The 246785-nt window shown below is 42.3% G+C and overlaps 3 protein-coding genes and 1 long non-coding RNA gene across 4 annotated transcripts; 2 read left to right on the top strand and 2 right to left on the bottom strand.

Annotated features, from left to right (window-relative positions):
- Positions 1-5101: 5101 nt before the first annotated feature.
- ENPP3 (ectonucleotide pyrophosphatase/phosphodiesterase 3) lies at positions 5102-74495 on the top strand. The gene is made up of 26 exons (XM_063124672.1): positions 5102-5304; positions 16251-16329; positions 19827-19949; positions 22063-22188; positions 26876-26936; positions 31069-31166; positions 32056-32135; positions 34047-34166; positions 37557-37666; positions 39041-39106; positions 41426-41498; positions 43375-43483; positions 43585-43713; positions 45210-45241; positions 46207-46334; positions 53225-53291; positions 53533-53620; positions 55202-55371; positions 55483-55534; positions 57236-57390; positions 63641-63779; positions 65758-65835; positions 66802-66934; positions 72016-72172; positions 73779-74032; positions 74127-74495. Exons 1-25 carry the CDS (start codon positions 5182-5184, stop codon positions 73950-73952), a joined length of 2670 nt encoding a protein of 889 aa, XP_062980742.1. The 5' UTR covers positions 5102-5181; the 3' UTR covers positions 73953-74032; positions 74127-74495.
- Positions 74496-85674: 11179 nt separating this feature from the next.
- Positions 85675-90625, bottom strand: LOC134397749 (uncharacterized). Its single transcript, XR_010025380.1, has 3 exons — positions 90287-90625; positions 90148-90214; positions 85675-85848 (listed from the first exon to the last, which is right to left on the bottom strand). It is a non-coding gene; the product is annotated as an uncharacterized LOC134397749 (long non-coding RNA).
- On the top strand, positions 90570-143526 carry ENPP1 (ectonucleotide pyrophosphatase/phosphodiesterase 1). The gene is made up of 25 exons (XM_063124671.1): positions 90570-90789; positions 109276-109348; positions 110656-110772; positions 112898-113023; positions 113380-113440; positions 116008-116105; positions 118446-118525; positions 119919-120038; positions 121016-121125; positions 121584-121649; positions 122483-122555; positions 123545-123653; positions 124340-124471; positions 126869-126900; positions 127784-127911; positions 128664-128733; positions 131294-131381; positions 135302-135477; positions 136625-136670; positions 136769-136923; positions 137720-137855; positions 139207-139287; positions 139749-139881; positions 141627-141783; positions 142943-143526. Exons 1-25 carry the CDS (start codon positions 90586-90588, stop codon positions 143108-143110), a joined length of 2739 nt encoding a protein of 912 aa, XP_062980741.1. The 5' UTR covers positions 90570-90585; the 3' UTR covers positions 143111-143526.
- Positions 143527-162484: 18958 nt separating this feature from the next.
- CCN2 (cellular communication network factor 2) lies at positions 162485-167098 on the bottom strand. Its single transcript, XM_063124670.1, has 5 exons — positions 166630-167098; positions 166284-166503; positions 165576-165833; positions 165087-165298; positions 162485-163855 (listed from the first exon to the last, which is right to left on the bottom strand). The coding sequence occupies exons 1-5, from the start codon at positions 166690-166692 to the stop codon at positions 163559-163561; spliced, it is 1050 nt and encodes a 349-aa protein (XP_062980740.1). The 5' UTR covers positions 166693-167098; the 3' UTR covers positions 162485-163558.
- Positions 167099-246785: the final 79687 nt, after the last annotated feature.

The raw sequence follows: 246785 nt of genomic DNA, 5'->3' as shown, positions 1-246785 counted from the left end.
GCTACATACATATTGAATAAATGTTGAGTACATATATGTTGAATAAGTATTACCTATACATTATCATACTACAACATAATCATTCTTAACATAAAAGTGCACCCCCCACCTCGGGATCTATTCCTGAGTCCAAAATCTGATCGTTTCTTCTGCTGGCAGTTTCCCACTTCCCTTAGTAAACACGAATATTAGGAACTGTTTCCAGATTCCTTCAAACTCATTTATTTTAGTTACGCCTTTTCTCCACTTAATATTACATGTCAGTTTATCATTAATGGCTATATCCCATACTTCTTTGTACCATTCTTCAATAGAATATTCCCCTTGAATCTTCCAGTTCCTAGCTACCATCAATCGTGCTGCAACCAGCAAACTCGATATCAGCTCTATAGTTTCTTTTCCACTGGGCAAGTTAAGACCACTCCATCCCCCAAGCCAGCCCACTCTTATGCTGCAGTTTCAGCTGAGACTGAAGGTAAGAATGAGGCCTAGGATTGGGCCAAAGACTGTTTTTCTCTCCTTGTGTCATAAGAACATAAGAAAAGCCATGCTGGATCATGCTGGCCCATCTAGTCCAGCACTCTGTTCACACAGTGGTCAACCAGGGACCCACAAGCAGGACATGGTGCAACAGCACCCTCCAACCCATGTTCCCTAGCAACTGGTGCACACAGGCTTCTGCCTCGAATACTGGCACACAACCATCAGGGCTAGTAGCCATTGATAGCCTTCTCCAGGAATTTATCCAACCCTCTTTTAAAGCCATCCAAATTGGTGGCCATCACTACATCTTGTGGTAGTGAGTTTCATAATTTACTATGAGCTGTGTGAAATAGTACTTCTTTTTATTTGTCCTGAATCTCCCACCAATCAGCTTCATGGGATGTCTCCTGGGAGATGGAGGAGCCCTCAATATGGATAATGAGCCCAGTGAAATATCAATAGCCCCATCACATCTAGGTCAAAATGCACAGTGCCCGTGACTTCTCTGTCATTGCTCCCGCATCGCTTCCTGAAAACAGGAAGTAATTAAGCCCATTCAGGCCTACGAGAGAGCAGCAACCAGACTTTTTCCGGGGGTGGGGGTGGGGGTTGCAGCTCAACAAAGGCCAGAAGGGGTGGAAGACGCGAGAGAGGCAGACACCGTTATGTGAGCAATCCGTGAGTGCCCAGTACCGAGCATGCAGTAAAACGCTCATCGGATGGAGCTTCAAGCCTCCAAGAGCAGCTCAGCAGCAAAGCCTGGGCCATCCCATCTAAGTAATTTGGTGCAGTCCAACACTTGAATCTTACAACCGGAATGAATTTCTGTTCCTCTGAGGCAAGTCGTGCTCTCTTTCTGTTCCCCTAAGGTAACTCCTACTTTGCTTTTTCAAAAGCTACAAAGTTCTAATAATACAGCGATTCAATAGCTTCTACAAACACAGAATTTGCCTTTGAAGAAGATGCAAGGAGCAGCCTTGAGATTTGTAAATACAGCCTAGTCTGTGTTGTGTTCTCTATTTGGTCACAGTCCCCTACAATCTTTGCCAGACTCTGCAAATAAAGGAGAAGCAAGAAGAATATACTAAAGATAATGTATGGGACTCACAATGCTAATGCAATATAGTACTTTTCAACAGAGGCAAAATCATCTGCCTGGTTAGGACTGGAGAGACACAAGTTCAAACCTCCAGTCGTGAAGCTTGCAGCGTGACTTTGGGCTTGTCACCATCTCTCAGCCTAACCTAACTCACAGGGTTAATTAATAATAATAAATAAATCATGGTCTTGATCCCGATTTAGTCATACTTAGAGTAGAGATATTGAAATTAATGGGGCTTAAGTTAGTACTAGCTTAAATCTCATTGATTTCATAGAATAGCAGAGTCGGAAGAGGCCTACAAGGCCATTGAGTCCAACCCCCTGCTCAATGCAGGAATCCACCCTAAAGCATCCCTGACAAATGATTGTCCAGCTGCCTCTTGAATGCTTCTAGTGTGGGAGAGCCCACAATGGGTCTAGTAGTAGTTAAATCAAGTCTGGATTTAACACAATATATCCAAAGAGATGGCCTTCTGGGTGGTGAGCCCCCATTTGTGGAACTTTCCAAAATCATTCATATAGGAACAAAATGAAGCGGGACATAAGCTGATAGAATTCTGCCAGGACAACTCACTGTGCATAACAAACACTCTCTTCCAACAACCGAAAAGACGGCTTTATACATGGACTTCACCAGATGGCCGACACTGAAATCAGATTGACTACATCCTTTGCAGCCAAAGGTGGCGGACATCTATACAGACAGTAAAAACAAGACCTGGAGCTGACTGTAGTTCAGATCACGAACTTCTCATTGCGCAATTTAGAATCAAACTAAAGAGAATAGGGAAGACCCACAGATCAGTTAGATATGAGCTCACTAATATTCCTAATGAATATGCAGTGGAAGTGAAGAATAGATTTAAGGGACTAGATTTAGTAGATAGGGTCCCGGAAGAACTATGGACAGAAGTTCGCAACATTGTCCAAGAGGTGGCAACAAAAAACGTCCCAAAGAAAAGGAAAACCAAGAAGGCAAGATGGCTGTCTGCTGAGACACTGGAAGTAGCCCAAGAAAGAAGGAAAGCAAAAGGCAACAGTGATAGGGGGAGATATGCCCAATTAAATGCAAAATTCCAGAGGTTAGCCAGAAGAGATAAGGAATTATTTTTAAACAAGCAATGTGCGGAAGTGGAAGAAGACAATAGAATAGGAAGGACAAGAGACCTCTTCCAGAAAATTAGAAACATCGGAGGTAAATTCCAGGCAAAAATGGGTATGATCAAAAACAAAGATGGCAAGGACCTAACAGAAACAGAAGAAATCAAGAAAAGGTGGCAAGAATATACGGAAGATCTATATAGAAAGGATAATAATATTGGGGATAGCTCAGACGGTGTGGTCAGTGAGTTAGAGCCAGACATCCTGAAGGGTGAGGTTGAATGGGCCTTAAGAAGCATTGCTAATAACAAGGCAGCAGGAGACGACAGTATCCCAGCTGAACTGTTTAAAAAATTGCAAGATGATGCTGTCAAGGTGATGCATGCCATATGCCAGCAAATTTGGAAAACACAAGAATGGCCATCAGACTGGAAAAAATCAACTTATATCCACATACCAAAAAAGGGAAACACTAAAGAATGTTCCAACTATCATACAGTGGCACTTATTTCACATGCCAGCAAGGTAATGCTCAAGATCCTGCAAGGTAGACTCCAGCAATTCATGGAGCGAGAATTACCAGATGTACAAGCTGGGTTTAGAAAAGGCGGAGGAACTAGAGACCAAATTGCCAATATCCGCTGGATAATGGAGAAAGCCAGGGAGTTCCAGAAAAACATCTATTTCTGTTTTATTGACTATTCTAAAGCCTTTGACTGTGTGGATCATAACAAACTGTGGCAAGTTCTTGGTGGTATGGGGATACCAAGTCATCTTGTCCGCCTCCTAAGGAATCTGTATAACGAACAAGTAGCAACGGTAAGAACAGACCACGGAACAACGGACTGGTTTAAGATTGGGAAAGGAGTACGGCAGGGTTGTATACTCTCACCTTACCTATTCAACTTATATGCAGAACACATCATGCGACGAATCCAAGGCTGGAGTTAAAATCGCAGGAAGAAACATTAACAATCTCAGATATGCAGATGACACCACTTTGATGGCTGAAAGCGAGAAGGAGCTGAGCAGCCTTATGACAAAGGTGAAAGAAGAAAGTGCAAAAGCTGGGTTGCAGTTAAACCTCAAAAAAAAAAAAATCCACAAGATTATGGCAACCAGCTTGATTGATAACTGGCAAATAGAGGGAGAAAATGTGGAGGCAGTGACAGACTTTGTATTTCTGGGTGCAAAGATTACTGCAGACACTGACTGCAGCCAGGAAATCAGAAGACGTTACTTCTTGGGAGGAGAGCAATGACAAATCTTGATAAAATAGTTAAGAGCAGAGACACCACACTGACAACAAAGGTCCGCATAGTTAAAGCAATGGTATTCCCCATAGTAACCTATGGCTGCGAGAGCTGGACCATAAGGAAAGCTGAGTGAAGGAAGATAGATGCTTTTGAACTGTGGTGTTGGAGGAAAATTCTGAGAGTGCCTTGGACTGCAAGAAGATCAAACCAGTCCATACTCCAGGAAATAAAGCCAGACTGCTCACTTGAGGGAAGGGTATTAAAGGCAAAACTGAAGTACTTTGGCCACATAATGAGAAGACAGGATACCCTGGAGAAGAGGCTGATGCTAGGGAAAGTGGAAGGCAAAAGGAAGAGGGGCCGACCAAGGGCAAGATGGATGGATGATATTCTGGAGGTGACAGACTTGACCTTGGGGGAGCTAGGGGTGGTGACAGCCGACAGAAAGCTCTGGCGTGGGCTGGTCCATGAAGTCACGAAGAGTCGGAAACGACTGAACGAATAAACAACAAAATACCATCTTTTTGGAACCTGGCAAAAATATTTTCATCATTCCAAGTTTTTGATGATCTGTTTTATTGCTACTCCTTTTATTGTTATTTTTAATTTATATTGTATTAGTTGCTGTTGTAGATAATTTATTATATATTCTTTTCATTATGTTGCTTTTGAATGTGTGTTGCTTTAGAGGCCAATGGGCAGCAATGTTTTTTTTAAAAAATAAAAATCTATAAGCATCTCAACTCACTGCCCCTTACAGAACTTACCTGTTCCTCCAGAATCACATACAGAAAGGTAAACACTGTGCATAAAGAAAGAAAGGGAAGTAGTTGTGTTTTTTTAAAAAAATGGCATTACTTTGAAAATGATGAACCAGTCTGAATTCAAGTTCTGTTGACTTGCGTTTTACTAAATTTCCTTGCATTATTCATAGGAGGGTTGAGTAAGTTTCTTGAAATCAAAGAACATTCCAGTTCTGATTTTTCCTGTCAATTTCCAACTTAAAAGCCCAAACCAAAAATATTCATCATTGTTAGTAGAAAGGACGCCCAAAAATGTTTTCCACCCTTTGAACTGGTTGACTGAAGTGATGTTAGCTTTTCCTGATGCCCAACCCTCAAGGGCTCTGCTCTCATTTATACGCTGAGACTCGAGTGATAATCACTCAAATTGTGCTGGGCTGAAGCAGAGCTGAAAGGGCAGAAGGCCAAGAAGGAAAGAGCAAAGTGTAACTGGAAAAATGGAAACTTTTTCTGGCGGTGAAGCAAACTTAAGGGGAAACAGCAAGTTGGAGCTCATGAATTTACAAACAGAGGAGATTGTGAAAAGGAGCACCCTTCAGAAATATAAGATACTCTGTGCTGTAAGTATTATTTTTTGCATACTTTTTAATGTCAGTGTTAAGTTTATTGCATGATCCACTCCAGTTTTGTTAAGTTTAACAGAATAAACATTGTTTTCTATTGACTATCTGGAAATTTCCTGGCAGGTTTTGAGGCCATAACAGCACGGATAGACAGCAGCTTTACTAGAACAACAATTGTTAATGTTTTCAGCTGACATGGCTAACAGGCTGATAGGGACACTTGAAACTTTCAGAGACACAGAAAGTTGCCGACATCCATGTCTCCTGCCTGCAAAGCAGTAAAAAAAAAAAAAAAGTTGCTGGTTTTTAAGAACAAAAAGTAGATGTCTATCTCTACTATGTATTTCATTCCGAGCCTTAGTGTCTCACGTTAGGTATGTCGACAGATGGGTTCCTAGGCTTGTCTATATGGCTTGTTTACCCCGACCTAAATGTGCATATTCACGTTTTAGGTTATGTGACGCAGCCGTCCATTTGTTGCAATGCCGGGTTTTTAACCCGATAATGCACATCTTCGCATTTGTGATTTACCGTGACTTTTAGATCACGTGTGAGTTTGCACGGCATTATGGCTATGTGTCATTGGGGAAGTTAAATCGGATTTTGACATGTGGGCGGAGCTTTGAGGACAGGACAACGTGATTGGCCAATTTCCCAATTTTGCACCAATCGGCTGCCTCGTTCGTTCGCACCGATTTTTGTTTGAAGTCTCTCTGCGGAGCTCTGCAGAGAAAGTTTCTTAAAACAAATTCATTTCTTTATTTATATATTTATTGCATTTCTGTACCACCCAATATGCAAAGCTCTCTGAGCAGTTCACAAAAAGAAAGGGGGAAACAGGTAGCCAGACGAAGAAGACGTGTTCTGTTGCCTCGTTCTTTTCCCTCTGTAGCCTCATTCCGCCCCCCTCCCAGTTTTTGCATTACATGAAACTGCGGTGCTCTGCATATAAAATGTATACCTTCGCTCCTCTCTCCTCTGTAGTGTTGTATCATTTTATATGTGGTAGTGTATTCTAAGTGTGTTATGGTCATTTTATAGCTCATAATCACCAGCAGAGATGTGGGTGCTTCTGAAAAAAAAATAACATATGATCTGAAATCCAGTATCCAAGGCAGCAAGCCTATATACACCAGTTACTGAGGAACATGGATGATAAGGTGCTGTTGTACCTATGTCCTGCTTGTGGCTCCCTGGTCAACAGCTGGTTGGCCACTGTGTGAACAGAGTGCTGGACTAGATAGACCCTTGGTCTCATCTAGCATGGTTCTTCTTAAGTTCTTTTGAAATAGATGATTGAATAGATGATTACCCTGCTCCCTATGTGCCTGTAAATAGCATCTCTGCTTTTTCTAGGAGGATGACATTGCTAGCTTTGAAAATGCTGATTGCACATTCATGGTGGGAAGGGAGGAAGGGAATTATGACTCACAAGACAAGTGATCAGCACTCTTGAAGCTGGCACCACTGGCCATGTATTTGGAAATGTGCCTATAGTACATATGAAGCTATGCTTTATTAAGTTAAACCATCTAGCCCAACATTTTCTATTCTTTCCAGAAACTTTCTAGGGTTTCAGGCAGAGGATGTCATATCACCTGCTACCTAATATAATCATCTGGAGCTGCCAGGGATTGAACTTGAGATCTGTGTGCAAAGTACACGTTGTACCACTAATAGGCATGTGCTCCGCTCCGATTAGAACCGGAGAATCAAAAGCGAATTGGCCTGCTCCGCCTTGCCCAGAGGCGGAGTAGAAGTGGACCATGGACCCCTAGAAACAAGGCGAAGAGAAGCGGCCATTTTCAGAGTGATCCTCTTTCCGCGGACCGATCCGATCGCCATTTTGAAACATTTCGCCCATAGGATTGCATTGCGGAAAAGAAAAGGGGATAACTGTGTTGTTTTTGAAGTTATCTTTCTGAAACTCTTGTGCTTAGAGAGTCATGGCTGGGGGGTCATTTTGAGCCTACTCTCAGCTCTCTCCGTGGTGCGGTTCGCTTGCTAGAATTTTTTAAAAAGTAGGGTAAAAGCGGGAAAAAGATTACCTTTTCGATTGCTGAGGGGCAGAGTCAACTCCCAGTCATGATCACATGATCCCAAAGTTGGAGGAGGGGATAGGCAAAACGGGTAACTTGGCATTCTGGGAACTTCTCTTTCTTAGTCTGAACGGAGTTTTCCCAGTGTTTTTTTAAAACAGTAGCTCCACCAAATGCACAAACGCAACCTGAAATCATACTAACAGATAGGAAACACACAGCAGTGCTACCCACCCTAACTTTGGGGAACAACTGAATACATGTGGTGCAAGGGGATGAGCTCTCCTAGGGCATGTGGACGTGCCCTCACTCTCCTGTACTTGGAGGGCCATCAGAGCCCTCCAAAGAGTAACCCAGTGAAGCAATGCCTATCATGAGTTGAAGTGAGCGTTTGCTTCTTAAAGACTTGTACCTAGACAGGACCAGTCAAATTGGCAGATGCTTCCCCCTTTGGGCACGTCCACCCCCCCCTTACTGGTAAAAGACAGATATAGCCTTTTTAAAAAAGTTCTTGTTGTTTATTCAGCAACACTGCTGCTTTTAATTCCACCCCTACTTTGTTTATTTATTTATTTATTTATTTATTCCATTTTATATGCATTACTGGCTTATCCTTGGCTCACTTCCTTATGCCCCCAGAAATGTCTGCTGCCTGCCTGCCTTCCCTCCCTCCTCCCCTGCCTGCCTTGCAGGGATAGTTTGTGTCTGGCTTTGACTCAGGGGAGAAGTCCTTCCTGCGCTCAGTTAGACTTTTGGAAGTTCCAAATCCATTTTTCAAGTGTGGAAGAAGATTCATATTTAGGTTGATCTCTACTCCCCAATTCATGGCATCTTGGGATTTCCTTTGAAATGGCCCCATTGAGCTCTCTGCAGGTTTAAGCTCTGCCAAAAATCAGGGGATGATGGGATTGCCTTGTACCTTGGCATGATTGTGGGTCTAGATGGCATCTGTGAGTGTGCCCACTTCTCTTTTTTTTATCTGTCCAAATGTCAGAGAACAGTCCACGTCTGCAAATGGGGTGCCCGATTTTCATAAATTCCCCAAAAATCAGGGGATGATGGGACTGCCTTGAGTCTTGGCATGCATGTGTATCCCTGGATAAGCTATCATGGTGCCGAGTATGAGGTTTCTAACATGCAAATTGATGGAGCTATCGAAAGGGGTGTGAATGGGGTGCCCGATTTTCATAAATTCCCCCAAAATCAGGGGATGATGGGACTGCCTTGAGTCTTGGCATGCATGTGTATCCCTGGATAAGCTATCATGGTGGTGAGTTTGAGGTTTCTAACGTGCAAATTGACGGAGCTATCGAAAGGGGTGTGAATGGTGTGCCCGATTTTCATAAATTCCCCAAAAATCAGGGGATGATGGGACTGCCTTGAGTCTTGGCGTGCATGTGTATCCCTGGATAAGCTATCATGGTGGCGAGTTTGAAGTTTCTAACATGCAAATTGACGGAGCTATTGAAAGGGGTATGAATGGGGTGCCCGATTTTCATAAATTCCCCAAAAATCAGGGGATGATGGGATTGCCTTGAGTCTTGGCGTGCGTGTGTATACATCCATGAGGTGTCATGGTGCCAAACTTGAGGTTTCTAACTTTAACAGAAAAAAAGTTGTATACTTTTTTAGCTTAATGCAAGCCTATGGGGGGGGGGAAATGGAGCTCCTATCCGGATCCGGAGCTCCGCAGCGGACTGGAGCGGACATAGGCGGAGCGGGGGTGGAGCGAAGCGGCCCGATCTGCAAATTGCGGATCTGGAAGAGAAGCGGAGCGGGGGGTCCGTGCACACCCCTAAACACTAACCCATAACGACTCCTTTTCCTAATGGTGATACAGTGTGTGCATTCCACTTCCTGTGGGCTAACTTTGACTTTGTTTACTGAGTGTGTGTGTGACTTAAAGTAATATAGTTTCTGTGCTGAAAAGTGCTGAATTCCTAATCAAGTTCATTTGTGTTGATTACAAACTGACTGGTTTATACCCTGTTTGAATTTCTACACACACACACACACACACACACACACACACACACACACACACACACACACAGAGCCTTGTCAGCTCTTGCCACTAGATCATGGGTGGGAAACAGTTTTGAGGTGGTGGGCCAAATGGCCCCCTACCCAGGCCATTTCAGGCTGGATGACGTCAGGGTGTGTACCACGTTCCAGACAATATCCGATCATCAAACAAAGCATAACCTGGAGCTCCAGCAGCCATTTAAGCCAATTACCATCTTTGCATGCACCATGTCCTCTCTGATGGGGGACACAGCGTGGGCAAAGTCACCCCAACCCAAGTGGCAGGTGGCATGTTTCAGCTGCCGCTGGGAATGTTTTGCCTGTGTCACATCCTCTCTGATGTAGGACGGCAGAGCACAGGCGAACCCCAGCTTGGAGCAGTGTGTGTTGTCCCTGTGGAGGCAGTGTGTGATGTGCAAACTGACAGAATTGGGTCCTCTGCCACCCACATCCTTGCTGTTATCTCCAGTCTGAGAACAGAGATACCAGTGGAGATTCCTCTGGGGGTGTGGCTTGGCCTCCAAGCCCCGCCCCTAGAAGAGTCCAAGGCAGACCCATGGGCTGCAAGTTCCCCAGCCCTGCTGTTGACTAACAAATTGCCTGTTGGGAAAATTTCTAAGGAAAGCCTATGGGTGGATGTGGATGTTTCCAATCTCCTCATGGACATGAAAGAGAAGGGATCACGTGAGCAGGAGGCTCACGGCGACTCATTTGTATATTTGAACTGGGCCTATGAATAAGTTTACATACATTTTTGGACATGCATACCTATCAAAGGTTTAGTTTCACTCTGCATATTCCCATTCCATAGAATGTATACACTACCTCTTTTTCTTTCTTTCTTTTTAAAGAGGAGGGTTAGACCACACAACCCTCTCCTCAAGCAAAGGCAGAAAACTCTGTGCATTCAATACTAATCTAGGCATTTTTTTAATGACAGAATAAACTTAAGCCAATTGAATAGTTATTGTTTGCTGTATAAAGGAAGAGAAGAGGATAAACATGTCCACTAATGCAGACTCTCAATGTTTTCCATTGTTCTCTCTCTGGTAGATTTATGGCCGGATCTACACTACTGCTTTAAAGCGCTTTATAACAGTTATAAAGCGCTTTAACTGCTTTTAAGTGCTATAAAACTGTTTTAATAGGGTGGCCATATGACCTGGATTTGCCCGGATCTGGCCGGATTCATGGTGCAAACCGGCAAATCCGGGAGGGGGAGGGGAAATCCGGATTTTAAACAAAGAGCAGCTCTAATGGGAATTAACAAAAATGCTTATAACTCCGTCATTTTTTAAGATAAAGACATGAAACTTGGCACAATGGTAGCTCTTAGGAAGGGCTTTAGTCATACCAAATTTGAAACAGATCTGTTCATCCACTGATTTTTTAGGAATTTTTTAAAAATTGAGGTTTTAAAATTATTATTTTTAAAATCGTCATTTTTAAAGATAAACAGATGAAACTTTGCACCATGAAAGGACTTAGGTAGAGCTTTAGCCACACCAAATTTGAAACAGATCCGTTCATCCATTGATTTTTTAGGAATTTTTTAAAAATTGAGGTTTTAAAATTATTATTTTTAAAATCGTCATTTTTAAAGATAAAGTGATGAAACTTTGTACCATGATAGGATTTAGGTAGAGCTTTAGCCACACCAAATTTGAAACAGATCCGTTCATCCATTGATTTTTTAGGAATTTTTTAAAAATTGAGGTTTTAAAATTATTATTTTTAAAATCGTCATTTTTAAAGATAAAGTGATGAAACTTTGTACCATGATAGGATTTAGGTAGAGCTTTAGTCACACCAAATTTGAAATAGATCCGTTCATCCATTGATTTTTTAGGAATTTTTTAAAAATTGAGGTTTTAAAATTATTATTTTTAAAATCATCATTTTTAAAGATAAAGTGATGAAACTTTGTACCATGATAGGATTTAGGTAGAGCTTTAGCCACACCAAATTTGAAAGAGATCCGTTCATCCATTGATTTTTTAGATTTTTTTTAAAAAATGAGGTTTTAAATTATTATTTTTTAAACTGTCATTTTTAAAGATAAAGAGCTGAAAGTTGGCACCATGATAGCTTTTAGGTAGAGCTTTAGCCATACCAAATTTGAAACAGATCTGGGGCCAGTAGCAAACCCTGTTAACAACAACAGCAGCTTGCAATGAGTGAAGATACAGTCAGAAAAAATATTTGAGGGAAGGGGAGAATGTAACACTTTTTATACTGTTGTTTTTATACTGTTTTTATGTTTTTTAAATTTTTGTATACTTTTAATGTTTACTATTTTTAATTGTTGTAAACCGCCCAGAGAGCTTCGGCTGTGGGGCGGTATATAAATGTAATAAAATAAATAAATAAATAAATAAAATAACACAAAGAGTATAGCAAAAGCTTCAAAGTACAGCAAAACCTACAAAAGTAGGAGTGAGTGAAGTTAATTTCAGACACATTGAATCTCTCACTTGTTCTTTATTTCAGTGATTTTAACATTAAGATGTTATGAAGAAGAGATTTGTCTTAAATGTGTGCTGTAAAATCAGACATGTGACCAAGGCTATGTTCGGGTGGACACGCCCCCTTGGTACTGGGCACGCCCCCTTGGGGGCGGCCATGTTGTCCTCCTTTTTGTTTTCCAAAATATGGTCACCCTAGTTTTAAAGTGCTTTAAAGCAATAGTGTAGATCTGGCCTATGATCCCACCCAAACCACACCAAAATACCAGGAAGAATACATAAGGGGTGACTGCACAAACTTAAGGGGGAAATGGAAATGTTGGAGGAACTTGGAGGCTCAGAATGATGGTTTACCATTTCATAATCAAGCATACCACTTAGGGAGGTGTTTCACCTCCTCTTAGTGTTTCATACTACAGGATTGTTCCTTCTTGCCAAATCACTGAGTAACTGTTGTTATAAATAACTCAGTGGAACTATGTGGGGTCAGCACCAGTTCCGAGGAACCCCCCACAAACTTACAAGGGTGTGAAGTGTTGGGCAATTGAGACAGACATGCAACAAAAGTAGCAGATGACCCACTGCTGGGGCACTTTGGAGTTTAGAGAGTTAATCTCTCTACGCTATGCCTGTCTGGGTATTTAGTGCAGTTATCAGCATAGGCTGGAAGGTCAGGGAAAGAGAGTTGCTATTGTCTGCAGGAGTTCTATCTCCCTCTCCAGGCCTGTGGACTGGATGATTACCAATCTGGGGTGTTTGTATCTCACATTGAGCACTCAGTACACAGTCTACTGGTGGGAGGTGCTGTAGCTCAACTGCAGAGCATCTGCTTTGCATGCAGAAGGTGCCAGCTTCGATCCCCAGCATCTCCAGCTAGGGCAGGAAAAACTCCTGCCTGAAACTGTAGGGAGCCACTGCCACTCAGTGTTGACAATACTGGGTTAGATGGACCAATAGTCTAACGCAGTATAGGGCAGCTTCTTATATTCTTAGGTTCCTACTGCACTGCAGCCTCCCTACCTGAGCTGATGGAGGCGCTCTCAAACAGGATGTTGATGATACTCAAGAATATTGCCTGAGGGACTTTAACATCCATGCTGCGACTGCCTTGGCCACCATGACAACCATGAGGTTGTCCCAGGATAAATCTGTCCAATCGTTCTGTACATGCTACGTTTGGTTTTCTCAGCTGGACAGGAAGGTAATGTTCAGAAAGTGGGGCAGGTGATGTCTGTCTTGTTCCAGGAGATTCTAAATCCCTCATAAAGAGAAGGAGGAGTTCCAGCTTCTTTAAAGGATGTCATAATTTGATCACTCCTGAATAGGGTGCCCATATTTGGGAAACCAAAAAAGAGGACACCTAGTGTGTGTGTGGGGAAGCAGCTTTCTGTGTCCTGCAGAAAGTACGTTATTTCCCCGCCACCTTAAAGAACCCGATTGGAGTGGAGGAGGGGAAAGGATTTCATTCTGCACCACCACCATCCACTCCAATTGGGGCCTTTTCTATAATGTCCACGAATGACCCTCTTTCCCCTTTAAGACCTCAATTGGAGCTCGGGGTGGGGGAATTATGTGCCTCAAGAAAGTATGTCATTCCCTCCTGCCATGCTAATAGCAGCCTTAAAGGGGAAGGTGTGTCATTCCAGGGCATTATTGAAAATTATAGAAAATCCCCCGACACCATAGAAAGAACAAAAACCAGGACAAATCCGGGGAAATCCTGACAGTTGGCCACCCTATTCCTGAAGAATCCTAGTCTCGACATGGACAATATCAACAATCTAGGCCAGTGTCCAACATTCCCTTCCTGGGTCAGTGATGGTTGGGTGCATTAGAGCAAGGCAGCAGAGCCCTGCTAGTCAACCTGCTAGTATGGAAAGGGTGCAGAAAAGGGGTTGGAGCAACTCCCTTATGAGGAAAGATGACAACAGCTGGGATGGTTTAGCTCAGAAATTTGATGTGTCAGTACACACTTGTGTATGGCAGCACAAAACTCCAGGATTTGTTCCACAAAACTACCATAAAACTGGTTAAAAGTACATTTTAAAGTTGTCCAGGTATTTTGGGAAGAAAGAGCTGCTATTTGCTTTTTGGATATAGTAACCACCTGCTGGGAAATTATGAAATATACTTCCTGCTTGGCTATTTTGTTGGTTTTGCATAATGGTTTATGTAGCTTGGGTAATGTTTCCATATCACAGTCCCCCTAATTGCTTACTAAATTCAGTATTCATTTTGCATTTTTTCTACTGTTTGATTTTTGCTTATTCTTGGCAAGTACACAAAAATCTGGGGAAGGATCAGTGGGCAGATTTTACCTTACCATTTACTTCAAGCTAAACTAAAATAAGCATTTTCGTCTATGATGATGATGATTCATTTATTGCATAATTAAATACATATCTGATATACAATATCAATGGTGTGCCTTACAGCATTTTCGGTTCTTTATTCCAGCTGTTGTGCTCTTTTTTGTTCATAAGTACACAATCCTACATGGTTTTGACCCCATTGTTTACAAGTTGTGTACTGAAAGAACAACACCTTCACTTAGCCCTGGTTAGAAGGCAGCAGAATGTCCTCATAGCCAGCCGAACTCAGATTCTAACTGCACCCCTTTGTGGGAGTGTCCCATTGATTACAGTGGGATTTCATAGGCAGCTGGAGAGAGAAGAGGTAATGCTATCCTGAATCCGGGATTAAGCCCAATTGAAAGTGGAATTTACTTCTGAGTAGGCATATATAGGATTGCACTGTGATTTATATCTGCTTTCTGCAAAAATGTACTCAAGGCAGCTCACAATTTTATTTATTTATTTATTTATTTATTTAAAAACAGCAACAACCCACAACTAAGTCTGAAGGCCTGGACATACTTATATGGTAGTACATAAGTTTCATTGATCTTAGACTTACTTCTGGCTAGACATGTATACAATTGCACTGTAAGCATGTAAGTATTCATAAAACCGCCCAGAGAGCTTCAGCTATGGGGCGGTATATAAATGTAATAAATAAATAAAATAAATAAAAAATAAAACAAGAGCAGGAAAAAAATAGCACCAGTTTAGGGCACAATCCTATACATCTTTAGACAGAAAAAAGTCCTACAATTCCTAGCATTCCCAAGCCAGCATGAGTTGGATGGAGAATGCTGGGAGTTGTAGGACTTTTTTCTGTCTATGCATAGGATTGTGTCATTCAAGTGTGATCAATCAGGCTGTATTTAAGTAAGAGCACCCTGTAATAATAGAACAGTCTTGGTTGGATGTGATGGCACCAGACATAGTTCCTTGGGTTGGGTGACCATATGAGAAGGAGGACAGGGCTGCTGTATCTTTAACAGTTGTATAGAAAAGGGAATTTCAGCATGTGTCATTTGTATACATGCTGCACCGGGTGAAATCACAACAGTTCATCACAACAGTTAATGCTGTAGGAACCCTGCCTAGCATGACCAGATACAAAAGAGGGCAGGGCTCCTGTAGCATTAACTGTTGTGATGAAGAGGGAAATTCACCAGGTGCTGCATACACACTAATGACACCTGCTGAAATGCCCTTTTCTGTGCAACTATTAAAGATACAGGAGCCCTGTTCCTCCTTTTCATGTGGTCACCCTATCCCTGGGTGTAATGACTGGACTGGTCATGTGTCCTACTTTACAGAGGACAGCCCTCTATTTGAAGGACTGTCAGAGGACCATCTTCTATTTGAAGACAGCCCTATTTGAAGGCTGTCCAGTCCAAGTCTGCTTTTAAGATGAAGAACCATCAGAAGGGAGAAAAGAGGCTTTGAAGGTGCCCATCAACACTTAACACCCAGACGGCAGAAGGAGGAAGCCCATAGGTTACCTGGTCACATCTTTCCCACCAGGGCAGATGTATTGTATTTCTCTTTAAATTACAGCAATTCTTTCTAAATTTGCAACTATATGTATACATTAACATTTGCAAAATGCATGTAAACCTCTGTCTCCTTTTGTCCTTTTCTGGGGCAATGTCTTGATGTGGTAACCCCAGTAACAGTGCTTCTAATGGAGTGCTTTGAGAATAAACAGGTAACTTCACCAAATAGTTCTTAATTTTGTTTCTTCACCAAGCAGAAATCTAAACAACAGCTTTTGTTCCTTAGGGAATTTTATTTTGTGGCAGCTTTCTTTTAAAATGTGGCATTCATCTACTAACATTGCAATCTTATTCATGTCTACTCAAAAGTAAATCCCATTGAGTTCAATGGGTATTGGATCTCAGCCTTACTTGAAAACAAAATCTCTATTCCCCTGCTGTTGTAGGAGCTTCCCGTTTTAGAGAGTATAGTGTTTCCATTCAAAGGTATTTGTATGGATTATTTGTTAAGAATGTATGTGTGTTATGCCATTTTAACTTCATGGTATTTTTGTTGTTGTCTAACAGGTTCTTTTAGTTTCTCTGGTGGTTGTAGCTCTCGGACTAGGTTTGGGACTTGGACTGAGGAAAACAGTACAACCACAAGGTATGTTTACAATTTAATATAAAAGTTTCAAAAAACGTTAAAAGGGAGTGGGGTATGTCTTCAGCCTTGTTCTCACTGAGGTGGTAAACATGTGCCTGGACTGTACCATTTCAGGCTATGGGGCAGGATCTACACTACTGCTTTAAAACAGTTTATAACAGTAGTGACAACTGTTGGGGTCCCAGGAAACACTCCATCAACAGTTTTCAAAGTGTCAGATCCTGCTTGGTGTAGATCTGGTCTAAGTCAGGTGGCCATTACATATCCCTAAAAAGGAGGAAAGGCACCATTAAAAAAAGAAGAACATCAATTTATATAAAATCCACAAGTGCTAATTTATATGTGTAGATGCAAATTTAGAAATGATTACTGCAATCTAAATAGAAATGCAATACATTTCATCATCATGAAGAGGACTGTGATCAGGTGACCTGTGTGTCCATTCAGTCTGCTGTCGACATGCTAACTGTTGATAGACAGCTTCAAGGCCCCTGCTCTCCCTTCATTGCTTTAAACTGGACCTGGGCTGCACAGTCCTCTAAACAGCAGACGCCTTTAAAGAGAGGACTGTCATCTGACAGACCTTCAGAGAGAGGACTGTACTTTGTATTGTAGGACACATGGTCACCCTTCAAGTGGGGGCTCACATCCATGAACATTCTGCCATAAAACCCCTTCTCTCTGGCATCTAGTTTGTTCTCGAAAGCTGGTGGTTTTTTGTATTTATTTATTTTTTGTATGGGGTAAGAAGGAATGATTAAAATTGGACCCAGACATAACTAACATGCCATGGATTGCAGCTTCTATTTAAACATGGTGGGATGATGAAGAGAGTTGGACATATTTTTACACTTCATTATGAAGATTGTTTGCTACATTATTTATGATCATGAACTTGTTTACTCATTGGATTGTGGCTGGTTTAAATTATTGAATATATTATAGTAGCAATGCACAAGTAGTGGGTGCCCCCTGTTCAGAATGATCTGAAATGTTAAGTTTCATTAAAAAAACTATGACTCTGTTCAGAAAATGCAAGCTAGCAAAGGCAGGCAGATAAGTTGAGAAGGGGCACGTGAGAAACCTTCATTCACACCATGTTTCCACAACTGCTCTGCCGAAAATTTCTTCCACATTCTTTTTTACCAATCTCATTCAATTTGACAGAAAAGAAATTGCTTTCAAAAATGAATTCAAAAGAGAGGGAAAATTCAGAGAAATTCTCATGGGTTGAGTTGGCAGTTCTCGTGCTTACTTTACTTATGAGGTGGTCGAGGAGTGTGTGTGAGTGTCCTGTCTGTCACTGTTCTCCTATCTCTCTGGCAGCTTGTAGCTTCCTCAGCTTCCCACACTTTAATTAAAGCCCAGGAGAAGACATCATGAGATAATTCCTCCCATAGAACAGTTTTGGATCAGGTAGTGCAGGTAGTCTGAGAGGCTGCAAAGATGATGATGATGATGATGATGATGATGATGAAAACCCCACACACTTTGCACTCTTGGCTACTGCCAATTTTTCTCAACTATTTTTGTGGTGAGGCCCAATGACCTTGATTGACAGTAAGTATGGGGTATGGTGAAGAATGCAAAATGGTGACCAGGCTGTGTTGTCACTTACAGTGACAGCACAAAAACCCCAAGGAAAAAAGAAGTTGTGCCAAACCACTGTTAATGGTGAGCTCCAAGAAAATATATGAGGATTTCACATCTCCCCAGAGAAACATATTGAAGTTGTCCTCTCAATTTCTCTGCTAACAGATAGGGTGAAGAATTTTGAGAGGCAATTTTTATATCCAATATTGAAAGTGAAACAATAAATAACTTTAATGTAAACAGAAGCTCCCACAAAATAATCATAGAATGTTATATTCATTACATACTATGCCAAAGTAAATAGGCAGGTGAAATGAAATGAAATCATCCTTGAAATACCAGTGCAAAAATATTATTACTGAGAACATTGCATAACTGAGAGTGCCTTCTTCCTTACCAACCTACCCGGTCACTGAGGTTATCCGAGGGCCTGCTGGTGGTGGTTCCACATAGATGCATCCTCCGCTGAAGTCCACCAGGGGAAGAGCCTTCAGTGTGGTAGCCCCCCTCCTATAGAATTCCCTGCCTCTGGAGGTCAGGCAGGCACCAACTTTGTATTCCTTTCGGCGCCTCCTGAAAAAATCATTGTTCCAGGAAGTCTTTCCTTAATGACCAGCTACGGTTCACTTTTCATTTGGCTTCTTTTAAAAATCTATTTTTATTTTATTTTATCTTGTATACCAGTCTGAAATTTTGAATGGGGAGCAGTATATAAATATTGTAAAAATAAATAAATAAATAAATAACTCCCTGATGAATAGTTGTCCTCCTGATATAAAGGTAACAGCTCTGAATTCTCAGTCTTCTTGGCTGATCTTAAAAAGGCCTTTTAATTCTCATCAGCCCCTCTAACAGCAAACTTAGGTGGTGAGTGCCAACAGGACTGGATCCAAAACAGGGCCCTAATATTATTTTGGTACACCACTTTGGGTAGATTTTTGGTACAGTGTTTTGGTGGGGTCTCTCTCTCTCTCTCTCTCTCTCTCTCTCTCTCTGTGTGTGTGTACACGTGTATGCACTTATACACGTGTATAAGTGGAAATTTCACCAGGTTCTCCATATATACAAATAACACCTGCTGAACTTCCCTTTTCAATACAACTGTTAAAGATACAGGAGCCCTGTCCTCCTTTTCATATGGCCACCCTAGTTCATAGCACCAGTTATTATGTCCCTGAAGTCTGATACATACAGTCATCTGGGTACTCAAAAGCTGACTGGAATCACTGCACAAAATGGAGCCCTGGAAGTTGTTAGCCACTTACACACAGGTACCACCACACCCCTTTTAGCACACCAGCACTGATCCACTTTAAGGTTGTTGCTGTTGTAAATACGAGTAAAGCTTAACCTTGTGGGCTATGATCCCAGCCTAGCTCTTCATTCCTAAGTACATTGGTGATTTGAACATTCAAAGAGACAGATATATAAGATGTGTCCCTCATCCCATCTTTTTATGCACCTGTTGCTACAAGCAAAGCAGCATCATATATGGTGTGGGTCCCATAAACAGCTGGAACTCATGTCTCGCACTGCAGAGGAGATGCACATGGACAAAGAAGATGACATGCTGCAACTATGGACGTCTTCCATTGCCCTTGGAGTACATTGGTGGGGAACATCTGGCCCGCGGGCCTAATTTGGCCTACGGAAGTTCCCCATCTGGCCAGCCAAGGCTTGAGCCCCCTCCATGGACCCACCTCCTTCCCCCCTGGAAGTTACCGGGCTAGGAGAGGAAGCAAGGAGAGGAATTCCCTACACTATAGGGGCTTCTCATTCTCATAAATGCATGGAAAGTGCTCCATGTGTACTTGGGCATTTTACCTGTGTGCACATTCCTAGAAAATGTGGAAATATTTGTACATGTTTAATTCCTACTTAGCTATCCTTGGTTCTCTTTCCAGTGAGCTGCAGATACAAATGCAACGAAACATTCAGTAAAGAGACGGCTGGCTGTAGCTGCGACGACCAGTGTACCAAACGGCAAGCCTGCTGCTGGGATTATGAGGCTACCTGTGTGGCACCAAGTAGGTGTACTCTTTCTGCCCAGATGATTTCCCTCTAGGTTGAACCAGAGTTCTCAAAGGGGTAAGGGGGCCACTCCACCGCAAGAGGCAGTTTTTGTCAAGGGAGCAGAAAACTGACCCTTCCCTTCCCTGGTGCAGATATCAGGTAGGTCTTGATTGGCTAAAGTGACTGAAGAGGCTTTATGCTTGCTCACTGCAATCAGGATCAAACTGATTCAGCGGCTTGTCCTGATGATGGTGCATTGGCACCTCGAGGCCCCCAAACCCTGTGGTTTCACTCCTGCAGGGTTGTGCCAAGTTATCCCCATGCCAAGAGCGAGTGTGGGGTTTATATGGATCAGTGGCTACTGCCACTGCCCCTGCCCATCCCTCCCTGACCTTTTCCCCCTTACCTCTCAGGGATTGAAGCCAACGGAATGGAGAACTTTCCCCTAGCAAAAGGGAGACTTCCCCCCCCCCCGCCATGATGCAGGCAGCACTGGGGCATACTGGCAGATATTCGGCTCACTGGCCCACCCCTTCCCCCTGTCCAGATGGACGGCAACCAATGAGGGGTTGCTATCTGCCTGGCCACGCCTCCGCCTCGCTTCAGAGCAGCAATAGACGACAGATGCACTGTCCTTGCCTCGCTCTAGATAAAAAAGTCAGGATAAGTCCCTGACTTTTTTACTTCAGAGCTTCAGGAGAAAGCCCTGGGATGGTTCTGCAGTTGCTGCTGTGTGGTATAAGTGCTACAGCGCCACCACGGAGCCACCCCCATGTATAGACAGCCCCCGGTCACTGCATGGTAAGAAAAATACTTACAACTGTTTTACATACAGCTTCTAAACAGTATTGTTGCATGATGTTCTATAGCTTTTATCATTGTTTTTATTGTGTTGTTGTGTTATTATTGTATTGTATTGGTTTTATGTGTTTTATTGTTGTATGCCTCCTTAGGAGTGCTTCTGCCCTGAAAAGGCAGTCAAGAAATATTTTAAATAAATAAATACAGAAGTTATCCTTTTCAGGCAAACAAAATTACAGTTCAAAACCACTGTTGCACTGTAGACTTTAGATGCAGACCTGACCTGGGCCAGTGGTTTACTGCATACTGCAGTAAAATCTGGAGCCGGTAGGTTTTTTGTCAACATAGCTTCTCCACAGTGAGTGTTCTTCATCCTTGCAGTAATGATTGCAAGTACTCGCCAGCCCAGTTCAAATGATTATATTTTGCCTTAATAAATCAAGGTATGAAGAAGCTGTGTCTATATGCAATGTGGAAGTCTTCAATCAACCATAGTTTCCCCATTTCATGGTCTGATTTTTGTTTAAAGATCCTAGAATCATAGAATAGTAGAGTTGGAAGGGGCCTATAAGGCCATCGAGTCCAACCCCCTGCTCAATACAGAATCCACCTTAAAGCATCCCTGACAGATGGTTGTCCAGCTGCCTCTTGAAGGCTTCTAATGTGGGAGAGCCCACGACTTCCCTGGGTAACTGGTTCCATTGTCGTACTGCTCTAACAGTCAGGAAGTTTTTTGTAACCATGGTTTCCATGTTCAGATGAAATGGGAAACTATGGTTAATTGGAGACTATTGTATTGGCACACCAAAAGGGAAGTAGAGTTTGTATTTTCTCTTATTAGGCCATCTGCATGAATGCTTAAGGTCACTGTTAGCATATACACAAAAATGCAGAATAATATAGTAATATGGAACTCCCATATTACATATGTCATTTTAGGGTATCTATTGTACGCCTCTTATTTAGGCCTCACATAAAAGTGCATAGCATGCAGATTTTCCGGGGGGAAATGGTTGCCTTTTCCAAATCATCATCATCAAAATATCCATCAGATACTACACATGGTTGCAACCTGTGAGAGGATTTGTGCCAAAAACTCTTGAAGGACACAAGAGTGCATGAAGCACATGAACACACCATTTTTGCTTGCATTTGGGGAAAAAATTCTAGAGGAATTTATGCTCTTCTATTGAGAATTCTGTTTCCAGTTAAACTAAATTTTCCCATCAGGAAAACTCTTTAGATGCGTATTTTCAGCCATGCTTCATATATATATATACATACACACATACATATGTAAATATGCTGGCACTTACCTTTCCCTAGCTCAGAGATGGACTTGCACTGCATCGCGCTGTGGTGAGACACGAATGGCCAGAAGTTTGTGCTCTTGTTCTGATGACTGCTTGGAGAAAAAAGATTGCTGCACGAACTACAAAAGCGCTTGCAAAGGTGAAACTGTAGGGAATTGTTAAAAAAGCAACTTTCATATATTACTAAGTATATCCCTCTCCTTGAAGGCCATTTCGGAGCCTCCAAAATGGCCCTGATTTGACTCAAGGTGCTTCGGGGGTGTCTGCCTTGCCTCAGCACCAAAGCGAGATTCCCCCCCCCCCAAACGATTCGGCCTTGCAAGACTGACTGGGAGTCCATGGAACTCCCAACTCCTCATTCCCCACTCGCATTCTCCTTGCTCCCCATTTGCAGCCCTCTCCCCCTTCCCCTCCTCCCCAACACAGTGCTCCTGCTGCTGGGACTTACCTGTAAATTGCGTCCTCCTCCCAGAGAGCCAAACCGCATTATAGTTAAGATCATGGTGGCTCTCTCTTTTTACTATATCTATGGCTAAAAACTACAGCAGCCATAAAGGGCCGTAGTTTGTGGCCATAGATATAATAAAAACAGAGATCTTAACTATAAAACATGGCTTGGGTCTCTGGGAGGAGAACAATTTACAGGTAAGTCTCGGTGGCAGGAGATGGGCGGTGGAGTGAGGTGACCAGGAAGGGTGCGGAGGGGGACAGAGAGGGTGGTGAGTCCAATGGATTCATGGCCAGACTTGTGCCAGCTTTCCCGAGCGGGTGGGCGGGGTGAGTGGTCCAGTGCGATTTTGAATTGGTCCGAGGTGCCCTGAGGCTTTGGTACTGATCTGCTTTGGCCTCGGGGAAGCTGTCTACACCAGCTTTCACATTCTTCTACCCTCCCTGTCCCCGGGACCACTCCCTTTTTGCCCTCTCTGTATTCGGTTTACTGAGCACAGAGAGGCAACCACCACAGAGAGGCAACCACCACCTGGGAGGGGGAGGAGAGCGTGGTTTTCTGCCTTCATGCTCAGAGTGGTGTCTCTGAGCTCAGAGTCAGCAAAGTGAAAAATCCTATTTCTCCCCCCCCTCAGACTCTGTCATAGGGTTACTCCCTCCAAAACATAAAAGTCAATTTACATGTTCACACATACTGACTTGGTTCACACATAAGAGTCAGGCCAGGGTTTAGCTGTCAGGGCTCAGAACACTTCCTTCTTGACCTCCCTTGTCACCTCACATGCTCCAATTCCTTTCCTCACTTCCTGGTTTGGGAAACTATAGTTTGCTGAAATCTATGATTCGAAGTGAATTTCCAATTTTAGTTGGAGGCAAAATGTGGTTTGCGCAATTCATAATTTGTCCAATTTGGATATTATGGCAAACGAGGGTTTTATGGAACCAGGAAACAGGGGAGGGAATCAGAGTGTATGAGGTGCAGGAGCCCTAGGCAAGGGCCCCAATAGCCCAACTGTGGTTGGGATAGTACATGTGAACCAAATGTCACCATATTTAACTAAATCCTAAAGTGTATTCTGGGTGGGTATGAAAAGTTTAAGTATAGTTTGCAAGTGTTATGGGGAATTATGTGACATGTTAGAAGATATTGATAGTTTTTTCTTTGCATTTTTATGATGTTAACAGCTTGGATTGTACTCAAATAGACATATCAGCATATTACGTGTGTGTGTGTGTGTTGCTGTCTTCAGCCATTTACAGCTAATCATGGAAAAGAAAAGGATGAAGTGGAAAGGGTGTTAGGAAAATGTCTACCTCATTGTCACTACATCCTGGAAGGGATCTACACGTCGTACTGAAGGCACTTGCGTGCGCCTCCAGTGTGCCCCCAAAACAATGGTGTAGATCCTGCCCTGAGAGATGGAGGAGGAGGCTGGGGAATCCGGCCGCGTCCTTGCCTCCGCCGCCGCCCACCTCCAGCTGCCGGCGAAAGAGGCACCCGGACAGAGAGACAAGCACGTAGGAGGGCGAAGGGGACGTTAACTATCGGAATCTGGTTAGTTGCAGGCAAAACACGATTTAGCTCCAGCCTCCCTCTCCCCCTCCCCCCACTCTCTCTCTCACACACATACACACACCAGTGGCAAAAGAAAAGCTCAGAACCTGTGATCTACATGGTTTGGAAAAGGTAAGCAGCCGCTGAACGCTGGTGGAAAAGTCTCTGGCAGTGGGGGGATCTACAAGTCACGCTTCGCCCAGCCTCCTCCTCCCGGGTGGCTCTTTTGCTGGCAGCAGGAGGCCGGTGGGGAGGTGGGCGGTGGCGGCAAGGATGCAGCTGGATTCCCCAGCCGCCGCCTCCTCCGCCTCTTCCTCCGTCTCTCAGGGCAGGATCTACACTAGGCATGTGCTCCGCTCCGATTAGAAGCGCAGAAGCAGGAGCGAATTGGCCTGCTCCACCTTGCCCAGAGGCGGAGTAGAAGCGGACCGCGGACCCCTAGAAGCAAGGCGAAGAGAAGCGCCCATTTTCGGAGCGCTCCTCTTTCCAAGGTCCGGTCCGATCGCCATCTTGAAACATTTCGCCCATAGGATTGCATTGCGGAAAAGAAAGGGGGATAACTGTGTTGTTTTTGAAGCTATCTTTCTGAAAATTCTTGTGCTTAGAGAGTCGTGGATGGAGGTCATTTTGAGCCTACTCTCAGCTCTCTGCGTGGTGCGGTTCGTGTGCTAGAATTTTTTTTAAAACCGGCGGGAAAAATACCTTTTCCGAAGGGCTGAGGGGCAAAGTCAACTCCCGGTCATGATCACATGATCCCAAAGTTGGAGGAGGGGATAGGCAAAACGGGTAACTTGGGATTCTACTCTGAACGGAGTTTTCCCAGTGTTTTTTTAAAACAGTAGCTCCACCAAATGCACTAACACAACCTGAAATCATACTAACAGATAGGAAACACACAGCAGTGCTACCCACCCTAACTTTGGGGAACAACTGAATACATGTGGTGCAAGGGGATGCGCTCCCCTAGGGCATGCCATGTGGACGTGCCCCCACTCTCTCCTGTACTTGGAGGGCCATCAGAGCCCTCCAAAGAGAGTAACCCGGTGGAGCAATGCCTATCATGAGCTGAAGTGACAGCGTTGCTTCTTAAAAGACTGGTCACTAGGACCCGTCAAATTGGCAGCTGCTTCCCCCTCCCCTGGGCATGTCCCCCTATTGCTGGTAAAAAACAGATATAGCCTTTTTAAAAAAGTTCTTCTTGTTGTTTATTCAGCAACACTGCTGCTTTTAATTCCACCCCTCCTTTGTTTATTTATTTATTTATTCCATTTTATATGCATTACTGGCTTATCCTTGGCTCACTTCCTTATGCCCCCAGAAATGTCAGCTGCCTGCCTGCCTTCCCTCTCTCCTCCCCTGCCCGCCTCGCAGGGATGTTGTGTGTGTCTGGCTTTGACTCAGGGGAGAAGTCCTTCCTGCGCTCACTTAGAGTTTTGGAAGTTCCAAATCCATTTTTCTAGTGTGGAAGAAGATTCATTTAGGTTGATCTCTACTCCCCAATTCATGGCATGTTGGGATTTCCTTTGAAATGGCCCCATTGAGCTGTCTGCAGGTTTAAGCCCCGCCAAAAAACAGGGGATGATGGGACTGCCTTGAGTCTTGGTGTGCGTGTGCATCCCTGGATAAGCTATCATGGTGGCGAGTTTGAGATTTTTCACGTGCAAATTGACAGAGCTATCGAAAGGGGTGTGAATGGGGTGCCCGATTTTCATAAATTCCTCCAAAATCAGGGGATGATGGGATTGCCTTGAGTCTTGGCGTGCGTGTGTGTGAGGTGCGTGTGACGTGTCATGGTGCCAAACTTGAGGTTTCTAACTTTCACAGAAAAAAAGTTGTATACTTTTTTAGCTTAATGCAAGCCTATGGGGGGGGGGGGGAAACGGAGCTCCGATCTGGATCCGGAGCTCCGCAGCGGAGCGGAGCGGGCATGGGCGGAGTGGGCCGATCCGCAAATCGCGGATCTGGAAGAGAAGCGGAGCGGGGGGTCCGTGCACACCCCTAATCTACACCATCGTTTTGGGGGCGCACTGGAGGTGCACGCAAGCTCCTTCAGTATGACGTGTAGATTCCCTCCTGCTTTTGCTATTATCTTTACTGTTAAAGAATTCTAAAGGATTTCCCCAACTTAGCACATGTTCCTTGCTTGCATAAGAGAACTGGAATCCGGCTGTGTGCTTCTCTTAGCACAAATTGTTCCATAGTCTCTTGCACAACATCTCAAGAGGCATGCCAGCACGAGATCTTACACACTTTTGCGCAGGTTTTTTTTTGTAAAGATGAGTACTTGCACCTCATCTATGTCATGCAAAGTCTGCAGAACAGTGCCGTCAGCAGAATTTCTGCGGTATTTCTGAATCCAACCCATTGTGTTTATGAGAGTAATGCAGGAGAATCTAAGTAACAAGGGAGAGGGCCTTTTCAGTGGTGGCCCCCCGACTGTGGAATGATCTCCCCGATGAGGCTCGCCTGGCGCCAACATTGTTATCTTTTCGGCGCCAGGTCAAGACTTTTCTCTTCTCCCAGGCATTTTTAACAGCATTTTAACAGCATTTAACAACGTTAAGTTTGTTTTTAATGGACCCCACAATTGTTGTTTTTAAATGCATACTGTTGTTTTTATACTGTTTTTATGTGTGTGTGTGTTGTTGTTGTTTTTAAATTGTATACTTTTAATGTTTACTATTTTTAAATGTTGTAAACCGCCCAGAGAGCTTCGGCTGTGGGGCGGTATATAAATGTAATTAAATAAATAAATAAAGTACCGTCTCTGGGTGGCTCTCCCCGCCCCAAATTTAAAATGTATCTTTTTCTACCTGATTTATAGGAGAAACATCCTGGCTGAAAGATACATGTACTTCTTCTAACACTGCTCAGTGCCCAACAGGGTAAGGATGAATTATTCTCTATTGGCTAGCTTGTATGTACGTTAGAAAAGAAGGCTGCCTGTAATTTTGTATTGTTTCGTTTTCTAAAGAGCTACACAAAGAAATGCTTCTTTTAGTGAGAAACAGCATTCCAAGCTGACATATGTTTGTGTATGAGATACAGGCCAGATCACACTGGAGTTCCAGACCATAAATAATTACTGCAGCTTCTGCAAGAGAGTTTACTGCTGTTTCCTAATCATGTTGTCAGTTTGCTTCCTTCCACCAAGTAACTACTCCTGCTCTGCTACCATGATAACATGGGCACTGCCTTCACAGTGCCACAGTGCCATCTCTTTGCCTTTAATCCCTGCTGTTTTGCTGTTGGGGGGTGGCAGCAGGAAATATTTATTTATTTATTTATTTATTTATTAAATTTATGTACCGCCCCATAGCCGAAGCTCTCTGGGAAGTTTACAAAAGTTAAAAACAGTGGACATTAAAAGAAAGTATGCAAAATTTAAAACCATTAAAATATATAAAAACAACAGTATAAAACGGTATCCATTTTTTAAACAACAGTTCTGGGGTCCATTAAAAAACAAACAAACTTAGCATATGTTGTTAAATGCTGTTAAATGCCTGGGAGATGAGAAAGGCCTTGACCTGGCACTGAAAAGATAACAATGTTGGCGCCAGGCGAGCCTCATAGGGGAGATCATTCCATAATTGGGGGGCCACCACTGAAAAGGCCATCTCCCTTGTTGCCATCCGAGCTTCCCTCGGAGTAGGCACTCGAAGGAGGACCTTAGATGTTGAGCGCAGTGTACGGGTAGGTTCATGTCAGGAGAGGCATTTCGTCAGATATTGTGGTCCCAAGCTGTGTAAAGCTTTATAGGTTAAAACCAGCACCTTGAATTGGGCTCAGAAACGTATAGGCAGCCAATGCAAGCAGGCCAGAATTGGTGTTATAGGTTCGAACCTTCCGGTTCCAGTTATCAATCTGGCTGCTGCATTTTGCACAAGTTGCAGCTTCTTAACTGTCTTTAAAGGTTGCCCCACGTAGAGGGCATTGCAGTAATCTAATTTGGAGGTTACCAGAGCATGGACGACTGAAGCTAGGTTATCCCTGTCCAGTTTGGGCCTCAAGTGACAAAGATGGTTCTAGGAGAACCCCCAAGCTATGAACCTGCTCCTTCAGGGGGAGTGCAACCCCATCCAGAATAAGTTGAACACCCACCATCCAGCCAGAAGAATCACTCACCAGCAGCATATCAGTCTTGTCTTTATTGAGTTTCAGTTTATTAGCCCTCATCCAGTCCATTGTCACAGCCAGGTACCGGTTCAGCACATCCTGATGAAAAGGAAAAGGAGAAGTAGAGCTGTGTGTCATCAGCATACTGATGACAATGCACTCCAAAACTCCAGATGACTGCACCCAATGGTTTCATGTACATGTTAAACAGCATGGGGGACAAGACTGACCCCTGAGGAACCCCATACTGGAGAATCCATGGGGCCAAGCAATGTTCCCCAAGCACCATCTTCTGGAGCTGACCCACCAAGTAGGAGAGGAACCACTGCAATGCAGTACCTCCCACTCCCAACTCAGCTAGATGTTCCAGAAGGATACCATGGCCGATGGTATCGAAAGCCGCTGAGAGATCAAGGAGAATCAACAGAGTCACACTGCCCCTGTCTTTCTCCCAACATAGGTCATCATACAGGGCGACCAAGGCTGTTTCCGTACCAAAACCAGGCCTGAACCCCGAATGAAATATGTTGGGATTCCCTGCCCTGTACAGGGAAAGTTTGCTACAAAGCACCCACTAGAGGGTGCAATCCCATTCAAGTGTATGAGAATGGAGAAAAGGGGAAGTTTTCAATTACAGACCACGTGGTCATCCCTCTCCTCCCATGTAATGCAGCCCCATTATGATTGTGCGAGAGAAGCAGGGAGCATAGCTCCAGTAAGGAAATGCAATTTCCCCTTAATCTAAAGAAGCCCACCATAGACTGCTGCATAAACTTCTCATGCTTCTGGAATTAACGGATCATAACAAAGCTGGAGAGGAGCAAGAGATGAACAATTTTCCTTTAAATGTGTTTATATTTTTAAAACATTTGTATCCCACTTGTACAAAGTTCAAGGAAGTTTAATTCAGAAGCTCCAAGCAGCATATATGGTTTCCCACCTCTCCCTTTTATTACCACAACAACCCTGTGAGATGGCTTTGGCCAAGAGAGAGTGACTGGCCAAAAATCACCTAGAGACCTTCATAGCTGTGTAGGGGTTTGAACTACATGGGAAGCTGAACTTGGATCTCCTTAGTCCCAGATCTAACCATTAGACCATACTGGCTTTCAAAAATCTCAAGTTAAATCAATTTACAAACTCAGCTGTCCACCATATAAAATAACACCACATCGCCATGTTCTACAGAAAGTGTGCAAATGAGGAAGCAGTCACGTTTCCTTTGTCTGAAAGCCCCTCTGAAAAACGGTCCCCCATGTTCTGTTCCAAGCAGTGTATGTTGCACCTTAGCCAATCATTTCTATTTGCAAGGACGGATGTAATTCCCATGAACCCTGGGGACACTCCATCCTGTGACTTTAAAGAGAAATTCAAATGTTCATTTGTTTGGAAACTCATGGAGGAAAAATGGCTTTCAAAGAGGGAGAATTGCAGCACAAAATGATGGGCAGGGAAAGGGTTAAGCACTCCCTCGCACCTGCATTCTTCACTCCAAATCCGCCCTCTGCAGCTACTTTTCCTTAGAAGGTGCCAGCAGGGTTTAGTTACAGGTATTTGCATATAATGTGCAGTTTGACCCTTACTCTTATGTACAATCACCTGACAGAGCGTGTGAAAGAGCGAAAGAGAATCTTTGCAACAAATTTCCACCTGTCACATTTCATTGATTTAAAGCACCCAAAAGGGATCCTTTCTTTAGGTCTCTTGTGAGATTTTTATATCCTTCACACATTAATTTTAATTGCTATTTATCACTGAGTCATCACCATGGGCAAATCTACCCCTTCTTTTCACATGTCAGGGCTTGTATCTTCATAGTCAGCATTCTGTAAACTTTGAACTGCTACAAGTTGTCAGAGAGCGCAGGAGGGTGAATCCTGGGTCAACACAGAATTGTACATATGACCCTTAATCTTCTTTGGGCTGCCTTTTGAAATAGCAATGAACGTATTATGAAAACTTTGCAGTCTAAACATCTTGATCTCATATATTTACAGTGTAATCTCTGGTTAAATCCCTGGTATCTAAAGTTTAATGAAGACGATCAGGCAGGATTTAATTTGAAAACAGTGGTGTAACTAGGGCTGGACTTTGGGATCAAAGTCTGGGCCCTCCGCAACCAGGGGGCTCCCTAATAACCACTCAGAGAGCAGCAGGCCAGCAGCAGAAGCCGGCTCCATTTTATTCCTGTACACATGATGATGCTATGATTTAACCGAGCTTAAAATGCAAAATTGCATGTGCTTAGTAGTGGTTGTTTCTTTTTAAATCAGGGTTGGCAAACAGTTTTGTTGTTCCTATTATTCTAATATGTCTGGCATTTCGAAGTAGCTGTAAAGCATGGCCGAGTGGGGTGGGGTGGGGTGGGGTAGGGCGGAAAAAGAAATGGTAGTCATGTGCTTCACAACTGAAGTCATACCCCTGGCTGTCTAATGGGTGTGGGAAGACATAAGCCAGGGTCAAAAATGACTGAGCTGCACCACTCTTGTACCTGAAGCCCCAGAGAGTTACTGACAGTCAGAGAAGGCAATGCTGAGTTAGATGGACAAACTGTCTGCTTTGGTCTAGTGCAGCTGCTGATGCCCAGAAGGGTGCCAGTTCAAAGTCTTTCCCTCCCACACTGTTCCTGCCCCTTGATATATATGCTAGCTCAGGGCGAAGCCTGCTTTCTCAGGCTAGGTTGAAGCGTAGCTGTGGCAGCAACAGAAATGTGGCTTTCCTTTGATAACAACCAGCTTCCCTTTTGGTTCCCCAGTAACCTAAAATAGATTCTCTAAAATTCATTTTTGGACCGTCTTAAGCTTTGTTTTTACAGGAATGCGGCAACATCTGTTTCTCCGCAAGGAGCTGCATCTCCTGACTCATGTCACATATTGACTGTGTGGTGTTGACTTGCAGGTTTGATCGGTCGCCCCTTATTCTGTTTTCAATGGATGGCTTTAGGGCAGAGTACTTGGAAACATGGAGTGCTTTACTGCCAAATATTGAAAAGCTCAGTAAGTAACCTTATTCTTATAAGGTATTCAGATGAACAATTGTTTTCTGTAACCACTAGTTAGGAACTTTGAGATTACTTATAAATAGCTGCTAAAAGTGGGCATTCTTGAGGGGGGGGAATAGTTAGTGGAAGGGGAGAAGAATATCCTCCTTCCCTTCCTCTAGCTATGCTTCCTGGCTTAAAGAAGGTGTTCCTGGGAAGAGCTGCTGGAGCTTCCCTCCCACTCCTCCTTGAACGTGGAAGTGGCCACCTTGAACAGATGCTCCTTGTAGTAGAAGCTAAAGGGACAACCACTAGGGTGGCCACTTCCGAATCACCAAACAAGAGGATATTGGTTTGCATACAATTTGCATGTGCTAATATATGTGTATAGAGGGCAAATCTAGAAATTCTAATTCTAATTGAAATTGAAATACAGGACATCTCGCCATAGTGTGGAAGCCTGTAATCAGGTATCCTGTGTGCCTTGCTCAATGTGCTGTCCAGGTGCTGTTGATGGGCAGCATTGAGGCCCAGCCCTTCCTACTGATGGTTCTTTATCTTTTATCTGGACTTGGGCTGGAATGGCCTTCAAACACAGGATGTCTTCAAAACAGTCGACAGAGCTCTGGCAGCCCTTAAAATAGAGGACTGTTCTCTGTAAAAGAGGAAGCATAGCCAGACTACAAAACCATGGCCATCGCTCACCTCAAGCCCTGCTTGAGCAGAGAGTATATATGGGGTAGAGAATGGTTGCCAATTCCTTCTGCCGTGCAGCTAATAGGGAGAATGACCTGTGGGAAATATTTACAAGTATTTTTTTTGAAGTTTCTTTGCATGCTTCAATTTTTAATATAGAATATTGTCCTAGTTGTGATTTTATAATCACCAAGCACATTCCATTTCAGAAACCTGTGGGACACATGCAAAATACATGAGAGCTGTTTATCCAACCAAAACTTTCACAAACCACTATACGATAGTTACTGTAAGTAGCGGTTTTGCTGTTTATCAACACCATTTCTTTAGTATGACTATTAACTTTGCTGTTATTTTTTGTTCTCTAAAAATCCACTTGGCTTGGAAATCCACCAAGATTTGGCTTGGTGCCAGAACAATTGAAGAGAGCAGGCAACATGAGACTCATTGGTATTTTATTTAAAAAATCTGTGAACGATGGCAGCAGGAACATTTTGTCTTTCCCATAAGTATTCCAGGAATTTTGGTTGTTGGGCTGGGTGGTTGCAGAGAGGCAACCCTTTTTAATAGTAATAATAAAAAGATTAAAATTGTTGGCCATCTCATAAAGTGATTAATTAAGGTAACTGCCAAACCCACCACCCCTGAAAATTTCATTGAAATTTATCTGCACCAATTTACAGGGTGGCTTTAACTTTTACAAAAAAACAACAGCCCCACCCTGCTGAAAAAAGACTGTTGAGTAGAGAACGAAGTGGGATACATGCAATATGTGTGTACATTATGGCATGTGATGTCCAGGGCTGGCCCACCCATGAAACAGGATGAAAACCCCGCTTCATGCAGTGAATTTCACCCACCCACCCGCCGCCAAAAGTACCTATTGCTGCTCCTTTTGCTACTGCTGCACTACTGCCACTACTACTGTCGTGTCTCTCCCCACCCCCGTACTCCCACCCTATTCCTATTGCTGCTGCCACTGCCCACTCTACAGATCCTTTCGGAGCAAGCCAGAAGATGTCTGAGCTCTCTGAAGAGCTGTGTCAGCCAGAAAAGTGACTCCTGCAGCTTTTCAAATGCCTAGCTCTGAAGGGTCCTTCCTTGGACTCAGGCATTATGGAAGGAAGGGTATCTCCGGAAATTGCGAGCAGTACAAGCAATCTCTAGGGACACCCCCTCCCACAATGCCCTGGCTCTGAGGAAGGACCCCTTGAGCCAGGCATTTGGGTATGGCTGCCTCTCTGAGGAGCTACGCTGTTCACTTCAAAGAGCTTGGCTGCTTTGCAGACCATGCAGTGGCAGCAGCAGTGGCAGTGATGCAGTAGGTAGTAGGGGAGTAGAGAATGGAGCAGAAGAGAAAGAGATTGGATAGGGGGAGAAGAGGAGAGGCAGTCACGGAGTGTGGTGGAAAGGGCGGCAGACACAGGGGAGGGGAGAAAGGAGGTAGTGGCAATGGCAGCCAGTGGTGGTGCATGTGCTTTTCCATCTCAGGTGGCAGGAGAGCTTGTGATGCCTATCATAACCCCCCCTTCAGGTGTGTAAAGCAAAATACAGCCTTAGATTGTCAGAAGTTGTAAGGGAATGTCCCATTGATCTCAGTTAGACTTCTCAGTAAATATCCTTAGCCTCACACAGTTAATGGGATGGACATCTCTTTGTAAAATGATAAAGGCAACAAAGCTATGCACGTGTCAGTTAGCTGAAGATACAGCTGAAACAAGTGGCACCTGCAACAAAATGTTGCAGTGTGGAGGGCTCCTGTTCCGGATGCCAGCCAGCCACTTACTCCATTCCTTCCCCCCTCCCTGTGTATTCCCACCAGTCAGAGAGCATTTGGTGCCCAATGAGCATGCTCAGTTCTTACTGGGATGTTTTTGCATTCCTCCGTATTCCTTAGGGTATTTTCCCCTGCATATTTTTTGAATTAACCATGGGGTCCCCCCAGCCCTGCTGATACATCTTCTGTGTGGATAGTACTATTTTGACTACATATGGATTGGCACTCACTATTGATATATGCAACAAATATATGGGAGCAGAAAGCTAAGATTAACCCCTTAGGTTTTCAGCGGTTTTAACATCCATAGCGATACAATCCAGCAGAGTATTGAACATTACATAGCAGGTCCTGGGGTACACATTTACTTCAAGATAAGGATAACGATTTCCTCTTAACTTAGTGTGTATGCTTTTTCCTCAGGGTTTGTACGCAGAATCTCATGGAATCATTGACAACAATATGTACGATGTCTACTTAAACCAGAACTTCTCGCTTTCTGGGAGTGCCAAGTCGAACCCTGCCTGGTGGGGTGGACAACCTGTATGTAGCCTCTCGATGTGCTCCTTGCTTTAGATGTGAATGAAACCTTCACATGAATAAAGAAATATGTTTTCCCTTATCCCATCTATTCTGGCCCATGGTAAAGCACATTAAGAACACAATCCTATCCATTTCTAAACAGAAAAAAAGTCCTACAACTCCCAGCATTCCCCAGCCAGTGTGGCTGTCTGGGGAATGCTGGGAGCTGTAGGACTTTTTTCTGTCTTAACATGGATAGGATTGCACCCTTAGCCACTGAATACTGTAAGTAAGGGGGAAGAAAATTGGAGACATTGGATAGTAAGACCTAGTAGGTTTGTATACGAAAACCTGGTTTGCATGTAACAATAACCTATTGGTTTAAAAACAATAGGTTGTCGAGGACAAGTGGGTGCACTGCCTGCAGCACAAATGCCTCCTTGGTTTTTACTGCACAACCCACAATCACCTCCTTTATAGGTTGTAGAGCATAACATGGCTTGTTAGCGGTTATTTTTTTTATTTTTTATTTATTTATTTAAGGATTTTTTATGCCGCCATTCAGCCAAAAAAGGCTCTCACGGTGGCTTACAAAAGTATTTCTTGACGGTCCCTGCCCACAGGCTTACAATCTAAAAGACATGACACAAAAGGAAAGGGGATTGGGAGGGAGGGGGGGAAGAAAGCAAATTCAGGCACTACAATCTTAGTTGCAAAGTTCAGCAGTTACAGTTGACAGCAGGAGGGAGGGGGCTCTCAGCTGGAGCTGGACCCAGGCACGGTGGAGAGGTGCCTGGCTGCTGCTTCCTCCCTCACTGGTGGCCTCTGCAGTGACAGTTGACAGCAGGAGGGAGGGGGCTCTCAGCTGGAGCTGGACCCAGGCACGGTGGAGAGGGGCCTGGCTGCTGCTTCCTCCCTCACTGGTGGCCTCTGCAGTTACAGTTGACAGCAGGAGGGAGGGGGCTCTCAGCTGGAGCTGGACCCAGGCACGGTGGAGAGGGGCCTGGCTGCTGCTTCCTCCCTCACTGGTGGCCTCTGCAGTGACAGTTGACAGCAGGAGGGAGGGGGCTCTCAGCTGGAGCTGGACCCAGGCACGGTGGAGAGGGGCCTGGCTACTGCTTCCTTCCTCACTGGTGGCCTCTGCAGAGACAGTTGGTAGCAGGAGGGAGGGGTCTCTCAGCTGGAGCTGGACCCAGGCACGGTGGAGAGGGGCCTGGCTGCTGCTTCCTCCCTCACTGGTGGCCTCTGCAGAGACAGTTGACAGCAGGAGGGAGGGGGCTCTCAGCTGGAGCTGGACCCAGGCACGGTGGAGAGGGGCCTGGCTGCTGCTTCCTTCCTCACTGGTGGCCTCTGCAGAGACAGTTGGTAGCAGGAGGGAGGGGGCTCTCAGCTGGAGCTGGACCCAGGCATGGTGGAGAGGGGCCTGGCTGCTGCTTCCTCCCTCACTGGTGGCCTCTGCAGTGACAGTTGACAGCAGGAGGGAGGGGGCTCTCAGCTGGAGCTGGACCCAGGCACGGTGGAGAGGTGCCTGGCTGTTGCTTCCTCCCTCACTGGTGGCCTCTGCAGAGACAGTTGGTAGCAGGAGGGAGGGGGCTCTCAGCTGGAGCTGGACCCAGGCACGGTGGAGAGGTGCCTGGCTACTGCTTCCTCCCTCACTCCATGGGTTAACCCATGGTTTGCTGTTGGGTGATGTTGTTGTTGTAGTTACGTGAGAACAGGGCCAATGGCTTCTGAGATGCAAAGGGTCAGAATTTCAGCAAGAGTAGCCTTAATTCCTACCTTTCCCCTAATACCTGTGCCTAAAGTAGGGACATAGGAATGCCTAATTAGGGCATTGGCCAACACAGACTAGAAGTCTGCAATGATCATGTGCTAAAATAGTTGAGTGAGTCAACTCTCCAAAGTGTTGCAATTTTGTTTATCTTTGACTTTCTATACCACCTTCCCCACCTTCCTACCCACACATGATCTCTCTCTCTCTCTCTCTCTCTCTCTCTCTCTCTCTCTCACACACACACACACACACACACACACACACACACACACACAGTCCTTCAAGGAAGATAAGGCTCAGTTCAGACAACACATTAGTCAATACAGTGTGACTCCACTCAATGGTTGAGTTTTTGAGGGGGTACTCCCCACACAACATGTTCTAACTCCACCGTTGTGTGTCTGTGGGCTACCGTGGAGTTGAGTAAAATCCATTGCAATGTTTGATTGACAGTTCCTCTGCCCTCTCTCCTCCCCCAGTCCTCCTGGTGGTATCCCATCAGCCATTGCTGCAAAAAAACCCAATCCCGGTGGTTCTCCTAGAGCAGCACTGTCTTCTTTCGTCACTCTTGCCAGAGAACTCTGTAGCCAGTGAGAAAATTATTATTATTATTATTATTATTATTATTATTATTATTATTATTATTATTATATTCATTTATATCCTGCCTTTTGTCCAATGCTGGGCCTCAAGTCGGCATAACAAAATTTAAAACATATACATTTAAAACCTATAAATAGAGATATACAAAAGTTAAAACTATATTAAACATATTCCAATATTAAAACATTTAAAATGACAATTTTAAAAGTCCTTGGCACAGATGGAGGTCCAGCTCATTCACCAAAAGCCTGCCAGAACAAAAGAGTCAACCCAACACTCCAAGAAGCCTGCCCACAACACGCAACACAACAGTTGTGCAGGAACTCTCCTCTGCACAGTGTGATATTCTGCGTGGAGTGTTTTCAAAAAAAACCACCGCTGAGTGGAGTTTCCCTGCCAGACAACACATTTCTCAACAGTGGTGTAAAAACTCCACCGTGGAGTTCTAAAACCACTGTTGAGAAACTTGTTGTCTGAATGGAGAGTTAGGCTATCAATGGCTATTAGTCATGATGTCTATGTGTTACCTCCAGTTTTGGCAGCAGTATGCCTTTATGTGCCTGTTTCTGGGGAACACAAGTGAAAGAGTGCTATTGCATTCATGTCCTACTTACGGGCTTCCTACAGGCAACTGGTCAGCCAGTGTATGAACAGAACGCTGGACTAGATAAGCCTTTGGCCCACTTCTGTTCTTAAGGTGCCACACAACATAACCCCCTAAATAAAAACAGCATAAAGCAACTAACAGCCCCAAACATTCATGGCAGAACGTAAAGCAATTACGTAGCTAGCACCTTCAAAGTCCATGTAGGATTAAAAAGGTCTTGACCAGTCTCCAAATAACTGAGAGGAAGCCAACTTAATGAGCCTTTAATGACAGGCACTTCCATAGCAAGGGTGCCACCGCCTTTTCCTTGTAGTGATTAGCCTGATTTTAGCTCCATTAAGACTTCATATTACTGGAACTTTTATATGGGTTTGTCCTACAAAAACAACTATCTTCAAATGCCTGTATTTGTGTATGTTTCTTGCAGATTTGGCATACAGCAATGTATCAGGGCTTGAAAGCCGGCACTTACTTTTGGCCTGGATCTGATGTAAACATCAGTGGATCATTCCCTAATATATACAAGTTGTACAACAAGTAAGTTGAAGATTAGGTTTCAAAAAAATGAACTTGTGCCAGGTACAGAATTGTATACAGATGTCTGTACTTTTAATTAATAATATGCCTGAAGTGCAGATGCTTGTATTAGATTTCTAAAAAGCTGACACTGAACCAGGGTTTTATTCACTTTACAATTACTGGGTCATTATTTACCAACCAGTTCATAAGACCGTTAAGAGCCTCGTGTGGCGCAGAGTGGTAAGCGGCAGTCACTGCAGCTGAAACTCTCTGCACAGCCTGAGTTCAATCCCAGCGGAAGCTGGTTCTCAGGCAGCCGGCTCAGGTCGACTCAGCCTTCCATCCTTCCGAGGTCGATAAAATGAGTCCCCAGCTAGCTGGGGGAAAGGTAACTGCGACTGGGGAAGGCAATGGCAAACCACCCCGCTACAAAGTCTGCCAAGAAAACATCAGCAAAAGCAGGCGTCCCTCTAGGAGTCAGCAATGACTCAAGTGCTTGCACGAGAGGTTCCTTTTCTTTTTCCTCACATGGTTCCCACTAAGACTGTTAGTGGGAACCATGTGTCTTGTCTGGCTGCCAGGTCCTGGAACTAAATAATCTATCTTGCCTTTAATGCAGAGGTGTACAAGGTCCACGTGTAATGCTGGGTGGTGGGTTGGGGGCTGCACATATGCATAGGGTTTAATGGTTTTGTGGTTATACTGAAATATCTGCAAAATATTGCATATATACTGAAGTAGCCCCTACTCTTACTACGGTGCTACATGGATATGGCAAAGGGTTTCTCCTAAATCTTAATACAGATAAGTTGCTATTTCATCTGCAGAAATCTCCTTTCGTGCTAGAATTGGGCCCAAACCTGTCAACTTAAAAATGCCATGTCATGCTTGGCATTAAAAATGATATTATGTTGCATTTTTTCTTTTTTAAAAGTATGCATTTTTATTGAAAAAGAAAATATTTTCATACTTTTTTTTTACCAATAACAATACTAATGATAATAATGATGATGAATGAAATACATCAACAACTGAAACATGGTAGGAAAGACAGAGATTCAGTATGTCATTATGATGAGACCTGCAGCTTAATATCATTAATGTTTTCTCAGTAGTAAGTCCCATTACATTTAATAGGCCTCACAGGTAAATATGCATAGGACTGCAGCCTTAATTTACTCGCACTATAAGTTAAGCTGTGCAGAATGACAGATGTCTCTCAGGAAAACATTTAACCAACTTGCCATAAAAGAGTCTGAATCATCTTCATTATTATAGGCATAAATTTGTTTTGTTAATTTGTCCATGAAAGCCAAGGACCATCTATGTACCATTGTTTTATTTTAGAGATATGTGCTTTTGATGCCTAAATATCATTTGACTTCCTTGTAGATCAATTATATATGAAAAAAGAGTTACAGAGCTACTGCAATGGCTTGATCTTCCCAAATCTGAGAGGTAATAATAACCAAGACAGATTAGAAAACGAATCTTCTTGTGAAAGTCTACTCATTATATGCTAAATATTTGGAAGTATGCTTTCCTATATTTTCTACCCATTCTGCCTTCTCCTTTATCTCCAAACCTGAACTCTTGTCACCTCCCTGCCTTCCTTCAGTAATATACTTGCTCCTTGTTATTAACATCTCTTAGCTATTTTTCTTTCTTCCTGTCCCTTCACACTGAATTTCTGATCTCCCTTTCATCTTGCTTTGTTTTTTCAGGTATACTCTAGATGGCAACTTGTGGCCCTCCAGATATTTTGGCCTACAACTCCCATCATCTCTCACCATTGGCTCTGTGGGCTGGGGCTGATGGCAGTTTTAAGCCAAAACACCTGGAAGGCCCCACAGTAGAAATGGCCTCGTGAGAAATACAGGGACAGCTGCTGGAAATGTCAGTCCCATGTCGAGTTCCCTGTTCCTCTGTTGCATGGAGCAATCCCATTACATTCTGCATTTTGTTCCTTTGACTCCATGTCATTAGTCAGGAATGATATGGAAACATTGTCATGTGATCAGAACATGGATTCCGTTGCATTTCTGCCTTTCCCAGCCTGGCACCCTCCAGATATGTTTGACTCCAGCTCCCATGACCCCCAGCCAGCATAAGAAATGCTGACTGGGGATGATGGTAGTTGTAATGCAACACATCTGGAGGACACCAGCTTGGGGAAGGCTGCATGACATGTTATAGAGAGGAACAACAAACCAAAAGGGCAGCAGAGAACAAGACTAAACAATGCTAAAGAGCACACATCTGCATACAAAGTAAATTGTTTTATACAACACAAGTAAATAGTTTTTTAAAGATGCTTTTTGAAGATCATGATGAAACCCTGAATGTTATTCAATTTAAATCTTGCCTATGTTTATTGGTTTTACAGATAATGGTACTGTTGTTTCTGATGAAGTCTAATATATGACGAAGCAGGATAAAACCTGGATGCCTGTTGAAAAACTACTGTTAACTTATCTGTCTTATAAACAGTCTACCTACTTGTTTTGTATAAAACAATTGGACTTGTGAAAAACAACTCAGTTGACTTATCTGTCTTAAAAAAAAAGTATTTACTTGTGTTGTATAAAACAATTTACTTTGTATGCAGTTGTGTGCTCTTTAGCATTGTTTAGTTATGTTATAGATAGGAACTATGCAGTCATTTTTGTCAGTATCTCCAGACTCGACCCCTTCAAATTGTCCTTTTTGAGAAATTCTGCCTTGAGTCCTTTCCCCTTCTTTTTTCCAACTATTACTCCATTTCCTCCCTCCTTTTCTAACCTCCTCAAGAGTATACCCACTAAACAGTTGTTTTGCTGCTATATTCTGTGCACCATGTAGTATAATTGAGTCTGGAACATCCAACCCTTTGTATTTTTTATTCTCAGGGAGGGGTGATTGTGGGATTTTCTGCCTCAAATATCTGGTTGGGTATTGTGTGTGTATGTGTGTGTGTGTGTGTGTCCCCAATTGGTGCTCCATCTCAGGCCCGAAAACGTCTTAGGCCAGACCTGCTATGCCATTAATGTGTAAAGTGGGGATGGGATCTGCTTGTTACATCAGGGGAAGGTAATGGGGGAAACTTCTGATGCCATCGCACTATAACAACGGCAGAAATACTAGTGGTTTGCTACAAATTTTTGCAGGTCCAGTAGGCAGAAGGGTGTTGTTGTTGTTTTAACTGAGGCTGCAATGCGCCACCATCCATGAGTGGTGGGCTGCGTTTGGCTTGAAGGACCACAGTTTGTGCAGGCTTGCGGTCAAGATCGGTGGCATTCACAATTAAATGAATGGTTTTAGGCTGCCATCCTATTCCCAATTCCCTGGGAGTATCAAGACCCACTGAAATCAATGAGACTTACTTTGGAGTAGACACTGCCCTGGGGATAGGATGGTGCTGGTAGAAGGAATTTACATAGGTGGAGAAACAAGCCGTCAAATTTACATGTAGATAAATGAAGAGGCCCGGTTTTAATTCTTGTATGTGTGATTATGGGTAAATAACCTTCCTGTTACATGGAAATTAGGGAGAGCTAAAGTATAGGGATGGTCTCCGGTAAACAAGGTAAACATGTATCCCTGACTGAGTACAGATTCTGAGAACAGATTTTTAGGCATGGCCACTTTCAGACATCTAGTGTGTGAAATGTTTCTGTAAAATGGAACCTAAATATTTCATTTCATTTGATAATGCACGTTTTTTGCAGCTTCCTTTGAGTGAAGTTGGGCCATGATCCCCTTTCAACAGTCACACTACTCTTTTCTTTTAAATTCTAGGCCAGATTTCTATACTTTGTATATTGAGGAACCTGACACATCTGGACACACATTTGGACCACTTAATGGCGGAGTAAGCTTTTGTTTTCTTTTTTAATGTCTTCAACTAAGTTCCACTAGATACCCATATTCAGAACGGAGTAATCACAGCTGGCAAAGCTGCCTTTTAGACCGCACTCCCAATCACAATGGCTGTGCTATCTGGTAAAAGGAAAGGGGGAAATGAATCTAATTTTCTGAGTAAGAAAACACTGAAAGAATGCTAGGAAGGTGTTATATACCTGCAACAGGAGTGCAACCTTGTGGAAAGATGCCCTGATTCCTTGTAACAGGGCTGGGGAAACTATCATCTGTCAGCCTAAAATGTTTTCCCTTATTTCCCAGGAGGTCCCCTTCCAGCCCATCAGCTTATCTCCAGTCACTGCTTGGTGCCTCCAAAGCCATCAATGGAGGCATTTTCAAAGTCTTAATACAGCATGGATGGGCGAACAGGGAAACGGTCTTATCTCTAATCACTGATTGGAAATAAGACAGTTTCCCTCTTCCTTCATCCATAGTGCATTAAGACTTTTAAAAAAGCCTCCATCGATGGCTGTGGAAGTTTTCCCCCCAAGCTTAATTGCAACAAGGAGGGGGGATTTTGGGGAAGAGATGGTTGTGGGGAGGGAAGGACAAATCCTTCTCTCCCCAGCATTGTGAACCCCTTTGAAAAATGGCTCCTCTTAGGCTTTAAGTTTAAGGGATCAAGAGCAGGCCATAAAATTGCTCCCTTCTCCAGGCTTTCCTATCCCTTGGATGAATTCCTTCCACCCCTTAACCATTTGGAGACATAATAATGGTTAAGGACATTGGGCTGGGTGAGTAAGGGGATTCGTACATGACATAGGAATGTCTAGTGGACGGCCAATGTTAATAGCACGATTGTCACTGTCTGTACTTTCTGCATGTCATTTCCTCTCTGACTTCACTGCTTACAATCTGCCCCCTACCCACACCCCATGTGTGAGTATACTCAGAATTGTCTTTCATGAATCTAATGACTTTAATCCATAGAAGCTTATGCTAGAATAATGTTGCTCTTTCATGTGCCACAAAACTCTTTGAGGGCTTTTCCAAAAATTGTGCATTATGAAATCACTTTGGAACCATGAGCACCGATTAATGCAAGACATGTAAATTTCTACTAAAATTATTAATTGATTTCTCTATCACAAAGGTGGGAAACTGAATTACCCGTATTTCTTTGATTGTAAGACGCACACTAATTTCAGTACCACCAACAGAAAAAAAAACCCTAAGACACACCTGCGATTCTAAGACGCACCCCATTTTTAGAGATGTTTATATGGGGGGAAAAGTGTGTCTTAGAATCAAAGAAATAGGGTAGGTTGGGGGTGGGGCTGATGAACTCACCCAGCCAGTCCTCCTCAGGCCAGTTGACCTCAGTGGTTGGGCCCATGCCCATGAATGTTACATGGGTGGGGCCATGCTGACTGATATGCCGACTGGAGATTCTCTTCTGCTGGGGACCAGCTCACACCTTCCCGTATTGGGGAGGACATGAAATGAGTGAAGCCCTTCGTGATCTGATCCCTCTCCCAGTTGGGAGGGTGAGTGCCATCTAAAGTGAAATCCTCACTGTTATTCCCGACCAGTGATAACTGCAGGGGTTCCTGCTGTTACTCCAGTGGGAAATCACCACTGAAGGGATGAGGCTCGTCCAGATTGGTAGGCTAAATTTGCCTGCAGGCTAGAGGTTCCCCATCCTGCTCTGTCAATGGGACTCCAATTCGAAAACAGCCCAGAATGCAGTAGAAAGCAATATCAAAACATGCTGTTTAAAAGTTATTTATTGTTTATTTTATTCCATTGTGATTGACTTGGTTGTGGTCCTGTATTCAACATGAATGAAAAAAAATGGCAATGACACCTTTTCTCCTTCTGTATAGACAATTCAGGCCTTACAACTGGCAGACCAGGCCCTGGGAATGTTAATGGAAGGCCTCAAACAAAGAAACCTGCACAACTGTGTCAATCTGATAGTTCTGGCTGATCATGGTATAATAATTTTGCTCTTTTGTATCTCAGTGAAGAACTTTGTTGATCTTGCAAGTTCAACATTTCTTAAACTATTTAATATGCTTTACTCTCTTCTTTAGGCATGGATAAGACCTTCTGCAACCAGCTGGAATATATGACAGATTATTTTGCTCAAATTAATTTTTATATGTATGATGGTCCGGCACCTCGTATCCGATCAAGAAATATTCCGACAGACTTTTTTACATGTAAGCTTTGGACCATAGTTGCATAAATCATAGAGTCAGTGGGGATCTTGTAGGCCATCTAGTCCAATTCTCTGCTCACTGTGGGAAACCCAGAGCTAAAGCATTCCCAACAGATGGCTCTCCAGTTTCTCTGCTTTAGGACCTCCAGGGAAGATGAGCCCACCACTCTCAATGGCAACGGATCCTATTGTAGGATTGATCTTTCCATTCGGTTTCTTCTCATTCTAAACCAAAACCTATCCTCCCCTTACTATGGCCATTAAATCTAGTCTTGCCTTCTGGGGAAGCAGAGAACAAGCTTTGCCCTCAGACCTGTAAATGATAACCCTACAATCATGAATTACGGAAAACCACATGACTTTGCTGAGTGATGCCTCTATTTTAGATGTTATCACATGAAGGAGATATGCAAAGTCCTGAGATATAGACTCCGTGTTGTTTTACTACTCTAGTGCAGTGTTATAGGGTAGAATATGATCATAATATCATGGGGCAGCCCAGTAAGAGCCAAAATAGATGTGATGTCAGAAATACTTGAATGTAACTCTCTCTACATGAGTGATTTATTATATGCTTGTGGTTGGTCACTCATGGAGGTTTGTGGGTCCTTTACACAATGTCAGCAACCTCTAGGATGTCTCCTGCACTTTCTTCCTTTATTTCACTTTAAAAAAGATTGGAGATAAGCTGAAATAAAAATTAACATAGCCTATTGGTAGTGTGTAATGCCAGTGTGTACTGCCAGCACTGGATGGCGTTGTTTCATTAAACATATAGAGCAGTATCGAGAAAGGAAGTTTTCAATACCAAATTACATGTTCACTGTATAATGGTACCCATCATAAACCTGTAAAAACTCCAGAAGAAGAACATCCAGTAAGGGTATGGGATTTTTGCTTAATGTAGAGAAGCTCAATGTTTCCATCTTTTCCCCCCTTTTACTAAAAGCAGCTTATGATGTCGTTTTTGGATCAGAGCCATGGCAGAGAAGGAAGTGTGTCACCCTTTCTCCGTGCACTGATTCTGAGATACAAGTCACTCTTTCCCCACCCCTAAGCTGTTGTGACCCATGGAGAAGAAACCATACAGACACTGATAGTATGCCTGCATGTTGACCTGCATCCCAAAGCTAATAGCAGCTTAGGGGAAGGGAATCAACTGGATCACAGCTGCAGCACAGGAGGAAAGGGTTAATCCCTCTCCCACTGAGCCACAACTTTGATCTATATTGAACCCTTATAGCAGCTTTTAGCAAATAAATACAGAGAGAGAGAGAGAGAGAGAGAGAGAGAGAGAGAGAGAAAGAGAGAGAGATTAATGCATCTTCAACGTCACATCGAGTTTAGCAGTATGTATAGGTGAATCTTGCATCATGGGATTGATGGAGGAGGCTTTTACTTAACATAGATTTATAGTAATAAAGGGTACTTATAAAGTAAGGGTGGGGAATCACATGGTACCTTCAATGAAACTTATTTGTATTTTCTTCCAAACAGTTGATTCAGAAGGAATTGTCAAAAACCTCACAGTGAGTAAGCATTGTCATCCCTTTCTCCCTGTAGCTACATTAAGACTATGTTAGCAGCAAGCATATCATTGAGGTATTGTTCTGGATCTGCTATGGGCTTGTGAGGGCTAATCTGCCCCCACCTCCATCTTTAGTACCTATATTTTGCTGAACTATATTCAAGGAGCACACTAATCTATTTTGCAATAATAGAAATAGATCTCTACCACAAAAAAAAATCTACATCATATTATTATTGTGAAAGGGCTGTATACGCTCATGTCTAGGGATGGATAGATGCCCTTCACTATATGGCTGGAAGTGATCCTAAGAGATCGTCACATACATTTTACTGGATTGAGGATTCTGCTTTAAAGAAGAGCCACTGTGGTGTGTGTAGTGCGGCCTCCCCCAACCTGTTGCTCCCCAGATGTTTTGGACCTCAAGTCCTATTATCCCCAGTGAGCATGGCCAGTGGTCAAGAATTCAGGGAATTGTAGTACAAAATGTCTGGGGAACTAGTGTAAGCTTTTCTACACAAGGCATTTATAGTGTGCTTGTTATTCCTGATACGGAATAATAACGCTCGTTATTATGGTTGTTTACAGGGTCTTTCGAAAATGCTGTGACCTCCAGTTTCTCTTCTGTTTTTTAAGAGTATTTTCTGGGTGAAATGGAGTATTATTTCTGAAACTGAAAGAGAATGTATTTTCCTACTTGTGTAATTATATTATTTGACTATAGCACAGTGCCACCTAGAGGTTATGTAGCAGAAAAGGAGGAAAGGAAAACCTCTTTGTGTAGGGCTCGGATTCCGTGACAAAACCAAAAGTACATATAGTGGATTAACAGCTGTGTGTAGAAAAGCTCTTAATCTCTGAGGGTACAGATATCTTTCAGAGACTCTCCTAACAGGTCTATGTCCATAATTGTATTTTTTTTCTCTGTGATGTGAAAATCTCACAAGTTCACTTTTCCATTTTCAGTGCCGAAAGCCAAATCAACACTTCAAAGCCTACTTGACTCCAAACTTACCAAAGCGTTTGCATTATGTGAACAACGTTCGTATTGACAAAGTTCATCTCATGGTGGATCGGCAGTGGTTGGCTGTGAGGTATGGTACTGTTGTTGAACATATAGCCAGGGCTGGCCCTACCATTAGGTAGAGTGAGTGCCCCAGATTTGGGGGTACTATCAAAGTCTCTATTGCTTAATTCATGCATGCATTAATTTATTAATTCACTTTATATCCCACTATATCTCAAATGTACTGAGCAGCTTATATAAGTATTTCACATTTTATATTAAAAAGGAGGGAAATACCCCACAGAAGTAGGGTTTATCATTCACACATGCTTGTAGCAAGGGGCGGGGCACAACGCTCCTGGCAGCCCTACTTCCTGTGCCCGGTGACTGGGGTCAGAGTATCCTTCCTCTTTGCATTTACAGCCACAGGGAAAATGACTGACTAAAGGTGAAAAGGGTGATAATAATTAAGCTCCTAAAATCGCTAATAAATGTATTTGTGAACCGCCCAGAGAGCTCCGGCTATTGGGCGGTATAGAAATGTAGTAAATAAATAAATAAATAAATAAGTATGAAGAGTTATATTTGGGAGGGAACTTGATCAACAATTAGGACCAGTTTGATCTTCCCACGGACTGGACTGGGGCACTGGGGCATCACCAATCTCAGTGACGTTTATTATCAAACCTCTCTTTCGCTGATACCACCCTGTTCTTTATTTTCTAAAAGAATGAGGGAATAATAAACCTTTTGTGTGTGAGTGTGCATATGTATTGTCTACCTGAAGTAACGCAAATGACCGAGCAGACGTGGTTGTTCAACAAAATAAGAACAAAGTTTGTATAGAAAAAGATTTTAAATGACACTTTAAGATTGTTCTATGTTATCTGCATACATCTACCTCCCTCAACCTCCCAGGGAATACTAAGCACCTCCAAATCCTATAATCCTACTTTCAAGCCTCTACTAAACTTCACTCCTTCCCTCACTAACTCCTTAACCCTGACTCCTCTAACTCAGAGGAAATCTACATGTCGTACTGAAGGCGCTTGCATGCGCCTTCAGTGTGCCGTCAAAACGATGGTGTAGCCGGAGAAAGAAGAGACGGAGGAAGAGGCGGAGGAGGCGGCAGCAGCGGCAAGGACGCGGCCGGTTCCCCAGCCGCCACCTCCTCGCCGGCCTCCTGCTGCCGGGGTAAGAGCCACCCAGGTCGGAGAGCTCGGCGGAAGCGGAAGCCGAGCTCTCCGACCCGGGTGGCTCTTACCCCGGCAGCAGGAGGCCGGCTGCTAAACTGTCCTCTCACTCCCCCTCCTCTCTCTCCATTCAAATCAACCAACCAATCAGACAACACCATTCACACTCCTCACCTTTCTAACTCCCCCCTTCCACTTACTTACTCTTTCCTGAAAATTAAAGAACTGGCCACAGCAAATCTAAACCTGAACCAAACACTTAAATATATACATAAAGAATAACACAATTTATCATTTTGTCAGAGGCACCATTTGTATTTTCTACTTTCGTCCATCTCTGATTCCAATTGTTTTTTAAAAAGTCTCCTTTCCTAAAAGATTGTATCCAGAGTTAGTCATGTTTAAATTAGGCACATTGAAATCAGTGGGACTTAAATTAGCCACGTTAATCTACTCTAAGCATGACTAAATCTGGATACAACCAATAGTTTCTAGTTTTCTGTTTGTTTTAGTAGCTCTGTATCCTTGGATTACTGCCAATAGTGTTCATTTAGAACACACATTTCTTCAGATAATTAAAACAATACCTAGCAGGACATGAACGCTCTCTCTCTCTCTGTGTATGAATGTATGTGATGGTGTGAATGTGTGTGTGTGTGTGTATATGTGTGTGTCTTTGCAAGCTAGATTTTTGTTTCACATGTAGTTGGTGTTTCTTGTTTAGTGTAATTTATTTCCTAGAATCTCAGAAGTGAGTGCAATCCTGGCCTAATTTATTACTAATATTAAGATTTGGTTTCCCCCCCCCTTTTTTTTTTTTTTAAAAAAAACCCCATTGGCATCAAATGGGACTTAACCGCCTTACTTCAGTGGGATTGAATTAAATTCAAAATCTGCCACTTGAACCTCCCCATTCTTGAGATCATCTGCTGAGGCCTGTTGCTGGGAGGTGGCTACTGGAGAAAGAGTCCTTTCAGTTGTGATGACCCACTTATGGTATGCTCTCATCTGGGACTTTTGCCTGGTGCCTCTTTTTCTGTCATTTTGGCACCAGGCGAAGACCTTTTCAATCAGCCCGGCTTTTTTAAAACATTGTGTTAACTGGTTCTCATTCTATTGCTGCTGTGCTCTTTTGCTACTGCTCCAGTACTCATTGTTTCAGAGCATTAGTTTTTATTAATTTAACTTGATTGTTTTAATATCCCTGTAAACTGCCTTGGGAAAGGTAACACTGATGGGTTCGATATACTACATTAAATCAACTAGTCTATATGGAAATGCACACAATTTCATATTAATGATGATCTGAAAATTCCACTGAACCTAAAGTAATTGAGGACTAGTGTAGGAAATTATGCACAGCTATCTCATGGGAATCTTTAATTTCCCTCAAAACAGAGAAGTTAGTTTTCCTTTATTACTTAGTGTTTCCCAAAAAACAGATGAGGTTATTGGATGATGTAATTAATCACCATGATTTATGTATCAGTTCCAGAATCACTTTCGCATTCCCTTCTCCGACAGCTGTTGAATGAAATGCGCAGATGGAAAAAGAGGCTTTACAAACCCATTTAGGCTGGGGTTGAAATTGAAGTTCAGTATGAAGGAGAGCTTTTTAGGCAAATTCCTAGTGAACGCTCTTTCTAAGCAACTGGACCGCCTCTCTCTTCCCTCCAGCATTTCCATATTAATGCATTCCTCTTCATGCTGTGGCTATGAGCGAGGGCCACACATTGAAACAACTATTCTGTACAATGCTTGTACTTTAGTGGGAAAAGGTACAAAGGAAACTGAAGAGCAGAAAGGCAAATGACAAATGTTAAGTCTTACTTCATTAATTAAAATATTTATAAGCTGCCTTTCATCCAGCAGGCTCGGCATTGTTCAAAAGAATGGAACCTTAAAACAATTAAGCAATTTTAAAACACAGGAAAGAATAAAAAGAAAAACCTCCAGAAAAATACAACCAACTGTCACCCCTTAAAGGCCAACAGATGAGCAAACGAGGTCATTTGCATATTCTCACTTCATAATCTTTGATGAATATTGCAATATCTTCATCTTCATCTCTTGAAGGAACCCAGATTCCGGCTGGACATCAGGAAAAACTTCCTGACTGTTAGAGCAGTGCGACGGTGGAATCAGTTACCTAGGGAGGTTGTGGGCTCTCCCACACTAGAGGCATTCAAGAGGCAGCTGGACAACCATCTGTCAGGGATGCTTTAGGGTGGATTCCTGCATTGAGCAGGGGGTTGGACTCGATGGCCTTGTAGGCCCCTTCCAACTCTGCTATTCTATGATTCTATAATTTCCTCTTCTGGATCCTGATGCTAGTGCTACAGTGAGGCAATTTTAGATCCTGGGCTTAATTATCTTACATGCTCCCTGCTCCCCACTTTTAACAAATTCAAAAACAACAACAACAACAACAACAACAACAACAAAACACCCAAAAACTGGTAATGTATGTTTCTTCATTTATTTCAAAATGTGGTAAGCCAGCCCTGCTGCATTGGGGGACTGTTCTCATTCTCCCCCAATCCTGCTCTGAGAGCCTGTGAGACATTCCTACCTATTTACCAATGAGAATAGTTTTTCTATCAGACCTTTCCCACAGCAGGCAACACCTTCTACCACACTCTCTGTAACAGTGCCACCAGGTCCCACACCTTTACTTCACTAAATGTGAAGACATTATTCTGATGAATATGATTCTCTTATCACTTTTGGCGTTTGGTAGCCACAAGCCGTAGGTGTAAGTTTTTGAAAAGCAATACATATTTATTATGTACAGAATTAAGGTGTTAAACAGTAAATAACCACTTTACTTGAGCTTATAATACCTACTAGGAAATTCAGGAACAAAAACATGTTTAGAATGTATCTATTATTCAACCTTGTAATGAAAAATTGACAAAATATTGACGGTGTTTGAAGTTAAGAAACATCCAAGAGAAGTTCTAAGCAGAATTTACGCTAATCTCTAAACCGTGATCCAAGATAGCTGAAGAGGAAAAAAAAATATTTCCAATAATCCAGACTTTTAGTTTGGCAGACATTGTTATTCCATCTATATGCCTTTGAAATAACACAGCTGTGAGTGAGCTAACATTTCCAGGCAACCACAGTTATTGTTAGTCACATTATTATGAAATGCCTTTGGCACCTCAAAGGCAGGTCAAGGAGAAAAAATAACTATTGGGAAAAACAAGCCATTCTAAACTATGCAAATGAAAGTTCCTTTATAAATCTAAGCCATTTTTGCCAGGTGTGTTCCAAGAAGGTTGGATGGGCAATGCTGGAAATTTTTAGATTTTTCCCCCTGTCTAAACATGCTTAGGATTGTGCCCTAAGAGCAGCATATTTCTATGTGCCTGGGAGCCTTATGCTCCACGGCTTCCTGATATGTGTCCATGTGGCATAATGAAGTGCATCTTTGGTCCACACTTTACAAACTTACTGAAGGATATGCTACAGTAATTCTAGGATACAAACATATATGTCATACAAAGTGTGGGGCTAGCCTAAGTAGCAGCACTTCCTTGACATGCTTAACCACTGGCCAAAGAAGAAGACAGTGCTGCTGCTTGCTTGTTCTACATAGGGATCTATCTATTTGGATATTAAAAACTCCACCTTAAGAATATAAGAAGCACCATGCTGGATCAGACCAAGGGTCCATCTAATCCAGCATTCTGTTCATACAATGGCCAACCAGCTGCCGACCAGGGTCCTCTCCCATGTTCCTCAGCTACTGGTGTACATAGGCCTCCTGCCTCTGATACTGGAGTTAGCACATAGCCATCATGACTAGTAGCCACTGATGGCCTTCTCTAAGAATTTATCCAACCCCCTTTAAAGCAATCCAAACTGGTGGCCATCACTACATCTTGTGGTGGTGAATTCAATAGTTTTAACTATGCGCCGTGTGAAGTAGTACTTCCTTTTATCTGTTCCGAATCTCCCACCAATTTCCAAGGCAGCTTACAAGTTTGAAAGATATACAATACAAATAAAAAAATTAAATACTAAGATGCTGTTCGTTTAAGAGACCAACAGGGCGTCAAACATCAAATATTTAAAAAGGACTTTGCCTGCCGTCTGAAACTAACCAGTTAAGCACCAGGCAAGCTTCCCTAAGTAGGGTGTTCCATTTGTTTAGCCGTCAGGTGTCTTAGCACCATTTCTCATCCCCTTCCGCACCTCTGCCAGGGGCTAGGGGTTCTTTCTACTTCCCATGTTTTAATTAATTAATTACATTTATATGCTGCCCCACAGCAGAAGCTCTCTGGGCGGTTCACAAAAGTTAAAACAGTAAACATTAAAAAGTATGCAAAATTTAAAAACCATCAGAAACATAAAAGCAACAGTATAAAAACATCAGTATCCATTTAAAAAAACATCCGTTAGAAAACAAACTTAGCATTGTTAAATGCTGTTAAATGCCTGGGAGAAGAGAAAAGTCTTAACCTGGCGCCTGAAAGATAGCAGCTTAGGTTGATATACCAGCTACGCCCTTATCTGGACAGAGATAGCCTAGCTACAGTTATCCATGCTCTGATAACCTCTCGCTTGGATTACTGCAATGCATTATACGTGGGGCTGCCTTTGAAAATGGTCCGGAAGCTTCAGCTGGTACAAAATAGGGCAGCCCGTTTACTAACAGGGACTGGCCGGCGAGATCACATTACGCCAGTCCTTTTCCAGCTTCATTGGCTGCCAGTCCAGGTCCGGGCCCGATTCAAAGTGCTGGTATTGACATTTAAAGCCCTAAACGGTTTGGGGCCAGGTTATCTGAAGGAACGCCTCCTCCCATATGTACCTGCCCGGACCTTAAGATCATGTACAGGAGCCCTTCTCCGTGAGCCCCTGCCAAAGGAAGTGAGGCAGGTGGCTACTAGGAGGAGGGCTTTCTCCGCTGTGGCACCCCGGTTGTGGAACGAGCTCCCCAGAGAGGTCCGCCTGGCACCTACACTGCACTCTTTTCATCGCCAGCTGAAGACCTTTTTATTCACTCAGTATTTTAACACTTAATTTTAACTTAAATTTAAATTTTACTGTTTTAACTCTGTATTTTAATCTTATATCAACTTTGCTGTGTGGTTTTATCCTGGTTGCGCTTTTTATACTGTATTTCGTAATTGTGTTTTTAACCTGTTGGGTGTTTTATTGTGGTTTTAATTTTTGTGAACCGCCCAGAGAGCTTCGGCTATTGGGCGGTATAAAAATGTAATAAATAAATAAATAAATAAATAGCTAGCAGTGTTGGCACCAGGCGAGCCTCACCAGGGAGATCATTCCACAGTCTGGGGGCCATCACCGAAAAGGCCCTCTCCCTTGTTGCCATCTTCCGAGCTTCCCCAACCAATCAAAAAACATGGGCAACATTCAAAGAGCAGATTTGGTGGTCATGTGGTGAGCTGCAGTGGGGAGACGGACTCTGTTCTGTCAACAGTGTCTGCTGCTGTGGTGGATGAATACCATTGGACACAAGCCCATGAAATGAATGTCCTGACAGTGCCATGTAGCCAATTAGATTTGACTACGTGCTGGTTATATTGCTGAGGCCAAATAAATCCTATTCAGATCGAGGGCAAAACTTCTTGAGTTAGGCCATGTATTCTATTCAATTGTTCTTTTGAAGCACTTACCAAAAACTGCTGAAAGGAGTGCTTTTTGACATGGATTGCAAAAATAATTCCTCTTTGGAATCAGCCCTAATTTGGAGAACTTAATATTACTGTTTGAATGTTCACATGTTAATAAAATATATGTCTCTTTTTAGGTCCAAAAGTTTTACATTTTGTGGTGGTGGTAACCATGGATATGACAATGAATTCAAAAGTATGGAGGTAAGAAGTTTTGTTTTGTTGTCTGAGAATATGTATCAAGCTCCAGTGTAGATCTTTTCCTGGACTATATATTACAATTTTTTCCCCTGAAAGAAGCCTACTGTCTCAAATCAGTAGCAATCAATTATGCTTTTCCCCCTTATATGGCATGAATTAAAAGTTTGCTAAGCCAGCTTTATTTATTTATTAAAAACTCATCTGAAAGCTGTTTAGTAACACCATTTTTATTATGACTATCCAGGCCATCTTTGTAGCACATGGACCAGGATTTAAGGAAAAAACTGAAGTGAAGGCTTTTGAAAACATTGAGGTTTACAACTTAATGAGTGGTGAGTATAAACTAGACCCCGTACATTTTGCACCAAATCTTTCGTAAATTCTGCAGCAAGGAAAACCAAATTCAGTGAAGTGGGTGCTTTAGACGACATTGTGATCCTCTAGTTTTCCTTCTGTTTTCTCAGAGCACTTTCCCAGGGTTTTTTTAGAGCAGGGAAAATGGAGTATTATTTCTAAAAGTGAAAGAAAGGGTATTTTATTGCTTGTGTTATTCTGCTATAGTACAACAACACCGGGAGGTAATGTAGCAGAAACACAGAAAAGGAAACTCTCTTCATGAAATGAAATGGTGTGTGGGTGTGTCTGGTTTTGGGAATCAATAATAACAACAACACAGAAACCTTCAGAAACTGGGCCTACCAAAATGCATTCACACCAACATCCAGAAATCAGTCATCCGTAAAACATGCTCATCTGTCAGGAAATTCCTGAATCAGTAAAAGACAGCATGACCTGGCAAAGCCCGTCATATCCATCAAGAAAAACCTCCACAAGTGAGAAAAGAGATGATGATGATGATGATGATGATGATAAATTCTTTCTAAAAAAAAAAAGACTCAAAGTGACTTACAACAAAAACATATAAAAATTAAAACATATAAAGATTTTAAACAATTTAAAGTAGCTAAAAACAATTATCAATAAAATACCACAAACCCATAAAACAACTAAAACTTCAGTGACAACTGTAAACAATTCAACTGATGCATTAAGAAGTCTATCCTATGACATTAAGTGCCTGGGAATAGAATAGAATTTCCACATGATGTTGGTAAGAACCAGTTGAAATTATGCACTGAAACGATATGGCCAAAGCTGATTATGCATGTAGTTATTTCGACATTCTTCTCATGCAACCCAACTTGCATGAGAAGGTCCCATTCACTCACGACCAGCGCAATACAGTTGCCACCTACCCATTACTGAACTCCAAACCACACATTGGTGTTGTTTTGCTGAAGGAATCAACATAAGATGGGTGGCTTCGGTGGGGCAGAACCACACCAGCGTTGGGGAAACTGGCATCAGCGTGGTTGGTTTCTGCAGGAACCACATCCACCACATATCATTTTTCATTGCACATTACCCAGGTGAGGTATGGAACCCAACCATGGAGAAGAAGCGAGCATGTCACAACAGTAGCATATCAATCTGACCATAAATAAATTGCAATTAATAACTCTGTGTTCTTGTAAAGAATCACAGTAGCTGTAGGGTTGGGAAATAGTTGTTCTCCAGCAGGAAATGCTTGTGCATTTTTATTAATAGCCAAGTTGGCATGACCTGGGGCTGAGCTCTGGTTCCAGTTAAGTCTTCAGAACCTAAGAAGAGCCCTGCTGGATCAGACCAAGGATCCATCTAGTCCAGCACTCTGTTCACACAGTGGCCGACCAGTGGCCCATGGGAAAATCACAAGCAGGACATGAATGGAACACTACCCTCCTGTCCATGTTCCCCAGCAACTGGCGCATGTGCAACTGGTGTACATAACCTTGGTGTACATAACCTTATGAGTGTAAACTCATAATAAAACTATAGTGCACAGTGAACAGTAATGATCCCTCCCTTCACAGACCTACTTGAGATCAAACCAGCTCCCAACAATGGAACACACGGAAGCTTGAATCACCTTCTTAAAACTCCTTTCTACACTCCGTCACCCACAAAAGAGGAGTCATCTCCTGCTTTATGCCCTTTTAGTCCCTCTCCATCTCCAGATGTCTCGGGATGTGTCTGCAACTCAGTAAGTCCTAACAGAGCCTTTTTAGTTTTTTTGCTTTTCGTGTGAACTATTTTTTTCAATAAATTCTGTATGCTTCTGGTTATTGGTTTTTTTTTATTTGTTTGTTTGCAGATAACTGATTTAGAAGCAGTGAATCAAAGATTAAACCTAAATGATACAGCAAGTAAGTTTAGATTATTATTATTTTAATAGGCATATAAACTCAAAAAATACACCCTTTAGGAAATTAATGGCAGCAGTTTTCACACAATTACCATGGTGTGAAATCCTGCCATGTCTAAATGGTGAGCTTCTCTACTCCAGTGATTTATTGTATGCTTGTGATTGACGCCTCATGGAAGTTTGCAGGTCCATTGCAAGACATCATCAGCATCCAGGGATCCTCCCAAGCCTTTTCAGGTTTACCCTGCTTCAAAAAAAACACCAGAGATAATTGAATATTAAAATAAAATGCGCACAAACAGTAGTATTTAATGTCGGTGTAGTGTGATATTTCAGCCACTAGGTGGCACTGTCTAATGAAAAGCATAGAAGGGAATTGAAACAGAATGTTTCATTTCAAACCATGTGATCGATCGCCCATATCTGCCAGTGTAGTGGAGCTGATTGCAATCCTGCAAAGAATGCAGAGGCAGCAAGCTCTGGTGGTAAGACAGTGGGATTTTCCCTTAATGTAAAGATGCCCAGTGACAAATCTGTGTGATCTCCTCCCCGCAACTTTTCTGGGAAGGAGGGACTCCAAAGTGTTACCCTTTTCTGTCTAATTATAGTACAGCTTGAGAGCAGAATGGAAGAGGAAGGACAAGAATTAGGGCCTGTGAGAAACCCTATCCCAACCCTTCCCAGCAGCAACTCAGTGATGGCAATGGGTAGGGCTATAGGGAAGTGGTGTATGTATAAGAGAAGCAGCAGGCAGGCAAAAGGCAGAAGGGGTAAGGCAGGGGGAAGTGGATGACCATGTTGAATATGAATTATTGGAAATCCAGTCCAATAAATCTGGAGGACACTAGGTTGGAAAAGGCCGGGGTAGATCAAGGCAAGCTGAATGAAATCAGATCTCCAGCTTTTGGGGGCCAGTGAGCAGATTTTGAATTTTGAGAGAGTTAACAAAAATGACTCGCAGCCCTGGGGTTTTGAACAGGTCTCGGGCACTCATTCAACCCAGCTCCCCAATTTTTACCAGCAGTGGAACTCTCTGCCCAGCCCCATTGATTCATCATGCAATCAAAAAGGGAGGTACATGGGAATTAATGTGTGTAGGTATTGCACCGTGCAACTGTTTCTTCGCCCCTCTCTCCCTTCCTGCCAAGTTCTGTTTCCTGCCCTTCTAGTTTAGCCCTGTAACCAGACGGCACACGATAGTGAAACCCTTCACTTTGAGTTGTACGTTTCCTTCCTTTAATACCACCCTCAATCATCAGTGGCGATGGGAATTTCACTCCTAAGCCAAATAGGAACTTGGTAGGGAAGGTGATGGTTTTTGCTAGGACTGCAGAACAGGGAAAAAGACTTACCTACTCCTCTAGCCCACCCTTGCCCGAGACACACACTTTCTCGACATGATCTCAGTCCTGGTCAGAGCCCCCAACAGCTGGGGCTTAATGTCTACATCTATCTATCTATCTATCTATCTATCTATCTATCTATCTATCTATCTTTCTATAAATAAATAAAATTAATCCCCAAGTTTTAGATAAGTCTTGTCTTTATGCTACTCCTTCCAATGTATCAAAAAGCAAAAATCTTGAATACGCCTATATATTTAAGGAATAACCTTGGAAATGTTGCTACATCCCCATCACCCCACCCCCACACCAAGTAATGTCATAAGTGTGGAACTGAGTAATTACGGTTTGTATTCTAGAAACGGAGGCCGAAGCTTCTCATTTGCCTTACGGCAGACCCCTTGTCCTACAGAAACAGAGTACCTATTGCCTCCTTTTCCAGAATAAATATGTGAGTGGATACAGTCAAAACATCTGGATGCCACTATGGAGTTCATATACGATCAGCAAAACAGTAAGTTTTCAGATTCATTTTCCTTTTGTTGTAAAATGGAAGGCTGTACCGAAAAGGGCAGTCTTTTATCGTGAAGTTGATTACCGTATGAAGATCAGGCAATGTCATTTGTGTCTAACATCCAGTATAGGAAGCATTCTTCACATTAGCTCTGTTGGTGCTAATCTTCATGTGTTTCCTATACTTAAGGTCTTCCTAGAACCACTTGCACAAGTGCGCTTATAGAGCCATAAACACTCCAACCACTTGCAGTGTTTTCCACATTAAGGGGAAATCACATTGCTTACCTGGGGCTTTGTATTTCCTGTTTTTTTGGCACAATTGTTATGGGCTGTACATGGGTGGAGAGGGGCGACCACAAATTGAATACTTTCCCTCTCTTCAGTTCTATTGAGATAGCACCGTATAGTGGTGGACGATTCTACTTTTTCATGGATATCGTTACATTAAAAGTGGTTCTTTTCATAGCGGGATTTCCATGGAATACTGCGGCAGACGTCCTGGTTGTTGATGACTTCATGTAATGGACCCCAAAACATTTGTGAGTGGCCAGTCATGAGTGTGCAATAAATTGCTCATTTAGAGAAGCCCTTGGACTCAGTTTCTATGTGTTGAGTATGGAGCACAGTTGTTACCATAAAGGGAGCTCTGGGGGTGTTTGTGCAAGGGCCCTCAAAAACATGGAGCTGGCACTAGAAAGTGTCCCCTATTTGAAGGGCTGTCTAGTCCAATTCCAGTTTAAAGATAAAAAAACATTAGAACTGTTGCCCATCAACACTTAGCACCCACACCAGACTAAACAAGTAGACTCAGAGGTCACCTTGTCACAGTTGTCTGCACCATGGTGAGATGGAATATATTTCTAAGTTATACTAATTATTTCTAAATTTGTATAAAGTTAACATATGCACATTTTATGCAACGGTGTGTCTTCTTTCGTGGATGGCGCTGGTCCCTTGCGTCTGTGTGGGCAGGCTTAGAGATTACTGACTCTGGAGGTCTCCAGCGTAAAGGGTGCCGGGCTCAGGTCTAAGCTCCGGTTCCAGCTCAGGTCTAAGTGTGATGTTGCTCCTTGTCCAACTGATCGGGCTGGTCCCTCCTCATTAGGGTGAGAATCAGGGTCTAAGCTGCTGCTCAGGATGGACGTTCCCATCGCACAGTCTAGTCTTTTTTCCCCATCTGGTCATGTACTCCTGTACACATCACATGGAGAAATTTAGCAGAGTGATCCAGCCTTCAAAGGGCAGCCTGTCTAAACAGACAGTCTTCAGCCAGCTCTGTGTAAGCAACTGTGGCACTGAGGTATTAGTGTGGGATGAAAAGCCCATCTCAAAGTGGACTGACAGGCGACATGTAATTTTATTTTGTAAGACCAGCAATAACCTGAGCTTGTCTCACAAACCATAAAAGACCTCCTCAAGCACTGGATCATGAGTCAGAGACATAGTAGCAGACACACTAGTCAGATTTTCTGAGGCATACAGCCGTGATTTAGAAAGGCAACGTCAAGATTTTACCTCTGGGTGTTGGGGAACTTTTAAGAGGAAAAACACTCATCTCCTGGAGAGGAAGGATCTGGTTGCACTGAGCCACCAACTCCTCCCACACAGAACCTCTCTCTCTCTCCCCCTCTCTGTCACACACACACACACACACACACACACACACACACACTTATAGAAGCCTAAGCTCCTTTTCCCACTCCCCACTAAAATGACTGTCAACATCCGTGCTTACTAGCATGGCTTCAAACATCCTCAAGCACTTCTAGCATGAGCTACTAGCATTGTGTTGCAGAGTCTTTAAGTTATCCTACAATTTGTGATATTAAGCGGCTATCTTCCTATTATATGCAAACTTGTGTAACTGAGTCCCATGTGCTATTATAACACCTTGAGAGTTGGTAATTTAGAACAGGGAAATATGTAGAATGGGAAATACTGAACCATTTCCCCACCCACCATTTTTCACTCAAAATTGTGTCCCTTCCCCTGCAAGATTCCCTCAAAGTTCCAGAAGCAAGTTTGCCCTAGATCACAGACTTCTCCAGTCTGGTGCCCTCCAGATGTGTTGGACTATAACTCCCATACTCCATAGCCAGTTGTAGCCCAACCTAGTTGGGGAAGGCTGCCTTAGATCTTCCCCTGCGTTTGCTGCTTTTCTACCCAAAATTGGGGGCTGTCTATGGGTCTTAGCCCCACGGTGGCTGCATAGTGGTGCTGCGTCAGTTAAATGACGCAGCCGCCATCTCACAGCCACTGTGGGGCTTTCCCCCAAAGCTCCACATGTAAAAAGCTGGGGACTTACCCCAACTTTTCCCTTTGAAGTGAGGTCACCATGGCTCCTTCCACCATGTGACCTTGCTCCCGTGTTGAGCCGGGGGCATTCTAGGGTATAAGGCAACCACTGATTGGTCGCTGGAAGCCAGGCTGAGGGCAGGGGCTGGCCCGACATGCCTCTGAAATGAGGATTACCTGCCACCAGCCCACCGCAGTGAAACTGTGGGGTTCAGCAGAAGCAGCACCAAAGCTGCTTCATGAAGGCGAGCTCTCGGTCTCCCTAGAAACTGCTTTTCATCAACAAAAGAAAACACAAGCAGCATTGGGACGCCGTTCTTTGTGTTCACGTGTGCAATACGTCATTAGCCCCTTTTCCATATGCTTGTAATTCTATTTATTTTTCTGAATTTGCTACATTTATTCTGAACTGGAAAATTCTGAAACAGGGTGTACCATGTCCAAAGACAACTTTCCACATACAGACTAGCCCTGCAGTTTTGCCCGTTTGTAAGCAGAAGACTGCTGTGAGGTAGGGAGAACCAGGGAGCATCTATCTCTTGGGAATGCCTGACAATCTAGGGATTCCTTTGCGCAGGTCTGCTCTTTTACAAGAAGAGCTGGAGACTGGAGCCACTAAGGGCTCATTCGCACATCCGTGTGCACCTCTTGATTGCTCAACACTCGGTGACGCTTGGCTTGAATTCTCACTACCTCCTGACTTTCTGCTGAATGTGGAAACGGGCTCCATTGAAAACTGTGCCATTTGATGTGGCACCGGATGAAGTGGAAGTTCCGTTTGCAGGGCTAGATTCATGCTGAGTCTTCCTCAAACACGACGTACCACTTGACTGGTGCGTTCATGAAGTATGAGCATGCACTCATGAACTGACCCCAGTTTCTAAAGGTCTGAGCTTTAGAAACTGGGCTTGTCCAAGTAAAACTGTGCCATATAAAGCTAAAAGGGGCACTGAGATTTTAGAGGATTTTCTGAATTTAATAGGATTCACAACTCTGGTTCAATGGGTTTGTGGGATCTTTCCTTTTTATGACAATATTTACTTCTTTTGCTCTTTTAAAACAACAACAACAACAACCCCGGAAGTGGCTGAGAGATGACCTGGCAGAGCAGAGCAACTGCTTCCAAATGCTGTAGTTAGAGTCCCACGAAATACAAATAAATTATGCCTTTTGACACGTTGATTACTGACTCCCTTTTAAAGCAAGCTCTTCTTAACCAAAGGCAGGCACTGTACTTTTCCTCTGAGGCCAACCTACAGAGCAACCTCAACTAAACATTGTGAGAGACAACGAGCTGCTGTGGCTCTGTTTGCCAACCTCAGAAGCTCTGCCTTGGGTCGTTGGCTGTTGGGTGTGCGAGGCCGGCAAGGCAATCTGCAGGGCAAATAGCATCATGTTAAAAAGGGCGGGGAGGAAAGAGACACGGAACACAGCAGTTCCGTATCGCACAGGTACTGCTTAGCTAAACCCCGAGAGTTCAATCTTATACACATCTTTTCAGAAATAAGTTCCATTGAATTCTGTGGGGTTTATTCCTAGGTAGGTGGGTACAGAAGCCTTCATCAACCTGGTGTGCTCCAACTAAAATAATGAAGGGGCTGGAGCATCTCCCCTATGAGGGAAGGTTACAACAGCTGGGATTGTTCGGCTTGGAAAAAAGGAGGATAAGAGGAAACGTGGTAGAGGTGTACAAAATGATGCATGGTGTGGAGAAAGTGGATAGGGAGACATTTTTCTCCCTCTCTCATAATACTAGAACCTGGGGTCATCCTATGAAGATGATTGGTGGAAGGTTCAGGACTGATAAAAGGAAGTACTTCTTCACACAGTGCATAGTTAAACTCTGGAATTCGCTACCACAAGATTTAGTGATGGCTACCAAATTGGATGGCTTTAGACAAATTCATAGAGGATAAGGCTATCATGGTTACTAGTCATGCTGCCTCCGGTATCAGAGGCAGTATGCCTATATATACCAGTTGCTGGGGATTTTGGGCATGAGGGTGCTGTTGCACTCATGTCCTGCATGTGGGTCTCCTGTGGGCAGCTGGTTGGCCACTATGTGGACAGAATGCTGGACTGGTCGGACCTTGGTCTGATCCAGCATGGCTCTTCTTATTTTCTGAGATGTGTTGGACTAAAATTGAACTTTAGATGTTTTGGAGTTGAACTCCCAACTTTCCTGACCATTGGCCATGCTGGCAAGGGCTTATAAGAGTTGAAGTCCAAAACATCTGGAGATCTACCTTCTGCTGACATTGTCAAAAGGACCCATGAACTTTTGTGGGTGGCCAGTCATGAGCATGCTTTATTTCTCTCATGTGAAGTAGGCTGAGCTTGCAACAAAACAAGGAAGAATGTGTGAAATGGAAAATAAAACTGAATAGGCAAACTGATATTTATGAAGATTGATGCACAAGGGATATCAGAATATACCTACTGATAACAAAGACTATGGTCCATTAGAAATGATACATTGGTACAACTGCATTGACATGGATGGCAATGTGCAATTTGTGATTATGTGATCTTCAGCTTTTCCAGTGCTAGTATGAGGGATAGTGCTGAGAGTATTTCTGGGACACTATTGTTGAGTATCACGCAAGGTGGGGGAGAGGGCCAGAGGCACGCCAGAGAGAGCAGCTAATGCTGCCCACTGCAGGCCGCTCCCTCCACATGCCATTCTGTTAGCGACTCTCAAGAGCAGGGCTGGGCAACGTGGTGCCTGCAGCTGCCAATGTACCCCCCCTTTCCTTTGTGCCCATCAAGATACTCTACTTCTCCCAATTTTTATTGGCAATTATTTTTGTATTTTCTTACTGGCAGCTGGTATTGCTTCAAAGTGAAGTGGGGATCTCTAACTGCTGCCACTTTAATTTCCAACAAATGCCTCTGGGGAGGTTACTTGTCTTTTGTGAACTTTTATTGTTGTGTTCAGGGGACTTCCGAATATGCCCCAATAGGCCCATGGGTTGCTTACTACTGCTCCAAGGCTGTGCCCACTTCCAGTAATGGCAGGACCACCCCTTCCACTTAGATCACCACCCAGCAGCAGTGGAGCGGTACTGCATCCATTCATCACCAGCGTTCATTTCAACTTTTTATGGATATTTTTCTTGATTCCATCTCGGAAATAATGCATGTTCCTGTATTGCAGAAATTAATACTCTCGATGAAGCCCTTGTGTGAATCTAAGGATGTATGGATTTTATGTCTCAATTTTGCAGATTGTCAGCTGTCTTTCCTTCTGTTATCTGCCCATTGATGGCATCATATATATATATTTTACCAAAGCTTGTTGTGATTGTGCTAATTCGCATAAGCGCAAATGTGCATTAGCACTAATTATTCACATTAGCACTCATGGTCATTAGCACTAAAGTGCACTTATGCAAATATGCATTAGTTCAGGTCCCCCCCTCCCTCATCAGGTCAAAGATTGGTTCCCAAGTCTGCAGGATCCGTATGACTTGGAAAAAGACGGTCCGCTGTGGACTCCACAGATCGGATTCATAGAAACATGAACAAATTTGGATCCATTGCAGATTTCTCTGGCATCCTTATGTGAGTCACACCACTTAGCATGTCTGTTACAGTCAGACACACTTTGCTTTTGAGAAACCCCCGGGGGGCAAATATATATTATTTTTGATCCTAAGTGTAGCTGCTTTGTTCTTGCTGCTATGGCTTATATTGGGCCGAAGACCCCTGCTGCCTTTTCTCCACCCATACGTTATCAATATGTGGAAGAACCAAGGAATAAACAGGCTGGAGAGGAGGGGAAATGTCCATTTCTATTTTTAGTGCTGTTATGATTCATTGTAAAAATAGGAAAAGATAGAATCAGTGAAACCTGGGCTAGGAAGTCGCAAAACTTTAGGTTAGCCACGACCGTGGGTGTAATATTCTCTCTCTCTCTCTCTCTTTCTCTTTTTCACCCTTTCCCCTTCCAGCCGGGAGATGCACCTTCTCTTCCTCCCACTGTTCCAGACTGTCTGCGGCCTGACGTTCGAATCCCTGCAGCTCAGAGCCAAAACTGCTCCAACTACCAGCCAGACCTGAACATCACCCACGGTTTCCTCTATCCTCCCAGTTAGTAGCGCTATTTATATAGAAAGAGCATAACGTTTTAATCAGCTGGATGTGGCCGAATGTTTAAACATATACACAGCACTGAAACAGCCCACTTGGGATAAGTGTGGCATTCAGGAAGAAAAAGTTGCGGGGGGGGGGGGGGAGAGAAGTTTTCAGTGCTGTTTCTTGTCTGAAAGAAGAATAGTTTTTCTAAATAGTAGAATCAATATGAAAAAAGAAGACATTGCTGCTAGACACAGTTTTAAAATAATGTGCGTTTTGGCCCATAGAAACCTGCTGTACAGTAAAATTAGCTATTAGGAGGGTTGAATTCCCCTGGGTCCACCCATACCAGTGGTGCAGTTAGGCGTTTTAGATTCAGGACTTGATGCACTAACTGGGGTGGTGACGGCGAGCCAGAGGAGGGACTGTCAGTGGCAGCTGTAGGCTCCGATGTCAGTGGGGCAGTGAATCCACTCCAGGTTTCAGTCAGGACCAGTCAGAACTCTAAAGGCGAAGCAATTTGGATATCTCCTTTAGAGTTCTGACTGAAACCTGGAGCAGATTCACACACACCCAAGATCAGAGCCACCAGCCTCCACTGGGGGTTCTTTACATAGTATTGCGTTTTAGTTATTTCGAAATGGGATATGCCAGCCTTGCTGCATTCCCCTCCCCTCCCCTCACCCCAACCACCCCCTGTGAGTCTGCTGAGTGGTGCCCTGCATGTTGTGCACTCCGTTGCTTTGCCCACACAGCCAGGGCCAACCCACGTCTGTCATGCTTGACCTGTGGTAGTTGTTCCACCCATTATATTTCAGTTTTTGAGTGATAAACGTGCTTGTGGGAATGTACCCTCAAGCGCCTTGGATCACATCTCACCAAGAAATATATCAGCTGTGATTTCAAAGGAGGTGATTCTTGTTATATCCTGTATACTGATAGCTAACTCTTTCTCCAGGTGTGGATTGTTATGTTGCTAAAATGGCACCATCCATATTCAAAAGGGAGGTATCATAAGACTTGGGGGAACTTCAAGCTTTACCAAATCTTTATTCCCCCCCCCCCAAAAAAAGTTTTTTTTCTGGGTGGAAGATTCAACCTAAAGAGAGCCCAAAACGACCTATTGAGAACTGAACATACTTAGTTACTATGCAATTTTGACTATTGCAGTTGGGGAAGGGAATGGAGTATCCTGGAAAAAGGCATGTCGGATTGGCTGGAACCCTAAAAGGGTGTACTCCGCTCTGCACTGTTTTGTTGCAGGTCCCATGTGTAGCTGTCTATTACCTCTGCCTTTGATCCTCTGTTTGCATGCAAGGATACAGGAAGGACCTTAAGTAATAAATCTGAAATGATAGTTTAATGAACAAAACCTTCAGTAGTTTAAACAAAATTGTGTTTATCTTTTGATGGTTGATTGTTTATAAATTGTTTTTAGATTTCTGTATTTATTACATTTCTGCACTGCCCAATAGCTGAAGCTCTCTGGGCTGTTCACAGCAACTGATACCATAAAATACATTAGCCATCAGTTGGTTAGTTATCTGTACTGACAGGGGTGCAAACCCTTTCAGGCCAAGAGCCAAATCCCATTTTGGAGAAGCTCAGTGAGTGTGTGTGAGGGCACTGAGTGTGCTGTCTGTTTATAAGTTTTTATGTAAATGGTATGTGTGAGATATATCTATATCTATATCTATATATGTATCTATATATCTGTATATGTATATGTATCTATATATCTATATATCTATATCTATATCTATATATATATATATAGATATATCTATATATATCTATATATATATACATATATATATATATATATATGTTTATATATATATAAACATATATATATATATATATATATATATATATATATATATATGGTTTTTAATCTCTCCGAACCTCCCAGAGAGCTTTGGCTCTGGGGCGGTATAGAAATGTAAACAAAAATGATGATGATGATGATCGTATATACCATTCTTTTTCATAGACTTCAATTCATCTGGTCTTGAACAATATGATGCCTTAGTTACCAGCAACATTGTTCCCATGTACAAAGAGTTCAAAAGTAAGTTCTAATAATATTGACCAGCATTTTGATACAGCATACTTTGCTAAAGGATTGCTGCTTCCAGATATATTTACATGGCATTTTGGCACTACCATGTTCCGACCTGTGTGGCAAAGGGAGAGAAAAGCCGAAGCCATATTGCTCCATTCTTCTATTGGCTCCATGGGCTGACCTTTCTTCGTAATGACAGACAGACACATAACTTCCATGTCCACAATTTTGACCATCAGGCTGGTCTTGAATGAGTATTTCTGTAACCCCAGAGGTTTCCCTGATTTTAAAAGAACAGGGCAATTCCCATGACACAGGTTAATAGGGAAATTCCTTTAAGAAGTTACTCACCTGTTTTCTTCTGTTTGATTGGGGTGGGCTTGATAGACAGCATCACCCAGTTAACCCATGGGCAGGGAGGTGACTGAGCAGAAGACCAATCAGCATGGGAGTTTCTCTTAGGAAGGTAAAAGGTGGTGAGGATGTGGCTAATCCTTCCCTACCAACCTGCCTTGTGTATCTGAAGGGGATCCTGGATGGGACATGACTGAGAGGGCTTCATCCAATGGGTGCTACTATTCCAGCCACTGTGTGAAAGGTTTAAAAATGCCAGCCTTGTCTGGTTCATGCTTCATGGAACTGTGGAACTGAGCCTTTGCTTTGATCCATGTGTTCTGTCTGTTTCTTGGAGGTGTTAGTTTGGGATCTGAAACTTCCATTCCCGGTCAGAATAGGATTGAGGCTTTCTTTCATCCAGGGCTCACAAGGCCTAACAGAAGTCAACAAATCCAGCAATATGCAATTTCCACCTTTTGGGTTTTTTAAAGGTTTTTTTTAAAGAGTCTCAGAAGCCCTAGTTTTGAGCGAAATGTGAACCATGTATTTAGTAGCTGAACCTTATCAATATAACAGATATAGTGGAAAACTGTTCTCCTAATAACTGATTCTGTCTTGATGTTCTCCTAACCACAGGATTATGGGATTACTTCCATAGTACACTACTTCCAAAATATGCTATGGAGAGGAATGGATTAAATGTGATCAGTGGGCCTATTTTTGATTATAATTATGATGGACACTTTGATTCTCTTGACAACATTATACAGTAAGTAAAAAAAAAAGGAACCAGTTTAAGGGTAAAGTATGGCATCTAATTTTTAAGATCCTATTTTAAATCACCTATACCCCTCTCTTCCTCCAATGAATTCAGAGGGGGTAACATATGATTCTGAAGCAGTCTCCCATCCAGGCCACTTACAGGACCAACCTGCTCAGCTTCAGTGGTAGAACAGAATCAAGTGACTGGAAAGTCAGGTTTCTAAATCTTGGGGACATCTGCCATGGACTGAAGAGACTCATCCAGGCACATAGTCAGTGGAGTCTGGTGGCTCCGATGACAGTGGGGCAGTGAATCTGCGCCAGGTTTCAGTCAGAAGCACTGGTTTCAGGCAAAACAAGGTTCAAAGCACCTTGGATGGCATCTTTAGAGTTCTGACTGGTTGTGACTGAAACCCTGAGCGGATTCACTGCCCCACTGATATCGGAGCCACCAGCTTCCACTGCACACAGTTGCCCTCCATGTGTAGAGCACAACAAGAATGGTGACAGAGGAGAGTGGAGAAGAGGCAAGATAATGAGAAAGAGGTAACCTTGCTGCCAGGGCCACAGAAGCTATTGTAGAGAAGGAAGTGGGGTGGGTAGGGAGATGTAGCTGCCACTCCCACTGCATCAGCCACCAGCAATTCAAAGCATATTTAGAGCACTCCTCCCTCCCAATTGTTTCCCACTTTTGCTCATAATTGCCAATTCTAACTTTAAATCCCACCGATTTTAATGGATCTACGTATAATTTATTTATTTATTTAATACATTTATACTGGCTCTCTGGGCAGTTTACAATAAAAACCATGGTATACAAACATCAAGATTTTAAACTTTGAAACTTTACAAATGTCATATAAAGCTAGAATAAGTTATAGTCCAGAGAAAGCTTGTCTAAAAGATATGTTTTCAAGCGTCGTTTGAAGAATGTTTGTTTATTTATTTATTTATTTATTTATTACATTTTTATACCGCCCAATAGCCGAAGCTCTCTGGGCGGTTCACAAAAATTAAAACCATCATAAAACAACCAACATGTTAAAAGCACAATTACAAAATACAGTATAAAAAGCACAACCAGGATAAAACCACACAGCAAATTTGATATAAGATTAAAATACAGAGTTAGAACAGTAAAATTTAAACTTAAGTTAAAATTAAGTGTTAAAATACTGAGAGAATAAAAAGGTCTTCAGCCGGAGACGAAAAGAGTACAGTGTAGGCGCCAGGCGGACCTCTCTGGGGAGCTCATTCCACAACCGGGGTGCCACAGCGGAGAAAGCCCTCCTCCTAGTAGCCACCTGCCTCACTTCCTTTGGCAGGGGCTTACAGAGAACGGCCCCTGTAGATGATCTTAAGGTCCAGGCAGGTACATATGGGAGGAGGCATTCCTTCAAATAACCTGGCCCCGATGTTACATTTTCCGCCTCCCGAACTGCACGAGGGAGGGTTTTCCAGAGGGTGTGGGCCGCTACAGAGAAGGCCTGCCGCTGAGGTTCTTCGTGACAGCATTCTGTTTGTTTTGGAATGATGAGCAGGACCTCCTCTGATGATCGTAATGTCATCTGGGTATAAATAAGGGAAGGTGGTCCTAGGTCTCCTGGTCCCAAGTTGTTTAGGGTTTTATAGGATAATAACATAACCTTGTATGAGGCTCAGTAACTAACAGGCAGCCAGTGCAATTCTTTTAATACAGGCTTTATGTGGGCAGAGCTAGTTGTCCCAGTGAGCACCCTAGCTGCTGCGTTCTGGACAAGCTGCAGCTTCCAAACCACACAAAGGGTAGCCGCACATAGAGTGCATTACAGTAGTCTAATCATGAGGTTACTGGTGCATGATTGACTGTGGCTAGGCTATCCCTATCCAGGAATGGGCATAGGTGGTATACCAACCAAAGTTGATAATGGGTGCTCTAGGCCACCTGGGTCTCCAGTGACAAAGATGGATCCAGGAGCACTGCCAAACTATAGACCTGCTCCTTTAGAGGGAGTGCAACCCCATCCAGAACAGAAAAATACCCCGATTCCAGGAACTGGGAACCACCAACCCCACCGGGTCTCTGTCTTATCAGGATTCAGCCTCAGTTTATTGGCCCTCATCCAAGCCATAACTGTAACCAGGCACTGGTTCAGGACGTGCACGCCCTTCCTGATTCAGATGTTACAGAGAAATAGAGCCGTTTGTCATCAGCATACTGGTGACAGCTTGCCCCAAATCTCCTGATGACAGCTCCCAATGGCTTCATATAGATATAAAATAACATTGGGGACAAGATGGTGCCCTGTGGAACATCACAGTTCAGCTGCCATGATGCTGAAGTGCAGTCACCCAATGCTATTCTCTGGAACTGACCCCACAAATAGAAGTTGAACAACTGTAGACCAGTGCCTCTAACTCCCAACTCACAAAGGCAGCCCAGGAGGATACTGTGGTCTGTTTACCCTACCCAGTGCCTGTTTGCATTCTCTTCCCCTCCTTATCGCTCTACTATGATTTTAATAGAATGTAAGCCTATGCGGCAGGGTCTTGCTATTTACTGTTTTCGCTGTACAGCACCATGTACATAGATGGTGCTATATAAATAAATAATAATAACAGGACCAAAAGCTGCTGAGAGATCAAGAAGAGGTAACAGGGTCACACTCCCCTGTCTCTCTCCTGAAGGTCATCCATCAGGGTGACCAAGGCCGATTCTGTCCCCAAACCAGGCCTGAATCCAGACTGGAATGGATCCAGATTTAGTTACATGCATAACTAAATTTGGATCCAATCCATTATTTCCCCCTCCAGATATTATATGCTTTTAGATGCCAGGTGAAGACCATTTTATTCTCCCAGCATTTTAACAGTCTATAAACTTTAACTTGGGTGTTTTAAATTTGTAATTTTGCATTGCTGCTGTTTTTATCTGGTTGAGCTTTTATATTGTATTTTATATTATGGTTTTATACTGTTGTTTCATACTTTGAATGGTTTTAATTTTTGTGAACCACCCAGAGAGCTCCGGCTATTGGGCGGTATAGAAATGTAATAAATAAATAAATAAATAAATAAATAAATATTTATATATCACCCTTTAATAAATAAAAAATCAGGATGCTTTAGAGGGCATATGGTTGTGTAAAGCCCAACAAAGTTAATAGAATAAATATCTTCGCTTAAGTATACTCAGGAGAACAAATTATGGTCAAAAGTATTACCTACCAAATGCTTGTTTGTTTTTGAATGAATGGAATGTACTTAACTGAAAGCAAGATTTACTGTTTTACTCTGTGCAGCACCATGTACATTGATGGTGCTATATAAATAAATAAATAAATAAATAAATAAATAATAATAATAATAATAATAATAATAAAATGGATTCAGCAAATGTCTAAGGAAGAGGAACAATTACTTGGCTGCTGGTATAGCTTGTTGCAGAAACGTATGTATGTAGAGGGCACAGGAATGATACAGGGAAAAATATTCTAGAGTAATGGCATGCTAGTTGAAAAAATTGATTAAAAATTGTTATGTGCGTTGAATGATGTAGGAAGGGCTGGTGAGAAAGGGGACACTCTGGTGAATGAAGCAATGGGCAACAAATGATCTATAGAGGCAGTGCTAAATGCAAGTGGAATAAAGGAAGCAAGAAGCTGTACAAGCTTTTGAGCAGTTTGGCAATGCAAATAGATGCTTCAAGGTTTGTGGCATTGGTGTTCTGAGATTTGCTGTCTTCTAGGCTAGACTTGATGTCACATTTTTCAATGATGGTTTGGACAGAGGAAAATAATTTCTGCCGCAGTGTAGGAGGATGGCCCTCGATGACAGACTGCAGCTTCCTTCCAGGCCAAGGGCTTTAATGTCCTTGAGCCACATGGTGCTGTTTCCAAGCTTCCATAAACATGTTCAAATCTGTACAGGATTAGTCATGGCAAGATAACCCAATCCATTAATCCCTGTGCCTCATGGTACAGTATTTGATTGGATGCATGTGACACTCTTTCAGTAGAAGGTGATGGAGGCTTTCTTGTGTCACTGATATGTTGTTTATCAGGAGTTTCAAGGGAAAAGTTCCAGGGAGACATCGTAATTCCAGGAGCATTCAAATTTAACTCTCATGGTTCCTTTGATTTTTAAATTCCTTGTTAAATATTAATTCAGTTTCAAATATCAACAAACTGAAATGAAAACATTTATTTTTGGAACCTTTCGGTCTCAAATACAACTACAAATGAACTTCAATGGATTTACTCCATGATTTTAAAATGTCTAAAATGGTTGACCTTCATTGGTTAAGATTTTGCATAATGCTTTGACTCTTTTTGATTCCCAACTGAACTTCAGTTACTCAAAATCATAGAATCATAGAACAGTAGAGTTGGAAGGGGCCTATAAGGCCATCGAGTCCAACCCCCTGCTGGATGCAGGAATCCACCTGCATTCAGCAGGGAGTAAAAGAAAATTACTGGTTAGGTAAATCCAATCTTCTTATGTAACTGTGTAATCCTGAGGCTAACTAGCACTCAGCTTTCCTTCCACTTCAGATATGGAATGGATGTCTACATGGGACAGAAACACAATGAGGGAAGGAGATACATGAGCAGTGAGGGCCAGGATGAAGTCTGTCACAGAGGAAGAAAAGGATGTGGGGGTGGGGGTGGGGAGAACCCAGTGGTCAGTTATATCAATGTGATTATATCCCTACTGTGGCAATTAGCCTTAGTTCCTTTGGAGCCGTTTTTTGACTGGCACAGGTAGCTGCTGGGGGAGGAGGAGATTGTCAAAACTTATCACATCCCCCCTTCTGGCCAGGTGGAGCATCCATGGGCACTTCAAATCCAAACCAATAGCTGGAATTAGTTCCCTAGGGCAGGTCAGCCTGCCCAAACCTGGTATCCTCCAGATGTTTTGGACCTCAACTCACATCAGTGCCAGCCAGCATGGCCAATGGTGAGGAATAGTGGGAGTTGTCATTCCAAAACACCTGTAGGGCACCAGGTTGGGGAAGGTAATTGTGATTTCATTAAATAGAATAGTCTAAATATTATTTTCCAAAGTCTAGATTTTGGTGACCTGTCCTTAACTGATGTTCTTTTGTAGGCATGTAACCAATATACAGATTCCCATCCCAACCCATTACTTTGTTGTGCTGACAAACTGTGAGAATCAGTCCAACACTCCACTGGGCTGCTTAGGCTCCCTGAATGTTCTGTCTTTTATTCTTCCTCATCGTCCTGACAACACCGAGAGCTGTGCTGTAAGTATGACATCATTCATTTCAGACAACCATGCTCTTGTTATTGGTTATGTTATTTCTGCACCCTCTTCCCGGCTTCTGGCAACCAATTACTGGTGGCCATCTGCCCTGGAACGTCCCCCCAGAACTATGCTGGAGTGAGGTCATATGGCAGAAGGGCCATGGTGACCTCGCTCTCAAGGGAAAAGTTGGGGTAAGTCCCCAACATTTTCACTGTGCAGCTTCGGGGGAAAGCCCTGAAGTGGCTGTGAGTTGGTGGCTACCACCGTAGGGCAAACCAGATGTTTAGGTAGCCCCCTAGTCTAGCTCCTCCCCTGCATACAAATCTGGTTATGTGTGGGAAAATGTCTTCTTGCACACTGCCCAGAGTGGGTGTGGTGCCATTTGGAATGGGAAAAAACATAACATCTGAATGGTTGTAATGCACAGTAACCAAAGCAGCGCACAGATTCCTGAATGGTCATTAAAAGCACCTGAAAATTGCATTTCCTTACCATCGCTTCTCCGCCCCTGCTTTTGTCCCTCATTACTTCCTCATTCTTCCCTGAGGGAAAAGAGGAAGTAAACAAAGACCACATGGCCCATTCAGGGGCTGTTTTAATCCTGCTGCTTTTCCTGGAGAGAGCCTCATGTGGCGCAGAGCAGTAAAGCAGCAGTTTCTGCAGCTGAAACTCTCCCCATGGCCTAAGTTCGATCCCAGCGGAAGCTGGTTTCAGGCAGCTGGCTCGGGTCGACTCAGCCTTCCATCCTCCTGAGGTCGGTAAAATGAGTACCCAGTTAGCTGGGGGAAAGGTAATAATGGCTGGGGAAGGCAACGGCAAACCACCCCGCTAAAAGGCCTGCCAAGAAAATGTCAGCGAAAGCTGGCATCCCTCCAAGAGTCAGTAATGACTCAGTGCTTGCACAAGAGGTTCCTTTCCTTTCCTTTTCCTGGAGATTGCAGCACATTGGTGTTTTTTTTTAAAAAAAAAAGATTAAAAGCGGTCTATTTTGTGATGGAAAAATGAGCAGGAGGCACATGGGAGGCGGACATTGTCATTTAAAGGACGTGTGCACATCCATAAGTGGGCAGTAGTGAGCGTGCGATAAAACGCTCGTCTGATGAATGTCATAACGCCTGAATGGTTGTAAAGCAGGGTGCAGATGCCGGAATGGTCATTAAAAGCACTTGAAAATGTGTGTGTGGTTTGAGCTCTGAGGGTCTGTGAAGCACCTGGCAGAGTACGAACACTACTGAAGGAGTGGCAGCAGCTCAGGCAAAACCCTGCTCTTCCAGTAGTGCTTCATTTTCTTGCCACTCCTGTTTGCTCCTTGCACTTGCCTGCAGTCCTCCCATCCCTCTTCCCAAAGATGACATAAAGGGCTTGCCTTGTTTGTTAGTCTTCATGCATCATAGTTCATCGTAATCTTTGTGGCAAGGGAAATCGACTATGAAAAGAGAACTGAGCAAGTTCTGGGAACAAAGGCAACACTCACCGATCCCTCTAGCAATCTAATAAGGAAAAACGAGGAAAGGCAATGATAGAATGAAATTCTTTACACTACTTTTAAGCTCCTTTCTTGCCTGTCAATGGAGATCTTGAACTATGCAGTTTTGCTTTTTCAGGGACAGCTTCCAGAGCACCTATGGGTTGAAGAAAGAATACAGGCTCATGCAGCACGTGTCCGTGATGTGGAGCTTCTTACGGGTCTGGATTTTTACCAGGGGAGGAATCAGTCTCTCCCGGAAATCCTGCAGCTGAAGACGTTTCTGCCAACATTTGAAACGCTTATTTATTGAGCATGTGTGGTTTATTAGGGAACTTACATCCTGGATGCTGCCAGATGGGTGGCTCCTAGCACTACCAGTCAAAAGGCATGGTTCAACTAGTTGGTATTTTACTCCTTGATGGATCTTTTGTTGAAAGAAAAGGAAACTGGTGGGAAGATACAGCAGCAGGGCTACACATTGAAGACAATGCCACCTGGACTGCTTGTAAAACCCCATGAATGAAAGAGGGGGATTGCACGATACAAGCCTCATCTGGAAGCACCTCTAGTTTTTCCTTGTTAGGTGGAAGAGATAATTATAAACATAAATAAATTGCAGACCTTCAGTTTATTAAGACAGTAAAACAAATACAGGAGGAAGAGGAAGAAAGATTCAATCAATTTCTCCCAAGTTGCAGATTCCACATTGTTTCCTGCAGTTCTCCCCCCTCATCCCTTATGCCCATTTTGATGATAACAAGAACTTCAGTTTCAAAATATAAACAAAATAACACAAGATAAAGATTTGTAAATCACATTGTACAATAAAAAGCAGTTGGAATTATGAATAGTACATTTTTGCTTAGGGCATCGTCTGTTGTTGTTGGTTTGGATCTTAATATAAGTTAATTCAAGGATGTTCATGGAAGGAGAGTTTCGCATCCCCTCCAGGTGCCCCCCCCAATGCTACTTTGGAGTGTCTGGATGCCTTCTTGGGATGTGCTGCTGGAGGAATCCTCTTATGTTATCTTAGGGCTTTTTCCCCAATGCAGGGATCTTCTGTCTCATTCACATCACTATTGACTGTTAACATATTTTCCAAACTTACCTCCACAGACTTACAAGATACAACGTACATTTGCTTATGCTTTCTTGTCAAGTTCCATTGTTAATGAGAACAGGATAGGCGATCTCCCCCAGCGTGGCTTACCAGTAGGAGTGAACTGTTATTATTTATCACTTGCATTCAGCCGGCTGTGCTAGTAACCATCGGCAGCCTTCTCCTCCAGGAATTTGTCCAGTCCCCTTTTAAAGCCATCCAAATTGGTGGCCATCCCCTCAGATACCCTCTCAGAACACCTTCTCAATATGGGACAATTGCAGAGGTGCTACTAGCTACTCAGTGAACCTGTCCTGATTTAGTTGTAGGTTTGGAACATAAGAAGTGGCTTATGATACCCTTATGATATATATATATTAAAAGAATACACGTGGCCAGACTAGTTGTCCATCTAGCCTAACACTGTCTGTCATGCAGCAGCTTTCCAGGGGCCCAAGCTCAAGTCTTTCCCAATGCCTGCTATCTGGTCCATATAACTGGAGATGTCAGGGATTGAACCTGGGACCTTCTGTTGCCAAGTGTGTGCTCTTCCTGCCCTAAATTCTGGGGGAAAGGGAGCCATTTCAGTCACAATTGGAAAAGCTCAGGGGGAAATGGCAAGCGTAATTATTGCCGTTGTCAAGGGTGGGCCTGGTTGAGCAGCTGCACGAGGTCCCACCCCCAGCAGCCCCCGAACCTGTCCTTTTCACAAATGCAATCTGCTTGTTTACTTGCCTCCCCCTCTGCTCCCTGATAAAGGTAATTAGGGGAATAGTAAATACCATTGCCTGATTGCTTGCTGGCTCTCTATGGCCTTTCCCACTTCTCTGTTGGCAGGGAGGCGGAAAAGATAAAGTCATGTGGTGCTCTGTATTAGTATGTGCAGTTGCATCTGTCTGCTGCTTTGTTGAGGATGGTGATGTGCACTGAATCTGGCCCACCCCTGAAGCAAGACCTGAAGCAAGTGAAAACCATGTTGGACTTTTTGCCTTGATGTCACACATTCTTGCATTAATCCAGGGTCGCAGAACTTCTCTCAGCCCAAGGGCTGCATTCCATTCCGGAGAAGCTCTCAGGGGCTGCATTCCAGGGGTGGTGTTGGGATTGGAGGGCTGAACAGTAAAGGCTGGGACCAAAAACACACACAAAATAAATAGATATACCAGCATGTTTTAGCTTAAACCTCTTACTACTAGTAACCAAATCATAGGAGAGACATTTCAACCTTTTAGAACAGGGAAAAATTGCAGAAAAGCTTGGAAATCAATAATCAGTGGTTTGGGGAAATGGGGTGGGGTCATGCAGAGGGCATAGACTTCTGGGAAAAGCTGGAGTGCTGGATTTGGCTCCTGGGCCTGAGGTTCTGCACCCCTGCATTAATCATCTGAACAGAGTTATTGTCTGCTTAAAATTCTTCCCTCCCCAAGGGAGAAAAGAGACTAGGGACACTTATCTTTTATATCTTGGCAAGGGGGGGGGGGAGCGGGGAGGGAAATTTTTGGGTGCCATTACTAGGAAAGAAATAGTTAAGATGCTCCTCTACTGAATCTGAAACCAACGACAGCTGGTTTACCTAATAAAGGCAGTCCCGGGGTCGGGGGACTGCAGGTATTGAACAGATTAAGTGGCTTCTCTCCTTGAAGACAATGGGATTAACTCTTTTAAAAATGCTTAGGTTTATCTGCTTAGCCTTTGGTTCCAATTTTTTTGGACTGCATTGATAATCATGTTGTGTCATACAATTAATTACACAAACAAGTAATCTACCTTTGTAAACAATAGGTATCCACAAACCATCTGATATTCCTGAACATCTAAATGGAATCAGGAAGCAATTAAATGTAATTTAACTCACAGTAACTCATAATGACATAGGTGGTGTGTAAATCAAGTGACTTACAGCTGAATCCTATATGTCTCTATACAGGAGTAAATCTGATTGAATTCCAGGTAAATGTCCATTATTGCAAACTTAGATGGAGCTTCCAGCTTTTTTTGTTTGCTTATGCAGAAGGAACTGCTTCACAAGAGCAATTGACATTTTTGTTCCTGCGTTGGCACAGTGTTGCATTTGAACTGGATCCATGGTCCCCTTACCAATTAGTCTCCATGGAAGATCTGGGAATTTCCTAATTAGGACTCAGTCCCAGCCCTTTAGTCACAAAATTGGGGCTTACTGTAAATGCTGTCTTTCTTGATGCAGTTGTCCAGCTACGCTACCAAATTCTGTTTGGTGAGGAATGTCTTTTGGCAAGGAATGTGAATGAATACAGTATCCCTCACAAATTCTAGCATCTGGAAAGGAAAGACTTAGTAGCTACCATTGATGTCATACACTTGAAATACACCTTAATTCAATATCCAGTGAAACTGGCAGGTCAGAGGGAAAGCCCTTAAGAGTTTCACAAGAGATGGGAAAAGGAAATTTCAACGGTGAAACTGTAGAGGTTTCCCCATAAGCTTTTTGGTCTTGTAAGCTAGAAGCAGAATTCTCACAGACAGCTCCCAATTCAGGGGTGTGTGTGTGGGGGGCGCTGTTTGGGTGCAGGGACATCCTGGACACGGACGTGGTCAGTGCTGTCCCCTCCCCTTTCCTGTCCATGCCTGGTTGCCACACACATTTGAATCCAGTTCTTCTGGGCACCATTTTAGCATCTTGTGTTTTGCCTGTGTGGTTGAAAACTTTTTCTGGTCACTTTCACAACACAGCTAGGAGACTTGCAAGCTTTATTTTTCTAGTCAATTTCAAAGTGGTGTTTAGTCAGTTACAAAACCCAGGCTAGAAAGCCATAGAACCCTCAATACTCCCAGTATTGAAAAGGACTCCTTTGATTCACCCATCCCAAATGCTGTTTTCCTCAAGGGAAGAAGGGGAGGCAGCCGTTAAAACACTGTGCATCCATTTCTCTCTCTCTTTCTCTCTCTCTCTCTCTCTCTCTCACACACACACACACACACCAAATACAGAATTGCACAATCTCAGAATGCCCCTATTCCAACATAGGGCAATGATATTTAAAATAAATAAATAAACCCATTGAGCAGCAGTTTTGCCACCCTGCTTTCCCCCTCAGTACAGGTACAAATCTAGGGAATATTTCTTCCCAGGTCCCAAGTCACACGCACACACCTATCCCCCTCCCACAGCACATGAGGGTCTCCTTGTGGTGGCAAGACAGCACACGTCCAGTGCAGACAGGAGTAACATTGTCAGATGTAGCAACACAAAACAGACAGTGGAGGAACTGAAAGTTAAAGGTGGAAGAACAAAATAGAGTTTTTTTTTGTTTCTTTCCCTCGATCAACAAGACAGTACATTAGTGCCAGCAACTGCTCCTCCAGAAAGCGGAAGGAGGAAAAGATTGCACAGGAAATGTAAAAAAATTAAAAACACCTGCTGTAGAAAAGGCACGTCCCTCTCTTTCATCAGCAATACCACCCCTTGAAAACACACAGATTCAAAATGAGGGATGAAAATACATGTTGCAGTTTGAGCGGGATGCTTTTGCATGCCTGGAAGACTGGACTTTCCACGCACCAAAATACTACATTTCTTTTGGGGAAGGAGTGCAATCAAAGCAGGATGCATCAGAGTACTTCACAATAAAAGCAGATTAAAAACATCGGAGTCCTTTTCATGCACTTCTCAGTGAATGCACAGTATAATGCTGGTGTGATGAAGCTCAGAGTGTTAGAAAGATAAGGAGAGAACAGTAGGTCCTGTAACTAATCTGAATTGATCTAGTTTAATGAAGCACACTGCTTGCATTAAGTTGGGAGTTGCTCCTTGGATTACCTAAACAGTGTCACACAAAATAACTATCACTAGCCCTGACTAGTACAGTGCTTCAGAAGAAGCTTACATTGGTTTACCATCTCTATTATATGGGATTTTGTTGGTAGTCTCATGAGACCATTTATACAAGCAAAGTGTGTTCCAAGAATGCAAGTTATGAGTGTTCGACATGAACATTGGCTGGAAATACACCTCTGAAATGTGAACATACATTATAATTTATGTCCTCCTTCTCCTTCTTTATTACATTTAAATCCTGCATTTTCCCCTCTTACAAGGAACGCAAAATGGCTTATATCAGCGGTCCCCAACCTTTTTGGCACCAGGGACCGGTTTTGTGGAAGGCAATTTTTCCACGGACCGTGTGTGTGTGTGTGTGTTGAGGGGATGGCTTTGGGAAGCCATGCCCACCCACCCCACTCCAGCGTCCTGGCTTCGCTTTGGCTGAAAATTCCTAATAGCCCAAAGGAAGGACGATATAATCGAAGTTCAAATGTGGTTAAAAAGCTTTTCCTGCCATCAGCAGACCACAACCAAGCTACAAGAATAGCTTCATCAATTCAGCTTTTTGTTTGTAATTTTATTCAAGGAGCCAAAGAGATTGAGAAAGACAGTGTACTGTAGTGGTTAAGAGTTTTGGATCGGGTCTTGGGAGATCCAGATTCTAGTCTCCACTCAGCCATGATGCATATTGAGTAACTTTGGGCTAGTCACTAATTCACAGCCTACTCTCCCTCACAGGGTTGTTGTGAGGATAAAATGGAGAGGAGAACCATATAAGCCAGGGGTCCCTAACCCCGGGGCCACAGACCGGGACCGGTCCATGGCCTGTTAGGAACCGGGCCGCACAGGTGAGCTGCTTTCACTCACCCACCCTCACTCCCACCCCAGCGTACCTGGGTGCAGGGCACCATCTCGCTTGTCCAGCTGAAGCGAAGCCACTCTGAGAGAGCGACTTCCGGGCGCGCTGTTCCGAAGCCACCTGCCCGCCCCAGCATCCTGGCTTCGCTTCGGCTGGACGAGTGAGATGGCGCCCTGCACCCAGGTACACTGGGGTGGGAGTGAGGGTGGGTGGGTGAAAGCAGCTCACCTGTGCGGCCCGGTTCCTAACAGGCCATGGACCGGTCCCTGAAGCGAAGCCACTCTGAGAGAGCGACTTCCGGGCGCGCTGTTCCGAAGCCACCTGTCCGCCCCAGCATCCTGGCTTCGCTTCGGCTGGACGAGTGAGATGGCGCCCTGCACCCAGGTACACTGGGGTGGGAGTGAGGGTGGGTGGGTGAAAGCAGCTCACCTGTGCGGCCCGGTTCCTAACAGGCCATGGACCGGTCCCGGTCTGTGGCCCCGGGGTTAGGGACCCCTGGCTTATATGGTTCTCCTCTCCATTTTATCCTCACAACAACCCTGTGAGGGAGAGTAGGCTGTGAATTAGTGACTAGCCCAAAGTTACTCAATATGCTTCATGGATGAGTGGGGACTAGAATCTGGCTCTCCCAAGACCCGATCCAAAACTCTTAACCACTACAGTACACTGTCTTTCTCAATCTCTTTGGCTCCTTGAATAAAATTACAAACAAAAAGCTGAATTGATGAACCTATTCTTGTAGCTTGGTTGTGGTCTGCTGATGACAGGAAAAGCTTTTAAACCACATTTGAACTTCAATTACATCGTCCTTCCTTTGGGCTATTAGGAATTTTCAAACCTAGAGCAAGGATATTGTTTGGTGGCCTGGGCCAGTGACTGCAAAACATCTATTGTTAGATGGATTTTACTTGTGCTCATGCTATAATTGTTAACACTGGGTTTTTGTTGTTATTGTTCTTACAGTCCCCTGAACTCATACGCGTGAGTCATCTGAAGCAATTTGTTTTGCAGGCTCAGGTTCCTTTGTGTAGTGCACCTTCTCTCTCCTGGTAGGGCACTGAATTGCATGGGTTGTTTTATGGTGGGCTGATGAATGGATGTTCTTGCTTTGCAGGAGAGATTGGATGATGTGCCCCTTTTGGTCTGTCCCAACTCAGTGTTTCTGCTAGCAAGTTTACAGCATACTATAAGAATCACAGGAACCAGGAGATGGAAGGAGCCCAGAAAGCTAAATTTAGGGCTGAGGTGAAACTGGAGGTGGGAGACTTGTTTCAGACACTTTCACCCTTCCTCCAAAAACCACTTGGGATCCAATGTCACTCCTACATAAAATCGACCTGTTAGAATGGATAGCACTAAAGGTAGACTAGCATGGGATACAACTCCTTCAGCCCCTTCTTAAGCATTTTATTTGGAAGGCCCTTATGAAAGGAGAGAACAATGTTCTCTATCCATACTGTGGCAGGGAACCTGCACTGGAGGGAATTATTTACGCTAGAATGTTTGCCCACTGCAGATCTCTTAATTTAAATAGGTTTAAACAAAGTTGTTGCCTTTTAAATCCCAATACTCTAGTATCCCATTTCTTCAGTCTGTGGGCATGGGTGGAAAACTACCACAGTGCAGCATGGCAAGAGAGATGGCATGCTCTAGTTGCCTTGACCTCAGGTACATTCCCTTCTCCTTCCACCTCAGAGTATGATTGACTGTGTGTTGCCCCCCAGTCATGTAGCTAAATCAGAGTGGCTTTGTAGTACAGGGATGTTCACTACATGATCCTTGATAAGACAGGATCATGTAGTAAAGGGGGAAAGCATCTCTATGGATGCTTCCAGGTGGATGGCCCTTAGCACTACCAATGAGAAGGCTTTGTCTAGCTATAACATACTTTCCTCCTTAATTTATTTTCTATGGTAAGAAAAGTGATGGAAGCAGTGGCAGGGAAACACTTGACTGGTTACAAGTAGAAGATGAGTACAATAAAAGCCACCACCTCAAAAGTTCTTTCACTGGTTTATGATGCAGGCACTAGTGTTCCATGGTTCTACAAAACTCAAATTGAGGTAAAGAGATCAGGGCAAAAAAATATAATATAACCTTCTAATAATTTAGAATGTGAGTTGCATGGATGATTCTTTGAAATACTGTCTTGGAACATACTGTTTGAAAAATGGGAAATGATTCCATTCATGGAAATGGTTCCATTCATGTTACGTTCATCCTTACAGCTTGGGTGTCAGAAAAGAGATAGATCTTCTACAACTAACTGGCATAAGAAAACGATATTATTGCACCAAATTCAGAAGCATAAGAACACATTCTCTAGCATGAGTGCTCTGAATTAATGTGAACATGCTACTCATATCCTTCCCAACCCAACTAGTCATGGTTGACTACAACTACAACATATCTCCAAAATACCACAGAAACATTCCCTCTGTACTATTTCGCAATTCTTCAGAAACACTGTCATAGGAAAGTCTACTAACTCCAGATGTTATTTTTCCACTTTTCAAAAGTAAATTGAATATTGAAATTGTGGCAGTCCTGACTCTCTTCTAAACAGTCTAACAATGAACTCTTCACTTCTCTCTATTTCAGTAGTAAAGAATCCAGAGGCATTTGTTGAATGTCAGGGAATGACCTTCACATGGGCTCATCTACACCAAGCAGGATATTCCACTATGAAAGCAGTATATAAAAGGCAGGAGCCACACTACTGCTTTAGAACAGTATTGAAGTCCACTGACAACTGTTGGGGCCCATTGACACATACCATATACCGCTTTCATACCATTTTCATAACGTTATATCCCTTGGTGTAGATGTCTCATGGGCCCCAACAGTTGTCTGTGTACTTCAGTACCACTATAAAGCAGTAGTGTAGATCCTGCAGTGACTTCAAGACTGTTATAAAGCATTAGTGTGGCTCCTACCTTTTACATACCACTTTCATAGTGCAATATCCTGCTTGGTGCAGATGAGCCCAGAATGATGCTTTCCAAAACAGATGGACAGATAGATGGATGAAAGTGAGACTTGAGTGAGTTGCCACCAAAACATTGCTTCAGTGAAATTTGAAGTAAATGGTTTTTCTCCACTCCAGTGAAAAATGTGAAGTGTTTTGAGGAAAGCCAAAAGGCTAACGAAAAGGATGTTGCCACACATCCATACAAATGAGTTCATTATAGTGCAATAGTGGCCTTCACAAGCCACCTCTTCAGGGTCTTAACACACTGGCTTCTTTTTTTTTGCAATTTAACGCCATTGTATACATTTGTATACTACGTATGAAGGCCTGGCCCAATCTAACTTGCTGCCCGAGGCAAGAAGGCACTATCTGCTGTGGCTGCTCACTGCCACCTTCCTTCCCAGCTGCAGGGAGCTTTTCTAAAGTCTCATGACTTTAGCAGGGTGTGTGTGTGTGTGTGCTTTCAAAGTTGTAGAACCTGTTTTACAACTCCCCCCCAAAGCTTTGATCATGGGCAGGAAGAAGGGATGATGATGATGATGATGATGATAATGATGATGATTTATTACCCGCCTCTCCTTCTGGATTGAGGCGCGGAACAACACCAAACACAATATAATACATAAAATTAGTTAAAAGAGCATATAAAACCAATACAATATTAAAATAATAATCACAGCATCTTAAAATTCTTAGGTTTAAAATTCATTTTGGGTAGGCCTGCCGGAAGAGACTAGTCTTCAAAGCTACCTTAAAATCACAGAGAGAGTTAATATTATGAATCTCCTTTGGCAGGCCATTCCATAATCCAGGGGCAACAGAAGAAAAGGTCCTCTGGGAAACTGATGTCAGCCTAGTTGTGGCTGACTGAAGTAAGTTCTCCCCAGAGGACCTGAGTGTGTGGGGCGGATTGTATGGGAGGTGATCCCACAGGTAACCTGGACCTGTGGTAGTAACCAACAATTTATACTTCGCCCGGAAACTAATTGGCAGCCAGTGAAGTGATTTTAAAGTTGGTGTAAGGAAACCCATGGGTGTTCTTAATTACTTTTCATTTGACAATGTGTGGTTGGTCAGTCATTTTTGGAGAGTAGTTTTCAATGCACAGCTGTGAATAACCACACCATCTTTTTATTTATTTATTTATTACATTTCTATACTGCCCAATAGCCGGAGCTCTCTTAGTAGCCCCATTTCTGTGCAGCTGTGCATGTGTTTACTGGACCTAAAATTAAAAAAAAGAACCTGAAATGGTAGCGTGACCTCCCATTTCTTCTGCAACTGTATCACTAATCTCTGGCTTGCAGCATGTGCTTACAGATATACACCCAAATGATAAAGCACTTTTTAAACTCCACCTACTTCTCCTGCAATTACCTCACAATGCATTGGTGTGTGGCATGTGACTGCTGATGCTTGCTGCATTTATTAGTGCATGACCACAGAGCAGTCATTCTGGTGCCTTGGAAACAAAAGGGGCTCCTGTGTAGACTATACCGCATTGAACTGAATGGGTCTTACATGTATAGGATTATTACATTGTATGTTCTATCAGCCATGCTTGGAATCCTAGTCTCTTATTGAAATCTCTTTGTCTCCCCCTCCCCCTGTAAACTAATATGATGCCTAAAAACAAGAGGAGGGGTTGCCAGCCATAACAAATGGATTAGTTGGCCCAGCTACTGCTATGAAAGGTATATGCAAGAATCTGGATAAATTAACATGCACGCAGAAGTCATCTTTATGCCGTATGAATTGTTCACTACCCTGAAAACATTAAGTCTAAGAAAAGAAAACAAGCAAGGTAATGGCTGCATGAAATCTACAGAGCTGCCTTTCATAATAGAGCTTATCTTCAGAAAATTCTGATAATGATTATTCAGGAAATACCCAGAAAGCTAAGCAGTGAGAGCTCATGCAATCTAACACAATGTTGCTTAATAAAAGCCAAGTGAAATACAGGCACATTGAATGAAAGCTGTAATGAAAAGGATGGTGGCTAACAGGGCTGTTGCTATGGCCCCTGACCCTAAATCTATTTCCTAGGGTTCCTAGGGTTCCGTTAATTGCTCTGCAGAGGGCAATTTTCAAGTGAGATTGCAGTTGGGGAGAAAAAAGGTTAACTCTCCCCTTCCCACATGTTCTAACATCTCTGTCCCAGCCCAAATCTTCCTCTGCAATTAAATTTGGGGGATGGACGATGATGACTTTTCCCCATTGGTTTGGGATGACCTTGGTCAGGGTATAAATTTATTGAAGAATTTATCTTATTTGAGATGATTTGGATAAGAAACTAATTGGTTGGCTCCACTTCCTGTGAAATTTAAATAAATCTTTGTAATTATTTCTAAATTTGCACATATAGATATAAATTAGCATATGCATTGCATGTGGGCCTGGGCCTTGAATTCCTAGCAATGCTGCTGCTAAAAAAAAAAAAAATTGAACTGGGTTATGAATTCAGAATGCCATTTTGATGAGCGATCCGGATTAGCGGTTGTTTACCAAAGTATGCAGCACTGCGTTCAAACCCTACCTGAAAAATCATACTGTCTTTATTCTGCCGCCCTGGGATCCTAGTGATATAGAGCGGGATACAAATGTTTTAAATAAATAAATAAATAAATATTCATTACTTTGCATGTTGTTGGCATGACAGGCAGTCTTTGCTCATATTGGACCCTGAGGATGTCATACTTAAATGTGTGTGGCAAAGCTCCCAAACAGCTTTTTGTTCCAGAAAAAGCAGCAGTGGGAAGGGACGAATTGCAATGGAGAGGCCCTGGGTGGTGGCGGTGGGTATAGCCCATTCCTGGCTGTTGCTTCTTTGTTCCAAATCATGCCCCCACCCCACCCCAGGTCTTCTCCCTGCTATGTGGTTTACTGATGCTAAGATTATGCCTGTGAACGACTCCAAGGATTAGTTATAATGCCTTTCTTCATAGCTCATATCTTCAAATTCCTCTTTCACTTCAATTTGCCTCCCCAGCTCACTTGAATCTTTTTGTTTTAAACTATAGTGACTTATGCAGAGCTCTACTGAGGCCTCATTACTGATACATATACATACACCTTTCTGTGCTGTACATAGAACACTTTTGTTAATGTAGAGCAAGTGTGGGCAACTTTTTTTTGTTGAGACGGCCTTTTCTAATGGGTAATCTGTTAGACACAGTTTGTTGACAGTGGGCAGGTCAAGTTCAGGTCTGGGCAGGGGCAGAGCCAAAAGTGGGTGGGTCATCTCTTTACTCTTTCAATCATTTTTCTTTCTTTTTCCCCTCCTTTCCTGCCCAGCAGGCTGGAAGGGACGGGACTGATCACTTTTGCCCAAACTGATCGCATGCAGAAGGCTTTTGAAATTAGGCTGAAGGCCCCATGAAATTATACCAAGGGATGCACGTTGCTCATCCCTGATGTAGACCAAACTAATTTTATTTCATTTTTTTGCCAGTACAAAGAAGATTGCCATTTTATTGTCCTGGAAGACAAAAAGACATACAAGGATTTCAACAAATGCACAGTTCAATCTTAGGCATGTTTACTCAAGAGTAAGTCTAACTGCATTTCAGGGACCGTACTCCCAGGTAAGTGAGCAAGGATTGCAGCCCAATCCCATTGATATAAACAGATAAGAGATAATATTCTTTGGATCAATATTAGAGATGGTTAAAGTCATTTTTAAATATTTACATAGTTTTACAATATTAAACATCTTTGGAGAATGAAGCTAAAAATTCCTGGGATTTTTTTTTTTTTTTGCTATGATGCAAAGTGCTGAAGTCTCATTCTTTCTGGTTTCAGTTCTTAAAAATGTTGTAAGTGGAATTTTCATATGCATTGCTTGGCCTTTGTACGAGTAACTGTGGTTTTCATCATTGCCAAGCAGTGTTCTTTTCTGAACATAGCTAATACAATTTTCAGCCACAGCCAGTCGAATGGAATAATATCTTTATACATACATCTAGTTCAAAAGTTTAAAAGGGCTTGTGAAATGTCCAGTAGCTAGAATACCTTGAACGTTACATAGAAAAAGTGCTGGGTTTTGGTTGTTGTTGCTATTGTTTATAGAAATGTAGTATACTCTGAATCTCTTTCTTTCATCTTTAGGAAGCTGTGATTTAGTTCCATTATCCAGTTGGGGAAAATAGTAGCTGGAGGACTAAAATGCATTTGACATACATACTACCTACGCAAGTGCCAAAAATGGCAGGAAAAATGAAATATGATTGTAGGGCTATCAATAGATTTTAAAGCTGGATTAGTGTCTTTCATACCTGCAGAACAACGTTCTACTTGACTATCGGCAGCAAGAGCTGAGGTTTTTTAAATGGGTTATGTGAAATGACTGCAATTATCTACACATTTCCATCTCATTCAGTTCTAGTAAGTGAGATCAGAGGTGTTTTTGTGAATATAAGAAGAGCCCTGCTGGATTCAGACTGAAGTCCTATCAAGTCCAGTATTCCGTTCCCACAATGGCCAATCAGGGAAGCCAGTTACTGGTCTCTTGCTTCTAAGGACTACTGAATTTTACAGCTCACATCAGGCACTAGATGATGAAAACGAGAAGACAGACAAGTGCAGCTTCATTCTGGTCCATGTTTAGTGATGTTGGAAAGTCTGCACTTGATTACAGATATCAGGTTACAAACAGAGAGATAGATCTGGGCATCAGATCCTTTGTATCTAGTTCTTTGTTAATAGCAGGTATGTACCAGTTGTAGTTTATAGTTCAAAGTCTGAAAGAGCAGAGTTCCCAGATTTTTTTAAAAAAACATCCTAAGTTTATAAACTACTCATTTTATAGGACTATCCAACGCTGATGTATGCTCAGATTTAAGTCTTGCTGTGATCAAAAGGATTATGCCTTTGTAAGTTTCTACAGACATTATCAAGACAAAAGAATCATAGGTCAAAGGCCATAACTTTGGGTAGCCAAAATTAATAGATTATTTTTCTAATCCAAGTTGAATAGCTATCTCACCTGCCCTCTGCTGATATCTATATGATTTGATGCAACAGCATCTTGCTCTGATAAGGAAAGTTAGCTCAAATAAAAGTCTAATTTGGAGCTTGAAGAATGTAGGAAACAAAAAAATGTTTGAAAAAGCAAATTAGGGCATGATCCTATTCATGTTTAGAGAGAAAAGAGTATTGAAACTTCCATACTGGGGATTTTTAAAACTATGATATGAATATTCATTTTACTGTATACTACTGTGTAATATATTTGTTAAACATATTCTATTTTGTATTCAAGGAAATTAAACATCAAATTAAGAAAAATGATGGTTCAGAATGAGCTAGCACATTTGTAGACACCAGGTCGAGCACATAGAGGGGTCATTTGGACAGTCTGTTAGGAGAATACACAGAATGTATTCTGTGTGGGGGGAATACACAAAATGATTTCTTTATAGAGAGAGGTGGAAGGGCACTGGCACCCGGGACAATGAGACAGAAGACATCGGAAGGGGAGGGGGATTAGGTCAAAGGGAAAAGGGGCACAGGGGACGTTGGGGAGTGTCTGGGGAGAGGGGGACCTGCCACTTTTTGTATGCCCACTGATTTTCTAAACTCCATCCAATGGACGTTTTATTGCACGCTCATTACTGGGCACGCACGAAGTTTGCTCAGGTCCTTCACGTGACATCATCTGCCTCCCACGATCCTCTTGCCCCTTCTGGCCTTCATTGTGCAACAAAAAAAACCTCATTGAGTCCGATGTTTTTTTAAACTCGGAATTGCTGCTCTCTCCTGCTGTGCAGGAGAAGTAGGTGTCATTAGAACAGCGGACTGAATGGGCCTCCTGCTCATTGTGGACTTCCTCTTTTGAAAGAGGAAGTAACTGAGGAACGAAAACATGGGCGGAGAAGCGAAGGTAGGGAGCGTGTTTACCCCTGGGGTGAGGGAGCTTTCTGTAGGAGAAATCTGTAGGATTTTATTAGAATGTAAGCCTATGCGGCAGGGTCTTGCTATTTACTGTTTTACTCTGTACAGCATCATGTACATAGATGGTGCTATATAAATAATAATAATAATAATAATAATAATAATAATAATAATGTAGAAGGTACAAAGAAATTGCATGCTTGCAAAGTAATAAAGGATAGTATAGCTTGCTACTGCAACAAACAGTGCAATTCTGTAGGTGTCTACTCAGTCATAAGCGAGTAAGTGTGTATAAACTTTCAGCCAAAGTCAAAAAGAATATAACAAAATGAAAAGGATGTGTATTCAAAATGATTGCTATTGGGTATGTACAGTCAAAAGAGAAAAAGTTGTGAAGTTCTGTATTTGAAACAAAAACTCTTTTTTATGTTTGTTTTAAGAAGTTTTATATGGATGTTTTTAATAAGGATCTGTGGAGTATTTATATTTAACAAAGGAACAGCTTATGTTACACATACAGACTGTTTTCTTGGCAGTCTGTCCTATTGAGTTTAGTGGGGCTTATTCCCAAGTAACTATGCAAAAGAAAGAAAAAGTGTAAGAAAGAGAAGTATGTGTTTTAAGACTGATTCCTGCCGCATGCCGGGAGGATCAGATAAGCCTTAAAGTTTCATTTGTATTTAGATTACTGCAGACGCTGACTGCAGCCAGGAAATCAGAAGAGGTTTACTTCTTGGGAGGAGAGCAATGACAAATCTTGATAAAATAGTTAAGAGCAGAGACACCACACTGACAACAAAGGTCCGCATAGTTAAAGCAATGGTATTCCCCATAGTAACCTATGGCTGCGAGAGCTGGACCATAAGGAAAGCTGAGCGAAGGAAGATAGATGCTTTTGAACTGTGGTGTTGGAGGAAAATTCTGAGAGTGCCTTGGACTGCAAGAAGATCAAACCAGTCCATACTCCAGGAAATAAAGCCAGACTGCTCACTTGAGGGAAGGGTATTAAAGGCAAAACTGAAGTACTTTGGCCACATAATGAGAAGACAGGATACCCTGGAGAAGAGGCTGATGCTAGAGAAAGTGGATGGCAAAAGGAAGAGGGGCCGACCAAGGGCAAGATGGATGGATGATATTCTGGAGGTGACAGACTTGACCTTGGGGGAGCTAGGGGTGGCGATGGCAGACAGAAAGCTCTGGCGTGGGCTGGTCCATGAAGTCACGAAGAGTCGGAAACAACTGAACAAATAAACAACAACAATAAAGTAAATACTGGTAAATATAATAGTTCACCTAGGTATATTTGAGTGATACCTTTTCACGTTTAAACTTTTAAGAGTTCTGTTTCATTCATTTGAGCCTGGAACTGGTGGGAAGAGGTTGGTGTGAGTTCTGAGAAAACCTATGTAAATAGGCAGGCAAAAAGGTTGTGTTTTCTTTCTTCCTGCTCCTTGCAAAGAAAAATACTGCAGAGGAAACAGCCCCTTCACTCCTGTGTGTAAACACCTCCCTCCACCTTCTTGGACAGTTTATTTTGGAGCCACATTATCTCATTTGAATCAAGAGATCACCCTTCATAGCCAGCCTTCTCCAACCTGGGGGGTGCCATATGTTTTGCACTTAATCTCCCACTAATCCCTGCCAGGATCGCCAATGGTCAAAGAAGATGGGAGTTGTAGTCCAAAACAGCTGGATGACACCAGGGTGGGCAAAGATGCTTTTGGTTCTATGAATGGAGATGATGATGATGATAGTGTGGTGTAGTGCTTAGAGTGTTGGTCTGGGACTTGGATGATTTGGATTCTAGTCCCTGCTCAGCCATGAAGCACACTGGCTGACTCTGGGGGTGAATTTGGGCCAGTCACTAACTCTCAGCATAACCTACCTCACAGGGTTGTTGTGAAGATAAAATGGAGAGGAGGAAGAGGACCGTGCAAGCCGCCTTGAGTTCTCTACAAGAGGAAAAAAGGTGGGATGATGATAATAATAATAATAATAATAATAATAATGATAATTTTTCTTACAAATCTCCTTCAGAAGGACCTCGTGGGGAGGACGCGTGCCAGAGGAACAGTCATAGAAATGCGCATTGGAAAGGAAAGCCACCCGAATCCCGCGGAGGTTGGGGGCGGCGGTGGCGGTGGGGTAGGAAGGAGACAGGAAACCATGAATCCGGCGCGCAGAGTCCCTTACCTCCCCGCGCCGAGCCGCCGGAGGGAAGCTCGCCAAGCCAGGAGGCGAGGGAGGCGGGGCTCGGGCAGCTGGCTGGCCCCTTCTTAACCGAGGGTGCAGGAGGCGGAGGGCGAGTCGCGCCGCAGGGACAATGGAGAGCGACGGCCTGCGGAACAGCCAAGCCAAGGGCAACTGCCAAGAGAAAAGCTTCCGCGGCGGCGGCGGCAACAACGGGACAGAGCAGCCCAATTCCGCCGCGGTGCCCATGTTGCCGGCCATGGAGGTGGCGGAGGAGCCGGAGAAAGCGGCGCCCCGTGGCAAAGTCAAGGACCCCAGCTACAAAATTCTCTCCCTGGTAAGGAGTCGCCGCCGCCCTCGCGGAGCCCGGCGGGGCTTTTCGGGCCCCTGCGGTCCGGGAGCGACAGAAGTATCGGACGCACAGCGCGGGGGAGATGGGTTCAAATCCAGCTTCTTGGCCAAGTAGCCTACCGCGCAGGGTTGTTGTGAGGATAAAATGGGGTCTCTTTTCTGTGCTGCCTTGAGCCCTGAGGAGGAAGGGTGGCTCGTCCAAGCGGTATAATATTAATATTAATATATTTTACACAGAGGGAAGCAAGTTCGTTTAGTCCACTTAGTGCCTCTGGCTTAAGGCATCATAATTATTTCTGTTTGTAATTGGCATCATAAAACTACAACAGGCTTTGCTAATGCACCTGGGAAGGTCAGCTCCTCCATCTAGGGTGTGATGTCTTTGATCGAGCTGGATTTAGAAACCACAAAGCCTTTTGGAATACCGTTTTCTGCCCAAATAGAAAAATACTGATGGATGACTTGATTTCAGCCATGAGATGTGGTTTTTGACGCCATGATCCAGCCCTGAAACATGTAAAACAATCAATAATAAAGAAGCTGGTGCCTCTAAGCATGTGTAGAGTGGAATTCCTCCAACACCTAACTACTCACAATCCAACAACAGAGGTTCCAGTTAAGATGATGGGTCTATCAAATAGGCTTTAAGTCCTTCATCTCGCTTAGTTGAAACTAGCCACTAGTAGAAGGATGTTTTAAACACACTCATACTGGGGCATACAAACAGTTTAGTGCATGGCACCCCCTAAACAAAGAGGGTTCACCACATATTGGATCTAATATTGCTGGTCATTCCAGGTTCAATTGTATCACATCTGTGAATTAATATTCAAGGTTATATAATCTGATACAATCTCCCCCCATTTGGTGCCCTCCAGATGTTTTGGATTCCACATGTCATTTGTCTTCGCCAGCATAGCCAAGGATTAGGTAAGATGGGAGTTGTGGTCCAAAACATCTGGAGGGCACCAGGTTGGGGAAGTTTGGTGTGCTATGTGTTTATCCATTTTTTAGGATGTTTTTAGGATGTTTTTATAATGTATACTATGCTTTTAATTCAGTTTTATGTATGTTATATTTATTGTTGTTCTCCGTCTCAATCCAAATAGAGAGGCGGGTAAGAAATAAAATTATTATTAGTAGTAGTATTATTATTTGCATCCCTTAGCCACTCCTTGGTACTTGCATTTAAAGCAGTTGAAAAGTGAATGTCCCTACCCTGATGATATGAGGACTGTAATCTGCATTATTGACTGTGTGTATTGCAGCAAGGGAGTGATACTTATTCCAAATTAATTAATATGGAGTACATGGGCGTAACCTTGTGCATGTGCAACTTCAGCCTAATTTCCACAGGGATGGTTTGATGTTAACTGGGTTGAGGATATATAGTAACCTTGCCTTGGGACAAAGTGAAGAAAGGATATAAATAACCAAATATGGACAGTGGGTGTCACCTCAGTTTATGCTGTCCAACCACCCCTCCCCCCACCACATTTAGGGACAGTATTTTACATCAGCTTTTTCCAACCTAGGTTTTTTGGACTGCAACTCCCATCATGCCTGACCATTTACTAGGGTTGCTGGGTCTGACAGTAGTTGTAGGCCAAAACATCTGGAAAGGACCAGATTGGGGAAGGCTTCATTATGTCTACCAGTCCCCTTGCTGACGATTCCTAATCTGACAGCTACTTGGTGTGATGCTAGGGTTGGTTTTGCATTTATCTTCCTCACGGTTTGATGAGAGATCTGCTAATTCAGAAGCACTTTTGCAAGACATGCCTATATATGGGAACTTAGCTGAAAAATCTCCAGATGCACTTAACTCCTTTTTTGGGGCAGAGCTCCAACTGAGCTGGGTTCAATGCTGTCCTAGAGGAGAACAACTGATGCATAAGGCATGCTGTTAAGATGAATGCTCTGGATGGGAATCAGTGTCAAGTAAAGACTTGGAGACATCGCATTCATTATCTCAGGGATTTGAGAGTGGGATCCCAGATCTCATCAACAGGCCCTTAATCTCTTGGATTTGTAAACCACTCTTTGATGTGTGTTGAAGGTTAAGACTGAAATTCTGACTCCAGGATGTCTCATTGCCCAGTGCACAAAACAGAGTGCAGTCTTTGTGCTTAAGATCCTGCCACAGACACGAGTTGCTTGGTAAATGCTGCCACATTCTTGCTGCTGAGTAAGTAATAATGTGGCCAGTCTTCTGGAATGTATCTGTCTGATGGGTCTTGAGAAGTTTGCTTTGGAAATAGAGATGTAAAATTTCTGGAAAAAACCATTTCCCCCCGTTTTTTTTTGTGTGTGGAAAAACTTGGGCATTTTGGGGGAAATTGAAATACTGTAATATTAGCACTTTTTACAGATTGAAAGTCACTTCGTTACTTTAGGAATATAAATGTAATTATGTCCAAGTGGCTTGGCATAAAATTATTACATTTGGTACAGTGTATTCAAACAATTATTACAAATTTAATTTACTTTTTAATTATTATTTTTTTAAAAAAATTGATAACAAATGGAGCTACAAGCTCCTGAACTGTTAGGAACACCTGAACTGTAAGGAACCTCTTTGGTTTTGCCAGTTTATGAGGAGCAGGCAAATAACAATTTTAAAAAATAACAACAGAAGAAACCACCAACATTAGTAACAAAGAAAAGTATTTATGTCTCTGCTAGTCCTCCACAGTGTCAAGCAGACATACAGCACCCATTCTGATAAAAAGAAGTTTGCAACCTAGGACTTGCTTGTCCTTGGTGCACAGAAATTCTAATAATCTGATACATTACATAGGTTTTAGAAATCATTTGGAGAAGTAAATATCTGAACACCTTGTCTTAAACATTTTATTCACCATGCTAAAATAAAACATCCCATAATCTTTTTTTTCTTCATTTTTTCTATTTTTCAGAAAAAAACCCAAAAGGCTTCAGAAAAAACAGATTCCCCCGCCCCCCCCATTTCCCCCCTGAATTTTCCCATATTTTTTTCCTTAGGCCTTCACATCTCTATTTGGAAAGGAATCTTACTAGATATCTAGCTGAGAATTCTGTCTGAAGAAGAGTTCTCTGGAGCTCAGATAGCGTGCACACTGCTTCAGCACCACTGGTGCAGTTGTACTACCTATTTTTAAACACCAACAGTTACACCACAAGAAAAAATACAAAGGGAATGACTGAAGTCTTTCAGAGAGAACAATGACACCTGAAAATGAACAAGAAACCAAATAAGGCACTAGAAGGATATTGCAATTTGTTTCCTATCTCAGACCCATGCAGTTCTGCAATATGCACATGCCATTATAATTACTGCAGAGGTGGGGTGGTTGCTTCCTGCTTGTTATGTAGCCAAAGTATATTGCACCACAGTTATGGTGGTGTCAAGACAGCATGATCCAGCTCCTTTGTACAGCACCCAATAGTCAATGAGTGGGCAACCTGTGGTGGTTTTGTCCAACCACTCCCATCAGCCCTAGTTGGGATAATCAATGGTGACGGCTGATGGGAGTTGTAGGCCAAAACATCTGGAGGGCCACAAGCTCCCATCTTTGAATCTTTAGGGCACATTGGTGGTGCAGAGGTTGACAAACCAGTTGACAGTCTTGGTTGCTATTAAGCAGTTTTAGTGAGACTGTGGCCATTGCTAGACGAGGGTTTAGCCCGGGCTGAAACCTGGGCTCACCCCTGTGCATGCAGATGACGCACAGGGGATCCCAGGGTCAGGCCGGGCTAAACCCCCCCTTGTCCCGGGATAACCGGATCCACTTGCGGCCTGGTTTTTCTGCAGCCCTGGGCTGAGCCCGTGGCTGCAGAAAGTCTAGCTGGTTCCATGGCTTTTCCCGGCTACGCAGCTTACTCGTGAGTAGCCGGGAGAAGCCGTGCACTGGGCACAGCGCTCCATAGGAGCGCTGTGGCCATCAGGCCGGGGGCGAGGGAATCGCGGAGGGGGGAGAGAGATGGGGCCAAGGGGGGAAGAGCGGACCTAGCAGGAGAGTTGGGGGTGCGGAAGAGCGGAGCCAGGGTGGGGAGATCGTGGCCGGGGTGGTGGTGGAGGGGGCATTGGACATGGCAAGTGGACGGGTGAGCAGACAGGCGAGCAGGTGGGCGAGCAAGGGAGTGAGCAGGCGAGCAAGTGGGTGAGCAAGGGGGCGAGCGGGTGAGCAAGCGGGTAAGCAAGGGGACGAGCGAGTGGGGGGGCGAGCGGGGGGCATCAGACATTGTGGTGGAGAATCGGGGGCAGGGGGAGCTGGAAACCCTTTATTTTTTAAAAAAATGACTTAGCTTTTCGTTGGTGCGCTCCTGTGCACATGGCCCCTTTAACTTTTTTTTTAAAATGGAGGATGCGACGGGGCTCTCCTTTCCCCGTCGCGTCTGAGGTGTGGAAAGGAGCGACAGCCCGTGCTACTTCTAGCGCGGGCTGGTTGCTCCTCCCACACGGATTCTGAGGTAGGTCTAGCAAGGCCCTGTGTCAATCACTGCTTTATAATCTATTGTAAAGTGCCTTGGAAATGGCTAACTGAAGTAAAATTGTAGTATTAAAATGTATTAAAATAAAAATAAAACTTATGGATTTGGGGTTACTGCTTTTATACAACTGTAAAATTGAATTGGTATGCTGGGGAAAATAATATCTTCCATTCTAGATCCACCTAGAAAACTGATGTGTTGTTGACAGAGGCTGTAATGGTCACCTGACACATTATGTTGGAATTAGCTTCCATGTAGGAGATCTATCAAGGCTTGAATGGACATGGTGCCCTCCATGAGTCCCCAGTGGGGTTGTCTGGTGGCTCTGCTCGGCTAATTTATGGTAGGTAGCTTCTCCTCCAATCAGCACAGTGTAGCCACTATTTTAATTTTCTTTAAATGCCTTGGGGCACCAGACATAATGCCACTCTGGCTCATTGTGGGAAATTTAAAATGGTGGCTTGAAATTGCCCAAGTCAGGCAGCAGTGCCAGTGGGCCACCCTGGGGCACTGGATCCTCAGCAGCAGTCTGAAGATGCTGAGTGATGACACTGGCCCTGTATCATATGACTATAAATTATCCCAGTCTAACTTAACAAAGCTGCCAATTGCTAGCTCATTTGCAACAGAAGTATTACAGTGAAACGTGCAAAACTGAACCAGTGAGAAATATTGTTTCACAAGCTCTGTGAAGCCAAAAGAGTTATAAAACATTGTTGAGTAAACAAAATTGGTTTATTCTACACCCATGTCATTGTACTCTGTCCTTAGTGGATGGGAGGATAATTATTCTTTCTGGAATCTTTTACAAATCTTGAGAAGCATCAATACATTCTCATCCATGATAATTCCACCCCACCCTAGGCCTAATGGTCCCAAGTATCTTTGTTTTCCATGAAATAATGAGCAAGTAGGGTACTTGGCTATATAGCTCAAATCAGCCCACTAAGCTGACTAATTGAATTGGGATACAGTGCTACTTACATTTCTTTCTTTCTTTTTGTGTGCACAGTAGGCCATAAAACCTTTATGAGGTATGGACTTTGATCTCTGTAAAGTGAGTCATTCAATATCTTGACACAGGTGTTGCTGATCTACAGCATGGGAGAAAAGCATGAAAGATGGCAACATATGACCGAAATGTAAAAGTATAGATATAAAAATAGGACAAAATGTAAGAGCCTTGCTGAATCAGATCAAGGTTCCATCTTGTCCAGCATTCTGTTCACACAGCTGCCTGTCAGAAATGCAGGATATGAGTGCAATAGTAGGATATGAGTGCAATAGCGCCAGTTGCTTGTTCCCCAGCAACTGGTGTACATAGGCATACCACATCTGGTACTAGAGGTAGCATATAGCCATCAGGACTAGTAGCCCTTGATAGCCCTATCCTCCATGAATTTGTCCAATCCCCCTTTTAAACCATTTAAATTGGTGGTCATTGGGACATCTTGTAGTAGTGAATTCCATAGTTTAACTATGCACTGTGTGAATAATTACTTCCTTTTATCTGTCCTGAATCTTCCACCAAGCAGTTTCATGGGATGACCCTGGGTTCTAATATTACGGGAGAGGGAGAAAAATGTCTCCCTATCCATATTCTCCACACCATGCGCAATTTCGTACACCTCTATCATGCCTCCTGTTACTGTTTTTTTCGAAGCTAAAAAGTAAGAGACGTTGTACTCTTTCCTGATAGGGGAGTTGCTCCAGCCCCTTGATCATTTTGGTTGGTTTTTTTTCCCCCTGTACCCTTTCCAACTTGTCAGCTGAACCTGTTTAGGTACAGTTATCAGAACTGTACACTGTATTCCAAGTGTGGTTGTGCCATAGATGATATCCAATGGATATCTAAGTAAAGGCTATATTTTATATCTTCAAAAGAATGGGGGAATCTGCTATGATTGTTCCTTTGTCCCAATAGTATGAAATCTGTTCGCACTATACCTAACAGGAAGTAATCCCATTAAGTCTGCAAGTCTCCGCCAAGAGGATCAAATCTTCCCCATCTTAGACTTTTACTTTGACAGACACTTGGCTTTAATGTCATGCCAACTTTCACTCCCTTCACCACGCTCTGGGAACATCCAGCCTTTTGCAGAGTTCTGAAAAACATGAAATCTTGCTCACTGTTTTGGTTGGTCTGTTAATTAAGTTATTAGCCTACCATAGACTTTGGATTATTTTCTCTTATGGACCACCATGGCTATCTATGCCTTTTCTATATTGGAGGAGCATGAATGGACCAGTGCAGTTTCTTTTCTATTAAAATTTAAATTATCTTCTATTACAAACGTTAAGTAGAAAAACATCCAAACTCCCTGTATATTGTCAAGCAATGGTCTGTTATGACCGCTTCCAAAGAAAATGCATGAATATGTAATGTATTCTAGAAGCGGATAAAGCCTTGGGATCAGACAAAAGAGTATTATGAAGTTTAGTGTGCCTGTGGTACAACGGAATTTGGTATGTTCGGTGTATTAATATAAGATGTTCTATATTTTAGAAGTTTCCACTGGGGCTCTGGGATACCAGAGGTTGTTTCATGGCTGGGCCACTCCTGATGTAGTGTTTTAGGCTTGTAAACAGATATTTTGAAAGTAATGATTTGATGAACACCACATAGTAATTAGTCATCCATGATCTATCATGAATGACATCCACAAACTGTTATAGTGTTCATTCAATGTGTGGGGCTCAACTGAGCATAGAACTCTGGATTGGAAGAGGCCCACAGTATTTTATTTTTGAATCAAATGATTGGGAGTTTTGATACCTACCACTTCAGCATATTTGACAAAATGCTGGTGTTGCGTGTGTAGTGTGTTGACCAGGAGTAATATCATGTTGCTATATTAATAATTACATACCAAGGTTGGCATATCTGAAAAGAGCAAAATGATCTGGCAAACTAGAAGGGGGAGAGAACTCTGGTTGTGTTTCAGAGATTAAACATTTCAGCTAATGTGTGTCACATGAACATGCAAAATCTTCAGTTAATTGTGGCATGCATTCCTAGTAACATGGGGTCTCTTGGGAGAATGATTCTCTGCAAAAGATACTGTTCTCCTAGCAGGAAGCCTGCAGAGGTCACCCGTTGCTGCTTCTAGGAAACAGAAAGATGTTGGGAGATTTGATAACAGATTTCCCATGCTCTGTGTAGTGTGGCCCTTAAACAACAGTACTAGAATATTTCTATTTTAGAATTGACAGAAAGTAAATCCCATCATTTTTGTTTTTTAAAATTATTTCCAATTTTGGATTATAACTCCCATCAGCCCCAATAGCCCCATTTGCCTATTCCCCCCCCCCCAAAAAAAGTTTGAAGCAGTGAAAGCAGAAGCACTAAAGCTGCAGGAACAATAAGTTAATAGTGTTTGCTTTTGTGCAAGTCAAGTGCTCTGATCTCTTTGGGAAGAAAGCAGTGTTAGAAGAATGCTAATACAAGAGCAGGGGGTAGGGAACCCAGTGCCTCCCTGATGTTTTGGATTACAACTCCTGTAACCCTTGACCATTTGGCCATAATGGCTGGGTTGATGGGAGTTGAAGTCTGAAATATATGGAGGGTGCTAGGTTGTCTAACCCTGTACTAGAGTGATGCAAGTCAAAAGATCTATATGATATATCTTATTTCTTCTCTCTGCTGAACTTGGCATGTGGACTCCCTTTTTGTGGTTTCTGCTCTTAGATATGTCAGCTATTAGATAACTGCCTGCTTCTGCAGGCAAAAGAGTTGTAATTTCCTAATATACACGTTAATGTTTATTCACAGTGACTGGCAATGATTCATCCAAAATTATCTTGTTCTTTTTGGTAGAAATCACACAACCCCTACTAATAATTTTGGGGTGGGTCCACTTTAGCTGCTTACAGGACTTGGCCCTTCAGCATATTGTTTGGTGAAGTAGAAGTAATAGTTTTACCCCTGTCAGAAGTCAATCCTGAGTTGTTAAAGATCAAAGTAGGCTGAAAGGCATACAGATGTTTCACATAGGAGAAACTGCCAAATGCTAGCAATGACAGGTTTTATGCTGTTTGTCTTCTGCAAATACACAGCAAATAGGTGGCAAGATGGATGGGTGGGGGTGACTATTTCAGAGTTCTGATGTGTGGTTGCCCATAATATTCCATATGCGGTTGCCAAAAGGGGGGATATACACATGGCACAAAATCAGCCCTTGGGAAGCCGCTACTCTGGGACTGGTTTCAGCCGTGTGAAGTGGTCTTCATCATGTGCTTACTGCTATTGCATATGAATCATAGAATAGTCGAGTTGGAAGGGGCCTATAAGGCCATCGAGTCCAACCCCCTGCTCAATGCAGGAATCCACCTTAAAGCATCCCTGACAGATGGTTGTCCAGCTGCCACTTGAATACATCCCACTTATCCGAAAAGTGATTTCTGCATGGGCTTGTTTGCTTCTTTCCTTTTCTTAAGGCAGGACCTTATTCTGGCTTAGAATGTAACACTCCTGAAACTTTTATATGCCACTTGTGTACAGCTCAGGTTAATCATCTGGGAATTGATGTTGCTGACAGTGGAGAAGGGAATTCATAGGCCTGGCTTTCATGTAATGACAGCCAATCAGTAAAAAAACCATGATGGGTTGTCATCCTCAAGTGGGGATGAGTAGCAGTGTTGCCTGCCACCTCTGCTATTACTACACAACCCACAAGCAGTTTCTTTATATTTTGTGGAATGTGACATCTGAATCCAGAGTACGGGGTTGTTTAGTCCCTAAACAACATAGCGGTGTAGGTTTGGAATCATGTTCCAGAACAAAGAAGCTGATCATGAGTTGTAAGAGAAACATGGAAGTGGTGTGTGCACTGCAGGCAGTATGCCTGCTTGTCCCTGCTTGTGCATGACAACCCAGCAGTTTTTTTAACTGATGGGTTGTTATGTGTGAACAGGCCTTCTGCTCAGTGATAATTAGTTCACACAGGAAGAAAACACACTAAACCCAATGCAATGGGATACCTCTCCCCCTCTCTGTGTGCAGTATTGCTGCTTTTAAAACTTGATTTTGCTCTGACTTTTATACTGCCTGTTTGGTGCATTCTCTTCCCCTCCTTATTGTTTTATTATGATTTTATTAGAATGTAAGCCTATGCGGCAGGGTCTTGCTATTTATTGTTTTACTCTGTACAGCACCATGTACATTGATGGTGCTATATAAATAAATAATAATAATAATAATAATAATAATAATAATATTGCTGCACTTTCAATTTTACATTAAAGCAGAAAACCATGCAAATGTGCCCTTAAGTTATTCAACATCTCTAAATGCTTCAAAGCCGCCTTTGATGCACAATTTCATTTATTTATTTATTTATTTATTACATTTCTATACCGCCCAATAGCCGAAGCTCTCTGGGCGGTTCACAAGTGTTCTTTCTTCTTCATACCAAAGTTTTCAAAGTCTGCTTCAGTAACAAGATGGCAGTTTACATGCAACAGTTCATCTTGGCATCTTATATAAAAATACAGTACTGTAAGGCTTATTACTTATGATCTACCATACCGATTTTGTTCATTTTTGCCCTAAACTGAAGCTTGGGGAGTATAGATGTTCAGAAAATTTTGGTAGTTCAAAAAGTTCAAAGCTTGAGGTTTAATAGCCAAACATTATGTTTCTGGGCCTTGGTCAGGAGCTTGAGGCGGTTGGGGAACTACAGGTCCCACATAGCTCCACACTGTGCAGGCACACAGGGAGAAAAACACCACGGTGAAGATAGAGGGAGCCTGCTCTTGGAGAGGCCATAAGGACAACAGGGATGGAGGTGGAACTCGTGGCAAATGCTCTAAAGCAGCAGTGGAGGAGGAGGAGAAGTGCCCTTAGGAAAAACCTGGTTTTAACATGTGGGTGAACAGGGAGAGTAGGTTTGAGGCCTGAGGGGGAAGAAGCAAATGTTGTTCAGCAGTGACAGGTGTGAGGAAGTGAGGGCCAAAAGTCTCCGTTGCATTGAAGGAAAGTAAACTCTATACAGCTTCTGAAGGACTGACATAGTGGGAGTCAAGGAACAGCACGTTTTGTCTTCAGACTACTAGCGCCCATGATGACATGGGCTTCATACTAGTATGGTAAGAATGCATGTAGTGTCTTGTTTTGGCCTCACAGACATTAAAGAAGAACAATTTTGGCCCCAATGCTAATGAGTGCTTACTTTTAAACCTTCACGTAACATTTTCTTTGGAACTGTGCAGTATCATTTTTTACTCCATGAGGGGTGATAAGCTAAGGAAAAGGTGAATCTGGAGAAGAGGGAAATCCATAGTTTCAGACCAAAATAACCTTGAAGGAGCTAAAATTGAGTGTGGGGGCAGATAGAATGGTATGAATGATTAAGTAGCTGCAAGAGCTGAAGATCTAAAAAGAAGATTAGAACAGTACAGTTACACTCATCCAAATGGTCAGGGTGACACGTCAAACAATTGAGCAATCTCAGAGATATGAGAGTGGTTTTTCTTTCTTTTTCTTTTTTCATGCAGAAATACACTGACATAGGATTTCATGAGGGCTATCCATTAAACACTGGCAAGATTGTGTTTTGGTTAACCAATGCTTGAATAGTGGCTGCTCCGAAAGTAGATTTTTATGTTGGAAGTAAGGAAGAGAAGGATACTTCCTGATGAGGGGCTTCTGTCACCAACAGCCGAGTGACGTTGTGAGGTTATTCCAGCATTTTCCCCCTTAAGGTATTTTTTTCCCTGATCAGAAAAAAGATGGACTTAGGCCTTAGCTAGACCAGGTTTTATCCCGGGGCAAACCCTGGGATCATCCCTGTGCATCCAGATGACGCATGGGGGATCCCGGGATCAAGGAGGGATCATCTCTCCCTTGCCCCAGGATACAGCCCTCCCCTTTGGGCCCACTTTTTCTGTGGTCTCGGGCTGAGCCTGATATCGCGGAATGTGTGGCCTATTTTCACGGGTTTACCCAGCTCCGCAAGATTCCTCGCGCGGAGCCATGAGCCGTGCATGGAGGCGCTGCGCCCATCAGGGGTAGGGTGGGGGAAGCGGAGAAAGTAGTTGAAATTAAAAAAACCTTACCTTTGTGCATGACCGTTCGTGCGCTCCTCTTCCTTTAAACAAACGGAGGAGGGATCTCGCATTAATCGCAACATGAGATCTTCCCTCCTCCGTCCCGGACTTTCAGGTAAGTCTAGCTAAGGCCTAAGTGGTGGGAAAACACAGGAAGGTTATAAACCTCTGGACCCCCTGTAAAATTTCATGAATAGCGCTGTGATTGAAGCCTCGTCTCGAAGCACCCGAAGACATTTTTCAATAAAAAACCAAGAGGAAGACAAAGCGTGTGAGTGGCTCAGATAACACTTATAAGGGAGCAAGAGTATGAAGGATGAAAAGCTGAAGACACCTAGAGAACAGGGAGAGGATGCAGAACAGCAAAGTACAGGTGTAGAATAAACATATCCCTGTGGCTGGCACTATAGGTATATCACCCATGTGCTGCATGTCTCCTAAAAATACTTTTTGGGGGGCGGGGGGGGGCGGGGGGGGGGAAAGAAATGTGAGGCTGGGTTGGGAAATGATGACCAAATCTATGTTGGTTTTGTTATTTTATCAGTCTTTACCTGAAAGAGCTTCCTAACTGTGCAACTGAAGTGCTCTCTGCCAAGCATGAAAAAGTGTTCCCCTGCTTCTCTAATCACCTGGGCACGATCTACCCTACTGTGAATAGTTTATAACAGAAGTGACAACTGTTGGGGCCCAGGACACATTCCATATACAGTTTTCAAACCGTTTTCAAAGTGTCATATCCTGCTTGGTGTAGATCTGTCAGTGCCCATAATCATTATGGCACAATGTTTACAGCCTGATGTTTTCCATTTTCCTCCCACATAGAGGAAGTAGTAAGGGGACAGAGACTCATGCGTAAAACACAAAAGTTTGTTCCAATACAAGCATGGATAAAAATACATTTCACAGTAAAACCAGACATTTACCTCTTCCAAAACCTCAAAACCAACTCTAGAATGTTTCTTCCAGTGCTCTACATCAGTACGACTCTATATTGAAATCTTGCTCAAGAATCCCTGGAAGTTACAATGCATGGGATGGTCAACTGGTACTTTTTTAATAATAATAAAAAATACAACTTTTAAAAACAGTTTCATTGGTTTTCAGGGTCCCCCCCCCTGTAATGTCATTGCTTTGCCTTTTAAAAGTATTTTAATTTTTTTTAAAGGTTAAAGTGCTTTTATGTATGGGCTTGAAGACATATAAGCTCAAACTACAACTTACACAGGTTTTTTCCTCCACTGCCCCCCCCCCCCCAACTTCAAAACTGCTTGAACTGGTTGTATCTGAATGAAAGAACACATTTCAGTGGATTTTAATTTCAAAGCTATTATAGGGTTGCAGGTTTGGTCGTTGATGCTCTTTTCCATGGCATGGGTACATTATATAGAAGTACAGCTATGTAGTGTAAGAGGCATCGTGGAGATATACTTTAAAAACAACAACAACAACAAAAAAAACACCTGCAGATGTCAGAGCAAGAGCAGTGACTTCACCTGACGTGGCAATGCAATTTGATTCAAATCTTTGGTTCAATTCTGCATTGGTTATAGTTAAAAATGCTGTGATTCCTCTGAATTTGTGCACATTCAGATATGGTTCTCTTGCTTCATAGAGCAATTTGTGTACACAAAGCTTTGCACACACAGGTTTGGTCTGGCCATTGAAATAAAGGTAATTCATGTACATATCTAATCTTCATCACCAGAGCAGATAACATGATTGATTGGGGACTGTAAAACCCCTAAACAACTCAAACTTTCCCATTACATTATGAACATAAAATGGTATGTCTTAGGTAAGTTTATAGTATCTTGCACAGAAACCATGTTTGATATGGAACGAATCATAGAATCATAGAATAGCAGAGTTGGAAGGGGCCTACAAGCCCATCGAGTCCAATCCCGAGTCCCAACTCGAGTCCAACCCTGAGTCCAAATAATATGATGGTGTTTTTGTTTTTGTTTTGTTTTAGGAGAAGCAGTTAGTATTCTCTTTCATGAGATTATATGTAATGTTAGCCCCCTGTGGTATTTGCTCAAGAATCCAATTATAGAGTACATCTTAGCCATTCCCAGACTACTAGCGGTTGGCTGCAGTCTCCTCCCACTCCAACTGATTGCTTGTTATCTTGAAGACTTGCCTGAAGAAATACAAAAGAATGAAGGTAGAACTAACCTGAATTAAGTTCAGTTAATTTCCCAGTTGTAATTCCTAATTGGAGTTTGAGGAATTTTGAATGTTTGGATATGTAGGTGGAGAACGGACAGGAAGGGGAATTGCCTCCGGCTTCCTCTTTTGTCTTTGAGGATAATTCATAATGAACATCACACATCTTGACCACCACATCAAGATTCCGAAAAACGTTGAAAAGTGTATACAGTTTTTGGGGAAGACATCAACTGTGCAATTAGTTCTTGCACGAGGAGCTTGTTTTTCTTTTGACATTATGCAGATGTGTGGAATGCAAACTAATTACATTTCATCTTCTGTAATTTTGAATATTGAAAGCCCCAAATTTGTGCTGCTTGTTGTGAGTACTGGGCCAATACGCAAGCACATCCCTATTGAAAGTTGCTAGCATACTGTCAACAGGAAAATTACATTATTGATAATTAACTATTTTAATTCCAAATAGGACTGGTGTTTCACAGCAGATACTCATTCTGATTATTTATTAAATAATAATTAACTACACTGTTTATCCCAGAAAATGAATGGTTATGAGCATTTTTCAGAAAGATTAATCTCCAGTTTGATTTGTTCTTTGAGATGCTCTTGATCTTTTCCAGTTGATCATTCATATGGCTATAGTTTCTTTCAAGTTCCAGGTATTGTGCACTGGTCCCGGGTCCTCCCACCCCACTCCCCAACCAACTTGTGAACACAAGAATATTTTTGTAATGTTCTGAGGTTTGCGCTGCTGTGAACTTGCCTGTGTGTGGTTGCTTAAGAACCCAAAATGACATGAATCAGTGCAGCTCATTCTGTAAGACTTCCTGACCACAGGAAAGGATTCATACTTTCTCCAGACCATATTGTGGTGACTGCTCATTAAGATGAGTTGTATCCATTGTAATGTGAAACTATTCACATGTGGCAGTTAGAGAGGTGATGTTTAGGCATTGCCCAGTTTTTTTGTAAACTGTCTGGGCCCTTAGATTTTAACTCTTGCTACAAGTGAACTATAAATACATCAAATTTGGTTGTCTAGCTTTTCTGGAAGATCATGTGAGAGTTTTGATATGCTCGTCTTCCTTCATGAATAAAAGCTCCTATTTATAATCAAATCAAATCAATCTTTCTGACTACACTTGGCACCACCCACTCATGTTCTGTGCTCATGACATCCCCCTGCAATTCAGTGGGACAATTTTGTTGGTTTAGTCTTAGAAATTTGCAATTTCCCTATTCTGATTGAAGAAAAACATTTTGGTGAGGATTGGAAAACCCAGGTTGTGACTTAAGTTCATCCTGTGTCTGCACCACTGAAAATACCAAATGTCTTAGAACATGAGAGTAAAGCGACCATTGTTGGAGTGGATCAGGCCTCCCAAAGTTGAAGTGCCAGGACTGTGTGATGAGCAGGGATGATCATATCATCTGCCCCACCCCCACTCCCAGTTTTTTTGGGGAAATTGACTTCCCTCAGCAAAAATATATTCTGAACTATTCCTGTTGTAATGCAAAGTGGCTTGATTTTGAACAGGCAAGTAAGACCCATTAGTTTTACAAAAGATCTACACTTGATAGAGATTAAAACTGCTAGATCTGGTTTGCTAACTTTGAAATGTCTTTCTCCCTAGCAGTGGAAAAATAAATTCTTGGAAAATCTTGAGCTGGTGGTTTTGTACTGTTTGGGGACAAGTTGTCTCACTCCCTTTCCCTTTCTTATGCAATCTCAGGTCTCCCAGCCAAAGTCCAACCTCCTAACCACTACACTGGCTTTTTTGGCCAGTTCACTATCATCTGATCCCCATAAATTAGGTATTATGCTGTGTACTGTTGCATAGGGGTTAGGACTATGGCAACTGTCATGGTTAATTTATTTTTTAATTTTATTTGTAACATTTATATACCACTGAATATAATAAAATATCTCATTGGTTTGCAGCATTAAAATACAATATTAACTCATAGCATAAAAACACAGCATTAAAACACTTCCAACAACAATAAAACTGCAGTAAAATAGAGTGGCATAATTAAATTACTTAAGGCCCAGGGAAACCTGGGTGAACAAGTATATCTTGAGGAGGCATTTGAATGATGACATATTTTCTGCCCTCCCAAACTACACAAGGGAGGGTTTTCCAAACGGTGGGTGCCACTACAGAGAAGGCTCACCAACTGGGTACTTCATGGGGACATCCCGTCCACTTCGGAATGACCAGCAAGACCTCCTCTGTTGATCTTAAAAGTCGCCTGGGTATATATAAAGGAAGGCAGTCTGCTAGGTATCCTGGTCCTGCAGTTCAAAATTTATCACTACACTGCTGGACATGACAGAATTAACACTTGACTGGTTGAATGGCAGAACTGAGTGGCTCCCTTTGTGTTTGTAAAATGGGGAGAAGATGACTGAGAGCCAGTGTGGTGTAGTGGCTAAAGTGTCGGACTGGGAGTCAGGAGATCTGGGTTCTAATCCCCACTCAGCCATGGAAACCCACTGGGTGACTTTGGGCCAGTCACAGACTCTCAGGCCAATGCAGCCCACAGAGTTGTGGAGAAGAGAAGGATTATGTATGGGTTCCTTGGAGTTCGCAGGATATAAATGAAATGATACATACATACATAACTGCAACCACTCTATGGCTATGACATTGCTGCTTAAGTTTCTTCTCCTAAGCCTGTGATACTTAACATTATGGCACTTCTGCCATATAATGGGCTGAACTCTTATCCCAATGTAATGTGCCTCAAAGCAAGAATATGCACAATACTTTTCTTGTTCGAGTTTCCCACTTCTATACATTACACAACTCTATGATCTAAGATTTAATAACTACATGCAGATCATGCCTCAATTTAGTATATATTTTTTACTCTGGTTTTCTTAGGAAAAGGTGTTTTTATTGTTTAATTCACTGAGGCCGTAGCTAGACCTAAGGTTTATCCCAGGATTGTCCTGGGGTCAAACCTGTTCATCTAAGTGCCACACAGGGCATCCAGCGCTCAGGCAGGGACGAACCTGGATGATCCTGGGATAAACCTTAGGTCTAGCCGTGGCCTGAATTGCTAGGCTTCCTCCTCTTGCCATTAGAGTTCAGCCAGCAGTAATTTCAGGATCGACACAAGCAGTTAATAGGCAGTGGCCAAAAAAAGAACAGTTTCTTTTTTTAACCTTCAGTTGTAGGATAAAACTTTAAATGATGGCCTCAGCCTAATCCTAAGGAACAGGGTTGTGAAGTGCAGATGCCTGGCTGGCATCTGGAAGCAGTAAATGTGTAGTTTTTACATAATGCCAGGAACCTTTATTTACGTACGTGCTGGTAGATGTCCAGTTGTACATTTCATTATTTCTCAGTTGGCCAGAACTATGTCTGGCTTTGTGTTCTTGCTGTCAAAACAGCAGCCACCTGTTCAATTCCTCCATTGCCCCTTATCATGTGTAGAACAGCTCACTACAGGGCCATGCAGAAGCACCAGGAGTTCTTGGTGTGATAACCTCATTGACAAGGCAGATGGATAAGGGGGAGGGCATTCTCTCAAGTATCCTGGTCCCAAGTTGTTTAGGGCTTTGTACACTAGTAGCAAAAACTTAAACCTGGCCCAGTAGCGAATAGGCAGCCAGTGCAATTCCTTCAGCAAAGGAGTTACTTGCTGAAAAGGGGCAGCTCCTGACAACACTTGAGCTGCTGCATTCTGCACTAGCTGCAGCTTCTGGACCAGCCTTAAGGGCAGCCCCACATAGAGCACGTTGTTGGATCCTGGAATGGATCTTGGTTATGTTTTCCATTGCTTTGTTAATTGCTGAGGATCTGGAGGAACAGAGGACTCACCTGGACATTAAGTGTCATAATTGAATAGTTGTCTAACTGATTGCCTTCAATTAAGGGTTGCAAGGAGTTGCATCATTGTACAGGTTGTCTATAAAAGTAAATGTGTTTTCATGTTCACTCTACTTCCATGTCCCTTACCCAACTTGATGTGAGCTGTATTGACTGACCGTTTGTAAGTATTTGTATCTGTACTGCCATAACTAAATTATATATTTATTTGCAAGTAAAAGGTTTGTTTTAACCTACAAAAATCTCTGTCTTAATTCACGTCTTTGCTGACTTGGCTGAGAACCGCTGCAATCTCTGCTAGTCTCTGGAAGGCCCAGACAGAGACTTAACACAAAAGGTTATGTGCCAGAAACCCAGTCTGTGCCATAACTAATCAGCTTCTAAAGCCATAACTCAACACACATTTCATCAATCCATTCATATAATTCTAACCTCATTTTAAGCTGAATATATAGAATTGGTTGGGAAGTTGGATGTATTACTCTGCCTTGATCTGGTGAAAAAAAGGCTACTCCTTGCTGGTATTCAAAATGTCACAGCGTAATGTAAATGTGTATGTATTTGGTCGATTACTGTTTACTCCATTGCTTTATAGAAGCTTCCAGTCAGTGTTATTGATGGCTGTCGCATGTGCTGTATTGCATGGACATCATGATGACAACATGTCAGAGAGCTGTATCAATAAATATTTGGGCAAAACTTATACTGGCTGCAGCTGAGTTCACTCTGAAAAAAACCTGCTGATCCTTTTACGAGCCTATCAGAATATTGTTTCATTAGCTGTTAATGAAATCAGCTTTTGGAATAAAAGTATTGGACAGATTCAAGGCCAATTCCATTTCAAGTGAAAATAGTTAAACACACTGCTTCTGTTTATATGAGTCGAGATAAGTAGAGTGAATTAGTATTTTAAGCCCTTGACTATGTTTTGTTTTCTGTTCTAGGTATTATGCGTCATTGTACTAACAACAATCTTAGGATGTATATTTGGACTGAAACCTAGCTGTACAAGAGATGGTAAGTAATGAAAGATGCTAATATAAGTATTTGAGTTTCTTTTGATGCAAATGATACATCTTGCATTCATTACGAATGACGTCCCATTTTGGTTCTGTGTTCATGTTATGAAACAACTGAAGTTGAGTAATGACTTGAGAAACTCCAATATGAAACATATTTCCTCTAAAAATGATCTCAAAATGTTAAGAACTTGCAAGTGGGGGTATACACCAGGCATAAATGAGGCAATTCAAACAACTAATTGTTTGTTTAGCACCCCTTTGTACTGTGTAAAATATTTTTCCAAATGGTTTGGCTAAGATTTAATGAGAATCTGTCCATTTCTCATAACATATACATAAGAATCTGATTACAATACAAACTCTGAATGCCAGTGATGCCATTTTTATCGGGGCTGGCACCTGATTAAAGAAAGTATAGTCAAGAAGTCAGATGGGTTTTACCTAGTAACATGACCCTCTGCATGTTTATTTAGCGCTCAGAAGTAATGCCCACTGTATTCAATGGGGCTTACTCTCTAGTAAATGTGTTAGGGTTGCTGTCTAAGGCTACAATCCTGTGCACACTTTCCTAGAGTAAGGCTACTGCATGCAGAGGAACTTACTTCTGAGTAAAGAAGCCTAGGGTTGTGCTGCACATACGACTAACACAGTATAATCTTAAGTGAGTTTGGGGAGAAGGAAAGTGCCTGATCTACTGTTTCATCCCAAGGCCAGTTGGCTCATGCTGGCTAGAACAAAAGGTGTCTCTGGGTGTGTGTATTTGGGGCTGGAGTTGGTTTCTAGGCTTTTTAGCAAAATGGATTCTTTTATTTTAAATTTCCCCAGCATTGAAATCAATGGAGGAGGGGGCATTTTTCTGTGCCAGCTCCAGTGACACTTCCATTTTGTTATATCAAGAAGATCCACTTCTTCAGAGGTGCTAGGGCTTGTGGGGCTGTGGGCAAGTTCCTTTCCCAGTGGGCTCCCTGCCAGCCCTCCTTTTTTGTTTCACCTGATGGGAGGCTTGGCTTTGGCTGTGCCTTCTGCTGCTGCCTCTTCTTCCTTGGAACTCACTGGTAAAAGGAAGCACTGTGGCAACTGGTGTTTGCTTCTTCCACCTCAGGCCTCTGTTATTTGTGAGGAGGTCATTTGGAGGCCATCTCTGGACCTGCACCTGGTGGTCTGACCCTGGTGATGCCAGTGCACTTAATGGCTAATGGAGTCTGTTGTTTCATGCACATGTACTCCAACAGATACCAGGCTGATACTGACAAGTAATATCAATGTTTAACTCCTAACCAAAGTAAATATTCAATATTTCAGTCAAAACATGCCACGGTCGTTGCTATGAGAGAACATTTGGAAGTTGCCGCTGTGACAGTGAATGTGCTAAACTTGGAAACTGCTGTTTAGATTTCAAAGAAGCCTGTATAGAACCTGGTAAGCATCTCCCCCCTCTCTCTAATGTTCCAGTTCCTCTGACAGGTCAACTCAGGGGTAAGGTGGAAGAGACAAACCAGCTGCTGTTGTATTGCAATCTCACACAATTATAGTTTGCTTAAAACACTTTGGATTTTTCCTTTGGCTAACAAAATAATTTGGGGATGTCAGTGGTTATTTTTATTCTTCATGGAAGTGTTAGGGTCTTGCTAGACCAGGCTTTAGCGTGCGTTCCGACCCGGTTTCCCTGCTGTGCGTCCACATGACGCACAGGGGAATCCGGCGGCAGGCCGCGCTGAGGCCTGGTCTAACGCGCCATAAGCGAATTCGCTTATGGCATGCCTTTTCCCCAGCTCCGGCCTCAGGCCGGAGCTGGGGAACATCTAGGGACTTCCGCGGCTTTTCGTGGCTACTCGCTCGCGAGTAGCCGCGAAAAGCCGCGGACCTGCCTGGGGAGAGAGGGGAGGGGGAAGGATGGCAGGGTGGGTGGCAAGGGGGCAGGGCGGGTGCGATCACGCTGCGCGCCGCCCGAGCAAGCAGGCGAGCGGCGCTTGCCCGGGCAATGCTGCCCCATGCCAGGCATTGCCCGGGCAAGCGCCGCTCGCCTGCTTGCTCGGGCGGCGCGCGGCACGATCGCACCCACCCTGCCCCCTTGCCACCCACCCTGCCATCCTTCCCCCCCCCCCCCGTTTTTAAAAAAAACCCACTTACCTGCTCAGAGTCTCCGGACCGCACCCGGCCCTTTTAACAAAAAAAAAAAAATAAAAAAAATAAATGGCGGACGCCGCAGGGACTCGACGTCCCTGCGCGTCGTGCATCTGGAAGCCTGGGGGAAGCGCGCTAACGTTAGCGCGCCTTGGCCCCACTTCCCTGCTGGCGTAAGCCGGCAGGTCTAGCAAAGCCCTTAGAAACTGCAGAGAAACATCAGGTCTCCAGGAGATTGAAATGAAGGAGAATAAAGACTAAACTAGATGCTCCTGGAGTGGAAGTCTCCACTAAACATAAAAAAGATAGTAGACGCCATGATGCTAATGGGAAGGAGAAGGCAGGGAGGCAATAATTTACCCTGCCTGCCATTTCTCCTCTGAAGTCCCCCTTTCCTGGCTACTTTCCCCCAGTTGGTATTCCCAGATATGCGCTTGCCATGACTGGGGGAGAGAAGTGAAGGAGGCATGCATTTGACAGGAATAGAGTTAAACAGAATGTCCCACTTTTTGCTCCTCCTCTCCAAATGGTGCCTTCCCACTACCCCTTTTGAGATGATGGGTGGGCTATGTGCAGCCCTCTAGATGATTACAACTCTGGTCAGCCCTACCAGTAAAGCCAATGATGAGAGAGCCAATTGCATTGATGGCAGTGGCACTCAATAACATCTGAAGGGCCATATGTTGCACCGCTGTCCACTGAAGACCTCACCGGAGCCGGTATTTCTCCCCGCACCTCTTTTCCAGTACTCCATTAGGTGCCAGAAAAGGGAGAAATTGTTTAAAGGAGTTGCAAAACTGAGAATAGCACAAGCAGTGGTCAGCTGCTGTGGTCGCCACCTGCCTCAAAGAGCAGAGGTAGCAGTGCTGCTCCATTGCTGGCCATCGTGGCTTTTGCTGTCTTTGCTCACCCGCAGTGGCACAGTTTTCTCCAAGGTGCCACCTGTAGTATTCTGGATGGGCAGCTGCAGAAAAAGCATTTCCTGGGCAATGGCAGGAGGTGGTAGGCAGCTGCAAAAAGAGAGAAAAACAATCAAAGGCCTTGTAGGTCCTAGAATAGCACAGGCTGCGGCAATTCTGCTCTCCTCTGCAGTCGACCACCTTCTTCCATGGCTGTTGAGTAAGCCCATTGAGGGTGGTGGGGAGAGAAAGAGGCTCACAGCCATGAGGAACCATGGAGGATACCTTGCCCAAGGCCCCCTCAAAAACCAGAGCTGGCCCTGATAGTTATATATGGAGATGAAAATAAAATGGTTAGTTGGTTTGAAATAAATAAATAAATAAATCAGGAAGTGCAAGCAAATGGTTTCGTTGATTTTGTTGCCTCATAATCCTATGCCACAGAATTGTATTCTGGTATCTGTGTATGTATCACTGAATTAAGTCATGTTTAATTAAAAGTGGGTTCCCTGTGTTTGTAGCTCATATATGGACCTGTACCAAGTTTCGGTGTGGTGAGAAGAATCGGCCAGAATACCGCTGCTCTTGTTCAGATGATTGTGTGGAAAATAATAATTGCTGTGCCAATTATTATTCAGTTTGTCAAGGTGAAACATTCTGTTTGCTTTATGCTTTCATCACTGATGCAATAGTGGGGTTGTCTGTTTGTTCTACTTTGTCAAGCAAATTGGTAGCTGCTTTGATATTAAACAAATTTAGGAAATCAGTCTGTTGCTGGGAGGGCTACTGTAAGCGTGCTTAGACCTGTCAACCAGATAGCAATTTTAGAAGATATTAAATTACCAGGATCATGAATTTCAATTTGGGGGAGATTAGTATTTCCCCCCTTTCCCCTCTATGAATTAGATAGTTAGGATTATAGCAAATTGGGGGGGGGTTGTTACAAAGAATAAAATACTATAATAAAAGGCATGGTTTTTGTGTTTTTTTTTTTTAAAATAAGGGAATACAAGCTGGCTGGAAGATAAATGTGAGAATATTAATGAACTTCAGTGTCCAGAAGGGTAAGGATATTTATGCTTAATTTTACATATTTATCCCCCCTTTTTTTAAAGGGGGTATTAAGGCTGTGGCAATATAAATATTTCCATAGAATAATAACACAGGCTGGTAGTAAAACGTTTTCAAGGAACAGGCTAATGAACAAGTACACTAGCAATTACACTTGTATCAAAAAACAGATTGCAAAGAAGGAAACTCAACAGATATATGGAACCTAACAGCATGTTTCTGCATGATTTATTGTTCTGGGCAAGCCTCCTCAGAGGATGTCCTCTTCTGCTGAGAAGAGGTAGTTGGCTTACTTAGGCAAGGTCACATCAACTAAAGTCTGGGTAAGCAGGGACACATCAAGTAAAGTCAGATTCAAGACAATGTAGTTGACTTTGTAAGACACATTCAGATTCAGGCAGGCCATGTCAGGACCACGGAAAGCTCCCTGTGAGGTTGGCTGACTGTAGGTCCCCTGTTTTGTGGGCATTGGAGGATATTGAGTATCATCAGCTGAGTGTTTTATCACACGCTTGCTACTGCCCACTTACAGATGTTCACTCGTCCTTTGGACGATGACATCCACCTCCCACTCCTTCTTACCCGTTTTCCAAGTTGACCCCTTATAATCTGACTTTTATTTTTCGAAACGGAATGAGCCACCATTTCCTGCTGAGTGCAGGAAAAGCAGTGCGATAAAAATGCCCCCTGAATGGGCCATGTGGCCTTTGTTTATTATCTGAAGAGAGAGAGAGAGAGAAACTCTCTCATCAAATACTGTTAAAATCTCCTTTAAAATACCCACTCCCAGAGAAGGTTGCCTGCTGTGTCTCTCGATGATTTCTTAAAATCAGCCTCTGTTGTGGGCAAGAAACTCTGCTGTTTGTTGTTGTCAGTTGTGATTGTATCATTCAATCACTCTCATTGCTCACTCTCAATAAATAATTTTAACAATCTATAAATACATTTTAACATGGTGTTTTAAATTTGTAATTTTGCATTGCTGCTGTTTTTATCTGGTTGAGCTTTTTTATTGTATTTTATATTATGGTTTTATACTGTTGTTTTATATTATGAATGGTTTTAATTTTTGTGAACCGCCCAGAGAGCTCCGGCTATTGGGCGGTATAGAAATGTAATAAATAAAAAAATAAATAAAATTGCAGAAATTCAATAGAATGCATCCATCTGATATGGAAAGTGCAGAACCTGTTTCTCATTATTTTAAGCAGCCTTCCTCCATAATACACTGGTACTGCATTTGACAGAGAGAGGTGGGGTTCCTGAATTATCAAGTCAACCTTTCTGCCAGTAGCAGGAACCCTACTTACAGCATCTCTGTGCTGATTCAGCACTGATCTCCAGTGATGGAAACTTTGGGATGTGAAGCATATGTGAGTGAACTTAAAAGCTCACCCAGCTATTCTTGCCTCATGGATCAAGTCCATCAAAACAATTCTGTCCCATTATTTATCCATCTTGTTCTTAAAGATCCCCAGTGATACAGAGTCCGCAACAATGCTAAATCGTGTTACCTATGTTCCACCAATTAAAGAGGTTTGTCTGATGTTCAGGCTAAATCCTTTGAGCTCCACTTTGGGCCCATTGTAGCATGCCTTACATGAAGAACAAGTGACTCCTAAGTGGAGTCCATCTGGAATGCCATTTCCATTCTTCCCTCTCCTCCAACAATGACATGGGGATGGTCTTTGTAGGTACTGAGGAACTCCCTGTCATGTTTGTTTTTCTAGCTATCTTTGGTTATACTCATAGGAAGATTTTTGCTAGTCTCTTGTGTAGCATGTCCCTGGGCTACATGTTTACATGTTTCTGGTCAGCGATCTTTCCTCTGGATGCCTAGCCCTTTCATAGAGTGAAACACAGTTTGAATGTAGAACTTGAACTGATCTATTTTTTAAACACACACACACACACAAGCATTATAACTGGTGAGATTCGTGCCTATTATTTATCTTTAGATATACATCCAGATTAGCCTTGTGTTCGAACTAGCAGGATTAACATTGAGTGGAGAGGAAGAGCAGGGCTGCACCCATTGGCTGTTTCCCTGCTACCATGTCCCATGCTGGCCCCTCCCCCTGTCCACATGTTGGGAAGAAGAGAGGAGTCTCCTCTATCTGCGTAAACTCCCCCTTTGATGTAGAAACCTGCGCAGGTTTCTCATTTGTGGGTGGAGCCTATGCGTGTAGAGCAGGCTCCTGTCTTCACACCTGGTGGAGTGACTTCCTCCATGTGCTTGTGGTCCCATGGAAGGGAATGCCTGAAGGGGGCTATAATCTTTATTTATTTATTTATTATTAGTTAATTTATATCCTGCCTTTCCATCAAAAAAAGGGGGTACTCAAGGCAGCTATCAATAAAATCCAGATTAAAAACATAATATGAATACAAATAAATTACAAGCACAGGAGTAAGAGAAATAAACAGTGACCCGGTCAACAACAGACCAGCTTATATACCAAAAGCCTGCCTGAATAAAAACATCTTCTCTGAGAGACTGTCTAGAAAATTAGTTAGTAATGATCAACTGTCTTGAACTGTCTCATTTCTAATTGCTCAGATTTACAAAACCTCCAGTGTTGTTGTTTTCTTTGGATGGATTCAGAGCTGAATATTTGCACACATGGGGTGGACTCCTTCCTGTTATTAGCAAATTACGTGAGTAGCTACTTTGTCTGAGCAACAGCATGTTGATCTCTTAAAGTTAATAATAATAATAATAATAATAATAATAATAATAATAGCTGTTTCCCCTCCTTCATATCATGTTTGCTCTCCTAAGCTCCTGTAAATGCCTTGAGACCCAGATAAGGATGCCAGGTGTGTGTGTGTGTGGGGCCTTATAGCAAGGGATGGTTTAAGAGATGAGAATGAGTTTGATGGAGACAGGCTCAGCTATTATGAAGTGTTGAAATGATTAAGCAACAGTTTCTGTGGCTGGACAGTGATCATTTTGCAGTGACCACATTCTCAAACATGGAAAATTTGGCGAGACTAGACTCTCTGCCTCTTAGGATTTAGTGCTGGGGATGAGGACAGTGGAATGTTTTTTTTTAAAAATGGTTTGTTTACTTGGATTTCTAGCTCTATAGTACTGGGGTGGGGGGGGGAGAGAGAGAGAAGTCAGAAAAGGATGATTTTTCACTGCTGTTCATATCTGTTATTTCTATTTCCTGAAATTGTTAGTGTTGCTTATTGACACATTCATTCAATTTTTTATTGTAAAATTTCAATGATACAAAACCAAAAGAAAAAGAATTGCAGCAACATAATTTTTTAATACATCAGTTTCAATGCATGCCTATGAATAGCATGAGAGGTGGCATGGGGGACCGCGAAAGGAAGGGGAAATTGCCACTCCTTATTCCTTCAGTGGGGATAATAGATTTACTGTATCAATTCAAGGGGCAGACGTTTGCAGACCTGGTCTGTGATTTAGTAAAGTAGCAATTCGATCACAGTCCTCCATTTACATTTCTATCCTATGCATTTCTACTCAGAAGTAAGAGCCACTTCAATGGGACTTACTCCCAGGTACATGTATATAGGATTGCACACCTCAATATTTTTAGAGGTACTTCAAAAGCTGTGAAGAAAGTCAGAGACCACAGTTACTGAGATCATAACTTTTGCATCGTGTTGAGTAGCACTAAAGCTGATCAGAATAAAACACAAGTACACTAAGAAAAGCCTTTGCCGGCCTATCTTTTTGGTATGTTTATGTGCTGTAGCATGCCACATAAGCATACACTATGTCAGTTTAATGGTGACACGGTGCAGCATTGCCTCTAAACCTTTGGATTAAACCTTCCGGCAGAATCCAATGCTGCCCTTGCACCCACGGTCAGCCCCACTCTTCTGGTCTGCACATGGCCAGCCCTGCCGTTTCTGTTCTACAAGCGGCTTGTGGAATGGCAATGTAACGCTCCCATGGACAAACCCTGACATGAGCAAAAACACTCATTCCTGGAAGGGGCAGGTTGAGATGCTTTGATATGAACTGGTACCAGAAATTTTTAGTGAACTGAATAACAGACACAAAATGACAAAGACTCTTGAAGCACTTAAAGTCTAACAAATTTATTATGGCATATGGTTTCATGGACTTCAGCCCATCATATATATATATATATATATATATATATATATATATATATATATATATACATACTCTTATCAACAGTGAAAAGCTTATGTGCTAATAAATTTGTTAGTCTTTAAGGCACCAGAAGACTACTTTTGCCACCACAGCTACCCTTCTGGAGAGTAGTAAAATGTTGGCAAAAAAGCACACAACTGCGTACAAAATAAATTATTTTTATACAACACAAATAAAAGTTATTTATAGCACAATTAAGTCACCTAGCTGGTTATATCTCAAGTCTGGATTTTACACAATTAAATAGGTGGATTCTTAATGAAACATTTAAATAACCGAGTTGTTTTTCATAAGTAACAGGCATCCGGTAATAATCCCATTTTGTCATGCTAGACTTCATCAGAGAAACAGTTTCATTTTCGCCGTGTGCAAGCAAAAGCCATGGGAGTAGGGCTTGCAGACTCTAAATAGTATTCCCGCAATGTTTTTAGTTAAAGCCCCCCAAAAGGGTTTTTTTTTCTTAGTCACCAGTAGACAATCCAAATGCTTCAACAGCGGCAGAACAGTTAGACAGGTGTTGGAGGGCTATCAGTTGTACACCCATTTAACACCCCCAAAGCTTCCTTCTCTATGCTATGCCAACAAACTTTTATAGCCCCAGTCTTAAACATATTTAGTAAAATTTCAAATGAAGAAATAATCTTGCACTACTCTAGCACAATGCTAATAGCAATATTAACATTGCAATAGAGTAGTTTACCCTAGTGCAATGTAATTTCCATTAGCAATTGTGCTCCACTGGATACTGCCCCAATCAATATTTGATAAGAAAAGTTATGCTATCTATAACTGTGGAATTGTTAAGCATTTCTAATTATATATTTTTTCCCCACCCCCAGGAAAATGTGGAACATACACTCGTAGCATGAGACCAGTCTATCCATCAAAAACATTTCCCAATCATTATAGCATTGTCACGGTAAGAGCAGCTTGTTATTCCCTGATCATTCCCCACACCCTGTGAAGGAATAACACTGTTTTTACTCCATTTCATTTTTAGTTCATTTCATTAGTAAGACATAATATTAACTGGTGTAAGAGGGTCCTGTAATTATACAATCAAAACATTTTTAGAGAATTTTGGCTGTAGTTCAAGGGCTTTGCAGCTGTTTGAGAATTCTTGCAGAAAATGTGTGCTGAAAAGATGTGGTGATGTGAAATGTCTATATACGAAGACCACAGAGGCAGCACCACTAGTGAGGGGGCCGGCGAAGAAGGAGCAGAGAAAGGAGGAGGGTGAAGGGGGCATCCTGAGGGAGAGCTTTTGTCTTGTTTCATGCATGATGGCCTTATGGGAAGGGATTACGTTTTCCTGTTTCTCACAATCTCAGGATTTGCTCAGCCTTGCAACGTGTCCACTAGGGATGTACGAATTTAGTTTTGTTCTATCTGTGTTTCACAGATTGTCGCACGTCTTTTGTCTGCTCATTGTTGGAATTGTATTTTTTTTAACCAGAATTTAGTTCTGCTTGTGCTAATTCTCATTAGCACTAATGCACATTGGCGCAAATGCGAATAAGTTAATGCACATTTCTGCAAATACTGCCCCCCCCCCAGTGAAAAACCAGTCTGCAAGTCTGTCGAATCCACATCACTTGGAAAAAGGCGGTCTGCTGCAGAATCCACAGGTCATATTCATAGAAATCCAAACTAATTTGAATCTATTACGAATTTCTCTGACATCCCTAATGTCCGCTGTTCCCCTAAAATCCTGATTCCACAGTGGGTGCAATTTTTGAAGTAAAAGCCCATTAGTCTAATAACCTAAATGGACCCTTATCATCATCTGGGTAGCCATCACTTCTAAATAAGATGATGCAAAAATAGAGTGTAGACCCAATCTTGAAAATGTGTTTGCTGAGAGACTTGGAACCAACCATTTAGACCAAGTCTGATTTTTTTCCAGCAAAGGACTACTTCTAGGTGTTATGCGTATTTATTAGTGAAACGTGATGCTTTCCAACATGTGTGTGTGTGTGTGTACATGTGTATTGTGCCACCCCCAGATATCCTGGCCTAAGGGCCAAGTTGACCTCAGACTAAAAATGGTTCCCCAACTCTGCATTAAGGGGCATGACATCCTAACCTCCCTTGGTCCTCACTGTTGCCTAATATAAATGGAAAGTATGCCCTAGAAAGCACCCACATCTAGGTAAAGGTAAGCAAAAGTATATTTTGTTCAATACAGGAGTAAGCTTGATCAAGTTAAACTTGATGGAGCTCCAGCCATTATTATCCAAATGCAGTTTTCTCTCCCCAAACAGAAACAGAACAACACTGATCTATATATAATGAATCAATTTTACTTGCAGGGCCTCTACCCAGAATCCCATGGCCTAGTGGATAACAAAATGTATGAACCAAAGAGAAATGCTTTCTTCACACTCAGAAATGCAGAGAAGTTTAACCCTCAGTGGTACCATGGACAGCCAGTAAGTGTTAATTTTAAATATACTGCCATGAGATATGCTAATATCTATTGAAAGAAGTGAAATTTTAAACATTATAATTTTTTAGTTTTATTTAATAAAAGTAGAACCTCTTTTTGATGAATATGTATGGATGATATTCTGGAGGTGACAGACTTGACCTTGGGGGAGCTAGGGGTGGCGACAGCCAACAGAAAACTCTGGCGTGGGCTGGTCCATGAAGTCACGAAGAGTCGGAAACGACTGAACGAATAAACAACAACAACAACTATTATTCATATGCACATATAACTAAATATAGCTACATCATGTGCTGTCCAGAGAATAAGAGGATAGGCCTCTGCCCCAAGGAACGTACAATATAAAATTTGGCAAACGGGAAACAGCAGAGAAATTGGGAGGCAGAGGAGGAAGTGCTTCTGTGAGGGCTATTGGATCAATTTATTAGAGATCATAGAAGGAGGAGGAGGCAGGGTGTACAGAGGGTTTGGCTGCAGATAAGTCGGAAACATTGCAGTTCTTTGGGAATACCAGAACAAAGCAGTGTGTGGTGCAAGGGAGAGGAAATGGGAGGCAGCTGAGTCATATGGATTATCCACATGAAAGCAGCAGAGTAATCTTTGAAGGGCTCAGGTTCAATCTTCAGCATCTTCAGTCTCCAGTTATAAGGTAGCAGGTCATATGAATGACCCTTGGGAGGGCTAGTGACCGTAAGAACAGGAGATACTGGGCTGGATGTGTTTAAAAATAAGCCTTTTGTTGAATAACCAAGGAATAAATAAAACTTACAATATAAGAGGGATAGTACAAGAACAAGCCAAATGTTGTCCTTCCAATATGTTAGGTTTTAACAACCTGTGCGAAGAAGAAATGCTGGCTGGCAAAAATCCAGGAAACTGTTTTGAAGCAACAAACCGAATTCCACCAAATCCATCAATAGAAAGAATTCACAAGCAGCAATTGTTTCTCCTTTTGTACAGATTTGGCTGACAGCTATGTATCAAGGATTAAAATCTGCCACATTCTTCTGGCCTGGTTCAGATGTCGACGTCAATGGAACCTTTCCAAATATCTACGAATTATACAATGGGTGAGCCCCAGGCACCACCACCAGTTGACTGCTGTAGGGGGATGGGGGGTGGATCACAAAGAATATTAGGAGTGGGTGTGCACACACACATGAATGTGCTCTTGTGTATATGCTACCAAGCCTGGTTTCATTCTCTCTCTCTCTCTCTCTCTCTCTCTCTCTCTGGCTATTTGTTCCCCCTTTTCTCCCTCTGGCTCCCCTTCCTTCCTTCCTTCCTTCCTTCCTTCCTTCCTTCCTTCCTTCCTCTTGTTCTCTCTCTGGCTCCTCTCTCTTTCCTTCTCTCTATTTGGCATCACCCTTCTTTGCTTCCTTGCTTCTATCTCTTTGGCTGCCTTTCCTCCCTCCCTCCCTCTCTCTCTTTCTCTCTCTCTAGCTCCTTATACATGTACAAATGAAACAAGTAATACCCAATCACAGATTTTTCTGAGTTAAATCTTTTATTGTGTTTTCTGATTTAGATCAATACCATTTGAAGAAAGAGTAGTAACACTTCTTAGATGGCTAGAGTTACCAGAAAACGAAAGGTAAATATAATATTTTCAAAGTTATACTTGTGTTTAGAATATTAGAAAACCAGAACAACATTGCTTAACTTGAATATTATTTGGCTTGAATCCATTCTTGCTCTTCTGTGAACAGAAAATTTCAGATCCTGCAGAGACTCCTGCTGACAGAAGAGAGGAAGCAATTTTCATTGATCCCCACTTCCTTCTGCACCTCCTCGCACCACTTTTCATGTTGTTCGGGAGGATTTCCCCAGCCATTCAGAGTAGTTTTGGGGTGGGAGTGCAGGCAGAATGGGCGATGACTGAACATGGCTTATACCCCGTACGCAAGTGGGTGTGTCCTGTGATTTCCTTTGGAGCCAAGCTTTTATATCTATCACTTCATGCTTCTATGCGTTTTAGTGATAACGCCAAATTAGGCCTGCCTCTGAACTAAGAGTTTTTATCTCCTGGTAATATATTTATTCAGTTAATAACTTCCAAGAGTGTATTAGAAATGTAGCTGTATTTTAGCTCACTTAGCCACTACAATACACCAGCTTTCTAACATACATATATTACACTACTGCAAACGTAAATTACATTGTGCTAGCATTAGCAACCTCTAGCAAAATGCCAATAATGTTTTCTGGTTCAACAGGTCAGGCTAGACGTCACTTACGCACAGTGTTATTTTATTTTGGCAGTAGTGTCGAATTGGATACGGCCCATTGTGTAAGGTGCCATAAGAGTGCTAGTTGTGTGTTTTTTTAATGCATAGTTGTTTGATTAAATGACCTTGAATTAAAATATTTTCACACTTCTTTCAATTTATATGTAAAATATTAAAATTTTGATGCTGTTTGATATAGACCACACTTTTACACTCTGTATTTAGAAGAACCAGATTCCTCAGGTCACAGATATGGACCAATCAGCAGTGAAGTGAGTAACTTGATATTATATCAGTTTTGTTTTTAAATTAAGTTCCATAGTAAACCAGGGATGTGGACAATTATTATTATTATTATTATTATTATTATTATTATTATTATTATTATTATTATTATTATTATTCCAGTAGCTTTTTAAGGACAGTATGTGTATGAATGTGAATTAGACTAAAACTTAAAAAGTCTAGACTTATGTCATGCATTGTAAAAAAATAAAGCATATCGTCCTTCAACCATATTTGTGATGCTTCCCAAAATACCTGTGTAGAGCTCCATTTGTTTCAGTGGGCTTTTTCCTATGGTCAGTCTGTTATGGAAGCACCGATGGTCACTCAGTTCAACTATAGTGCTGATTAGATAGCCAGTGTGATGTGTAATGGCTAGAGTGTTGGGACAGGAAATCAGGAGATCTGGGTTCTAGTCCCCACTCAGCCATGGAAGCTCACTGGGTGACTTGGGTCAGTCACAGACTCTCTTCCCAACCTAACTCACAGGGTTGTTGTGAGGATAATAATGGAGAGGAGGAGGATTATGTATATCGCCTTGGGTTCCTTGGAGGAAAAAAGGTGGGATATAAATGAAATCGATAGATAGTTAGATAGATAGATAGATAGATAGATAGCCATCCAGCACTAATTACCTACCTGTAAAATTGTGGTTCATCAGTAGTACGATCACAGGCCCATGGGTAAAAGTTATTTCATATGAGTAACTTGATGCTGAGAACATTAAGAGCCATTGGGTGTAACTGACTGGCAATTCCCGTCTTCCTGCAGCACCCCATGCCACCTCCCACCCTCTTGAGAAGGAATCACTGAAAATCAGCCCCTCCCCATTCCAGTGACATATGCCTTCCATCAGTGGAAGGACACCAATTGTTGAGGGACCACCTATTAGCAAGTTAATTTATGTGTTTTGGATGTTATATGTCGATTTACGTCTTTAGCATGTGTGTTACATTTTAATTTATGCGTCTTGCAGGTCATTCTTGCATTACAGAGAGTGGACAAAATGCTTGGATTGCTGATGGATGGTCTTAGGCAAATGAAACTGCACAATTGCATTAACATCATTCTGCTTTCTGATCATGGTGAGCTCATTTAAATTGTACAGGGCGTTTCCAGACAGAGGGCTCCACCACTACAAATCAAAAGGCATTGTGCACCTATTCTGTCTTTTCCCCCTTAGTGGGTATTTTTCCTATTAAAAAAAAAGGTGGAAGAAACAGTGTGAAAAGAGGGGAGGGTTAAAAATGGAAGTTGTTGTCCTTTGCCACCCCCCCACCCAGCCCCCATAGAATTTGGTGGATGAGGCAGGGCAACTACAGGATATAAGCACCCACAGTCTTTGGATCATATGAAAATATTTTTGGAATCTGCATTTGGACTTTTTGTTGTTGTTGCAGTTAGGTTCCCCAAATGGCCACACCCCTTTTTCCACCTGACCATGGATTGTTTGGTGGCTTCCTGGCCTTCATGCTTTCCCCATATTCGAAAAGGTTGGAATGTCTCTCCTTAGGCTTAGTAATGGCAGTAAGAGCTTTTAGCTACAATAGGCTGGTGTTTGGGGGTATTTTTAGCCCTGCCCATGACCAGAATGCAGCCGCTGAGAGCTTCTCCAGAATTGAATTTGGCCTTTGGGCTAAAGGTGATTCCATACCCCTGACTTAGGTGTTGGTTTCTTGCTAGTATTTTTAATATAAAAAACCTTCACAACTATATGTATTGCTATTACTGTTTCTTAAAAAGACATCTTCTTTTCTCTTTTTCTTCAAAGGGATGGAAGCAGCTAGCTGCAGCAAAGCAGCATACTTGAATACCTACTTGGATAGTGTTGAAGATTTGTTTGTAGTACCTGGCCCTGCAGCTCGCTTAAGGCCCCAAAATGTGCCAGATGAGTATTTCTCTTGTATGTAACTGCTAGACTAATTTGCACTACTTCTTTGTATATTTTATAGGTTTAAAAGTACACCAGTTCAGATAGTGAACAGCAAACCAACAGCAAAATATCCTCTCTGCTCCAGTCCTGGGAATGGCTGACCTTTGGTCCCTTCTGACTAGAGAAAGAATAGGATAAAAACTGAAACTAAAATAAACAAATTAAAAATTACATTTATTATCTGCATCTGAAATGATGTAAACATTTAGTTATGTAATAACACTTAATGGCACCTGAAATTTGTTCTGTTACATGATGCCTGAGAGTTAAACTCCTCCCACCCCCACCCCTGCCACAAACACACTCACAAGTGCACAAAATAAAGATGTTATTGCTTTGCCACTGGATGTTCAGCACATAGGCCTTTCTCATAAGATCGGTGGATTTGAACAGTTGTCAACAACTCAAACCAAGCTCAAAGGTTTCTGGAGATAGAAATATTTCAGAGTGGTTATGGTTTCTCAACAATGCAAGACTTCATATCTGATCTCCCTCTTCAGTGGATCTGTCAGTTTAAAGGCAGTTAAAAGAGATTCCCTACACCATGGTTACCACCAGTATATAAAGCTTGGCCCATTCCCTCCGCACTTCGTTTCAAATGTAGTTTCTTACTCCATGCCCACCACCCCTGGCGGCTTTTCTATAGTAAACTTTCAAACAAGTTTTTGCAAATCCTGGCTGAGAGAGAATTACTCAGGAGAGGAGTTGCTGAGGGAAAAGAGGTTTGTGGTGAAGGATTAAGCACCCCCTTTCTGCTCACTACTTTTTCCTTGAAAATGCTCCCCATCAGCACTTTGCATGCCAGATATATAGTTTTGCTCAAACTGAAATTCATTCTGCTTCATCTTATTCATTGACTGTTTGGGGGCATTATTATTATTATTATTATTATTATTATTATTATTATTATTATTATTATTGCACTTTAATGCTTTTTCTCTGTAAAGGTCATTTCCTTAAGATTTTTTATTCAGTAGATCATTGCTGGGAGACCTGAAAGCTAATCTGTGTGTGTGTGTGTGTGAATATATATGTGTGTGTGTGTGTGTGTGTGTGTGTGTGTGTGTGTGTATGTGTGTGAGTGTATTCATTCATTAGGAAGGATTCACTTCTGTGGAGAAAGGTGAGCTCAGGAACAAAGGTCAGCCAGAAGGGCAGAGAGAGATCTTTCCTTCAGACTTTGCCAACCCCTTTTAGTACTTGGGGTGGTAAGAATGCCCCCATGTCAACAATATCATGGACTAAAGACTCTCTTTCACAGAAGTGAATGGCTACAATTATTTTTTGTTCAAAAAAATATAGAGTATGTGTATTTTAAAGCAATTAAACTGTATATGTATATACCCAAGGTCGTCGTCTTTCAAATAACACCTTCTTGGTGCAAATCTTGTGTAGTTTCTATGAAGTGGGCAGGTGTTGCTCATCATTTGTATTTATTTACATCCTTCTACTGGTTTAACTATTGTATTGAGCATTTGCAAATATTTTACAACTCAAGAGAGTTGACTATTAAATGTAACACTGGGGAGTTTTTCTCAACCAAGCCAGCTTGGTGCCAGCAAGGCCCTGTCTAAACTGGCCCAAGGTATCCTTGTGCTATGTTGTGTGGTAGTTACTTCTGAGGTTGATGAGGCTGTCAACAAAAGAGGAGGCAAACGCCATTGCTCAAAAAAGAGAAGAAGAAATTATTACACTTAATGTGTTTCGGAGATGTCTCCTTCTTCAGGAGCTGTTTATATTTAAATATCTTGATTCCAAGATAGGTGATACTTCTTTATTTAAGGTCCTTATACATGCTGCTCTAAAAAGCAGCATGTACAATTATTATTATTATTATTATTATTATTATTATTATTATTATTATTTATTACATTTTTATACCGCCCAATAGCCGAAGCTCTCTGGGCAGTTCACAAAAATTCACAAAAGTTCACAAGCACCTTAAAGAAGTAATTATTGCCGATTTTGGAATCAAGGAATTAAATAAGTATAAACAGATGAAGAAGAAGACATCTCCGAAATGCATTGAGCATAATACATTTTTATTCCCTTTTTTCAGCAACGGCGAAAAAAGTTGCCAGTTTATAGTTGCCAGTTTATGGTGCCTTTCCGTCTTCATCCCTGCCCATTGATGAGGCTGTGGCAAAATAAAAGAGGCTAATGATTAATAAAGGAAAATTGTGCAAGATGTAAATTAGTTAGTTATGTGCCTTCAAGTCAACTTCGACTTATGGCGACCCTATGAATCAATGACCTCCAGTTGCACCTGTTGTAAATATGTAAATAAACATTATGTATTAGGAAGTCCTTTATTTTTATTTTTATTTCAACCTTCAGGTAATTAATTATTTCATCTAACTCTTCCAGTTGATTATGAAGACATTGTCAGAAACCTTACAGTAAGTATTGCCATTACTTTCTGCCAATCATGGCTTTTAGCTACAGGCTTTTTCATCAGATATAGTTTGCTTGCCCATCCTGATTTTATATTCTTCAGCCCCTTGTCAAGAAATGTGGGAGCTGCTTCCCCATTGTACAATGCCATGCTGCTGGAAAGTAGTGTGTGAATCTGAAGTGATTGACACTGGAAGTCCCAGCAGACTGGTGGTGAGTTGGGAAACACCCACAGAATCAGGCTTACCCATGTAGGATTTCATCCCAGAAGCATGAGACTGGGTTACATGGAAGTGTCCCCCATTATGTGGTGTGAGTGGTTTGTGGTTTCTCTCTCTCTCTCTGTGTGTGTGTGTGTGTGTGTGTGTGTGTGTGTGTGAGAGAGAGAGAGAGAGAGAGAGAGAGAGAGAGAGAGCATCATCAGCTGAGTGTTTTATCGCTCGCTTGCTACTGCCCACTTATAGATGTTCACGCATCCTTTAGGCGCTGATGTCCGCCTCCCATGTGCCTCCCCCTCCTTCCGTTTGTTTTTCCATCACAAAATAGACCCTTTTTAATGCCAAAAAAGCAGCACAATATAAACGTCCCCTGAATGGGCCACATGGTCGTTGCTTCTTCTTCTTTCCCTGTGTAAAGAAATCGTCACTATTGTGGGACAGCAGCAGGAAGCCATAGCGATGGTGGGGAAATGTGAAAATCCATCCATCTGATGATGCTCAGGGAGAGAGAGAGAGAGAGAGAGGCGGGGCAGGGGGAGAGCAGGTAGTGCCAAAATACTACATTAAGGTTTTCTATAGAATTCACTCAAGAGTTTACCTATATGAGAACACTTGCAATTTGCAAGCATGGCATTATGATGAAATATGGATCTTAATTTCAACCTTTCAGTGCTTGGTCCCAGATCAACATTTCAAGCCGTACATGAAGCACTTCCTTCCCAAGCGATTTCATTATGCCAAGAACGACCGGATTGAACAAGTGAATTTTTATATGGACCAGCAGTGGCAACTTGCTCGGTAAGTTTCTGCTTTTCCATCCCTGGTTATAAAAGGGTTAGCTTCATTAAATCTACTCACCTATCAACACATTGTTTCATTCCTATGCCATAGCACAAAAGGTATGTTTCTTTGGTTTTTGTTTAATTCTATGAAGTGGGAGCAAACGACATTTGCTTTTACTCGTTTCTTGTGCAGTAATCCAAAATGAGTAGTCTTCATTTCTTTTTCCTGGATTTTATTGATTTTATTTTAGAATATTTATATACCACTTCCCATTTTAAAAATCCTGAAGCAGTTATAGCAAATTATAAAGTAATACATCATTATAAAATCACAAAAACATTCAGACAAGTTAATTGATTGGAAAAGCCAGGATAATGATCTTCAGTGTCTGATATAGTGCAGAAGGGAAGATATTCCAAAGGGAGGGTGCCACCGTAGAGAAGGCTAGTTGCTGTTTTGCTGCCAGATGGAACTCTGCAGGATCTTGAGGCTGAATTTTGCTGGACAGGAGAACTTTAAGGGATCAGACAAAGAGTTTTTGCTTGATATGGAAGCCAGGGGGGAGATTTCAGGAGGGGCATGGCATGGGCTGAGCAATGGGAGAGGTGAATGAACTTGGCAGAGTAGTTTTGAGTAGTGGTGAAAGGACCGAAATGTGAAAAAGGAAAGCTAGAAAGGAGAAGGATTTTCTAAAATATTTTCAAGGTTTTTCTATAATATATTCTAGCAGGTACTGTTATTTACATATTAATACCTGTGTTTTGTAGGAAGCCCGTTGAACTCAAGTATTGCACCGGTGGGTTCCATGGGTCAGACAATGTATTTGCAAATATGCAGGTAAGTAAAGCCATCTAAGGATCCTCGGTAGCTTTCATGAACTTTAAAGGAGATGCCAGGATCTAGCATGGTCCTCCATTTTCAAGTCTCCACATTTCTCACTCAAGCCAGGCCAGCCTGGCCATGACATTCCTCGCTTCTGCTTACCTGCTGGGATTCTGTCCCCTTTATTCATGCTCATTCCACTTGCCTGTGATATGGGACTGGGAAGCTGTAAGGGACCAAGGCTGTTTACTCCCCGCTCAGTTGCTTGTTTTTCTGCTGAAACGGATATCCCTCAAGATTTTTCTTTTCAGTGGATCACTGCAGGAAGTCATCTGAGATCCAATCAATGTTATTTTAGAAAATGGCATGATGTCTTTCTCTTGTGGTGCTTCAGATTGCAGGTGAAGAATTCATGTAAGAAGAATGCATAGCCTAGGTAAATAAAGATGTCCCATGTAGCAATGGAGCATATCAGGGACAAGGCGAAGCAGGAACTTTAGTTGCTGACACACCGACTTTTCAAGAACAGGGAACGTTTAATATGTACCGACACCCCACCTCCCAATACATACATTCTGAAGAAGTTCAGGAGAAGTCCTGATTCTTCTAACTTGCCCTCTCTCTCTTAGCACTTCATGTTTTATTTAAGAACTGACAGGTGCTTATTTTCGTCAACAGAAGCTAGAGCAGTGGTGTTTATTTTCCTTTTAATTGCCATATCTACCCTTTTGTGAGCTGGGATAGGATGAGACATGGTGACCCAACACTTACTCTTCTGTACATCTACAGAGCAGATAGTCCAGTCAGACCTTTTTCTTCCTCTCCTATAATAATAGAACCCAGGGTCATCCCATGTAGCTGACTGGTGGGAGATTCAGGACAGATAAAAGGAAGGACTTATTCACACAACGCATAGTTAAATTATGGAATTCACTACCACAAGATGTAGTGACGGACACCAATTTGGATGGCTTTAAAAAGAGGTGGTAATAATTCCTGGAGGAGAAGACTATCAATGGCTACTAGTCCTGATGGCTATATGCTACCTCTACTATCAGAGGCAGTAAGTCTACGTACACTAGTTGCTGGGGAGCATGGGTTGTTGTTTGTGGATTTCCCATTGACAGCTGGTTGGCCACTGTGTGAACAGAGTGCTGGACTAATGGGCCCTTGGTCTGACCCAGCATGCCTCTTATTACATTCTTCAACCATAGCCTGGCTGTTCTTACATTCCCCTGCCTCCACTCCCTTTCCCCTGTTTCCTGGCCTTTTTTCCCATTCAAAAAGGTTGAGATGCCACCCTATGGCTTAGTAAGAGTTTTAAACTAAAATATGATTGTATTTTTGCCCCTGACCCTTTTGCCTTTAGCACCAGAACATGGTCTCTGAGAGCTTCTCTGAGAAAAAAATCCAGCTCTTGGGTTGAAAGAGGTTGAACCTTCCTGCTCTAGGGCCTAGGCTGTTTCCTGCTTGATTTCTGATGAGTAGAGCAACTTCTGGCCAGATCGCTGAGATCGCCATTATATGTTGAACTGATTATCTGCAGGTTACAATTGTATTTGAAAGCATGATGTTTGGAAAATATCTCTACTGTAGGAAGCATGTCTGAGAAGCACTATATGCAATTTTTCTTTATATTAGAAAGGCACCAGTAGTTGTGAAAAATAACAGATGTTTTTAGCTGTAGACTGTTTAGTCTGTCAGTTTTGTTTTTTAAATATGTTGTTAGATCTTTACATAGCTGCTGGCTTTTGCTCTGATGTTTACTTCAGTTTTATTCTGTTTTAATCTTTTAAAGGTTTGTTTTTTGGTTCTATCATGTTGTATTTTATGGTTTAAATTTTTTTGTCAACTGCCCAGAGAACTTTGGCTTTGGGAAGTAAAGAAATGTAATAAAAAAACAAATAAAATAAATCAGATGCTTATAAATTTTTAAAAAAGGAAGATTGTAAACTTTAAATCATGACTTCAGCAATATTTGCACAGAAATGTGTATGATTTAGTGTGTTTTCTGATTGTTCAAAGAAAGTAAATAGCACCTCAGATTGAACATCTACAATAATGTAAGTCCCATGCCAGACATGTTAGATCAAACCCTGCTTTTATCTGTATTTTCTGTATGCCATTCGATTTAGGTAAACATATATAGACTGGAGACCAACCTTTTTAAAGGAGGTGTGACCACAAGTAGCAGCATGGATTAAAATGTTTACTTCTGCTGGAGACAGCTTTTTGAAAGCCAATGGGAGCCAAATGTACATGTTGTTAAATTACATGTTCCCCACACTACAAAGCAAGGGCAGTATCCAGTGGGGTGGCTCTGCTTTTCCTGGTTCCATTGCAGTCTCAGGAGTGGCCTCTTGGGCAACGGGGGTTTGGAGCTTCTAAAAATAACTCCAGAAATGAACAGGAATGCTCATTTCCAGATTGGGGCAAGTCAACATAGCTCCCTTCTGTGAGCTCTGCTGATCTGCCCTATTCCAGACATGAGTATTTCTGCTAGGTTCAGGTTAGGGTTAGGGTTGAATACAAAATGGATGTTCCAAGTTAAAATAGAATTTTGGTTTTGTTCTAGGCTCTATTTATTGGATTTGGACCTGGATTCAAGTCTCAAACTGAAGTCGATCCCTTTGAAAACATAGAAATCTACAATTTAATGTGTGGTACGATAAAATAACTGGGATTTTCCCACCCTATCTCTAAAACTCAAACCCCTTTTCGGAAGTTATTTCTGATTAGACTGGAGTTTTATTTCTTGTCATGGCTGTATATCCTATATTGGGACGCTGCAGGAATCTATTGTCTTTTCTATGCCAATGCCAATTTCAAATCCTGTCAGAGTTGGAATTTGGTCCCAACCCTAAATTTTTCAGTCTTATCTCCTCACTGTCTTCTGATTTCTGGTCTTTCCTTAGAAGTCTCATCCTCGCTTTTCATTCTCCCAGGCTTCACCTATTTTGCTTCACCTCTTTTGTTATTATAGCTCTCCCTTACCATTGCTAAGGGCCAAACAGACATTACTTTACATGTGTGTCCAGCAGGTACATCTTGCTTGCATTTTACTCCACAACAGGGCCTCTAATCCAGACTGAGAATAGGGGAGCTTTTAAGATCTGGATTGGGGCCCTGGTGCCTACTTTAGAGTAACCCACATTTAAAGTAATGTCTTTTGGGTTCTAACTGCCCCCTACTTCCAAATGTGTTGACCCACTCAAATTCTACTTCCAAATGTGTTGACCCAGTCAAATTCTATTTCCAAATGTGTTGACCCAGTCAAATTCTATTTCCAACTGTGTTGACCCAATCAAATTCTACTTCCAAATGTGTTGACCCAGTCAAATTCTACTTCCAAATGTGTTGACCCAGTCAAATTCTATTTCCAAATGTGTTGACCCAGTCAAATTCTACTTCCAAATGTGTTGACCCAGTCAAATTCTATTTCCAAATGTGTTGACCCAGTCAAATTCTACTTCCAAATGTGTTGACCCAGTCAAATTCTACTTCCAAATGTGTTGACCCAGTCAAATAAGCGTTTGGAGCTGATGCAGAGTTTGTTTGCCTACTTGGGTATTTGAAGGAAACTCTAGCCCTATGCACACATTACTCACATGAATGGAATCAGTGTGGTGAAAGGGGCAGTGGAGCTATGCGTTTAGGCTTGCCCTCTAAGTTGTGCTCCTCCTCCTCCTGCCTTCTGAAGCACTCTTGGAAGCTGCTGATGCATAGTTAGGCTTTTAAATCACATGGGTAGTCCAGAGGCTCCCTCCTTCAGAAATTATGCCGATTGAATTGAGAGCAGGGGTTGAAGATGCAGCACCATTTTTTGGATGCAGTGGGGCTAAATGTATTGCGTCACTGTCCCTTCCAGCATGCTTACCTTGTTAGGGTGAGTAGTGCACGAAAAGTGCTTCTGAAATCCACTGATTCTAAAGACCCTTTGTTTGTTTTGTCTTGAATTTTGGAACTGTGGGCCTTGCTAGACCTACCAGAAAATCCGTCTGGGAGGAGGGGCGACGGCGCGCTACAGCTAGCATGCGCCATCGCCCTTTTCCAGACGTAAACACGCGACGGGGCAAGGGAAAGCCCCGTCGCATGCTCCGGGTTTTTGCCCCTTAAAGGGCCATGTGCACAGGAGTGCACCGCCGGAAAAGGTAGGTTTTTTTTTTTTTAAATAAAGGGTCCCCCGCTCCCCCTGCCCCTGATTTCCCCCCCGAATGTCTGATGCCCACCGCCCGCTCGCTCGCTTGCCCATCCGCCCTCCATCCGCCAGGCCTTGTCCCTTGTCCCTTCTTCTCCCCTGTCCCCGCTTGCCATGCCATGCCTTGTCCCCTGTCCCCCTTCTTCTCCCCTGTCCCTGCTTGCCATGCCTTGTCCCCCGTCCCCGTTCTTCTCCTCACCCCCTCTGCCATGCCTTGTTCCCCGTCCCCGTTCATCTCCCCACCCCCCTCCGCCATGCCTTGTCTCCCGTCCCCGTTCTTCTCCCCCATCCCTGCTTACCATGCCTGTCCCCTGCCCGCTCGCCCGTGCCCACTCACCATACCGCTCTCCCCCCCATCTCTCCTGCCGGGTCGGCTCTTTCCCCCACCTATGCTCCTATAGGCTCCTATGGAATGCTGTGCCCAGTCAGTGGCTTCTCCCAGCTACTCGCGAGTAAGCAAGCAGCCGGGAAAAGCCACGGACCCTGCTAGACCTTTTGCAGCCCTGGCCTCAGGCTGGGGCTGCAGAAAAGCCAGGCCATAAGCGGTCTTAGCCCAGCCTGACCCCGGAATCCCCTGTGCGTCATCTGGATGCACAGGAGGGAGACCGGGCCTCACACCACACTAACGCCTCGTCTAGCAATGGCCTGAGTAAATGGTCAAAGACAAAATGCTGAAATACAATTGGCTATCCACCAAAAGGGCAGAGTCAAGGAAGCTGTACAGTAAAACCCTGTTGTATTAATCTTGGTTACCTGAATGCTTTGATCGTTTTCCCTTTATGTCAGTAGTCTCTCTCTAGGCATCCACTAAAAATGATTTAGGTGTCTTCTAACACTGGCAAACAAAAGAGGTTGTAGTGAACATTGTCTTCCTAGTGCCCTGCCTAGTACAGATTAAATAATTGAATATTCAAGGAGAAATCAACTTGCTAGTAAATAGTATTCACATTTGAAAAGCCTGTGTGCTTGAGATTGTGTTAGTGAGACTGGGGGCCTTGCTAGATGAGGCCTTAGTGTGCTGTGAGGCCCGGTTTCCCTGCTGTGTGTCCAGATGACGCACAGGGGAATCCGGGGTCAGGCCGCGCTGAAGCCTCCCCTAATGCGCCATAAGCAAAGTTGCTTATGGCGCGCCTTTTCCGCAGCCCCGGCCTGAGGCCGGGGCTGCGGAACGTCTAGCAAGGTCCGTGGCTTTTTGAGGCTACTCGCCAGGGAGGCATCGGGGATGGCAGTGGGGGGATCAGGAGCGGAGGGGGCTTAATTTTTTAAAAAAGGCACTTACCTTGTTCGGCGGCTTCGGGGCGCACGTGGCCCCTTTAACAACAACAACAACAAAATGGCTGACGCTGCAGGGCGTCTAGGAAGCGGGGCGTCGTGCGTCTAGGAAGTGGGGCGGCGCGTGCTAATGTTAGCATGCCGTCACCCTGCCTCCCTGCCGGCTTATCCGGCATGGTCTAGCAAGGCCCTGGGTTGTACTGGGAAAGGAAGTTTAGCCTATGTCTTATTACTGGCAGCATCACATCCTTCAAGGGGCCCAACTTTTAATTTTCCTGCATTGGTATTGTGAGGGAAGTGAGCAGAAAATTATTTTGATGGCAAGTTGATCCTGCAGATGGCATGAAAGTTGGGGCTAGGCTAGTGCGTCCTTCTAGAAGACAGATGGTCCCAACCTGATTTCTCTATATATGATGAGACAATGCCTCTTGGACAATGACCAGAATACTATTACATATTCAAAGGATTGCTTATTACCTTGTGATTCTGCCTTTCCACTGATATCTTTATAGATAGTTGTAGTTCTAATTTTTGTAAACCGCCCAGAGAGCTTCGGCTATTGGGCGGTATAAAAATGCAATAAATGAAAATGAAATGAATCTTTAGAAAAGGCTCTACTCTATATCCCACTTACATCTGAACTACACTGATACATAGATGGGACACGGCCTTCTCAGTGGTGTGACTCAGGCTCTGGAAGTCCCTTCCTTGAAAGGCCTTGTTGGGCTCTGCCTTTCTTGCCTTCAGATATCTTTCAGAGCTGCTCTTGTGTGGATGGGTTTTTTAAAAATGATTTTCTCCTTGATTGTTTTTACTAACATTGGCTGCTTTTACTGCTACATTTATTTTTATACAGATGTATTTTGGTGACTGCTGATTTTGATCTGTGATTTCTTTCTTTTATTTCAATGTATTATATGTTTATTCTTATGAGCTGCTTTGGGGGACATTTGGTGAAAAAGCAGCATAAAATATTAATACAGTGAATACAAAACAGATAAATAAGAACTGAAATTCTGAAGGCATAGCATATTCATAATTAAAGTTGCATGTGAACTGCTGTCCAAAGTATATTTTTGATTTTTTTTGTCATTGTTTTCTCAACCATGGTAGATCTGCTTGATGTGACCCCAGCCCCCAACAATGGAAGCCATGGAAGCCTAAACCACCTTTTAAAGAATGCCAGTTATATTCCAAAACATCCCAAAGAAGAAAGCAATCCTTCTAAATGCCCTTTCATGGGGCGGCGAACCTTTGCTGATGATCCTGGTTGTTTGTGTAATTTATCAGTAAGTATTCAGATGAACAAAAATGTTTAGCAATTATTTTCACTCTTGGATGAAGCTGTGTAACTCTGTATCATCTTCGATAATATCACTTGATGTTCAGTGATTTCAATGAGAAATTTCTATGTCTGTATTAGGAATAATATCTCCCATTTTCATTGGTGTATGTATGGGCAAATTTGGATGTACATCCCTTGAGATGTGCCTTGCTAAACATTAAAGGCTGGACTACTTGACTTTGTTAAATAAATTGTCTATTAAGTAGTTGTGGATTTCATTTGTTGCCTGTTCCATTCTGCAGTCTGAGATCAACTAACAATGCCAATTTAGAATAAAATCATACTAAAATAGTATGCACTGCAAGCCATCCCTTAGCAATTTAAGCCTGGCATATATGGCATAATTTTGTCGTAAGCTGTAGATCTAGAGATGGCAGTGAAGTGCTCCTGAACTGGCTTGAAAAAGTATTTGGGGACTTGTAAAAGTATGCCTCAAACGAGATGTGAACCTCTGAATACAGCTCAGATCAAATTCTTAACTGGAGAAGAATTCCTAGCTTCCCCCTTCCCTTATCGGCACCAATTTCCCTTCCCTTTACTTACCCAAATGGCAGTAGGAAAAACAGCAGTGATACATGTGGCAAGGCTTGCCCTATATCTCCCAAGGGCTTCTGGGCCTTTTACCTGGGTATGCTCCAGTGTGCTAAAGGGACTGAGATAAAATTGGGGCAGGAAAGGGGAGATAGACAGAAAATGATCTGAGTTCTTTCTGATATAGGAGTGGGGGAAGAGCTCAGATAATTTCTGAATTAATCCAAGTTGAGCAGGGGAAAATTCACACATCTCAGATAAGAGTTAAATATGAAAAGAATCTATACATAAAGAAATGCTCATTCCAGCAGAGTGTTACAGCATTGAATGGGACTGTAAATGAGACCCTTCTAACACTCATATATTGTTTTTAATATTGTAAAAAATTCAAGCCACATTGCAAAACATTCAAATGAATACACTGGACATAAAAAAGATGCACATGAAAATAATGGATGTTTTGGAATTAGATGATTTTTAAAAAAATAGGTAACACTTTTGCTCAGAATGATGCTACACAAATTGAGTTGTCCTTACCTTTTGCTTTCCCTTACATCTAGGGCATTCCACAGTTTCGGCCACACATGAATTTCACAACTTCGGAAAGTAAGCATTATAACTACTTTGAGACATATAACTTAAGTATAAAATCTTCTCTGGGGAAATATATAGAGGCTGAATTACTTTTCAATTCCCTACTGTAGTAAAGAAGATAGAAAAAGACAGTTTGCCATTTGGGAGACCCAGAGTACTCCAAAAGAAGCACACCTATTGCCTTCTTCGGAACCACCATTATGTTAATGGCTTTAGCCAGAACATCAAAATGCCTTTGTGGAGTGCCTATACAATTAACAAGCATGTGAGTATGTTGGTAATTAAGGGCACAGTTTCTACTTAAAGGGAAAGTGGTAGCAAGCGACAGGAGAGTAGCAAGCAATTCTTTGGCGCCATTTCAGAACAGATGAAGCCTAAAGAGCTAAACCGAATGGTTCTTAGACAAGGTGGGTTTTCAGCTGGGGTTTAGGGGCTTAAGTAAGAGAGTGAAGTGGTGCCCCATTGATATTATAGGAGACAGTTTTAAGATTAAGGGACAAGTAAATGAGAATCTAGTATAATTTACCTCACTCATCTTTGAATTGATTAGAAGTAGATGAAATTTGTGTATTCAGAATCTCCCATGACAGCCTGAAGTCAAGCCCAGCACTGTCACAATCATCTGTTTGACAAAGGTGTGATGGTGCACAAAACATGCACACTGTTCACTTCTGGTGTTTGGAGGTCATGACTCCTAAAGGCAGATTGTTCCACGGTAGCTATGTGGGCTAGTGAGAGTCGAATGTCATATGAAATATGTCTCTGAAATGACATATTCCAGAACTAGTAGGGAAACATAAACATCCCTGGTCTGGAGAAAAATGGTAGATGTGCAGCATTAAAAAATCCCATGACTAGAGAGGTCTTCAAAAGTCATCTATTCAGCCACCTTCGCTGAAGCTGGGATAACCATAAACCAAAAAGACTTGAGAGGTCAAACCGTTTCATAAATATAGCCAATAGTAGTGTGCCACTAGAACTGAGCTATCGTGTATATCTCATAATTTATACAACGTGTAACGTGCATGCACAGCAACTGATGCTCTTGTTTCGTTAACTAGGACAACTGGAATGCCTCTCCAGAAGCCACCCCAAGCTGTTTTCTTGTTGACAATCGTGCTCTTTTAAATGCTGGCCAGAGTTGTTCATTTTACAAAAGCCATCCCCAGCTAAACTATGGATTTCTTTTTCCACCAAGTAATTCAATTTATTTTCTCATTTCTATGCAGAGTAATTTATCAGCAGGCAAAGCAAGGGTTTCAGTTTCTGCTTTTATATAAAGAGTCTACACATTTTTAAAATGCGTGGACAATCTTGTTCCGTGTATAAGGATAGAGTGCTGCAGAGAATCAAAAGACCACGTAGAAAATGCTTACTTGATATTTATAAAGATGTTGCTGACTCAGTAAAGTCTTATTAATTAAATATGTTTAAGAAATTATGGTTGACATAGTTAAATAATATAATAATCTGTAAGCATACACTTACAATTTGAAATTCAGATACAAAAAATATAAATGTTGAAATCTATGCACAGAGGTGTCAACTGTGAATGGTCCATGCACATTAAAATGGTTAGATTTTTCCCACACAGTATGCACAGAAAGGACAATCAGGAAAGCTTCCATGTTTTTTGTGGGGAAACTGGTAATTTAATTGTGCTGCCTTCCACAAATGATGGTACTATGCATCTATTTTGACATGTAGACTTTGAAATCTTCAGTATCAAGTTCTGCAAGAAATCTGTGGATTGGCTTTGATGATAGGCCACATAAACATATATGCCCCAATTCACTGGCATCCCCATGTATGGAAGACCCCAGAATTTAAACCAATAGTAAGCCTTTGCTCTTGTGAAAGGTGCTCATCCAATTCCTGTGGAACTTTGGATTGGGCTCTTAGAAGGGCGCACTCCAGTGCATCATGAAGAATATTTTCTTTCAATTGAAATTGAAGACTGAAATCTTTACTGTTAATTAGAAAGTGAAGCCCATTGCACTCAGTTGAGCCTACTTCCAACTAAGATGCCTCAATCTAACAGTGATATGCAAGCCCACTAAAAGTGCTTGATTTAAGAGTTCCTAACAGAGCAATCCTAGGTTTGACTACTCAGCTGCAAGTGCTATGTGTTCAGTGGATCTTATTCCTAGGTAGGTATCCATAGGATTGCAGTCTAAATCTGTTTTGGTTTGTAGCTAATGGCTGGCATTGAAAGAGCTAATTTAGTTGTAACCAAGAGGGATTTTTTTTAACCTTTTCTTGCTCAAGAGCAGACCATGTTATACACTTCATTTGAAACTCTTGTAGACTTCCAGGGGGTTATGCTTTGTGGCAAGGAGGGCCGATGTTTGAAACCCACAAGTCCAATGTCTCCTTGGGCTTGCAGAACTTGTTTTGGATTCTGACCAATCTGCTTAGGATTCATATGTTTAGTTGATTTCACATTTACAAAATATTAGAATGCTCTTTTAGTCATTTCATTCAAATTTTATCTTAAAAGTGCTGTCAGTTTTGTAATAAATTGAGGTTATACATTTTATATTTCTAGGTCTGATAAAGGATGCAAGAAATAGTAAATACGAAGGACTTTTTTCAAGTAATATTGTGCCAATGTATCCTGCTTTTCAAGGTAAAGGTTAATCATATTTTTTTTCCTTTTGACCACCACACACCCATGCTAATGAGTAAAAGATATTAGTATCCAAAGCCATGTCCACACTGCTGGTTTTATCTGGGGTTGCATAGACACTGTACATGGTGATTTGCAACTGATCAGAGTATCAGTTCTACATTGTGCTATAACTCCATGGCCTCTGTCACATATTTGCAAGCCTCTGACTTGAATGTTTAAATGCTTAATTTGGACCCGGTTCGGATCTGAATTTAGGGGGTCCGGATCAGCCCAATCCGCTCCGGATCCGGAACGGAACGGAGCACAGTCCTACAAAACAGACTTGACAAATTCCCACAAAACTGGTTTGACAAATAAGTAAAATGAAGGCAACCTATGTGCTATAGTAATGTGTTTGATAGTCTTTGTTCTGTTAAAGACCTGGTATATCCTTATTAAAATCCTCATTGTGCTTCCAGTGATATGGAATTATTTTAATGCAGTCCTACTGCCAACGTATGCTTCAGCCAGAAATGGTGTAAACGTGATTACTGGTCCTGTGTTTGATTACGACTACAATGGCTTGTATGATACACCTGAGGAAGCTAAAAGGTAGGCATATGTCAGTTTTAACTATTTTCACAAAACAATTCTATAAGTTTATTGCACTGGATGCCAAAGTGAAGTTCTTACTAAACTTAATTTCTAAGAAGAAATATCAGCTGAAATGTCCTTCATTTATTCATGGAACTTATATCCCACTTTTTTTACTCTCCATAGAGGGCTTAAGGTGTTGTACAATTAAGGATAGGCAAATCAGACTTTTTCTGGTCCATGACACTTTCACATGTGTTCACCAATTGGGCCAAACCTTAAATTTTTTTCCTTTTAAAAATCCACACAAAACTTTGCATTCAAGTATGTATTTTTAAACGTGTTTTCTCTGAAAATATTGCTTTTTTAAAACATAATTTGACTGGGTTTCTGATTTGAGAACTGCATTAGAACATTCGGGAGTGTAAACACTGGTGAATAAAGTAAATTTGATTCTCACTTTAATCTGAGAGATGTGGATCAGGTCAGATGTGTCAGAATTAACAAAGATCAAACTCGTCAAGCATCACTACTTACTATATATAAAATATTTAGAACAGAACCAATGGACATGCTGACTGGGGATGGTGAGTGTTCTAGTACATTACATCTGGAGGTCACTAGGTTGGGAAAGGCTATTCTATGGGCACAATCAAGCTGAATCTTGCTGCTGCTACTTGCTCACTATTAATTTAAATGGCAATTGTTGGGGAGAACTATCAAAATAAATGGAGGGAGCAGAAAACAGTACTGAGTGGATTTTATTTCTTTTCACTGACCTGGTTCACACATAATGCTCACTCATGGTGTATTTAAACCATGGTTTCTTGTCCTACCCAGAATTTGTCTGGCAGATGACAGAACAATCCATGGTTTGTTTTTTGAGTCCCTCGATTGTTTGTTTCCCCTTCTCATTCACCCACCCCCTCCCTGTATCCCAGATGCCTTTGGGGCATTCCAGTATTGGCATGTAAAGAGATGTGTTTTTGACCACTCTGGCCTGCTGCCTCTATAACCTGGCGAACCCATGATTCTGGGTGTGTATGTAATGTCAATCCATCATTTACGCAACTCCCATTTCACAACCCAACAACAAACCCAACCTCTTTGTGGGTTGTTCATAGTTAACAACCCATATTTAACCCATAGTTCTGGGTTCACATGTAACTACAACCCACGATTCAACAAACTATAGTTAATTAAACCATAGTTGTTGTTACATGCAAACCAGGTTGACTCAACAGAGGTTCAACACAAACTTTATTTCCATAAATTCTGAAACTGAACAATTTAGCTCCCAACAAGAGGGAACGCTCTACCAATATCATGGCATAAAGTTAAAAGAAGCAATTCATATCTGAGAGTCGACTACAAAGAAAGCCATTAACTTTCCTAAATTTTGTTCCATTCATTATATCATCTATAATTGTCATTATAATTGTCTAGATTTGGCTTCTTCTAGAACATAGCTCTTCATAGTTCGAAAGACCTATTTTGCATCATCAGTCAAGCTAACTGGAAAGCTATGATAGATCTCCTTTAAAATGAGCAAATAAAGTGATACTGGGAATTACAGTCCAACACATCTGGCGGACACCAGGTTGGGGAATGATTTCTAGACACAGAAGTAAATCATTTTAATGCTACACTTTTGCCTTTATTAAATGCTTGTAAATTTCTCTACCCATGACATTGTGGTTTGCTAAATTTTAAAAACTTACAAGAATATAGTCTAAAATATTGTTGTTGTTGTTTTGTTCCAGACTTTCAAGTAATTCAGAAGTCCTGATTCCCACTCACTACTTCATTATGTTGACAAGTTGTAAAGATGTTTCCCAGACTCCTTTGCACTGTGAAGGATCCCTTGATGTTGTATCTTATCTTGTACCTCACAGAGAAGACAACAGTGAAAGTTGTGTCGTGAGTAAATCTACTTTTTCATACATAAGACGAGTACATACGTTTTTGTAAAACTCACCTGTGCGTATAACATTCTTCCCCAAGTGCTGCAAATCCATACTTTTTCTGTTAGGTGCACATTTTTAGCTCTTATGGATGTAAAAAAAGGCTTGAAAGTGTATAGGCAGTGCATGCTGAAAGCTTTGGAGCTTTCAGGACAGGCCTGCATGATGTTTTTCCCCTTCCATGATTAGCATAACCTGTACAAAGATATGCAAGTGCACTTGAATTGCATAATTTCTATAGGTCTGTTCATTCATTTCTAGACAGAGAATTTTTACTGTATTTTATTTAGGCCAAAGCATGGATTGATATGTGATCATGTACATTACAAGGGTATTCAGTGTAGTACAGGATTAATCCAGGTTTTGATGCTATTACCAGGATGGTTCTTAGTACCAACCAAGGCATTCTTGTTTTCCCAGTAGAACCTTCCTTTCTGCATATTTCATAGAAAGATCTAACGGCCTAGCACTCAGGTTGCTTGGGATCCTAATAACAGTAGATTGCACATGCTACTCCGAGGAAGTGTAGGATTGCTAGATCCGCCTAAGGGTGAAGAGGAAGCCATTCGAAGTAATGTCTTAGTGCCAAACTACATGCTATGTCTGAATTCCATATTTGGTAAACCCTTCCATCAATAAAGGTTATTTTCTATAAAAGCAGCCATAGCCAGAGATGTAGCCATGACCCAGGAGAGAGGGGATATAATCATTCCCCCTGAATACAGTTCAGTGCAGATTATCTTCATAACTGCTGTTAGTGATTCGGTACTGCATTCTTCGTATGCCTCAATATATTCATTGAAATATATGCCTTCATTGCAAGTTGGAGGGGCTGTGGCTCAGGGGTAAGAGTACATGATTTGTGTGCAGGAGGTCCCAGGTTTGATCCCCAGGATCTCCGAGTAGGCTGGGAAAGAATCTTCCATGAAACCCGGGAGAGTTGTTGTCAGTCAGTGTTGGCAATGCTGGACTAGATGGACCAATGGTCAGACTTCGTATAAGGCAGCTTCTTGTCTTCAAAGAACTTGGCTTCTTTGTAGACTGCTGAGTTTGTCACCCCAGTAACAGAGTATCTCTGGATCAACCTTTTTAATTTATGTTTTGTTCTTCAACAGACCGGCAAGCCTGAGTCCCTGTGGGTTGAAGAGAGAATGAAGTTTCATGCAGCTCGTGTCAGAGACATAGAACTTCTTACAGGCCTTAGCTTTTACCACGACAGAAAACAGCCTGTGGCTAATATTTTACAGTTGAAAACATATTTGCCAACTTTTGACAAGGCCTGATTTTTTTTTACTCCATTGGGTTTCTGTTCAGAAAAAGAGAGACTATATTACAAGAAACAAATGTTTTAAACATTTTCTGAGGATTCTTGAGCAAAATGTGAGCTGGAAAGAATCTGTGCAACATTTGTATCTCAGGGACATTTTATGGACCAAGCGTAACAGAAGAGAGCTGCTTCTCAGCCTCATTATCAACATGAGTATGGTAGACATTTTGTATATCAATGCCAGTCTGCTAGCATTACATAAATGGACGCACACATGAGAAAAACAACAATTCTTTTCAACTACATTAAAGTGTACTGAAGTTATTTTATTTTGTTTTTGTTTTTTTACAAAGCGGATTAATTAATTAAAGGTGAACCAACTGGCTTGTATATTTCAAAAAATGCAAAATAATATAAATATTATATAAAATACTGCCATGTTCTGAAGTTGTTTTTCATTCTAGACTGCATTATGATATATACACTGTAATTTACTGTGTGTTTCTTGATTATATTTGGAACATTACACCATCTAATATATTATGTGCTGCATGTGTAATTACCCTCTGAGTGTTACTAAGGAGCCAGCTACCAGAACACTTCTATTTTGGTTTAGGTCACACCTCAGCCAAAATAGCATCTTGTTCTACAGTTGACTCCATGCTGGAAATTGGTAACTCCATGTGTAGAGCTCTTGCTGTGTCCTAGCAGGACTCACTGTTATATACATACTCTACAAATTAACAGAGATAGTATTCTTTGAAGACAGTATACGTTAATAACAAATGAAACTATCCAAACTTTAAAACATGGTGAAATATTTATGTTCCCCCAAATTAATCCTTAATTATTATGGATATAGCTGTGCTACCTAGTGGTTCACCCCTCCCCTCAACCCAAGCTATATCCCAAAAAACACCACGAGCAGCTATGTGTATTATTGTATTATTTCTAGGTTTTTTTACCAGAAAATTAGTTCTTTGGGGGTGTACTAACACTATTATTATTATTATTATTATTACCTGCCTCTCCCTTTGGATTGAGATGGAGAACAACATTAGTACAATACAATATAAATCAAATACATAAAATTAAAAGAGCATATGAAATACAATATCAAAATAACAATCAAAACATCTTAAAACGATTGTTTTAAAATTCATCCGGGTAGGCCTGCTGGAAGAGGCTAGTTTTATAGCTGTCTTAAACTCGGAGAGAGAGAGTTAAGTTGATGAATCACCTCCGGCAGGCCATTCCACAGCTTGGGGGCGACAGAAGAAAAGGTCCACTAGGTAACAGTTGTCAGCCTAGTTTTGGCTGACTGAAGTAAGTTCTCCCCAGAGGACCTGAGTGTGCAGGGTGGATTGTATGGGAGAAAGCGATCCCGCAGGTAACCTGGACCCAAACCATATAGGGCTTTAATAAACAACACTTTAGACTTCGCATGGAAACTATACTTTGCGGCTCCTAAAGAGATTGGGAAAGCCACCCTACCAGCCATGCTCAGGCAGCAGGGCAGTGTGCTATTTTATCCCAAACTTCAATTTTTGCCTTGCATGTTTCATATATGCACACATAAAGAGGTGCAACATGTGAAAGCATGCAACAGAGTAAGTACTATTGCAGACAGACCTCAGGCGAAACCCAACGTCATGACAGCAGATGTTTGCTTGCACCACAGGCCGTTCCCCTCCTGTTCTCCATCCGGTTGCACCCACTCCCCACATTCCCCCAGAATCTGTTCCAGAGCTTCCCTGAATCGCCTCTTCCTGTTCAGCTGATGGAAGGTATTCTTTTGTTTTGTTTTTCTTTCTGTTATGAAATCCTTTTAATGGAAGACTTTTATTCACACTAGACAACGAGATGCTCTATAAAGCTGCTAAAAGGAGCTTCCCTCTGCCTGCCCTCCACACACACAGATACATTCTGTCTCAATATGATGAGGAGGAAGCAGGATCGTATTGGCCGATTTCAACCCTGCATTTCCCAGCCTTGCCTTCCAATGGGCATGTGTTAAGTGGAACCTTGGCAAGGGGGCTGTAAGTACATACTGTAGGCTTTCCAAGCCAGCAGAAATCCTAACCTGCTTTGGCATGTCTAACTTTTGTAAACTGCCCAGAGAGCTTCGGCTATGGGGCGGTATATAAATGCAATAAGTAAATAAATAAATAAATGTCTATATATGTCCAGCTGCACATGCATAGGCCCACTGTGCCAATGTTCTATTCAATGTGTGGTTGGCCAGCAGTCACAGACACACATTTCCTTCCATGTGTTGATTAAATGGGGGTGTGGGGCCCTATATAGCCCTATTACGTAGGCATTATGGTGAGATGACGATGACACCCTTCCAAATACATACACACTACAGAGTGCAAATACAACCAACAATAGTGCTCCCCATCTTCCTCCAGAGGTTAACATATCAATTGTTTATCTCTGTATCACATGCTTTCTGCTGGACCTGAATAATTTGCATTGGTGTACCTGTATTTGATAGGAACATAGGAAGCAGCCTAATACTGAGTCACACCATTACTCTGTGGGAATTGGCTAAGAAAATGAATACCATAAAGCACTATGGCCACCATCCAAGAATTAATCCCACATTTTCTTCTTCAACTGTCCATAAAACTATTAGGATTTTCCAGACATGCAACTATGTTGCAGAATGTATATATCTGCTCAGCAACGTGATGTCTAATATATAATCATGAGAGGGGGCAGGTTGTATGTTTCTACTTTTGGTTTCATCAAAGAATCGAGATCCAAGCTATACACAAAGACTGTTTCCTTTCCTGCTTTCACACTACTTAACCTCTAGATGGAAGTTGCCATAGTGGAATAGTATACACAAATAGAAACAGCACTTACAGAAATAATACCCCATTTTCCCTGTTCAGCAACAACACGCTGGGAAACAGAGAGCTTCGGCTATTGGGCGGTATTAAAATGTAATAAATAAATAAATAAATAAATAAATAAATAAATAAATAAATAAAATAAACTGCTCTGAAAAATAGAAGCAAAACTGGAGGGTCATGACATTGTCTAAAGAATCCTTAAACAACCATGAGTAAGGAATCGTGAGCCTCTTGTAGAGCCTGCATGGGATAACTCTGCACCCTGGCCCCACTGCTGATGTACGCAGAAACATTTCCTCATCACTCACATGTCCAGCTGGTATGGGAAAAGCACATACTGATGTAGAGACACTTGGAACTCCTCCGCACAAAATGCACTCCTGACTGGGCCAGGTCCCCCTCCTCTGCCTCACATGGAAGTGAACTGCAAGTGTCAGTACATGCACACAATTCTTTCCTATGCAGGGAAGCATTTCAGCTGTGAGTATCAATGAGGGTGTGGGACCCTCAGAAACATATTGCTAATCTTGTAGCTTCATCCCACCTACCTGCTTCCTTCAGATTATCCCCGTAGTGCTAAGCTTTCACCGTTGTTGTTGTTGTTGCTACCGGGAGGCAGCGATCCTTTGCATACCAGGAAGTGAGTTGAAGGGGAGAAATGTAAAAAAATCATTAAAAAATCAAGGGATGACCCAATTCAATTCAAATTTGGTATGCTTAAAGTTCTCCCTAATATCTATTAATGTGCCAATTTTGGTGTCTTTATCTTTAAAGCTTACGCAGATGTAAGCATTTCTTTAAAATCCTGCTCCTGTGTCCCAGCGGCTCGGAAGATACACTCAGAAAGTTGGGGCTGAATAGGGCGAATCTCTTTGCTTTGAAGCACAATTAAAGCAGGATGCATGGCAGTACTTCACAATAAAAGCAGATTATAAGGTAGAAAACTTCTGAGTCCTTTGCATGGAAATCACAGTGATTGCACAGTATAACGCTGGTGTGATAAAGCTCTTGAAGTCCCTCTACCTTCTCTCAAAATTTCTACAGATATTTAGCCTGTGCAGAGTCCCTCATACCCGCCTCAAATTATGGTTTCAGTCAACTTTTGTTAAAATCCAGTGCCACTCTAAAATAATAGGGCATGCCATTTCATATATGTAAATCATATTCATTCTACACAGATTACATGTACATTTGTTTGTTTATTGCATTTATATCCTGCCTTTTTTCCAAGGAACCCAAGGCACCACACATAATTCCTCTCCTCTCTATTTTATCCTCACAACAATAACAACCCTGTGAGGTAGGTTGGGCTGAGAGTCTGTGACTGGCCCAAAGTCATCCAGTGGGTTTCCATGGCCGAGTGGGGACTAGAAACTGGATCTCCTGACTCCCAGTCCAACACTTTAGCCACTACACCACACTGGCCCTCCGTGTTTACATCTTTTATTAGCTGGGCTCAATTTCTTTACTCCTCTGACCTGTTTGAAGAGAGTCTTCAATAAATTAAGGGCACAATGCTATGGATGTTTAGACAGGAAAAAGTAGAAATGTGCAAAACATTGCTCTCAAAATTCTCCACCCTATCTGTGGGCAGAGAAATTGTGGGGGGATGGGACAATTTCACTGATATTTTTTCCAGGAGCAGTAGAAATTCTTAATCATTTTCTTGGAGGCAGAGCTCGCCATTATCAATGATTGCAGCACAGCATCATTTCTTTTTCCCCTCAGAGTTTTTGTCTTTTTGCGCTGCCACTATTAAGTGCCAACACAGCCTGGTCACCATTTGGCATTCTTCACATTCAAGGGCATTGTGTGGGGAGGAGGGTGGAGAAAATTTGGCAGTGGCCAAAAGTGTAGTGTGCATTCCTCCCCTTTCCATTATATCTCTCTTCATAACTTTGCAGCTTCACAGAGTGTCTGTAGTTGCTGATCCGAAAAAGCTGTGTGGGAGGAATTACCTCATGATATCTTCCCCTGGACTTTAACTGAAATGTGGGATGCTGAGAGAGATAAATGAACAATAAAAAACAGGACACCATCACATATTCCTCAGCCACCTCATACGTGAGGTAGCACAACAACCCTGAACCTGGCCCATGAGAATTTCTCTAAAATGTTCTTCCCTTTTGCATTTCTTTTCAAAAGCAATTCCTTTTATATCAAATGGAACGAGAATGGTTAAAAAAAAAGTGTGGACACAGCACCAGAAAAAAAATCATACAACTCCAAGCATGCCTGCAACCCCAACACTGCAGTCCCTTGAAAAATGCTGACCCTGTGAAGCTGCTATTTTAGCACAAGAAGAAAACACCCATCGGTGTCAAAAAGCAACTTCAAATATTCTACTGGTTTGTGAATGTTCTCTGGCTCCACCACAGGGTGGCAGTGTGACCTAATTATTCACAATATTCTTGTGGAGTGGCCACTGTTGTCAAGGTTAGCTAGAAGAAGAAATTTGCATATGCCGGCAGCTTTTGAACTAGGAATATTATTATCCACAGCATTGTGTGAACTAGAACATGAGCTCTTTCACCACTGAGAACTCTCTGATATGTGGGATCTGCAACAAAATGTTGCAGTGTGGCTGTTCAAGGTTTCAGCCAGCCAGCCATGCCTTCTTCCAGATTACTCTATCCCACCCACGCATCCACCCACATCTACAACAGTCAGTAAGCATTTCCCTGAGCATGCTCAGGCCTCATTGCCTGAAAGCTCTCAGGTATTGATTCAAAATTATTTTTAATTTTATGCCAACCTTCCTTCAAAGGAGCTCAGAGCAGCATTTCAACAACTCTATGAGGTAAGTTCACCTGTGAGCATAATGACTGAATGGAAACTTGAATCTGGGTTTCTCATCTTTGAATCCCATATTCTAGTCCCCAACTTCCCCAACCTGGCTAGGGTGACCATATTTTGGAAACCAAAAAGGAGGACAACATGGCCGCCCCATGGGGGTGTGCCCACCAAATGTCCAGCCCCCAAGGGGGCATGCCCACCCAAACATGGACTTGGTCACAGGTCTGATTTCACAGCACACAATTAAGACAAACCTGTTCTACATAACACCTTAATGTTAAAATCACTGGAATAAAGTATAAGTGAGACATTCAATGTATCTGAAATTAACTTCACTCATTCCTACTTCTGTAGCTTTTGCTGTACGTTGAAGCGTTTGCTATACTGTGTGCTCAGCTACACCAAGCAGGGTATTCCACTATGAAAGTGGTATATAATGCCTCTTCTTCCAGGCATTTTAACAGCATTTAACAACGTTAAGTTTGTTTTTAATGGACCCAGAATTGTTGTTTTAAATTGATACTGTTGTTTTTTATACTGTTTTTATGTTTTTTTAATTTTTGTATACTTTTAATGTTTACTATTTTTAATTGTTGTAAACTGCCCAGAGAGCTTCAGCTGTGGGGCGGTATATAAATGTAAATAAATAAATAAATAAATATAAAAGGCAGGAGCCACACTATTACTTTATAGAGGTATTCAACTGCACTGCAGGAGCTACACTACTGCTTTATAGTGGTACTGAAGTGCACTGACAACTGTTGGGGCCCATGACACATCTACACCAAGCAGGATATAACACTATGAAAGTGTTATGAAAGTGGTATGTGGTATGTGTCATGGGCCCCAACAGTTGTCAGTACACTTCAATACTGCTATAAAGCAGTAGCGTGGCTCCTGGCTTTTCTATACCGCTTTCAAAGTGGAATATCCTGCTTGGTGTAGATGAGCCCTATGTGTGATACAGTCTTCCCTTCCCTCAAATATCTTTTCTGACTGCAAATCCTTCACTGGATGACCATAGTCTAATCTTTCCTAACATTTAATACTGTTTCCCCATCACCTTACTGCATACAAATGAAGCAGTTGACAAGTATACAACAACCAAACAACCAAGCATTCAGAAAGAGTATAAACTACTATTAGCCTGCAAACGTTAGCCATGGAACAAAATGGATTAAAGCTTGTCTTAGCTTGTTTCAACTTCAACCAGACATAACAGTCAAAAACAAACGAGAAAAACACACCTACATTGAAATTGCAATACTTAATGACAAAAATGTTGCAGAAAAGAAAAATATACACCACTGGATATGGGAGTTAAAGAACTATGGCAACAGGAAAAACTTACAATTATTTGTTAGTCACATCAGTCACCAGCATGACATCGTTGTTGTTTCTACAGAAAACCTTCAGAAATTAGGCCTACCAAAATACATGCACGCCAACATCCAGAAAGCAGTCATACTTAAAACATGTTCAATAGTCAGGACATTTCTGAATCAGTAAAAGACAACATGACTTGGCAAAGCCCATCATGTTCATCTAGAAAAACCACCACAAGCAAGAAAAGAGAGATAGATGATGATGATGATAATGATGAAAATAGCAACCCTGTTAATTTTTTAAAAGTTTCCTTAAGAAGGATGAACAATTGTCAGCCACTGTTACAAAATATACGTCATGCCAATTATAGTAAACAAATTGGAAAGGAAGGTCTATGGGTCTAAAATGCATTATTTAATAGGAACATCACCTCCAAATCATCCCCCCAACTCACAGAAAACTATAGCCACCCCCACTACAAACATGCACATGCATTCATTAAGTCAAACAACCAAGCATCCTATTCAGACATCAATACACTCACACTGCCAGCACACGTGTGCGTACGCGTACACACACACACACTCAGCATCACCCACTCCAAAAACACACATGCATGCACACGTGCATTCACTCAAAGACCCCATGCACCCCCACATTCTCTCTCACACACAAACACACACACAAACCTCAGTCTTACCTCCTACTTTATCTTCTCCTCCTCCTGCTTGCTTTTTTTTGCTTCTTCTTGCTGCTGCTTCTGCTTCTTCTTGCTGCTGCTTCTGCTTCTGCTCTGGGTGTGTGTGTGCTGGAGGCTGCGCTGCTGGAAATTCCTGCACACAGCCCCCAACCACTCACCTCGCTCTCACTGCCCACCCCTTGTGGTGGCCATCTTGGATCTCGCCTGAACTCACGCGAGATCTCGGCTGTTGGCTGGGTCTCACAGAGTTCCCAGCCAGCTGCTGAGATCTCGCGTGAGTTCGGGCGAGATTCAAGATGGCCGCCGCCACTCGCCAGAGAAATTTAGGCCCGGTAAGTTGGGGTTGGCGTTGCTGTGGGCCCAGTAACCACAACCCCGGTATTTTGGGCCCTAAGTCTGGTTCCTCCAGACCCCCAGCTCTCCCAGGAGGTTTCCAGAATTTTCCGGAGGGCATGGGCAGCCTAGGTACACTCCAGATGTGTTGGCCTACAAGTCCCATCATCCCTCACCATTGGCTATGCCGGATAGGACTGATGGGAGTCATTGGCCAAAGCATCTTGAGCGCCACAGGTTGCCCACCCCAGCTCTACTGAAACAAAGCCTAAGTGTATGTAAATGAATTAAACACATTGGCTTGGATCCTAGGATAAGACGACGCTTGAGGTTCCTCCCAGCACTGTGATTCTAATGTGATTCCAGAAAGTTCCATAATTGTGGCCCCACCACCAAGGAAGTCCTGTCCATGTACCAATAGAACTCCCAATAGAATTGGGCCAGAGTGCATGACCTCCAAGGCTGTTCTTAGGTAGGATGACCATATGAAAAGGAGGACAGGGCTCCTGTGTCTTTAACAGTTGTACTGAAAAGGGAATTTCAGCAGGTGTCATTTGTATACCGTATTTCTTCGATTGTAAGACGCCATCGATTCTAAGACGCACACTAATTTCAGTACCACCAACAGGGAAAAAAAGCTTTGATTCGAAGAAAAAATAAATTTCTTTGAACATCTTTTATGAGTAGAATTTCTTAGAATATCTTAGAATTTCTTAGAAAGAGCTGGGTTTTGGGGCCACTGGGCTGGGAGGGGCTTAGGGGTAAGCAAAAAACCAGGCGCTTCCCCTCCCAGCTCCTCCTCCCGGCTCGCGGCTGCTGCAGGAACTTCCTCTTTTGGAGGCCTGCCTGCACGAGGAGGAGAGAGACGACTGGAGCTGGAGCTGCCGCGTGAGAGCAGCTTCGGTGGAGCAGCACTTCTTTAGCCTCTGGGCTCAGGTTTTTCCGCGGGCATGAGGAGTTCCAGGCAGGACACGCGCTTCCCAGCGCTGCGGCTGGGGGGGGAACCCGGTGCTTGGGGGGGGTTGAGCCTCCTGACTCTTGCAGCCGCGTGTCTTCCCGGGGCGGCTGACGAGGGCCAGAGCTGCATGGGGCGTCCTGTAGGCCCCAATCAGCCTGCAAAGCAATCTTAAAAAGCCCTGCTTGCTCAGCTTTCTAAAAGCAATAAAGCTAGAGATAATGGATGTTTCAGACCCTTTTTAATAGGATAGAGTCTTTTTGCATCTACCATATTGCTTCAATTCTAAGACGCCATCGATTCTAAGACACACCCCATTTTTAGAGCTGTTTATTTAGGGAAAAAAGTGCATCTTAGAATCGAAGAAATACGGTATATGGAGAGCCAGTTGAAATTTCCTCTTCATCACAACAGTTAAAGCTGCAGGTGCCCTGCCTTCTTTTAAATCTGGTCATTCTAGTATAGCTCCTGCAGCTTTAACTGTTGTGATGAAGAGGGAATTTCATCAGGTTCTCCATATATACAAATGATACCTGCTGAAATTCCCTTTTCTATGTAACCGTTAAAGATACAGGAGCCCTGTCCTCCTTTTCATATGGTCACCCTACCTTAGCGCAAGTATGTTCAGCAAGGCTGACCTTTTAGTTTGAACATTCCTTAAATATGTGGAGTACTTTTGTGTTTGCCTTCAGAACAACCTGTGAGGCAAATGCTTGTTTCCCAACTTTACATTTTGGACAACTGAAGCTGAGAAACTGTGGCTGGCCATAATAAGTCCACCGCAGGATCTATACTACTGCTTTATAATGGTATTGAAGTGCACTAGCAACTGTTGGGGCCCAGGACACATTCTGTATGCAGTTTTCAAATTGCTTTCAAAGTGTTATCTCCTGCTTGGTGTAGATCTGGGAACTTGATGTGAGATTTCTTCACTCCAAAAACCAATAGCCAGCTCACAATGCACTCCTGCATGTTGTCTCTGACAAGGCGGGACATCATGGGAAGTAGCCTGCTTGGTATGCCTATTTCCAAATTCATGTAAAGCATTTTGTATAAGCTGATGCTTATGCATATAGATTTCTATATAAGTAAACCTGCCCACACATCTATCCCCATTTTGCAGTAGATCGATCAGCTGGGCAGCTTGTACTTGCATATCAATGTGTGAACATAAATTTGTACAAAACTGTATATACGCCATGGGGGTTGTAATGCCAAGGGTTATATGCTGTGACATAGAACTTATTTGCACATAACAATAGCCCAAGGTATGGGCTGAGTATGGGTTGATGAATCATCAGTTGACCTTATGTGCGGACCTGGGTGTTAGCTATGGATTATTAACCATGAACAACCCATGAAGAGAACCCATGGTTTGTTGTTGGGTTGTGAACTCTGGGTTGGATCAAGGAATGGTTCCATCACAAAAATTACATCACTCTGCCTTGGTACATTCAGTATATACATTGGACAGAAATTGTCAGCATATCCAGCATTGGTCTGCAGAAGCCAACTGCTGGAAGAGGTCAAGAATCATGCTTGCAGCATCTGTTTATGACATGTGTAGGGTGACCATTCGGAAAGGAGGACAGGGCTCCTGTATCTTTAACAGTTGTATAGAAAAGGGAATTTCAGCAGGTGTCATTTATATGCATGCAGAACCTGGTGAAATTCCCTTTTCATCACAACAGTTAAAGCTGCAGGAGCCCTGCCATCTTGACCAGATACAAAGGACAGCAGGGCTGTATATTCCAAATTAGGGGTGTGCATGGACCCCCCGCTTTGCCCTGCGGGCCGATCCGAAAATTTCGGATCGGCCCGCTCCGCTCCGCCCCACTCCGCCCATACTCCGCTCCTCTTCGCCGCGGAGCTCCGGCTCCGAATCGGAGCTCCGCACTGGAGGGGAGTGGTGCCAGGTAAGGCCGGGAGAGGAGGGCGGGGGGGTGTTACCGGGCCCTGCTGCCGTCGCCGCCCGTGTGGCGACGGCGGCAGAGCCCGGTAAGGGACCAAGGGGGAGGGGGGCCTTACCTGCCTCCGTCCGCGGTCCGTCGGCTTCTTCAATTGAACCACGGGCTCAATTGAAGAAGCCGACGGACCGCGGACGGAGGCAGGTAAGGGAGAGGAGGGCAGGGGGTGTTACCGGGCCCTGCCGCCGTCGCCGCCCATGCGGCGACGGCGGCAGAGCCCGGTAAGGCACCAAGAAGAGGGGAGCCTTACCTGCCTCCGTCCGCGGTCCGTCGGCTTCTTCAATTGAGCCCGCGGTTCAGCCAGGAAGTCTGGGCTGCAAGTGCGGCCTAGACTTCCTGGTTGAACCGCGGGCTCAATTGAAGAAGCCGAGGGACCGCGGACGGAGGCAGGTAAGGGAGAGGAGGGGGGGTACCGGGCCCTGCCGCTGTCGCCGCATGGGCGACAGCGGCAGCAGCAGGGCCCGGTAAACCCCACTTACCTTTCTGGCGGAGCTCCGGATCGAGGCGAAGGATCCGCCTTCACCTCGATCCTCTTCGCCACGCTCTGCCGGCCCCCCAATCCTCTTCGCCTCCGCCTTAAGGAGAGGCGAAGCACCCCGCTCCGCTTCTAATTCGCCGGTCTGATTAGAAGCACAGCACATCCCTATTCCAAATGGATCAGGGTAACTGTCCTTGACCTATTAAATATATCATTTTATATTGGTAATATTTTACTTTTGCATAGGCATGTCCTTAACCACATGCCTTGATTTGTAAAAACCTTGGAGATATTAAAAAACCAGGCCGTGCAATCCTAAGCACCTTTACTTGAAAGTAAGGTCTACTCAATCTAATGTAAGAAAGTATGCTTCAGATTGTAGTCTCAGTGTGGTTGCAGAACAGGTTCTCTTAAGAAATCTTTGGCATTTCCTGGTTCAAGTCAGGCTGAAAATTCTGTTTATATGTGGTATTTTGGTTACTTCCATTTATGGGCATATGTGGGAAATGCAGATGGAGAAAAGAAATGGAAAAGTGAAGTTAAATAATATGTTAACTGAACTCTTTCTGTTCTCAGGTTGCTCTTGTTTTCTGGGCAAAGCCTTACAGTGCTTTTTCTTCCCCACTGGCTGGACAGACGTCTTGGTAACTGTTTCCATATGTTAAGAACATAAAACATAACACCATCTACGTGAATTAGAACCACACCCAAGCCTTTTTCTAATGAAGGCAAGCATTGTGTACTAAAAGCATAACATAAGGAAGACAGCATTTAATTGCATGTTCAGCAGGTAGAACAGCTTTTCCCAACCTGATGCCCTCCAGATGATTTCAACTTCAACTCCCAGCATGCCTGACCATTGGCCATGCTGGCTAAGGCTGATGGGAAGTCAAGTCCAAAACACCTGGAAGCAACCAGGTTGAAAAAGGCCAGGGTACTATCATGTTGCTTTCTCATTTATTTTATGCCTTTTGCTATAGTAATAGGAATAGTTAAAGTGTCATCTTACAGCTCTGTGTGTTTGGTAAAGGACTTACAGTAACAAGAAGGAATGCAGATTACCTAACTGGGGTTTTGCTTTTTCTAGACAAGGCACTTAAGCCAATTTTCACAATGACTCCTTGTTCTTCATGAGTCAAACAACTGGATTCTATAAAAAAAAGTCTTATTTGTTCCTTTGTGGTCACAGATTATATTTACAGTTCATCCCTTAACTGGTGTCTTTTGAATGTTATATAACCTCAACATCATCCTCAACAACAAAGATGGCAGCCCCACAGCTGGATACTAGTACCCAATATTTCCCCAGCCCACTGAATCCCCTTTCTATTGATCACATCTACATCGTAATGGAATGCTAAGTTGAAACAATGAGGGAAAGTGACATGATTGCTCCTGGCACAATACAGCATGGCACAGTTACAGACAGGAGTGGCTCCATGCGGCACCCCGCAAAAAGAAGCAGGCACCTCTCCAACACTACTTCCCACCACCCATTGTGCCACTCCAGACATCTGACCAGAAAAGTAGCGTAGCGTCATGAATCATAGCAAATTAACTGTCAAACAATCACAGTGGATTAATGTCTGAGTTTGAATAACAAAATGTAAAAGCCTGCAGGTGGTTTTGAATTTAATCAAAACGCCTCCTGCTTCGGTCTCTCAGCTTCCGACCCAGCAAGCAAGAGCCAGTGAAGTTAACTGAGAGGTGAGCAGCTTTCTATCCCCTAGGCCTGAGGCCAACGATCCATAGCAGACTGGCCAGAGATACTGGAGAAATAAACAAAAGAGATTCCCTAGGTCTCCCAATTATGCTTTTTGCCACCCCTTCAGTCCACACAGAGATGGTTCTTATAGGCCTTAGCTAAACCTAAGGTTTATCCCAGGATTGTCCCGGGGTCATCCCTGTTCATGTAAATGACACACAGGATAACCCGGGAGCAGGCAGGGACGCCGCCAGGATAAACCTTAGGTCTAGCTAAGGCCATAGTTACCTCTAGTTAGGGAGAAAGATCTACTTTGATATCGTGGATAGAGATTGAATGTGACCTGGAAATATCTGGGTTCAAATCCCACCTCAACTACAACATCACTGGGTGCTCTTGCATCAGTCTTGACCACAGATCACAGGATTGTACAATTAGTGGGAATCTTTTAAGCCACCTTGTTGCAGCTAGAGCATCCCAAAAGCTAGCTGTCCAGACCTGGTTAATGCAGGAAAGCCCAGCTGTCCTCTTGGTAGAGCCTTCTCTGTTGTGGTGCCCAACAGTGGATTCCCCTCATACCACGAAACTGTGGCTGGCACAAACATTGCAATTGTTTTGGAACCAACTCAAAACCTTTTGCTTTATCTAGCCATTTTATTGTTGGATTTTGTCTGTTCTGCTGTGTCTTCAGCCTTCTTAGTTTTTATTATGGTGATGTGGTTTAGTGGCTTTATTGTATTCTGTGTTATTTAATTATACTCGTGTCCCACCTTGGTATCTTTAAAGCTGAAGGGTGGTTTATAGAACAATCACAATGAGGGAAGAGGAGCGAGAAATGGAGGAGGGGGTGCATCCCCTGCCCCTTTTACCGCTGTTGTTTTTAAACCTTTCCACTTCCATTCTTCTCAATGGAAGGAGGAAAAATCTACACCAAGCAGGATATAACACCTTGAAAATGGTTTGAAAACAGTATATGGAATGTGTCATGGGCCCATACAGTTGTCAATACCATTATAAAACAATATTATTATTATTATTATTATTATTATTATTATTATTATTATTTATATAGCACCATCAATGTACATGGTGCTGTACAGAGTAAAACAAAATAGCAAAACCCTGTCGCATAGGCTTACATTCTAATAAAATCATAATAAAACAATAGGAAGGGGAAGAGAATGCACCAAACAGGCACAGGGTAGAGTAAAACTAACAGTATAAAAGTCAGAGCAAAATCAAGTTTTAAAAGCTTTAGGAAAAAGAAAAGTTTTTAGAAGTGTAGATCCTGCCTGTTGGCTCCAGGGTTGGCATAGAATTTGCCCTTTTATAGGGAGTAGTGTGGGGAATGGGAGGGGTTTGGATCCTTCAGCCCTCCTGACTTGCCTCCAACACACAGAGCTGGCCCAAGACATTTTGGTGCCTTAGGCAAAGGAAACAATGCCCCTCCCAGTGTAGGGTGACCATACGAAAAGGAGGGCAAGGCTCCTGTATCTTGAACAGTTGTATTGAAAGGGGAATTTCAGCAGGTGTCATTTGTATGCATGCAGCACCTGGTGAGATTCCCTTTTCATCACAACAGTTAAAGCTGCAGGAGGTATACTAGAGTGACCAGATACAAAAGGGGGCAGGGCTCCTTCAGCTGTAACTGTTGTGATGAAGAGGGAATTTCACCAGGTTCCACATATATACAAATGACACCTGCTGGAATGCCTTTTTCTATACAACTGTTAAAGATACAGGAGCCCAGTCCTCCTTTCCATATGGTCACCATACCCCTACCCCATTGCATTTACAGAAGGTGCGTAGGCTGATATTTGAACGTAATTTCAACACTGGCAATGGGACAATGGCCTTTGAGGGCAGCAGGCTAGTTTAGGAGCTGCGGCTCTGTCTTCTTAACACCTCACCGCAACTCCCTGGCTGCTCTTGCATCTGCCACTTCAGGTGGCTGCCTCACTCTGCCTAATGGTAGGACTGGCCTTGCATGCCTCATTTTTGTCTTTTCTGACATCTGAGAAGCACTGGCTGTAGATTTTTCTGCAGCCACATGAAGGCCGCTTTCAGAGATGGATATCCAAACAAAAATCTATACTCCCTGGGGCACCTTGCCAGGGACCATAGGATTGCATCCTCAAGAATGCTTTGAACAATCAATTTAATAAGTAAATGGATAATTGGGAATTGGTTATCTCTCAATTGACCTAATCGCAAGCTTTAAAACTTTAAAATGGGATAACTTCATGTAAATAACTCTGAGCTCTCTGGGAAAAGTGGGGGGGGGCACGCAGGATACACAAGTAATAAATAAAACACATGTTTTCTTTGGGTTTTTGGTAGGACAAATATTTCCTGTGCAATAGAACTGTAATGGCAGGATCAAATGGATTATGTCATTATAATTGCTATGTATCTATGTGGCTAAAAGATTATTTCAATGAGTTATTCACTGAACTATGTTTAGTAATCTCTAGATTGTCTCAATATAGGGCCAATCCATGCTGTTTTATGAGAACAAAACACATGGCAGACGTGAGTCAAAGTGGCAATGGGGGAGACAGATGTGAGGGGAAGTTTGTTCTGGAGCAGAACATAGGCAAATATGTATCAGGCTTAACTGTTTGCAATCTGAACTGTGGGGATGTGATTGGTGAATAGGTGAGGCACCAAATTCATGTTGCATTGAGCTGATCCTTTATGCAAGTAAACTTGGCACTGATTCTATGTGACCCTATTCAGCAGAGGTGCAGAATCTCAGGATAGGGGCCAAATCCAGCCCAAATCTGGCCCTCCAGATTTCCTGATGGCCATGCCCCCTTCCATTGGCTCCACCCTCTTCCTCCAAACAACCATTTGTTGGTTTGTGCAGACTTTCCCCTCATGATAAAAGGTTAAAATGCTACTCCTAAGGCTAAGTTACTGCAGCAAGAGCTTTAAGCAAAAATATGCTGGTATGGGTGTTTTAGGGTCCACCTCTTGTCTTTGGCTCCACCCACCAGTGGAATGTGACCCTTGATTCCCTGAAATGGAATTTGGCCCTTGGGCTGAAAGGGGTATTGCACTACCGCTATTCAGGAAGTAAATGGCCAAGGATCCATGTCTTTGTCATGTCAGGACAGCCAGACGCAAGACTGAGATACACAACTGGAGGACCATTCTGTTCTTCCTTACCTATCAGAACTGTAAGGACATCAGTAGGGCAAAGTCATGTTGGGATCCCCCCTTAAACAAGGGAACGAAGACAGACAAGATAGTAATAACCATCTGTCTGTTCAATGGTATAAACAACCAAATTACTTTGATGCCAATAATCAAAATTATGGCTGCAAACTAAGCTGTTTTTATGGAAGATTTGCCTATTAAGGAAAACTATTCTTACAAGCCTCCCTGTGAATTCACATGCTGATTCTAATTCTTGAAGAAGACATATGCATATGTTTAAAAGAAAGTATATTTTTTCAAAACAATTCTGCAGCGAAATATGGTGAATAATTACCCACTGCAGTGCCCATTCTGACCTGACAAATGGCCCAGTGGTTATAGAAAGTGTCAGGTTATTTTTTTAATCAGTTTTGATTCTCTTTGCTGGCCAATTGCTGCAGTATATTTTCAGATTATCGATCTGATTGCCTATATCACTTTAATATTTGATATTGATTTTTTTTTACCAACTTCGCAATAAATCAAATTATTCTTCCATAAAAGTAATTTTCATCACATTTTCAATGCACTCTTAACTATGTCACGTATATGATACACCAGTAATTTGATCAATATGTGTTTATATTTTCAGTTGTGTAATTACTTTGGCATTTAGGAAGAACCATGTTTGTTTAAAATCTTTATGGGAGCATAGAGTCAAATGGCATAACTGTAAGGAGCTTTTCATGAGATATAGAAGCATTCGAAGATTGCATCTGAGCCCTTCAAGCCCACAGAGATGGTCAACTATCTGCACTGCACTGCATTGCAGACTGAAAAAATTATAGGACTGAAGGAGCAATTAGCCATGATAACACCTTGCTTGACTTCTGGAGGCTGCCTTCACAGCGCCGGGTTTGCTCCACTCCACTGCCAAACCCTGCTCCTGTGACTTTAACAGTTGTATTGAAAGGGGAATTTCAGCAGGTGTCATTTGTATGCATACAGCACCGGGTGAAATTCCCTCTTCATCACAACAGTTAAAACTGCAGGAGGTATACTAGAGTGACCAGATACAAAAGGGGGCAGGGCTCCTGCAGCTGTAACTGTTGTGATGAAGAGGGAATTTCACCAGGTTCCCCATATATACAAATGACACCTGCTGGAATGCCTTTTTCTATACAACTGTTAAAGATACAGGAGCCCTGTCCTCCTTTCCATATGGTCACCATAATCTCAGCTAACACATTCATCTAAGGCAAGGGTGGGAAACTTGTGGTCCTCCAGATGTTTTGGCCAACAACTCCCATGATCCTTCACCATTGACTGTGCTGGCTAGGGATGATTGGAGTTTTAAGCCAAAATGTGTGGAGGGCCCCAAGTTGCCCATCCCTGGCTTAAGATCAGAGGAAAAATTTCTTCATTAGACTTGTCTGCCTAGAAAGAATTGTTTATGGGCTAGCCTATAACCTTCATGTCTGAAAACAACAACATATCACAATTCTTCTAATTCTTAGCCACCCCACAACCATATTAAATCAGAATGCTTGGACTCATACCTATTTTGTTCTATCAAAGTAAATGTAAGTAAAAGCACAAACCACAATTACTCAGAAGCAAGCCCCAATGAGTTCAGTGGGGCTTACTCCCAGGTAAGCATGTATAGAATTGCAGCCTAAATTGGCTTAAATCCAACTACACTGACTTAACTAGATTCTAGACCGGGGCAGCCAGTTTACAGTTGTTTCCTATTAATAGGTAATGGTTGTTTGTTTTTTGCTGTGTGAATAGAGAAGGCTGCAGTCCACAAAATTTATATCACTTAGATTTAAGTCAATTAATCCCCACTGTCCAAATTGAATGCTCTTCATGCTCTTGAGTACAAAGACCCAAGTATTCCTTTGAATGGGGAAAGCCTTGTGTGGAGGAGGTGAGTGCGAAGGAAATTCCTGACTCAGGAGAACTGACTTTTAAGAGATTTATGGGACTCCCTTAATTAAATATGACCCTTGGAGTTTTACTACAGTGAAACCCAGGGTGTAATCCTGACCAGCCACTGTCCACAAGAGGCATATTGCTCCCTAAGGCTGAATTTCTATGCAAACTTACCTGGGAGTAAGTCCCATTGAACACATGGGTAGGAGTGGGGTGGCATTAATTCTAAGAAAATATGCATAGGGTTGCATGGCATGTTAGCTTACATTTGAGTTCTACCGCTGAATTAAATCTAAGTACTACCTTTATTCTTTATGATCTTTCCTAGACTGAGATTTTGAAGTGCTCATGATAAAGCCGGAATGCCCATAGAAAGCAATACTTGGTAGCATGTGGCTAATGAATTTCATCTCCAAAAGGATTTAAGATGATGAAGTGTTTTTCTCTCTCTGCCATTTCGCATTCAAGAACCCAGAATTTCATTGTTTAGCTTTTGAGTAATATTGCCAGCTGACACTTTAAGAAAACATGCATAGGATTGCATGGCATGTTAGCTTACATCTGAGTCCTACCACTGGATTAAATTCACATCAGGCTATGCCCTATTGTTATTGCAAGCTTGTATGGGAAATGAGGCTATACCAGGTTTCTGAAGGCCTTTCGGCAAGACATCCTCAATGAACCCCTTCTCCCTTAGTGAGTCTACCTTCTCACCAGCATTGCCACCAGCTGCTATTGTTTCTCCTCCTCTTTCTCATCACTGACACCACTTGCTTGCTTGGTAGACAGACAGACAGAGAGCCAATGAACAAGTTGGCAGGGGCATCTCCTACTTCTCCACCATCTGAGCTGGAGCGAGAGACAGGTGAACAAGTAGGTTGTGATAATGAAGAGGAGGAGCAACACCAGGGGATTCTTGTTACTGGGTCCCTGCTGGGGTATGGGCCCTCAGCAGGTGCCTGACCATGCCTACCCTTGATGCCAGCCCTGCTACCAGGAAGTTCTCTTGCTCAGGAGTCCTAGTCATTCAAGCATACAGAACTATTTTTGCCCCTGAGCTCTTTCGGTAGTTATATGCCATCTCCAGGCACTGTCACTGGAGTACAGTGGAATACAGTGAAGTGTAAATAAACATATGCCATTCCCAGTAACTGTTAGACACAACAAAAATCAAGAGAATCACAAGTCAGTTTATATAAAAAATAAAATACTTTATTTTTCAACTAGAAAGGTGCAAATAGGTAACTTTTGGTCACACTTCTCGACAGGTAACAAACTGTCCCCAGGTGGAAAGATTGGTCAGTTGCAAATGAGCCACTCATTTCACTTCAGGCCTTGTCTATGAAGGCAGAGAGAACTGTATTTCCCTCCTCCTTGCCCTTTATTGGATGAAATGCTTTGAAAGGCTATTGGTGCATCTCCTTCAGCAAAACATCAAGTCAGTTCACCTCCCCTCTCTAACTAACTGAACAGAACTGCCATTAGAGAATCTATTTCATGCGTTGAATGAATGCATTGGATCCGACAAGCCTTGAATGATTTTTTTTAAAAAAGATGCTAACACTGATTTAGCAAAGCATTAACAAAAAGAGGCAACAAAACTTTAAATTAACTTAGATAGCTGTACAATATATATATACACACACAGAGAGAGAGACACACATACAGTATTTACAATATTACAGTATTGTAATACAATATTAAAAAAAATCTAGCTTGTGACAGGCAAATTAATTGCCACAAGCTGTCCAGTCTAATCCTGATTCAGTTTGAACAAACCATCTGAATCAGAACTTCAAAGCAGAAATATTGCCATTCTTAGAGAACACAATGACTTAGCACCTTGCTGGGTGAGAATTTCCAGTCCAGCTGTTACTGTCACGAAAACCAGTGGCAGTAACTTTGCTAAGGGTCCTTTTTGATTGCACTATTAAGTGGGACACATGCTACCACACCATGAAAATGTTACTCAAGACTGCATGTGTCCCCTTAAATAATCCCTATATATCACCACCCCTATACTCTGTTCTGAGGCACAACTTGGCAGTTGTTCCTCACTGTCTTTCCTATTATTTATTTTTCCTTCAAACCAATGTTTGGGGTCAGGAGACAATTTTGTCTTACATCACATGGAAGAGTTTGTCGTTCATTTGTTTTTAGAAACAGACATTTAAATACCTTGTGCTATTGAATCATGTTTTACAAAATGAGATGCAATGATCAGTTCAAGTTGATGGTCAAGTTTCAAAGTCTCTCTTTGGGCTTTATGCCATGTCTCCATACATCTTCCTGTAGTTCACTGACTCAAAGATGTCATTGTCTCCAGGGCAGTTGTAATGGCATGCACAGGTCTTGATGAACATCATCCTCTTCTTCATCACCTCGCCGTCAGGGCACTTGAATTCCACAGGGAGTGTGGCTGTTCTGTGTGGGGTGCAGCAACGCCCATCAGTGCAGACACCACAGAACTTGGCTCGATACATCTTCATGCTGGTGCAGCCAGACAACTCAAATCTAATAGGCTTGGAGATCTTGGGAGTACGAATGCACTTTTTGCCCTTCTGTTGAGAAAAGAAGAAAGGATTCATATATTTCAGATATACAAAATATCCAAGGTATTATTTCCAGCATGCAATTTTTCGTACTCTCCAATCTTGAATACATTGGGTTGGATCCAGGTTCTATTAGTTAAGTCTCATTAGGATCAATTAAGTCATGAATAACTTTCCCCATTGCTACCAAGTTCAGATAACTTTGTCTGGATCTATCCCACTGGGAATAATCCAACTAGTGTTAAGCACTTGTTTATTCTATTGGTAGAGTTTAGACTATGCTCAATGAAGTAAATGAGACTAGGCTGCAATTCTATTTCAACCTATCAAGAAGAAAGTCACATTGAACTCAGTGGGATTACATCTGAATTGATATGTAGAGGATTGTAGTTTTGATGTGCTTAAATTTGGCTAGCTCGTGCCTATTACTTGAAAGTCCCATTCTCTTCAGTGAGATTTTCATCCATGTGAATCTGCTTGTATCAGATTGCCCATGCTTGTATCAGATTGCCCATGCTTGTATCAGATTCCTCATAATCTGTTTGTATCAGATTCCTCATATCCATGTAAAGTAAAGTCAATTTTGTGCTATCAAAAATAATAAGGGAAAACACACACCTAAGGCAGCCATAGGAAGCTGTTTTATACTGAGTCAGATCATTGGTCCATCTAGTCCAGTATTGTCAACATTGACTGGCAGCACCTTCCAGTTTCAAGTAGGGATTTTCCCAGCCCTGCTTGGAGATGCCAAGGACTGAACCTGGGACCTTCTGCATGCTACACAGGTGCTCTAGCACTGAACCACGGCCCCTCACAGCCATTCCCAACTTGGTGCTTTCCAGGTGTTTTGGACTTCAAACCCCGGTCAAAACCCAGTGGTCAGGGATGCTGAGACTTGTGATTCAAAACATCAGGTGGGAACCAGGTTGGGGAAGGCTGCTTTAAGGAAAGAAAACTCTGAGAATCTAATATGGACCGAGCATGCTCATTGGCCACAGAATGTTGCCTGCGTGTTGACAGGGGGCGGGGACAGAAAACTGCCTGGGGCAGGGAATGGAATGGAGCAGTCTCACAGGATCCCTTGACATCACAACTTTTTGTTACAAGTCCCACTTGTCTAATATTTTGCATTTGGTTGAAAGTCCTTTTGTTTTAGAGTTTATCCATGCTAGTGCAGGATGACAGCTATGAAATGCCTTTGTAGGAGTAAACTGCTAAAGAGAAATGGACAACTATTTACCTTGATGCTCTCCTCCAGGTCTGCTTCACATGGTCTCACCATGCAAAGTCGGCTTTGCTTCTCCAGTCTGCAGTGGGCATTGTCATTGGTGACTCTGGTGGAGATGCCCATTCCACACGTCTTTGAGCAGGCACTCCATTCAGTGGTCTGGACCAGGCAGTTGGCACGCATCATGGATGGATCAGGTCCATAGGTATCTTCCAGTCGGTAAGCTGAAAAGCAGCATAAAAATAAAAGATTAGATTCTAGCACCAGCAGCTCAATTCCGATTATACAGAATCCATAGATATTATTGCTGCAGGAATGTAAGCAGGTCACAGTAACCTGTAGCAGAAAGTGCTCTGGACCTGACTTCCTTAACTTGGCACCCTCCAGATGTGTTGGACTACCACATCTGGAAGGTACCAAGTTAGGGAAGGTGGCTCTGTCCACTTCAGTCTGGAGCATCAACACGGAAAAGATTGTTCTACAGAAGAAATTCCAGCTCACCAGCAAGAGCAGGTCCGACTGCGGTCTGTTCTTTGTCCTTGGGCTCATCACACACCCACTCCTCGCAGCATTTCCCTGGGAGCTTCACTCTTCGTGGGTAAGGGCAGTCGGGACTGGGCAGCCGGACATCCATGCTACAGAGAGGCACACAGCCCACGGCCCCATCCAGGCAAGTGCACTGGTACTTGCAGCTGCTCTGGAAAGACTCTCCGCTCCGGTACACCATGCCTCCGAATACACACGGGGCACCATCCTTTGCTGCAAACGGGAGAGAGAATCCAGTCATCAAGGCTCTGAAGTCCTGAACGTCTTGCAGACCTGAGCCCAAAGACGCCTTCACGCTTACTGAAGAGAAGGAACGGATAGCACCTTTCGAAACACCCCCCCCCCCACACACACACGCATCCCTAGGCTGTGGAGGCTGGTGGCTCTGATGACAGTGGGGCCAGTCAGAACTCTAGAGGATCTATTCGAGGTGCTGAACCCTACCCTCAAAATGCTCCCAGTAGCACAGATAGCTCCTTCAGAGTGCTGACTGAAGCCCAGAGCGGATTCACAGCCCCTCTGGCACCGGAGCCACCAGCCTCCACTGGCGGCCCTACTTCTCAAGGCAAGGCGATGGCTCAACTCCGATGGCTGCAGCGGCTGCCCCCTAGAGCGGGCGAGCCGAGCGAGAGCACCCCTTCGGGCCCACGCCGCGGTACTCACCGGTGCACACGCCGATCTTGCGGTTGGCCGGGGAGCCGAAGTCGCAGAAGAGGCCCTTGTGAGGATCGCAGGGGTCCCGCTCGGTGCAGAGCTCGCCCAGCTGCTTGGCGCACACCCGGCAGCATCCGCAGCCGTCGGGCACCAGGCTGACGCCAGGCGGGCACTGCGGAGGCGCCGAGGAGCACTGGCACTGCCCGCTGCAGTCCTGGCCGGAAACCGCCTGGGGAGGAGAGAGAGGGTCACGATCCACCCCGAGCGACCGAGCGAGCGAGAGAAGAAGATCCGCCACCCGTGTCCCACAGAGCCCGGCTTCCTGGGAGATCGTGGAGGGAAATGAGGCACTTACCGGGCTAGAGAGGGCGACGAGGAGCACCAAGGCGAGGCTGCTGAGTCCCATGCTGGCGAGCATGCTCGGGCTACTGCCGTTCAGAGCGGACGACACTTGCAAAAAGCTGTGCGGAGCTTCTGGATCGAGAGGATCTCCGGGTCCGGGTGGGTTGCTGTCGCTTTTTAAAAATCTCGCTGGGTAGCGAGGGTCAATGCTGTCCGATCGGCTTCGTTTCGCAGCTTCTTGAAAAGTGCTTTCCTTTCTCAAGAGTCTCACTCACTTTCTCTCACTTTCTCTCTCTCTGTCTTGAAAGCAGAGCGATTGTCGGTATGAGTCTCAAGCAGGCAGCCCGGCTGCTTTTATACACTCCAGGCGCCCAGGACTCGCCAATCGGCTGAATGGAGTCCTACACAAACAGCGACATTCCTGACATTCCTCTCCACCTTCCTGCCTCATCAACTCACACCGGATTGATCCTGACCCCTTGACACTCCGCATTCCTGCTGTCTGAAAAAGCTGGCGCACTTCAGCGCACAAAAAAGGCGCTGTATTTTCACCAGCAAAAAAAAAAAAAAAAAAAAAAAAAAGGGGGGGGAGTTTTCTCCAGCTTCCAGCCTAGAATTCTTCCCACCACCACAAGCCTGATTTATAGGACTTAAAAATACGTCTCCTTTGGCATACACACATTCTCTCTCCCCCTTTCAAAGGACTCGACCAGGATTCCACAAAAATTCGGTGTGTGTGTGTCCATTTTTCCTCCAAATTACATAAATCACATCCAAAGATGCTTCATGACCAAAAGAGAAAGCTGTGAGGAAAAAAAATCTTGAAAAGTATTATGATTTTTTTTTTTTAAAAAAAAGGAAGACAAATAAAAGATTACATTTGAACCATCAAATGCCTTTGGGGAGGGATATAACAAAAGCAGGGTGTTCCCCTTTAAGTCCACAAGATCCAAAAGAAAGTGCTTGTAAAATTGGTTGGGATTCCCCTCCAGCTTTGTGGTAAAATGAGAAACGAATGAATGGATTCTCAAAATCGTCACCATTCCTATCCAAACTATTGATTTTGTTTTATTTTGTTCTCTTTCAAGTTTTTCTACAATGTTCCAGGTTCAATACAACATCCCCAACAAATGCACATTCATACATTAAAACCTTAAATTATACAATTTCAGCCAGATTCAGCTCTCCTGAATGATGACAAAATTCCAGTGAGCCAATGAAAGCCTTGTGTGAAAGCAAGATACACTATTCCGTGCTATGTAAGGTGATCCGCCCTTTTAAGAGCCCCATATCTATAGGTACAAAACTTTTGTGTGCCTGGTGGGGCTGCCCCATTTCTTTTTGTAAGGGACGGAGGAGATCCATGTACATCAAAGGGATACAGATGGAGGAGGATGCTTCTTCCATTGACATTAATTGGAATGCCTATAACAGGAATTGGTAGCTTTCCTGTGCAAGCTAAGCTTAATGCACTCTTAAACACAGAACAATTTCATAAGGACGTTTCTCTGAATGTTGTCAATCCTGTGATATCCACCACGTACAGTGCAGACAGTGAAGCGGACTGGAAGGAATGGATATAGCACACTGGCAGCTCTTGGTGGATTGTCCACATTTTCTGGAACCAACTCTGGAACAGGCCCATCAACTGTCATGACACAACTCTGCCATAAAGGATTTGGGGATTTAGAGCCACTGGCTGTACTCCATGAGAAGTAAGTGACAAGCAACACTACATTTGGTTTAATGGATGTGGACGAGACCTTTTCTGTTTCTCAGAGAATCAGAATATTTAAGCCTCCCAGAGAAACAGGTAAGAATGTGTTAGTCGACTCGTCTCGTGCCACTAGTGACAAGGGGAGAGTTCAAGTGGGGGAAGGGGAGAAGGGGGAGGTTGCCAGGGAGGTTGCTAGGAACCAGCCTGGGAATTTTCCTTTTCTTATCTAGACAAGAAGACACAAGGCACTAGAAATATCAAAGCCGGGCAGTTTCCTGCTAATTTCTTCAGAGACTTGTGATGACTGACTTTCTGACTGTTACACTCCCCCACTCCTTAATCTGCTTTTCTGCAAAAAGTAGATTATTTGGGGATGTTCTTACTATATCACCCAAAGTCATACATTGTACAGCGTCTGTTTTGCACTGGACTCTGTGGACTGCTGAATCATACAGGGATATTTTCCCTAATAGGTACTTTCTATGAATAGAGAGAGAGTGGGGGGAGGGGGAGGGACAGCCTATTTCTCCTGAAATACTTGGCACAATAAAGTGAGGCTGAAGCATGGAAGATGTGGCTCTGATTTTCCCACTGCGTATGTACTAGTCATTCACAAGCAACACATTCCAGCCTAGCACTTCTGTGTTTTTCTCTCAGTGCCTACACAAATCAATATTTTTTAAGAAAAAAAAAATGACAGTGCACACTATTTCTTGAAATGTGGTGTCTGTGTCTGTGGGTATGTATGGCTAATATTCATGCAATTTTAATTCTGCCCTTCCTCGAAGGAGTCTACTGTGGGCTGTGCATATTTTCCCACCATTTTATCCACACAGCAATCCTATGAGGTGAGTTAAGGTGGTCACCCAGTATGTTTTTTTGTGTGGCTGGGCAGAGATTTGCATCCAGGTGTCCCCATTTTAACCATCTGCCATTGTGGTGCAGGGAATAGAATTAGGGTGACCATATGAAAAGGAGGACAGGGCTCCTGTATTTTTAACAGTTGCATAGAAAAGGGGATTTCAACAGGTGTCATTTGTATGCATGCAGCACCTGGTGAAATTCCCTCTTCTTCACAACAGTAAAAGCTTCAGGAGCTACACTAGAGTGACCAGATACAAAAGAGGGCAGGGCTCCTGCAGCTTTAACTGTTGTGATCAAGAGGGAATTTCACCAGGTGCTGCATGCATACAAATGGCACCTGCTGAAATTCCCTTTTCTATACAACTGTTAAAGATACAGGAGCTCTGTCCTCCTTTCCATAAAGTCAGCCTAAATAGAATGCTTGGGCAAAGCTAGAACTGAATTGTTGCCCTCACCTATGAAGCACACTGCTCGTCTTGGGCCAGTCACTGTCTACCCTATAGGATTGTTGCGAGGCTTAAACCCTGCTTTGAAAACAGTTGATACCAGTATTGGATGAGCTGGCCAGCTGCCAAGCTTCAAACTTACCACCATAGTATTTTCTGGTTGGAACCTACACTAGGTTAGGACATGTCCCCAAATCTCTTAAGACTGTGTGAGAGTTTCTGGTTCATTCTCTGACTTATTGAAGACATCATCTACAGTATGACCTTGTTGGGCCCACTCAAAGTGAGAATGCTCTGTAATCAAGCAGGGCACTCTCCAGCATTCTCTTAGTTTAAAGGCCATGCTCCTTTCTAGTCCACACTGGTTACACCTTATTTATTTTAAGGAACCTCTTCTTCCTCTCCATTTTATCCTCACAACAACCCAATGAGGTAAGTTGTGATGAAGTCACCCAGTGAGCTTCATGGCCGAGTGGGGACTAGAACCCAGATCTCCCAAGTTCCATATTAACACTCAAACCACTACCACACAGGGTCACCTACTCTTTCATTTTCCGAACCACACCTGACTGTGAAGCGGCTCTTTAAGCCAAATTGCTAGAGGGCCTCCAAAAGCCCAGCTCCAGCTCTGAACTCCTTGGGAGAAGGGAAGGGGAGAACTGCACGAAACAGAGTTCCACTCAATCTATTACTCTGAGACCATAGTTAGACCTAAGGTTTATCTCTGGATCGTCCAGGGGTCAAACCTGTTCATCTAGGTGACACACAGGGGATCCAGTGCTCAGGCAGGGGCAAAACCTGGATGATCCCAGGATAAACCTTAGGTCTAGCTGTGGCCTGAGAATCTGATTGGCACATGGACTGTAGATATAGGTACTTACAGTCTTGTTGGTTTCAGCGGAACTTATCTCCACCCAAACACTTTGGAGTTAGGATGTTAGTCCCATTTAGCTATTGGCTCCCAGTCAAGTATCTCATTGAGTTGTGCTTCAAGCTGAATGTATGTGGATTTTTCCAAGCAGTTTATGAGACAGCTTCCATGATATGATGCAGTGACATTTCTGTTAGGCTCAGAGAGTTACTCGCCTTAAATAGACAGTGGGCTGCATTGTTCATTAGACAGTCTGATCTTGTCACCATTCAAGGAATACGTTGGATGACCTTGAGGTCTCCTGAGAATGACTCCCAAACCTTACGGATTAGTAGTGTCTGAAAAGATGTCCTCATGTAAGACCCATGTTATTCACATCTATTAATTTCAAACTGGGAACGCACAGGAGACATTTCCAATGAATTAGTCTTGCAATCTCTCCCTTCATTCTCCACCGCAGTATAATACAGGATATAGCCTCTTTCCAACACCACATTGGTTTTGATTTTTTAAAAATTCTCCTTTTTAACAGGAAAAAAATCCCTTCCCATTTGTAAAAATCTCATAAAAAGGAGTTATGGTAAGTAATACACATTTCCAAATTTATGAGGCATCCCAAAACCTATATTTACTTGGACGGCTGCAAGCAAAAGGCTGCATTTACCCACTTCTGAGTAAATAATCGCCACACCAAACTATGTACAACATGCTTACGAAAATGGAAACATAACCAGGTAAACAGAATGCCGCTTTAAAATGCCCAAATATGGTAGGTGATGGTTGAAAGAGAAGGATTTTTGTCATGCATTTCATTGAATCTGAAACAACTGTGTTGGAGGCCAAAAGGGAAGCCATTTCAGATGGCCCATGCCAATGAGCCAAACTACAAGCTGTATGGCAGACTGGTGGGCAACTCTCCAGACATTTTGGCCTACAACTTCCACATACAAAAGAGGGCAGGGCTCCTGCAGCTTTAACTGTTGTGATGAAGAGGGAATTTCACCATGTACTGCAAGCATACAAATGAGCCTTGCTGAAATTCCCTTTTTTGTACAATTTTTAAAGATACAGGAGCCGCATCCTCTCCATATGGTCACCCTATATACAAGTCTACCCATTTATACTTCAGAAAGAACAAGCATTTTTATTGGAGTTTCACTACGAAAACCCTTCTGAATCCAAGTCTGGTCTGCATTACACAGATTGTACAGTGTGATCAGAATTAAGTTCTAGCTCTGTATTGTGTTGCTCCATACACACTACTTAGAGATGACTCATCAAGTATGTTTGTGTAGATGTGGGTTCGACAAAATAAAAACCGCAGGCTTTACTATCACTAGCCTTTCTTTGCTTTGCTATATGAGCGAATGGTATTCCGCCATTTCAAAAAATACAGTTAGTCATTGATACAGAGAATTGTCAATTTCAACTTATATGCAGGTGTTTATACAGCAGCTCCTTTTCAGACAGTATATTTTTTCTGGTAAAATTAGGAATTCACTACATTGGCAACACGGTTGTGTTTATACAGCTATATGTGGAATGTGTGCATCGACATTCACTTCAACTGGTGGTGAGTCTTGTAAAAAAGAGAGAGAGAGAGAAGTACAGGTGTGGATCTGTGGCATTCTTTCTTTTATGTTTTTCCTGCTTCTTTTTCGATGCTGTGTCCCCTTCCCCAAAGAAGTCACTTGATCAAGTATCAGACATACTGAAAAACCTGGCAGGACTGCAGGAAAGTGGCTAGACTCCGTGTGTTTGTGTACTTAAAGAAAGAATCTTGCACATTTTCAACTTTCAGTCGCGGCTATTTTCTTATAAGAGCCACTGGAGGTCTGAGCCAGCCCTCAAAGCGGAAATCAAAGGCTCCCAGAGAAACACACCCGAAGAATGTGAAGCTGGTCCAAGAACCGTACGCAATGCTCACACAGGACTGTCGGCCTTATAGGAAGTCTAGCCGTATATGGACATCTGTACCCTGAGCTATTTATCATCCTGATGGGCTGGTACGCTGCACTGCAGACGTTTCTAGCTTGCCTCAGGTTTAACGATGTACATTAACTCCCCTCCCTAAATGCTGGCCAGAATATTCCCCCCTCCCCAAACGTTTAATAAATATTATCTTGCACTCCTCAGGGATCTTGCTTAACCATACATTCAACGGGTATTTACTTAAAGTTCCGATTCCAAGCAAGGCTTGCTGTTCTGCCTCAGAGCTGGAAATGAAGTACAAATAAAGTAGCTTTACTTTATTTCCGGAATTTGCTTCTCCTGTATTTATTTTTATTAAAGTTCATTCACTGGCTTATTCAATATATATTGAAAGTCTATACACTTCCAGCTATGAAAGCTCCAGAAAAGGGTTCCAGAATTTTCAACTTGTTTCCCCCCCTCTCTCTGGGGTGCGATTTGAAGAGGGGTGTGTGTGGGAGAGAGAGAGAGAGAGAGAGAGAGAGAGAGAGTGTACTGGTTCACACGTAATGAGAAGCTGCCGTGGGTGAATTTCCCTGAAGGGTTTCTTGTTGCAGCTGCCATTTTGAATATTCAAGCCATGACAGGGGTGCCCTGTAGCTTGTTGTTACATGTGAACTCGGCAAGGTGTTCCTTTTGTTGGTGTGTTTGACAAGCTACCCAGAACCCATGGGCTGTTTCAGGGTTGCAGGTGGCTCGTTCAATACACCCTTGCTAGGTTCACACGTAATGACAAGCCACTGTACCCCCTGCTATGGCTTGAATATTTAATATGGCAGTGGCTGCCACATCGAGAATCTCCACAGGGAAATTCACTCACGGTACCATCTTGCTACATGTGAACCAACATACTGAGTAAGATTCAGACACCTATATTTCTGATTATATGAGCTCCAAACTACAGAATTCTTTAGTTAATTTATGCTAATTTACATTACCTAAAGAAAGGACCAAAGTGTTCACATCCAGCTAATGATATTGTTATGCTCCTGCACCCCCATGTCCTGGGAGGGGTGAGCTTCAAGGGCTTCAGTGCTTACTCAGACTTTGGTTTCCTAGAAGGAGGGCACTGGAGACTTCTGGTGTTTCTTTTAAGGTTCATTTACGCTGCCTTCAGGCCTACAACAACCCAACTCCAAGCAAACCCTGCTTCCTCTCAGCTGCCCAGCAGATAACTTCGCAAGACAAAAGCGGCTCTCCTTTTGTGTCAGATTCAGCCTTCTCCAGATGCATTTCCTCCAATCCCCTAAGGCCTGCTAGAACAAAAAGGTTGCCCATTTGGGAATCACAGTGTGTGTGAAGCCTCATCTCTTTTACTCAGAGACACTGAGTTCTAAGGGGTCTCTGGAGGTAATTTAGACTGATCTCAAACACATAACAATATGTTAAGTTGCTAGCTTGGATGGACTGCACATAGACTACCTGACTAAGGATGGGTGAAACTAGGGGCTATGCTCTGAAAAAACCTGTGGTACAGTGAGGAACAAATCCATCTGAGGGCCCATGGGCAAGACATCCTTAATGGTCCCTTCTCACCTTCTCACTGTCATTGTCACTAGTTCCTCCTGCTCCTCATCCACCACTTGCTTGGTTTTTTTAAAAACCATTAATATTTTTATTAATTTTCCACATAAACAGAACACATAAGGAAAGGTAAAACAACAATACAAACTATACAAACTACATCACAACATAAACAACTACTAAAATGGCCACAAATACATAAGGCTGTATTCCATTTAAAGCGATCTTCGTGTAAGACAGCAAGTGTCATATTTCTAGTTTACCAGGTCCAAATTTCATAAGAGCAAGCAAGTATATTTAACAAAGGCAAGAATACAAGTTATATATAAAATCCACATACAAATAAATCATCCTTTTGCAGTTCTTTTATATATTCCATAAAAGGTTTCCAGTCCATTACATATAAAGCTATTGTTCTTTCTTTTACTAACGCTGTTAGTTTCGCCATCTCCGCCAATTCCAACACCTTTAGGAGCCATTCTTCCGTTGATGGTACTTGTGTTTTTTCCCAATACTACGCATATAACAATCTTGCCGCCGTTGTCATATATTGGAATAACAATCCTTTCTCTTTTAATTGATTATCCATCAGTCCAAGCAAAAACATTTCTGGTTTCATTTCTACATTTCCCCCCCCCCCCTTTAATGCATGTATTTTAACCCAGTATGCAAGACCACCGCATGTGGTAAAATGTTCCTTCTTGCTCTTCACATTTCCAACAGTCCCCCAAACAACCACTATACATTTTTGCTAACTTTGAGGGGGACATATACCATCTATACATCATCTTATAAAAGTTCTCCTTTAATCTGGCACTTAATGTATACTTTAAACCTTTTGTCCACATGTTTTTCCATAATTCTATTGGGATTTTATGCCCCACATTGTTTTCCCATCTGACCGTACAGTCCATCACTTGTTCTTTCTCTCCCTCCAACTTTAACAATAGTTTATATACTTTGGCAATAAGATGTTCTTCATTAGTACATAATACCTCTTCAAACAATGACATTGAGCCCTCGAGTCCCCCCGCTCTTACATCACTCTTAAACTTTTCCTGAATCTGTAAATACGAAAACCATTGACATACGTGTCCCTCTTTTAGCAACTCTTCTCTTGTTTTTAGCTTACACTCTCCTTGGGATGTCTCCAAGACATCCCTATATTTTAACCATTTATGTCCACTCAACAGTTTTCTTCTATAAAAAGCTTCTTGGGCTGAAAGCCACATTGGAGTCTTCTGACATAATCTCGATTTATATTTCTTCCATACATTCAAAATTTTGTGTCCTACAAAGTGATTATTAAAATCCACATTGACCTTAGCTTTCTCATACCAGAGATATCCATGTCACCCAAATCTTATATCATACCCCTCCAACTCTAACAATCGTCTGTTCTCCAGCACTACCCATTCTTTCATCCACAATAAGCAACAGGCATAGAAATACAATTTCAAATCAGGAAGTCCAGACCTCCTCTTTCTTTGGCATCTTGTAAAACTTTAATTTTTACTCTTGGTTTTTTACCTTGCCAAATAAATGTAGAGATATCTCTATGCCATTGCTTGAACGATGCATCCCCTTTTATGATAGGCACCGTCTGGAACAAAAATAGCATTCTCGGTAATACATTTATTTTTATCGTGGCAATTATTCCCAACAGGGATAATGTCACTTTCTCCCATTTAGCTAGGTCATCTTTAATTTCATTCCACACTTTCACATAATTGTTAGCATATAACATACAATTCATATTTGTCAGCACAATTCCCAAATATTTTACTTTTTTCTCAATTTTAAAGCCCATCTGCTCAATCAACTTTCTTTGTTCTTGTAATTTCATATTCCTGGTTAATATTTTAGTTTTTTGTTTGTTGACCCTGAAGCCTGCTACTACACCGAACTCTTTCAGCTTACTCATCAGGGTCTCAGTTCCCTTTAGAGGGTCCTCCAATATAAAAACCAAGTCATCTGCAAAGGCCCTCAATTTGTATATATATATATATATATATATATATATATATATATATATATTTTAATCTTCACTCCACCAATTCGTTCATCTTGTCTTATGTCCCGGTTCAAGACTTCCAACACCAAGATAAATAACAGAGCAGACAGAGGACAGCCCTGCCTTGTCCTTCTTTGTATATCACATAGGCTGGTAAGATCTCCATTAACAATAATTTGTGCTCTCTGTAAGGTATAAATTGACTTCACCCATTTAATGAAATTCTCTCCACATTCCACTTATTCTAAAACCTTAAACATGAAGTCCCAATTCAAATTATCACAGGCTTTCTCTGCACCTAGAAATATCAGCATAGCTTGTCTTTCAGGATATTCACCACTTGCTTGCTTGACCAGCAGAAAGCCAGTGAGTAAGTAGACTGTGGCATCTTCTGCGCTTCCTCCTCACCACCACCGTTGTCTGGGCCAGGGGGAGGGAGAGAGAGAGAGAGAGAGAGAGAGAGAGAGAGAGAGGTGAAAAGGTAGGTTGCAATGGTGAAGAGGAGAAACAACTCCAGGGGGGAGACTTGTTATTGGGCCCTGCTGGGTATAGGGCCTTGGCAGGTGCCCAGTCATCCCTACCCTTGATGCCCTGAATTTTGCACTGCCAAAACTCCAGAGTGGATTGCAGCACCAAGAATAGATTCTGCAGCCCACTCCAGTCAAGCAAACAGAGGCATAGCATGGTTCCTTGGCTCATGCGTAGATCTTTTGAAAGGAAGAGGGGTTTTTGTAGGGGTACTGAAGTTCTTTCAGTTGAGGGAAGAATTCTGCTTGGGAGAAGCTCTTGGCGACAGCATTCCTGTGGCAGGTGGGGATGAAGGCAAAAGTGGCAGGGCCCAAAACCAGCATATTAAAGCTCTTCCTGCCAGTAACTAAGCCTCCTGGGGAACTCGAGAGGGCCAGAGTGCAACCTCCAGAGGGTCAGATTTGCCCCAGACCTAAAGTTTTACATCCCTGGCTTAGATCAATGAGAAAGTTGTACTATCACTTTTGATCACTCTTGAACTGAGTGTTGAACTTCTACTGGAGAGACATGGGATTCAAATCTACTCCATTCAGCCATAAAGTGACCTTGAGCTGTCTCTTCAACTAACCTGTCTTAGGGCTTCTTCACATTCGGCCAAAATCCCACAGCTTTACCTGGTCTTTGTCTTTTGGAGATTTTGCGGATTTAATGATTGACACAATGCATGCAATCCCCCTCCCCTCTTTTTGCCAGTTCCTTCCCACTTGTTTCCATTTTATTGCCAGCAGATGGCATTGTTTTGTAGCATGTTTTCCGCTTATTACTGCATTTTCAGGGTTTTATAAAATGATGGATTCCTGCTTGAAAACTGGGGGAGAGGCATTGGAGGTTGACAACGTTATGAAAAGTAGGGCTGTGCACAGACCCCCCAAACTACTTCGTGGCCTGATCTGGAACTTTCGGATTGGGCCCAAACCGCTTTGGGTTGATCTGACCCTCCCCCATCCACGGAGCGAGATCCGCAGGGGCAGATCGAGATTTTGCATTCTTCCCTACTTACTTGCCTCTGCGGCGGATGGTGGAGGCAGTTAAGTGGGGAAGGGGGGACCAAATGGGGGCCGAATAAGCCCCCCCTCCTCACTGCCCCCCTATTTGGCTCCGCTGCCATCGCTGCATGGACTGCGGCGGCAGAGCCAGGTAAGCCCCTCCCCCCCACTTACTTGCCTCCATTGCAGTCCGACACCAGCTTCAACTGAGGCCTGGGCCTCAGTTGAAGCCTGTGCTGGACTGCGACAGACACAGGTAAGCCCCCTCCCCCTTACCTGGCTCCGCTGCCATCGCTGCACGGACTGCAGTGGCAGCGGTGCCAGGTGAGCCCCCTCCCCTCACTTACCTGCGTTCGGAGCTCTGGATGGAGGCAAACTGCTTTGCCTCGATCCACAGCTCCCCCGACCCGATTCGGATCCGCCTTTGACAGAGGTGGATCGGGTCCCTCCGCGCCAGGTTCGCGATCTGAATCGGAGCAGAGCACAGCCCTAATGAAAAGGACCTGCAAATTTCCATGAGTGACCAATCAGGGTTGTGCAATGGAGAAGCTTTTAATCTAATCTAATGGTTGGGAGGATGAAAGGCAAGAGCCACATAGGCAACCCTGACCTCAGTACAGAAAGAGCAGAATACAAAGCCAATAAATAATACAAAACACACACACACACACACACACACAGAGCAATTTCTGTCAAAAACAATCTATGTTTTTCTACACTCGTTTCCTGAAATGTGAGTTTTGTCATATTTATGGCTTCCTGAGTTTTTTGACCATTTTTTTTAGAAAAAGGGGAGATAATTTTGCCATCGTTATCTTAGCTACTGTAATAAAATCCTTTTTTTTACAATGTCCTTTTTTTGGATGTTATTCCCTTCTATATATTTGTTTTGGTGCTTCATACCCTGCATGCAGTTAGGGCAAAAGCTCTTCATGAGATAGCCTTGAGTGTGTTGACCAAAATGCATGCCTACTGCTCTTCTAAATAGTATTAAATAATCAACCGGCTAATCACTCTGATACTCCAGAAGGGAATTCGTATTTTCTATTGAATGGAATAGCCTCCGTAGAATAAAGTCAGAAATCCTTCGGAATGAAGGTGTGTGGTAAATTTTCATTTGCCTGTTGTTTTCTCATGGATTGAGGTGATCTGATGAGGGGGCGTTCTGCATCAAGAACTACACAGACTTGGAAGAAGGATTAGCAGAAGAACTTTAACTCCGGCATCTACTTCCTTTCTTGATCTCACACAGATATGTTTTATTGACTTAGAGTCACATACTAAGGCTCATCTGTTTACTCAGGCCTTCACTGAAGTATTAAGTTGACAAGAATTTCTCTCTCTCTCTCTCTCTCCCCTCCCCTCCCCCCAGTGATGGCTATGAAGAACTGACTCAGTAGTTCAACACAAATATGTAAAAGAATAAACCACAATATAGTGCAAAACAATAAACAGCACAAGAATCGATAAAACTATCAGAACTGCACTGCAATAAAACGCCTCGGACAAAAGAAAAGTCTTTGCCTGGCACTGAAAAGATAACATCGTAGGTGCTGGGTGAATTTCTTTTGGGAGTTTATTCCATAAGACGGGTGCAACCACTGAGAAGGCCTTCTCTCTTGGATGCAACCACTCAGGGATGCAACCACTGAGAAGGCCCCCCACCTACCTTTCTTTGGCAGGGACACCTGGAGATAACCTAAGAATCTGAGCAAGTATTTATTCATTCATTCATTCATTCATTCATTTAATTGACTACAACTGCCAACTCTCTTTACAATTTAAGTAGAAATACAGTACATCTCCAGTGGGTCCTGGCCTGTTCATTCTGGCCCAGGAGCTGAGGCCAGGTCTATTTGCCAGTGTTCCTTCATCTGCAGCTCCCTGGGTGGTATTTGGAGAGGCCCCTGGGCTGTGGGGCCCTGGATCTCTGCTCTGAGGTCCAGCCCTAACCACATCGCTGGCTATAATACACAGTCAAATCCTGCAAATGGTTAGCATCCATTATAGCCTAATTTAGCATGACACTAACTGCAAAGCCATTAGGAGTAGGACAGTGTACATGCAGTGAAGCTTGAGGAGCCCTCCTTTCAGCCCACATTTATTTATTTATTTATTTATTTATTTATTTATTTATTTATTTATTTATTTATTTATTACATTTCTATACCGCCCAATATCCGGCAGGCTTCAATGAATACATTTCATTCATTGAAGCCTGCCGCTGCATGCAGCTGATGCTTCACATCTGATGGGGGGGGGCACGATCCATAAAATATGTCACTCATCAAGAGGGAGGGGGTAGCCAACTTGTGACAAAAGAGGATGGGTTAACAGGGGACAAAATATAACAAGAGAGAGGTTTTTTTTTGCTTTTAAACAAAGTTCTTTAAAAGAGTGACACACTTTATGGATATTTCTAGAGTGGAGGGGGACAAATACAGTTGTTGCTGTAGCATCATCTAGGCACGCCATTGTGGTGGTGGAATATATCCTGCACCCGGAAGTAATGCTGGTGTCACTTTGGCGCTGCTGTTCTTGTGCCCCATGCATTGAGAGACAATTCTGATGTGTAAGGAACAGCTTACAAGCTATGGGTCGCATCCAGATTTAGGTGCATGTTGCTGGGTTTGATTGAGTGTGTGTGTAAGTGGACTTGTCTGCTCCCTCCTCCCCACAGAAGCCTCTCCAGCTTCCTGAACCCTGCAGAATTGTGGTGGTAGAAAGGGATTCCTGAAAAATTAGGTGGCACTGGTCTGCCCACTGTTCAGGGATCCTGCCCCCCTGCCATTCTGCAGAGTTCCCTGACACTTAGCATAGCATTTTTAGGGGGCTGAAGGAGCTGTCATGGGGAGGAGACGCAAGGGAAGTCCAATTGCATGTGTCTAAATTGGGATCCAACCCCATGAGTAGATTGTCATATGAAAATTGCATGCATTGTCTTTTTCACTGTGTATAGTTGCACTACAAAAACATAACTTTAGTGCACGTAAGAATAAATGAAACCCTTATTTAGCGCATGTAAGAATAAATCAAAGCCTTATTTTCTTGCACATTGGTTCATGGGATGAGACCATGTGATCCCAATTCCATTAGACTGATCATGATCTGGAAGTTCTTTGCTATAAAGTTTTGCTATAAGGTTATCACTATGAGATTTCAGATCATAATGATTCCTTGATCGTTGGCCAAAGAGCCCAATGAAAACCGATTTTTCTGTTAGGATTAAAAGTTTATCCTCTTTTCCATATTCTTTTTCTCCTGGTTTATTTATTGTCTGGCTACTTCTTAACCAGTTTCCAGTTTCAGATTTTTTAAAAAAAATTGTACTAAAGTATGCATGAAGGCACCTAAAGTATGGTTTTAACCAAACATCACTTTGATAGTAGATGCATTTTACAATCATATGAAATAGATATTTTTAAAGACACATCATTCATATAGTGCACAATGTATGTTTCAAAACAAGCCAAGGAGAACATGTTTCTCATTTTAGCTGTTTATGATTTGTGACAATAAAGAGCTCTTATGGAAAGATTAGTAAAACATGCTTTCCTAACTCCCAAGACTGCATTTTTGTCACAATTCAAAACAATTACTCCTTGAGGGTCAACCAAACATGAAAAATGTAGGAGATGAAGAAATTTCTTTGGAAATGGGGGTATCTTTGAGAAAAGGGAGCATATAGGTGAGTTGTATGTACAAACAAAAAGATACAAATAATTCTTTCATTACCAAGCCAGCTTTTCAGGTATTTAGCAATGGGTTTGACTAGATATTCTCCAAAGACCCTCCCAGCAATTAAAGGCTGGTTCTTACATTACAGTGCCCAAGACAATGCTGGCATGGGAAGTTAGCCTCATTGGACTCATCTATCTGGACTTACCTTTCTAATGTGGCTGGAATGGCAGGGAAGCAATCGTAGGAAAGAGGGAATCGTACGACTGGTAATAGTTGGGAAGAGGGAATCATACTTCTTAGCTCAACTGAGAATTGAGATCATCAATCTAAGCTACTGATCTCTCTCTCTCTCTCTCTCTCTCTCTCTCTCTCTCTCTCTCTCTCTCTCTCTCTCTCTCTCTCCATCCTCAGAGAAAAGTCCCATCTTTTCTGAGCCTAGTTCCTAAATTTTCAGTTTCATAGAGTTGGAAAGGGCTTTGGTGATCATCCGGTCAAACCCACTGCTCAATACAGGATCTACAATGCAAGAGCTACAGCATCCCTAACAGATGGCATTTTCAGAGAAGAACAACCCACCACCTCCTAACGTTTCTCCTAACGTTTAGCCAAAATGTGCTTCCCGGCCATTTCCATCTACTGATTTTAGTCCCGCCTTCTGGAGCTACAGTGAACAAGTCTGCTCCATCTTCGGCATGGCAGTCCTCCAGAGGTTTGAAAATCACTGTCACGTCTTCCCTTAATTATCTCTTCTCTGGGATCTCCACTTGAGGTATGTTTCTGAGCTCAATTCAAGGCTTAGAAACATACCTCACTGGTACCTCAAGGCTCACTGGTTTTAAACTTTAAAGCCTTACACGGCTTGGGACCACAATACCTGACGGAACGCCTCTCCCGACATGGACCTACCCGAACACTATGTTCAACATCTAAGGTCCTCCTCCGGGTGCCTACTCTGAGGGAAGCTCAGAGGATGGCAACAAGAGACAGGGCCTTCTCTGTGGTGGCCCCCCAACTATGGACCCACCTCCCTGATGAGGCCCACCTGGCGCCGACATTGTCATCTTTTCAGTGCCAGGTTAAGACATTTCTCTTCTTCCAGGCATTTAGCAATATATAATGAGCCTGGCTCATGGTTTTAAAAGTTGTTATAATGGTTTTAAATGTATGTGCATATTGCATGTTTTTGTGGTTTTTAATTTTTGTATATTGTTTTTAAGTGTTTTATCTTATGAGAACTGCCCAGAGAGCTTCAGCTATGGGGTAGTATACAAATGCAATAAATAAATAAATAAATAAATAAATAAATAAATAAATAAATAAATAAATAAAATCACAGTGGTGTCAAAATGCCTGCTCCCAACCCAGTGGCTACTTGATCCTATTTTGCTGCCCCCTTTCCTTCATACTTCTGTCAATAGTGTCAGTGAGGTCTTGCTGCAGGCCCTCAGAACACCCCCCCCCCCCCCGCTGTGGCACCTTGGATATATTGTGCTTGCAAGGAGCCCTAGGGCAGGTTGTTTCTGCAGGTATTTTTTTCCATAATAAAGACTTAGGCACCCTGGGAAATGACATTTCCAGGATGCTTTGGTTACACAATTCAAGGTCATCAGGGAAGGAGAGAGACATGTGCAGAAGCTGAGTTTAAAGTCCAAGTTGGAAAAGATTTCTTCAGGGTAATGGTGCTTGACCTGTAATGCAGCTGAACATTTTTGAGCTGAACAAGTTTATATCCCAAGCCAGGACAACATGAACTTCGAGACATCATGACACACTTTAAGAATTAGCATGGCATTAAGGTCAGATTCAGTGGGAACATTCAAAATGGAATTAAGAGCCAATTCAAAACTCCTCTTGAGGGACTGTACTATTTCAGAACGGGGGCGGGGCGGCAGTGGCTTGTTTGTTTAAAATCTGCTCAGATCAAAACTTTTCTGTGTGTAAGATGCCAGGAAGAAGGGATATCATAGCTTTTGACACGAGGGTGCTGCCAAATAAGGAACATTCTCTCCCCTGAGGTGATGCAGGTCTGTGAAAAGACTGTACAACATGCTTCCTCACATGTCTATGTAGAGATTTTGATGGGTGTTTCACATACTTGGTCAGCCCTCCTGATTCTTTCCAGACCCCTCATTCCTGTTAGGTGTTGAAATGTGTTTTTCATGTTAAAAACACAGGAGTCCTGTCAGAAATTTAAAAGGCTGGAACCATCGCTAGGTCCAGGATCATAACAACAGCAAACCTCAATGCACTAGAACTGGACAGGTGTGGCTAGGCTCCCAGTAAAAGTCTTCCATCAAAAGGAAAGCCCAGCTGGAGCAAGATTTGGAGTTTTAACTACTCAGCACTCCTAATCAGAACCAGATTTTCAAAGCCTCCAGCTCCCATTAAAGTATTAAAATAATCAGGAGATTCTCAAAAGTGCTGAGCATCCAGTATCTGCCACTGAAACGTTTATGGATAGAAGTGCTAAGGATTCTGGGTGAGTCAAAATAGCCCTTTTACAAACAAAGTGGATTTAGCAGTGCCACTGAAACAGCAGACAGTAGTGTTTAATGTTTTGAAAAGTTTTCACTTCTCACGGGAATTTATGTTGTTATTTTTTAAGATATGAAACCTACCCTGATGTAGACATTATGGAACAATAAGAATGAAAGAGAAAGTTATGGAAGAATTAGAAAAAGAATGGTGGTTTGATATTTGTATGTGTGTCCAGAAGAAGTTGATTAGCATTATGAATTTGAAGGCCCTTTGTCATGATATGAATGAAATGCATGCAAAGCAAAAGAGTCAAAGGAACAGTTTTGTGTGATTGACCCTTTTTTTCCCCTTTCATTTTTGTTAAGCAGAATTGGGGGGATTTCAATAAATGAAGAAGTGAAGAAAAGAAAAGTCAGTGTTCCAACATGGAAGACAAAGCTGATTTATGAAAGTGAAAACAATAGAGTCTTGTGGCACTTTAAAGACTAACAAATGTTTTTTGGCATAAGCTTTTGTACACACTATCCACTTCATTAAACGCAAGTGATGAAAGTGATAAGTCTGGATCTAATTTTAATGAAAGTGATAAATTCAGTGGAAATGACATGCCTGCATCTAATAACGATAAGAGAATGCAAATACATTTTCAGCTTCTCTTAGCATGGATGTGTGGGCTAGCATACGAATACTCACCTGTCTTCTGCAGTAACAGAGAGCCAGTGTGATATAGTGGGTTGAATGTTGAATGGAACTCAGGAGATCTGGATTCTAGTCCCCACTTGGCCATGAAACTCACTGGGTGACTGTGGGCCAATCGCTAACTCTCGGCCTAACCTACCTCACAGGGTTGTTGTGAGGACAAAATGGAGACGAAAAGCTACCTTGGGTTCCTTGCAAGAGGAAAAAGGGTGGGATAAAAATGTAATAATAAACCGAATAAACAAATTAATAAATTTCCTGATTATGTCCCTACTAGCACATTTATATTCAAATGTACATTGTAAAAATATATATAAACATTTGATTTCCTATTTCACGAGCTGGCCTTTCAATGTTTTGGACAGTGCAGACATGTTTGAACCACTTCTCAGGTCTTTGGGGACTTTTACTGAAGCTAGAACTTTAGGGAGGATCTAAGGTAAGAAACATGCTGTGTTTGAAATAAGGTTATATCTTGTATTGCTTTTGAACTTTGGTGAAAAAAGACACTTTCCAAATGGAAAGCTTCTGTTCCAGTTTTCAGCTCATACAATAGACTTGGATGAATTCTAGTATCCTGAAATACAGATTTATAAAGAAATGCTGACAGGTTCTGGAATCTCACAGGGCAAGTTGGGAGCTCTGATGCTAACAATAATCGTAATGGCTTTCTTTAATATTGTTCCATTAAACGTTCCAAGCAATACAGGCAATTGTCCGAGAACTACAGTAAAGGCTTTTGCAATAGACCAGCTCTTTTTAAGTTATGTAGGGGAAATGGACAGAGATATCCATTGTTTGCAATGTATTATCATTAGGTCCATTAGTGTGCTCCATTAAACAAAGCATGAATGCAAGAGGACTGGCAGTAATGAAACAGACCCATAAGATCTGCATGGTGCTGCATTATTCCTCTAAGAACTGGAAACATTCTATACCGATAGCCCCTTGCTTTTGATATTAATCATGGTAGATCAGACTGGCATGATCTTGTTTTAACAACTGAGGAATAAGAAGAGAATCCCCATGTGGCATGAAAGATCAGAAATATTTGGAAGTCTATATCAAATAATCACTTTCTGATCTTTAGGGGTTTAATTATTTTTCACTCCCTGAAAAAACGTCCAGAGTTTTAAAAGGATGGATGGGATATGGATTATCCTGGGTTGACAGAAAACAGACGCATCACTAAGCCTGGTCCATGGCTCCATGGCCTCAAATCTATTTCCCAGGGCTCAGAACTATTCCCTGAGCATCCATTGATGCCAATAGAAGATTTCTTCCTTTGCTTAATTGTCCCACAAGGGGGTGAATTTTAAGGGGAACTGCAGCTGGGAAGGAAATGGTCAAGACCTTTAAAGCCCTAAATAGTTTGGGTCCAGGTTACCTGTGGGATTGCCTTCTCCCATACAGTCTGCCCCGCACACTCAGGTCCTCTGGGGAGAATTTACTTCAGTCAGTCAAGACTAGGCTGACATCAGTTTCCCAGAGGACCTTTTCTTCTGTCGCCCCTGGATTATGGAATGGCCTGCCAAAGGAGATTCGTAATATTAACTCTCTCTGTGATTTTAAGGTAGCTTTGAAGACTAGCCTTTTTCGGCAGGCCTACCCAGATTAATGTAAAATCAAGAATTTTTAAAAACATGTTGATTCCTGTACTAATGTTGTTCCCTGCCTCGATCCAAAGGGAGAGGCGGGTAAGAAATAAATTATTATTATTATTATTATTATTATTATTATTTCCTGCCAGTTTGATATTAACAACTGATGAAGTGGATGGTAACCATGAAAACTTATGCCAGAATAAATTTGTTAGCCTTTAAGGTACCACAAGACTCTTTGTTGCTTTACCTGTTAGCCTGGTAGTACAAGAAAAATTCAGGTTCAGCAGCATAGGCGTGTGCAGCACATTTCATTAGGTGGTTCGGCCAGGGACATATTTTTTTAAGGTTAACATTGATTGAATATACAGTAATAAAGGACTTTTTTTCATTCATCAAACAAACGAAATAAACAAAAACTGAAGTAAACTGTATTTTTTTAATTAACAAATAATCTGTACTGCACTGTTGTAGTTATTTGATTGAGACTGAAGTAGAGGGGCACTAATTTTGCTGTACTTATTAAATATGGTTAAATATCCCACAGTTACCTTGCTATTCTATTTCTACAATTCTTTTTTTCCTGTCTTTTTTTTCATCCTCTCTTCATTTTCAGGCTGCATCCTATGCACATTTACCTCAGAGTAAGTTTGATTGATCTCAGTGGGGCTTCCTTCCTACATAGGATTGTGCTGCAGCTCTATTTTAAAGTGACACAAGATACACACATACCATGTTTACCAAAAGAACGGCTTGAAAAAAGGGGGTTGGACACCCTAAAATAAGCAAGGGCAGCTAGGAATTGTTTTAGCAAGCATTCTGAAAAAGGTGCTGCTGAATGAACCCTCCTTAGCCCGAAGGTCCGGGGGGGGCATTGCAGTTCTCCCCCCTTCCCCCTTTCTTTTCTCTTGCTGGAGTCCAGACTGGGGTGGGCGGTGGGGCAGCGATGAGGAGAGAAGGCCCGTAAACATACAGCTTCTCTCTCTCTCTCTTTCTCCCAAACATTACAGTACCTGCAGGGCTGATGACGAGAGGAGGGCAGCGGCTCCGAAGGGGGGAGGGCCCCAATCCACAGCTCCGGGCAATCTTACTACTTACAGGAACAGTCCCGTCCTGGGCTCCACCACGTGCTGCTTCCTGGCCCCAGCGTGGCTGCTACTCCCACCTTGTTCAGCAACTGTCAGGAGAGGTCAGGCAGAGCAGCTGGGAGCAGGGAGTGGCTGAGTGAGTGAGTGAAAGAGCGAGCAAGCTGAGGGGGGCAGCGGCTGCACCGGTGAAAAAAGCCTTCTGGAGGAGGAGCGGGGTGGGGAGCAGCTGAATTTGTCCCTCTTTCCTACAGCTAGCACTGGTTCTGCTACTGCAATATGGCAGCAGCGGTGGATTAGGCTGTTCAACTGAACCCTTTGAACCTGTTGTCCTCACGCCAGTGTTCAGCAGTGACACATGAAAATGCTTTCCCTGCTGTACACGGGGAAAGCTCCATGGTGGACAAGGGTCTCAAACAGCCATGGATTATTTCAAGTAGTGTATAATATATAGCAGCCATGCTTCCAACTTCTTTCTCCTCTTAGCATGTCATATTTAAGACTTTCCAAATTACCAAATCATTGCCTAGCACAGGTGTGTGTGTGTGTGTGTGTATGCATTTCAAACAGATAAACTGGTGTCCGCTTTGTTTACTGTTTCAAAATAGAATTGATTTGGATATTGTTCAACTTTGGCCTTAGCTAGACCTACGTGATAGTCCGCAATGGAGGAGGGAAGATCTCTCATTGTGATTAATGCGAGATCCCTCCTCCGTTTACACGTGAGGCGCGATGACCTCAGGAAGTGAGGTGTTGCGCCTGCCATTTTTTATTTTTAAAGAAAATGGAGTGCAGAGACGCTTGTGCGCTAAAGGTAGTTTTTTTTTAAAAAAACAATTTAACTTAATTTCCCCGCTCCCACCCCTACCCCCGATGGGCACAGCTCCACGCGAGGAATCGTGCAGAGCCGGGTCAAACTGTGGCAACGGGCTACACATTCCATGGTCTTGGGCTTAGCCCGAGACCGCAGAAAAAGCGGGGCCAAATGGGGGGGCTCTATTCTGGGGCAAGGGAGGGATGATCCCTCCGTGATCCCCTGTGCATCATATGGACGCACAGGGATGATCCCGGGGTTCACCCCATGATAAAGCCCAGTCTAGCTAAGGCCTAAGTGTTGAATTTCATTGTGACATATGGCAAATATTATGATGAGTGTTTGCTGGCCTTGCTTCTTTACACCTTGGAACACATCTGTCCCTGGTGTATTTAGGTGGAAATGGAAAAGTTTTCTGCAAATTTTACATTTTGATCAAGGTATGAGTCTATGGAAAATGTAACAGGATGAAGATCTCTTCATTTTCACTGGTCACACAGCATACTAAGTTTTGAATGAGAGTGAACCGTGTAACACCTGCAGACAAGCCTATGGAGGTGGAGAAGGCCTTCTAAGCATATTTCCATGTTCTGCTGGAAAGTACATTATTCATACACTAGTTATTCTAAACATTAACATATGCAAGAGTAAAATCCTTGAATTAATGCATGGATGGAATACCTTCTGAAAGGAGGAACTGATTTTCCCTTTTTATAAGGAAGAGTGAAAGATATTTGGCAGCTTCCCCCCCCCTCTTTCTTTCGCTCTGTGTGTGTGTGTGTGTACACCAAATGCCAAACAAAGCCATTGTAGCATTGTGAAAGAAAAGCTGGATTTAGCCTGTGGGTTGTGCTTCCTGGGAGTAACCAGGAACTGGTTGAAGGCAGCAGCCACTACTTCTGGCATGAGGGGAGAGAGGCCACAGCCTGACAGCAGTGCTTCTCTGCCCCCACTCCTGTCCCACGATACTTCTTCTTTCTACCTGGAGAAGAAAGAGGAAGTAAACAAAGACCACAGGGGCCATTCAGGGGCCAATTTTATTGCACTGCTTTTCCTGCACACAGCAGGAAACGGTGGCATATTCTTCTTTTTTATTTTTAAAGTCAGATTAAAAGGGGTCCATTTTGTGATGGAAAACAGGCAAGGAGCGGGAGATGCACAGAAGGTGGACATTGATGTCTAAAGGACACAGAGACATCTGTAAGTGGGCAGTAGCGAGCATACGATAGAATGCTCGACTGATGATGCCCATCATCTACATCTTGTGTAAAATCATTATGAATGTGGAATAAAAAGCGGGATATAACACTATGGCCTTAGCTAGACCTAAGGTTTATCCAAGGATCATCCCGGGCTCATCCCTGTTCATGTAAATGACACACAGGATATCCCGGGAGTAGGCAGGGATGACCCTGGGATAAACCTTAGGTCTAGCTAAGGCCTAAAAAAGTGGTATATGGAATGTGGATTGTGCCTCAACAGTTATCAGTTCACTTCAATACTGCTATAAAGTACCAGTGTAGATTTAGCCCTAGACAGAAGAATAACCAAAACACACACAAACACGAGGGAGAGAGGGTGAAATGGAAGGTCTGAAGCCACCAAGCGTGTTAAACCTGTAAGCTCAGAACTTAACTCAGGCATGGAAAACCTAGAAAGAAAAGTTTAGTCTCTATGCAGACATTGCAATGGTAGATATACAGGAGTCTGTGAAAATGAAACTGTTTCTGTATTTGATTGGACAAAGTGGGAGAGAAATAAGTGGGACAATATGTGCAAACTTTAGCTAATAATATAGGTTGTTTTGATGCCCACTGCAACCCCAAAAAGAATGAAATAGTGGAAAGATCGAACTTTTTTGCAGGACCAAGCAATAGGGGAAGGCACTGAGGAATATTGCACCAGTTTAAAGATGCTAGCAGCCAATTTCAGTTTGGGAGATATCAAAGACTCCTTGATAAGGGACCAAATTGTTGTCGTCCAAATCAGCTCCCTGTGAGTAGCCACGCATGCAGACAATAGAGACACTCCACTGGTGGTTTGAGAGAAAACTTTACTTAGCAACATTTAACTTATATCCTACGATGGGATGGCTTGGTTCCCCCATCGTGGTCAGCACACCATGAAGTTGGGTAAAACAGCAAGAAAAAGAAAAAGGAAGTAGGAGGGAGGAGACAGGAAGTCACAAAGCAAGCATTGTAGCAATCCCCTCCCACCCTGAAGGTGTACGTTAACCCTTTAGCTTCAGGTTCAGTGACCTGCAGCCTGAGTTCTGCTAACACACATAGTGTGTGTAATACAGGACACCCAAGTATGAGAGAGCTTGCTGAGTGAAGACTTGACCTTAGAGAAAAGCTTGGAGATTTGCAGGGTGGCTGAGATGTCCAAAGACAGAATTAGAGCCCTGGAAGGACAGGCAGTGGAACTTGTCCATTTAGTACAGACGAAAGAGAGGAAGAAACCAGATGTAAGGACAACAGTGAATATCATGCAGCAATGCAAGTACTGTGGGGGTAAACATGCAAAGAAAAAGAGAGTTGCCCAGCTTATGGGCAGAAATGCCACGACTGTGACAAACTTAACCACTATATATTCAAGTGTCTATCAAAACACAGAAAGCCCAAATCTATAGTGCACATTGTAAATATAGAGCATGACAGTGAATGAGAAGACATCCTGTGGGGAACAGATCAACTAGTAAACAAACTGCAGGAAAAGCCAACAGAGCAACATAAACAATTGTATGCAACCATGTGCCTGGGGGAGAAAGCATTTCTATTTCAGTTAAGACCGTGGTGCCAGTTGCAACATTATCCACATCCATCTGGTGAACCTCAATATTCCATTGGAAGAGACTAATCAGCTTTTAGGAATGTATAATCAAACTACATCAAAACCAGTGGGAAAATGCAGACTCAAATTCCTAACCCAAGGACAAACAAGAATTGTGGGCTAGAGTTTAGGGTTGTACCACTGTTAGGCCTTAAGGCAGTTCAGGCTGTGAAACTGATAGAGGTACAATTCCAGAAGATACTGATAGTGGAGTGATAGAAGATTCAGATGGAGCTGGAATTAAGAAAGGATTCAGAGGAAATTCAGGGATGTGTTTGAGGGAGATGGACAGCTAGATGGAGTTATTAACTAGAGATTGATATAAGTGTGAAAGCGGTTAAGTTACCCAAGAGGAAAGTACCAGAAGCTTTAATACAGCCTCTGAAAGAAGAGTTGTGAAGTTTACAATGGCAGGGAATTATTGAACCAGTAGAGGAAAGTCCAGACTGGATAAACAGACTAGGGGTGATCTGAAAACCATCAGTTTTTTTGGATGTACGTTTATTAATCCTTAGTTAAAAGGACAGACAGGGTAGAGGTTTTATTATAGGTTGTTTCTACACCTGGTCAACAGTGAATTCTGGAAATGTCATGGGGGTGGGTGGGGGATTCTTTCTGTGGTATCACAGGTTTGCTTTTCCCCTTTTCACTAGAATTAATAACAGCTTAAGAAAGATAATGTGAGGTTAGCTTTTAAACTCCTGCTTTGGGCCTCCAGGTAAAAATGAGGGAATTGGCATGCTGGTTTAATCTTGGGAAAATACCTAAACCAGATTACTTGCTTTCTTGCTTACACCTACTGAAAACTCATTTACAAAACAGCTTTTGTTTTTCAGAATGAGAACCACATAGCACCATATAACAGAAATGCTCAAACACATATTTTATTATATGCAAATACGAAAGCAGCGTTTTCAAAATGAAAAGTTCTGGATGTGTGACAAAACAGATTTTTAAACATCAAAATATATTTTCCTGTGACTTTAAAACAGGCTGGATTGATTAAATCCTATCAAATAATAACTTTGAATGATGACTGTATTCTCTTGAACAGCTTCTGTTTCCTGCCAACAAAGCAAACCAAGCAGCTAGAGTGGGAAAAGACCACCATAAAATGGAACTGTTAAAATTTCAGTCTTGATGTCACAGTATTCATGAAATTATCACTCATGAACAGTTTTTGGTGTCTTAATACATTACAATTTGCATCCAGTGGCCCCAATCCAACTAAAGACAGGCATTGTGACATTGCATTGAAATCCACGGATAGTTGCAACTCACTGCCTTCTATCAGACTTAAATGTGCCTAACTTCAGATGTACGGAGATCAGTGTCTCAGACTGATACTACAAATCTTTGTTTTTAACCATAAAAGCAATTATTCAAAAAAGCTCAACAGGAAGTAGTCAATATAAAATGTGTGCCAATCTGTTTGCAATGTATATACCCTGGGTTGATACAGAGTTTCTGTTCCTCCAGCCAAATCATTTTCTGATTCCTCCTCCCTTTGCAGCCACCCAGGACCACCTTCCCCATTTATTCCAGGGATCCCCCAACCCACTAGACCAGATAAGGGGACTGCAGAGAGAGGTGGAATCAGGGAAGATCACCTTCTCTCCCTTTCAACCAGCAGAAAAGCATCACTGGATCCAAACCCTTTCATCTGCAGAAAGCGCTTGCTGGTTCTGGCCCTCTGTCTTGATTAATAACTTTGTCTAAACATGTAAGGGAATGCTTATTAAAATACCTGTGCAAAAAGTCAAAGAAAAGTTGTTTTTGGAACACAGTACATTGCACTTGCTAGTGACAGGATATCAAATTACAAATTTGCACTTAAAACTAGTGCTGAACTGAACATTTCTCCTATGAAAATTTCAACCATTCTCATTTAATCTGATAGAAAATAAATTGCTTTCAAAAAGAAATTCAAAGGAGAAGAAATTTCAGAGAAATTCTCATAGGTTCAGTTCAGGGTTCCTGCGCTTACTTTATTTATGAGGTTGCTGAAGAGTGTGTGTGAGTGTCCTGCCTTTAATTGTACAATCATCTCTCTGACAACCTGTAGCCTCCTTGGCTTCCCGCAGTTCCTGCACAAGGGAAGACATCATAAATTTTACTCCTCCCCTAGGGCCTTTTCAGATCAGGAAGTGCAGGCAGCCTGGGAGACTGTAGAGCAATGGTGAGATGTGTAATAGAATGAAAATATAGCTGGTAGCATCGTCAGCCACCTCACAGTGATTAGTTAAGGTCAAAAACACCACCAATGTTCATTCAAAATAAATTATAAACTGTCTTGAGAATGAGGACAACCAGCTGGACAACCATCTGTCAGGTATGCTTTAGGGTGGATTCCTGCATCAAGCAGGGGTTGGACTTGATGGCCTTATAGGCCCCTTCCAACTCTACTATTCTATGATTCTGTGAGGAAGAAAAATGGAAGGCCCATTCATGGTGAAAGAAAACTTCCAGGAAATTACTGAGATGTTTCTTTTCTTACCTCCTAGAAATAAAAGGCCAGTTTTGAGAATTTTCTCCAAATTTTCTTCACCATTATTTTTTCTGGTGGCTGCATTCCCTCTCCTCAATGCCTTGAGTGATACTAGGTATATGAGGCATTGTGGAGGATGCAGAATGGGGGCCAGGCTGCCAACACAGGTGATGCTGTTGCCACTTGCAATGCAAAAACAAACACCTTAGGAAAAAGAAATCAGCTGTTCTACAACTCTTGCTGATGGTGATGCCTACGAGTGAGAAATTGGTGATGCCCCTAGAGAAATTCCGTGAAATTGTCTCCCCGATTTCTCTACCCACATATAGGTTGGAGAATTTTGAGAGGCCACTTGTGCACAGCTCTACTTAAAAGCCCTGTGTTTGGTTTGGTGAAGGTTTCTAGAACGAAGTTGATTTACACCATAGGAATTTCAGATACCCTTATGTTAATACCTCATTCATACAGCACTACAGTGAGCAGGCCATGAAAGTATTATCCAGTATGTCATGCATTTAAATGTATTGAAACAATATTTAACCTGTGAAAAAAGTAGAATCACCTGAACACAAACTTTCACTCAAGTGTGTGTTGCATTGAGAATCTCTCAGGTTCAGCACTGACTACAAAAATGTTACTTACATCTGGGAAAGCAATAAACAGCAATTTTAAGTAAATTCTATTTTGGAGATTTCCATTTCTATGTCTTCTTGTATGCTGGATCCATCACTGGTGGTATTCATTCTGTGTTCCAATTCACATCCATATGAAGTTCTTCTTCCAGATCTGGAATAATATTTGGGATGGGGGAAAGTGGGTTCTGAACTATACCCGCATGGATTTCTGCAAACAGGGGAATGTAGGTCACAAAATCCAGGAAAGACAGAAAACCTGCTTCTGTGCGGTTGAACTTCTTTATGGCCTGAATAGGAAATATTGAAAAGATAAATGAACATTATCTTGGTTTCATAAAAAGCTCTGAATTAGAGACAAGGGAAACCCATTATAGTTATGCTCAACAATGTTGCACATAAGGCTTCACCCACATATGCCCTGACCAACTCTAGTTATGGGTAATAGTTGTGGATATACATTGGAATGTGCATCTTATAGAGAGTCATGAAGTGCTGGCAGACATCTGCACATGGATGTGCGTTCTGAAGTACATTCAGTGTCTTTCCTTTTTCTACCTATAGCACATTGGTCTGCATATCCAGCTCTGATTTCCCCTCCTAATGGAAAGGACATCGGATAGAATTTGACATAAGGAAGACTTGGGACAATTGTGGAAAAATATGGTGGTTTACTACAGCATCCGTACAGCTTTTCTACTGGAAAAATGATGTTGTCGATCATAATAGGGCCGATATTTTGAGCTGTATAACAAAACCATATTTTGGCATGTAGACAATGGAAAACATGAACAGTCTATAGGCCTCCTAATGCTATGGTTCAAAATCACATCAAGTTCAATGAATCAAACAGTTTGCAAATGTGCCTCAGGACTAACATTTGCAGCAGACCTCAAAGCAGCAAACAGAATGTGAAACAAGGTAAAGAAGCCCAGCGGTATGACCATGTTTTTTTTTTTTTAAAGCAAACCTCATTAACAGGACAAGTAATAGGCTGAAAGCTTATTGGTCCAAATGACTATGGAAAGGCATTGCTCAATGCTTCTTGAATGTGGGCTGTGAGGAGCCAAGAACAGTACTGGAAACTGTTCAGAGATGCTGGCCAGGGTGGGGTCACCAGCCAGAGGAATGTGGTGGATGGAGCACTCACAATAACTACCCACACAGAAGGGTGGAGTTTAATTTAAGCAATCCCCATGAGCCTGCTGCAGATCCTGTAAATGATTTAATAAAGCTGTGGAATCTTTTTTATCCAAGAACCTGTGTCTGTCTCTTCATTTCTGTCTGTGTGCAAAACACTAGCAAAAGGAATTTAACATCAGTCTAAGTAGATCTGGTAATGTTCTGTTTTACTAGTTGATGGCTGTGCTTGCTTCAAGGTAGCTGACCCTGAAGGAAACTTGAAGTAAAACAAAACCCTATCAGGTTGTAACTGTAGCCTACATCATGAGATGATAGACTAGTCAAACCTAATGTGCATGCAGATCTTCAATGGAAAAACAACCCCCCTCCTGCAAAAGTGGAGCCTCAGGAAAGGATTAAGCAAAGAAGAAGTTGTTTTAGTGCATCAAGGAGAGATGGCCAGGTATGAAATAGGGAATATTCTGACTTTTCCACAAAATTGCACTGTTAGGATATGGGACCATGTTGTACCATATTTTTTTCATCCACCGCATAGACCATTCACCCTTCATATGGGAAACCAGAACCCTGATGAAGGAGCCTGCTAAAGTCATTAGGTTGAATTACATAAAAGCAAACCTCAAAGAATGGTTAAAATGATTACACTGCTTGTTCATTACAGATCAGGTTATTTTCCATGGTTGCTTCCCAGCATGGAGTAGTTGGTCACCAGTGCCTTGAAAGTTCCAAAAACGGCACAAGAGGCCTCTTAACTATCAGGCTGCCCTGTATGCTTGGCACTAGATTCAGACGACTTGGAGAAGTTTAGTTCAAATTGCCTGTTTTTGCTCTTCTACTTTGTATACCTTTCCATAAGAAAGCAGACCTATTTTTAGGAGTTGGCCGATGAAGCCGAACCCAGTGGTTTTGACTTTCACAGTTGTTGTTTTTCCTTCCCTTAAATCAAAGAAGGGGGTGGGCTTGGATGATGGGATATATATTAAAGTGTTCAAAGTAGTGACTTTTGTAAATGTCTGGAAATCCTCTTCAGTAAATTCAGTTGGGTACTAGGTACCTCCTCCTATTCTCTCCTTCTTCCTAACCTAATCACTTCAGTTATATATCCAACTGCCTTCAATTTGGGCTACTCAAGGAGTAAGTTGAGTATTGTAGCTGTATGTTACAATCCAATTGATTGGCTTCAGCAGCAGAAACACAAATTGTGATTTGTGCTGCTGCAGCTGCTACAGCTGGATTCACTGCCTAGTAAATTGTTTAAAGCTGCCTTATCCACTCTGCCTGCCTTACAAAATCTTTAGATTGGGGAAGAGGGGAACTTGGGGTTGAGCTTATGAACTGCAGTGTGGTGCACTGGATACAGTATAATTTGAACTCTGTTCATGTAGCTGCCAGTCTGGGCAGTCTTTAAAAAGTCACAATTTGCTAGTTCATTGCAAGAAAATGAGATTAGAATTGTACAGCACTTTGCATGTAGAAGTGTGTCACAAAAATGATAATTAATAATCACACTCCAGTTCATTCACTGGATGTTACATAAATGATTCCTGCTGAAAACACCAGCCCAGCAGTGCTGATAAATTCTACTTTGCAAGCGCTGGTATAAGTGAACCAATTGTGTTGATACAACAGCATTGGAGTCATTGCATCTGATCCTATGAGCTACTATGCACAGCTCATAAGACTAGGTCACCCAAATGTGCTTGAGAGGAAATTAGATTGCTGGGAAGAGCAACAACAGTTTTGAGGCAAGTTCTCAAAGTGGCAAGAGAATGGCAGATGAAATTCATTGCTAGTAATATATAAATGAATGTCCATGAGATAAATAACTTAGCTCTTCAGAAAGGAGACCATGGTAGAGAGTTCACTGTAACATCTACTCAATAAGCTGCTTCAATGGGAAAAAATAGGAATTATTAGGAATGGTTCAACAGCATCTTTTCCTGGTTGTGAATGTTGCTGAAGCAGTTCGCCCATTTTTGGAGACCAAATGCTGTTAGATTAACCATTGGTCTGATCCAACATGGCAATTCTGAGGTTCTGAGTATACATGTACAACAGCAGTTAACGTGTAGTGCAAATGTGTTGATTGAAGTACAGACAGGAAGTATGAAGGTACAAAATAAAATACAAGCAGGTAAAGTCCTATATCTGTTTTGTAATAGAAATGTAATGTAATGTAATCCATCACATTTACTATCAAGAATAATTGAACAGTTTATGAATAAGATGCAAAATGTGTCCATGAAAACAAATCTGAATTTGACCAAACCTACATATTGGGAAAAAGAAATTGCTAAACATTTGACCTTATTATCTGCATTACCTGTCTTTTAGAATTCAGTTGATGATACTGAATGCTAGTGAGAACCTATTTTCAACTGAAAACAAAATAAAATGGAAATGATTAACCAGGCCAAAGTAATGTTGGCTTTTGATGTGTTTTGCTAACTCCAAGGTATGATTTATATATGACACTTGGATTATGCATGCTATAGGAAGCCTGAGTCTGGAAGGCAAAAGTCATCTCAACAGATCTATGTTTAGCCTATTACAGTATGAAACTAGAAATTGCCCCTGAAAATTGTTTTACAGGTGTATCTTTGTTGAGGGGAGTGGGTGAAAGTGATCATCCCAGGAAATGCAACTAGAGATTTTGGAATGGTGCCATCCAGCCATGAGAAGGAAATGGAATTTTAATGAGTTTGACTTACAAAATTAATAGCCTCCAATGAAAATCCACCTGCTGCCAACTCGAGTGCCAGGCTGTGAATGCTTACTGATCCACAAGACATTTTGTTTGTTTTCCTTTCTTTTTCTCCTTTGCAGTCCTGGAGGAGATGCCAGAGGTCTTTCGCTTTCTCAATGCGAACGCTTAAGGCTTCAAAATCCAGTTTGTTGATCAGTTTCTTGATCACAGGGCTACAGATAGGTAACCAAGAGAAGACTATTTAAACATCTGCTTTTTTAAAAAATGAATTATACTTATTTGTTTTCTGGTTTTAAATGAAAAGGAGCTGTGGCCACACAGTTCTCAAAAATCAGTTTCCCAGTACATTTTTTTAATTGTAAGATAACTGTCCTGAAGACAAATACACTGTCAAAAGGGATTTGTATTATGAGCAGGGGAATGTTGAAAACATAATTCAATGCAAGTTATATCCCTTGCCCTGGAAACTACTACATCTGATCTGTTCCCCATTTTCAGCTGTTAAGTGTTACTGGAAAATAAGCCTTCCAAGCAGAATTTGCAGCTGGATTACTACAACTCACATAAATGAAATCATATAAATGGGGGAACCCTCTCAAGTTTTTTAATAGTAGGGTGATAGAGGTTGCTGATGTTCTCATTGATAGAAAAAATAAACAACTTGTCACATAATGAATAAAGCTGAAAGCAATATATACTGCAGGGCTTGACAGAATTTTCGAACTGATATATCCTTGAGTACTTTTCATACTGGACTGGTTCAACAGAATATTCATTAATTTCATGTATTATGATCCTTCCTCTGTAGATTTCATATATGGGGTTATTTTATGTTCACAGATAAGCTGTGTGATAAGTTGAAACTCAGAGAGCATCTAGAGAGCTTGTATTCAACCATCTAGCTACTAGACCACACAAATTCTTAAATAGCTAACATAGGACATCTCTTTAAATCAAAGGTTTGCTCATCCTAGAATGCTGTCTGATGGCCAGGTGAGGGCAGCCAATGAACTGATACAACTGATTTTTGTGGGTTGGACATGAAAGCTTTTGTTTCGGGCCTTAGCTAGACCTAAGGTTTATCCCGGGATCATCCCGGGGTCATCCCTGTTCATGTAAATGACACACAGGGGATCCCGGGAGCAGGCAGAGATGACCCTGGGATAAACCTTAGGTTTAGCTAAGGCCTTGGTTTACTTCATGAATGGAAGGCACTTCTGTTCATTGTGCTCATGGAAATATCCCATCCTTAAGCAGAATGTCCCTTCCATGCAAAAATCTTTGGATCCAACGCTTGTGGACATCAAGTATCCTCAAGGCTGGACTTACCATGAAGCCATTGGCTTAAGGTGGCATGCTTTGGGTGCTTTTCAGGGGAAGCATTCTCCCAGGACAGCCAGATAGATTATGGCAGGAGCATGATAACAATGAAGCTTTTAGGCTGTGCATGGGTGAGGACATTTGGTGCTATGTTTCAGACAGGAACATGTTTCGGGCCAGCACTGAGTGCCTTCATACACTGGCAAACAATCAAAGGCATTAAACCAATAGACAACAAAAGCACGATATCCACTTCTTATAGAAATCTAGCATGCCTTGATTTGTACTTTGGACATGTAAAATTATTTCAGTGTGAATGGAACAATCACAAAACTGAACAATTAACCAGTGAGCAACCCACATGTTATGTTTTGTGCATTGGTATAGATACAATGAGCTTAATTATACGAGGCTTTTATTGCACACTCATGATTGGTCACTCATGGAAGTTTGTGGGTCCTTTACACAATGTCATCAACCTCCAGGGCATCTCCTGAACTTTTTGAGCTTTATCTCACTTTCAAAAAGTTTGAGGGAAGTCCGATAAGACTTCAAAGTGCAATTCTTTCCTGTGAAATTCTGGAGTTGCACTATAACTTGGTGCCATTTAGTGACTGTAAAATGAATCATATAGAAAGCTATTCCCCAAAACAAAGCACATGTTCACCTGTGTAAAGGAGCCAATCTTATTCCAGCAAAGAATCCGGAAGCAGATGCCCTGGTAAGAATGCAGGATTTTAGCCTTGTATGGTGAAACCCAATATATGGGTTTCACCATATATGTTAGGTGATGTTTGCCCTGTCCTGGACGGGGTTGCACTCTCCTTAAAGGATCGGGTCCATAGTTTGGGGGTGCTCTTGGATCCAGAACTGTCACTTGAGGCACAGGTGAACTCAGTGGCAAAGAACACCTTTTATCAGCTTAGGCTGATATACCAACTGCACCCTTATCTGAACAGAGATAGCCTAGCTACAGTTATCCATGCTCTGATAACCGTTCGTTTGGATTACTGCAGTGCGTTATACGTGGAGCTGCCTTTGAAAACGGTCCAGAAACTTCAACTGGTACAAAATAGGGCAGCACGGTTACTAACAGGGACTGGCCAAAGAGACCACATCACGCCAGTCCTTTTCCAGCTTCATTGGCTGCCAGTCCAGGTCCGGGCCCGATTCAAAGTGCTGGTATTAACATTTAAAGTCCTAAATGGCTTGGGGCCAGGCTATCTGAAGGAACGCCTCCTCCCGTATGTACCTGCTTGGACCCTAAGGTAATCCTCAGGGGTCCTTCTCCGTGAGCCCCTGTCAAAGGAAGTGAGGCAGGTGGCTACCAGGAGGAGGGCCTTCTCTGCTGTGGCACCCCGGCTGTGGAATGAGCTCCCTAAGGAGGTTCGCTTGGCACCTATGTTATATGCTTTTAGACGCCAGGTGAAGACCTTTTTGTTCTCCCAGCATTTTAACAGTCTATAAATAAATTTTAACACGGTGTTTTAAATTCGTAATTTTGCATTGCTGCTGTTTTTATCTGGTTGAGCTTTTATATTGTATTTTATATTATGGTTTTATACTGTTGTTTTATACTTTGAATGTTTTTAATTTTTGTGAACCGCCCAGAGAGCTCCAGCTATTGGGCGGTATAGAAATGTAATAAATAAATAAATAAAATATACACAACACCTCAAGCATGAGTGGTGCAGGTACATTTAAATAGCCAACTTTCCCAATAATAAACACCAACATTCCTTTCCCAATTGTCACCTCCATATCCATTGCAGAGGAAGCTGTCTATTTGATCATTGATGTGCCATCCTGTGTATTTTGTACTCAGGAATCTCACTTACAGTATCTTATTCATTTTTTATTATTATTTTGAAGTCTTGCCTTCCTTATCCAAAGGTATATTGGTACTGATCAATGGTAAAATATGCCGGCTCTCTACCTCAAAGGCTAATAATGAGGAACAAAAAAGCAAACCAAGGATAGTATAATTCTGAAGCACAACTCTGCCAGCTAACTATTTTATTTATTTATTTATTTATTTATTAAAAATTAAGAAAATGCACAATTCCCTCCATATTGCACCTCTGAACTTACACAGGTAATCCTTATTCTTTGCCTCTCTTCCCCTATGCAGCCATTTTATTTATTTATTTGATTTCTATATTGCTTAACTGGCAAATCTAGGTGTGTTTGTGTTTACAATCATATAACCAAGCAACAACAACATAACCAATAATAATACCATAAAAGTATCAAAATAATACAAGGTTAAACGTTAAAAACATTTTAAATTAAGAACATGGAGCCAGTAGTAAAATTAATAAAGCAACAGATAAAGGGTTAAATGCCTCCTTAAAGAGGATGTATTCAGTGGAGGCACCAGGCAGATCTCCCCAGGAAGGACATTCCATAGACAAGGGCCACTAAAGAGAAGGCTCTTTCCCTGATAGCCACCAGAGAACTATTGTGGGATGTAGCACTCAAAGAAGAGTATCCAAAGATGATCTTAGCAACAGGGCAGGAATATATGAGCTAAGGCACCCTTTCAGATAGACTGGTCCTAAGCTGTATTTTACATCCAAGTAAAGTGTCATTCATTCAGTCCTATGTAAATCATAAAAGGCTTCCAAAATGCCATTAACTTTAAGTTGTCACTCACAGGATGCTACCTATAGGGCACCGGTAGTCATTTAAATGTGACTTTGGTTGGAACCTTCCTCAGCTGTAGTTGTTGATGTCCAATTCTTGTGGAAGAGGCAGTGATGATGGTTTAAAATGCTTGCACATCATTAATACATCTTTCTTGAAGATTCTGCAACAGGTGGCCTGCAGACGTGCAACTCTCCATTTGTAGATTTCCCAGTGCTCTCAAAGACAAAGGAATGCATATATTTCTCAAACAGTTATATCTATGCCTCTGTGAATTGGAATATCTTTCATGCCAGCCATGGGAGGATCCTCCAGTGCTGAGACTATTTTACTGTTTAGGAGTTGCAATGACATGAAGAAAAAACTTTTTCTGCCAAATGGTTTCAGGATAGTAACCTCAGGCTCTGCAGTGGCAAATTAGCAGCATTGTTCACCTAACTTTCAAAGCAATGAGCACTCGATTTTGTTCCTCAAAGCAGTCTGGAGGAGTTGACTGTGTGCCACATAAATGGCACAGGCTGTTGGATTAATTGTTGGCATTCACAGGGCAATGGGAAACCTTCCAGTTGGGACATAGTTTAAAATGCAATGGTGCCAACCTGATGTACTACTGGGAGGAAGCCAATCCTGTACAAAGTGGTCAAGGAGGAGGTGACACCCAAGGGAAAAAAAGGAAGACAGAGCATCCTGGAGCGACCAGTAAAGGAAAAAAAATGTTGTATTTAATTACATTAGTTATGCTACTTTGTGGGTGAGTTGCTAAAAACACACACGCAATATATCCATGTTCTAAACTCAGAATAAGCATATTTTTTTAAAAAAAAATAGTGTAAGTGTGAGAGGGAGATTGTTGAAATGGAAATGTTAGATCTCTTTTGAGCTACCTAATTCCCCAATAGGTTTAGGTGGTATTGTCTCTTTCTTTCGGCATGAACGTTTGTTGTGTTCCTGTTCCATCCAGAAAGTGAAGTAGATGGCCAAGGTATCCAGTTTTTCTGGTCTTGATTGGTTGCCACTGGTCTCTCCCAGTGTGTGGCTCCCATTTGTTACTGATGAAGTGATCTGCATGTTTTATTTGGCAATGCTAGGCTTACATGCTTTGGCCCCTGAGTTGATCCTGACCTCTGTCAAAGGCTTTCAAAATCTGTGAGTTGGATTGTTGAGCTTCTTCCCTCAAGTAAATTCCATATTATCTCCCAAAATATTAGATCATTGCATATAATACTGCATTACTAGACAAAGTAAAACAGCCACAAATAGGAGCATGCCTGAACCTTGAATGTAAAATCTAAAGATGCTGTCTGGTTCTGAAAAGAAGAAAAAGCCGTGTAGTCTCATAGACTTAACCTTGAAATAACTCCCTCCCATAGCTTCAACATACTTCACTACTATTAGCACCTTAAGTTATTTTATGCAAGTAAAACTGGCTAATACAAAACATACCTACCCTATTTCTTTGATTCTAAGACACACTTTTCCCCCCATATAAACATCTCTAAAAATGGGGTGTGTCTTAGAATCGCAGGTGTGTCTTAGGTTTTTTTTCCTGTTGGTGGTACTGAAATTAGTGTGTGTCTTACAATCGAAGAAATATGGTACGTAGAATTGGAAGAGACTGTTCTGCTTCTGGCTTTCAAAACCAAGTTTTTAATGATCGACAATAAGCACTTTGGACTGAAAAGTTAGTACAGAAAACTGCAATTTGTAAGCCTGTGAATCAGATCTCTACTGTTACATCATTACTAAGGTTGTAGTGCTATACTCACTCAATGGAGTAAATGCCATTGAGCTTAATAGAACTACGTAGATATGCACAGCACTGTGCTGTAAGGGATTGTATGATGCACCTTGAGTGCCTTGACTAGTTAGTGGTAATGGGATATAAACTGTCAAATGAATTAATGCAATAGTTAGGATCATTAATCTTTCTGCAGTAATTAAAATAGGCAAACTCCGTGTTAGGGATTACTAGGAAGAGGACTGATATTTTAAAAAGGGCCATATTATAATACCCTCATATATGTCTATATTGCAGTCACATTTGGATTTCTGTATACAGTCACCAACACCCACACCATAGTCAAGGGATTAAAACATCTTTCCTAGCTTTAGACAAGATGGAGGTGCTCACTGTCAAAGGCCACAACTTGGGTTTGTAGATGTGTCAACCAGTTTTGGATGGGGTTATACTCCCTCTGAAAGACTGTTCGCAGCTTGGAGGTACTTCTGGATCCGTTGCTCCAAATGACAGCTCAGATAGATGCGACGGCCAGAAGTGCCTACTATGAACTTTGGCTCATATGCCAACTGCACCCCTTCCTAGAGTTGGTAAGACCTAAAGACAGTAGTGCATGTACTGGTAACTTTGAGGCTAGACTTCTGCAATGCGCTCTACATAGGGCTACCTTTGTGCCTAGTTTGGAAACTTCAATTAGTTCAAAATATGGCAGCCAGGTTGGTCACCGGTACACCTAGGGGTGACCACATTACACCAGTTATAAAATCTCTTCACTGGCTGCCAATTAGTTTACGGGCGAAGTATAAAGTGTTGGTTATCACCTTTAAAGCCCTACATGGTTTGGGTCCAGGCTACCTGCCGGATCACCTTCTCCCATACAATCCACCCCGCACACTCAGGTCCTCTGGGAAGAATCTACTTCAGTCTGCCAAAATTAGGCTGACAAGTATTACCCAGAGGACCTTATCTTCTGCTGCTCCCAGACTGTGGAATGGCTTGCCGGAGGAGATTCATCAACTTAACAGTCTTTTAGCATTTAAGAAAGCTATAAAGACTGATCTATTCCAGCAGGCCTATCCAGTGGAATTTTAGGATTTTTTAAAGATGTTTTAATAATGTATACTATGTTTTTAATTCAGTTTTATGTATTTTATACTTATTGTTGTTCCCCGCCTTGATCCAAATGGAGAGGCGGGTAAGAAATAAAATTATTACTATTATTATTATTATTATTATTATTATTATTATTATTATTATTACACATGTAACAACCAATGTTGTTTTAAGGGGGCCTTTACACAAAGGTTTAGTGTACACACAGCAGATTTAAGTACTATGCTCTTGCCAAAGTGGGGAATAGCTACTTCTAAATTTCTCAAAAAATATATTTTATTTTTGCAAATGTTGTTCTCAAAACACACCCAAATACATATACATTATGGAAGGAAAACATGGCTTGGTTAGTAGACGCACCCACTAGCACACAGGGCAGTATAATAGGCCTAACTAAAAGACAGAGAAAGACGATGACCGAACAAGAAAGAGACCTTGGGGTTGTGGTGGACAGCTCTATGAAAATGTCTACCCAGTGTGTGGCCCCTGTAAAGAAGGCAAACTCCATGTTAGGTATTATTAGAAAAGGAAAACTGCCAGTATGATGCTGCCTTTATACAAATCTATGGTGAGATCCCGCTAAGAATACAGTTTGTTTGTTTATATATATATATATATATATATATATATATATATATATATATATATATTAATTAAGACATTTGTATCCTGCCCTATATCACAAGGATCTCAGGGTGGCATACAGACAAAATCCAACATAAAGCAATAAATATACACAGCTAAAAACAAATTAAATCATTTATAAGCTAAAACCAGTACAGATTTAAAAACAGTAAAACCAATTAAAACAATTAAAATTATGTACAGGCTTGGTGAATTTAGCCATCAAAGGCTTTGTTTAAAAGCCATGTCTTTACTTGGTGATGGAATGAAATCAGTGCTGGTGCCAGTAGGGCCTCCAAGGGGAGGGCATTCCACAGCTGGGGTGCAACAACAGAGAAAGCCCTCTCCCACATCCCACCATAGCGTATGTCTCGTGTTTGTGGGGCACGGAGGAGGGCTTCTCCAACAGACCTCAAATCTCGGGCAGGCATATATAGGGAGAGGCGCTCCCTCGAGGTCCCAAGCCATTTAGGGCTTTAAACGTCAGTACCAACACCTTGAATTCTGACTTGAAGTGTATTGGCAGCCAGTGCAATTTGGTGTTATGTGGTGTTATGTGGTCTCTGTAAGATATATCAGTCAGCAGTCTAGCTGCTGCATTTTGCACTAGCTGCAACTTCTGAGTCGTCTTCAAGGGCAGCCCCACATAGAGTGCATTGCAGTAGTCTAATCTGGAAGTTATCAGTGCATGCACTACTGTGGCTAGGTTATCCCTGTCCAGGAAAGGCCACAGCTGGCAGATCAGCTGAAGCTGACCCCAAGTACTCCGGGCCATGGAGTCCACCTGGGCCTCCAGGATGGATCTAGAAATACTCCCAAGGTTGTGAAGATTTTTACGAAGAGTCTGGACAGCCACCTCTAGATGGTTTAACTGGCTTTCATGAATATTGCAAAGGGCTGGACTACATTATCCTTGTGGTCCTTGGACTACATGAACCTTGTGGTTGATAAAACTTATGTTCCATAGGGGAAAATAACCCACATCTTACCTGTGCATTTGTGAATATAAAACTTCCCCCTAGTATTTTGCTTGTGCGATATTGCAGTATATGGAAGCTATTAAGGCCATTATGGGTTTTTTACCCCCCAATACCCCTCCCCTCCCCAGGTATAATACTCATGAAGTTACGGGAATGGCTAACCCATTTTTAAAAAGTAATATAAACCTCATGACTGATACAGTATGCACCAAATTCCAGTTGACTAAAGGGAGGAGAGTGAATTATTTTTGATTCAGTTCCTTTGCAACTGCCTCATTTACTGGAAAGGAGGAACAACAAATCCCTTTTTATTCCAGCACAAGGACTGTGTATTGGTAAATATTTTGAGAATTTTGCCTGTAGTGTTTGCCTAGTGAGACATTAAAAATGCCTATGAGCCTGGGCAGGGGAGGAAGAGCTGGTGGCTGCTCAATCATATCTTTGCTCATTCATATCATATCCTTTGAGCCTCATGCCAGTAAAAAAGACCAGTGGGGGATCATATTATTCCTTTATAGCTGCCCTCAACATATATTCCCCACATTCCACCATTTTACAGAAACCAGAAAATCCTATTAAGCTTTCCCTTGGTCCATTTCTTCACTCACACGTTGAAAGGAAATTTAACCATATCCAGGATCCACATCATTAAGACATACCCCATCTTCAAACCTTACTTGTTTTTATGGAACTCTTCTGTTGTATAACATGCTGTTGTTTATCATTAAAATATATCTATGCAGCATACAGTCCATTTCACATTTTTCATGAAAGAATGTTTATACCTGTGGGCAAGGGCACTGAAAGACCCGCATTCATGGGACAAGTATTTAGCAATTCATGGTTGCCAAGGTAAGCAGTAAAGGCATCCCCTCAGCGACTCTACTGCCTCTAAAGGAAACAGTCTCCGAGGTAACAGGCTAACTTCCTTGGAGACCAAAAACATCTAGCTTTTTTTAGATAGCAGAAAATATTCAATACTACAGAGAGAAGCTTTTTTTTTCAAAACAAGAAAAGGGGGCTCAATGTGTTCTATTTTTAGTTTTGCACTGGAACTTAATTCCACTATTGACCAAGTGTATAGTTTAGTTTCAGGGGCATAGAGACGAATGAGCCATGGCGTAATTCCAGTTAGACTCTGGAGATTCTCACACTTGGAAGTGTTGTGGAAGTGAGCTGCCATTTCCTTTACTACACTTTCCAGAATCAACTGGACCACACTGTTTGAAGCCACAAGCATGTTTTAAATATTGCAATCAGTGGAGGAGAATATCACAATGGTTTTCTTGATACCCTGCTTGTACATAACTGTTATCACATCAGCTTTCAAAGATACATTTTTTTTTCACTTTCAGCATGTGAATGGAGTAGCTGTCAACAAGAGATACTTGGACAATATAAGTTGGTTTGTCTGAATTATGGCTGTCCCACATACCCCCATTGTCTTGACTATGAGGTTTGTTTTGAATCAAGAAGTCAGAGTCAAAATTAGCCTGACCGTTAGTCTGTGCCATATGTGATGTTGACACATGATGTCACTATGATGTTCATCCAATGACATGTCTGTAATTGTCTGTTTTGCTGACACATCAGCTTCTTCCACTGTATCCATCAAGTCAGCTCAATCTTCTTTTTAAAACCCATATATTCTGCCGAGTGTTTTTCAGACCATCATAGGAAAAACTCCTTCAGCCTTTTGGGTATATGATCCTTTCCTTTCTATCTCTCCAACAAGCTTTGCCCCCTTTAAAGTCGAGAGGCAGAAATGAATGGACGGTTTCATCAAGAAATCTATTTCTCAGGATGGAATCTACACGTAGTACTGAAGGCGCTTGCGTGCGCCTCCAGTGTGCCGTCAAAATGATGGTGTAGATGGCGAAAGAAGAGACGGAGGAAGAGACGGAGGAGGCGGCGGCTGGGGAACCAGCTGCGTCCTTGCTGCTGCTGCCACCGCCGCCTCCCTGCCCCGCCGGCCTCCTGCTGCCGGGCTAAGAGCCACCCAGGTCAGAGAGCTCGGCGGAAGCGGAAGCCGAGCTCTCCGACCTGGGTAGCTCTTACCCCGGCAGCAGGAGGCCGGCGGGGCAGGGAGGAGCCGGCGGGGCAGGGAGGAGGCGGCGGCGGCAGCAGCAAGGACGCGGCCGGTTCCCCAGCCGCCTCCTCCTCCGTCTCTTCCTCCGTCTCTTCTTTCGCCGTCTACACCATCGTTTTGATGGTGCACTGGAGGCGCACGCAAGTGCCTTCAGTACTACGCGTAGATTCCCTCTTAAGTCTGGGACCAGTCGTTCATTTGTTTATCAAAATTCTACCTGGCCCATCACATTCCATTAAGTCATGTGTGTACTGCCGCCATGACTTTTACTCACACCTATGCATGTACACCCTGGTTTAAGTCACAGTAAATGGTTTTACCAGGGCTTTCGAAACTCGGTGCTTTGGGGATTGAATGTTAAATATATTGCAGGACTGATGCAGTAGGTGCTCGCAAAGCTACTTGACTTCCTTAGTAACTGTAACCAAGCCAAGCTCACATAAACTGTAACCTTCACAGAGTTTTGAGGCCTAATACTTTTACGTGTTTCATTTCAATCTGAGGTATTTAACCATGATACACAATTTTGTTGTTCCCTGCCTCGATCCAAGTGGAGAGGCGGGTAAGAAATAAATTATTATTATTATTATTATTATTACTACCAATCATAACTCTAAACACCTGTCCTTTGACATTAAAATAAAAGTAAATACTTAATGGTTTCTTCACATTGTCACATAACTGAGCAAACATCCAGATTCTTTCAAATTCCACTTTAGGTGCAAGAATTCCATGTTCATGTCATAGTGTTGTGGGCCTCGGATTCCAACTTTTATTTTCATTTTTAATAATTATTGTTTGAAGTGGCCTAATTACTACTTGCTGCCAGTGCCATCTGAAAATGAAAATCAACAAGGTCCTGCCCTGTAGGTGTACTGCGCCTGTGATCCAATGGGTCCCTTAAACTTGGGGAAAGGCACTTTGATTTTCGTAGTCTTACCCATTTCAACATCCATTGATTCCCCCTCCTTGCTGCATAGGGTGACCAGGTGTCCTTCTTTACAGAGAACAGCTCTCTGTCTGAAGTGCTATACAATTCAAGTTTGGCTTAAGGATAAAGAACATAAAAAGGCAAAGCAGAGGCCTTGAAGTTGCCCAGCAATGGTTAACACCTAGACAGCCGGCTGAGCAAAAAATACAGACCAACTGGCCGGTTTTCCCCTAATATAGGGAGAATTGTATTTCTATTTAAATTATAGTTATTGTTTCTAATTTTGCATCTATATAGATAAAAATTAGCATTTGAAAATGTTATACAAATTGTCCTCTTTTTTTGGTGAAGTGATTCCTTTTTGGGGGTGGGTGGGGGCTCTGCATAACTGGCCTTACTATTGCTACAGCTCCCAGTACCACATCTCATGCTGTTCTATTTCTCCCACCCTTAGGAGTAGCTTTTGGAAGAGACTTCAAAGAGAGGGAACCACTTCCACTTCTTTAGATCCATCCCAATTTGATTAAGGCAAGAGAATAGAGATTAAAAGGAAAGAAAAATATAACTTCTGTGCTTGTTTCCATCACTGTTTTAAAAGCAGCATTGTTTCAAATCTTCCCAGAAAAACCTGCTCTGATTTCTGCTGATCTGGAACCAGAGATTAGTTTTCTTTGAATACTGGAGTGGGAAGCAGGAGTCTGATCTGTTACTGTGCATGCATATGATATTTATCGGATGCATACTCCAGTATGCAATTTCTTGTACTTAAAAACATGAGTCATTATTGCAGATACGTATTTATTTCATGTACCAGTTTAATCAAGTTTGGAAGAATGCAGGTACTGTGAGAATACATAATGCTCACTTGTGTGAAATGTGAAATCACTGTAAATGTCTAGAGTTTCTCCCTGGATGAACATGTGGTAGATTTGATGAAAAACAACTGGATTCCAGAAATTATGCCAGATATTTTTTTGAGCAACCTGAATTGTGCCTTTGATCAGTTTTGGTGGTGGCCTTTGTTTCAAGAATAAATGGACTTCATTTAGAAACATGTTTTGTGTGTGATATAAATATACATATAACAACCTGACTCTATACATACTTTGCTTCAGTTGATTAATGTTTACTGATGGCAAGGATGAAGATGATACATAAGAAAGTTTGACATTTCTATCCAAGGATGACTTCATCAGACTAGCTGCTAGAAAAATAAACAACTTGGCCCTTGTAAAATGAGTTAATTGATATGAAGTCACTTGAAGACGATAAATTTTATTTTGGTTTTATACACACACACACACACACACACACACATGCAACACTTAAGTCACTTCCTGATTAACCCAACAGACCGTAAGCAGGTTGTTGTTACTAAGAAGTTGAACTGTGCTCTCTCAGTTCAAGTACCTCTGAAGTTATTGGGGCTTGTAGCAGTGAGTATTTCTGACAACATGTACTTGTTCGTATACTTTCTACAGGAACTAAACTCTTCATATAGGCCAAGGCTATAAATAAACCAATACAAATAATTGATCATACAAAATCAAAGATTAAAAGCAAAATGTTCCAGATATAGTAGTTTCCCATGAATAACCCTCAGAAAATCTTGTGGGCATTTTCCCTTGCTCAAGTATCTTTGCATGAGGATTGCAATGAATATAGCCCCCACCCATTTTTTTTAAAGCAGTGTGCTAATGCAAAAATGTATTTATTGAAACTAAACTTGAATTTGCAATTTCTGAAACACCCAAAAGTGATTGTGTGAATTGAGCATAAGTGAGTGTTGATTTATATCAAATTCAAGATGACTTCACCCTGAATCCCTATTGTGTTGAAATCATTTGGATCTGGATGTATAAAAATATCTACAATATTTTTCCATCTAAACATTGTTTTCCTTAGGTTTTTCTTGATTGTTAATTTGAAACCACAAAATGGCTGCTATCACTAAATCAGTTGGTCAGTTTAGATGGGCTTAGGTTCATTCACTTACTCAAGCTGTGTCACTTTCTCAGAAAGAGCTGCTACTATACAGAAGAGTTCAAGGTTTAGCCTGTATTTACCTGGAAGTTCAAGAATCTGGAAGAAAAAGATGCATTTTATAAATCAGTTAGTTTAATAATTAGGGATATCATATGATGAAACCTTTGTCCTGAACATTTGAAATTATGCATTTCCCTACAAATGTAACTCAGTGGTTTACGGTGACAATGATCTTACGGAACAGACAGTCATTGATTGCATTTGCATGTAGTGCTAAACCATAGTTTTGCACTATGTGCATGAGCGGAAGGAAGCCTGCACAAAGTGCTGAGTTAGAGTCTTCCCCACCCCTCCCATGTGGCCAGAAGAAGGAATAAACCTGGATTCGGTTTCAATTTAGTCTTGTTACATGCAAACCAAGAATCATGGTCTAAAATAAACTATAGTTTGTTAAACAAGCCAGCTAAGCAATTTAGGGTTTGTAGTTGGCTTATTTAGCAACAGACTAGAGTTTATATTAAACCACAATTGCTGGTTCACATATAGTGTTAAATCTGGAATCTAGCAAAGCGGCAATTCTGGATCTCTAGATCAGTATATCCAGTTTTATGAAATTACTTGCTGGTATCAGAAATGCTAGGATTAGGCCAATAGTCAGTTAACTTCCCTGCTTTCAATCAATTAATTAATTCATCTGTGAATAAATTGCACCATTTGAATTTGAGGTTGAACATGTTTAGGTTGCAAAACAAAGTACTTTGTAATACAATTAGGATATAACACCATTAGGAGGCAATTAGTATTTTGCTTCTGGCTTCACCCAACAAGATTCCCTTGGGAGCTTACGAGGTGGTTATGAAGGTGCAGCCCATACCTATATATTTGCCCTGGGCATCCAGGATTCAGGTATATTGCTCTAGTTCAGGTTGCAATGACATCAGTACATAGAATCACAGGTGTTAGAGCGAAGGGCTAAAAAGCCTAGTAAAACAGTCAGTGTTCTTGAAGAAAATATTGTTCCCCCTCCCCCATGTTAGTACCAAGTTTCATTAACAAAAACTCTGTGTGTATGCAAACCCTGGCGGGGGGATAAGAAGATCTTTCTACCACAGTTTGGATTTTACTGCAGTTTTCAACAGCCAGACCCCAAATAGCATCTGCCCTACCATCATTCCTGCATGAAATTATTGGTGTAATATGTTTATTGCCAGTGGTTAACTTTCAGCCTTTGAAATAGTTCATGATGTGACCTGTTTTTTACATTACAGTTTGTAAGGAATATTCATAATTCAGATTTGTTTTGCAAAGATCTTGACAGAGAGAGGAGGTCTCCCCCCTCCTACTTCAGTGTTTGAATGGAGGGGGGTGGGTGAATCCCTTGCAGAATTCTTTTGGTGCTGAAATAGAAAGAGCTCAATACACAGCGTCTTTCCTCATGTGCTAACTAGCATGTGCAGAACCTAGACTCACTGTATTTGAGTTCCTAAACATTTATGGCTTAGATGTGAAACCACAATCAATAATAATAATAATAATAATAATAATAATAGTAGTAGTAGTAGTAGTAGTAGAAGAAGAAGAAGGCTTGAATCCTTTGGCAAAACATTTGTTGTTCAGATTTTTAATTAGATGCAGAATTCCACAAGCTCTAGATGGCCAATGTATTCTGGAAAAATATATTATATCTTCTTCCAAGGACTGGCTTGAAAACGCATATGTATGTATATTCATCACTTATGACTAGTATCAAGTGGAGACTTGACACTTGTGAAACAGCGTTTGGAGATGATACACCTCAGCAAGAACTTTTGTATCACATATCACTTCCCATGCAATGCTTTTCAATAGAGCGACTTCATATGTTTAGCTGTGAGTACTGAAGTGCAAAGTCCTCAAGTAATATATTTACATGAGTCAATATAAAATATTCTACTTCAGTGAAAGCATCATAAATTTCATAACCCTCTTCATGTCCTTTCTGCTGATGTTTCCATGATTTTATAAACATTCTTTACTGGGGTGAAGCCAAGGAGATGCTTTGCAGCAGTATTGAAAAACACACTTTTGGTGATATTTTTAGTGATGGCTTTGATAGTATTCAAAAGTGTTTGCCTCTCCAGAAAACATTGTCTTGTCCCTGAAGTGGCTTCATTTGCTCTCAGTATTATCAGCAAATAGTCAGGTCCGACTGGCTATATAACATTGGGCATATTTGGAATTTTAATAGAATGTCATGGACACTTTCACAAAACGGCCATCATGGGGATTGCCCATTGGTAAAATGGGTGCGATAGAAGTCATGGCTGGTCACAAAACACTCATTTCTCAGAAGGCAAACTGGTGAGGCTAAAAGAAAAGTAACCTATGCAACTACTCTTTTGATCCCAAACAAAGTTGGTGCTGCAGGGCAGCATTTCACTTTGCAGCATGCCAACCTCCCAGTTTAATTAAAACTAAATCTTAATAACATAAAAATCAGGAGGGGCAGGGATCCTGGCACGTGCCAAGAGAGGTGTCCATGGGCATAGTGGGGCCTACAGGTACCATGTTGGAGACCCCAGTTAGGGTATTTTATAGTACCCCTTCAGCAGCTTGCTTCTTTATGCCTTCTGCATTATTCATCAAAAACATAGTTTTTAATATTGTAAAAGGAAGAAAGTCTGCTTGTAACTCCCTTGACATTAATCTCACAGTAGCCTCGCCTCCACCCAGATTCCTCCTTTGCCTCAGAAACCATGAAAGTATAACATGCACCTTCCCCTCTCTTTGTTTGGATTTGAAGGTAGGTAAGAGCTATCAACTGAGATGAATGTGCAGCTGAGTAAATAAAATGAAAGGTGAGTATAAAAGAGGGAAAATATGTTTCCTAACACAAAGTTTGAAAAACAGACTTGGCAGAGAAAGAGAAAAAAAATCAAAACAAAACAGGAAAAGAGGGTCTGCTTATATATTATGCCTTTTCACCTCAACCATTTTCGATAGCCCAGGAGTAATAAGAACGGGTGTTTCTTGGACCAGCTAAGCATGCATTCCTGCTCTAAATGGCTTCCTGTTCAAAACGTTCAAAGCCAAGAAGACTGAGGGTTTTCTCTCTCTTTCCTTCTGGGATTGGTTACCAGTGTGTGAAGCATGTGCTTTTATTTCAGGCCAATTCAAATGTTTTTACATCTCCCCTCCAGCACCCCCTCCCTGCCATGCAAAAGGATGGCAGAATGTGACCAAACTGTTTTCTTCTTCATCTAGGAAGTTCAGCGATTCGCTCTCAGTTAATCTGTAAACATTCACACTTCCCATTAAAGATAGCTAGGGAGGAGATCTCAATCTGTGTTGGTGTCTAGTGTTTTTAAAGGATGTTATTGAATATTTATTAACTCTCTTTATTTGCATTTGTATATTTTTGTATTGTTTTTTTCTTGTGTGCCACCTTGAGAGGTTTCTACCAATAAAGGTGGGATAAAAATCATTTTAAATAAATAGAAATAAACAAAATTTGCACATGTGAGCCTCTGCTACACAAGCTGAAAACTTGCACACAAAATTCCAAGAATTTAGCTTGAAAGAAAGTGAGGAAAAGCCTGGGTATTTGAGGGTGTGAAGCATACTAAACCATTTCCCTCCCAATATACTTGAACCTATAATTCACAAATTATAAATTGTGGCTCCAATTTATGGGTTTTTGGTCACATCAGCCTCAAATATTATTTTGTACAGCATGTTCTGCATAGATATTCTTCACAAAATGATGAACACTCTAATTACATTTCTAAGAGTGAAAATAACACACCCCGAAGAACGATACGTAATGAGATGTGCCACAAATGTACCAAGAAAAGATGTCTGTTGTAACCACTGGAATGACTTATGTCAAGATTTATTTGGCCCTTCTAACCAATCAGAAGTTTCTGAAATTACCATTTCGAACTGGTGTTTTTTTTTTTTTTAAAGATGAAACTGTATTCGGTGTGGATGATACTTCACAACCCTACTTCTCTCTATCAGTGCTTTATTTTAATGAGATTGAGCAAGCTGAAACTGATGAAATTTAAACCATAAATATAAATGCAGCTAATTCTCACAGCCAAAATGGTCTTGGAGCTTAACACTGGAATAGGATTGCTATTTTGCCCCAAATGATACTTCAGTAATTTATTTACTTTTAATTTAAAATTGTTTTTAGGATACCTTTAAGGTATACAGAATAAAAACCATACAAAAATATACAACTAGGCAATAAATATACAAAAAAATACTATAAAACTGTAAAAACAAATTAGACCAATAAAACTTGCATCCCACAGATCATAGGAAAGCCAGTGAAATCAGGAGGGTCTTTAGAGCCTTCCAGAAGACTTGCAAAGAAGTGATCTGATGAACCTCTGATGGAAGCTGATTACAGAGGTGTGGGACCACCATTGAAAAGGCCCTCTCCCTCGTAGTCACTAGAATAATACACTTTGGCAAGTAAGAAGGACCTCTGTTGATGACCACCTGTTAGAACAGTTAAGTGGGCGACCAAATGAGAGAGGGCCTTTTCCACAGTGGCCCCACACTTCGGGAATAAGTAAGTCACATTGAGGGTCTGCCAGACTTTTAAGAAGGCCCTGAAAATGTAGTATTTTACTTTGGCCGATATGTTTAGTGTTGTTGCTCTTTTTATTCTCCCCTTGTTTTTCCTGTGTTTTTATTGCTTTTTAAGACTGTATCAGTTTTTATTGGATCAGATTTATTATTGTATGCTGCCTGGAGAGGGTGAGGGGGCTTCTGCCCTGAAAGGAGGCTGAGAAATATTATAAATAAATAAATAAATAAATAAATAGGACCTCAAAGTGCAGGCACACTAGGAGAAGACACTCCTTCAAGTAACATGGGTCCAAACAATTTAGAGCTTTAAAGGTCAAAACCAGCATTTTAAATTGGTCTCGGAAATACACAGGCAACCAGTACAGCTGGTGTAGTATCACTGTTATACAAATAGACCCCCTCCAGGAGATGGGTCAGGCAGTGAAAAATAGGCCCAGCATCAGGCCTGGCCCGGGCATGCTGAGGCCATCAAGGCTGAGACCAGCCTTGCTGCAGCATCCTTTTATTATTCTTATTTTTTTTTTAAAAAAATGTTATAGTCAGGGATGGGTATGCACATGATTACACTTATTCCCAAATAAATATGTTTAGCATTAGGGCAGCAGTTTATTCTTATAGCCAACGATGGTATTATGATCGATATGAGTTTAAAATGTGAAACTGCACATGCTCAGCTCAGAAATCATCATCATCATCATCATCATCATCATCATCATCATCATCAAGTAGGGTGACCATATGAAAAGGAGGACAGGGCTGCTGTATCTTTAACAGTTGTATTGAAAGGGCTGCTGTATCTTTAACGGTTACATAGAAAAGGGAATTTCAGCAGGTGTCATTTGTATATATGGAGAACCTGATGAAATTCCCTCGTCATCACAACAGTTAAAGTGCAGGAGCTATACTAGAATGACCAGATTTAAAAGAAGGCAGGGCACCTGCAGCTTTAACTGTTGTGATGAAGAGGAAATTTCAACTGGTTCTCCATATACCGTATACAAATGACACCTGCTGAAATTCCCCTTTCAATACAACTGTTAAAGATACAAGAGCCCTGTCCTCCTTTCCATATGGTCACCCTATCATCAGGGTTAGCAGTTGTAGAAGCAGTTGTAAAGCATAGAATTGGGGTGGGGGGACGAGAAAGTTTAGTTGCGCGCTTCATCACTGAGCTTCACCATGGCCATCTAAAGATCCCCTCCACCCATAAAATCACTAAGAATGCAAACCTATGCATGGCTAGACAGCAAAAGAAGTTTTACAGCTCCAAGCATGTCCCTTCCAGCCAAGGTGTCAAGGGATGCTGGGAATTGTAGGACTCGCCCTGTGTCCATGGTTTACCTAGTTGCAACATTAGGTACATGTAGAATTAGTGGCCAATATTAAAGAAGCAGAAATCAGAATAAAGAATTGTCTAGGAATGAGGTCTCTTGATAGCTAGTGCAGCATAGTGGCTAGGAATTTGAGCTGGAAGTCCCCTATTCAGTATTACCACACAAACTCACTAGGTGGGATTAGAGGACAGCCATATTCTCTCAGTCTGAATATCATCCCCTTTCCCCGCCACACACACATTTGTAATATGGGGATAATACAGATCTGCCTTGCAGGGCTGCTGTAAAGCTTACTGAGTTAATCCACGTGAAGCACTTCAAACCCTCTGAAGCACAACATAAATACAAAGTATTGTTATTAGTCAGGTAGAATACAGAAGCAGGGTAAACGGAACCCTGTGTATGCAAAAATGCTGACAAATGCAGAGAGCACTAGAAAGCAAAGACCAAACAGAGTAGGCCTAGAGATTCCAGAGATTATGAAAAGACTAGGGACCAGGGGTGAGACTGCAGTTAATGTTTTAATTTAGTGGTGAAAATGGGTGTGTATTTCCTATATTTTCAGTTTGAATATAAAATCGACATTGGCTAGACATCTCCCAGAATGGCTGGAACATATATTTGATTTGCAAGCAGATCTCTTCCGCTTTCTCTCCTACATTAACAATATCCATGAAGGGCACATTCCAGACTAAAAGGTGTTCTTCACTTCTGTAAACGCCCTGACTCTTGTTGCCCTCGCCCGCTGGCTTTCCTTACTACATTTGGGCAGGGTGGGTGGGTAGGGGGAAGAATTTAATCTGACTGGCACATATGACTCACCTAAATGGTATCTATACTCCTAAGGCAAGCGGATGAGTTTAAGAACAATTTACAGTAGTTGAAGAGCTCCCTATATTTATTTTGCCAGGTAGGAGAAAAATCTTAATCCTGTTACATGAGCCTAATATACTTCAGACTATTTCAGTGAACCATTGCCATTAACAATACACACAGCTATGCACTGCATTAGCTTCCCAGACACTGAACACAATGTTGGCAAAACTGATAAAATATAAAGCTCATGAGTCAGCCGCCAAAACAGACTTTTTTTTTTTAATCTCCAAGTCATACAGAAGATGTTCCAGACATATTGCCTTTGGCTCCACTGTGGAAGTCTTGGATAGCATGCATGATAACCATCTTACTGCTGACAAATGGTACAGTAGGACTTACATGGAAAATATAAGAGAACTCTTTAGGAGAAACCAGGCATTTGTTAACATCCTGGAGGGCTTCTTCAAGGTCTCTTATGTCAAGCACAAGATCCTGGAAAGAGAAAATATGGAAATTTTCTTAGCTGAAAAACTGAAACCTTCACCTGTCTGCTTTGGATAGCATGCTTCAGAAACTGCATTCTGCACTACCACCAACAGGCCATTTTACAGTTTAAAGTACCTCCCAAACAGTGCAGCCTATATTAGCCAGACACAGTAGCCCTATTTGGGTGTTCTCCCTCACATGATCAACAATTGCGTGATGGGGAAAGCAGACCCTTCATCCTATCTACTCCACCTGCTGACAGGGCATAGGATCCCCCATCCCATCACATAAGACAATCACGAAGGGAGAATGGCTGAAAGAGGCTAGTGAATCTTATTTGTGCTCCGGATGGATTCAACACTCCCCTTTAATTCAGTCAAACATTATTTTGAACCCATAGTTTCCAGCTTGACTGCTGTCTCTGAATTTTCTTGTGCTGATCTGCAAGAAGCTAAAGTCAAATCTGATTAATCTAATTTTTAAATCCCAAACACAACTTGGACCAATTAGTTCAGCCAGTGGTGTGGGTCAGTATAGTAGCACTCTGGTAAATGAATTGGCAGCTATGTTTGGTTCATTGAATGTCTCCCAAGCCAGTGATATAAATGAAGTGACATTTCACTTCCAGAGTAGAAACACAACGCTCCCTGGCATAAAACTCTGTTTTGTGTTTCCATGGGGCTGATAAATATTAGCTGATTAGCTATGTTGCTCATAGCCCTGCTACAGCTTGAACATTATTAGAAACTTATTATCTGACGGGGTAATCTGGAGAGGTCCTCTTATGGATCAGTAACTAGTTGAAGAACAGAAAGCAGGGAGTAGGAATAAATGGTAAATTCTCCCAATGGAGGAATGTTAAACAGTGGGGTCCCACAGCAATCTGTACTATGATCAATGCTTTTCAACTTGTTTATAAAAGATCTGGAATTAGGAGTGAGCAGTGAGGTGGCCATGTTTGCTGATGACACCAAGGCCACAGCTAGACCTAAGGTTTATCCTGGGATCATCCAGGGTTCACCCCTGCCTGAGCACTGGATCCCCTGTGTGTCACCTAGATGAACAGGTTTGACCCCTGGACGATCCAGGGATAAACCTTAGGTCTAGCTATGGCCCAAATTATTTAGGGTGGTTAAAACAAAAAGGAATTGTGAGGAGCTCCAAAAGAACTTCTGCAAACTGGGTGAATGGGCATCAAAACGGCAAATGTGGTTTAATGTAAGCAATTATAAAATGATGCATGTTTGGGCAAAAATATGAACCCCCACTTCATGTACGTGCTGATGGGATCTGAACTAGTAGTAACTGATGAAGAAAGAAATCTTGGGAGTTGTGGTGGACAGTTCGATGAAAATGTCAATTCATTGTACAGCTGTTGTGAAAAGGGCCCATATATTGCCCTTATGCAAATCTATGGTGGGACCACACTTGGAATACTGAGTATAGTTCTGGTCACCACACCTAATAAAGAAAAGGATATTGTAATCTAAAAAGGTGCAGAAAGGGATAACTAAAATGATCAAGGGTCTGGAGCAATTTCCTTCTGAGGAAAGCTTAGAACAATTGGGATTGTTTAACTTAGAGAAAAGGGGGATCATCAGATGAATCACATCTGATTCAGTAGGGGAATCACATTTCCCTACTGTTGCTTTGCCTTCTGCTTCTGTCCCACAATAGGGACATGCAGCTTTCTCTTTCTTCACACAGGGAAGAAAGAGAAAGTAGCAATGACGATGTGGCCCATTCAGCTTCTCCTGCACACAGCAGAAATGGTGACAAGTTACACTATAGCAAAAAACCCAACAACCCCGGATTTGATGAGGCTCATTTTGTGAGGGAAAAAAGAGCAGGAGTGGGAGATGTGCAGAAGGAATGCTGCGTTGTCAAAATGCCCCACAACAAACCATGAGTGGCCAGTCTTGAGTTTGTGATAAAACGCTCGTCTGAAGAAGCTCAAGGGCAGTGAGGGGAGACATGAAAGATGTGCATGGTGTGGAAAAAGTGGATAGGGAGACATTTCCCCCCCTCTCTCATAATAAGATCCATCAGACGGGGGAAATCACGCTTCCCTGCCATCACTTCTCCGCCCCTGTTTTCATTGCTCGTTATTTCTTCTTTTGAAAGTGGAAGTAAGCAACGTGCATGAGGCCCATTCAGTTGGCCATTTTAATTGCACTGCTTCTCTTGCACACAGCAGGAGATAGCGGCAATTTCTAGGGGTGTGCACGGACCCCCCGCTCCGCTTCACTTGCAGATCTGCCATTTTCCGGATCGGGCCGCTCCGCCCCGCCCCCGCTCCGCCCACTTCCGCTCCGCTCCGCCCGGAGCTCCGGATCCGGATCCGGAGCTCCGTTTCCCCCCCCCCATAGGCTTGCATTGAAAGCTAAAAAATTATACAACTTTTTTTCTGTTCAAGTTAGAAACCTCATGTTTGGCACCATGACACCTCATGGGGATATACACACGCACGCCAAGTTTCAAAGCAATCCCATCATCCCCTGATTTTTGGCGAATTTTTAAAAATCGGGCACCCCACACACAACATCCCTGCGAGGTGGGCAGGGGAGGAGGGAGGGCAGGCAGGCAGGCATGCAGCTGGCATTTCTGGGGGCATAAGGAAGTGAGCCAAGGATAAGCCAGTAATGCATATAAAATGGAATAAATCAATCAATAAACAAAGGAGGGGTGGAATTAAAAGCAGCAGTGTTGCTCAATAAACAGCAAGAAGAATTTTTTAAAAAAGGCTATATCTGTCTTTTACCAGCAATAGGGGGACGTGCCCGGGGGAGGGGGAAGTAGCTGCCAGTTCAAGACACTGACAGCCACCAACAGCTCTGAGAAGAAGTAAAACGCTCACTTCGACTCATAACAGGCATTGCTCCACCACTGAAAAGTGACCATTCACTTCAACTCATGATAGGCATTGCTCCACCGTTTTACTCTCTTTGGAAGGCTCTAATGGCCTTCCAGTGCAGGAGAGAGTGGGGGCACGTCCACGATGAGATGCCCTAGGGGAGCTCATCCCCTTGCACCACATCGATTCAGTTGTTCACCAAGGTTAGGGTGGGGAGCAGTGCTGTGTTTCTATCTCTTATTCTTGGCTTAGTATATGATTTCAGGTTGTGTTTGTGCATTTGGTGGGGCTACTGTGTTAAAAAACACGGGGAAAAGCCCGTTCAGATGAAGAAAGAGAAGTTTCCCAGAATCCCAAGTTACCTGTTTTGCCTATGCCCTCCTCCAACTTTGGGATCATCATGACCGGGAGCTGACTCTGCCCCTCAGCCCTTTGAAAAAGGTATTTTTCCCGCCGATTTTTTAAAAAATTCTAGCCCGCGACCCGTACGATGCAGAAAGTTGAGAGTGGTCTCAAAATGACCCCCATCCACGACTCTCTGTGCACAAGAATTTTCAGAATGATAGCTTAAACCCCCCCCAGTTATCCCCGATTCTTTCCCTCAATGCAATCCTATGGGCGAAAAGCCGAAAACGCCGTTTGAGCCGCGCGGTTGACCCGATTTTCACAAAAATATAGCCCGCGACCCGTACGATGCAGAAAGTTGAGAGTGGTCTCAAAATGACCCCCATCCACGACTCTCTGTGCACAAGAATTTTCAGAATGATAGCTTAAACCCCCCCCCAGTTATCCCCGATTCTTTCCCTCAATGCAATCCTATGGGCGAAAAGCCGAAAACGCCGTTTGAGCCGCGCGGTTGACCCGATTTTCACAAAAATATAGCACGCGACCCAGACAACGCAGAGAGGTGAGAGTGGTCTCAAAATGACCCCCATCCACGACTCTCTGTGCACAAGAATTTTCAGAATGATAGCTTCAAAAACAACGTAGTTATGCACGATTATTTGCCGCAAAGCAATCCTATGGCGAAATGTTTTCAAGATGGCGACCGGAGCGCTCCGCCTGAACTCGGAGCTCCGAAAAATGGGCGCTTCTCTTCGCCTTGCTTCTAGGGGGTCCGCGGTCCGCTCCTACTCCGCCTCTGGGTAAGGCGGAGCAGGCCAATCCGCTACTGCTTCTACGCTCCTAATCGGAGCGGAGCACATCCCTAGCAATTTCTGTGTTTAAAAATATATCGGACTTTTGGAGGGGTTTTTTTTTGCATGCAAGGAAGGCCAGAAGGGGCAGGAGGTGCATGGGAGGCAGACGTCATTGTGAGAGGGACCCACGGAAATCTGAGCGCCCAGCAATGAGTGTGCAATAAAACTCATCTGAGGGAGCTCAATATTAGAACACTGAAGCTGATTGGTGGGAGATTCAAGACAGATAAAAGGAAATATCCTCTTCATACAGCACATAGTTAGACTATGGAATTCCATGCCACAAAATGTTTTGAGGGCCACCAATTTGGATGGCTTTAAAAGGGGGTTTAGACAAATTCCAGGAGGAGAAGGCTATCAATGGCTACTAGTCCTGATGGCTAGGTGCTACCTCCAATATCATAGGCGTATGCCTAGGTACATCAGTTGCTGGAGAACAAAGGTGGGAGGGTGCTGTTGCACTCATGTCCTGCTTGTGGATCTCCATGGGCAGGTGATTGGGCACAGTGTGAACAGAATGCTGGACTGGATGGGCCCTTGGTCTGTTCCAGCATGGCTCTTCTTATGTTCTGTTCTGTTAGAGAACTCTTTCCGAACCTTATGTCTTCTGATGTTGTTAGATGACAACTCTGCTCATCCCTGACCATAAGGTATGGTGGCTGGGGATGATGGAAGTTGTAGTCCAGCAATATCTGGGAGCCCGTGATTGGGAAAGGCTGTGTTAGAAGTATAACATACTAGAATAATCTCATTGTTGCAGAAGCAACTTTTTAAAACTCTGATCTTACAATTTTTATTCACTTATTTCACAAGGCTTTCCCTCCCCATTTAAGATCTTGGGGTCCCCACACTCTTCTTGGTTTTTGATATTGCTTTTGGTTTTTAACATTTATTTTAGTAGTAGACACAAACCCATGGAGATAAAGAAATGTATTTACAAAGTAGTTCATATGTACCTTATTTGGGTGTAATCTCCGATACAGAGCACTTTGTAACCTTCTTTCTTCTGGAGGAATTTTGGAATTCCGAACGATTGCCTCTAAACAATCTTCTTTGTTTTTCTGTTCTAAAATCCTCTTCGTGTCTAGAGAATGGGATGTGGAGAGGGCAAGAAATAAACAAAAAACAAGAAAGAATGGATACTGGAAAAGTAACTTTTATAAAAGAAACATAAGATTTTCAAGATTCCGAAGAGAGCCTGAATGCAGCATGTAAGTCATAGGTGGGGAACCTCTGGTCCAGAGGCTGACGTCGGTCTGTTCAGCCCCCATATCCATCCTGTGAAAGCACCTGATGAGGCCCCACCCCCTCAGAGAAGGGGGAAGGGGCTCTTGACTGAACTGTGGCCTCAAGGACCATTGCTCAAGGCCACAGCTCAGTTGGCTTTCCGTAATCTGAAAAGGAGATGTGGGGAGCAAAGCTGTCTCTAGGCAGATCTGGTGCCTTGAGGAGTCAGTCATTCAGGCACTGGCTGAGAGGGTTTCATGTGCCCCTCACTTTCCTCAACAGGGAAGGTAAGGTGGGGGATGATGCACACACTGTGTGTGTCAGAGTGTGAGATAGAGGCGTGCTTGTCCGGACTTTGGTCCCTGGTACAAAAACAGATTCCCCACTCTAATCTAAGTTCTCACAGTTTCCGAAACATGTGGTGGCCACTAAGGATGCCTGAGGAATTTAGACTTTGTGAATTCTGAGCTGAACTAACCTAATCTGTACCTCCTGGACTAACAGAGGAGGACTTACTGAGCGATCTTAAAGGCTGGGCAATCCAATCCACCACTGGGATTGGATTGTCAATCTACCACTTCAAAGCCTTGCTGGTTTTCCTATGCCCGCAGAGGCCTCTGGGGTTGATGGTTCACCCTATTGGTAAAGCACCTCCCTGTCACCAAAAGGGTACTTCTGCATCATCCTAATTCCCCTCAAAAAGAGACACAGGACCACATGTATGTGCTTCCTTGATGTGTATGTGAAAATTGTGAAAAATATGAAAATTGGCTTTGAGTATGTCATATATTTCTTGTAGGCTGTTTGGGTAAATTATTGTACAATTGATAGTGTGACATCATAGAGCAGCCTTTCCCAAGCTGGTGCACTCTGATCTGATGGACTACCATTCCCTGTCTCCTCCCACCAGCAGTTTATTCTTATTAACCAAAAAGACTTCTGAAACATTTCAGCAGAAATTCACAATGAAACATTACAATGTGAATCTGAATTGATATTGGTTTTTAAATTGCATATCACATATATGCATATCACATATATGCATCACACACATATTCTCTCTCTCTCTCTCTCTCTCTCTCTCTCACACACACACACACACACACACACACACCTCAGTAGCTGACTCTGTCTAGTTCCAGAATATTTGCCCTGCTCTATTACCCTACCCAGGCAGGAAATGTTATTTTTTAAATAAAATGAAAGAAAACAAAACACAATGACTAGTATGAAGATGTTGTGGACAATGCAGGTCATATAATATGCTATCAGAGTTCTCCAGTTGTTTACTGTAACCACTTTCAAGCTGAACTTGAACATCACGTTCTTATGGATTCTCATGATTACTGGCAAACTTGTCTTCATCTGGCAAAAATAAATATCCCCAGGCAGCTTCAGGAATTCCTTTGCACTCTCTTATCTGACAATGTCATGACACGAGGGGAAAAACAGAAATGATGGCAGCAGACCTGCCTCCATATTTAGTTTCCTTCTGTTCCTCATTATCAATTTGAAGGGTTATTTTCCCTGCAGATTCTCTCTCTCTCTCTTGATGGCCATGAAGATGGTGGAGTGGCTCCAGTGTCCGGATGGTGCTGGAAACTCCATGCTCCATCCTGGCATGGGGATTACCCAACACCATCCCGAAGGAGCGGAACTGCAGGGTTTAGGAGGAATGTAGCACCAACCCAGCGCTGTATAGGCAGCCCCTTGGACTATCTGAAAACTCTTTGTGTATGCTTCATTTTATAACACTCACAACTTAAGTAGGCATGATAGGCATTGGGCTGGAGAGTGAAATTGGGTTGCCTGCTCCCCCACTGTGAGGATTCCCATAAAGGATCTCAGGGACATAGCACCAAGGCTAGAAAAGCATGGGTGCTGTGAGCTGGCCATGTCAAGGGTGTTGGAAAGGGGTTCACATTAGCAGTCCATGCCATGGTGTTCTCCTGGCCCTTCCATCCACCACCAGTGCTCCTGGAATGTGGGCCAGGGAAGGGAATCAGCTGGCGGGCTGACCAATGACAGGATCCATGCCCTGCGCCACGGCCAAGCCTATTCAAGTGAGTCAATAAAACTGTGGGCAATTTATTATCCCAGCTATGTTTGCGTGTCTAATTTGTTCTCTTGCCTTTGCCAACTGGACCTAATTAAGTGCTGCCCACACAAACAGTTCTCCTTATGGCTCAGCTGTCACCCAAAGGCAGTTTTGGGTGGATGGTTATGCGTTACCACCAAAAAAGAAGAAATTATCAGTCACCAAAAAAAGAAGAAGACAAAAGTGGATACGGATTTGCATAACACTGGAATATGTTAAATAGCTATAATGGCAAATTTAGTAAAAGTGGGTTGGATCCAGGATCTGCCTTCCACAAGAGGCAGGTTCCTTCCTCTTGTGGAAGGACTCTGCTCATGGAAAGTCCTGCTTCCCAATTTTGGGGGATCCCCCCTCTCTACCCTTCACATCACAGCTCAGCTCCTTCAGCAGAGTCTCCTGGCTCTCCGTATAGTATTTTGAGAGGCTCGGAGGAGCTGCCATGGGAAGGCAGGGGCAGGGAAATCCACTTCCATCAGCTCAGTTGATCCAGTGTAAATCTGGATCAATCCCCAATAGTATATTTTAATACACTCCATCTCACCATAGTGAGGAAGTCTGTGGCCAGGTGACCTGTGTGCCCTGCTCAGTTTGCTGTCCAGGTGTTAATTGTTGATAGACAACTCCATTCATGTGACTCTTGAACCTGGGCTGGACAAGGCCTTCAAATGGAGGACTGCCCTAGAATCATGGAATCATAGAATAGTAAAGTTGGAAGGAGCCTATGGCCATGACTAGACCAGGCCTATATCCTGGGATTGTCTCTGGATTATCCCTGTGCATCCAAATGACACACAGGGGATCCCAGGAGCAGGCAGGGATGACTCCTTCATTTGCCTGGGATAATCCTTCGGTCTAGCTAAGGCCTATAAGGCCATTGAGTCCAACCCCCTGTTTGATGCTATAATCCACCTGACACCTCTGACAGCTCTTCAAATAAAGGACTGTACTCTGTCAAGTAGGACATGTGACCACCGTACTGCCTCGTAGTAGCCATAGCGTGAGAACGGGTGGGGGGAGTGTTGGCTGGGACAGAGATATTAAAAATACATTTGGAAATATAAGAACAGACACTTATATTTAATCTTAGTAGCAGAGATAGTCAAGGGAAAGAACCATCCCCTGTGTGAAATTAAACACTGAGGTCAGTACATTTGAAGCTGGAGGGCAATCATATTTGCACAATGAAACATGCCTCATGAATTAGTTTTTTTTAAAAAAATTCCTCTTTATCAAAACACTTACCGCTCAGCTCTGACAATCTTGAACTGATTTCTTTATATTTGTTCCAGAAAAGGTGTATTTTAAGATCCAGATTTTTGTATGCATCAGCCTCAAATTAAAAATAAATAAAAATAAAGTTAGCTTTACAATTCAAACTGATCCTGTTAAATATATTATTATGCCTTCTTTTGCAAAGTAGTTTCACTGATTCTTGGAATGTAGCTGTTCATAAAGAAATGGGGAAATCATTCTTCTTTGAGCAAGAAAACTATTGTTTTCATTAACTTCCTTCAGCATCACCATGGTGCTCTTCTTTGTTGGAATTTTTTCTAGAGATTGCTTTGAACATGTTTGTGTGAAGGCTGTGCTGTGCATAGCAGTCTGGGGCATGCCAGGAACCAAGAGGCATGGGACAAAACCAGTAGTCAAGACTGAAGCACAAGGCAGAACTGGAGGGCAAATCAGGAGGTAGACTCCAGATGGCAGGAACAAAAACAACCAAGGATACTGGAACACACCAGAGCTTTGTGGTTCAAGAAAGGATCAACTGATAAGGAAGCCCTCTTACAATCCTTCCTGATGTTCACTTTTCTGGTGGTTGTTGTCAGTCCAGGGCCTGCGGGTACTTCCCTGAAAAGTTGTCTCCTGCAGTTCAGTGGCTCACCATATGGGGCAGCTGTTCACAGATCCCAGTAGCTCTGAAGTGTTCACACAATTCAGGATCCTTTGCCCTCACTCTGAATTGGCTTTAATTCATGTCAGCTCTGGCTAATTTGCATTTTCAATACCATTCCATTTACTATGTGATCCTGATTAACTGTTTTAACTGACCATATCCTAGCCATGGCAGTTGTCATATTACAGAGCAGTTTTTTTCTTTTCTTTTTTGTGTGCACAGTGCTATTCCACTTTAAAGTTGATTGAGGACTGTTATTGTTTAAAATTCATGTAAGCCCTTTCAGCACAAATCTATCACTGCTAGGACTGGGAAGAAAATGTTCTCGCGTGCCAGTGTAGCACAATCATTTACATGCGTTACAGGTGTTGTTTTCACTCATATGTTTTGCTTAATGGCTGGCTATCAGTCCGAAGGCAGGATGTAAAATTTGATACATCAGCTGGCCCTTTTGTAGCCAACTGCCCATTTTGAAAGCTAATGGCTTTGGACCTTGTATACATTAATATGTTATGTCATGAGCAATTACAAGTACTTGCATTCAAAGTGTAGCTTTAGGGGACAACTATCACTTCATATTATATTAATGCAATAAAGTCTGTTGGATTCAAAGGGACTTGAAACCATATAGCTTAGCAAAGAACATGCTAACTGCCTATGTGCCACATTTTGTCAAATAATGTTCACTGATCAAATTCTGCTTGCAGCTTCTTTTACCTGCTCAACTGGCACACCTGGAGGCAAGGATGTCAGTGCAGGCAATGGAATTCTACTGAGGTTGTCTTCTTTCTCATCCGTGTTTGGAACAAACGTTTTTTCTTTTCCTTCTTTTCTCTTCTTTTTCCTCTTCTGGTCAGCTGTGTGGCATTGATGCTTGGTCACTGTTGCCTGGAGTTGCATTCTTTGATCTGACCATTCAGAAAGATCAAGCTTTGGCCGTTTTTTAAAAACAACAACAACAACAACACATTTGCCCACATCCCTCATGAAGCTTAGACTGCTAGCATAACATTATGTGAGCTGCAGCAAAACATGCAACCTACTTTAACCATGGGGATACTGGGAGTTGTTGGCCTTTTTTGGACATCCATGAGACATACCCTACAAATCAAGAGCTATTTGTGGAAGAGTATTAAATAATGTTGTGAATGAATATGTACAGTACTTTCTTGAGGATCACACTGAAGGATGCTTGTTGCAAGAAAGCAATCTTTGGCCCTTTCTACACCGTCCATTTTTCCAGGGATCATCCCTGGATCATCCCTTTGCATCCAAATGATGTACAGGGCATCCCAGGCACAGGGAGGGATGATCCCTCTATTTCCCCAGGATAACTGAGGGCTTTGCTAGACCTACCTTGGAATCCATACAGGAGGAGGGGCGAGCCAGTGCTACAAGTAGTGCAGGCCGTCGCCGCTATCTACACGTAAGACATGACGGGCTGCAGGAAGGACCCGTCGCGTCCACCATTTTTTTTAGTTTTAAAAGGCCAACAACTCCCGGTATCCCCATGGTTAAAGTAGGTTGCATGTTTTGCTGCAGCTCCCATGTTACTCCAGGGCCAGGAGGTTTGACCCCTACCTGAGCTCGGGATTACCTGTGCATCATCTGGATGCACAGGGACGAGCCCGGGCCTCGCACTGGGCTAACCCCTCGTCTAGCAAAGGCCTGAGACCTCAGTTATCCTGGTTTTACCTGCGGTCCCTTTAAACCAGACAGCAGTTCAAATAGAGGACTCTTCCAATAGAGGGGCATCCTCTGTAAAGTAGGACACCTAGCCACCGTACGACCCTTCACACATGGACTTCTATCATATAATCCAGGCCTTCACCAATTACATGGAATTGCCTGCCCTGCAGCAACGCCAACACTACCCGTGTAAAGTAAGAAAGAGGCCTAGCTAACATTCTGTTGGATTGTGTTTCAAGCGTTCGGAAAATCTGTTCGTTTCCATTACAATATTTTTCCAAAACATTATTCCTGTTTTCAGTAAGCTTTAGTGGTTTTTTTTTAAAAAAAGTAAAAGATCTTGCCTTGAAGTTCTTGTACTGTGTTCACAATGTACTTTTTTCTTTCCAAAAGCTTCTTCATCTTGAACTTCACTTTTTCCAGTTGGTCTGATACAGATCCCTGTGAAGTAGAAGGGATTGGCATGATGGGAAATGAAAGTAGCAGGAGAAAACATTGTTCAAACATTAAAATTTGCTCTATTAGGTAGGCAATTAAAAACATATCTAGATTCCATCTGTAATTATGTCAGTGCACCGTTAAGGGTGACTGTGTCATTTAAAGCTTATTTTCACTGCTGTTGGGTCAAAGGGACCTGGGCAAATGTGGTCGTCACAGAATTCTTGGATTCAAATTATTCTAGTAAATGTTTTTTCAAAAGCAGAAAGTCTTTTTTTTCCTTTTGCTCAGCTGCCAAAGGAGCTTTGAGGAGAGAAGATACGATGTCCCAAAAGTTTCAATGGCATTTCAGGGAAGAGTGGTTTGCAAAACAAAAAAACCCAGCCAGACTCATGTTGCAATCCTGTAGATACTTAGCTGGGAGCAGGCCCCATTGACTACACTGGGACTTAGATCTGGATGCTGCTATTAGGCTTGATTCTCATTTCCATGTAAAGTTACCATAAACTGTACTTTGATAATTGTTTTTGTTTATTCTGTTTCAGTAAATCAGCTCCTAAAGTTAGGGACCGAAAATCTAAGGCAGAAATTCTTCCTCAAGAGAGTTTAGAATTTTGCATTTATATAGGGTGACCATATGAAAAGGAGGACAGGGCTCCTGTATCTTTAACAATTGCATAGAAAAGGGAATTTCAGCAGGTGTCATTTGTACATATGGAGAACCCGGTGAAATTCCCTCTTCATCACAACAGTTAAAGTGGAGGGCAGGGCACCTGCAGCTTTAACTGTTGTGATGAAGAGGAAATTTCACTGGATTCTCCATATATACAAATGACACCTGCTGAAATTCCCTTTTCAATACAACTGTTAAAGATACAGGAGCCCTATCCTCCTTTCCATATGGTCACCCTAATTTATAAGGTTGGATCCAAGCAAAAAGGAGGAACCTGGGAGCTACAGACCAGTCAGTCTGACATCCATCCCTGGGAAAATTGTACAGCAGATTATAAAGAAGTTAATCCGTAAGTACGTTGAAAACAATGCAGTGATTACTAGACGCCAACATGGATTTGTCAGGAACAAATCCTGTCAGACTAATTTGATCCCATTTTTTGATCAGGTAACCTCCCTTGTGGACTGTGGGAATGCTGTGGATATAATATATCTTGACTTCAGCAAGCTTTTGACAAAGTGCCCCATGATACTCTGATTAACAAACTAGGTAAAAGTGGGCTAGATGGAACAACTATTAGGTGGATTCATAGTTGCCTACAGAATCGGACTCAAAGAGTGCTTATCAACAGAACCTTCTCAAACTGGGGGGAGGTAATGAGTGGGGTACCGCAGGGCCCAGTGCTCTTCAACATTTGTATTAATGATTTGGATGAGAAGGTGCAGGGAACACTTATCAAATTTGCAGATGGCACAAAATTGGGTGGGATAGCTAATACCCTGGAAGACAGCAACAAACTTCAAAGTGATCTTGATAGGCCGGAGTGCTGGGCTGAAAACAACAGAATGAAATTTAATAGGGATAAATGCCAAGTTCTACATCTAGAAAACAGAAACCAAATGCACAATTACAAGATGGGGGATAAATGCCAAGTTCTACATCTAGAAAACAGAAACCAAATGCACAATTACAAGATCTCCCTATGAAGAGAGATTGAAAGAACTGGGCATGTTTAGCCTGGAAAGGAAAAGATTGAGGGGAGACATGATAGCATGCTTCAACTACTTAAAAGTTTGTCACACAGAGGAGGTCAGGATCTCTTCTCGATCATCCCAGAGTGCAGGACACGGAATAATGGGCTCAAGTTACAGGAAGCCAGATTCCAGCTGGACATCAGGAAAAACTTCCTGACTGTTAGAGCAGTACCACAATGGAACCAGTTACCTAGGGAGATTGTGGCCTCTCCCACACTAGAGGCATTCAAGAGGCAGCTGGACAACCATCTATCAGGGATGCTTTAGGGTGGATTCCTGCATTGAGCAGTGGGTTGGACTAGATGGCCTTATTGGCTCCTTCCAACTCTACTATTCTATGATTCTATGATTTGCCTTCTGTAAGAAGAAGGGACCTGGAACTAGGTTCCACGTCCCTTCCATTATTATAGGGCCACAGTTGTTGCCCTATCTTAAAGGTCAGTCAGATGAATCACATTCTGCATTGTAACTGCAAATTAAGGTCGGGGTGGGAGTAGGCTTTCTGGCTTAAACTCCGAAAATGGCTCAGAGCATTGATCTGAAACTTGGCAGTGCAGAAAAGGTGGGTTTGTGGGTTTGACAGTAGCCTGTGCCAATTTTGAGACAGAAAGAGTAAGAAATTGCTTCTTTATAAGTGTTAAAAATATTGATGGATAACCTCCAGCAGTTTGACAGGTATTTTTCTTTCTCATATTTTTTGCTGGTGTTAAAATTTATTGTTGTGAAAAAAGAGGGAAAAGCACCACGAAAAGGCTATAGGAAAAAGAGGCAACTGGCTCTGGTGCTATAAAATGTCAAAAAGGTTTCTTTGTTTTTCTATACGAAATATAAAAAATGTTCTAAAAACTTTAAACCAAACTTGTACAACGCTCAACGTTTCGGATCTTGGCTGATTTCTCCATTTGTATAGCATCCTTTGGGAAACCATTTTTTTTTCCTGGTTAGGGGAACCAATAGTACCCTAATTGGTACTGAGAGAGCGCCTTCTCCCTTACCAACCTGCCTGGTCACTGTGGTCATCCAATGGCCTGCTCCTGGTGGTTCCACATAGATCCATCCTCCGATTGGAATCCACCAGGGGAAGAGCCTTCAGTGTGGTGGCGCCCCTCCTGTTGAATTCCCTGCCTCTGGAGGTCAGGCAGGCGCCAACCTTGTACTCCTTTCGGCGCCTCCTGAAAACATCTTTATTCCAAGAAGCCTTTCTTTAACATGCAGCCTTGAATCTCTGTTTTTGCTTCTTTTAAATTTTGTTTTAACTGTTTTATTCTGTTTTTATTTTCATTTTATCTTGTCCACCGCTCCAAAATTTTTCAATGGGGAGCGGTATATAAATATTCTAAATAAATAAATAAATAAATATTTATGCTGTTGTTATACTGCAGGAGTGGGAAACCAAACTACCAGGCTTTCAAAAATTATAACTTAAAAGTTAACGCATTGGGCCAGTTCACATGACACAGCCAGCTCATCATGGGTTATGCTGGGTGTGTGCAGACACTATTTTGAATATGCCAACCCCAATTGGGGCAATAGGGGTTTTTGCCATGTCATGTTAACCCAGCCATTGTGGGTTATTTGAGGGTTAAACAACCTTCAAATAACCCTACTACTAATTGATGATTATGTGAGGGTTGTTTAACTCTTGAATAACCCACAATGGCTGGGTTCACATAACACAGTGCAATCCCCAATCACTCCAATTGGGGGCTGCATATTGAAAATGGCAGCTGCATGCACCCGGCATGCGCCATGGCTCATTGTGAGTTAAATAACCCATGATGATCCAGCTGTGTCATGCAAACCAGGTCTGAAATACAGCTTTCCCAGAATTTGCCTTGCCACAGCCACTCTGTAGGACTGTATATCCCTTCCAGGTTTATAATTTTATATGAATGGTATTGGTTACTAGTTGGGTACTTGTAATGTGGAATGGTAGCTTTCGTCACATAGGCTCCATGTGTCTATTCCAGCAAGCAGACATACCTGGGACTTAGGTCCATCACTCTTCCACTGACATCCCCCCATCTCCAAGGTAGTTCTGAAACTGGAACTAGCCACAGCATAGGATACGGTATCACATGCATATTGCCTAAATAATGCATCTATTAAGGGCATGGCTCTTACATCCATAATTTCCCAGCATTTTAGAGCTTGAGTGAACATAGAAAGCCCTTAGCACAACATGGTAAACTAAAAAGTTGTTGTTGTTGTTAATTGAATGTTTATACAAAATGGTTCAGATTTAGTGCTATAGTACTGGCAAGGAAGAAATTGCTCACATTGTTCCATAGAGATAACTATTTGTACATAGCCTATGCAGCAATGCAAAAGAGGGCTTTTTGCCTGAAAGCCCGGAAAGCTCTACAATTAATTATATGCATATCCAGAAAATAACTACAGGCTGAAATCTATAGCGTTTAACTTTTTTCTTTTTCTTTTTTAAGAATAATTAAAGTTTGCCATTGTCATTAATAGGATGTAGATTGCTCATACGGACTAAAAATCTCCACTCACACTTCCAAGAATCATTTGGATTTTTCTTTCAATGTCTATGTTTTCTTTTGCTTTCTTCTGGATAAAGATTTCTTCGATATGATCAAAACCTCCAGGAGTAGGGTTAAAACTTGTATCTGATGCGTCAGCAGTCTCTTGGTCTCTAGGTTCTTCAGTGTCCTTTGTAATAACAAGAACGAACTGTTAAAGCTCTTAAAATGCCAGTACCTTGAGCAGCGTGTGGAGTGTGATGCCTGCACAGAGCTGGTGCATGTGTGGACTTCCCCATTCATCTTAAAAGAAGAGGCAACAGAGAGGGGAGCCCTAACATGCACAGGGAGGAAATTGCCACATTCAGAAAACATCTTGAAACTTCTTTCTCATTCTTCACATAGCAGTTACAAAAGAAATGTCTGTGGGGTTGTTCCACTGCAAAAAATAAATATGAGAACTGACCCTAAGTTGGGCGGGCGGAAGGCGATGTAACACTGGGAGTGATGCTGCACAGGAGGTAAGACATCTGCTGAATTTCTTTATTTGGAACAACAACCTAGGCCTACTTGAATGTGACATTGATGGGAAAGTAAACGCCATGGCTCAGGCCATTTCTTGAAGTAGCTCCCATGTGGTTCAGGCTGATTTTAACCATGCTAGCCAAATCCCTCTTTTTAGCTGGCATAGTGAAAACTGGCCTGAGCTAGGGTGACCATATGGAAAGGAGGACAGGGCTCCTGTATCTTTAACAGTTATATTGAAAGGGGAATTCCTGCAGGTGTCATTTGTACACATGCAACACCTGGTGAAATTCCCTCTTGATCAGAACAGTAAAAGCTGCAGGAGCCCTGCCCTCTTTTGTAACTGGTCAAAGAGGTCTCCTGAGGCTTTAACTGTTCTGATCAAGAGGGAATTTCACCAGCTGCTGCATGCGTACAAATGACACCTGCTGAAATTCCCTTTTCAATACAACTGTTAAAGATACAGCAGTCCTGTCCTTCTTTTCATACCCTACCTGAGCGATACAGGGGTGTTTCACACAATACCTTCCCTTGCATACAGACAGCCACACTGTTTAATTTCTCCTCAATAACTTTGCCATTAATATGGCATAAGACAAGAACGAAACTGATGAGGTCCCTCTAAGTTCTCTAGGGATCCAGTTTAAATACAAGTGATATGAGCTATCTACTGTTACATTTGTATGAACAAATTATCAAAATAATGTAGGAATACAATGAAAAGGGGGGAACAGAAGTACCTAATTTATGGATGTATTTTCTGAAATTGAGACTAGTTTAATGGATTCAATGAAGTTTAATTAAACGTCTTTGAATATCTCAAGATCATTTGGAAAAGTTATAAATATTGCAGCACTTCTAAAATAGGCTCCACAACACATAGTCAGTGTCATGTAGTGGTTAGGCTAGAACCAGCAGAACGTGGGTTGGAATTCCCACTCATCTGTGTATCTCTCTGTGTGACCTTGGGCTAGTCACAGAGAAGTGTGAAAAAATGCATTCAGTTCACATTTTGATGCAAATTTACCTAATTCAGCGTCCTTGAATTTACACATGAACTAGAACACAGTTGTGCTCCAAAATCTGCACATTTCCAATCTTTGTGATCACGTTTGGCAATTTAAAAATGTGCACAAACGTGTAGATTAGAGCAAACAGCACATAAATGTGCATATTATTTATTTATTTACAATATTTATATACTGCTCCCTATCCAAGGATTTCGGAGCAGTGAACAAATGGGATAAAAGGATAAAAAGAGAATAAAAATTGATGGTGCTATATAAATAATAATAATAATAATAATAATAATAATAATAATATCATTAAAATTACATTTTAAAAGAACAGGTACAGATTGAACCATGGCTGGTCGTTCTGGGAAAGCTTCATGGAACAATCAAGTTTTCAGGAGCCTGACCTCCCATGGCAGGGAGTCACATAAGAAGGGGGGAAGTGCACATCAAAGTACTATGAGGGGAAATGCATACAGTTTAAAAAGCGTGCACAAAATAGTGTGTATATATCAGGAGAAATGTGCACAAAATTATGTATGCAATGCCACACAGACTTCTAAAAAAATGTTCAGAAATTGACGGAGGAAATCTGACACGCTAAAATGAAAACAAACTTGACAGATTTGCCCATCCAAATTTATAATCTCTGATTTAGCCTAATCTAACTCACAAGGGTGTTATGAAGATAAAATATAAGATGGGGTGGGGTGGGAAACAACCCTGACCTCTTTGGAGGAGGAGTGGGATACCACCTTGAGCTCTCTAGAGAAGAATGGGATAAACATGTAGTGAATAAATAATATCTGGACCAGAGTAGGTAACATGGTGTCCATGGGCACTAATCTGTTTCCAGATACCTTACTCAATGGCCGCTTTTATTTTATTTAAATAAATAAAATAAAATCCCCCAATTTTATATATTCTTACTGGCAGCTGGGATTGCTTCATGGTGAAGTGGGAGCCTCTAGCTGCTGCCATGTTAATTTCCCACGAATGCCTCTGGATAGATTCCTTGTCCTTTGTGACTAACCAGCCAAGGCAGCCATTTTATGTTTGTGTCCAGCACAGTTTCTCAAATATCCAAATGGGCCCCAAAGTTTGCCTACCCATGGACTCTGAACTGTTGTCACCATGTATTTTAATCTCCCGAACTTCTGAAATGCATATCCAAGATAGCACCTAACAATAAGTATTCAAATCAAACCTCCTTTTATCTTCCCCTCTGACCCCCTGCAGCCCATCTGATGCATTAACCAATTGCAAAGCCCCATATTTAATATTTTTAGGCTAAAGGAGATAATCCTAATGGAGGTTTGGTATATAAAAGCCAATGAGAGAGAGAGAAAAAGAACACAAAATGCCATGACACCTACTACCTGTCTGTTTTTTTTAATCTTCTTGACTAACATTTTGCCTCCTGGCTGGGCATTTCTTTATAATTTCATCCTTCATGCTAGTCTAGGAGAAACATGGACATTTGCATTCATTTACATGAATTAGTCGATGCAAACAAACATGAGCCAGTGTGTTTGGTGAGTGTTACTCTGTTTTGAATTTTCAGCCCCAACACAATGTACATTCAACTGTCAGAATAGATAAAGCAATGAGGTCTGCACCATTCTCAGGGAAAAAGATAAAAAGAAATGACAAATAAACTATTTTAGAGGCAATGAAAAAAAAAAACATCATAAAAGCCAGAAGATATGCTAGGGGTCATAAAGTTCTGAGGTATTAAACAGGATACGTGTTCTTATCTTCTGTGTTAATAGCTTGCGGTGTTTGTCACTGTTGCTATGGCTCCAGTCAAAATTAGGGGAGACTGAACATGTTATAGCTTCTGATTGTCAGAATATCAAAACAGAGTAAGATAGTGGCAAAGGGGGCAAGATTAAAAGGGAAATGGAAATTGCTACACTGCCCAAGGTCATAAACATTCCTTATGTTGTCCCCTCTATTGTTACTACCCTTTCATTTAAAAAAGGAGTTTCATAGAACCAATTAAACCATAGCAACATTTGGGAAATAAGGATATCTTGAAATAACCCTGTGCTTAAGATGTCAGAAAAAGTACTAGTTTTATATTAGCAGATGCAAGCATTTAATAAACAATACAGCACAATCCTATGGGTTGTGCCCTATGTTTTTACAGCACAATCCTATGGGTTGTGCCCTATATTCTTGTTAGCCCCCGAACGTGTGGGGCGGGGGACTTATCAGTATCCAATACAGGGCAAATGAGGGACAGAAGGGGTCCTCTCCTCCGTGCACCCGGCAGTTGCTCAATTTTGAGTGTCTACCTGTAGTGGGAGTGGGGAGGCCACACACGGCACAGGAAACTGTCTAAAGCATCTTCTGTGGTCTCCTCCCCACCCCACTCTTGAGAATGCCCCCTTTTTGCCCTCACCATACTCAGTTTTACAAGTATGAGAAGGCAGCTGCTGTGCTTCACTCTGCACTGGGTGTAAGGGAGAGGGGGCAAGGCGCATGATTTCCTTGCTTTGAGTGCTGTCTCTGAGGTTGGAGCCAGAAAACCAAAATATCCTATGTCCCCCCACCCGAGATAGCTGTCTAGGGGACATAGGATTGCTCCCTTAGATGATAGATGGATGGATGGATGGATGGGTGGATGGATATTGTTATTATTTAAAAATGAATGGATCTTGTTATACGGCCTGTGATAAGGTATATTACAAATTTAGATAAATACATTGATCATTAGGAGGACTTGTGCCCACTACTCTACATTCAGGGTGAGCTTCCAAGCTCCCCTTTTTAAATAGTAACTAAATAGTTTTATATATTATTTTGGAGAAATGTGTTTGCAGTTCCTCATCAATTGGGGGATTCAATAAATTAAAGCAATAAGAGACACTGGATCAAAGAGAAAAAAGAAAAGAGAAAAATACTTGACAGTTTTATACTGGATATTTCTGGTACTCATAGAGTAGGTAATATTGGCTTAAATCCAAAACCATGCTAGCAGAAGTCTGCTAACATAACAGGACTTCCTCTCTCCCCTCACTGTGGCCTTCTGCACTGCCTGAAAATCAGCTCGAGGGGATTTCCCAGCCTCATTCCATCAGTGGAATGACACCACTGGATTCAATGTGGTGTAGTGGCTAAAGTGTCGGACTGGGAGTTGGGAGATCTGGGTTCTAGTCCCCACTCAGCCATGTAAACCCACTGCATGACTTTGAGCCAGTCACAGTCTCTCAGCCCATCCCACCTCACAGGGTTGTTGTTGTGAGGATAAAATGGAGAGGAGGAGGAGAATTATGTACACTGCCTTGGGTTCATTGGAGGAAAAAAGGCAGGATATAATTGCAATAATAAATAAATATAGTCCACGGTGGTATTTGATTGTTACAATTGCACTCTACTGCTCATTGACCACCTATCCCTGAAATTACATTACACATGTTATTTATTATTTGTTGATATCCTGCTTTTCCTCCAACAAGTTTAAGGCAGCTTACATGATTCTCCGCCCATTTTATCTCCCCCAACAACCCTGTGAGTTGTTAAGTATATGAAAGAAATACTTGCTTAGTCATTAAAATTGTGTGTGTATGGCTATCTCAGGGTTAAACAGAGAAAGACTATCTGTGGGCAATTACCTTGAGATAGAGGCTGTTCTGGGAACCTTGCCAAGATTCTAAGTTAGCCTCATCACAGCTGTATGTAATGTAGATAAGAATTGTGTAGATCTGTATATAGTTTCTCACTTGTGTAAAATGGAACAGATCACTGCTTACTGATCACTGCTCTATGATCACTGCTCTCTGTGTATGCCTCAGTGTGCTGATCTGAACTGATCTGAATTGAACTGCACAGAAGCCTGAAGGAAATAAACCAGCTCTGCTGTGTAAGACCTGCGTGATGTGTGTTTGTTTCTGAGCACAAACAGAGTTCCAGAAGGAGAAAAGTTCTGGCAATAACCCAACATGAGTTGAGTTCGGTTGAGAGGCAATGACTGGCTCAGTGAACTTCATGGCTGAGTGGAGCTTTGAACCCATGTTTTCCCAGTCCATGTCCATTGCATCACACTGGCTCATAGACATAAGAAGATTACTAGACTCAGAGTTCCAGTCTGAGCAAAACATAATAAAGTGAATAATAATAATAATAATAATAATAATAATAATAATAATAATAATAATTTTATTTATTTCTTACCCACTTCACCCTCAGGATCGAGGCAGGGAACAACATAGAACACAAAAATATTATAAAATACATAAAACTGATTAAAACATATAAAACCAATACATTGTTAAAATAACAGCCAGACTTCTTAAAATTTCTCTTTTCCTATGTAACTTACCTCATGATTGCAGTATTTTAGAAAAATTCTCTCATAAAATGATAAGCGTTCTGGGCTTTGAAAGAAAAACATGGCATTAAAATTAGGAAAAGAAGAGAGAACTTACATGTAATGATAGCAGACCTGTGTAAAGGAGCCGTAACAGATCAAATACTACAGGTAGCATTTTATTATGTCCTTACATCATCTCAAACACAATACATTCTGATGGGGAAAGTTCACATAGAATCATAGAATCATAGAATAGCAGTGTTGGAAGGGGCCTACAAGGCCATCGAGTCCAACCCCCTGCTCAATGCAGGAATCCACCCTAAAGCATCCCTGACAGATGGTTGTCCAGCTGCCTCTTGAATGCCTCTAGTGTGGGAGAGCCCACAACCTCCCTAGGTAGCTGATTTAACCATGGGCCACCAAGGGACTGTCTAAATGGACAGAAAGTCCTGGGGTGGCTATAAGGTGTGTTGCGTCAATTATATGGAGAGAAAAAGTTGGGGACTTACTCCAACTTTTTCCCCCGGAGCGAGGCAGGTATGGCACATCCACTGACTATCCTTACTCTGGAGTCACAACAGAGGCATGGCCAGGTGGATGGTGACCCCCGATTGGTCATCGTATGCCCAGGCAGAGGGCCCCTGGTGAGCCTAATGGCTGCTGGAAAGCCCACACTGCCTCCCTTCATAAGGATTACTTTATACCAGTAAAGCACCAGTGATACTGTAGAGTTTGGTGGTGGAGTGGCGCCATCTTGGTTCTGTGCAGACAGTCCCCAAGTGACATACATGCATGTGTAACCAGCCCACCTTGACCCAGAGCAAGCAGAAGGGGTAAAAAGCAGAGATATTAATCAATCAATTCTTATTATGGTCATATGGATTGTTTAGGTTAAAATATAGAATGCAAAGAATAGAACAACCACAATGACAAAATACAATTTGACAACAAAACTACTATTTAAAAAGGCAGAAATCTAATACTTTTTTGAATGTCAGCCAGCTGAATATATCAATCCAAAGTTGGTTCTTTAAAACTAGATTGGCATTGTTGCAGGGAAGAGCTTTGTTGCATTTTACTCTGTGGACAAGCAAAACCTACAATGAATGCTGTAATATTTTTAGAGCATTGTCCAACGTTTGCATCCCTTGCAGGTTATTTTTTTTTAAATAATATGAAGTACAAACATATACACTAATAAATGTACATGATGTGCCACAAATTTTAAAAGTTGAGGCAGCCGGGTGTGGGGTATCTAGGATGGCCAATTTTGTATTGCCAAAAAAGAGGACAAAAGAGCACACCAGAAATACAATATGTCTCCATCGAGTGGTGAAAACTGGCCAGGTGACCTATGTGCCAGCCTAGCCTGCTGTGGAGGTGTTAACTGTCGATAGGTAACTTCAAGGGCACTGCCTTGCCCTTCTGATGGTTCTTTATCCTTAAGCCAGGCTTGAACTGTATAGCCCTTCAAATAGAGAACACCTTCAAACAGAGGACTGTCCTCAGACTGCTCTTTAAGCAGAGGATTGTCCTGTGTATATTAGGACACCCGGTCACTCCAGGGCACACAGTCTGCCTGAAGCATGAAAGGAGAGGCAAGACAGATGGCTGAACCCAGGTTCAATTTGCTTGTAAGTCTGTCATGCAAACTGCTAGGTCAGTCTCACAAAGAGTGAAGAAACTGCTGAGAGTGGTCTTTAAATATTATACCTCTCTCTACACACACACACACACACACACTTGTAAACTTTCCATGTTTTAACATCTGCCTTTGACTTACTAATCTTCAAGAACTGCTGAGGTTATGGTGAAATAATGCAGGGCTAAGTAGTATTCCTAGACAGTATTATTTTACTCAACCTTTTCCTCCCGTCTTATTTTCTTATCCCAGAGAAAAGGAATGAAAGAAGAAGGCAGCAGAAGAACACTCCTTTTCCCCTCTTTTTGCCAGTTTCCCTCCGCCTTGCCTTTTTTGGCCTGTACTCTGCCCAGGTGCAAGGGAGGATGAGAACTTGCTGACATTGGGTCTAAGATGTTTAAAATGTGAAGAAAGGGAAATTGGAACCTGCCTGTGGCTTGAGTTGTAACAAGAGATCAAAGCAGGTAGTTTCTAAGCGCAAAGGGTGTGTCTCTGTTTTGGGAGTAGTTTAGGATTTTTGATGTCGGACTGTTTGGTCACATGGGAGTACTGTACCCTTCCCTCAGAATCCTTGCCTACAGTTACATTTATTTAATTTAAAACAATGTCCCTATCTGATAAATGCTTGCTTTTGTGCCAATTTTCCAACATTTATTAGCAATATGGCACTGCTTAGGTAGGAGAAGTATGTGGGTGTGTGGAGGGGAGTAGGGATTCCATCAGCGCTACTAGATTTGCTCTGATGTGACTTGTTCAACCAAGCCTTTGCAGATGTTTGGTGTCTCAGCAGGGCCAGCCCAAGGCATTTTGTTACCTTGGACAGAAGCAAATGGCCCCAAACCTACCCATTCATGTCAAGGTGCATAAAACCCAAAGCCAGCCAAATTAATTTGGCCCATGAGGCAGAATACAGGTACCACTTCCCGATCCCTGGCAGTACAACAACAGCAATGTAATGGCTTGCTGCTCTTTCATGACACCCCAAATCGGCTGCCTGAGGCAGTTGCTTCATTCTCCCTAATGATAGGGCTGGCCCTATATCTCAATCCACAGACACTGCTAGTGGAGTTTTAGATCTTGTTTTAAATATTAGGGCTGTTTTTATTTTATTTCCCGTCCAAAATTTTCTATTCATTACTCAGGGCACTTGGATAAGTGGAAAGACTAAGTTATATATTTTAAGTTGAATATATATATATTTTTAAAAGTTCTCCTATGTTGTAATCTCCTGGATTACAACATACAGCTCCAAGCACCACCATCATCACTTCTTATTACTATTATTCTGCTGCTTCTGTTAACACTTGTCAAAATTCAAGAGGTGCAGTCTTTTCCAGCATATGGAGCTTCAACAATGGGAAAGCTGCACCTGTTAAATTTCTGGGTGTTAGGCAGGTTTAAATTACCTCTGTCAGGAAAAAAAGATGGCAAACGTAGCACTGACCAAAGTGAAGGAAAGGGCTTTGCTGATTTTGGAGGGGAGACCTTCTTCTTTCCTAGGCATTTGAAAGCCTCCTATCTCAAATCTTGACCAAGGTACTCTTTGTGTCTTTAAATACATTGCTACTCATAGTAAAGCATGGCTTTGTACTCCTTTAAAAGACAGTATGTGAGAGAAAAGCCTTATTTCAGCACATATTTCCTAATGACACAACCTTCTTTCAAACATATTTGGATATAAACCATCACGTCATTCCTCAAGCCAGTTCCGGGGGTGGGGTGGGGATTAGATCTGTACGTGTCTTTTCACCATGAAGTTGCTAATATTATTCAGGCTGCCTTCCTGGGTGTTTCATTCTTGGGCTGATTTACATTCTTTCCCAGTGAGTGAATGTGATAAGCACAAGTGTCTATTTATAAACCAACAGTGGGCAAGACTTACTTAATGATGCAGTACTTGGTTAAAAAATTCAGAATGTCGGGCCTGAGTCTTTGAGTTTCTTCCATCATAACTCTATGCTGCTGGCTACTCTTCTGAAGGTTTCTTTTGATACTTGGCCTGTGACAGCAAAAGAACACCCACAAAATGGGAGAAAATGAGTCATACTGGGGTTTGTTTGTTTGTTTCAAATGAAGACATGATGTTTCTTTAGGAAAATGTCAAAATATTATCGAGTTATAATTAGGGCATCAGGTTAACCCATCAGCCTCACTGAAAGTGTCTTACGTAATCTGGGAGGGCCAGTGTTCTTGGCTTGTATATAAAGTGGATAGTAGTAAAGCACAGTGGGCAACATGGAATTCTTTAACAGAGTAACGAGCAGAAAAATACCCCCATCTTAATTTGTCCTCAACTCCAATAATGTGCTAACTAAGGACCTAGATACCCATTGCATTGTGTGGTTTGCAGTCATGTCAGGATTTTTTTTAAAAAAAACAATTAAGCTTGTCTGTGTGTATGTGAATATTTGAGGGACACCCAGTTGGGACTGAAGAGTTTGGAGATGGAAAATGCTTCCCTCAGCACTAATGGGAGCTGTTTTGTTTTTTAATCACCAATACCAGGGTTCAAATGCCCACTCAGCCATGAAGCTCACTGGGTGGCCTTGGGCCAGTCATTTTCTCTTACTCCAAGCTATCTCACTGAGTTGCTGTGAGGTTAAAAGAGAGGGGGAAAGAAGCATGTAAGGTGCTTTGAGCTCACTGAGGAAAGAAAGGATATGAATGAAAGGAGGGTAGGTTATAATATGGATAAACTTTGTATTGGTACAGTCTTTAATATTGAATGATGTACGTACGTCCTGCTAAACAATTTACAGGTTTCTTGGAAACTAACGTACGGTCAGTGCAAATAGATTTTCCAAGCCCTTATGAAAGCCAAAAGAGTGATATTACAATGTTGGAAGGAAAAATGTTCACTTCCCATAATGCAATGGACTGAAGACCTAACAATGTTATCAACATTTGAAAGGGTGGTATATAGGTGCCACTCACAAATGGATAAATATATGGATATTTGGTCTGCTTTTCTTGAAACTTAGGCATAATCACTCCCCCTACCACCTTAAAAAAATGTTTAACTTGATGGAATATTGGTATTACTATGCATATAATTTATTGTTCTTTCCCCCCATTTTCATGATTTTTTCTGATTTGGTTTGTTAAATTTACAATAAAAAGAAAGGTTAATTAAAAAATAAAAAGAAAGGTTAATTAATACAAATGAGAGGGGGCTGAGGATGAGAGAATATTTGCTTGCCTGAACACAACTAGAGAGGTCAGGACTGAAGTGAGATCAGGACCGGAACCTCCTCAGTTCATGCTTTAATTCATGACAATGCCTTGATGACAGGCATATGAACAAAGTTCTTGAGCAAGACTCCATTCATGGACACTGCTCTGCACTGAGGTCAGTACTAAGGTATTTTCAAAAATCCCTTCTGTAATCCATGGAAACAGGAGAGGGGGGGGGAATGATCCTAGCCGCGCCTCTCAGGCTTTCTTTGTTTTATTAACAAAGTTGAAAGAAATGCGCCATGATCTCATCCAGAGGTTACAAAAATCACATCTTTCAATTAAAACCTTATGTGAAACAAGACAGCCATGGGGATATGGTTCAAGGCTTACAAAGGAACATCTGTAAAGATTAGGTAGCTCCTTGTGTGCAGGATGGGACGAATGCCTTAATATGAGGATCATGGGGAATTTTAGCCCAGAAGCTTTCAAAATACATTAATAAAAGGATTCAGTTCTAGCCAGGACATTCAGAAGGATAGCAGACACCATGTCCTTAACTCACCCTGCTGCATAATCTCATACAAGAGCCCTAACAGGCAGTTCTCCTAAAGTGTCCCATCATCATTATCAGTTGTACGTGTTTTGCATTGATGGGAGCTGTGCCGTCCCCACTTTGATTGTGATGGCAGAAACAGCTAAGGGCCAACTTCTAGCAGTTTCACCTCTGTCAGGATCAGGGCTTTTGTAAAGCTTAATTGCCATTCAAGACCAACCAACCCAACCCCCCACTAAATTCTTATCATTACAACAAGGAACAATATATTATTACTGGGGGGAAATGAACCCCCAAACTACTGTGACGATAGTTGCTAAGTTCAGAGGGAACAGGGAAGCATGTGGCAGGAACAGGGACAGATGACTTCAGCCTCCCTGCTAATAAAGAGAAGTCCCGGTGCTGTGTCCCCTTCTGCAGTATGACAGGTGCCAACTCTAGTGGTGATTCAGTATCTGTTAAAAGCTTATTTATTTAACGAAGCATTTGCTGGTTTTAATGCCTTACTTAGGGCATACTTTTGTCCCGGGGTCATCTCTAGATCATCCCTGTGCATCCAAATGGGGATCCTGGGGGCAAGCAGGGACGACTCCTCTATTTTCCTGGGATAACCAAGTCCTCGGTTATCCTGATTTTGCCTGCAGTCCTTGGACCATCCTGAGGAGCGTGGGTGGTGTGGCTGCTGCTGCCAGGTTGTCCCTTCTTCCCCATGAGTAGCAGGGCCAGGTACGGGGCTCTGCAGGGACGCTCTGTGACCATAGGGGTGGGGGTGGGAGCAGCAATTTTGCCATCCCTGGGCTGGGGGGACTGGGCATGGGTTGTTTTCTCTTTTTACTTATCTTTTTCACCGCATGCACACACAGCTCCACTTCTCAAAGAAATATATATATTAAAAAATGGCAGCCACAATGTCCCTCTTCCCTTCTGGGATGTTGCATGGCTGTCCAGATGTTGGGGGAGGATAGCAGAAGAAGGTACGTCCTCCTCCTCCCTCTACACCTGTAGGTGTAGACATACCCTTAGTTAGGTTTTCTATTTTATTGTGAGGTTTTTAAAGTTTTAAATGTTGCTTTAATGGATTTTGTATAATAGCCATGGATTTAGTTAATCAAGGTTGGTATATAAAAATTGTAAGTAAATAAATAAAATAAATATTTGTTTTGCCAGTGTCTAAGGATGGCAGAAATTATTCCTATCTCTTCTAATCAATTGGGGCTAAGTTGATGAATATAAATCATATTTAAAGATATTTGTTAACAGTATGGATCATGGAACACTGACGTACACTGGAACACTAACAGATCCTTTGGGAAATGATTCTTACATTATAGTCGCTATTGCTGCTGTGTGACAGCAACTCTTCAAATGTAAAGAATTCATGGCAGAATCCGGTTTTTGCATCTTCCATTTCTCTAGTTTTCATGTGAAACTTAATGCTCCCATTACATACACACACACCGGTTGGTCTTTTGTGAGATCGTCAGCATGTGTTAGATTTCCATTCTTTGAAAATCCATGTGATCACCCAGAGGATTTGGGAGAATTAAGACCTACGCACTGTACACATGCAAACAAGCAAAGAAGAAATGGAACTCATGCATTAAAGAGCTTTACTGGAAGAATA

This window comes from Elgaria multicarinata, chromosome 4, assembly GCF_023053635.1.
Source record: "Elgaria multicarinata webbii isolate HBS135686 ecotype San Diego chromosome 4, rElgMul1.1.pri, whole genome shotgun sequence".
Classification (NCBI taxonomy): Eukaryota; Metazoa; Chordata; class Lepidosauria; order Squamata; family Anguidae; genus Elgaria; species Elgaria multicarinata.
Note: the sequence above shows the minus strand (reverse complement) of the source record. Positions and strands in the feature narration are given on the sequence as shown.

What these genes read in the sequence shown, in the direction of transcription:
- ENPP1 (XM_063124671.1), top strand. Translation starts at nt 90,586, where the DNA reads ATGGAGAGCGACGGCCTGCGGAACAGCCAAGCCAAGGGCAACTGCCAA. An exon ending in TTATTATTCAGTTTGTCAAG is followed by an intron (nt 113,024 to 113,379) that starts GTGAAACATTCT and finishes TTTTAAAATAAG; the next exon opens with GGAATACAAGCTGGCTGGAA. An exon ending in GTTGTTTGTGTAATTTATCA is followed by an intron (nt 135,478 to 136,624) that starts GTAAGTATTCAG and finishes CCTTACATCTAG; the next exon opens with GGCATTCCACAGTTTCGGCC.
- ENPP3 (XM_063124672.1), top strand. Translation starts at nt 5,182, where the DNA reads ATGGAAACTTTTTCTGGCGGTGAAGCAAACTTAAGGGGAAACAGCAAG. An exon ending in AAACCTAAATGATACAGCAA is followed by an intron (nt 55,535 to 57,235) that starts GTAAGTTTAGAT and finishes TTTGTATTCTAG; the next exon opens with AAACGGAGGCCGAAGCTTCT. An exon ending in TCTCTTGACAACATTATACA is followed by an intron (nt 66,935 to 72,015) that starts GTAAGTAAAAAA and finishes GTTCTTTTGTAG; the next exon opens with GCATGTAACCAATATACAGA.
- CCN2 (XM_063124670.1), bottom strand. Translation starts at nt 166,692, where the DNA reads ATGCTCGCCAGCATGGGACTCAGCAGCCTCGCCTTGGTGCTCCTCGTC. An exon ending in TCGTCGCCCTCTCTAGCCCG is followed by an intron (nt 166,504 to 166,629) that starts GTAAGTGCCTCA and finishes TCTCCTCCCCAG; the next exon opens with GCGGTTTCCGGCCAGGACTG. An exon ending in ACCTGGAGGAGAGCATCAAG is followed by an intron (nt 163,856 to 165,086) that starts GTAAATAGTTGT and finishes TTTTCTCAACAG; the next exon opens with AAGGGCAAAAAGTGCATTCG.